General features: G+C 36.0%; 9 protein-coding genes across 10 annotated transcripts; 5 read left to right on the top strand and 4 right to left on the bottom strand.

The window, feature by feature from the left end:
- Window positions 1-5,754: 5,754 nt before the first annotated feature.
- Window positions 5,755-22,919, bottom strand: LOC140154072 (uncharacterized). The gene is made up of 5 exons (XM_072176682.1): window positions 22,707-22,919; window positions 17,773-18,550; window positions 16,294-17,227; window positions 8,262-9,151; window positions 5,755-7,586 (listed from the first exon to the last, which is right to left on the bottom strand). Exons 2-5 carry the CDS (start codon window positions 18,542-18,544, stop codon window positions 6,601-6,603), a joined length of 3,582 nt encoding a protein of 1,193 aa, XP_072032783.1. The 5' UTR covers window positions 18,545-18,550; window positions 22,707-22,919; the 3' UTR covers window positions 5,755-6,600.
- Window positions 22,920-26,451: 3,532 nt separating this feature from the next.
- LOC140154962 (BTB/POZ domain-containing protein 17-like) lies at window positions 26,452-30,709 on the top strand. The gene is made up of 3 exons (XM_072177623.1): window positions 26,452-26,533; window positions 26,789-26,872; window positions 29,016-30,709. Exon 3 carries the CDS (start codon window positions 29,084-29,086, stop codon window positions 30,395-30,397), a length of 1,314 nt encoding a protein of 437 aa, XP_072033724.1. The 5' UTR covers window positions 26,452-26,533; window positions 26,789-26,872; window positions 29,016-29,083; the 3' UTR covers window positions 30,398-30,709.
- Window positions 30,710-52,030: 21,321 nt separating this feature from the next.
- LOC140154960 (proline-, glutamic acid- and leucine-rich protein 1-like) lies at window positions 52,031-81,609 on the top strand. Its single transcript, XM_072177622.1, has 16 exons — window positions 52,031-52,195; window positions 58,868-58,929; window positions 60,330-60,435; window positions 61,077-61,226; window positions 62,331-62,462; window positions 63,738-63,888; window positions 64,369-64,495; window positions 65,521-65,608; window positions 67,073-67,167; window positions 69,035-69,139; window positions 69,551-69,689; window positions 72,539-72,698; window positions 73,837-73,892; window positions 75,383-75,589; window positions 77,330-77,998; window positions 78,762-81,609. The coding sequence occupies exons 1-16, from the start codon at window positions 52,046-52,048 to the stop codon at window positions 78,840-78,842; spliced, it is 2,478 nt and encodes an 825-aa protein (XP_072033723.1). The 5' UTR covers window positions 52,031-52,045; the 3' UTR covers window positions 78,843-81,609.
- A 15,782-nt stretch (window positions 81,610-97,391) lies between these two features.
- LOC140154181 (putative nuclease HARBI1) lies at window positions 97,392-98,099 on the bottom strand. The gene is given in 3 exon segments (XM_072176789.1): window positions 97,392-97,598; window positions 97,601-97,820; window positions 97,822-98,099. Coding segments are annotated over 3 exon segments (705 nt in total).
- An 18,457-nt stretch (window positions 98,100-116,556) lies between these two features.
- Window positions 116,557-141,284, bottom strand: LOC140154959 (uncharacterized). The gene is given in 9 exon segments (XM_072177621.1): window positions 116,557-120,602; window positions 120,604-121,706; window positions 121,708-121,817; window positions 121,820-121,911; window positions 121,914-122,748; window positions 123,216-123,305; window positions 126,115-126,276; window positions 126,673-126,746; window positions 140,926-141,284. Coding segments are annotated over 9 exon segments (3,402 nt in total). The 5' UTR covers window positions 141,275-141,284; the 3' UTR covers window positions 116,557-120,015.
- A 190-nt stretch (window positions 141,285-141,474) lies between these two features.
- On the top strand, window positions 141,475-159,131 carry LOC140154958 (eukaryotic translation initiation factor 2A-like). Its single transcript, XM_072177620.1, has 15 exons — window positions 141,475-141,526; window positions 144,785-144,854; window positions 145,492-145,569; window positions 147,080-147,200; window positions 148,764-148,944; window positions 151,576-151,676; window positions 151,899-152,016; window positions 152,574-152,690; window positions 153,309-153,377; window positions 153,942-154,218; window positions 155,005-155,233; window positions 155,910-155,955; window positions 156,740-156,834; window positions 158,143-158,271; window positions 158,862-159,131. Exons 1-15 carry the CDS (start codon window positions 141,499-141,501, stop codon window positions 158,988-158,990), a joined length of 1,788 nt encoding a protein of 595 aa, XP_072033721.1. The 5' UTR covers window positions 141,475-141,498; the 3' UTR covers window positions 158,991-159,131.
- Window positions 159,132-163,632: 4,501 nt separating this feature from the next.
- LOC140154957 (conserved oligomeric Golgi complex subunit 3-like) lies at window positions 163,633-231,400 on the top strand. 2 transcript variants are annotated; one of them, XM_072177618.1, is made up of 22 exons: window positions 163,633-163,794; window positions 171,948-172,091; window positions 172,527-172,754; window positions 173,582-173,656; window positions 174,530-174,622; window positions 175,745-175,783; window positions 178,300-178,437; window positions 179,022-179,140; window positions 193,710-193,836; window positions 195,684-195,775; window positions 197,542-197,681; window positions 198,366-198,526; window positions 198,922-199,102; window positions 199,442-199,563; window positions 200,024-200,113; window positions 201,109-201,229; window positions 201,760-201,842; window positions 206,647-206,781; window positions 207,210-207,288; window positions 207,736-207,863; window positions 209,469-209,567; window positions 231,104-231,400. In XM_072177618.1, exons 1-22 carry the CDS (start codon window positions 163,633-163,635, stop codon window positions 231,128-231,130), a joined length of 2,583 nt encoding a protein of 860 aa, XP_072033719.1. In that variant the 3' UTR covers window positions 231,131-231,400. The 2 variants fall into 2 exon arrangements, with proteins under 2 accessions (XP_072033719.1, XP_072033720.1); XM_072177619.1 differs by lacking the exon at window positions 175,745-175,783.
- On the top strand, window positions 215,261-222,203 carry LOC140154071 (uncharacterized). Its single transcript, XM_072176681.1, has 3 exons — window positions 215,261-215,316; window positions 220,241-221,456; window positions 221,611-222,203. The coding sequence occupies exons 1-3, from the start codon at window positions 215,261-215,263 to the stop codon at window positions 222,193-222,195; spliced, it is 1,857 nt and encodes a 618-aa protein (XP_072032782.1). The 3' UTR covers window positions 222,196-222,203.
- An 18,301-nt stretch (window positions 231,401-249,701) lies between the features above and the next one.
- On the bottom strand, window positions 249,702-277,610 carry LOC140154180 (uncharacterized). The gene is given in 15 exon segments (XM_072176788.1): window positions 249,702-250,021; window positions 253,233-253,312; window positions 260,203-260,431; window positions 260,838-260,993; window positions 261,812-261,906; window positions 263,087-263,250; window positions 265,834-265,860; window positions 267,219-267,438; window positions 269,274-269,702; window positions 270,601-270,797; window positions 271,855-272,045; window positions 272,445-272,583; window positions 272,867-272,956; window positions 272,959-273,449; window positions 277,532-277,610. Coding segments are annotated over 14 exon segments (2,631 nt in total). The 5' UTR covers window positions 273,395-273,449; window positions 277,532-277,610; the 3' UTR covers window positions 249,702-249,843.
- Window positions 277,611-288,358: the final 10,748 nt, after the last annotated feature.

Raw genomic sequence — 288,358 nt, 5'->3', positions numbered from 1 at the left:
TTTCTGGTGTCCACATTTCAAATTTTTGTATAAATTTTCCTGTGGGGACTATATAGTTAAGCCATTTACTGTGGTTGCAACTTTTTAGTTGAAGGGAGCCCTTTATAAATAATGTGAACATGTCTACCCAAGTTTCGATATTATTATTAATTACAAATAAGGTTCTTCTAAGCAGTGGCGGCGCCACGGGGGCAAAATAAGGGGGGCAAATGGCCCTTCAGTCAGAACTCTTGCCCCCCCCTGTTAAAATTTGTTGATTTTGCCCCCACCTGAAATTCACTTTTCCCCCGAAAAAAATTCCTGGCACCGCCACTGCTTCTAAGGTTCGATAATCACTAATTTCAAATGAGGTTTCACTATCTCCAATTTAAAATAAGGTTTGCCATCTCTAATTTAGAATAAGGTGTGCTATAATTTCAAATTAGGTTCACTAACCTAAATGTCAAATAAGGTTCACCATTTCTAAAATTAGACATACTGTAGCGAATATTAATTTAAAATTAGAGCTAAAGAATCTTAATTAATTAGTGATAGCCAGGGTTGTCACCAGGACCAAAAAAGTACTGGAATATTGAAATCGAAGCGTAGCGAGTGAAGCTCTCGCGCTGCGCACTATCTTTTTAGTGAATGCTAGGGATTGGGGAATAGGCTTTGAGGTACAACCCCCCTAAAAAAAAACTTTCTTGCTCTTTTTATAATGAACTATCATCATCTACTTCCGGAAATGTAAAAAAAAAAAAAAAATTAATTATTTTTTTTAGAGTGCCGGACGGCCCCGGACAGTGCCGGACGGCCCGTCCGGCCTAGTGACAACCCTGGTGATAGCGATCCTTAGAGCTACCGGTAGTGAACCTAATTCCTAATTAGGGATATCGAACCTTTGAAGTAGCGACCTGTTTTTTAGGTATTGTGAATTACAAATGGTGAACATTTTATCTCCATTGGGTTCATGCCACACCGTATTTAAAGCAGTTACACTGGCTCCCTGTTGAAGAGCGCATCAATTTCAAAGTTTTAGTCACTGTGTTTAAATGCCTCACCAAGAGTGTTCCTGAGTACCTGTCTGATTGTGTTTCCCTGCACTGCCCCTGCTGCGTGCAGGCCTGCGCTCTGCTTCTGATACCACCCTCCTGACAGAGCACAACACAATCAAAACACTCATGTCAGCTGAACGCAGGACCTTCTCCTATGTTGCGCCTCGAACCTGGAATAGACTGCCAATTGGTATCAGGGAATCACAATCAGTGGGTATTTTCAAGAGGGTTCTAAAGTCACACTTGTTTCCATATATTTTGTAGCCTTCATAGGCAGTTCTCATTTATTTATTTTCTTCATGTTCTTCTTTTGCTTTGTTTTGTGTTTTTGTTTTGAGCGCACGTTCTAAATGTAGCAGCGCTTATATAAATATTTATAATGTATGTATGTATGTATGTATATGTTCACACGTTAGAGATATCAAACCTTAAAATATAGCAAACCTTGGAGATATCGGTCCTTACGGATAGCGTACCGTCAAAAACTATCAAACTATTACAATGTCTGTTGAAAATATGGTGTGAACTTTTAGCGTGCACTTTAGGCCTATAGTTTTAAATTGTTTTAAAAGGGTCCAGCCTTTATTATCAACCATTGTTGACTTGTTTTGGACCTCCAATAGTTTGGGGGCTTTTTTTTATTGTGCCTGTTACATTGTATGTTTTATTGATTGGCCCATGGTGCTTGCGTGCAATACAACGATTCGTTCCCATTGAAAATCGTTGAAATTGCAACTTTTGATTTTGGAGTTTGAGGGTTTGGAGATGCATATCTCAATTCTTGTTTGATTATCACGAACAGGGTGTCAAATGAGAAAGCAAAGTCCAATTAACAAAATGTATATTTCAGAATAATCCAAAATTATCTGGTTATTGAACAGCAAGGATGACTATAACTGATGAGTTTCTTTTTATGCCTGGTGTATATGCCTCCAATAGTTTGGGGGCTTTTTTTAATTTTAATTAAAAATATACATATATTTTTTATTTTGTTTACGTTTAATGAACTTATAACCCATTGAATAGAAATCGACAGCCTTAGTGCACAAAACTTTGAAGTAATACTACCTGGTATTTGGAGAGTTATCAAGAACTTCAACTGTGTGACCTGTATTTTACCTTCAAATAAATATCGCAAATGCCTTCCATCCCAGTGCCTAAGGCACTACCAGACTCAAATCAAAATAGCTAGACATGAAAGTTATGGAACAGTTAAAAGTTTATTTCCCCTGAGCTGTGATTGACACATTTGTTTGTATAGTATATAGCCTAAGCCTATACTACGTACAATATTTTGCTTATGAAAGTGTTTACTGTTTTTTTTCTTTTTCTATTTGTTATTTTAACCTGCTATGGCAATATTTGTGCATTGCCATTCGATTTTTAGTGACATGTATAAAGTTTGCAGTGAGTAGAGAGAACAATGTGAATTCAGTATTTAAACATGGAAATTTACATGCTGTATAAAATCAAGTAATGTATAGGCTACATGCAGCTTTCGAAATAGGGCCGGTCAGCCGGCCATTGGCCTGTAACTTTTTAGCCTGGCCGGTAACTTTTCTGACTGGCATCTAGCTGCCGGCCTGGCTGGCCGGTAACTTTTTAAGGTCAAGCCCGGCTGGCCTGTAACTTTTTGAGGCATATTTCGAACACTGGCTACATGACATGATAGATAACATTGCATACCTTGGCTCATACCTCTGCTGTACCATCCTACTGTTACATTGCTTAGGTTACCATCTGCATAATTGGACTATTTTTGAAGGACGGGCACATGGGGGGGGACAAAGCTAATGGGGGACAAAAATCCTTAAATATGCTTACTTTTTTGCCCAAAAAGTGAAAATATCTGCAATTCCTGGGGGAGAGTGAGAAGGGCCAAATTCTAATATTGAGAGGTATACGCCAGGCACAAAAAGAAACTCGTCAGTTATAGTCATCCTTGCTGTTCAACAACCTGATAATTTTGGATTATTCTGAAATATAGATTTTGTTAAATGGACTTTGCTTTCTCATTTGACACCCTGTTCGTGAAAATCGAACAAGAACTGACCAAGATATGCGCATCCAAACCCTCAAACCCCAAAACAAAAAGTTGTAATTCTAACGATTCATTGGCCCATGGTGCTTGCGTACAACGATGCGTTCCCATTGAAAATCGTAGAAATTGCAACTTTTGATTTTGGAGTTTGAGGGTTTGGAGATGCAGATCCGTTGGATAATACTTTTTTCAATGGGGAATGAACTTTGCTGCTTGGATGATGTCACGATGAGGTTAGCATTTACATTGAAAAGTGTGTTCTTACGGATCTGCACTCGACCGGCCTCCTACTTACATAGGATTGCTTGTCATGCTCAGCAACCCATATAACATGAATGATCTATCACTTGTAGACAACATGTGCGTGCAAGGAGTTATTCTAGTTAACATTACTTGGCCCGGCCAACATTTCTGAAATCTTAACATCGTTTCAAGAGGTGAGAGTGCCTGGTTATCATAAAAGCATGCTAGTTTACTTGTCAACCAAGATTTAGACACCAGTGATGATGATGATGGTGAATTGGTGATGTATGCTTGGATAATAATGATACATACTTTGATGTTGTGAATCATTTGGACTGATGTGAATGATAAGCATAATTGCTATATTGATGGAATTTGTATAAGTCATTGGACTGTAAGCATAATAGGTAATGAAGAGGGGTGCAGCAAGAAGTGTGTATGGGATGATTTTCTGGTAAGTTAGCTTGACACTCTTGCAGTTTTTTGCATTATATTTTGAAAACCTTTTTTTTCTGGCCATATTAAATCTAATACTGAATTATCAACAAATGTCAAATGATCACGCTTTTGTCCAACAAAATATGATTTAAATCATAATTTCTTGGGCTTACTTATTTATTTCTAATCTTGGCATTTATTAATTTTGTCTCCCATTGTCCTATGCCCTGCTAGAGTTATATATACATCCCTCATAATCGCCTCATTTAAAAAGTTTATTCCCAAAATTTCAGTCGATTTCAATTTTGCGTTTGCGATGTTATGCATGATTACATGTACATTGTATAACATTGCTCTATAGGCTACTCTGCTGTAATTTTGTTCTGTTTAACAGAACGTAAATACCCGGGCGTAAATACAATTTGATGATATTTCTGCAAAGCGACTGTATCTGCAAGATTTTTTGCACACAAACATTATGTAGTCAGAGGTTTCCAGTGGTATAAAATTCACCCGAAAATTCATCTCAACTATTTTATTGAAAAATGTGGGTGAGGCTATGGATCACAAAATGATTGCCCCTTTAAAGGTAGAGCATTTCTAAACAATATCACACTTTGTGTTTCCTTTCTGTGTTATTATAATATGGCTATAAACACAACCTTGCAATCATGGCAATTGATTAGGAATTATTTTCCCCATTTCATCATTACTTGTCACCACCAAATGGACCGTCAATTATGTCATGTTGTGTGTGTGATGCGATCAAGCAAAATCAGTCGGAACTCTGAAATATTGATTTTGAGATATAACCATACAAAGGAAATATTTCCTTTTGTTTCCTATTGTTTTGGAAAATCTTTAATTGCTCATATCTCAGTGGAACAGATTTGTAAATGTTTTTTACTATCCTATAAGAAACTGAAAATTTAATATTTCTGAGTTCCGACTGATTTTGCTTTATCGCATCACATATTTTATTTCATCTTTTTTTTTATTTTGGAAGATGCAGACAATTTTTCCATTTCATTATTCACTTGTCGCCACCAAATGGACCATATTGCCATGCTATTTCATCTCATCTTTTAATTTAATATTTTGGAAGATGCAGACAATTTTTCCCATTTTAGAAATTAAACTCAAAATTTGCAAAGGGCATCAGGCTCCAGCTTTGAAAAGGCTGGTTTATAGCATACTTGTAACTTTTATGAAATGATCATAGAATAGCAATTCATACGCTCCTATATCAAAACAGTTAATCAAAAAAGCAGTTAAAACTTTGATTAAACTATGTAATTCACACCCAGCCATGATTTTTATGATTGCCAAGTGTCACCACGATTTGCCATTTCCATTGCCACTATAGGATTGATAACATTCTTGTCAGCACATCCAAGATATTCACCGATATGGAGCAACAGTAGATACCATACTCATACATGCATGTATACTGCGCCAATAAAGTATCCTTACAGTTGGAAAAATAATCACAATTTCCAAACTGAACGATATTGGGGTATATTTGTTTTTTAATAGATGCACTATCTAATTCTGCACATTATGACACCACATTGAATCCAATGTGACTTCAAGAAGCAAAGTTACAAGCATTTGATTAGACGAAGGTCCAGTTTTAAAAGTGACAAGCTGGCCTATTCAAAATGCCACAGACTACCCAGCAAACACAAAAACGCTTTTTAAAAACGCGTTTTAAATAAGTTATATTTTGGCTTTTGGTTTAGGTAAAAACGTTTTAATAACATTAAAATGTCGGGTTATATAAAGGTCATGATAACGTTTTAAAACGCTTTTGTATGAAAACACACTACAACAATATTTTTAAATGTTTTCAAAAAATGTTATTGTAAACTATTTTTGCAAACATTTTTGCCAAATATTGTGTCAATACTTAAATAACATTATGTTAAAATATTTGAAGCCAGCAATCACAGAAATGTTCTTAAAATGTTTTTTTCAAAACCTGTTAATAACATTTAAATCTCGGGTTATATAAAGGTCATGAAAACGTTTTTAAAACGTTATTGAAAATATTTTGGGCAAACATTTTTCGCAAAATATTTTTTCAACCCCAAAATAACATTCTGTTTAGAATGTTTTGTATCAAGTTTTCAAGAATGTTTTTGGATTGTTATTAAAACGTTTTTATACCCTTTATATAACCCGACATTTAAACGTTTTCTGTAAAACATTTTTGTTTGCTGAGCAGTAGATTATCAGAAAATGTTTTTTAAGGTTATGAAAACGTTTTATACTCTTAATATACCCTTTATATAACCCGACATTTAAACGCTTTTCTGACAACCTTTTATAACCTTTTGCGAATGATGTCGAAAGCGTTTTGTGTTTGCTGGGTAGACATCTGCTTTGAGAGTGGTGAATGACTAATTTATGCGGTTGGCTTTAATTTAAAACAAAAGTAACAAAAGCAAACTGAAACAAAAGAACTGACAAATAAACTGAAAGTTGTTAAAAGTACAGAGAAGTAAAAACTGAAATAAAAACTGCTTTAAATAACGCTTCATTGAAGAAACTGTGTTGTCTCTTCGTTACCCTTGTTGGAATCTTTTTGCGCCTTATATAGGCCAGTTTGTCACTTTTAAAACTGGACCTTCGTCTATTCAATTGCTGGTAACTTTACTTCTTAAGGTCACATTGGATTCAATGTGGTGTCATAATGTGCAGGATTAGATATGCATCTATTAAAAAAACAAATTTACCCCAATATTGTTCAGTTTTGAAATTGTGATTATTTTTCCAAGTGTAAGGATTCTTTATTGGCACAGTATATAAGGGATAACTTGGATATTCATCCCATAATTGTGTTCAGTTTTGTTCTACAGTGCTTATTTTTTGTGTGAACATTTTGACACCATGTAATCCACACCCAGCCATATGATTACCAAGCTCATTCTGAGTCACTATAAGTTTGTTTCCATCTCCCGTCACCGCTATTCCAGTAGGATTGATAACCTTTTTTGTGGCACATCTAAGATATTCACCGGATAAGGAGAAACAATAGATTCCATACTCATAAGGGGTAACTTGGTTATCATTTGCTACAAAGATGGTGTCCTCACTGCAGCAAATGCCTGTAGGTCTCCAGAATGACACAGACGGCGGTGGTTCTACAGTTTGCAAAAGTTGGCCTGATTCATGTAGAATTTGCACAGTCATGTTTGTGGAGACTTTTTTTGATGTGTTAGGCATCCAGGGAGGAGACCAGGATGTGAGGATGATGGTGTTTAAAGGGGTAACAGCTAAGAATTGTGGTAGAATACCATCAGTAAGAGGTATGGTGTCAACATGAGTCCCAGTTTGGGTGTGTTTACTGATGAACCCTTCATACATGGGTGTTGAGAGCAGAGTAGCTCCTACAAGTACGGCTCCCTTGTTATCTGTTGCAAGTCCAGCTAATCGCACATCTTCATTGCATGGTTTGTTTTGAGGTGAGACAACAGGGAATTTATCCTTCAGTGTACCTCTGTTGTCATAGATTTTCACAAAGCAGCTGAAGTCAGTTACGAAATAAAGCCCATCGGAGCTTATTGCTACATCGTGGGGAGAATAACGATTGAATTCTGGAGCTCTAGGGGCTGTGTTATTAATAGGAAGCTGGAGTTTGATTTGTCCTGTGTCATCACAGATATTGACATACCCTGCATGGATGTCAGAGATGGCAACATGGCGGCCATCTTGTGAGATGGCAATCCCTCCCGCTTGTTGCAAATGAGGCATTTCTGATCCATCGTCTTGGTGACCAAATTGTCCTGACATCTCCCATACACCAACTTGTGGGCTGTTGTTACTGTCTGTAAAAAATTCAAGAGGAAATCAGTGTTATTTGAGCCAAAAGAGTAATGAAACGTGGAACACACATGATACTACATACAAATTATATGAAGGCCACCAACTATTTTGAACCCAAAATGAAGTTCACTTAAAAATTCTAAAGTTTGATAAGATTTTTTATTCTCCATGTTCCGGAAATCAAATAATGGGTCGATAAGCAGGAGTGCATATCAACATCAATGCACATAATTATCAATGTACTTTCCTGGGCCAGATCACATGTATTACTTCACTATGTGGGGCATGTGTTAAAGCAATGCTCTTCCAGCACAACTTCTATTATGTATTGTAACGTAACACTGACTGACTTTATGATATAGGCAGGCCCATATGCAGGATTTTTGCAGTGGGTATAGAATATTACCAAAAATGTGGATCTTTTCCGTTGATTTGAACAGTTTTTCATATATTAAAACATGAAAAGTGGTCCCTTTGTAAATTTTTCTTCCAACTTGGACCTTCTTGGACATTTTTACCTGCAGTGGGGGGGAGGTTGCATCCTCTGTATATGGACCTGAGGTTAGGCCTAATGGTTCAGATTAGTTTGTCATGATGAAAGGCTATCAGTATCTTGAAACTACTATCTTCTGTGCTGAATATACAATGTTACTAATTATTTTGGTTTATATACTTACCAAGAAATGTTGTTATTGCTTGATTATTGTTGCTGCAATGTGGAGGTGACATGGTTGGTAGCTGTCTTAATGATAAGGACATTCTCTGCTGCTGCTCCTCTGTGTAAGGTGTGTCAAGTATTGAGATTACATCATCAATACTTGGCCTCTTCTTAGGATCTTCTTGCCAACACAAAGTCATCAACTCGGCAACATGTATTGGACAATCCGCTGGAATCTCTAGACGTTTATTCTCATGACAAACATGCCACACTATGGCCTGGTATCCCATACCTTTATAGGGAACCTGTCCTGTCAATATCTCCCACACGACTACGCCATAAGCAAATATATCAATGTTGGCAGATAGCTCACAACTCTCTAGAAGTTCCGGTGCCATATGTGTCCATGTTGCTCTGTGAGTTGCTATGCATGTTTTAGCCATCTCTTTCGCAAGGCCGAAATCAGCCAGTTTCAAGACATAGTTTGTTGCTATCAGGTAGTTTTCGCATTTTATGTCTTTGTGAACTATATTCAACTGGTGAAGATATTGAATAGCTTTTGCAGCTTGCTTGGACCATGTTGTAAACAGTGACGCTTCGAGTGGGACTTTCTTGTTCTTATTTAGATATGAACGTAAGGAGCCACCTTCACACAGTTCAAATATCAGCATAAAATCCAACTCTCCAGGTACAATTCCTATAAGTTTGACAATGTTTGGATGACATAGTTTTGACAGAATTTGTAGTTCGGGAGAATCAACTTTGTATGGTCTTTTAGCAGCAACATGGACATCATTCTTTGGGTCTTTCTTCCAGATCATGTGATAAACAGAACCAAATCCTCCTTCTCCAATCTTTGTAACCAAGGTTAAGTTTTGACGAGAAATGTGAACCAAAGTGCCCATCACTCTGTATGAAGCAAAAAAGATGAAAAATAGAAAAAGTTGAAATGTGTAACATTTGGATGATGCCAGACCTGGAAGGTTTTCTCCCTGTTTGGCATGAGCCAAGTTGTTTTGGGGTCCATTTTCAGGAATTTTGGTATAACAATTAATGCCACTCAAATGTGGTTTATTAGTTGGTTTCGTCGGCAGAGACAAATGCGCCCAAATTACATAAATTGGGTACATTTTGCATATTTGGCTGTATGTCTGGATGGATGTGTATGCATGCGACTATTTGGTGAAAGTTTTGGTTAAATACTCTCAGTTGAACATCGCTTGAGGTTCTTGACCTGGACAAGTGATGGCGGGGTCCGGGGTAGGTTGAGTGAGGGGTGGTGGGCTTAGGGTGGGTGAGAGGTGAGGTAAGGGTAGGGTAGGGTTAGGGTTTCCTTTTTTTCAAATTTGTTTTTTCCACTTTTTTTCAGAACTTTTTTTTTACCCATACTTTTTGGTGGAGATTTTTTATATGGTCATTGATGATGTAAAGTAAAATTCCAAAAAATCATAATTAACCAAGCACTTTTTCCATACTGACAATAGCACTTCTGTTGCCAAAGTTCATCGCCGAGGCAGTTGGGAAGGAGGCGAGACTTGTGGATCAAGAACTGCCTTGTGTCAAAATAGGTACATTAATGGGTCGTAACATTACACTTTGAATTGTCAAAATACTGACCCTAAAGTGCCAATGGATTTCAGAAGAAAGATCACACACTGGCTGTATAAATTACCAAATAGAAATGAACAAAAAAAAAAAAAGAGAAAAGAAAAAATAAATAAATAGGACAAAAATGAAAAGAGTCTTGAAAATCATATGGCTGATCATGTGGGATTATGGGATATTTGTCTGTTGAAGGAAATTTATTTTTAAACTTTAAAAACTGGAAAACATCACAATTTAATAAAATTGCCCTAAAATTGATATTTCTTTAAAATTAAGTGAATTTTGTTAATTTAATTGTTATTGATGTTCTTGCATCATATATAATGCTTCATGGCTATTTCCTTAGAATCCCATTTTAAAATCCCACTACTTAAAACTTGTAATCTTGATTCTGAAGTTTGATATAGATAAAACAGTTCTGTTTGATAATTATTTGTTTGAATATTTGTCAAGTGTTTGTTTTGCTACAAAATTGAACAGTGTATATAGAGCTAAAAGTTGACAAACATCCATCATTTTCCTAAGTGGAAATAAAATGAGAATACTTAACAGCTGATTATTAAGGTTGCCAGCAGGGCCAGATTTAAGGATACGATACATGATTTACCGACAAGTGACTCATTTCGGAATGCGATCATGAATTTTGAAGAAAAAAAAGTTTCCACAGGCTTCATTGGGACTCGAACCAGCGATTCTAAACTTCCTGCGATTACGCGGCTAGCGCTTTACCACTCGGCCACCGTGGCAGTTGAGCGGATGAGTGTAATGATAAAAGATAAATCTCATAATGCCATCTTTAGCCTTTTGTTTACTAAAAAAAGACGCGTTTTGTAAAGATAGATTAGCCGTTTTATGCATAAATAACACGAACGTTTGGGAAAGTTTTCAAACAAATAATAAAGACACTGATGTGATGATGAAATTGCGTAAGTCGGGAATTATCTGCGTTGCAATGTTTTGTTTTGGTTTTAGGAATTTGACCTTAAAATTTACGACTTCATGACATTATCATTCGAAATCAACAAAAGATATTTCAACACTATATGTCCTCATTTTTTCTCTAAAATGTTTTGTACATGTATGTGAAATAGCTTCAACAATGGTTTGCTGCATAATGGTAAAAATAGCCTTGACCTAAAAAAGGGTGAGAGGTACCATATTTACGGATTCAGGCTAAATTTTAAATTGATATAAAATGTTTGTTTTTTGATCGATTACAAAAATTAATTTTTGGCGTGAATTACACTACAGTTTTTATTCCTAGGACTCTTTGACTTCAAATAATTTTTTGAATGATAGAGTGAATCCCCTGGCCCTCTATAATTACGCACAAAAGATCGAGACCCCTTAACACAGATGCAGTGGGCCTGGGCCCAGAGGCCTTGACCTGGGGCCAAAATTGTGATAGGGAAATCAATAATAATAATAAATGGAAGAGGAAGTGGGAATAAGTTGTATAAATGTGTATCTTCCTTTAAGGAATCGGATAGCAATGTTTGCGTAGTATTTTGCTGTGGGACCTTAGAGCACATCAGACATATCGAATTGCATTCTGAATTTGGCAAAACTGCATCACACTTATTGTTTTAGGCAGTGGCGTAACTAGGGTGGGGGGGCAACATGCCCCGGGCGCCACCCTTAGGGGGAGCCAAATTGACCAATTCAGCATCGATTCTGCTCCCCTCCAAGTGATGAAAGTCAAAATGTTCGCGCGCTTCACACAAATTTCAGCACAAAATCAATTGAAAGAACATTAAGACCGATATTCAACTTGTAGTAACCAAAATTAATTAGTGGTAGGCCTTATTATTGTCCAAAATTTCGCGCTCTGTTTCAATAATTGGGGGCACCATTATGTATCCTTAGTAGTGGCGTAGCGTGGGTCATCACATTGGGGGTAGGGGCACCGACCATGATTGGGGGGCACCGGGTCTGATGGGGGCAAATATTGTTGTAGTGTGTTTTCATACAAAACGTTTTAAAACGTTATCATGACCTTTATATAACCCGACATTTTAATGTTATTAAAACGTTTTTACCTAAACCAAAAGCCAAAATATAACTTATTTAAAATGTTTTTAAAACGTTTTTGTGTTTGCTGGGTCTTTCCTCTCCGATAGCCAAACACCACTTGGAGCATTAGAGTTAATAACCAATTCAGATACTCGCCAAAATGTTGTGTGAATGTATGCGAAAAGTAAACTGGTTTAGTAGAATCATTTATTCCAAAAAACCTGTTTTGTAACCATTAAGAGAATTGTGCTCAAATTCTCACTTAATTTTCTTTGAACATATTCTTCATAATTTAACAAAATTGGTAAGTTCAGACAGATAAGTTCATGTTAAATCAATAAAATGAAATATCTATTTAAATCAATAAAAAGAAATACCTAGTTAAATAATTAATTATTAATTATATTAATTCATAATATACACTTTCGGTCAAATGTCAATTTGGTTATCCTTTGCCAAAAAATATGAATTAATATTAGTAGCATATGTCATGAAGGTTTTCTGCCCTTTTAAAGCTGAAAATAATGAGGTAAAATGACAGAAAACCCATTTAATATCCAGGTTAATATCATGGCCACTTAATTGTGAAGCTATACAGGGGATTTAATGTTGTAATTATGACATTAATTCAAAATTGCTCCGTACAAATACATCAAAATGATAATTGTGGCTGATTCCAATTAAGTGTAAGTTGGGACACATATAAACATTATAAATGTACCAAAATATCAGGTGTTATTAAAATTGCCCAAATTCATAGCTATTCATGTAAAATATATTATAACATTATGACTTTTGTTAATACCGTATGTAATATTAAACATGAAATTACACCTACCTTAAATGTTATTGCACTACCTTACACTGGTTTCCTGAGAGGGTTATATTAAATAGCACTCAGTGAATAACTTCCCATTTGGCAATGAGGGGAATTCCCCATAATGATAAGAATAGATCTGATGCCAAAAGATAGTCAATATTTATCTAATACAGTGTGTGCTAGTGACTCATCTTTCACAGCAGTTGTAAGCAGTTGTATTGCCATGTGATCATGATGAGTAGGATGTTGACAAATATGATAATGCGAGATGTAGCCAATATAGAAAAAATTTGTCATGTATGATCATGCTTCAACTATATCAAAAAATAGCATTTATCTTCAAAAGTTAATAAAATCCAGGGAGAAAATATTGTATTGAGCCTTGTACCTGTCAAATATGCATTAATATTGACTTTAAAAAGTGACAAATTATTTTTTTATCAAATTTATAAACACTCATGGCATCATATATTTATTCAATTTATATACATACATAAATTATGTGTAGAGATTGGCAAGGGTTTCAATATTGGGTTGGATTGTGAGAACAAACAAAGATGTTACATTTATTTTCTATCCTTTGTCATTAAAAAATCACATTATAATTCCAGATATATGTGGTGTGCTATTTATGTTTCTTGATATTCAGGAAAAGGGGAAACCAATTTTAATATATCAATGCACCACAAAATACCAGTGTTAAATAACCTGTGATGCGCTTATGCTTAAAATGTTGTTTTTGAATGGTGTGACATAAAAAAAAAGGGTATTTAGGGATTTGGGGGGTTTTTTTTTGGTCAAAGACTGCTGAAATAATTTTACCTGTTTGTTTTCGAATACTTAATGCAGGATATAAGGAGACTGTTGAAATTCTATTTATTATTATTATTATTTTTAACCTTTTATGACAGCAAAAGGTAAGAAACTACTTCCATTTTAATTTATAATATTAAATTAAAATGAATTTTTCCTCCCCTCAAAATTAATCAAAATATTCAGGGTTGGCAGTAGGATAGGCCAGGTTATGCCAATCAAACAAACATTGTTTTAGGCCTGCGCTTAGAGCAAAGGTCATTTTGGGCCAATATCACTTATCTTTGAGACTGATAATATGTTGCATTTGTGATTCCATCAACAATTGAATACATGAATACAAAAGCCACCTAAGTCCATGCGAATTTATTTTGAGAGAAAAACCTGTGTATCATTTTAATTCCTTCAGTTAGATTTACCTGGTCAATATGGTAAGTTTTACGTGCAAATGAGTGGATTAACCTGTATTAGGTATGACGATTAGCATTTCAGGGACTTCGTGGGGTTCATTTTAAAATCGGACTTAGGTGGTTTTTTGAATCATATACAAAGACAACAATGTTAGAATGAGATTACCACTAGTAAGATAATACAAAATAAAGCACACAGGTATGTATAATGTTGATAAGCATTCTGCCATGTAATATAAACCACACACTTTCCTTTATTAAACCCATTTTTTGTTCAAAAGTCATTCTCTAGCAATGAATGTGTTACAAGTGGACTTTTATACATACTGGATTTCAATCAATGTGTTACAAGACTCAAATCATGGAATTGGGTGATTCTTTCATACATGCTATTTTTCACATGCCCAATAGACACAGATAATGAATTTGAGTTGTTCTTTCATGCATATGACAGGCCTATGTATAGCAACAATTTCCCATGCTTAACTCAATTTGGCCAAAGTATGGACTTAGGTGGCTTTTGTATTCATATATTCAATTATATGGTTACCATAGCATGAGTGACCATGTTTTTTGCAAGCAAAAGTAAAAGTATGAAGGACAAGTCTTTTTTATGTATTTTAAGATAAACCATAACATAGCAGTTACTTATCATAATCAATTAGGCTTTATAGTGTTTTTTGTTTTAGGACACCATCAAAATAAAAGTGAGTGATATTTTAGCATGTCCTCTGCTCGTAGCACGAGTTACCATTATTCATAGCTGTCCCATACGTACAAAAGTGGTTTTCAAGTGGATCTTCATTTTAACAACAATTTTATGAGGATCTAGCCTTGAATGTTAGGTATTAAAATACAAAAAATAAAGATTCCACTCAATTGAGTTTTTAAGCGGGAGCATAAAAATTGTCAAAGGATGCCCAAAAGTGTAGCACGAGTTACCATGGAATTGCCCAAATGGAAGATATGATCATATGACCTTTAATAATATCCCACACAGCGTTCGAAATAGGGCCGGTCAGCCGGCCATTGGCCTGTAACTTGACCTGGCCGGTAACTTTTCTGACTGGCATCTAGTTGCCGGCCCGGCTGGCCGGTAACTTTGTAAGGTCAAGCCCGGCTGGCCTGTAACTTTTTGAGGCATATTTCGAACACTGATCCCAAATAGGGGGTAGATTTCAAATAGAGTCACCCATTCAGGTAACAAACCCCATTTGAAATTCACACTCCCTGTGCCAAAGATTAAGGTCATGTCTTCCATAGGGGATGATGGATGTCGAATGGAATAGCCCATTAATAATATAATCATTTAAAAATCAGAATTTCTGAAAAAAAGAGGGTCTTTCTTGAACGAATCTTACAATATTACTTCTTTCTATGGTTTGCTTGTGTCTATTACTAGATCACAGATATCTGTGGTCTAACCTATGACACTGCCTGAGGCAGCCCACATTTTTTCTGCCCATGCATATTTACCCCTTGCCTCGATTGTGACATTTTCTTGTGGATACTCATGATGATAAGCTACTTTGAAATTGGCATTTACTTGATCATACTAGCATTGGCTCATCTGACAGTGCAAAGAGACTAGTATTTATTTTAACCTTATCCTTAAATGTCATAATGTATGAACTATGCCTTCATATAATGGCAACATTGATGAGCCAAAATGTGGGACAAAAAAGAGGAAAAGTGAAAACAAACTTTTTGTATATTTAATCAAAAACGGATGTGATACGATCTGGTCCATGGAGGCCAAAGGAGGCATCATGAAAATTGAGTTACTATTGCCTTATCAGGCATGAGACTTTTGTGATGTCAAAATTCCTGCAATTGTATTTACTTTCTGACCATTTTCAGGTGTTTTTGTCCCATTTTAATGTACTGTCAGCTTTCAAAATAATTTCCAGATTTGTTCATGAATGTGTATTCTCATGCTTGCCTTATACAAACATTAAGCTATCATACTGAAAACACCAAAAGGCTAGCATACTTAGTTCTAAAGTTCTGGAGTTTTGTGATGTCTGTTTTCTTATCAATGTTTTTACTGATTTTTACTCCATATTTTTGCTTTTATCACAATTTCAAATTTGCCACCTTTGGCCTCTATGGACAAGATTGAGTCACATATTTGTTTGGCCTAAAACTTCAAATGAAGTAAGTATAACTGAATATATGAGTCACTTTGTTAAGTCTTAAGTTTAGTTCAACATTCACAAGTGCATGCAATGCAGTTCTCTAAGATTTCAGATCAGATCAATTCAAACTCATATTTTTCAATGATTTCAAGATAGAATTTGAAGGATTGAAATTATGTTATCATACGATAGTAAACTAAAAGCTAAAAGATTTAGCTGATGTTAATATACTCTTTACATCTTTGCATTCATGAAGATAAAGAATCCTCCTTCTCATGCACTCTGCCTTTAGTCTCCTTCTTGAATATCTTGACACCATGCAAACCTTGTCCACCTTGAGGATTTCCAAGATCATACTGTGCCACCAGAAGTGTCTTTCCATCATCTGTGACTGCTATTCCAGTTGGATTCATAACATTCTTGATAGCACATCCAAGATAATCACCAGACAAGGAATAGATGTAGATACCAAATTCATCTACAGCTGATTGGTTGTCATTAGCAACAAAGATGGTATCATGACTGCAGCATACACCTGTTGGTCTCCAGCGGGTAACGCACGGAGGTGGATCTAAATCAAACAGGACATCTCCTGTCTTGTCGATGATTTGCACAGTATTTGGTGCCCAAGAACTGATGACAATTGTGTCCAGAGGTGTGCTCGCAAGATAGACTGGCAAAAGGGTGGTAGAGATAGTCTTGATATGATGACCTGTTTGGGTGTGGCAGCTGATGAAATTGGTGCTCTTGCATGCTCCAACAAGTACTTGACCATGATTATCAATTGCTAGGGCTCCTAACCACGTACCATCTTCACACAGTTGATTTTCTGGAGAAACAGCTCTAAATTTATCCATCAGTTCTCCTGTTGACTCGTAGATTTTTACAAAGTGGCTTTCATCCGTCATGAAGAACCGCCCATCTGATCCAGCTGCAACTCCTCGTGGAGATTTGTGAAAGATTTCAGAGCCTTTTGGTGCCTTGTTTGGCCCCAAGCTAACTTTGAAATTCCCTGAATAATCGTATATGATGACTTGTGAAGTGTGGATATCATTGACTGCAATATGACTGCTGTTGTGTGCAGAGATGCCACATGCTTGGTGAAGTTTGTGTGTGTTTGGGCATGGGTCATCCTGGTGAGCAAACTGCAGATGTAGTACCCAAGATGTGTCATGCTGTTCACCATCTTTGTAAAAATGTGAAAAATATGATGGTCACTTTAAAGAAAGCTACAAAAGATAGGCTTATGGAATAGATCTTTAATTGTTCCTTTATTTTATTTTAATCATAAAGGTTTGAAACTTAATCACCCTTGGGAAAAGTCCTGGGGAAAAGTGTTTCATGCATAAAAGCAATTTTCACTGGAAGACACCTATATAGTGTCTCATCTCAAGTTGAGAGGAATATCATGTTGGATTTGCAGTGGCAGGTTCGAATCAGTGCATTTACGTGGTTGTGTTGCCAGTGTACGGACAAATCACCTTTCGATACGTCTGTACACGCCCTGTGGGATTTAGCGCACTGGATTTGAATCTGCCACTGCGAAATCCAACATGGTGTTACTCTCAACTTGAGATGAGACTAATAGTTAATGATGATGATGATAGCAACATAGACAAGAGGTTTACTCATCATCCCCTGTGAGCATAGGTTGCATGTGATAGTAACTTTTGAAAAATTGCCTCCTTTTGGCCAGATTAGTTCAGATCGTGTGACATATAGAAAACTTACCAAGCATGGACATGACCGTATCAATACTAGGTCGCTTCTTGTGATCTTCCTCCCAGCATAAAGTCATCAGCTCTGCAAGGTGCTTTGGACAATCTGGAGGAATCTCTAGCCTTTTATTATGTTGACATACATGCCATATAATCTCATGATATGTCATTCCTTCGTAAGGAATCTTCCCTGTTATCATCTCCCACAGCACCACTGCATATGCGTAAATATCCAGCTTGGGAGAAAGCATGCTATCTTTCAAAAGTTCCGGTGCCATATATGGCCAAGTTCCAGTCATAGTTGCATTACTAAGAGTCTGCTCAAGCTCCTTTGCCAAACCGAAATCGGCTAATTTCAGAACGCTGTCGCTGGTTATCAAGTAATTATCGCATTTTATGTCTTTGTGAACGATCTTCATGTGATTGAGATATTGAATCGCATTTGCTGCATGTTTGGACCATGTTTGAAACAATTTTGCAGACAATGGCTTCTTGCCATTTGTATTGAGATAAGATCGCAAGGATCCCCCTTCACAAAGCTCAAGTATCAACATAAAATCCAAGTCTCCTGGAACTACTCCAATTAGACTCACAATATTCGGATGGCTAAGTTTAGACAAAATGTCAAGTTCACGTCGCTCAACTTCGTATTGTTTTTTTGCGGCAACATGGATGTTCTCTCCTGATTTCCTCCATATCATATGATATACTGTGCCATAGCCACCTTCTCCAATCTTCTTGACTAATTCTAGATCTTGCCGATGAATCTTTACCACAGGACTCATGTTGCTCTAGTAAATGAAGAAAGCAAACAGAGTAAATTGAACCCTTTTACTTCTTGTTTCTTTGTACGTTTTATTTTTTTGCATATGGTTACAAAGCCATATGATGATACTGATACATGTAGGTAGAATTGTAATTCTCAATAGGGTGCAAAAAATAACAATTATACATGATCAATGTAACATATGAATATTTTTATATTTACAAACTGATCGTTTTCAGGACACACTATAAAAGAGCACCTTTAATTTTTCACCCCTGTCTAACATGCAAATTGATCTTGGACCTGTTGAGCCTCATAACCTGGTAACTATATGTCCTACACACAATTATGTAGTTTTTTATCCTTAGACCCAGACAAATTATTTTTTGTGAATTTGGGGCATGTTTAATTTTTGCCCCCTGTATGTACATGTGGGGTTTGGGGTCTTTTTTAAGGGTCACAGGGCTTCAATATAGCTTGGCAGACAAAATTTTTGAATTCATCATACCCAAATTTCCCCAAATAATTTGGTTGCCAGCTTTTACGCAAACTTGCAGCTTGATGCAACCAGTCTACTAGGTCATATGTCACAATCTTCTCACTGTAATTATATTATTTGCATGAAATGATGAGCCATCCCGGCATTTAGGAGATTGCCTATGTGTATGTCGACGCTACATGTAACACTATATTCACTTTACATGATATTATGGGATGCTACATATAGTACATACTACGCTATGCTAAAAAAAACCTGCATAATTAGACTTACAGTTATGGTCATTGTGTGTAGTGTTATTCAGAACAATCAAATACAAAGGAAGTTAAATACTATTACTATTTATATCATTGGCTATATATCCCAAATCACTATTCCCGACATCCAACTCATTATTTGCTTGATCACATCACAATACATCTGCCGCGTTATATTATGTTATGTTATTGTTATTAAGTCTTATTCAGTTTGCTAATAGACCTTGTTTGCACAAAACCTGAATTTGACTTCAGTTGAATTTGAACTTGACTTTATTTGTGTGTAAACAGGGTCGCCATGTTTTGAACACAACTTCTAATGACAACCTGTCAATTTAAGTTCAAGCTTGTCTTTAAATCACAATTTTTGACATTAAACAAATACACAATGAGAGGTCAAGATTATTGTCAAAGCATTATTTAAATCAAGTGAGGGTGTAAAAGTCAAATTCATTTTTGTTTTGAAGATCATGCAGCTACCATTATTTGCATGTAAATATCGATCCGTCAAAAATATTTTTATACATAGGCTATATTTGTCTTCACTTATACATCTCATCCTTGTGTGAAACTAACACATTCATTTACAATAACATAGGTGCTGGAATGAAATAGGAATTTTCTTTGTTTTACCTCATTTTTGTTCAGCCTGAAATTAAAAAGGGTAACATTTTGAGGAACACAAATGTGACATGATCAAGTGGAATGAGTCACATGTTGGCCTGGTCGAAAATTAGTTTTATACATGTTTTTAAAGAGGACATTTAGGGCGAATTTCTCGACGGGTGGCTTAGCAGTTGGCTAGTCTAGCCGCAAGGCTTAAAAGGTCGTAAGACCAGGCTTAACTGAAAACACGTTCCCCGAAACACGGCTACCATAGCCTCGAGGCTTCGTTAGCCTGTGGGCCAGGCTTGTAGGATTAGCCCCAGGCTTCGTAAAATTTGCATTTCTCGAAATCAGTCTTCTGTAGCAGTAGTCTCACGCAAGCCTGTTAGGCCAGGCTTAAAGCGGCTTTTCTTGGCCCTGCCTCAGAGCAGGTCTTAGGTCGTAAGCCGTGGACTATTTGAATTGGCAAATTGTTTGAATTGTAATGCAAAGTTTTTCGTCCATATTTTTGAGAAATCGAAACAGACGCTGTCTTTCATTCAACATAGAGTAGGCCTAAGTAATAATTCATTTGTTCGATTTAGTTGAACATTTCACCATTTTATTTTAGTGTTCATAATCATTCGAGTCAGTCAAACCTGCTGTTAGTTGAACATTTTATCATTTTATTTTAGTGTTCATTCCGAATCTGTTAAACCTGCTGTTGCTCTAAGGCCTACTCATTTTGAATGATGAATTTTCTTTTGGAGCAACGGTGCCAAAGGGGTGTAATTAAAGCGAGACGTAATCTTCGGCGTCAACTTGCTGTCGTGAGCGTCTTCAGGAGAGGAAGGATCCTTTTCTGAAGTATTCGGATACCAAATTTAAATCGCGCTGCCGATTCAGTAAAGCAATGTTTTAAGGCTTACTGATCTGCTTGAACCTAACTTGTAACGGTCAACAACGGTCAAGGAGCAACCCTCTCCTTCCTGTTCAACTTCTACAAGAATATTTGACATGTCCAAAAACCTTGACGTTCCACATTAACTTGCTACCATGCTTTCCTCTTTTTTGCCTGAGATTTATTATCGGACGCCTTGCATTCAAATTTGGCTGCAAAATATGCAGTAATTCAATTCTGTATACATTTATATACATCTGTATACATCTTCATCATCATCATCATCATCATCATCATCATCATCATCATCATCATCATCATCATCATCATCATCATCATCATCATCATCATCATCATCCAACATCATCATCATCATCATCGTATTAAACTATGCACTCATGCTAAATTCGCAAATAGAACATGAAAATATCAGCAGTAGATAGCACGCACGATGGTTGTCAAATGGTTGGTTATGTTTTTTTTTATTCATTTTGCTTTTATATTAAACAGGACAAAAGACAAATGTGACGTGTCATGTCAAAAGGAGACACTTTTGGGCAGGATCGTAAATGGAGAAATAGCCAAAAATCTGTCCGGGGGTGATTTTCTCACAATTTCGGTTTGTTGCAAATTTGTGATGTTATTAATGTTTAAAATATTGTCTGGTAGTTTCAGACCGGAATATAACTGGCATCTTGTATTTTTTGAGACATTTTTCAAGGTAATTCCTATTCTCAACATTGTCAATAATATTTTTAAAGGCCGATATCTCAATTTCCAATTTTATAATACTATAACTTACGAACTCAATATCTTCGCTTAGGAATGTCCGATTTCATTGAGGGAAAACGGCGTTGTGGAGCAAAATATCTCTATATTTAAGATATGTAAAAACCTCAAAATTGATAACCTGCCCAAAAGTGTCTCCTTTTGACATGACACGTCACAAATAACTTGAGAAAAATGCACCAAAATGATCCTTAATATTGTTTTACTTTTGACAAACATGCGTATGATTGTTTGAAGTGTGAAACAATTTTTGCTTTAGGCCTACTTTTAGGGGAATCAAAGTTTCCTTTTCTGTAGGCTTGCAGTTTGACCCTTTTTAAAATGCAAAAAAAAAATAATGTGTCGAGTAAAAAGTATAGAAGTATCATTCATGCAAGCAGGGCTCATAATAAAGTAAAGTGGAAATAAAATAATACATAAAAGACACAAAAACAGAAAAAATACTAGTCTTGCATCAAGTTGTGTACGGTGTAAGCCCAAGCACAAGACCACGGGTCTAGGCTAGTCTTTGCGATGGTAACCTTGTTAGTACGGTAAACCGTGAAGGACAACAGCTTATGCACATCTACCTCCAACTGCCTATACAATTAAGTCGCTGGTAGAAAGGGACGAGGTTGTCAAGCGTTAAGCCTGCAAGGCCACTAAGACCAGCTTGAATTTGCGTTCAAGAAATCCGCTACAGTTAAGACTCGGGCTTCGAGAGCGGGCTAGGCTTAGTAGCCTCAAGGCCACCTTAAGCCTAAGGCTTACTAAGACTTCTATCGAGAAATTCGCCCATAGAGCTTTCAGAAACTGAATGTTGATACGACTTTTCTTTGTGAAGTTACATCAATTTATCAATCGCTTAAAACAATATAAAACAAACAAATTTTAACACTTTCTTTGCCATTATCTCAAAATCAATATTAGCAACATCCGACTCATTCCCCTTGATCGTGTCACAAATAAGAATCTATTCTTCTTTATTTAAAATATCACATTATGTTTAACGCATGTTGACTTTGCCAAAGCCCTGATCAATGGTACGTATCAATGACCCGGCTGACCATGTTGACCAGCTCTGACCATGGCAGCAACTGAATTTTAGTATGTATTATAATAGTGATAGGCCTACAGATAAGATAATACACTACACTATCGATGTACATACCTTTGATAACAACCTGATGATTATTTGAAGCTGTAAACACTACTATGATGCAGTATATGTGTAATTCACAGTATACAGGTTAGCAATTGGATATCTGGAATGGATTTGCTGTTCAGAATAATGCTGTGAATGTAGAAATGTCAACCAAAATAGTGTTGTATCAGGTGTTGCCTGGCGATGGTGATGTGAGATTCTGTGAGGATGACCAGTTTTGACCTGACATATGGTTACAGTGCAATTTGTGGATAAAATCTGTTGTGCCACTGATATACCAATAGAGGGCCTAGTATATAGAAATCTATCTCAAATATAGAATGGTGATGACTAGTGAGTTACCCGTTGTGTTGGCGTCTCCGTTGTGCATTTGTGTATATAATTAATAATAAACAACTTGTTTAGTCAAGGTAAACTACTTTTGTGCATAATTGTCAGGACTGAACCGTGAAGTTGAATGAATACAAAAGATTCTATTGACAAAGGTTGGGTTAAAGTAAAGACAATTGGTTATATCACTATGGCAATTTAAAGCTGGGGCTGAGCCATTAGACTGACTTATAATTTGATTGAGTGACGTTTCATTCAAAGAACTTCATTAAAAATCATAGGCTTAGGAACCTCAATAATTTTGGGTATAAACATTTTCATAACATTCAAAAACATTTTTTTGAAAACTTCCTGCAAAATATTCTAACATATTATTAATAGTCATGATATTATTTTTAAAGTAGATCTATACTAATAAAATAATGAGCTCTGTCTGTCTGTCTTTCCGGCTATGCGTTTCGCTGCGCTTCGAGGCATCGTTCCGATATTTCGGATATAGATAGGTATCGGGCATTCCACGTTTATGGGGTGGTTTGAAAGGTCATCGAAGGTCAAAGGTCAAAGTTTAAACTTTGTCCGATCGGGCCCAAATTTAGTGGGTGGAATCCTTGATACAAGGGGAATATAATGCGCGAAATAAAATCGAGGTCAACAGAGGTCAAAGGTCATTACGGAGGGGTCAAATTTCAAACTTTGTCCGATCAGGCTCAAATTTGGTGGGTGGAATCCTTGATACGAGGGGAATATATGCCCGAAATAAAATTGAGGTCAAGCGAGGTCAAAGGTCATTACGGAGGGGTCAAATTTCAAACTTTGTCCGATCGGGCTCAAACTTGGTGGGTGGAATCCTTGATATGAGGGGAACAAGTAAAACTTAAAATCAAGGTCATCCGAGGTCAAAGGTCATCCAGGAGCTACATTTTAAACTTCATCTGATTTGGCTTAATCTTGGTGAAAGTAATTCTCCATATCACACTAGGAGCACTATCACGGCTACAGGTGCTCTTTCAGCTACAGGTACACTAGTTGACAAAATATTTGGCAAATACGTTTGCATAAAATATTTTACAATAACATTTTGACCACATTTAAACAATGTTGTTATAGTGTGTTTTCATACAAAACATTTCAAAAACTTTTCATGACCTAACCTGACATTTGAATGTTAATGAAACGTTTTTGCGTTTTTGTATGCTGGGTCATTAAAGTACATATGTTAAGCATAAGCATTGAAAAGGAAATAATCTTAGGAAAGGTCACACGAATAAGTTTAATGTGCTTATTTAAATAAAATTACAAAATTCTGTTTTGGCCACAAAATTCCCAAATGAAGTGAAATATGTTTAAGCCGGGATTTAACTCAATAACATCTTGATAGTTTGGCTACTGAATATTAATGAGCTTATTTGCATATTTTGCCTTTCATTAATCCACTTTGCAGCTTAAACGCAATCACCGATCAACTTCAAACTTGGTATGCTGGTGGCCTGATTATTTGCTTTTAGTTTTGTGTCATGTTATTGCATATTTATATTATTTGTATTTACAAACCTTTATTTACACACCTTTGTGTGAGGGACCAAAATGCATAATTCTAGTTTAAAACAACCTCTTCCATATCACTCCAGATGTTGAATATCTTTCTCCTGTTTTTGTACCTTTTCAGGTCTGCCACATCTTCAAGTATCGAGGTGAAAACTGCAAGTTTTGCTGAGAGGGAGCAGATCGAGTCATGAGAGTGTTAGCTCTTAAAAAAGGTACCTGATTGTCAATGCTTCTGGCACCCCCCTGGCACCTTACTTCAAGCTGAAGAAAAACAGTTTTTGTGTACCTGTATATGTCAAAATTTCTTGTATATTATTTCTCTCCATGAGGCTAAATAGACTATTAAGGTGGTCCAAAGCAATATTTCATGCTTTTTGTTCAACACAGCTGACTATTCCTGATGAAGTCAACCGATTCAATTACCAGACATAATGTAATTGAAACTAGTTCATGTTTGCCTTTGAAATATTATCATGATGGCTGTGGAGGCTTCCTACCTTGGCACAGTTAGATTGTGATGGAGACGGAACTTTAACATCCTGATTCAAGCACATAGCCAGTTTTACTGTAATAGAATGAAAAGTGCATATAACCCTCAATGTTTTTGCAGCAGTGCAGTGGTGGCACCATAGGGAATTTTTGGGAGGCAAAAATTGGGAAATGTCTCCAAAAGTTGAAAGTTCCATAATTTTGTATTTTCGTGTGGACAAAGCCCAATACCCCCAATACACCCCCTTGCCTGTGCCACCACTGCATGACAAGTGTGGGGTAGGAGGGGTACCAACATGAAAATATTCATACACATACAGTCATACAATGACAGGTACAGCTCATTTTACTACCAAGTAATTGAATTAAAATGTACGGTACCATAAACGTTGCTTTTCTTTTGCCAAGACCGTTTGATGCTCATGATGTAAATAACTTATAAGGGTCCCAAATTTATGAAATGATTTTTAATTAACTTAAAGAGTGACACCTTAGTCAAATAATGGAAGTAACAAACTTGGGAATGAAATAGATCCAATTGAATAGACATGATACAAGTTCATGTGTAAATGTAGACATTGGTGTTGACAGTTGACAGTGACATACGAGCTGCCGATAATGATTTGTCAGATGGATGGAACACAACAAGTTCAAAATTTTTGTGTTTGTTTATTTTAGTGGTTTGTTTTTCAAGAGCGAATTTGAACATTACATTATACTGTAAAATGAAAAGGAAATGTAGATTTTAACAGTTACTGACTTACTGAAAAGCAATGGCATAGCTTTTATTCCGTTTCTAGAATATAAAAATTTGTAAGATACAATGAAAGCAAGTATGAATTTATATCATATCTTATTTATTTTTCAAGCTTATTTTTTGTTTTTTCAAAATCGCCTATGCTGCCTTTTTAGGTACTTTTTGGCATCTAATGTTACAATTTTATGATGAATATACACTGAGTAGGCCTATAGCAAACTCTGGGTAACAATTTTTGATTACAATTGTCCTCCTATGAGTCGACTAGCTGCAAACATTTTAGGCACTCAAAATATGTGAATTTTTGTGGTAATGATGTGTCAGAAGTCCAGAAGGCACTGGTATATAGCCAGTAGATCATTGACTGACTCAGGCAAATGCCTATCATGTAAGTCTATAGCAATAGCACAATACCCAAAGGCAAAATTGCATTAAATTGTACACAGGATTGTGATTTCATTTTGACTGCATTTGATTACAGCTAGTGTATCTCATTCCCAGAAGCCTTTAGAGTGAATTGGGAGTATATTTGTGTAGTGTTAGATTATAGAATTGTGCATTAAGGTTGAGACTATTATGAGTAATACCAGTTCACTAATCAAATATGTATGTTGTTTTGCTTTATTTTGCAGTTTGATGTGTAACAGTTATTGCCTATGATCCGGTAGCACACGATTAAGTTCTGATCATTGGAATTCAGCAAATATAAGAGGTAGGTACATGCTTGTTTGTTTGTTTGTTTGTGTGTCATGGTGTGTGCCAGTGTTTGGGGGTGTATCATCAAACAGATAATGGATTGTGCTTTTGTACTCACTTAATTACCATGATTACTATGGCTAGTGTACTACCATTTTTACCAGAATATGATTTCGGCAACTTGGTCCATTGTTTGTGTCACTTTCATTAAGATTGAGACTCTTGTGAGTAATACCAGTTTATTGTTATATTGCTTTGCTTTATTTTGCAGTTTGATGTGCTATGTTATTGCCTATGGTTTGATAGCTCAAGATTTAATAAAGAACTGATTATTGGAATTTGATGAATATTAAAGGTAGGTGCTGCGGGTTCTTTTATTCAACTTTCAATTGTTTTTTTATTTATTTGTTTGTTTGAGTATTGTGTGTGTGTGTGTGTCAATGGGGGTGGGGGTGTGTGTGCGCCTGAAAATGCTCACTTCCGGGGACATTTTCGTGTGTTTAATCACACCAGGGGACATCTGCCAACCGGGGCGCCCCGGTTGTAGAGACTATACCACCTGCATCCCCTATGGCTAAAAAGCTTTAAAATGCAATAAAAAAACCGGGGACACTACACAGGTGTGGGGTCATGACCCCAAATGGTCAATTATTCCATCAAAAAATATTTTTGAAATCGGCCATTTTGTCCCCAGTGTGTCGATTAAAAACACACAATGTACGTGAGTGTCCCCGCTCCATACGCAAGTCGGGAAAGGGTGTGGGGGTGGGGGGGTATGTGTGTGTGGGGTGCGTGTGCATCTATCTAACAGATGACAGAGTGTGCTTTTGTGCTCACTTAATCACTCAGAGGGCCGGTTACATATTTACCAGGCCTATATGATTTTGGCAACTTGGTCCACTATTCGTGTCACTTTCAAATTATAAATAGTTGTAGTTCTATAGGTTGTCTTATCTCAAGTTGAGAGTAATGCCATGTTGGATTTTGCAGTGGCAGATTTGAATCAGTGCATTTACGCGGTTACATCACTAGCGTATGGACAAATTGCACTTATATGCATGTGTATACAAGCTTATACAAACAGTTGAATTCTAATAGTTTAAATTGAAACAGTAATTATTAGACTGGTTCTGTTTTTAAAAAATTGTGTTCCTAGCGGCAAGTTTGCATAAAAGTTGGCAACCAGCTTATTTTTGGGTATGCTGAACTCGAATCTATTGCCTGCCAAGCAATATTATGAGACTGTGACCCTCAAAAAGACCCCAAAGGATTGAATAGTGGGGGGGGGGGCAAAAATTAATTTTATTCCAATAACTCTTTCAAACATGTCAAATTATGCGTCTGGCCCCCCCGGGCTGGCCCCATGGATCCCACAAATGTACTGTTTGTGTGTGTCCGACCTGTCGTTAAATGGATACCACAAATGTCCTGTTTGTGTGTGTCTGACCTATCATTAAGAAGTTATGGGGCACAAAAGTTCACAGGTCGATTTACTTATTGTGTATAGGTCAAAAGTCAACATGCTCAAATTTTCGTAAAAGTTGTAGCAAATTATTCGCCCAGTTAAGAGGTTTCAGAAAAAGAATAGTTTGCACTATCTGTGATGTATAGTTAGCATGTTACACAGCAAAGAGTCAAAAATATGTAGGATTCAATAGAATTCAATGGAATTTGTATTTATTTATCATCTATCTTCTGAACTTGACATCACAGATAGTAAAAACTATTCTTTTCCTGAATCCCTTGAACTTCAGGAACAGGTTGCATCCATTTTTACGAAAATCAGAGCAACTTTAATTATCTACCCCTGTATTGACCTTTTACCTGCTGAGCCTCATAACTTGGTAATTAATTATTTGTCATACCGGTACATGCAAATGTTACATTTTTGTGATCCTTAGACCCAGATGAATAATTTGACATGTTGTATAGTGAATTTGGAGCATTTTTAGTTTTTCTCATTTTCATTTCATTTTTTAGGGTCACAGGGTTCTAATATTGTTTGGCGGACAAGATATTTGAATTCAGCATACCCAGCATACCTTGTTTGTAACACGATGTTCACAAAATATGGTGATAAAGCCTTTTCAAATCTAGCTCCTAAACTGGAATACACAGACACATTTGACACATTATTTTGACAAAAATATTGTGACAGTCCATTTTTGTAGGTTTACACTTCTGTGGGCTTTGGAATTGTTGTTTTTTTGCTATCAAACTTGACTTACTATTTCTGTGCCTACATTTACTGATTCTTTTCCTCTGGCATTTTGTCTGTGTTTTACTTGTTTCCCCACATCAAGGTGATATACTGTGCTCCTTCTTTTTCACATTATTTTGATCATTTTTGTACATGTTATTTCTTCCTTCGGATCATTGTCATTGTAAAGAGCTTTGGTCATCACTTGCCAAGCCATGAGAAGGCAGCGCTATAGAAACACTCTTGTTATATGTTATGCAATCTTCTCATCTATTTTGATCTTTTTGTTTCCTTTCAGGCTTCAGCAGATAGAATCAACAGAGCTCAATTAAACTTAACCTGAGTTGATACCAATCTGAGTGCAACATGGAAAGCTTCAAAACACGTAATGGGACCACTCTTGGTTCAGTATTTGACTTTGTAGGTGGCTTATCTCGCTACTGTAACAACCCTGAATTAAGTGATGTCACAGTCAAGGTTGGAGAGTCGACCTTCTATTGTCACAAGTTTTTCCTAGCATCTGCAAGTGATGTTTTCCGCACAATGCTGACGGGTCCACAATGGTCAGATTCGCGGAGTGGGGAAATTAAGTTAGAGGAGACACCAGAATGCCAGGCTGTGTTCGGTGATTTCCTTCAATGCTTATATAGTGGACAAGTGACGGTTACCACGACAACAATAATGCCAATATTTACATTAGCCGACAAGTACAACATCCGACAGCTGCGTAGTCTGTGTGAGAGATATATGACAGAGCAGATAGGGCAAGGCAACATAAAGGGCGCCCTCGAGTGGTTGTCGTTTGCTGAAACGTATAACCTTCATCAGTTGGTGAGTCATTGCTACAGTGTGATCCGGTCAAATCTCTTGCGTATAATTGATTCGGATGCATGGCTTAAGTTGACTGTTGATCAAATGTGTTTCCTGCTTTCTGGATCTCAGCTAGTTGTCCGTGATGAATACACGCTGTACAAAGCTCTAGAACGATGGATGATGAAAGATGCGCATAGATTCGGGGTCGCACAGTGCCTTCGTAAAGTCACACCTCTGGTTCGTTTTGCTCAAATCAGCTCTGAACAAATCCTGGATATTGAGAAATCTGAATTTGGTCAGATTTACCAAAAGCAGCTCAAAGATTTCATTCTCGAAGGGTACAAATTCCACGCTCTTTCTGCCATGACAGATATGTTCACAGCTGACAGATATATGCCTCGTCTTTATCTCTCAGCGCCACATTGCCAAGTCATCAATGTACATCCATCCAGTACTGTGATGGCTAATGCCATGCAAGTGGGATATCGTCCAAAAAGCTGCGGACCATGGTATCTTCAAGTCCAGCAGAATGGCAAGTCTGGTGGAGACAGCCCTTATTCCTCTTCCGAAGGCCAGTATGCAACCCCTGCTGCAAACGATAAAGGAAACTTGGTAAGCGTAATCTATAAAGTACAGGCGCCAAATAACGACACAGGAAAGTCATTTAAGCTTGCAATTGCATCATTTGATGTCAATGACAAGTTTCATTGTGCCGTGACCCACGCTGGTAAGGTGTACAAACCAGACGTCCCTACAGCCAACGTCCACTGGAGCTTGACCACAAATGTGACCACACTGCACTCACAAGCATTTCTGGACAAGACAACAAGTAAGGTTAAACTTGGAGTAATCATTCAAGTTGAGTAAAATAGCTATAATGGTGTATCAGTTCAGATTGGAATATCATTATATTATTATTACACCTCATAAATATTCATGAGCAAATCAAGCCACTTTATACGCTGGCGAAGTTATGTAATTAATCGGATTAACTACCATAGCAATAGGTCAAAACAATTTTGAACATATCGCGCTGCACTACAAGCAGGTTGAACTAATCACCTGTGTATGTCTGCAATCATAGATTGAATACAATACTGGTCTTTTCAAAGATACTAATCTTACAGGTGCAAGTGATCAGCATGATATGGTTCAATGCAGAGGTACCGCGTGAACGTATCAGGCTAGCTTCAGACTCCGTATTGTACGTACAATATTGTATGTACAATACTTTTCGTGACGTCAAAAAGTATTACACGTGCAATAAATATAAGTGCCACGACGAGTTGAATCAGATTAAATAACGCGCTATAACCCTGACGGTTCATTGTTTGCTAAATCCAAGCGAGGTCACCAGAAAATCTATGCAAGAGAAATTTCTACTGCTGCTGATGAAAAATCCTAGAGTGCGTTTGGAGGTTTTTTCTGCACTTTACCAGTAGCCCTAATAAATTCATAAAACAATAAAAATCAAATAAAGATTTAGGGCAAATGTTTTTACTCAGTGCTCATCTGATACACTTTCCCAGGAAACTAAATACCGATACTCCTTGACTTTCCAGACATAATTATGAGTAAACATCAAATTTAATGTTTACAAAACAATCAAATATATATACATTCTTTTGCATTTTGTACATAAATATTGATATCAATAATGTAGGCCTACAAACATTAAAAAAGGGGGCCTAAGAGTATGTCTGTTTTTAATCATATACTAATTCCGCCATGCCCAAACATATCTTATTATGAAATCGTGTAATGGAACCCAAATTCCAATCAAAAATAAAAACAAATTTGTTATCAAATACACTAGGCCTATACATTGTATTATAGGAATTTAAAAGATGGTTCATTTTAATAAATAAATAGATTAACACGGGTAATGGACAAGAAATATTTGGCAATACCGGATTTACCAGAGAGCCAGTGGATAAAGAAATTAATTAAAATTAAAACAAATTAAATGAGAAAATGAAAGCAAGGACATTTGGCGAAGTATTGTTTTAGAATTGAAGGAGTCCTAAATGTTATCCTGGCCCCAGGACACTGATTAATGTAAATTCGACCCATAGTTATTTTATCTACTTTTGCCAGCATTCAACCTGTTCAATGTGATTTATGCCTATTTTTAATAAAATTTCGAAATCTGACGTATCAACGTTGGGAGTAACTACAGAATACCCCTCTCGGGGGTATAGTTGTATAAAGTTGTAACATGTTTGTATGTATTGGAATAGGGTGTTTTGTGCTTGAGTGGGGTATTCTGTTTTAATGATTTGTGTATGGTAATGTTGTGAGTGTGTTATTCTGGAGACTAAGTATAGGTCTTGGTTTTTTTGTGGGCGCAGTTGGCGCAGACATAGTCGAAAAACCGAAAGAGTTGGCGTTTGACGTGGACGCAGTTTAAATTGGCGGGTTGATCAATGCAGCGTAGATGCATTATTTAAGTTGCAGATGAAACAAAGGAAGTATGTTTGCTGGTACTACTCGGGAGTAGGCCTATAGGCCCTATAGGTGTCGGTTTTTAACAAGGCGCAGTCGGCGCAGAGCGTAGTTGAAAATTGACAGGTTTTTATAAATGGGGCGTGGGACGTAGGATTTGTCCCCGTTATACCGTTGAAGGAGTTCAAGATGTGGTATTTTTTTGTGTGATTGTATTTGAATTAGTTGTTGGTACATGTATAGGCCTACTAGGACAAATTCTATGTCTAGTTTTTATGTCGGCGTAGTCGGCGCAGACGTAGCTGAAAATTAACAGGTTTGGGCTTTGGGCGTGGACGTGGATAAAATTGGTGATTTTATGAATGGGACATAGTGTTTGGGGGATTTGTGCCCATGATATTGAATTAGTATAATATGTTAAATTGTGTGTGAATGTGGTGGCAGTACATGAACAGTATGTTGGACATAGGTCTTGGTTTTTAAGTCGGCGAGTCGGCGCAGCCGTAGTTGAAAATGGCAGATTTTGCGTTTGGGCGTGGGACGTAGTTAAAAGTGGTGATTTTAAAATGGGCGTGGGCGCAGTATTATGGGGGATTTGTCCCCAATGGCGTTGAAGGAATAGGCCTACAAGATGTTGTTTTGTGTTTGATAGTGTTTGAATTTGTTGTTGGTACATGTAAATTGGACAAAGTATAGGTCCTGGTTTAAAGTCGGCGCAGACGTAGTCGAAATTTAGCATGTTTGGGCTTTGGGTGTGGTCGTAATTAAACTGGGTGATTTTATAAATGGGGCATGGACGCAGTGTTGGAGGGGATTTGTCCCGTTGAAGTTGAATTGGGATGGTATGTTGTTTTGTGTTTGATACCAGAAGTGTTTGAGTGTTTTGCTGCTACATGCAGTGTTTGGACCGTAGGTCTTGGTTTTTATGTCGGCGCAGTCGGCGCAGACGTAGTTCAAAAATAGCAGGTTTTGTGTTTAGGCGTGGACGTAGTTAAATTATGTTAACTGTATCAAATAAATACCCTTATCTGGAATGAACTTTTGTTTTGGTTTTTAATACTGGAACATTTACGAAAATATTGCAGGATATTCTTTATTTTTTTGCTTCAGGACTAATGTTGCTAAAGTTTTTACCGCCCCCCCCCCCCTAAGTGCACAAAAACTTTTTAACCCCCCTGTTCATACACCCAAAACTTTTGAATCCCCCTATATTCAGAACTCCAAAATTTTATAACCCCCCCTACATCTTTTTCAGCCCCCCCTAATAATTGAAGATTCAGTATGTTTTGAAAGTGATATTAGTTCTTTAAGGATGACTTTGGCTATAGGGGTGGGCTTTGGCACGATTTTATGGCACATGATTATTTTGTTCATTGCAATTTTTTTTCTCTCATTTGTCCTGGTAATTAATGTTTTTTAGTTGAACTATGCGCTGTGGAAATTTTGGCCCCTTGCTCGGTATCCCCTTCGCATTTTAGCATTGATAGCAAATTTTCACGGGAAAAGAGATTTTTGGGACAGCTTGGAAAAGTTAGGTTACAGATCTGAAGGGCCAAAGCTGAATCATGTTGCCTTGCACAGGGCACCCGAGAAAATGGTCTCTGGCAGGAGTGATGATGAGTTCACTGACCTTTTAACAAGTTCAACCATGGTTCAACAAAAGTCAATACGATTACGTAATTGTTCATGTGATGACACACACAGAGGAAAGTCAATATTTACATTTCTTGGTCATAAACCTCACCTCCATGCAGTAGCCTTTATTATCGCATTATAGCTGATCTGGGTAATCAAAACAAATCTACCCATCGTGGCTTAGGGTTTTAATAACATGCTTAATTTCCGGGATTGATTGAATTTAAATAATGGATACACATTTTAAGTTTAGCATCAGTTTTTGTTATTTAGTTAAGTTGGGTTTTGAGAATTAAAAAAAATATTTTGCTTAAATCATTAGAAAATATGTACCATATTGGCTGAAATTTTTAGGTTGAAAAGTCGGGTATGAGAAGTTAGGGTCACAAATTGTACCAACCCGAAATTTTTATCACTTTGTAATATTTTCATTTGGTATGTTTCTTATTAATATTTTTTGAGGAAAAAAGTGAGGATTTTTTATCACTTTGTAATTGTTTCATTTGTTATGTTTCTTATTTATAGTTTGTGAGGAAAAGTGATAGTTTTTCATCACTTTGCACATTTTGAATTTTTATGTCTTTTAATATTTTGTGAGGAAAAAAAGTGAGAATTTTGTCATAACTTTGCAAATTTTTTATTTATTATGTTTCTTATATTTTTCTGGTGAAAAAAAGTGAGGATTTTTTACTACTTTTATATTTTTGATTTTTAATGTTTTCTATCATTTTGTGATGACAAAAGTGAGGATTTTTTCATCACTTCGCAAATGTTTCATTTGTTACGTTTCACATTATTTTGTATGGAAAAAAGATTTTGAAATTACTTTGGATTTTTTTTAAATTTTCTGTATAATGTACAATGTTGCTTTAAGCCCATGGATTGAGAAATTTAATATTATTATTCCATGCCTTGATATTGTTTGATTGCATTTTGTAATATTGTTTTCAAAGTGATGAAAAAAGTGATGAATTATTATGATGTCCAAAAAATAGGTGCCAAAATTTCTCCCCAAATCGTGCCATATCTAATTATATTTGAATGTGATAGAAATCCTCACGTATCTCATCACAAAATAATTTTAAAAATGAATGAAAAATTGGCGTCGTAATGAACAACTTTTTTCATCACAAAATAATAAGAAATATAACAAATGAAAACATTCCAAAGTGATAAAAAAATCCTCACTTTTTCCTCACAAAATAATAAGAAACGTTAAACATAACAAATGAGAAGTTGGCGAAATGATGAAAATAATTCTCACTGTTGTCATCACAAAACATAATGATAACAAGTGAAAAATTTCCAAAGTAATACACAAATTCCTTACTTTTCCTCACAAAGTAATAAGAAACATAACAAACGAGAAATTTCTAAAGTGTTAAAATATCCTTACTTTTATCATCACAAAATAATAAGAAACATAAAAACTGCAAAGTGAGGATTCTTTCTCATTTTTAACTTTCCTTAAATCGGGCCTCAATTGTCTGAAATTGATAACATTTTATTTTTAAAGAGGGACTATGAATTTAATTCCAATATCATATTATTGAAATTCTCATCAATATTAACTGTATAGCTACTACTAGCTAAAACTACTGTTCTTTGAATGGTACAAAATGCAGATGTTCAATCGAAATACATATTATGCAATATAGGACTGTCCGCCTTTTTTTAGGTGGGTAATGTGTATAAAACAAATGAATATCTACGTCATTATCATTTGTTTCCCAATTTTAAAACAAGATGTTTTAGAAAAGGAAAACAAATCATACATACAAAAAAAATCACATTTTTGACCAAAAACACCTTCCAACCCAAAAATCACATTAATTTTGACCAAAAGTCACATTTTTGATTTTTGACCAACAAAAAATCAAATTATTGATCAAAAAGCACATTTTAGACCAAAAACTAATTTTTGATCAAAAATCACATTTTAAACCAAAATATCACAATGTAAACCAAAAATCACATTATAAACCAAACATCACATGAATTGAGTAAAATTACCCGGTGTTGAGTAAGGGAAAGATTTTACTCTGCTGTTTAGTAAAATTTTGCACAATACCGTACCTGGGCAAATGATAGCATTTTTGCAAATCATTTATTAGGCAGTGGATTCTATAGCCATTTTGGCTGCTGAAACCGAATCCGGAAAGCTTTTTTGCGGATTTTTTGCATAAAATGTATCTACATTGGTTCAGTGGACTTTTTTCAAAATGGCTGGCAGTATATTGTGGTAGGGTTAGGGTTAGGTTTAACCGGCTATTTTTAAAAGTACATGACCTAAAATTACAGCTATAGGTTAGATATTCAGAAATTTGGTACTTAGGTAAAATAGTGAGTGAGGGCAAGGCATAGCTAGCCAACTCCGTGTTAATTGAATGGAGATTTGACCGAAAATGTTGGTAAACGGACCGCTCACTTCTGAAGAATGCCACACTAAAAACGGTACAAGCTACATTTAAAGTACTCTCTGTTCGATCATCATGATGAGTTTCTTATATAGTATGCGAAATGGGGTACTGAAGGTGATTGACAAAGGGTCGTACTTAAGCTGATGAGTAAGTGACAGTGAACATGAAAATCAGCGCCCATAACCCAAGTTAGTAGCTAGTTAGCGGAGACCGTCATGGGACTGATTATTGATTATTGAAGTGCCTTATTTTATAGATATCACATACGATTTAGGGCAAGGTCATCATCATCATCATCATCATCATCATCATCACTTTCTACATTTTTTCTAAACAACATACTGTTTTAATAAGATTTTTTTCTTAAAATGCATGTAACTATAATTATTGTTTAGAGCGTGATGAAATAAAACATCACGATTTTCATCACAAAACAAATATAATGCATAAGAAATCGTTTGTTTTAGAGCGTGATGATGAAATAAAACATCACGGTTTTCATCACGAAACAAAGTAATACATAAGAAATCAATTTTTCGTGAGTGATGAAATAAAACATCACGATTTTCATCACGAAACAAAGTAATACATAAGAAATCGTTTGTTTTAGAGCGTGATGAAATGAAAATTGAAAGTGTTATACAACTCCCGGATACATCTTAAAAAACAAATTTCCATCTCGTGATTGAATAGGAAGTTTGGTCAAACAGAGTATAAGGCATGATATTGATAATAAATACATAGTCTTAGGAAGCAAAAACATTGTTTAAAATTTCAACCATTTACTAGAAACATTTTACCTTCATTTGTAAATATTTATAAAAAGCGAAATATTTGGAGCAAACATCGTTTTCAAAATATTTTTCAACTCCAAAATAACATTATGTTTAGAATGATTTGTACAAAGTTTTCAAAAATGTTTTTGGAATGTTATAAGAACGTAAAACATTTTAATAACATTTCAATGTCGCATTATATAAAGGTCGTGAAAACATTTTAAAAACGTGATTGTAAATACTTGGACAAACATTTTTTTTTTCAAAATATTTTTTCAACTCCAAAATAACATTCTGTTTAGAATGATTTGTACCAAGTTTTCAAAAATGTGTTTGGAATGTTATAAAAACGTAAAACAATTTAATAACATTTAAATGTCGCGTTATATAAAGGTCGTGAAAACATTTTAAAAATGTGATTGTAAATACTTGGAATGCAAACAAGGGAAGAGGCCTACGCATCATACACTGGAACATAGAAACATTCAAACATTACAAACTAGCGCACGAGATCAAATTAATGATGCTTAATCGTATTCTTAATATATCAATATACAGGGAAAGAAGAATTACGCATCGCACACTAGCACAATTAAACATGAATTTACAACTGGAAACATTACACGCATAGGCAGATATACCAGAGTAAAAACTCCGGACATACCTGCCTGTGGGGACTCGAACCCCAGACCTCTCAAAGCTTGTCGGGTAGCGCTCTTACCACTGAGCTACACAGACTGTCCCTGATAAACAGGACTCAAGTCTGGTACTTATGGATATGAGCAGTCATGCGGGGTAAACAGTACAAACAACACATTACATACCAGTGTACGAGATCAATTAATGATGCTTACCCGCCGTCCTAATATAATCATGCAAACAAGGGAAGAGGCCTACGCATCATACACTGGAACATAGAAACATTCAAACATTACAAACTAGCGCACGAGATCAAATTAATGATGCTTAATCGTATTCTTAATATATCAATATACAGGGGAAAGAAGAATTACGCATGGGCATGAAACTTGGTGGGTACAGTCAACATTGCTAGGAAACTGTCTATACATACAAAAACTTCCAACACACGGCTCGGGTTGTTTTGGTAAAGCAATACCAACACCTGTTGTGAACTCGACACCACGAGGGGATATCCCATATCCCAACCCGTGCTCTGGGCATCTTATAAAACATAAACATTACACAGCTGTGCGGCCTATTACATTTCCATATTATTTCCTTCTTTAATCACCCCACACTCCCCATCCACCATCCAGGCTTCGCCCATACAGGGTTCTGAAAAGAAACTCACATCTAAACACAACCACTACCATACCATCACCCAACAACCTTACACACCAACGCGTATGCGAAAAACCGCGCAACCCGAGAACCGCTCTTTTGTTATTACTATCAATAAACCATCAAGAATTTAACAATAATTGTGTATATCTCTGTCTTTGAGTCACATTTGTATACCATATCCAACTTGGACCTCGGGGACAGGGGGCACTCAACTTTGGAAGTGACGGGTATGTGCCTACCGAGTCGAAGTAGGGGCCTATCGGGTACAAAGCGTTATTTTTAAATCTAAGGGGGTCATTGGGTACAAACAAAATAAAAAAGGGGGTCATCGAGTATAAGATTGAAAGAAAGGGTCATCGGGTAGAAAATTGTGAAAAAATGTAGCAAAATTTTGAAACTTTCGGCATAATTTGGAAAAAATGAAGCAAAATTGGACAGTTTCGCATTTTTAGTTGCATTTTGATGATGCTATTATAGAAAAAAGGGGGTTATGGGTAGCCGCAACCAAAGAAAGGGGTTCATTGGGTAGCCGCAACTAAAAAAAAAAAAAGGGGGGGGTCATCGGGTATGGATTGTAAAGTCCATTTTATCACGTTAAAATTGGGACAATTCTCCTTGAATTTATGGCTTTGGAATAAACTGAATTCTAAAAATAATAGAATCCAAATTATATGAGTTTGGTCTTGTTGCGATGCATTGCACTATTACACATGTTCTTATACCAACAAACAGCAAAATAGATAAAAATTAATGAGACTGATTGAGACTCTTTTTATGGTTTTTACAACTAAACTAAAAATTTGATACGATTGATTCTAAATATATTACAAAAATAAGGTCTCTCGTCCCAACGCAGCAGTCGGGCTTTCTTGTTAGAACGAGGCATTCCCTCATACATTATGTTTAGTCGTGCATTGTGTTTAAGTAAGGAACACTGCGAGTTCTCAACTATGAGGTCTATACCTACACGCAAGTGTGTCCATTAATTACGGAACACTGCGAATTCTCAACTATGTCCACGCCGACTCCGGCGAGGTCAAAACCTACACGCAAGTGTGTCTATGTCCTGTTAAGAAGCATGCTGTTTTCAAAGCCCCATATCGAATTCAGAACTACGTCTACGCCGACTGCGCCAACATAAAACCAAGACCTATAAGCCCTCTATCGAATTACGTCTCACGCCGACCGCGCCAACATAAAACCAAGACCTATAAGCCCTCTATCGAATTCAGAACTACGTCTGCGCCGACCGCGCTAACATAAAACCGAGAATTGCGTGCATATCCTATTTGGACATGGACGACTTGGTTAATGGCCCATGGTGCGGAACCTTGACTACTCAAATAATGAGTTTTCAACTGCGTCTCACGCCGAATAATCCCGGCGAATAATACCTTATGGCTAAATCGCCCTCTCTGTGTACAAGTTTGTTCGGTTATTTGTCTAATTACCAGAATACGTCTTAAAACACGTGACTGTAGGGGGATTATTTGTCCAGCTACTAGATAGATGGCGCTTCGTTGAAGACACTTCGCCAACGCCCAACAACCCCGTCGGACTGTTTTCAATCAACACGCCCTCTCTGTCTGAAATTATTTGTCCAAATACCAGAATCCAAAAAGCCATGTCGTGACTGTAGGGGGATAATTTGTCCAACTACTAGATAGATGGCGCTTCGTTGAAGACATTTGTCCAAGTCCCAAAATGTAAAAGAAATTATGATGTGACTATAGGGGATTATTTGTCAAAATACAAGAAAATATCAAATTGAGGGGGCTATTCCCTTCGAAGCAGCTCGGGGCTGTGCCCATGGTGTGGTGGGTATTGTGTAGTTATGCCTCAACGTTGTATCGTGCACAAATTATGATTCGAGACTATTTCATTTGACACGGTTGTATGGATTTCAGAAGATCGGTCCTATAATAGATATCGATTAGAGAATTACAGCAAGAGGCTTTGAGGATGCCGTAATCCTCTTGACCATCAACCAATCAGAGAGACATATTTCAGAAATATATTCGTAGGTTTGAAACTCTTTCAACTCTGAAATATATATTTCAAGTAATCTCGTTTCACACTTTGGCTTGCAATAAAGCCACGAAAAGGCGGTAATGTTAATATACGATTTCAGTCAAATATTGGTGCAAATATACGATTTCGGTCAACTGTTTGGCTATCCTTTGCCCAAAATTATGAAATGTTTATTAGTAACAACAACTCTTAGGAGGGTTTTCGAGTAATTTTAGCGAAATAATGAGGTTAAATAAAAGAAAACCTACTTACAATTTTGGGCGCTTAACTGTGGTGTTCTTGGGGAATTAAAATATCACAATTAACATGTTTAATTCAAAATCGTTGTCCTACAAGCACATGTTCAGATTGTGTGAACATTACAAATACAAACAATAAGGTTGAAAAATAAATAGCCATTTAAAATGATTTTAAAAGATCGTCTATTTTGTAGCTTTATGACACTGAATAGGCCAAATATCTGCCTCTGAAAAAAAAAAAAAATGTTTTCCATGCTGATTTGTTTTTGTAACAAGTACCGTATGTCATTTCAAAAAGAAAGAAAAAAAAGGCGGATATTACTTTTAAAAAACTCAACGCATTACTATTAATACGCCTATAATTAGTGAATGAAAAAGTATTGCATCCGGTTCTGATGAGGGGGGAGGGGCACAAGCCGTTTTCGGCAGTTTTCCTATGGGATTTTCTAATATTTCAGATCAATGGGGGGGGGGGGGGCTTCCGTTCCCCTAACGCCACGGTTACTGCATTAACACGTTTATGGATGTATTGTGATGATCATAAGTAGGCCTATCATAACATGCCTCAACGATATCAATATGTAAAAAGGTGTTGCAAATTCATAACACAGCGTGTTATAATGTAACGAATGCTATGCTAAAACTTTACAAATTAACAAAAATATCAGTATCAATAAAATCAGAACCAGAATAAATACAAAGGCCTACAAATAATACTTTTAAACCATCTAAATCAATATATGACTAAATATCAGTATAAATGAATCTCTAAATCAATTAATCAATCAGTTATCAATCAATCAATCAATAAATCAATCAATCAATCAATCAATCAATCAATCAATCAATCAATCAATAAATAAATAAATAAATAAATAAATAAATAAATAAATAAATAAATAAATAAATAAATAAATAAATAAATAAATAAATAAATAAATAGGCCTAAATAGGTCAATCTATAAATAAATAAATAAGATCTGAATGTGCCATTTATATTATTATTACAATTTTAATATTATTAATATTAGTATTAATCTGACGTATTATTAACTTTAAAAAGGTGCCCATTGATTATATAATAATTCAAGTACAGTTGAATCATTATTATTACGATACCTATCAAGGGTGAATACAAGAAGACATTAAAAGATGTTCATCATTCCCTGCACTCACTAAATTTAGAACTCTTAGAAAGTTGGCAACTCCGTATCAATTAAGCAACCTATGATTGTAGCAAAATATATATTTTCCCGGTACATACTATTTATTGCACGTGTAATACTTTTTGGCGTCACGAAAAGTATTGTACATACAATATTTATACGCAATACGGAGTCTGAAGCGCTTAAGTGCAGCGCGGTATATTCAAAAATTGTTTTGACCTATTGCTATGGTAGTTAATCCGATTATTACGTAACTTCGCCAGCGTATTGGTCAATCATAAATGATGAGACCTATTTTACCATGCAATAGTTTTACTACATGACAACCTCATCCCCACAGTCAAAGTCGGTGTAATAATCAAATACTCCATGGTGTATATCAGGAAAATAGGGCAACTATTTACCCCTCGGTACTGGCTACGGGCCTAACACCCCTTACCCTCCGGGTTCGGGTGATATGCCTGTAGCCAGTACTTCGGGAAAAATAGTTTGCCCTTTTTCCCTCTAACCATGCAGTATTTGTATATTATTACTTCAATATGTGTTTGTGTGTGCATATTTCCTTTTTATGCTTTACAGAAATTGAGTTTTATGACCATGACTGATTACACGAAATAACATGTCTTTGAAATTTACATTTATAATACCCTAATATTCATATCAGATATATTCAAGGAATTCTTTCAATTTCTGAATTAAGACTATTTATTCATTATTTCGTATTCATTTATGTAATTTATGTAATTTATGTATTTATAAATTATTGCACTCATTCATTTATTTATTTCCCATTTAAAATGGCTAAGTTATATCTGCAGGGTTTAAAGGTTTTCTTTTGCACTGTAATGAGTGTTGTGGTTTTTTAATTTCAGACTATTTTTGTTGAATGTTGATATCTGTACAGTTATTTTTATTTTGTATGTGAAATTTTGAAAGTTTGTTTGTCAGGGCAGGAAAATCTCAACTTTCCTGGTCAGGGCTTGCATTTCACAAAGTCTAGTTACCCATGCTAAGGGTAAGACAGCTCCAAGTAGGTATAGGCCTATATAGGCTATGTTAGGCACCAGGGTTTGTGGATTGGTTAACATAGTTAAAGGGACGCTGTTGCTAATTTATATGGTAATATAGTATGATAATTGTTTTCCTTTATACTGCTATAAATAGCAATATTGAGAAATGTAATTTTTAACATTGAAACTTTTCTACAGATGAATGCAAGGTAGCAGTATAAAGTGCATTATAACAGCAAGACACTTATAACTTTCTTTCATTCAACCAGTCAAACGTGTTTGCCTGTCCTTCTGCACAGGTGAATAAGTAATTACAAGTTAGAAATATGAAAAATGGTAGCAAACTAGTCATGATACTAGAGTCAGTTCTTTTATTCAGTGGTGTGCTCAGGAGAGTTAACTTTTGGCTTTCACTCTGGGTTTGCAGAAAATCATTCAAAATTAATCCCAGGACTGCCTAAGCATCCCAGCTGTCATTCTTCTAGGCACATCCTTGTGATTACTCATTAAGTAACTTGACACACATGGTATTGATGAGACAGTTGACTGGAAATAGTTTAGTCTGGATTCACTGAATGACTTGTATCTATGTCATATAGGAGAGAGAGAAGCTGAGAGAGTTGGATGACGCAAGAGAATTTCTGTCCTAGCTGCCAACGAGGATGCAGCATCTGCATCGGTAATGGGCTATTCTAGAAATTAATGGCATCCCCTAAAGAAGACAGGCAAATTTTTGCCAAAATTTTTGGAAATTCCTAAGCCTAAAATAAAATGTCTTTTTCTTGGGAATTACCATGCCTTCTTTAGGGTTGTAAAAATAATGACCATTTTTGGGGGGAATTCCCAGAGTAAAAAATGGTGAAAAATTTTGGGAATCCCATGTCTTCTTTAGGGGGGGGGGGGTGGCTTTAATTTCTGGAATAGCCCAATGCACTATTCCAGTTGAAATCTGTACACCCCCTATGGAAGACATGACCTGAATTTCCCACAGGGGTGCAGATTTCAAATGGATTCATCCATTCAGAGATATTGAAGGTCGTGTATGGATTTCAGCTGGAATAGCCCTTACTGGCAGAGTTTACCTTACTCCCAAACCAAAACACAGGATTTGATACTATTTTTACTGATGGATCTCTATATAAATACATAGTATCTGTTATGTTATTAATTTTATAAAGCAGATTGATGTTTTGAATGCTAGGACCAGGAATATGAAACAAAGTTGTTTCATATTCCTGCTAGGACACTTTCGACAATCCTCCCTGCTCCTCTTATTCAATGTTGCAAATCAAATGCTTCAAATTTGAAATGTACTATGTGCTCCAACATTGGTTAGTGGAGGAGGGAGGGAATTTATAATATATTTGAATTATATAAATAGAATATCATATTGAACTTCATATGGGCAGTTTCATTTGATCAAGTAGCCCAGGCATGGGAGTTTCTTACTTATTTGAACTGAAGCTATTTATCGATCACCATCAGAGCTACTCATGTTGTATCCATATAAAGTTTTATTAGTATATTTTATTTATAGGTCTCGTCAAATTTGTACATTTGATATTTTTTGTGTGTTAACTTATATCAGCACCAGTTACTGTGGCTACAATGTATGAAAGCTTCACTAGGACCAAGCTGTAGACCAAAGCACATCTTTTTGTGAGAATGGTTTTTTTAATCAATTTTTTACTGAAAACGTAGTAACTATTATGAATTTGTATTTTTATTCCATTGGATACCAATTTATTGGGGCCAAATTGAAATAGAAAGAAAATCTTTTAAATTGGATCATCTGTGATATATAGACCAAGCCTGGATTACTGCAAACTGATGTGGTGAATGGTGCAGTATTCTGCCCAGTTCTTACCATAGGATTGCAGTAATACAGTCTGTTATATTGAAAAGTTCCCAAATGTGATATCGGATCACAAATAGGAAAGATGATGATTATTGTCAGTGCCCTTTGTTTTAAGGCCATTTGCAGATGATACACTATCACATATCAAGGTAGGCCCTATTTCAGCTTCATTCAACTCATTCATTTTTTTTTCCATTCATTCAATCACTTTAATTTCCATCAAAAAACAGACAAAATATGTATCAAATACATTGCTATAAAGAAATTTTAAATGAAACCATGATGGGAATTTCCGAAAGGCCAACGTTGACTGTCCCCTTTTATGAGCAAAATAAAAAGTTGATATGACTAATAAAGCTGGTTTTATATTCTAGTCCCTTGTGATTGACTACTGACTGTTCAAGTGCTTCAAAGTTTGATTTTAATGCACGATAGATATCTGGGTGGTTGTCACGGCATCTGGATATTAAAATAAACTTTATAAATGTAGTATGAACAAGTGAGCCTGTAAATTAGGGACTGCGAACAAGACCTAAACATTTGTAAATACCCTTTTGGAAATATAGGCTGCTAACTGTACCAAAGAAAGTAATTAAACAATACCTTATGTTGCTTTGCATTGGTAGTGGTAGTGGTGTCAAAATGTGTCTCTGTCTGTGAGAGAGTGTCCCAATTGTGTCACCTTTACAAGCAAATGTATTATGCTGTGATTCAGAGAATGGTGCAAATGTTTCATGGCTATGCAGCCTAAAACATACAGTGACATCACTACCAAACATGAAGCAATGCTAGGTATAGCTCAGCCAGTGGCGGTGCCAGGAATTTTTTTTTTTGGGGGGGCAAAGTGAATTTCAGGGGACAAAATCACCCAATTTTATGCTAAAATTGCAGCAAAATATTTTGTAATTTTGGGTTTTTACTGGGGGGCAATAGGGGGGAAAGAGTTCTGACTGGGGGGCATTTGCCCCTCATCCCCCCAGTGGCACCGCCACTGAGCTCAGCATAAGCTAGTAGTTTGACATGAAGTTTTTTGTTAGTCTAACTTTCATGTTTGTATCTTATGGAGATATAGATATATACGAGTGTTACCCGTACATAATCATATGTAAATGATAGCATTAGTTTTAAATGATTAACTGTGCTAAAGTTTGTTCGGTTTATATATATAAGGAGGAAAAAATAAGACTCATAACACTGTATTGATATAGAATGGCGAGCACGCTGTTGGGCGCAGTGCTTACACTAGTTGTGCATTGTGTATTGCGTGACTGGCGCACGCTTATGTGAATTTACGTGAGTGTGAGTTGGGACTTTAATGACGCAAGAGTGGCGTAACCAGTGGGGGCGGGGCAAGCTCCCCCGGACACAAAAACTGGGAAGGAGAGCAAAAAAATTGGGAAGGGGGGAAGGAGAGAAAAGAGGGAAGAAAAAGGGGAAGGAGAGAGAGAAAAAGGGGAAAAGAGGGAAGAAGAGAAAGGGGAAAGAAAAAGGGAAGAAAAAGGGGAAGGGAGAAGAGAAAAGGGAAAGAAAGAGGGAAGAAGATCTATACTACTTTCATTGTGAAATTTTGTACTCTGAACACTGGATTTTTAGCTTCTAATATGCCAAAAACCATGATCAACAAAACTAATAGATTATTTACAAACATGCTGTAAATATAATTATGTTGTTAGTATGAAACTGAAATTTGATTGTTTTAAAATGATGTGAATTTGATTAATATAATTATTCTGAAGAAGTCGCATCAGAGTTACATCAGACACCCAGCTGCAGTTATCACAGGAAAATTTAAGAATATTTCTAGCGCAACAGATCATATTGGAAGCATGGATTGATGTGACAAAATTAGCAAAATCAAGATGTATTTTTAACATCAAATGAAAATTATATTATAAACACAGATTCAAACTCTATAATAATATTTGACAAATCTGTATACAAAATTAATTTTTATTGTGTATTTAATTGGTAATCTGTTACATTATTGTTTTTGATAGTATAACAGTATTTTAGTGATATATTTTACTTTTGTAAATAATGTGTGATTGTGATTATTGCTGTACAAACTAAACGATTGTAGAAATGTTGACCCGATTATGTTGTGTTTAAGTATAAGCTGATTAAAACAGTAATCGTTTTGATATTGATATAAAAACAGTAAGGTTATTATTTAATTCCCACAAATGGTTGCAATGGTTTTGTATGTATAAAGATATATTTTTACATAATCTATCTAGTTAGAAACAAGTGTATTGTAGATCTAGTCAGTGTGTATTCATGCTTCTATAAGATGCAGCTTTGTGTTTTGCTATGTATATGAATTAGAATCTTCAATGATATTAATTCCCAGCTATATTCCCACAAGTTCTGAAGATCGGGATTTGAATCAAAAGTCCATGTGTGCTTTTAGAAACTAAAAGGCATGTATAATATGCATTGAAATGAGTGTATTAGTGAACCCCGGCCAATATTTTGATGGGGGATGGTCCATCATCCCCCAATGTTGATGCCTGTATATGGATTTCTGATCAAATTAACCCCACATTTGGCCATTTTAACCAAATAGTGTCAAATTTTGTGTGCTATGCATGGTCGAATTTATTCCACTTTTGTATCATATTTCACCAGTTTAGATTCAATATGGTAAAAATTATTTTCTCACCAAAAGGTGCTGGATTCACTAGACTTCAAGAAATTTTTTCAAACCCCATACCCCCAAATGTCAAAAAGAAATCTATGCCACTGTTTAGATATTATAAACATAAACTTGGAAAAAAGTGGAATCCACCACCGAAAGTATGTATTTTCCAATGGGGCATTGGGCAATACAACTAAAAATATAGAAACATATTGTTGGCCTCCACAGTTATAGAAAACACAATAATGAAGAAATCTGACCACCCACCTTCAATATTATGTCAAAAGAATGTATATCTGCGAATATTAATCAGATATTTTATCATGACAGTAAATGTATTTGTCTTAGTGTACCACCTTAAAAACTGTGCTATATATTGCAATAACATATTATTATTAATATTAAAAGTCTGATGTTCTTAATAAAATCAGTGATATTCAAAATACAATAGTTGCAAGTTGCTATTTTCATTTGTGTATTATTATGTTGTGTGATCTATACATAACCCCGATTAAAGTACAAATGAAATAAATGTTATTCAAATGAATCCCAATTTTTTGACATTTTGATTGCAAACCTATACCCAGAAACCTGCACCTGTGCCAAGAATTAGTAAAAGTTACCGGTCCCGGGTTACCGCTACTGCCAAAGCTGTATCCAGTGGGAGGGGTGGGGGCACAATGCCCCTCTAAAATGCCAATCTGAAAAAAGTTAACTTTTATCATATAAAAACAGTCTTTGTCATATTCACGATCCTTGCCAAGGGAAGGGGTAGCGGCGAGCACGAGGTCGCTGCAGGAGTGGCAACCAGTAAAGGCTGCAAACGAACCCTGGGAAACGAACAGACCGGCGAGTCGATTGAATTTTACCATGCTATACTCCTACACATGTTGGTAGCTCGCAGGTATTAATCAGTTTCCCAGTCTATAAAACAGACTAATAAATCATTGAATTGAGGTTTTAACACTTGTGGGAAATGGAATTGGTAATTCAATCAAATGTACCTTAGGGCCTACTTCTATGCCTACATTTGTTGTTAATTCTCCCATTACAACAAGTAAATGGACATCCTTCAATGCAAAACACATTGTCAATAACACGCATTTCATGCATAGCTTGGTATGGGCTAAATGCATGTACCCCGTTTTTGAGAATCTCCTGTTCCCAACAGAAACAAATTTTTGATAAAGTAACTGTTTCCTATGTAAATTCAATATTTCCTCTAACCATCAATACCAAACATGTATTCTTTTGTGAAAAATATGCATGTACCCATTGCTTCGAAACCTATAACTTTTACAACTCGCCACCCTCTGTTCCGGTCAAGTTCCATTGAAAACACATGCTATGAGAACTACCCATCGATGAAGCAAGACCTCAGCGGCCAGAGTCGATTTATGTGTCACTCATGTACTCTATAGTCATAGTAACACGCCCAATAGTTCCTGTCGACTCTAAAGCACATTCGAGCCAAATATCAAGGTATTCGACATATTTTTACCATAGGTACCTGTCCAATATTCATAGGCATCTTTCGATCTCAAACATTCCATCAAATAACATGCTAATGACCCACCGTGCAGGGCGTGATAGTTACGTTATGAATGGCATGACGTCATTATATACACAATGGGATCTGGGTGAACGCATTTTCAATTGGGGTTTCTTTTATATCGCTTTTCGTGCAATTTTTAATGGTACTATAATATTCACTGATAGTTTAAAGCAATTTGTTCCTGGTTTTTATTCTCTTTTTCCGTGCATCGTGACTTACTTTAGGACTAATGAATTATTATCAGTATTCCAAAATTAGGTTTTAAAATTTAGGAAATATTACGTTGAAATAAAATCTGTGAATATAAACTAAATAAAATATTCATTTACTGTAAATACACGATACAATGTTAATGGCCGGACTTGATGTTTTATACCGGGGTTTTATAGGCCTAGTTTTTGTATTTTGGAAATGCTGTTTATTGGTTTTCTTTTCCGTAGGCCTTTACAATTTACGAACAGATATTAAAGAAGAAAAATATTCCATTTATTTGCGTTTTTGCAATAACATGCGGGGGACGAGGGCATCACGAATTACATCACCCCTCCCCAAATAATGATTGTAGTTTCTCCTCATTTGCTTGTGCGTTGCCACAGCAGTCTGATAGATGTGCATGCGCTTTGCGGTGTCATTTACATACGAAATTGATTACTCGCATGGGGTCACATCAGGTCAATGCGTGATAGCTCAACCAACAACTGTTGTTTATTCATTACTACTGAAACAGCAGTGCACTATGATTGGCTATATGTAAATTAAGCATTGGGGTATCAGCTAATTATAGTTTGTCCTCTTGCCCATGTTAACTTGTTGTAATGCCCCTCTGCGAACAGTCAGTTAGAACTCTTGCTCCCCCCCCCCACAGTTTCCCCCAGTAAAAATCCAAAATTAAAACAAATTCCACTTTTTTGGAATTTTGAATTGAAGTCATACTTTATTTTCATCATTCATTTTGCACCCCCCCCCCCACCCGACACACACAAAAGTTCTGGGCTGATATTCATAAAACCACGCTAGGCCTAGTTGACAGCTAAAATTGACTTTAGCAAGCTGCTAAGCCTAGCTGATTGCTAATTCTTATTCATAAAACCCAGTTAGAGTTAGCAACATTCTAAAATTTTGCCAAAACTTAGAGTTGATCTGGGGCAGCGCTAAGTCACTAGTTGACAACTAGTCAGTCTGCATTTGCATAATATTAATATTAATATTTTCTTAAAATAATTATAAATTAATATTAATATTAATAATATTAAGCATTTGCATATTAATGCAAATGCTAACAACTTAATAATTGATATTTTAATATAAACTGCATATTATTAATATTAACATTAATTAATATTAATATTAATTAATAATATTAATTAATATATAATATGCAGTAATAATATTAATATTATTAAATAATATTATTAATATATTAAAGAAAGCAGCAAGTTTAAAAAGCCCCCACCTCGGCTCACTTTTTGAAACTTGGTCCCATTTTGAATATCAACAGCAAATCGGTGTTTTTAACGTTTAAACAATAGCATCATTGCCATTAACATGCCTACTTGTTATTCGTTTAATTCAATCATTGGTCATGAACTTAATAATTATTATAAAACAAAACATATATAGGATATTGGCCAAGAACAACATAATAACCTTTCTGATCGTTCCAAAATGCTAACAACTTAATATCGCATCGGCACATTAAAGATACATAACACTTCTGGAAATGTTTTAAGTTGATAATTATGACAAAGATTAAATCAGTATCTTTTAAAAATGGGACCAAGTTTCAAAAAGTGAGCCGAGGTGGGGGCTTTTTAAACTTGCTAAATATTAATATATAATTATATTAATTAATAATATTATTAATATTAATTATATTAATAATTAATATTAAATATTATATTAAAATTTAATATTAAAGGAAGTGTCCGGCAATCACAAGATTATGTCTTATATGTTAGAAAAATAATTATCAAGCACGAATCACATGGTTTTATTTAAAACAAAGTCATATTAACCATAAAACGAATAAAAAACGGCCATCTCTCAACAAGCGATATTCAAATTCCCGCGCCGAAATTGTCTAGAGCAATGACGTCCTAATAATTCAATGAAGCCTGACGACAAATGAGCACAAATAACCATGACGTCACTGCTCTAGAAAATTTCGGCGCGGGAATTTTGAATATCGCGTGTTGAGAGATGGCTGTTTTTATTCGTTTTTATGGTTAATATGACATTGTTTTAAATAAAACCATATGATTCGTGCTTGATAATGATTTTTCTAACATATAAGACACAATGTTGTGATTGCCGGACACTTCCTTTAAATATTAATAAATAATATATAATAACATTAATATTAATTAATGTTAATGCTAACATTTGCATTATGACAAAGTTTAAATCAGTATCTTTTTCAAGTTTCAAAAAGTGAGCCGATTATAATTGATATTAATTTAATCGGCACATTAAAGATACATAACACTTTAAACTTGCTGCTTGCTTTGCATCAATTATTGACTTAAATTCTTCATATTTATCGCTAAGAAATAGAGCTTCAACTTCCGAGAAGTTGTTCTTTCTCAGACGCTTATTTGAAGGCTTACTCATGGTGGACATTTTGTTATGATTTGCCGTAACAACCTTGTAGGCCTATATAGCTTACAAAATACACATGTAATTTTATTAACGAAATCTCAATGAAGACCATCAGCAATGAGTCATTACATTTTGATCATTTTGACTGTGGTTCAGAGCTCAAGTATAATAGACATGTATTATATAAGCCTATTGTATTAGATGTTACACAACTGTTGAAGGCCATAGCACCCAAAACACCCAAATAAGTTATCAGCTAAATATTTCTAGTTGATAGCTAGTTAGCAAAGTGTTTAGCAAGGTTTTATGAATAAGAAATTAGTTGATTGCTACGTAGCTATCAACTAGTGGATTTAGCATCTTGCTAAGCACTAGTTGGTTGCTAATTTAGCAAGGCTTTATGAATATCGGCCCTGGTGTCGCCACTGCTTTAAACAGGCATAAGAATTTTCAGGCTTTGCCTGAATTCAGCTCTTTTGTTGTCCAAATTTACACATCATTTTTAATTTCCTGTTTTGGGTCTAATTTTAAGGCCAAAAAGCACAGTCAGGCACTTTCAGAAACTCCGCCATTCTCCGAGCTCTCCGCTCAGTTCGCAAAAGAAGTGCAAGGTAGGCCTACACTCTTATTGTTCAACTTTTAATTTTTTTAAATTTTTTTTTATCATTCATTGATTCATATTCCTGTTCTGGTAATTGAAGGCTAATTGGATTGCTTCATTTGCTTGATGCTTGCACCACATCTCAGTACAGTAGCTCTATAGTAGAAAGCAAATCCTGCTGTTCTGGCAAGAACGGCTTGTCATAGTTGGGTTACGCGCTGTATTTACCAGGAACAAAATGGCAGCGACCAGTAGCGTGCACGTTGCCGACCACATTCGGTCAACATTGTTCAATATTCTTGTAGATCCTGAAAACGACAACCAGAAAGACACACACTTAACATCAATATTGAAGTTTTCACACGAGTTGAAGCTATACTCTGACGAGGTTAGTGGTCAGTTTTGTGCATAGTAGCTCATGAGATTAGTTAAGCTTACCGTTCACACACTTCAATCTTCATGACTTGACCGTTCTTAGACCGAATATTCAGTCGATTATACATACTATAAAATCGACTGAAGTGTTCCTACTGCGTTTGTGCATGGTGTTATTGATGTCACTTTTGAGTTTAATTTGTCTCACCTGCATATATGAGCTCTCCAAATTGTTGCTTGTATACAGTACAAGGTTTGGGTGTGCAATCGACGTAAAAAGCCGTTCTGCATTCGTTAAAAAAAACCAATTTGTAGTCACGTCTTGAGCACAATCTCGTTGTGTCTTGCCTGTTTATTTTTAAATGCAAAATGGCTGACCTTAAAGGTTAATTGATTGAGTTGACCTCATACGTAATGCATATTGATCATCCATTTCTCAAATAGGGGTGTTTTCTATCACATTGATGGACGTGCTGACCATTTCATCAGGCGGCATAAGAAGCGCTAACACGTGACGTCTGAGGCTGGCGAATATACATGGCTGACAGCCCCGTTCAAAATACACGGTTAGCAATTACAAATGGAAAATTAACATACTTGCAGTGTGGTACACGGTCGCATTACCCGACGGTTTTAGAGTAAGATAATTTTGCTTTGACACCACATAACAAATTTAGAATTGTTTATGAAGATTTCATGAATATGTGTTAATCCAATGGCGACCTCAAAATTAGCGATATCGCTTCCATCACCGCCTGGTGACGCTGGTGGAATTTCCTAGAATTTCCCTCAAGAAATAATGGAATGAACCATATCCTTTGCAAGATGACACAGGTCATACCGGGTCAACCATGATCAATTTTGACAGGACAACGTGGGTATGGAACTCTCCAACTGACTCGCAAGAAAGGGCCAAGAAATTTCACTTTTTTCAGTGCACATCGAGAAACCTGAAGTATTGCAATAGAGTGAGAAGTAAGTGGTTATCACCTATAGGTTCACAAAGGGAATTTTAGACGGTCATAAAAGGGTGAAAATAACGTGTAAAACAGCGGATGTAAATACCGACATCCTTCTCAAATCTAAAACATAGCGTAATAGTACGGCACTAGACCGTTCTGACGTTCAGTACGAGCAGAGTATAATTATAATAGTGTATGAGTAGTACAACAAGTCATACCACAAGCGGCTAGGGGACGCAGGGGTAACCTTGTCAATCAAATGCTTCATCTATGGTGTCCAATACTTAATCCGATTAAGTGATCAATCATCAATGTATAGGTATGCTAGGTGAATTCAAATTTGCCATCAAACTGCATCATTTTACATATCAAATTAAAGCCATTGAGTAAAGAAAGCCAAAACTGAAAACATTTTTGTCATAGCACTTTCCGTAACAAAGTTACATCTTGTCAAAGATTGACTTTCATCAAAAAGATTCTGCTAGCAAAATTCCCCAAAAGCGGCATTTAGGGGTGTTTCTAGAATAGTCTCATGGCGATAGCAGCTTTTAATGGAACTGCTATCAAAATCCTCTAAAATTCCATATGCGACTTGATTATCACCATAAAAATCATATATTTGGGTCAAGTGAAGTATAGAAAACATTTATGTAGGTTTCCTTCACCGGCCTATTCTCGAAAAAAATTCAAATTTCCATGTAAATATGCATTGTGTTTGGGTCCCGGTCTCGGCGAATTTCGCTGACTAGCAAATGTGTTACTGTTAACTAAGGTTTGCCTGGGATACCTACAATGTATATCGATCATTTCGATAAAAATGGGATCAAGATCATGGAATTATTAAGCTCTGGCGGCGCGCTTTAATACCAATACTTTACGAGGTGATTCAGCCAGGTACATGGATTTAGCACTCAACAACATTGCTTACTTTGCTTATTCGGGTGATTTTCCCGAACCACTACAGCTCTCCATATATCCTCCAGTCATAAGCCTTAAGCATCATATTCCGAGGAGCGGAAAGACACCAAATTGGTGTTTTATGACCTTTGACATTCTTTTGTGGCGAGGGGGGGGGGGCCAAAGGCGGCAAATTTGAAACTGAGATACGGGCAAAAATATGGGAGTAAAAAACAATAAAATACATAAGAAAATAGACATCACGAAACCTTATAACTTTAGAACCAAGTATGCTAGACCTTTGGTGTTTTCAGTAAATGATAGCCTAATGTTACTACAATGTAATAATTATAGTTTTCAAAAATGCCTCCTTTGGCCCCCATGGAGCAGATCGTGTCACATGACTTAATTTATTCTTTATGATTATGTTTAAAAAAAAAACAATAATAAAAATATAAACAAAATAATGATAATATTATAAGAATATAACATATAAGATTTCTTTTACTTAGTATTTAAAGAAATTAAACATTTTTTTATCATAGGCCTAAATATGAATTCGTAACGTTATACCAGAGAAATGTTTTCAAAATGCGCTTTTTTCTTATATTGTTAATAATATCAATTTTGAATTATGTCCAATTATCCCAGCAAACACAAAATTTTTTCGAGTTTTCGACATCATTCGCAAAATGTTAGAAAGGTTGCCAGAAAATGTTTAAATGTCGGGTTATATAAAGGATAAAGGGAATAAAACTTATCAAACATTCAAAAACATTTTTTTGTTAACTGCAAATATTCTCAAACATATCATTATTTAAGTGGTGACAAAATATTTGGCAAAAAATGTTTGCAGAAAATATTTTTCAATAACATTAATTTTTGAAAACATTTAAAAAATATTTTTGTAGTGTGTTTCCATACAAAATGTTTTAAAATGTTTTCATGACCTTAACCTGACATTTATTTAACCTGACATTTAATGTTATTAACACGTTTTTACCAAAACCAAAACCCAAAAATATAGGCCTAACCTGTTTAAGGGGGCCAATTTTATGCCTATTTTTGCATTTTTCTCAAAAATTATAGCGCAGTGGTTACAGGTAAGGTATATTATAGGGGCAAAGACTACAACTACTGCACTGAAAATTCAGCAACTCAAGGCAAGTAGTTATTGATTTATTGATCAAATATTGGTTTTCCTCATTTTTGACTGTAACTCCACAACTGTTGTATGTGCTGAAATAAAATTTCCAGTGCATTAGTTGTAGTCCTTGCCCCTATAATATGTATATCTTACTTGTCACCAATGCGCGATAATTTTTGAGAAAAATGCAAAAATAAGCACAAAATTGGGCAGGGTGGAGTACCCCCTTAAAACGTTTAAAAAAACATTTTGTGTTTGCCTGGATGGCATTTCAGACCTTCACATTAAAATGTAGATTTAGGTAGCTTTATAATTATAAATGGTCAATGATTTAAAGGAGGATTCCGTGATCCTAGCATCCTCTTTTTATGACATTTTTTAGTAGATATCCATGAAAAAAGCTTATTCCCAAAATTCCAGTTGATTCCGATTTTGCATTTGCGAGTTATGCATGATTATGTGTATTACACTGCTCCATAGGCCACTGTTGTAATTTCGTTCTGGTATACAAATTCAAATTTGACGATATTTTTGCTAAACGAAATAATCTGCAAGAAGTATTTGGTACATAAACATTATGTAGCCAGAGGTTTCCAGTGGTATAAAAATCTCAGCTTTTTTTGAGAAAAGTGGGTGGATGAGGCTGTGGATCACGAAATGCCCTTTTAAGGTTACACGAAGAAACATATAAAAAAACGTATAAAAGACATATAAAGTTGTTCTCTAAAACCGTGTTTTATCAGCAATCAAATATCGCAGTGAGTCAAATGTTGGTGCATGGATGTATCTTTACATTATTTTTGTGTGTTTATACAAATTTTTAGAATCCGTTTGAAAATCCTTCGTTTAAATAATTTTTACGCACCATGTTCACAAGATCAAAAACGCGTTCCATGATGCAGTTTTTTTCAAATGTTCGCTCCGTATAAAACCACGCCGAGTAATTGTTTTCTCCTTTTTTGTATTGTACTATAAATTGACCAAAGAAATAATGTTGCCATGGGGAAAAACCAAATACAGTAGGTACCGATTAAATTTTATTAGCCCGTTTTTGGGAACAACTTCGAGAATCTTGTACCACAAAACACTGTTATGTTACATTATCGATATCTGGATTGTGGAACGTTAATTTTGATTTCTAACTGCCTACATTATTTCTCAAATGTCTGTCGCTTACTTTACCATTTGAATTTCACTCCAAATTTAAGCTACTTTTGCAAAAAACGAGGTTTTTCGACATCGATACCTCCAACATCTACAGCGGTAATAAGCTTGTTTATCATAAGAGCCTGTTATGCACTATTCCATAATAGTCAGTTTGAGATCAATCAATTTCATATGTACACCACCAGTAGCTCAATCGGTTTGCGCGCCAGACTCACGATCGACTATATAATATTATAGTTTTTGAGCTGGAAAACTTTGGTACATGTTCGAGTCCCTATGTGGTCCGTTCCATTTATTTTATTTTATTTTTCTCTCACTTTTTTTTCTTTTTTCTTGTTCGTTTCTTTCTTTCTGACTGCAGCGATTGATTGTTTTTGCCCTTTTTTTTTTTCATTAGGCAAAAAAAAAAAATTGTTTGTTTGTCCACATCCGACCGACCGTGTACCCTGGTCCCGACCGTGTCTTTTTTTTTTTTTTTTTTTTTTTTTTGCCATCGATGGGACATCTTATAAAATAGTGGTTAGTATAAATTTGAAGAAAGAAAATGTAAAGAAAATGAACAGTATAACATGCAGAACCATCTCAAGAGTTAAACCAGTAAAGTGCTGTGTGTTTTGACTTATTTACCAGTCTTCAATTTGTCAGTTTCAAGTGCAATATCTGTAAAAAAAATTTTTTTTAAAATCTGACCTACCGACCCAACTGTTTCATAAGCCTCTATGGACAAACAAACAATTTTTTTTTTGCCTTATATAATTCAGGAATTTTTAGGCTATAGGCCTACTAGTCTAATACTAGCGCGGCCTATGAATATATTTGTACAAATTATAGGCCTATTAACAAAATATTGGTTGTTGGTTTTGTTATTGTTGTTGTAGTTATGGTTGTAGGCCTATATATTGCATAATCAGGGTATAAATAGGCCTACTAGGCCTATTATAGCCTATAGAAGCATTAATTTATCATCCAGGATGATTTTAAAAATTGAAAATTTAGAAAATCCAAAGGAAAATTGCCGAAACCGGCTGCCCACAATCACCCCCCCATCAGCCCATATGGTCCTATCATGGTCGCCCCTCCCTATCCCTGCAAATATAGGATGACTCACGAGCCGCGGTTTGACTGTGGCCCTAGTTCAAATTGACACACTATTGTACGTGTGAGTTCATTCTTTTCTGCATGGCTGTTTCCATTATTAACTTACGCCCCTCTGGAATCAAGCCTTGAAAATCAATTGTATTTAACCTTAACATAAAAGTTAGCGGGTATTATTATTATTATTATTTATAACATTGTGATGATTTTTCATTATTATTATAAATTTTTATTTCATTTCAAATTGTAATATTTTATATTTATTTAACTTTTATTCCATGCAGATTTATGTGCACACATTAAACTTGGTCAATTTCACACAGTGGTCCTCTGGGGATTAAATTGCCTATCGATTGGATTGATCATGGATATAAACGTAATGGTGATGTCATAAGCTTCTTTGATGGACAATAGAATAACCATGGATTGACAAGGTTACTCCTGCGTCCCCTAGCCGCTTGTGTCATACCCCAGGGTCATACCTAGAATATTTTCTCAATTCGAATTTTATCCTTTCTAGGTATGGAAATGAGTCAAGGAAGCCAACATTTGCATTATAAATATTTCCAGAGATCTTGCTGTTCTTAAGGGCCAATTTTGTGCCTATTTTTGCATTTTTCTCAAAAATTATAGTGCATTGGTTACAGGTAGATATGTATATTATAGGGGCAAAGACTACAACTACTGCACTGAAATTTCAGCAACTCAAGGCAAGTAGTTATTGATTTATTGATCAAATATTGGTTTTCCCTCATTTTTGACTGTAACTCCACAACTGTTGTCTGTGCTGAAATAAAATTTCCAGTGCAGTACTTGTAGTCCTTGCCCCTATAATATACATATCTTACTTGTCACCAATCCGCTATAATTTTTGAGAAAAATGCAAAAATAGGCACAAAATTGGGCAGGGGTGTAGTACCCCCTTAAGTTAAGGCCAATAGTATAATCAAAATGAAAGTTTTGGGATCCCCCTCCCAAGAAAAATCATGCAGATGGAATGGGGCAGAAAAGATACCTTTATCACCAAGCCGTAGGATCTCCTTAACTGATATCATTCCTCTTTTGTTTCAATAGTTGTGTCAATATTTTAGTGCACACACTGCTACAATGTAAGTCAAAATCTCCTCTGACCTGCTGTTTTTTTTCTCAGTAAACAAGGTTTGTTGTATCGGAATCAGGAAATGCACTTACTTGCTTTCAGCAAACATTGTTGCCTTTGTCAACACTCGATGATGAGTTATTGCTACGGTACTGGGAACCAATGCTAGTAGATGGCGTATCTCCAGCGCAGTTCTTAGTGTTGCCAGTTGATTTTCCATCTGTGGATTTTCTTGAACCCTGCTATAGAAACTCTGCTTTGTTTTGATTTTATGTCATAATATGAATTTCAAGTCAATCTTATCATTTACCTTTATAGAAAGCCAATGTGCAGAACTGGATCGGTCATTTGAATCAATGCCTTGGTGCTACAAAAACAAGGTAAGCTTCTGTATTTTACAGTTGATAAAATATTTTAGATTATCTAAATATGTGATTAGATGAGTAAGGTGAATTATATTCATATTAATATTTTATTATCAAAAGGTGACCCGAAGGTCAAATTACATGATAAATTTACAAAGATAAAAACAACAAACATTCAAAAATATTTTTTAAAGAATAACATCTATAAAACACATAAAATGGTATAAAATGTCATTTACAGAAACTAATATTGCACTTTTAAAATAGTATCATTAAATATTAATAAATAAAAAGAAAAGGAAAGAAACACATTGCATAATACACTTCAGAAAAGGGGGGTGATTGCATGGCCACTGTGCATGCAGGATACAATGAGCACATGAATAAAAAAAGAAAAATTACACATTACTTGTTTAGCAGGTCCACAAAGTATGGTATGGGACTATTTTGGAAGCAAGAGGTTCTGAACCGCAGTTGGGTGAATTTATGAAACTCTCAAATTTACACCCAAATAAGGATACTGCTTGCCTAGTAGAAAGATAAAGGTGTATTTTACCTTGCGCAAATGGTAGGACCATTGACAGAAATGGTTCATATTTGTGACATGATCAAGGGAAATGAGTCGCATGTCGACCCTAGTCGAAAATGAGTTTCACATATGTTGCTAAAGAGAACATTTAGAGCTTTCAGGAACTGAAAACCCCATGTTGATACGACTTTTCTTTGCGAAATTACGTCAATTTATCAATAGCTGAAAACAATATAAAAACAAAAGAATTTCATAACACTTTCTTTGCCAATATCTCAAAATCAATATTAGCGACATCCGACTCATTTCCCTTGATCGTGTCACATTTGGTGCACATTTATTGTGTATTTCATGTTCCCAAAATGGAGATATCTCTGATTACACAGACAAATATTAACTCTCTATGAATGGGATGGTTGAAATATAATCACAAGGGGAATTGTTCCATTCCATGAGCCGGAGTGACTAGTGGAATGGAACAGTGAATCTTTCATGGAATGGTGAATGATTATATGAGACCTGATCCCATACAATGAGCGTAAAGTTGCATATTGGTAGTTTTGAGACCTACTGAGTTTCTTTGTTTGATGCACATGTATGTACAAGCCAGTATTGCTCTATTGTGCATGTTGTGCCCCATTCACAAAGGAAATACTACTGGCATACAGAATGCACCATTCATAGAGACATACTTCTGGCATGTACAGATCTATGAAATGCGTTAAAATTGATCTAAAAACTACCACTCCCACAAGATCACACCAATGGATAATGTGATAATTCAATTTGAAATTGCTACTTCCCCTGTGGAAGATATTTCCAAATTTTCCACTGGGGAGTTAGGCTTTACATGGATTAGCCTTAAGACGATTTCTTGCATTTGCAGGTTACAAGGCCTTGGTTTGTTGGCAGTCATAATTGACCAATGTTCTACTCAAGTTTTTCAACAACATTGTGCATCATGGGTGAGACTACTGATGCAGATATTGCAGGTAAGACATTCTTTACATATCAAATTAAATAATGATGACTATACTTCACCTTAGCAGGCCATAAAACAATGCAAGATACAAAATATATATGCAAGGATTGGAAGTAAACGATGCAAGCCCAAGATATTATGATTTTAAAGATTTTCATAAAGCTCAGGCAAACTGACATACATGTATAATAAAATGAGAGTGCAAAAAAATCTGAACTCACTGTGGATTGGGAGTGAGCCCTGGTCACTTGGTTACCAGTTAATATCTTATACCACTACACTTCATAGATGGTAGTCAGGTAAGCTTACCTAGTCATGAATGCCCACTCCCTCACTGTGTCTTAGCGGCATTATTAAATTATGAAGAATGAGGTGTAAGACAGTAACTTATATCAAATTGATGGAACACACCAAAACTCTTAACAAATTTGGATCATGCTGAATGAGTATTTAAAAATGAGTGTTCTGTTTCCATGTTATGTTCTTGCTCAAATCAGTTGGCAATTATTTTATCAAATCATTTTAAACAGAGAGAATTCAACATATAATGCTATTTAAACTTATCAGTCGAAGATGATGTAATTGAAGTCAGATCCCAGCCAGGATCAGATTTGGTCAAATTAACTGATCTCATGTTTTCTTTTGTTCTAGTCTCATGATTCCATAGAGATAATACATGTAGCTTCCAGTTCCCTGGCAACTATTCTTAAGATTGCATCTGATATGGCAGAATTGTCCAGGGATCTTTCAACCAACCACATACCTGGGATGATTAGTACAATTACTACTCTTAAACCTCAAGTAAGTAGTCTGTTTGTTGTACCAGGGAAATTAGCGGAAATGGAGCATGTCAGTTCACAAGTCAAATTAAAGACACAATCTATCATAGCTTTTGGAACTTATCATGGCATTTTTATTTTATTTCTGAAAACTTGCAATTGCAATATCTGCTTTATCTTGTTGTTTTGTTTGTTTCTCTTTGTGCAGTGACGTAAAAAACAAAAAAGAAAACAGACACTTTACATTGACATTACAATGACCTTAAATAATTATTCAATGCCAACTATACCGATGTGACAACACATCACAATTATTGTGTTGGTCCAATTCTGGTCAAAATATACAGGGAAGTACAAAGTTTGCCAAACCCACAACTTTAGAATGCATTTTAAGGTGCAATTGCAATCACCAAAATGTTCTTTTGAAATTTTACATGCTGAATTGTATTATATCAGCTCATATTTGTATACTTTATTAATATTACCATTAGTGTGCCTGCACCTGTGTTTGTCCATCAGCATTTGTCTCGGCTGTCCAGATCATGCACTCCCATCTTGTCTTACCCTACTACTCATTTCTACTTTGTCCAGTGTTCTTAAGGGGGTACTACACCCCTGGCCAATTTTATGCCTATTTTTGCATTTTTATCAAAAACTATAGCGCTTTAGTGACAAGTAAGATATGTATATTGTAGGGGCAAGTACTACAACTACTGCACTGAAAATTCAGTAACTCAAGGCAAGTAGTTGTTGATTTATTGATCAAATATTGGTTTTCCCTCATTTTTGACTGTAACTCCACAACTGTTGTCTGTGTTGAAATAAAATTTCCAGTGCAGTAGTTGTAGTCCTTGCCCCTATTATATACATATTTAACTTGTCACCAATGCGCCACAATTTTTGAGAAAAATGCAAAAATAGGCACAAAATTGGGCAGGGGTGTAGTACCCCCTTAAGAGTGACCAATATTTTTTTAGATCTGATCGGCTCCTTATCGTTTCCTGCCATGTAATTTGTTCATGCTATTATAAATTAAATACCTTGTACCATACATGGTGACATAAAGAATCTTGATCAAAGTTGAGTCCTAACTAAACTGCTTTTTGCAATTATCTTTCCTTCACAGCTCCAGCTCTGTAGTTTGCAGGTATTGTCAGCATGCTTATCCAACTTTGCAGGACCTTGTGGAACATTCAAGAATAAACTAGAAAACTACCTGGTGGCAGCAATTCAGTCATCCTCAACAAATATTGCATTGGTAAGTGAATCATCACTCTAGCTTCTTTTGTGATGTTACAAAATGTGTGTACAATTTAGCAGAGCATGATGTAGTGGTATAATAAGTTGGAATTCAAAAAACTAGTTCACACTCATGGAGGTAGTGAGCTGCTTCTGATATCTAAAAGATACAGTGGCACTTTGAGAGAGATTTGTAACATTTAGAGCCCTTAACCTTAACCCCCTCAGGGCTTTTTCGCGACGGGAAGGGAAAGAAGGAAGGAATAAAGAGAGTTGTTTGCTCTGGGAGGGATTCGAACCCGAGACCCCTCGCATGCCAAGCAGTGGGTTGGCGACACCTTGCCACTGGTCTTGGGCTTCGCTGGCCAGCGAAACCGTGCCTATATATCACCTAGGGCGATTGCGTCATCACACCACGTGGGATGCACACACAAACAGTGCACATATCAAGTAGTATTTTGTAGTACTTGGTCCTGTTCAAATATTGAGATAAGTAAAGATGACATTCTGGAGGAAAGGTATGGGTTCTATAATGGAGCTCCCATGCCTTTTTAAGGGAGTCATTTCTACTATGTGTCCCTGATTTTTCTTGGGAGGGGGAAATAAAATACCCAAAACTTTTGCCTTGGTATATTTTCTGCCTTAACTCAAGAACCACAAGACTTATGGAAAACTAAATATGTGACACGATCTGGTCCATGGGGGCCAAAGGAGGCATTTTTGTCAATTGAGTTACCCCGGTACTATAACTATTACCTTATACAAACATTAGGCTATCATATACTGAAAACACGAAAGGTCTAGCATACTTGGTTCTAAAGTTATGAAGTTTTGTGATGTCTATTTTCTTTTGTATTTTATTGTTTTTTTACTCCATATTTTTGCCTTTATCTCAATTTCAAATTTGTGGCCTTTGGCCCCCATGGACCAGATCGTGTCACATATTATTATTGGCTTCCTTGACTATATCCTATAAGATCAATGTATTAATATTTAGAAGTACACTGCAGTGTTTTAATTAAATTGCTAAATCTGGAAAAATGTGGTCATCCTACTTGGCTTAACAAATGTGGTAAATAAATTTGTGCCCTCAATGTGTATTTGATTAATGTGAAACTCCTAAATTGGTTTGATGGGCTAAAAGCATTTAATTTGACTGCTTTTATGCATTGTCTTAATGTGTCAGCATTTTCTTTTTCTGTATGTTAAAAAATATTAGCATGCAAACTCTTTCTTTTGCAAGCTGCATAACTCTGTAAAACATTTTGTTTTAATAACTTGTTTTTTCATCCAGGCTGCGTGTAAGTGTTATATCTTATTACCAGGAGTAGGTGGGGGTGGCACCGGGGGTGCCAAGCACACAGAAGCATGGGATCAATGCTGTGATAAACTCATTAATACAGGACATGGGATTTTGGAACAACTCTATCAGGATGTGGAAACAGGTGAGTGAAATAAAAAGTTTTTATCAAACCAATCAAAGAAACTGACTATTTTCGTGCTGACAATTTCGTCAGTGAACCACTGAGTTTTTCAGCGCTTGTATTAATGTTGTGATGATCCAACAGGTGATGACTGGCGGGAAGTTATGTCACTTTCGGTCGTGATATTAGTCCTTGCAGTCTCCAAAAGTGATCATAAACATGACTTAGATTGTAAATCCCCTCATCCATCCACCTGAAACGTGAAATAATGCAGGCTTGGCAGGGATTTTAAACTGATTTCCATCACATGTGTGACACATAGACAAAAGAATGATGAAAGTTGACAACGCAATACAATATAGGATCGATTTTTAAGCAGCTTTTATCCACCCAATTGGGCAGTCACTGCACCAGTTTGGCCAAATGAATTCTGACCATCGTTAATAGGTTAAAACACAGGAGACTACAATCATTTTGGTTAAAATTCTTTTTTGTCACTAGAATCATATGCAGCAGTATCAAGCGAGACCGTCAAGCTAGCGTCACCTCCAGAAACAGAGCCCCATAGGTCTACTTGTCTTCTACAACAGTTTGAAGCAATATGTACATGTGTGCAGAATTTGCTTGAGTAAGTATCCAGTATTACATATCAAATGTTTTGTCATTTACATGAAGTATTTGACAAGTCTAGAAGCTTGCACTAACATATGGCCTACTTTTGATAACAAATAGCATCATAATTTACCAATATTCTCAAATATGGTTCAAGAATTATTTTGTACGAGGCTGACACTATCTGAATATGTATATTTGCTTTATAGTAATTCAAGGCAATGGGAAATCAAATTATAATTGGAGTCATAATGCATGAGCATGTGAGTGCTACAAAGGTTTATGCCAGATGTGTTTGCCAGATGAAGCATGCAGTCAAAGTCTGAACTTGCCAATTTATTTTCCATCAGTTAACAACATGCAAACATGGTACTTGGGGGTTAAGGTTTTCTCAATCTAATTCAATGATCTCAACAGATCATAAAATTTTGGCAAATGATCCATTGCCTGGTTTCTATTAATCTTAAACATTAGATGAAGCAAATCTAAACTTTTCACTGGGATTAAGAAGCAGTGGTGAGAATCACTGGTTACTGCATAGAGTTTGAGAAAAGTAATTGGTTGAATGTTGTAGGCATGCAGCGTTATCCACTTGTTAAGTGAGTTGCCTTCTGTTCTGACAACTGCATCCTTTGAGCAAGACAATTTGAGAGATCAATAATATCTGGAAAGCCGTCTGAATTATCATATGGTTAGTAGGAAATGTAATATGTGATCGATTTGCCTCCACAAATAAATGAATGCAGCGTAATGACTGTATGAAATCAGTATCAAATTCAAGTTGTTTTGTCCAGATTATGTGCGCCACAACTTTTGGTAAAGTTCTCTATGTGAGGGTTTCCCATTGACTACCTGGTTTTGTCCACACACAAAATCCACAAGATGAATATCATACAATCATTGGAAGTGGAATTATTTTGACTAGAATTAAATACCAGAATGCAATTATTTAACACCGGAAGAATTCCAAACTGAAACCATTATGGTTTAAATTTCAAAATTATATGATAAATATGATCATTACTTTTTACTATGTTTCAGGGAAGATTTTCCAGTGCATGTAAACATCCCAATGGAAGGGATCCTCACCATGTGTTGTAGAACAATGGCTGTCACAGGGAAAATGCTGGTAAGGAACACATTTACGCCCATTACACAATTTGGCCATATATGAGGAGAGCTCCGATCTGGTGGCATATGCGAAGGGGAAGATCATATAACATTGTATAAAGTTACATGTAATTTTTCCTTTCATGTCTATTGTTAGTTGGAGGCTCTCCTTATCATGTTGAGGAACTGTTCAGTGGGCGAATAAAGCAATTTAATCTACTACATCAGCTGTTTTTGATGCTTTAAACACCTGTACACAGGGTTTGATTTACTTTGCATTGCAATTTTTAGCGAAAACATTAGGTGCTGTTCTTATGATCTTGTGATGTCCCCTGGTATATCATAAGAATGTTGAGTTAATATGATTTTCTTTGTGAAATGTTCTATACGATCATTATTTTAATCATCTATGGTTTTAAACAAGACCAAATAATCAGGTGATACATTTTTATGATTGATTGAGGCATTGAGCGTCAGACACCCTCAGCCAGCTAATTGGGAGACAGGCTTAATTGCCTACGGGCTGAGTATAGACCTTTGGAAGCATGGTGGAAAAGTTGAGGTCTTAGAGCAAAACCTGTGCAGCAAATGCACCCAAACAAGTGATAGAAAAATGGCGAAGATAAACTACAGTCATAAAAGGACAGTTAAGTACCTTAATTAACTACTACCTATGTCACAGAGCCAGTGCAGAAGTCAATTAAATTTGGGAGTATTTTCATGAGAAAGGCTGCTGACAAATTTCATCATGAACATGGTTTTAAGCTTACTTCAATGGTACTGTCATGATCATTTTATTCAATGCTTATTGGGATATTAACACAGTGGATCTTATAAGCTCATGAGTTAACAAAGTTATCACCAAGATCCTGACCTGAGGCTGGGTCTCTCTACGAACTTTTTAGTTAATTCATAACCTCATTAATATACGCGAAGCGTGTCATCCAATCGAAAGAAATTGATTGCCTGACCGCGCACTAATTGCGAGGTCATTAACTCACAATGACTCCTGACGCGCAACAATGACTTCTGCACGCGTATGTGTGTATAAGCTAAGCGTTCATGGCAACACGCACGCCTACGGGATGCCGTCGTGCTTCTGTAATTGGTAGCTCTTGTTGTTGGCGCAAATATTATGTTCGCCTGGTCGATTTTTTGTTGGGTAGGTTACAACAATAATTAAAACCCTCCACAAAGTCCCTGAAATGCTAATCGTCACAGCTAGTTTAACCCAATCATTTGCATGTAAACTTGCCCTATTGACCAGTTAAATCTTTAGATCTAACTAAAGGAATTAAAATGATACACATTTTGTTTTAGTTTTCTCAAAATCACTTTCCATGGACTTGGGTGTGTTTTGTATTCAGGTATTAAATTGTTGATAATTTAAAAACCTGAACCCAATCTGTAACATTATTTTGTTGGTGTTGTTTATGTTTGTGATTGTTACATATTCATTGGTGTCATTTCTTTCTTTATATAGACACACAGATTAACAACAGAAATGACGCTACTCTCTGCATCACTACCTGCTCTTCACTCAGCTGCATTAAGTGTAATGACTGCACTGATTTCAAGGTAGGAATGAGAATGCCAGTCATATGATTAATCTGACTGGTCAAGTATTTCTTAACAGCAACTCTTTAATGAATTACAATCAGATAGACCTGTGCCAGTGTTCAGGTATTTCAGCTTCACATTTTGTCAACTGAACAGCAAGTTCAGCTTATGACCAGGCCACTGCATCAAACACACTTTCAATCATTTTTCCAAGCATGATATCCAAATGCAAGCCAGTGTTGAAAGTGTGTTGATGAAATATTAAAGTATCAAGCTCCAGTTGTTATTACTTGTCATTTGGAGATAGGAAAATTTTCGCCATTATCCACTACTCAAAATTGTGGAATTCCTATCATTTATTCTCAGTGATAAACTGTTTTAGTTAGTAAAAATTAAGTTACCGTCATGAAAGCCTCTCCTTATTCTAAAACGTATTGCGATTGCATGCACAAATTACAGACTACTGAAGCCTTCATCTATAATGCACCACATATGTGAACCTCAACAAACAACATGTTCCACAATGACACAGCTACTACCCTCTATTGCCTATAAAAATCCACCCAGGAACCAATAAAATTTAGCACTTACAAGCTAAACCACACCTTGTGACTATGAATGCACATTCACAACAGTCTGTATGTAGTATGTACCTCATTTTGAGTTGCAAAAGTAAAGAATTGCAATATTTAAAGCATTATTTTTCATTGTGCATTGGGGCTTTCAACATCGTTTGGAACATCTCTCCGACCACTCCCGACCTCATGTCAAAATTGCATCCCATCTCATATTCCTAGGTAGTCTTGCAAACTCACAGTGTTATGACCCACAGGTCCTAGGTTGTGAATCCCTGATGTAGGCATGTGTTGATAGATAGTAAAATCAATCACTTACATTTTCATGAAGTCTATCATATTCACTTTGAACATTCGAAAATGTGTCATTTTGGTCCAGTTTTTTTGACAGTAAAAATACTTAATTTCAAGACATTAATTTTTTGTCATAATTCCTTTTTGCCGGTAGTGTGCATGTACCATCAAACATTTTCCAATGGGCAGGGTGTAATACTTTTGCTAACTATAATCGGGACCAGAGATAAATAAAATACTAGTTTGCGTCTGACGTTACCTGTCAATCAAACTCAGAACGATTTGTTTACGATTTGTCATGATGATTGAAATTTATGCAACTGTAAAGCAGTATGCCCAATGGTTAATTTTGCACTTAAAACACACATACAAACGATCTCAAAATTTAACGTCTTAGTAATACAGAGATGCCACTTTTCAGGTTTTAGCCTGAATTCAGTTTTTGTGAGTCCAAATTCCGATGTTTTTATTTATTTTCAGCCCGTTTTGGGGCTTTTTGGCCTGGATTCACATGCTTTTTCATGTTTTTCTCACCAGTTTAAGTTTTTTTGAGTAAAACTGAGTGGCATCTCTGGCAACACTTGAACAGGAAACTTTCTTTCCTGAACTGAACCATGTCAACGACGCTTAAAAAAGTTGGGGGTTTTTGGCCTTGTAAAAGTGATATGAAATTGATTAATCTCTTCATTAAGAAAATATTCCACAGAATCTATTGAACTGTTTTGGTGGGTTGTCACTTTTCTATCAACAAAACATACCTGTTTGCTGGTATTACTACAATTGACTAAAGATATGGTTTTGATTATCAAGCATTTTTTAGGCCAAAGTTTTCCCCCTCAAAACAGCACAAAAATGTCCATAACACCTACTGCCCATTTGCTAACACTGCACATCATATTCAGTTCTTTCTTGTGAAAATAAACTTCTTGATCTGAAAAAACAAAACAAAAACACGACTAGACTGTTTGTTACTTGAGGATTTTATTAATTGTAGACTTTATGATTTATGTTCACAGTTGCAGAGGTCACCTCATCCCACATGGTCAAGTGATCAACAAACTCTTTATACAAGCTTTGGCTTGGACACACACAGATGCTGCAGGAAAACAGAAGCCATACAGGTGAGATGTCATGATAAAGAACAATCACTGTGTTTTCTAGACCATTCACATTTGAAGCAACTTCAAGACGTTTGATTTTACGTTTTAAAAACAATCAATTTTTATGCAGAAAAATCAGTATGTAATTTTTACGGCTGTTTGAAGTCAATGTAAATTGAGCTATACAGTACTTCTCAAGCTCTGAATTTCTAATGTGATTTTCAATTTTTGGAAATAAATCCTAACATGGAAGTTATTATGACTTCACATGGTACACACAAATGGTCGGGTGGGGTGGGGGTTCCTCCATCTCATCAGGATCGGGCATTCTGGAAAAATAATTACCAAATAAAGGCAGATAAATTAAATATTAAAATCATAATATTTAACTTGTGATTTACCTTTTTGTGCACCAATTTGTTACCATTGTAGCAATCTCCGTCTCGGTACTTACCAATGTCTACAGACATGGCTGGAAGTTGTTGGAGCAAGTAGTGGATTGGAGTCTGTTGCAGAGACCCTTGTAGATCAGCTCCTACAAGATGTTAGACCTCAAATGGATGTTACAAAGGTATCATATATTAATTTAATAGGTTATTCCAGTTGAAATCCTTGGAAGACATGACCTTAACCCTAACCGCACTAAAACTCACTAAATCTCACTAGGAAAGATTATAGGCGCTAGCGCCCTAAAAGCAACATATTTTGATGTATAGTACCATTTTTTTAGCCTTTTTCACATTTTTTAAGCCCTTTTTTCTTCCGCCGCCCCCCTTTTTGCCACCCCTTCTTCTTCCGCCGCCCCTTCGTTTTGGCCGCCCCCCTGCTTTTTACCCCAGGAGGCTCGCACCCCAAAGCCCCCCAAAAAAAAATATGCATGTATACCCCCAGACCCCCAGCAAAACATGTTGGGGCTATCGGACAGTGATCTTCTGCTTGGCATATGAGGTGTCCGAGGTTTGAATCCAGGGGTACCAAGTGACTACTTTGTTCATCTTCTCTCAGTTTTTTTCTTCTTCTTTCCCTTCTGATAGCAAAACACTATGGGTTCCATTAGGATTCAGATACAGTTTCAGATTCAAATTCAGGATTCAGATTCAAATTCAGGATTCAGATTCAAATTCAGGATTCAGATTCAGTTTGTGATATGACGATACATAAGATAAATGCAATGTATAATCAATTCTAAATAATGTATGAGACTGCTATTTTAAGTCATAGGCAAAGTCATATTATGTGGAGTCAAAGTTCAACATAAGTTCTGAAAAGAATGAGACAATGATGGCATAAAAAATCATTTATGATTACAAATTGCACAATACATGTATTTAGATTTAGAGTCTCATCTCAATCTAGGAATGGAGAAATAGTTTATGGTCTATAATAGTTCATTGTCTATGTAAAGTTTCACTTCAATCTTGAAGGTACACTTCCCATCTTGAATGGCTTGCTGCTTGATTGGAAGGAGTTGGGCTCTTGCTGTCTGCATTTCAGCATTTAGATGTGGGCTAATACCAAACTTCTGTGGAGATCTCTTCAGTGTCTTTGCCTTTGACAATATATTGTTACGGATCTTCATTTCCAGAAACTTGGCGATGATGTGACTAGGTCTAGTGTTCTCCGATTTCTATGATGGCAATCTATGAACATTGTCAAAGATTACTTTCTGAGCTCTTTCATAGTTCAAGTGTACTGTCAAAAAAAGTGCAAAGGACAGCTTCAGTATCTTCAAGGGGACTTTCAGGGATGCTGTGAAACAGCAAATTAGATTTTTTGCTGAACAGTTCGGCAGTTATCCTCACCTTCTTTAGATCATCAATTTCCATCTGCAGTTGCTTGCGCAGGTCAGGAATTATTTCATCTGTAATCTCACTTACTACAGCATCTAAATGCTTGACGCTGTAAATTAGATCAATGACGTAGGATTTAAGTGAAGAAAAGTAATTTGGAAACTGTTCAAGCTGACTTGTTATTTTCGCAAAATTTTGCTGATTTTCTAGCTTCATTGCCACAAGCATGGTATGTAGTTCTTCCATGTTTACATAGACAAAACTAGAAGCTGGAGTAGGATGGAAAACAAGTCAAATGTAAAACACAGGGACCATTGATCTGTAAGTCGCTGAATGCGTAAACAGTTCAGTTCAATGGAACAATGTAAACAATACACGCACGGAGTTGAACCGGAGACAGGATTATTGAACCGTACAGGCCTGTGCGTGGCTGGGTGATGGTATTATAAAAGCATACTAGTACAGTAAAATTAGAAGACAGCAAAATATTTTTGTCAGCAAAACATCAATTAATGATGTAGTTCATTGTCATAAATTGCAGTTCAGAATGGTGTTGGTACATTACCATGCATGTTCAGTTCAGAATGGTGTTGGTACATTACCATGCATGTTCAGTTCAGAATGGTGTTGGTACATTACCATGCATGTTGGCTGGGTTATATGATAAAAATGGTTAGTAAATCACAGTAAAACTGTGGTGCAAGCGAGAGCTCTTTACAGCATGATGTAGCTGTGCTGCGCCATAGATATGGTATATATGGTATAGGGTTAATCTTCCACACAGGGAGTGTGAATTTCAAATGGGGTTATCTGAATGGGTGATTCCATTTGAAATCTACACCCCTATGTGTGAGATTATGTTCATGTCTTTCATAGGGGGTGTATGGATTTCAACTGGAATGTTTAATGCTTTAGCTGATCAGTTAAAGCCATAATGCATGATCTTTTAAAATGAATTTATTTAATTGTTTTTCAAATGATTTTTAGGCATGTTTTGTAATGTTTACATACATGAGCCAACGTGTTTATAGGACAACAGATAAGACATCAGAGCAATTTTGAATTAATGTCGTAATTACGACATTGAATCCCCCATAAGGCTTGTTAAGCAGCCAAGATAGCAAGTGGGCTATCTTTCATTTTACCTCATTATTTCAGCTTAAAATGGACAGAAACCTTCTTAACAGTCATTACCAATATTATTTCATCATTTTTGGTAAAAAAGAACAACATTAAAATTGGACGGAAGTTTTACATTATGGCTTTAATCATTCGTAACCAATGGAAAATGTCAGTCATAGGACTTTGGTACTGCTTATCTAAAGACTTCCAATTCAAAAATGACAGTAGTGCCCAAGTGCCATAGGTCAACATTATCATGAAATGTACTCCCTCTGTGGAAGCCAATCTGTCGTCTGGTCTTCCTGATTCATATATTTTAAATCTGTGGCCATCTTTTGCCATTAATTTTCTGGAAGTGAAGCTCTCTATCTTGAATAGCATGTTAACTTGAAATAATATTAACCACTCAAGAAATGCCTCTTTGTCAAACAAAAATGTAAAATCCATCTCTATTTCACCTACCATGACAATCAATCTAAATATAATTTCTCCTTTTTGGTTAAAACAGTTATCAACTGGGATTGGTGAGAGTATTATCAGCTCGGGGTCTAACAAAAGAGGAAAGAAATCCAAGCAGAAGGGTCAAAGGTCAGCAGGTCATGACGTCTCAGTACACCCCAGAGTTAATATATATGCTAATAGTGATTTGTGTGCTGCTGCATTGAAAGGTAAGAGGTCTACAATAGTTGTGTCAAACAGTGTATGGTATTATAGTTAAGACCCTTATTTTTGTAGTGTAAGGCCAAAAAAAACCATGTGTTTCCTGTAGCAGGTCAAAAATGCAAAATGCGATTTTTTTTTAACAATCCATGTCGTCAAGTGAAAAAAAAAAACCTTTTTTGCTGCAAATTGGAATGGGAATTTACAGTGGGTCTCTCTGACACACACAACAAAAAAATCATATTTCTTCATATTCAAGAATATTTATGATGCCTTCTCAATCTGATGCCCTCTCAACCTGCAGATTAAAAAACGTATCTAAAAAAATGTGTGATGTTTTCTTCAGTAGTTTTTCACTACACTCATATGTTGTGTAATGTGTAAATGTTTACTCCAGTAGTGTTTTATAGTTTTTTTGTGATTTTTAGAAAATTTTAATGCGCAAAATAAGCTGTCAAAAATGTAATGCACATGCTACAGGAAACAATTTCTTTTTTTTCCCCTAATATCTGTAGATATTCAGGAATATTTGTGCTCGGAACACTTATTATATCAAAATGAAAGGGGTGGTCTGATTTTTCATATGGAGCTTTATACCCTACATGGGGCCTATCATCAATTCAATCTGATTATAAGGTTTGAGTTCAAGTGCTCCAGCGGTTTTTATATGTAGAAGCAAAAACATACATCACAAATGCCCATAGAACAGTACGGGTGATATACCACAATGGGGATGAGGCTATTGCTCAAAATTTTACTGGGGTAATGAGAAACATGTGGGTTTTCTTCAGATGCCAAAAAATTGATGGGGTGAAGTGGAGGGATGAGGTTGTCAACAATTAGGTCAGTCCCATTTAACAACATTCTTCATGCCAAATGTTAGCTAAAGCACCTGAATTTCCTCTTGTTTTCTTTTGTTCTGATCACTCAAAATTCAAACTGATTTGGTAATTTGATCATTATGCAGGTCATATGTCATAACTTTGATGAGTCCTTGATGTAATGTTCTTGTAGCTCTACAATTTGTGCTACATGAGTTGTGAAAGCGTTTACTTAAAATGATCACCAAACAACGCATGTTATGATCCAGTAACAAAATTTCTCATTTTATTTACACCTGCATTCATTCTTTTTATTGTTTGACAGTTCTCAGATTGATGTTTCTTAGACTTGGTATGAAATTGAAGCCAGGGATTCACAAGGTATTGTATTTGTTTCTTTGGATCAGTATATCTGGCTTTCAGGGTTCCCGTTAAGGTTTTAAAAATGTCGTCCGTAATGACGCAAGTTTGCTGACGAGGTTGCAAAACTTGCCCAGACAGATTTTTAAAGCGTCCATCTGAAATTCACGATTATGACGATACACACGTACCCCGGGTCTACACCTCATCAAATGTTGATTGTTAAAAAAAAAAAAAAAGCACATATTCCCCGAGATATTCCATCTCCATTCGCTATCATAATTTTTCTCATTTCTGTGTCAGTTTTGGTCCCAAACGTGGTCAAAAACAGGTGCAAAAACATGAGCAAAGTCTGTCAATCTTGAGCAATTTTCGATTCAGTACTTTCACTTCCGCATTTTTATTTTTAAATTAACGTGCTGTTGATGCTACAAAAAACTAAAACGCGCGCTGCCACAAATAATCTGAAAAAGGGTTATCATTTGGATTTTGTCTTTAAAATTGCTTTTATTCATCGTAACAATAATACTAATAAAGGAAACCTAGATTATTTATGAGAAAATAAACTTAAAATATTAAAAATTGAATATTGTCAGGTTGTGATAAATAATTAAATAAACACCGCACGCTAGCGGCACGTGCTTCCTTGTAAACAAATCAATCGGGACTTCCCCAGGCCATGTGATCAAACAGCTGTACAGCGATCGTTCGGAAAGCATGCAAAAAGTGCACGATTTCCTGACGTTGCATTTACAAATATTGCAGAATTTACTTCAATTCTCAGCAGGTGGGTCAAAATGTTGGGGCTTTTATTATCTTAAAAATATAAAAGAATAAAATTTCTTATTTTTATCATCAATTAATGATAAAATTTGAAGTTTTGTCTGCGTCCAAATGCATGTGACATGGACTTAAAATACTTGATTAGCCATGTGAATTTGCGTCCAAATTTGTAAAATACGCGTCTGGACGCAATGACGCACACTAACGGGAAGCCTGCTGGCTTTCTACATATCTGTTCTGTCATAATACCTGCCTACTGACAGATTAAATAGAAACAGTTCCTATTTGTGAAAATGCTGATGATGGTATACTCAATCATAAGTACAACAAAAACAAAAGTAAAAAATGAACGCCAGAGATTCTTTCCTATACTTCCTCATTAAATTGGATGATTTTAGGCCCATACAATACCCAATACTAATGAATGTCTAGATGATGAGTACATCACGGTAGTGCTCGTAGACGTAGGCGAGGCTCATGCTCTAGTTCTCTTTATATAACGCATACAAAGTCTCGTTGAATGGAACTGTCCATATTTCACCATACTATGCATACAGCCCTCCCTCTCTGTCTCTATGAAGATGGTTCTTTCTAGCTCTCTCGTTGTTATCAATGGTAACATTTTAATGCATTTTGGTAAAACAAATCTACAATTCTGTTAGATGATGCTTGTTAAATGCTCATTGTTGGTGGTTTACAATAAGCATTATTTCCATTTCTCTTTTTAGGAAGTCCATGAAATTGTAGTCCCCCTTCTCCTACAAATCCAGCAATCCCACAATGCACCACCCATCCCCTACTCATCTGGGATATGCTGTGAGGAGTTGTATCGCCTGTTATTAAGCTGTGTGTTGGTTCCTCATGCTAAATGGCCAGCACCATTACACTGTGCTATCAGGATATTCAGTGTGGGTAGACAAGATATGTGCATACAGGTAAGTCACAAAGGACATCACAGAAGACACAGCCCATACTAGTGCTATGGATTGTCATGCATATGAAGGGCCATATAGTGTACAGGTCCGTTCATACTATGTCGTAATTGTGTGTTACTGATATATCAATTACTTTATGCCGCAACTCAATGCAATTTGTTGCATTTCCAATTTATTGCGATACCGCAATGCAGTATTTTACAGTATGATGCTGTGCAGCAATGCACCACACCTTACTGCATAGTATGAATGGACCTTACCTCCTGCATTTTTTCAGCAAAGGCATACATTTAATTGTTATTAGAGTCTCAGAAAACCAAGAGCAAGAGGCCTGCTATTGGTGGAAATTGTATTAAACACAAAACCCAAACAAGCACACAAGAAAACTGAGGGTGCTGGACAGTGCACACATGGGAAATAATCTTGATGACAGAATCTACCATTAATGATATTGTGCACTATAGTATACAATTTATGAATAGTAGGGATGGAGATGGATAGATGTTAGAAATTGGTTCTGCTTGACATCATAGAAGTTAGCATATCAGATCAGCATTTGAAATGCCAGGATATATTTTGACGTCTTGCGAGTGTTTTTCTATTGTAACACAGTGGCTACTTTTCCGTCGGCATCTTTCCCGGTGGCTAACATTTCCAGCATTGTCTTTAGCTACAAAGATTAGGTTTTACTATTTAAAATCCACACTCTCCCTGTGGAAGATTTTGGAAATATCTTACATAGGGGGAGTATAGATTTCATATGGAAAGAACACATTAGGCAGCTCCATTTAAAATTCACACACCCTCTGAGAATGATTTCAACCTGAATCTTCCACAAAGGCAGAATTTCAAATGGAGTTGGTTAATGGGCTAATTCCATTTGAAATTCATACTCCCACTGTGAAAGATATCTCCAAAATCTTCCACATGGGGAGTGTGGACTTTAAATGGATTAGCCCATTGTGGAGAAGGAGTAAAAAGCCCTGAACAAAGCTAATCACTTGAGTGAGAATCAAGACTGAGAACTGAAAGTCACTCTGGAGAACTGAAAATGTGACATCCGCACAGACGTCAGACTCTATCTCGGCCTTTAGGCTGCTAAAACAACAGGTATCTAACTTTGTCTGCCAACATCAAAACTGGCTTGATTCAAGCACACATAAAACATTTTTAACTTGACTGCTGCAGCAAATAAACAATGTTACAATAAGCCCAATTCACCTTTTCGGTAAATCCCATAACCCTTTGCGAGTACACCCGAGAACTCGTCATTTGATGTCACGCCGATCTGCGCTGATGCGCACATCGTTTATGGAACATCGTTAGTGCGCATTGCAAGTCGGCGTCACGTCAAATGACGAGTTCTCAGGTGTACTCGCAAAGGGTTATGGGATTTAACGAAAAGGTGAATCGGCATTGTAACTTTTTTTTAAAGCAGTTTTGGGACACTTTGACCTTTGACATATTGGGAACATTGCTGTTATTTTTATTCATTCATTTATTATTGCAATAATATTATCATTAATAATATTTAAATAATTTATTTATTACACAACTTTGTTTTTTAAGTTTGTTTTATTGTAGTAAAACATTTTAAATAATATTTTGTACGCACAAAAAAAAACCAATTTTCCCGATAGGTCAGAGGGCAAAGTGTCCCAAAACAGCAAAATCTGTCCCACAATGCATTGCAAACTTTCAATGCTGATTTGGCTTATTACATTTTATATAATTATTCAGGTGGCCAGCACATGTGCAGAAGCCAGTGTAATTTGCACCAATCTACTTCACCCAAAAGTACCATCACTGCACTCTTCAATCAGCCTGGCAGAGATTAAACCAAAAGCCAAAGAAGTAGTGACAAAGATGCCTTCAGAGATGATGCTGTCTCATGTCATGATACAGAGAGATACATCAGTGTACAAGCAAAGTGATGGAAAAGATGCTGTAGAAGACATGGATACACATAGTCCTGCTTTAATAACAACTCCAGAAGAACAAGAAGTAGTACAGTATGACCAGAGAAAGCAGAATATAGAGAGTAATGGCAGCAAAAGTGGGAAACATGTCAATGAAAGTGATAGTGATGATGATGATGAAGATGAGCAAGAGGATTCAGATGATAATCAAAGGAAAGACTTGAAAGTTGATCGAAAGCGGGATGAAAAAGTTGGAGATGAAAATAGATCTGCTCCGTCCAGTGAGGATTTACCTCCTGAACCAGTTGGAGAAAGTGGTGATGCAAAAAGAAGTGCAGAAGTTAGGCAGGAAGGAGATGGTTTAGATGAAAAAGGTGAAAGTAAGGATGCTAGAGAAGAATCAAAGCCATCAGGAGAGGAAGATGTGAAAGGAGGCAAAGGGAAGAGGAAACGAGAGGAGGAACCAGAGTCTTCTGTTGGGAAGAGAAAGGTATGTAGGGACATCATTGAATGTACACATTTAAACTTGTACTTTGGGCTGTTCGAGTTGCAACCCATAGAACCAAGACATGACCCTAATCATCTACACAGGGAATGTGAATTTCATGTACTCCATTTGAAATTTACACAACTTGTGTGAGAGATTAAGGTCATGTCTTCCATGGATTTCAACTGGAATAGCCCATTGTCCAAGATGATGGCATGGTTTTTGATTACAAGCTACAAATTTGGTTGTTTCCAACAAAATAATCATGTTCATGATTGAATGCAACTGTAGGTTAATTTTCTGCCAAGGTTTCTGGATTTAAATACTTTAGCTTAGGGCAGTCATTTGAAGTTGGCTGATCCTTGAATGTCACATGAGATCAGCCTCGTAGTGAACTAAAATCATGTTCTTCATATGTAAATTAGCATGAAACACAACATATTTATAGGTCTAATATTTTCTCTATGAGAATGAAATTTGATTTGGTTTAAACCTTTCTTGAAACAAATAAAGATACTTACTAGTGTGTTACAATCATAATAATGAATTCACAGATCTGAAGGAAAGTACAGGTTTTCAAAGCAACTGTCAATGAAAAATATTGCCCAGGTCTATTCCACTGTTGGAGCAGTACACAGGCATTGTTGTCTTCACTTGTACTTAGGCTTAGGCTTATTTTTTGAAGAAAGTGATATTTGTACAGGAAATATACACAAGTGGCACACCATTGTATGTGATGTTCTCTTTTATGTTTCTTTTTTCTCAGGCTCCAGCTGAAGAAGAGACCACTGAAGAATTATCATCCATGCTGTCAACATTTGTAGACTCCTATCCAGACTCTGATTGAAGCAAGTACTACCTTGGAGTCTTTCTTAGCCCGTGAGAGAGACCATCATTGTCATCAGTACTGATATGCATCACAGGTATCAAACAGATGAGAATTCAGTTGATAAAAATGGACCAAAAATAGGCAATCACATTGATTTTTAAACTAATCATGCACATTTATATTGAGTTACTTAGTAACCCTTTGAGATTTAGCATGTCATGTACCATTCGGTACAAATCAAGTCTGTTTTGGGTGATACATTTGACCTAATGAACACCTATTTGGACTTTTCTAAGTTTCAGCTGTTTCAGGGCCTTCTTTCAGGCAACGTTTTCAAAACATTTTAATAACATTTAAATGTCAGATTATATAAAGGTCATGAAAACATTTTTGAAATGTTTTAAATGAAAAAAACACTACAGCAACATTTTCAAAATATTGTCGAAATGTCATTGTAAAATATTTTTTTGTTTGCAAACTTTTTTGCAGAAAATCTTTTATACATCTACTTTTCACAAATGTTTTTGGAATGTTATCAAAACATTGTATACCCTTTATATAACCTGACAGTACAACAGTTTCTGTGATATGTTTTGTGTTTGCTGGGATACTCAGTTTTGTATATTTGAGGAAGAATAAGTCAGTTAAAAAGAAAAAAATTATATCATCATCACCTCGGCTGCGGAGCAGGTGACCACAAAACTTCTTTATACACAGCGATCTTGGGCAAGTACAGCTATCTGTTTTGCTTGAATGCCTTCATCATACTCTAGTACATGTTGAATGTAGGTTACAGAGGCGGTACATGGACTTTTTGCCATGAGTTAATATGTAGAGAGCATATCTTGTGGCCAGTTTCTCCTATGGAAGACAAAGGATGTGTCTCAAGAATCTCAGGATGAATGGTAATCTTCACAAATGTACTCTGTATTAGTCATTTATATAAATATATTGACATTATTCAATAACACCCTTAATTCAATAATCTTGTGTTGAAAATGTATGAATTAAATGGCCCTGTTGTAATGCTCTTACTGGAGAGGAAGAGACACAGACATTATGTCTTCTTTTTAGATACTAATTGGTCTGCACAAATATCAATTTTGCAAGCAAACAGAAACCTCCTTTGCTACTATCATAAAATGTTGACTGCTGTAAGTAATGGGCTGGCTAAATTTTGGTTTGCCTCAAGTTTTTAGTGATGTAGTTGCGTTTTTATCTTGACACATCAAATCACACACAGAAATATGCCAAGCTTGCATGCACGACTGCACGATTGCGAGGCAGATTTGATGGCACTCTTGTGGCGCAACCGTGAAAAGGATTGATGTTGGTAGCAAACCTGAGGTGAGCCAAGGTATAGCACCCATGGAGCAATGACCTCCAGCACAGTTGGTGCATTTTCATACTATAGTTACAGAGCTACTTTTTTGGCGACTGGAGCAACAAATTTATTGAAGGATTTATTTGCCCTGTAAACAGCAGTATAACTGGACACTGATTTTCAGGGCCATTGATAGACTGTTTTCTCAGGGGGTATAGAGAAATTGCTGGTATTTATGTTATAAGCACAAAGCGCAAGTGTATATAATAGATGGATGGGATCCAGGGGGAACCAGAAGGGCAAAGCTCTTGGCAGGAGCCTAGGGGTAAGAGCATCCAATAACTCGTAAAGTTTTAGGCTTTTTGAATGTATTAAGAGAGCTGCCCTTGTACTTCATAAAGCAAGTTTACAGTGAGAGCAGATGTATAATACTTTGGCGTAAAAATTCTGGGCGGTCAGAAATTGTCCGGAAACTCCCATAAACACCATTCATATCGGGAATGTAGCGTACAATAAATATACAATAAATCAGTGGCAAAAAAATTTGGGTCAACAATTTACAAATTCCGATGGCAAAAATATTTCCATTGGTACATTTACAAATGTGCCTTTTTTTTCTTTCAACATTTTTGGCATCCTGAGATGTTTTTTTTACAGTTTCTACACATTTGTAAACTGTTTTAAAAAACATGAATGAAGTGGTATACAGTAGAGAAATATCTCAATTCACAACTATTTATTAAGCTAAATAATGGCATACAGTCATGTTTTGTCTAAGACCTTTTAAAAAAAAATCCTGACCGACCGACCCAATTCTGAAAAAGTTTTTTTGGGCCTTATGAATGTAACAAGCTAAATACCTTTCCATCAGTTAACTCAGAAATATAAAACTGCTGGACATAACCCATTGATTTTACATGAGCCCTTCTTATTTTTAGCTCACGACCCTTGAAAGTTGATCCCTTTAAAGGTCTCATATGGAGATTTTTTTCACTGACGGAAAGTTTTCACTGACGGAAAATGAAAGAATTTGCTTCAGAAATAAATGATGAACAGACTAGAGTATGTTTTATAATCATTTTTTATGTTTAAAATATCATTTTTTTGCAATAAAATACATGCCCTTCTGAGCCTGACTTTTGAAATGGTCGAGTCTGCTGACACAGAGCCAACATGACCCATGATGCATACTGGGTACACCTGGACGTACTCTAGCTACTGTACATGTCAATGTCATTGGCATCGCATCATCGCGTTTGTTGCACTCATCATTGCCATATGATCATGTTTCACTTTTGTGTTTCCTCAAAAAAAAACTAACATACCAAATATTTGTGTAGTTGGCTCTCAAAATGATCACTGCAAATCTTGGCATGACTGTTGAGAACGTGGCTGTGCATGGTGAAATCTTGACATTTAATAGCACCCACAATTTTCGGTACTTCGTCTCTTTTGGAAAGCTGAAGATTTTTTGATGTATTTTAGCAATGTGATGAGTCCCGCAGATTACGAGCTGATCAGAGTATAGTGGAAGTATACACTTTCGTCAAAGGTTTATGGTTTTTTTTATTGCTAGCGCCTGCTGTCATGAGTATTGGCTTTTCCAACTAGGCCTGTAGCCTAGGATTAGGAAGGTGACCATTAGTCAGTTATACATAATATCATGGATAAACTTACTTTTCTTTATTGGTAGAGTTTAAACCGTTACACACAACTAAATTTGTTCACTTACGTGAGCTTTCGACACGACGACTCTGTGTCTTTTTCAAACTGATGGTGACTGGTTTATTGATCTGGGATGTCACATGACGAGCTGACGATGTCATGTGACAGAACAGGTTCATAGACCGGTGGTAGCTGGTGGAGGCCTTTGTCCTTATTCAGTGAATTCAGTGAACTGGGGTGGCGTCTGATGTTGATGGCTTCCCTTACACCTTACTTTTCTTTGTCATCGTCAACTGTTCCAGGTTGGAACCCCTGCGAATTTAGGAAATCTGCAGGGGCCAACTGAGTACCAGCTGGGAGTGACATGGTACCATCATCATCATATGTATTACACATCTGTAGAAAGTCCTGTGGGACAAGTTCTTTGATTGCTGATGACATAGCTGATGGCAGTGGAGCAGGTGGGCCTCCACCAGTTTGCCCAGGCTTCTGCAGAGCGAACTCCCTCTTTGCCGCCAACTTCACCCTCTTCCACTGCTCCTTAATCTGCTTCATATCCCTTATGCTCCCAATTTTGGACGTAAACCCCAGGTGCATTGATGCCCATGCATTTTCTTTCTTCTTTTTGGACGATTTGTCGCATTCTTTGTTTTCAATAATCTTAATTTGCTCAGTAATCAAGTGCAGTATATTATCTTTTTCCCTTGGCTCCCAGTTAAGTTGGATGATCTTAAGGTTGGTTTTACATTAACACTTGCCATAATTGCAGCACAAATTTAAGCTAAGTTAAGCTTACCAAACTGATAACTGATGAAATTAAATCAAAATGGTTCACTGAGCATGCTCAGTTAGACCAAAGGTTTAAGATTTTAATGAAGATAAAGACTTTCAACGAACACTTAATGATGTTTGATAAAGCTGCTTAGACAGCCATAACTACATGTTTGATTGACATGTATGTGCACAGTGATCCACTTACTGTAAAGTTCAGTCATTGGACACACATGTCCATTGAACTCTTTTAAGAGTGCTTAATGAAAGTGACTTTGTTGATGATTCATAGTAATTCAGATTGATAAGTTTGTGATTTGAAAGGCAATGTTTGAAAACATTTTATTTAACCCAGGTTTAGTTAAACCTCCTTTTGTGCAAGAGTTTAAAGTTAGACCCACGTTTAACTTAAGACTGAGTCTAACATGGAACACTTTTCAGTTCTAACTTCTGAATGGTCAAATCTGATTCTGGATCCACTCAAGATGCACCTATAATAACATATAACAAATGTCCAATATCAAATATAAATTTGTTATAACATTTTTTTGCAGTTCTAACTTCTGCATAACATTTTTATAGCTTTTCAAAAGAAAAATCTATATAAGTCTTTTTTTTAAGATCACCATGACATGTGATCGGGGCAGAAAAAATGCCCTGCATTTACCCATTTGGTAAGGGCATTGTTGCCAGATGTGGTCACCAGATAATATATGTGGGCACATCTTGAGTGGACTCAGAAGTTACACTTCTTCATACACCTAGTCGGCAGCTGAGTTGTAGTGGATACCGCAGATGGAACATTTCTCCTTATCATACTTCTTCTTGCAGTGAGGTGGTTCACCAGAGGTTCCTTGGTGGTCCTCTTCTGGCACGTCATCAACCTGCGTGGCCACACAGTAGGGCTTGCTGTTGCTGTACCCATGGCGACGTCAACCTCCGCACCATCAGCTCTCTCGTCATGACGTTCAGCACCAGGTTCCTTTTCTCTGAAGGCTTTGGCATATCCATCACTCTCAAAGAACCTCCTAACACCTTGGGCCCAGTTCGGAATCACGTCGACCTTTACCTCCGCCTTGGTAACTGCATTCAGAGCTTCTGCAGATTTGATGAGGTTTTTCGACCGTTTGTAGAAGGTATCGGTGCAGTCTTTCCCTTCTCTTGGAGCTTTTGCATTTATTTTCCCATTGTCATGATGCAATTTTTTTGCAGGGTTTTTTCATTGTTTGGACGTTCATCACTGGGAGGGGGTTTTCTTCATCACCGGGAGGGGGGTTTTGCTCATCATCATTGTTTGGATGTTGCGGAACATTATTGTCATCAGCCATGATTTCTGTAATCAAATTTCTGTAAACAAATTGAAGAGGAAGAGAACATTATTTTTTGGATGGGTTTTGGAGCTACGGAAAAAGCATCAAGTGAGGGTGATGAGTTAGACAAACTGGTGTAATTATGAAAGTTAAATGAAGAACTGAAATGTGGTAGGGATTATTGTGAAGGTGATGATGGAGTTGGATGAATACCAACTACACTTCGGCTTGCTCTGGCTTGCAAAGGACTTTGTTGATCTAAATCTTTCTGCGTAAATTAAATTCTTATTAGGTTTATTACATAATCTAGATCAGTGGTGGCACCAAGGGGAGATTGACATTTGCTTACCCCAAATAATAATTTTTGTTAATTGTCTAAATCAACTAAAATTGTCTAAAGAGAGGATGCTAAAATCATGAAATGCATCTTTAACTACATGAATGTCATAACAGTTTGCCAAATGTAACTGACATTGAATGTCATTGATATGTGGTAGATAATTATGTATGTATTGCTCCTCTACAAATGCAGGTCTTTCCTAACCTGCTGCTGTTAGGTCTTCAGTTTCATGAGGTTTGATGTGGTTGCCTTCAGTATTTCGCTGAATTTTGTCTGAACAAGCCAATTTTTTGTTAGTTTTGTAGTAAGCTTGCAGTGTATTTCTGTTGTTGTTTTTTAATTTGATCTCCTGTGAGTGTTCTTCTTGGGTAGCAAGAGGTGCTGCCATCAGGGTCTCTATAAAGGAGAGATTTTATCTGTGAAATAAATTAATCTTCAATCATTGATCAACCTTTAACTTGCTTAAGGATAGTCTTACACACATCAAGTATATATATAACAATATCTTTCGACTGCCCTTTGCCTTGGTATAAAACTCTTACAATATTGCTTGTCTGGACTGAACATCAGCTTATCACATAAATATGGTAGTAATGATCTCTAGCTACATTTGGAGTTTTGAAAAAGTCTTTAGCAGTCTCTACAGTCATACAAATATGAGGTGGGTTTTATCTTGATGTAACAGAAATATATGTATGTTATTTTATGGGTAACTATACTTTTTCAGTCATGTAAAGTACTTTAAGGGAAATTTATCAATTACTGATTGTGACCAAATCTAAACTAAAGGAATATACACTCAATCTTCTGTTGCATTATACATAATGGGAAATCCACATCCATTCTTCTTGGAAGTCCTGGGGGAACCTTTACTTGGGCCACACAGACCAAGGAGAACCTTCTACAGCCATCTACATCTCCCGTTATACAGCTGATGATGCCCTTTTTGGCATTTCCACATACTTTTGTTAGTTTGGTATTGTTGGCTCCGTTTTTGGCATGAGATTTTTGAAATTTCCAGCTACATTGTTTTTCTGTAAATTTGGAAAGGGACAATTTGTTCTTTGTGGTTCTTGAGCAGTCCTTCAATTGCAGCATCTAATTGGGATTTTCATAATGTTTCTTACAACGGTTTGTGCAGATCACCTTTGTGGTGTTCCGCATAATTTCCTTAAAACCTTTGAATGCATGTGCATCTCCGTCGGATATTAATTCCCGAACGCCAATACTAATAGAACCTGCCGATAATTCCTTCACACAAGCCTTTCCGCATAGGTGCTCTGCATTTCCCATAGCTTCTTCCATTGGGAAATTGTTTTGACACTCTTTCAGATGATTATCGTGGGGGAAAGAGCAAAGTTTACTTTTCGTCTCAAATGCCCGCGGCACCCTCTCCAATCCTGGTTCTGAGGTGTCCATGCTTGTGTGCCGGGTTGATAAAAGGATCGTCCTTTGGGGAGGGTTGTTGTAAGCTGTGTCCATTTGCGCAATGACCTTGACTTCCTTGCCATGTAACATACCATTATTTCATTTACCATCTTCTTATTCTCTTGCAACTGGTCTTGATTCAAGCTAATAAAGGAATCCATCACCTTATTTGCATTTTTCTGCATTGATGGCGTGCATGGAATATTTGATTGATTAATCTTGATGTTGTGGTTATGTTTCCTCCTTTCTTAGCTTTGAACTTGGAGAGTGGTATTTCTTCTCATAACTGTTCAATTTCTTTCCTTTTTTTGACCACTTGAACAATGGAACGTAAATCTAAAAAAGCATAAATAAACACAAATTTAGTATAGTGAAGATTAAAAATGTAGAAACGAATCATAAATGTAGAAGCAAATATTTTTTTAAATGCCAAAAAGCACATGAAATATAATTTAAAAACATCAAAACCACTATTGTGAGATAATATAAGATATTTTAGTTTGTAGAAGTATTTTCCTATATCGCTTTTCAACATCACTTGCATCACATGCGTCTGCTCTATTTTGGCAGCAGCTGATAGTAACAACTGGAATGACTAAAATACAGTTGTTTAATAATTGTTTGTTTTTTAAAGAGGGACCTTCCTGGTACTGTGATATTCAACCTTCCAAGAAAAAGAAACTTTCACAGGAAACTTTTTCTATGAACAACAACTCTTTAACAGCCAGTATGCTGCGCATGGTATCTCGAGCATTCCTGGAACTATAAAAGAGGCACAGCTTGTGTCTAAAATATTGCTGACAGGAATTTTGCGGTTTCTCTTGGAATGCCCTCAGGGATTAGTAAAAACAGTAATTGGTTGAAACTACGGCTGTGAGCATGGTTATGAATGTAACAAGCTAAATACTTTCCATCATATAACTCAGAAACATAAAAATGTGCTGGACTAAACCCCATTGATTTTACATGAGCCTTTCTTATTTTTAGATTGTGACCTTTTGAAAGTTTAACCTTTAAGTGGATCCATGGTTTCCCATCTCAGTGATGAATATATTGTTATTTTTTTGTTGACTTGCATCTTTTTTCTACATATACTCCTCTTGATCCTCTTTCTTAAAATCCAGAAACTTGTCAACATTGTTAAAATTATGCTCAGTTTTTGACATGAGCTTTACAAAATTCCCAGCTACATCGTTTTTATATAAAATTTGGAAAGGAACATTTTGTTCTTTGTGGTTTCTTGAGTGCAGTCCTTCCATTGCAGCATTTATTTTGGATTTTCATAATGTTTCTTACAATGGTTTGTGCAGTTCCCCTGTGTGGTGTTGAGCATAATTTCCTTAAAATCTTTGAATGCATGTGCATCTCTGTTGGATATTAATTCCTGAACGCCAATACTATTAGAACCTGCAGATAATTCCTTCGCATTTAAGCCTTTCCACATAGCTTCTTTCACAGGGAAATTGTTTTGACACTATTTCAGATGGTTATTGTGGGGCAAAGAACAAAGTTTACTTTTCGTCTCAAATGCCAGCGGCACACTCTCCAATCCTGGTTCTGAGGTGTCCATGCTTGTGTGGCAGGTTGATAAAAGGATCACCCTTTTGTGGGGGTTGTTGTAAGCTGTGTCCATTTGCGCAATGACCTTGACTTCCTTGCCATGTAACATACCATTATTTCATTTACCATCTTCTTATTCTCTTGCAACTGGTCTTGATTCAAGCTAACAAAGGAGTCCATCACCTTATTTGCATTTTTCTGCATTGATGACATGTATGGAATATTTATATCACATGCAAGAAGAACTTGCCTCATACCTTCATTGCTAATTGGTTGCTTGGAGAATGTGACTTTGTGTCTGCAAACATTTCACTGCATGAGGGAATATCAGTTGAACTCGACCTACGGACAATTTGACCTACAGAAAACGCAAAACTGTTTATTTCCTTTCTCATAATTCAAAATCAGAAGGCTAAATGGTATATTTTTGTTTTTTCTCTTACATTTGAAGAAAATAAAACAGTAAACCACCGTTTACCGTTGTTTGATGCAAAGATATCTGAAAATCATAAAGAAAAAAATGCAATTTAATCAGAAAAGATCGACTTGTTACTGCTTTTCTTTTGCAGTTTAGACACTAATAAAATGGTTATTTTAAGTTTACATTCTAATTATATCATAAAAGAATAAAACAAATTGTGTGTTTTTAGTTTTTACTCTAAGTAAAAAGAGAGAGGAAAACGAACGAACGGTGAGTACCTGGATTTGTAAGATCAGTTTTGCTGGTTTCTCCCGCGATTGCCTGAGCCATTAAATTCAATTACAGCAACTGTGGTCTCATTTCTCTATTCTTCCCAACACGATCAGCACCTTACCTTGGCACAGTCTTCTTTGATCATATCACTTAACACAGTGTTCACTTTGTTTTGAAGTAGTTGCTTGGAGAATGTGACTTGCCGCTGTAAGTTCAGTTTTGCAGGTTTTCTCCCGCAATTATTTTTGTCGTTGTAGGCCTACTACTGTTGTCAATGGGCTCATAAAATCTAAGTACGTAGATTCGTATCCACACCTCTCTTCCATGTTTGTTAGCTTGCATGAAAATGACAATCCCCATTTCTGGTATGATCACATTATGATTATAATAAAATGTAGCAAATTTTACTCATTTATAACACTTTGTTTTCGTTATCTCTCTTGTGGTATGGTGGCCTTGAAAAAGGCCTTTTGAGTATGAATATAAGGCTCAATTATCCTGCTTTACGATGCACGGGGTGTTGCATCTGCATTGGAGGAAGCCTGGTCTCAGCCTATTCAGCTTATGGCAAGTTCTTCGCTGATCATTCTTGGACTTTGATTCCAAGACCAGGTGCTCTTGATTGACACATAGTGGCATGTTGTACCTGTGCAACACTTTGCCATCTTCATGATGACCTAGTAGACTTGGCAACCTCTTGGCCAGAACATAAACTGCTCTCGAAACCATAGTTTGAATGTCCTGGTGCTCTGGCTAAATCAAGCAAACCTGACCGTAAATCACGCTACCATTTCTGGATGGCACTTGCCAAATCAGGCATTCTCCCTGAGTTTTAGTTTCATGTAAAAGAGTGCACAGTCTGGCTTCAATTTCTCCTCTGGTGTACTAGCCGACGACATGTTTGCATTATGTTTTTCATGACGCAATGACCTTGACTCCCTGCCATGTCACATTACCATTCATTTAGCATCTTCTTATTCTCTTGTAACTGGTCTTGATTCAACCTAACAAAGGAGTCCAACACCTTATTTGCATTTTTCTGCATTGATGACGTGCATGGAACATTTATATCACAGGCTAGAAGAACTTGCCTCATGCCTTCATTGCTAATTGGTTGCTTGGAGAATGTGACTTGCAGCTGTAAGTTCAGTTTTGCTGCTTTTCTCACACAAAGCTTTTGTAAATTGTCAAGTTTCAAAAATATTTTGGAATACCTTTAAATTATGAATAAAAGAAAAAATTAATGTAGAATTGGAAATGTTTTTGTTAACAATTCTGTTTGGTTCTAAATTTGATTTGACTTTAATCCTTATAATGACATTGGCATTGGCAAATCCAATATCTATAGAACAAAGATGATGGGAAAGTACCCAGATTTAAAAACTTTTAAAAAAGAAATCAAATATTATAATATTAAAACCTGATTTTTTTTGGAACACTCTTCAGGACTGTGTTATGCATCGCTTCACAACGGTTAGTTGTTAGGTTTCTCTTTTGTCTCATAATGGCTGTTTTGCCTAATTTGTTTTCCATTACCCGCAATATTTGTGTGTCTTCCTTTTTTGTTAAATCCACATACATTCTTCTTGGAAGTCCGGGAGGAACCTTTGCTTTACCCTTTTTATGGGCCTTACAGACCAAGGAGAACCTTCTACAGCCATCTACATCTCCCGTTATACAGCTGATGATGCCCTTTTTGGCATTTCCACATACTTTGTTAGTTTGGTAATATGGGCTCCGTTTTTGGCAGGAGCTTTTCGAAATTCCCAGCTACATCGTTTTTCTATAAATTTGGAAAGGGACATTGTGTTATTTGTGGTTAACAAAGGAATCCATCACCTTATTTGCATTTTTCTGCATTGATGATTTGCATGGAACATTTTTATCACAGGCAAGAAGAACTTGCCTCATGCCTTCATTGCTAATTGGTTGCTTGGAGAATGTGACTTGCAGCTGTAAGTTCAGTTTTGCTGGTTTTCTCATGCGAAGTTTTTGTAAATTGTCAAGTCTCAAAAATATTTTGGAATACCTTTAAATTATGAATAAAAGAACAAATTAATGTACAATTGGAAATGTTTTTGTTAACAATTCTGTTTGGTTCTAAATTTGATTTGACTTTAATCCTTATAATGACATTGGCATTGGCAAATCCCATATCTATCAGTCCGGTCCGACTGCCTGATCAGGAAGTACTGCCGAATCAGGCAGTATGTTGCCGCTTCAGGCAACACAGGCTTTGGTAACCCTTCCGAATTTGACAGACAAAGGACTAAATTGTTCATGGTGATTTTATAAAAGATCGGTGGAAATTTTGCTTTGACACACATGAGCTACATGTAAGTTGACAATTTTTCACCGGGCGAAAAAAAAATTCACCGGGAGGAAAATAATTTAAATAACAAAACAATTTCTAACAGTTTTTTAAAAATTTGATTTAAATATGCAAATTAACTTTATTTTAACTAAAATTGATGAAAAAATACTACTAATTGTACATCCATTGATAATTTTACATAGTTTACCTACTTCTTTACTCTAAACCAAGAAATAACGGTATATTAAAAGATGCCTTATTTGAAATAGAGCATTGCATTGTGGGATACCATGCTGCCTGACTCGGCAACATACTGCCTGATTCGGCAGTCCTTCCTGATCAGGCAGTCGGACCGAATATTATTATAATATTAAAACCTGATTTTTTTTGGAACACTCTTCAGGACTGTGTTATGCATCGCTTCACAACTGTTAGTGGTTAGGTTTCTCTTTTGTCTCATAATGGCTGTTTTGCCTAATTTGTTTTCCATTACCCGCAATATTTGCGTGTTTTCCTTTTTTGTTAAATCCACATACATTCTTCTTGGAAGTCCGGGAGGAACCTTTGCTTTACCCTTTTTATGGGCCTTACAGACCAAGGAGAACCTTCTACAGCCATCTACATCTCCCGTTATACAGCTGATGATGCCCTTTTTGGCATTTCCACATGCTTTTGAGACATGGTTGCCCCAAAATATAAACAGCACTATTGAAGACACCTGCGCCTGGAGAATCTATAGGGTCAAGCGCCCAGTTCTTCACCTTCTTATCCCATGGCATCTTCAAGTTCAATGGCCTCATCACTCCCAGATTCAGAAGAATCATGTAGAGCTCGAACGCTCTTCTCCTTCAAAAGGGGAATCATGGCAGTCTCCTTCTATTGCTATCTCTTCGTCAATGTCAACTTCAATATCTTGGAAATCTGCCATTGTTGGCTTCTAAATCTAAGACTTATGTGATGTGTCGTATAAAAGTAAGTGTTCGGTGAAGTTGAATATAGTTTGTGGAAAGATAAAAAAAAGTTGAATATAGTATGCTAATTAAATTTGCATATTCCGCTATTTAATAATAATAATAATTAGCACCCAATTACCATTATTTCATGTACCATCTTCTTATTCTCTTGCAATGGTCTTGATTCAACCTAACAAAGAAGTCCATCACCTTATTTGCATTTTTTTGCATTGATGACGTGCGTGGAATATTTGATTGATTAATCTTGATGTTGCAGTTATGTTTCCTCCTTTCATAGCTTTGAACTTGGAGAGTGGTATTTCTTCACGCAACTCTTCAATTTCTTTCTTTTTTTTGACCATTTGAACAATGCGGAACGTAAATCTAAAAAAGCATAAATAAACACAAGATTAAAAATGTAGAAACAAATGATAAATGTAGAAGCAAATATTTTTAAAAAATGCCAAAAAACACATGAAATATAATTTAAAAACATCAAAGATATTTTAGTTTGTAGAGGTATTTTCCTATATTGCTTTTCAACATCACTTGCACATGCGTCTGCTCTTTCTTAGCCTTTGGCAGCAGCTGATAGTAACAACTGGAATGACTGAAATACATTTCGAGGGTTGATAATCAGAAAGCCTTAACTCACAAAGGATTCCTTTGTGAGTTAAGGCTTTCTGATTGTCAACCCTCGAGTTGTTTAATAATTGGGTATTTGTTGCAGCATGGATACTGATATGAATGAAGACGCCGTGATGGTGTCGCAAGCTATGTCGCTGCTAACCAAGACTCTGAAAAAGGTAACTTTTTAAGCAAATGGGTATTTGTTGTTTGTTTTTTTAAAGAGGGACCTTCCTGGTGCTTTGATATTACAGCTTCAACCTTCCTAGAAACTTTTTCTTTGAACAACTGTTCAACAGTCAGTATGCTGCGCATAGTATCACTTGAAAGCATTCCTGGAACTACTAATAAAAGAGGAACAGATTGTCTAAAATATTGTTGACAGGAATTTTGAGGGCTAGCTTAACTGCAGTTTCTCTTGGAATGTCCTCAGGGATTGGTAAAAACTTTAATTGGTTGAAACTAAGGCTGTTTGCATGGTTCTGAATGTAACAAGCTAAATACTTTTCCATCAGATAACTCAGAAACATAAAAATGTGCTGGACATAACCCATTGATTTTACATGAGCCCTTTTTATTTAGATCACAACCCCTTGAAAGTTTAACCTTTAAGTGGATCCATGGTTTCCCATCTCACTGACAAATGTATTGTTAATTTTTTGTTGACTTGCATATTTTTTCTACATATACTCCTCTTGATCCTCTTTCTTAAAATTCAGAAACTTGTCAACATTGTTAAAATTATGCTCAGTTTTTGGCATGCGCTTTACGAAATTCCCAGCTACATTATTTTTGTATAAATTTGTAAAGGAACATTTTGCTCTTTGTGGTTTCTTGAGCAGTCCTTCCATTGCAGCGTCTAATTGGGATTTTCATAATGTTTCTTACAATGGTTTGTGCAGTTCCCCTGTGTGGTGTTGAGCATAATTTCCTTAAAACCTTAGAATGCATGTGCATCTCTGTTGGATATTAATTCCCGAATACCAATACTATTAGAACCTGCCGATAATTCCTTTGCACAAGCCTTTCCGCATAGGTGCTCTGCATTTCCCATAGCTTCTTCCATGGGGAAATTGTTTTGACACTCTTTCAGATGATTATCGTGGGGAAAAGAACAAAGTTTACTTTTTGTCTCAAATGCCAGCGGCACCCCTCTCCAATCCTGGTCAATGCTTGTGTAGCGGCTTGATGAAAGGATCACCCTTTTGGGTTGTTGTTGTAAGCTATGTCAATTTGCGCAATGACCATGACTCCCTTGTCATGTCATATTACCATTATTTCATTTACCATCTTCTTATTCTCTTGCATCTGGTCTTGATTCAACCTAACAAAGGAATCCATCACCTTATTTGCATATTTCTGCATTGATGACATGCATGGAATATTTATATCACAGGCAAGAAGAACTTGCCTCATTCCTTCATTGCTAATTGGTTGCTTGGAGAATGTGACTTTGTGTCTGCAAACATTTCACTGCATGAGGGAATATCAGTTGAACTCGACCTACGGACAATTTGACCTACAGAAAACGCAAAACTGTTTATTTCCTTTCTCATAATTCAAAATCAGAAGGCTAAATGGTATATTTTCGTTTTTTCTCTTACATTTGAAGAAAATAAAAATAGTAAACCACCATTTACCGTTGTTTGACGCAAAGATATCTGAAAATTATAAAGAAAAAAAACCCGGCAATTTAATCAGAAAAAATCGACTTGTTACTGCTTTTCTTTTGCAGTTTAGACACTAATAAAATGGTTATTTTAAGTTAACATTCTAATTATAAATATCATAAAAGAATAAAACAAATTGTGTGTTTTTAGTTTTTACTCTAAGTAAAAAGAGAGAGGAAAACAAACGAACGGTGAGTACCTGGATTTGTAAGTTCAGTTTTGCTGGTTTTGCTCCCGCGACTGCCTGAGCCATTTAATTTCAATTACAGCAACTGTGGTCTCATTTCTCGTTTCTTCCCAACACGATCAGCGCCTTACCTTGGTACAGTCTTCTTTGATCATATCACTAAACATGGTGTTCACTTTGTCTAATTGGTTGCTTGGAGAATGTGACTTGCAGCTACAAGTTCAGTTTTGTTGGTTTTCTCCCACAGTTAATTTTTGTTGTCGTAGGCCTACTACTGTTGTCAATGGTCTCATAAAAATCTAAGTAAGAAGATTTGTATCCACACCTCTCTTCCATGCATGTTAGCTTGCATGAAAATGACAATCCCCATTTCTGGTATGATTGAGGGTTAAAGACTATCTTGCCTTTAAAGAGATAAAGAGTGATACATGTAGAAACAAATCATTTTAAACAATGCCATAAATAATAATAATTTAAAAACATTAACACCACTATTATAGCAAGATAATGCAAGATAATAAGTTTGTAGAAGTATTTTTTCAACATCTGTTGCAAATGTGTCTGCCCTTTTTGGCATTTCCACATACTTTTGTTAGTTTTGTTTAATGTTGGCTCCGTTTTTGGCATGATCATGGATATCAGAAAAAACCAAGATATCATTTAGGATGCCAGCATTGTGGACTAGGCCTAGGCCTATGTATACGCACAGCAAGACATATTAAGAACTTAAAGTAGTACTTAAAATGTAGGCACAGTAACATTTTGTATTCGATATAAATGACCATAACAGATTACAAAGATAACTTTATGATTATAATAAAACATAGCAGATTTTACTAATTTGTATTAACACTTTGTTTTCATTATCTCTCTTGTGGTGTGGTGGCCTTGAAAAGGGCCATTAGGGTATGAATATTAGGCTCAATTATCCTAGTTTACGATACATGGGGTTGCATCTGCATTGGTGACAGGCCTGGTCTCAGCCTATTCAGCTTATGGCAAGTTCTTCGCTGATCATTCTTGGACTTTGATTCCAAGACCAGGTGCTCTTGATTAACGCACTTTAAGTTTGACATCTTCATAGTGACCTAGTAGACTAGGCAACCTCTTGGCTAGAACATAAACTGCTCTCGAAACCATGGTTTGAATGGCCTGGTGCCCTGGATACATCAAGCAAACCGGACTGTAAATCCTGCTACCATTTCTGGATGGCAATTGCCAAATCAGGCATTCTCCCTGAGTCTTAGTTTCATGTAAAAGAGTGCGCAGTCTGGCTTCAATTTTTCCTCTGGTGTACTAGCCGATGACATGTTTGCAATTTGAAATTAATGAGCTTAATTCATGTGATTAATTTGTTTAAGATCAACAACATTTGTTTTAAATGTACGACATAATGGGGAAGTTGGAATAACAGCCAGGCCTAAAGGGAAAGATTGTTTCGAAACAATAAATTACAAAAGAATTTTAATTATTATTAATTTTTAAATGCAAGTACCGTACCTAAGTTCAGAAATGGGAGCGAGTCACACTTATCTTAAATAGATCATGCTTTGGAGTCTGTTGATTCATGAACAGTGTTAATTTGGTTAACTTACGATGCACAATCTTGCCTCTGATGTCAAGTGCGACGTTTTTACCATGATCCTTCAGCTTCACTATCAGATACTTTGTTGCTAATGTTTTCATGATGGCTATGTAAATAATGATTGTACAATCCCAATTCAGAATCCAAAGCATGATCAAAGAGGGAAGAAAACAGTCCGTCTTCATGTGCGCGGGAGATTGCTTTGGCAACTAGCCTCTCTTCTAGCCTAATTTCTGCCAAGGGACCGCATTCATGTTGTTGGCCAACTGCTTCTCTAAAAAACCCTTTGCATATCCTGGCCATCTTCATCTTCAGATGGATAAAGTAAGCCACCATTGTCCTTAATCTTGATAAGGCTGAAATACTCTTCTTCTATATCAGTAGCATCATCCCGTGGTCATAGGAGTTCTTTGGTCGTAGGAGCGAGATTCTGTACTCTGGACATGATATCAGTAACTGACGTACAACAAAACCACAAATGTAAGCCACACATCCCTCTGCGAACACTGTTAGGTCTGGAAATGGGTCACTAGCAAATAGCTCATCATTGCTGTAGGTTATGGGCTACGAAACAATATATAAAAAATAATATATAGTTAATCAAAACAGCTGAAGATAGTGCTTGATACTATTAGATAGTAGAGCGTGTAATAAAATACATAAAACAGCGTAATTATGTTATAACAGCATGATTTATTACTCGGGAGTTTCACGCCTAAAACGGCGATCAGCAGATAAATAGCTGAACACTGAACTGTAACTCCAAAACAAATAAATTCACAGCGTTGATTCGCGTATAGGAATGTTTTTGTCGGAGTAGTTCAGTTTGAATAGATCCATGTTTACGGTGCTACGGCTGGTAGTGATAAATAGTGCTCAACCAAAATAGGGAGCCTGCTATAATATACAGTTAATCAAAACAGCTGAAGATAGTGCTCGATACTATTAGATAGTAGAGCGTGTAATAAAATACATAAAACAGCGTAATTATGTTATAACAGCATGATTTATTACTCGGAGTTTCACGCCTAAAACGGCGATCATCAGATAAATAGCTGAACACTGAACTGTAACTCCAAAACAATAAATTCACAGCGTTGATTCGCTGTGTGATGGTATAGGAATGTTTTTGTCGGAGTAGTTCAGTTTGAATAGATCCATGTTTACGGTGCTACGGCTGGTAGTGATAAATAGTGCTCAACCAAAATAGGGAGCCTGCTATAATATACAGTTAATCAAAACAGCTGAAGATAGTGCTTGATACTATTAGATAGTAGAGCATGTAATAAAATACATAAAACAGCGTAATTATGTTATAACAGCATGATTTATTACTCAGAGTTTCACGCCTAAAACGGCGATCATCAGATAAATAGCTGAACGGTGCAGAGCCACGCGACTTGCGATTGTGTACAGAGAAAAATAGAGACTATAAATAAGTTTTATAAAGATAAATCTATTTTATAGTAGAAATTTCACACCAATTACAAAATAAAATGAAAATCTGATTTGCACAACTCAATTTTATATTGGCATTATTTCAAACCTGAATTTCTCCAAAAGTTGTATATTTGCAGTGCACTTGGTAACATTGTGTCCTTTAAACGTCTTCCCATGATGAGCCTGTCTTTTTACTCCAAAACTTTGCAGTGCTGCATCTAGAGAGGCGGAGATAAAGCTAGCATCTTCGTATGAGATATTAGTGCAGGATTTGTTCTAAAAAGAACGAGAAAAATTATTTTTAATTTATTACCCTCATCATCCATGATATTAAGTAACCTTAAAGGTGTTGATTACATCCTTCTGCTGTGCTTACTGCAAAGCATACATATCATCGATAAATGTTGCAATGTCTTTGGATTGTGATCCCTGCCATCCTCGCATCAGTGAAGATGATTTCAAAATATATATTGTAAAATATTTTTTGCAAAAATTTTTAACAAATATTTTTTCATCACGTTAATAACATTAGGCCTATTAATGTTATGTAAACGTTACCCTATATAGGCCTATAACCACAATTAAACAGTTTCCGGGAACCTTTTCTACCCGTTGGCGAATGATGTCGAAAACGTTTTGTGTTTGCGCCTATAGCGTAATTAGTATACTGATTTATGTTCAAGAGCATTAAAATTGTTCTTACTCATTATATTCTCGCTGGCCTTCGTTGATTGGAGTCCTCACTGGTGTCATCAACCACCTGCGTTGTGGATACCCAGAGTCTGCAAGGAGACACCCTTCTAGACGACCTCTCTCCATCATCTCCCAAATGGCGCTGTTCTGCAGGATGCGGGAATCGTAGATGGATCCTGGCCATCTGGAGATTACATTCAGGATCTTGTAGTTATAGCATCACAAACCAACTGAACATTGATGCTGTGGGCGCCATGCCGGTTTACATAAACATGTTCGTTTGGTCCATACGGGCAACTGTCGAGAGAGACGCGAAAAGTGCCGTCAACTGCTCCGATGACGCCTGGGAAACCGCAAAGGGTGTAGAAGTCCCACTGTTTCTGCCCTATTTCTGCTGCTGTTGTCGGCCACTGGACATGTTCATCTTTGATGTTGATGGTGTGCAGATGTGGTGGTGTAGAAGCACCCTGTGGCATAAAATCTCAGGGCGACGAAGATCTGCGTTGTTGCATCAATTGAGTGACTCCTGGATGTTGCGGGTCGAAGCTGTGGCTCTTGTAAATCGATGATATGCATAACACCCAGTTGTGTAAATCGGTAATATTTGTGCATTTTCTTGTCATGATAACTGTCCAATGGATTCGTTCTGTATCTGAAACCCCTCTCCCTCCGTAAAGCCCTTGCATTGTTGATATAAAGTAGATGAGCCGCCATTAAAACGAAAAAAATCCTCCGACTTAGAGCAAGATAACGGATTGTAAACAAAAGCTAAAAAATAAAATGGCGCAAAATTTAACATGTGATACACTTGGCGATCAATTTACCTACCTTTGCGATTACCTAACGACTACAAAGTAGTCGCCGCAAACAATCCATCGCTATTTCCAACTTTGCGATGACAAAAATCATCGCAAAGTGTTAGTGAAACCAATTTGTAAAATCGGTCGCTAAATAGCGACGGATTTGTGGTTTAGCGATCAATTTGGGTCTTAGCGATGATCGCAAGACGTTAGTGAAATAGGCCCCTGGTTTTCAGCTTTTTGTGGCGCCCTCTACGGAGGCGCCACAATATATATGCATGACTTTGTGAATTGCTTCTAATTTCAGTCTTGCTAGATTGACTTCGCAATTGTTTTGCTAAAATTATGCCCAGCTCAGAAATAAAACCACAATTTGCTTGGATTTGATTTTATTATTGTTTTCTGATATGCACGGGATAAAATGGTGAGCGATATTCTTTGTTTAAAATACAAAATTAGGATTTATAAAAACACCAAATAAATCCTGACCTTTGTAAGCATTCAACCAGTTTACCGTGTGCCTTAGAACCCGATAGACCGTTGACCATACACTAGGATCCACAACATGCTCATCTATCATGGGAACAGTTCTTAAACCCTAATACATTTGTACATTCATCCTTTGTACACAAACTCATACCTGAGACTAGTATACCTTTAGGTATACTAGTCTCAGCTCATACTATGCAACTTGAGGTCAAATTTTGCACTATGATTATGTAATTGAGGTTATTGGACTATGCCATTGGGATTGTGGTCCATAGTGTTAAGATCAATTAACGAGGCCTTAAACTGATGGCTTTTGTTTGCTAATTACCATATAATCTATATAGCGGTTATTGCCAAAGTTGCAATATGGTGGCACAATTGGGCGGCAAACTGTATGCAAGCAACACGGCATATTAATTATACATGTTCTACATTGTTGTATTTTAAAACACTGAAGACCAAGGTTAAAACTAAAATCATGGAGGTAGTACTAGCTACTACCTTCATGATTGGATTAAGTAAATAACTAAATCCTGTTATCTACTCAGCAATGTTTGCTTATCGTAATAATTGTAACAAACTGTAGTGTACTAAATGGCACAAGACAAAAAAGGCAAACAGACAGAAATTTAGAGTTTTAAATTAGAGAGTTGACAGGAAGTTGTAAGAGTTAAATTGTTATGGATATGATTGGTGTAAGCGAAAATGTTGAATGTCAGATCAAAGTCCGAGGTGAATTAAGTAATGTCAATCACAAATTGTTACAGGTCATTTGAGGTGGACTAAGTTTATATTTGGATTGTCAGAACACCTTCCCCAATCAAACACATTTCTCTTGCATTTGATCATCTTCTACTCTTACTCTTCCCTAGAAAAATCATTATAATACCAAATCTACACACCATGGAATTCACCATATCACGTCCAAGTTCACATTGGGCGCCACATTCCTTTTTTAAAGGAATTTTTATTTCATTCTGTGACCAATATTTGGAAGGTTGAGCACAAGTTCAGTTCCAAACTAAGACCCTGTGCATAACATGGGTCCATCTCATCATAGTCATCATTCTTGATGTCAGTTACATGAGATTTAGTACTAGAAACTAAACACTCAATGTCAAATAGAAAAAGATTTCCTTCTTGGAACTTAAGTGACATTGGTGTCAAAGCTTCTAGAAAGGCTTTGTTGTAAAGGCAGACAGTGGCCAGAAAGTGACCTAGTAATTTGGCATTTCTTTGGTTAGTAGCACACATGTTTTCTATAGTAAGAGTGAGTGTTGTTGAGCAATGCATTTACACCGTCACTTTGGTGACATAAAAATCTAGTTCCATGTACCTCATTAACAATACCAATTTTTTCAGTGTACGCTTAAACTTTCCAGACTGCTTGAATGCATAGTATAAATCAGTCATAAAAGTTTTCACATCCACAAAGTTCTTTTCTGACATGAGGGAGTCTTTGAAAGAAAGTTCGAGCCAGTGGCTAACACAATGAATTGTAACTAACCACGCCCTTGAGAATGGGATCACTGGTAATAAAAGTCAAAATTAGGAATGTATTACAATAATAATTTAATAAATATAATTAAATGTATACCATACTTACAACTATGTTCATCACGGATGGCCATGTCCACTGTAATGGTTGTTGGGTCAAAACCGAAAAATCGGCAGTACTTGGAATTGAAGTATCTGTAAACTACTCCTTTTTATTCATAAATCAAAGGCAGTCCTTCTAAGTTTAATTCTGGAAAATCATCATTATCAGTCGTCAATAATGTCCATGTGATTTCTATGGGAAACTTACGTTACTAAGGGCTATTAAACATGTTACTGTTTAAAAACAGTAAAACAATTAAATGTAAGACCATTCTTGTTGCCATATTATAAGATACATGTCACATTTTCAAAATCACTTGTTTGTCAATGTATTGATGCTTTTATTTATTATGCAAAATTCAAACAAACTTCAATGAAAGTAAGTCACGAAACATACGTTACCATTAGATTGAAAAAAGTACTGCAAGCTCTTTTGTTGAAAATGCATAAACTAATTTGGCATAAAACAATGCAATGTCGCCTTTTAGTTCAAAAAAGAAATTTTTGTTAAAGGAATTGATTGCCTCAAAAAGAGATGAAAAGAATTGAAAATTTGGATAAAACTTAGTTACAATTAGGATACATTTCATTGAGCCTATTTTCTGTAATGCCCCTTTCCTAAGTACTTATAATGCATGGTGGCGTTATAAGAAGACAATACATGTGTAATCGGGTGCGGTTTTGGTAAATTTTAATATGGTGTTAACATCAATGGTTACCAACTTCAAAATGCCCGACAAGTATGCTGGAATTGCGTTAACGAAATAATATTAATAAAGTTGATCAAGTACAACAAGTATAATTTGCTGAACAGTTTATAGTCACTTTTTTGTTTTAATTCTGCACTTTATGGTAAGGTATGTTACATTTCTTAAACATACAGTCTGAAACTTCGAATTTCATAGGATTTCTTTCTCAAATACATAAATCATGTGGACCTGAAAACATTACTATCATATAACTTACATAATAAATTGTATATTTAAGGACACTTTGGTTCAAACAGTGTTTGCAACCACTAAGGTATGTGTTAACATGTCAGGGAAACAAAGGTTTCACGAAACTTTGTGACATATTTCGATGGTATTTTTAAAATCTCAAAGTAGGCCATGGCATTTATATTTTTGCTGCTTTGTATCGGTATAGATTGTTACTTCATATATGAGCCATGTTCCAACCTCTGGTTAAGAATGAGCAACATCAAATATCAAAAATATTTCATCTGCGACACCGTGTTTTGACCATAAAAGGAAATAATGCAAGATTAAAAAACATAACCATTGCATTTGGAAGACTTGTAATAATAAGCTTACCTGCTGTGAAAGTTTTTCTGTTGTAAGTGGCAAAGTTGTCAGCGTTCTTGTCGCGATCGTCAAGCCAGGTCCATTTAAATTTATCTCGTCTATTTTTTCACGTTGTCTTCACGACTAACAAACTTTATTTGGGTGTTCATTCTGCCGGTTAATGTCACTCGTGATTGCAAATCCGAGTGTGAGAAAGTTAGATCTCATCAAGTCCATGACGGAATAAAATGCGTAACTCAAAATGTACAGTGACTTCAATTTCAACGTAGACTTAGCGTTGTTTAGTCTCTTCAACAGATCTATCGGCGATCACACTACACACACGTAAACCCATTCGTCGCAGTGAATAGTCGTTCAGAGATGAAACAAGAATTCCTTTTAAAATCTCGCTCTACAATCATGACAACTTTATTAACAAATTACTAAAAGTCGGAAAAAATACAAAAAAAATAGGATTTTAATCACGGAAATGTACAAAAATCGGAAGATTGGCATCTCTGTATCACTGGGCATGGCATGCATGATATTCACGGATTCCGGGACGGATTCATACATGTAAACACTACCATACTATATTAGCATGACATTGATAAGTAGTAACTACCAGATGACATTACACAGTCATTGCAGTCATGCGTATGCACGTCAACTGAACAGATACCCGAACTCGTATGTACATGGATCAATACATCCATGAAAGTAAGTCTTGCTGTGAAACAACTGCTAAGTAAAATAGATACCGGCTTACCATCTTCAGATCATAAGTTTGTACTCTGCACATACGGAAGAAGAAGAAGCTACAGACGACACACAGAAAGCGCCCGTCACCCATTTTCTACGAAACCTCACTCCATCCTCGTTTGCCGTTTTTCTAATAACACTTTTCAAGACCAATCAGATTTTGCGAAGAGTCGCAGCCACGTAGAGTTTAGTGAAACAGTTTTACGTACAGTACGTGGCTACGATCAGTCGTATGAGACCGTTCGTAAGTAACGCCAAATACTGTACGTAGGAACCCTACTTACGTACGTCTTAGTGAAACACGCAACAGATGTGGTATGCCCTCTGATATCCTTGCCAAAACACCAATCACAATAAATAAAACTATTACCGGTACATCTGGCAATTTGAACCACAATATGTGACACTTTATTATTTTTTCCACATTTACCTTAGAAAACTATTTTACTACATTCTTTGTAGCATCCTTGTGTGAATCAAAATCTATGACATCTGGACCAAGCACTGATATGTTAGATAAACATTCATCCTTCACTTACATTAAGCTTTCCTCATAGCTCGTAGAGTTTTGCTTGTACAGAGAAAATGGAGATACCAATGATGAGGATGATGATGCAATGATTAACATAATTTGTTTGGAATTTAATACAAAGTATAAGATCCGGTACTATTGGTAGATGTGCATGGTAACCCATCCTAATTTGGGTATTTATTAGTGCTTGCGGGTGAGAACAGTAGTGTTTTATTCTTTAAATAGGTAGATATTGTATCCATTGACCCTCTTGAGGTGATAACTCCATTTCTCAGAAAATGTTGGTTAGGCCATTTTCAGGACAACCGGATTGACACCAGTCCCCTGGGGGACACTGTAAATTTTGAGTGAAACGTGGGTAAGTGCAATCAAATTATTTAAAATTACCACCTCACCCACAATCTAGCTCCCTCCTATTCTGAATCTCCGCCAAAATGTAGCGCTCCTAAATCAGAATGTGTAATCCTTCTCCCCCTCCATATCCTCCTTCCTTCGTTTCTGCACCTCCGTGTCCATGTCTCCCACTCGTTCCCTTTTCCTTCCTCCGTCGCCATTCTCACCTCTCACCTCCACCAATAACTCTCCCTGCTCTTCCCCTACTCCCCTCGTATCTCGCAACTTTTAGGCCGAGCTCCTCCCCATCTGCCGTCTTTCCAACATGCCCACAACCGCTTCCTGTTCTTTCTGGGTTTTTTTCTTTCATTTCTATTTCCTCCTATAATATGTCTTCCTTCTCCTGTCGTTCTCTTTCACCCTGTGCCTCTTCCTCTTGGACCCGCCTCTCCTCCAACTCCTGCAACGCACTATCTATCTCCAATGTTTGCATTTCTATCTCCTCTGCCTTCTCCCTCAACTCCCTTGCCCTCTTCTCCTCCTTCTCTCTCTCCTCCTCCTTCTCAGTTATTTTCTTATCTTCCTCTTTTGAAGAATGTATTTTAGGCCGAGCTCCTCCTCCCCATCCAGCACCCGTCAATGTTGACCAGGAACTAAATTCACCGTGACCTCTGGGTTACGTGGTGCTACCCCACACCCAATTTGCAGTCCTGTTCTCCCACATCTAACAGTAGGCCTACCACTTCTCCCCTCTCTCCCCATTTGAATGCTTTTTCTGTTTGCACCCTGCTCCACACGCACCCGGTCATTGAAATGTATCCCCCATCATGCAAAATGGTCCTTGCAGACCTCTGGGTCCTGTCCGCCTCATTTTCCCTCATCTGTTGTTGGGTCATAAACCGGCTCACCCTCACGTCGAATGCCTCTGCCCACTGCATGACCTCGCCTCCCTCCTTGCCTCTTCTGCCTCGCTTTTCACCCAACGTTGCAATTTCCAGATTTCTACCAGCCCCCTGAACATCACAAGTACCACGCACATCAACACCCCTATCATAAGTCCCCTACTGACTTAGTCCACCAACCCACATGTCCCCTCACTCTCAGTGTCGCCCATCATTAACGGTAATTTCTTTTTCTGTCTTATTTTTGAACAGAGCTATCTCTCGCAGGTATATAGTGTATCTCAACGTCGGGATTAAATCGCACCGTACGGGTCTGATTTTCTTCACCACAATCACTGATGTGTTTGTTCAGGTGTTTGTTCTCCCCCGGCTACTCCACCTATGCCTCTTTTTGCAAAAGCATGCTCTAACTTTTCTCTAAATACTGGTTTCAACCGCATCCGGTATAGCCGTGAAACTGGTGTCCTGTTAATGATTTGCTCACTGAAATGCTCCCTGTCTCCATTTTCTGCCATTTATTATTATTCCACATGCTCCAAATAGAGCCCATGCAAGAAAATTTACTGATTTTTAAAATGGATCTCTTTATAAAGCGTATGCCAAACGCTTTCGATACTTTCCTGTGTTACCTTTTTGATGGAACAGGTGTGTTAGCAAGAATTGTTGCACTAACAGCTCTATCAGCTTGCAGCGGTAATATACTTAGGTAACGGTAATATACTTAGGTGACGTTGCTGTCGTAGACCTTGTGACCCTTTAGACTCAGAACAGGTCCAGTCTATGCAATGCTTCGACAACCTTCACTTTCACAATTATACTTCAAAGTGGCAAAGCCATGACAGCGACTCGGCTCGCCAACCTATTCTCTCACACTCAATCAATCAATCAATCAATCAATTTTATTTATCCATTTCCTGTGTTACCTTTTTGATGGAACAGGTGTGTTAGCAAGAATTGTTGCACTAACAGCTCTATCACACTGTGTGCATAGGTTGGCAATGGTTATCATGGGGTAATCGTTCAGGACATCAATCGGACCAGATTGTGTTCTGCCAATGAAGCGCGGTGGATTAAGAGTGAAATCAATCCTACCTGGCAGAAATTTGGATTCTGAGTCTGGCAACTGATTAAGGGCACAAAAATCATTAACAGTACGGTATATTTTTTTGTATTGTTGACATGATGAAAATGTGTTGACACGAAGAGCCAAACAGGCATCTGGTGTCATAGATAGTGAACTTGACTGATACAGCTTAACAATGACAATGGCAAGGGAAAACATTTGAATGGACCTAAGATAATTGTGAAGTAAGGCAAAATATACACTGTGAATTTCTTGCATGTTCTCTTTTGCAAAGCTACTTATTTGTTTCTTGATTAAAGCAGGCCTAAGATTTAATCCCAAGCTTTCTGCTCTAAGGTTTGCTTCAAAGTAATATAGGATAAACAAACCTACTAATTCGCAAATGTGTCTTTCTTGCATGCATGATGGTGCTCCTTTCTTAGTCCGAAATACTTGCTTAATGCTTGGCCCATTCCAAGGCGTTCATGAGTAGTTTTTCTGATATTGACGGATAAAAGACACATGTCGAAGACAAGAAATGTAAGGCTCATTTTCTTGTTCGAAAGTTGCTGAACCAATCCAGTACAGTAGATGTGTTGCACCATTGGTTAATGTTAGATTTTGTCCTGATCGACTTATGCCAATGCCTCAAAGTACCAAAATTAAGAATACGGCAATATAATATTTACAAGAAAAAGCTAGAGTACAAATTCAAAAGAATAAAGACAACATACATGACAAATCAAACATAATTTTCATTATCTTGTAAAAAAGTGATCGGAAAACCTAAAATTATGAAAAGATATGAACAAAAGGCCATTTTAAAACAGGAAACTTAAATTTGCATAGATCCATATTAAATGATAGGTTTGTAAGGAGCTCCTACTAGGAATACTCGACACAGTTTATCTCATATGCGGAAATTGTTTTGGATGAAGATCATATCATCTAAGTAAAGGCCAAAGGCATCAGTCATGTTATTATATGTATCTGTGGCTTCAAAGAATGTGATTGGTTCCATATTGTCTATGCTGCATGGCTTCTTGCAGTTGGCTAATTGCATGGCTAGCTTTGTGGTAGTTCCACCTTTGACACTCTGTAATGACAAAATTCATTGTGAGATGTGGGGTGCGAATCCACATGAGTTGCTAAGTTAATGAACCAAGACTTTTGAAGTTTGAATACTTGAACTAAATATTTAATGACCAACCAACATACTCTCTGAATAGGAATAGGAAGTATTGGCATTTGAGCCACATTGTGGCTTACATTTTTTGCTGCTGTCCTAGGCATTCCCTCTAAATTGTCTAAATCGACCTCCATATGGATGAGTGTCCGTTTAGTTATCTCTCTTTCTGTGACAAGGAATAAACATTGTAAACAAAACAACAAATATTGAAGAATGATATTAATAATAATAATAAATTATAATAATAATGAATTATAATAATAATGAATTATAATAATAATAATAAAGCTGCATTTGATATAGTGCCTGATGCCAAGAGGCCCCTAAGCGCTGTACATTAAAAATAGGACATAACAAAAACAAATTATAAACAAAGCATAATTAGTATCAGAATGATATACAAGCTTAAAAAATATGTTACTAAAAACTTAATCTATAACAGACTACATCTTAAAAACCAGGTGACACAAGACTTAATATATATAAATAAATAAATAGAGGCCGTCAGCCTTTCGCCATCTTGTGGGTACAAATGATACGCGTGTTCATGCGTCTGATACTACGCGCAGGTCGCAGCTTGCCACGCAGTTGTTACCACGCATCAACGCGATGATTTTGCTGTTCACGCATGGAGATCGAACGACCATCGTAGCGTGTACCCACAAGATGGCGGCATATGACGTCACGCTGACGGCCTCTATACTAATAATAATTATATTATATAACTTTTGTAAAAATTTAACAACTCCGATCTGGTCCTTTCCTTAATATTTTGCCTCTTTCTCCGATTTTTCAAATCCTTCTTACTAGGCCTAAATGCTTGGCCTATTCCAAGGCGTTCATGAGTAGTTTTTCTGATATTGACGGATAAAAGACACATGTCGAAGGCAAGAAATGTAAGGCTCATTTTCTTGTTCGAAAGTTGCTGAACCAATCCAGTACAGTAGATGTGTTACACCATTGGTTAATGTTAGATTTTGTCCTGATCGACTTATGCCAATGCCTCAAAGTACCAAAATTAAGAATACGGCAATATAATATTTACAAGAAAAAGCTAGAGTACAAATTTAAAAGAATAAAGTTAACATACATGACAAATCAAACATAATTTTCATTATCTTGTAAAAAAGTGATCGGAAAACCTAAAATTGTGAAAAGATATGAACAGAAGGCCATTTTAAAACAGGAAACTTAAATTTGTATAGATCCATATTAAATGATAGGTTTGTAAGGAGCTTCTACTAGGAATACTCGACACAGTTTATCTCATATGCGGAAATTGTTTTGGATGAAGATCATATCATCTAAAGTAAAGGCCAAAGACATCAGTCATATTATTATATGTATCTGTGGCTTCAAAGAATGTGATTGGTTCCATATTGTCTATGCTGCATGGCTTCTTGCAGTTGGCTAATTGCATGGCTAGCTTTGTGGTAGTTCCACCTTTGACACCCTGTAATGACAAAATTCATTACAATCATTTTGGTCTGTCATCAGAGGGGGAAAGAAACATTCCCAGTGAGCATCATTTTGACAGTGTACCGCAATAATTGTATTTTACATTATTTTAGCCCAAATTGAAGGTGAAATTCTGTGTTTTACCAGGCCAACCTTCCTGTTACAAATTATTTTGTAAGCAAACCGAATCATGTTTATTAACCCCACCCCCAATGCAAAACAAAAATGAACAGTTTGTTTTTTAATTATGTCATTCACTAGACTTGCTGTGCAAGAACAGTATTAATTTGTTAAAACATTTTGTGATCTTAAACCTGGAAGTGGGGTTCTGATTGACCAATTTGATCATCTAGTAATCATAACAACAGACTGGTAACTTGATTTGCCCAGAAGCAATTGCTGCAGAACAGCGCAAAAAAAGGACCACATTAGAGTTTGTAGTAATTAGATCTTTAATTAGAAGCAATTAATTTTATTTTATTCAAATAATTAAAAAGTTTTAAAAATATGTAAACAAATTGAAACGCAAAAGAAGTTTCTGCAAAATGACCAACATGGTTGATACATCTGTATTGCATTTGCACTCACTGGTGATCTCCTCTCCTGCTGCTGTGTTCTTATACTTCAGCTCCTCATAAATCTTTGTAGATTATGTTGAAATGGTTGAAGTTAGCTGTGTTGAAGTGCAGACTGGTTTGTCCCCGAAGCTGGTGGGAGGGAAGCTGGTTGAATGATGGAATGGGTAACAATGGTACAGTCTAGGCCTGGTTGGTGCCTCTTGGGGTCTGTTCCAGCTGGCCTCCAGAATGTGTTGTCTCTTCACCACCATTTCTGCTGTTGGGTTGAAGTGGGCAGTCAGCTCTGTCCACTTTCCCGCAGAGACTGGGGTTTTGTTGTACTTCCTCAATGTTGACGAAGTAGGTTCTATTAAATGTAATGCTGAATGTTGTTTGATTGTCCTCGACCACAAGGTCGGTTGGTCAGATGTTTATTAAACAGGTCATAGCCAAAATTAACTTAATAAAATAAAGAATAAATTGCGATCTTTAATTATTGTATGACTTCATTCATGTTTTAAAACAGTTTAGAAGTGTAAAAAACTGTTTAAATGCCATGATTTTAGGCTGTCAAGGGTATTTTTATAATGGTAAATTAGGTATGTAGCTTGTTTACAAAATTATCTTTTGTGCAGAGTATAGGCGGGGAGTATAGGAAGAGAGGGTTATAGTTTATTCAGTGCCAGTGCAACAGGGGGCATGGGGAAATTCCCCCACTCAGAACTCTTCCCCAGTTGCCCCCTACCCCCTCTGCTATTATTTCTATAATATGTATGAGATGTTTCTGCAATAAAATGGTCTCTGTTATTCCCAATTTCATTAGAATCTTCTCTCAAATTTGCTGCTATTTGCACCAATTTGTTATCTTAGGCTGTTTGACAATGTCTTTTAAAATTGCTATAGATATACATGTACTTCTTTGTGATATATTGACAATATTTGCAATTATACATTGTATAGGTCCAGTAAAAACTCAAAATTACACAAATTGTCACTTTTTGCAGCAATTTTGCCACCCCCCCCCAAAAAAAATTCACTTTGCCCCCCGCATGCACTGCCACTGAGTTTATTCAACAGATCAATGAGTTAACATTTGAGGGGAATAAACCAAAAGATTGATGAAGCACTATGAGTGAAACCAATTTTGTTATGGTTTTGAATTCGGAAGAGGGACATCTGTGAATAGGGTACCTCTGGTGCATTGTTCGCAAACACTCTTAGTGCAAGGTATCTGACAAATGTGGAAATAATTACACGAGATTCACACTCTCCCTTCTGAAAGATCGCTGCAGTAAACAAAGTTACTTACTGTCTTGACCAGAGTGCTTTCCCAACCCTTGGGGGCTTCATTTTTTGGGTATGTATCATCAGTTTTCTCAATAACCTTCTTTACCCTTGATTCTGCTCTCTAATTGCTGCTGCTGCTTTGTACACCTTCAGTGTATTCTCATTTATCACTTTGACTTTATTTTATCTCAGCTTTTCAAGTCTTGTACTTTCTTTTTGTGCATAGTTCGGATCAGTTTTCTTCTTCTTTCCCCTGTACTTCTTCATCTTTTCACTGGATGTCATGGTTTTAGTTTTAGGGTGATCTTCTGCTGCCAATAGACCATAAATGCTTAATGAAATGACAAGCCAAGAAAAAAAAGTTGTTTGATTGTCCTCGCCCACTGTGTCAGTTGGTCAGATTTTTTACAAAGGTCATAGCCAAAATTAACTTAATAAATAAAGAATAAATTGTGATTTTTCATTATTGTATGACTTCATTCATGTTTTAAAACAGTTTAGAATAGAAGTGTAAAAAAATGTTTAAATGCCATGATTTTAGGCTGTCATAGGTATTTTTATGATGATAAATTAGGTATGCAGCTTGTTTACAAAATTATCTTTTGTGCAGAGTAGGAAGAGAGGGTTACAGTAAATTTATTGGGGGAAGGTCCCCCAGTCAGAACTCTTTTTGCCCCCCCCCCCCCCCATCTGCTATTATTTCTATAATATGCATGAGATGTTTCTGCATAAAAATTGCCTCTGTTATTCTCAAATTCATCAGAATCTTTTCCCAAATTTGCTGCTATTTGCACCAATTTGTTATGTTGAGCTGTTTGACAATGTCTTTTAAAATTGCTATACTTTGTGGTATATTGACAATATTTGCAATTATACATGTAGGTCCCATAAAAACTCAATTACGCAAATGTTCACCTTTTGCAGCAATTTTGCCCCCTCCCCCTGAAATTCACTTTGCCCTCCCCCCATGCACTTTTCCCTATACCTTGAATGTTACTGTGTAAAATGGTGGTTATTTAAATGTAATTGTCTCAGCTATATTGCTTCAAATGCATATTTTCTGCCGTAATATTTAGATGAAAAAAGTGTAAGGCTACAATCTTGAGACGTATCACCTGTTGAAATGGGATTGATATTATATAATCACCCAAACCTGAATCCACATTACTATATTATTGAGTAATTGGATCTCCAAAAAGCCTTATAATTTTCCACAAACTGACACAAAGAGTAGGCCCTTATTTGTGATCTGATAACAAATTTGCAACAAGACATAACTTTTCATAGAATATCATTTTTCTCATTTTGACAATGCCAACTGATACCAATGTCAACTCACAGGCACAATTGCTCTCAGATCATCTGCTAAATTTCTTTATTGTAAAATAGGTCTACTGAAAAATTGTTATTTTGTTCAAATATTATTGTTAAAGGATATTGTTTTTGCTCATAATTATGTAAATATGTAAGGATTGGTTTAATGAATAGTCTAATATGAATGGATATGTATTATGTTTACTGTAACAAAGTTATATGATGTATTATGTTTACTGTAACAAAGTTATATATGTATTCAGGCTTCAAAATAAGGAGGGCCCTCTGCCCCTGAAAATCAGTGCTGGCCCGCAAAAGATACATCTGGCAGGCCCAAATGGCCCACAAAAAAATTACTATTTTTCTCACTTTTTAATGGGGTTCATAGGTTAAAACCAATTTGTGAGGGCCCTTAAACATTTTAGATTGAGGGCCCAAATGGCTCTCAGAAATTCTGGCTTATTTTGAGGCCTGTATGTATTGTGTTTACTATAACAAAGTTATATGATGTATTATGTTTACTGTAACAAAGTTGTATGATATGTATTATGTTTACTGTAACAAATTGATATGTATTATGTTTACTGTAACAAAGTTATATGATATGTATTATGTTTACTGTAACAAAGTTATCATAATAAAGATGCATTTTGGGAAAATATGGCTTTTTAGTGTGTTTCATTGTCTCACCTCCAGCACATATTTTGGGTAGAGGTTTTTTTGGGGGGGCTATTTTTCCAGCTGATATAAGTTCAGTGTGATGGTAACTGTCCCATACAAGGCTCATGTGGTATTTCATTGACACTCCATTGAAAGTTGATTCCCAGTTACCCCAACATTGCTTTTATGCCAAAATTTCCATCAAAAGCAATATGCGATTTCAATAAATCAATTCTGGCAGTTGGCGTGTGTGACCTGTTCATCACATCTGATGCACACAAGGCATGGTAAAAAGTACTATTTACAGCTTGGAGGTACTATTTACACATAGGACTAATGATGGCATAACTATTTTTGGTCATGTGATCTACTTTTAACCAATGAACAAGAATATACGAACCATATATAATGAAAGACAAAGATAAAGATAATTTATCGCGTCTGACGTCATCTGTCAATCAAACTCGAGCACGGTTTGTTTACAAGTGTCGTGATGATGACTTGCTGAACGCGGATTTATAACCGGGCGCCATCTCAAAAGTTAGGTCTTTATAGTAGGAAACTTTCATAACCGAAGGCACCATGTCCACAATGTCTAGAAAAGCTGCTGTAAAAGTACGTAATATTTTGCCATTTGCTGTTATTCCTTTTCACCGATCAGCACCAGATAGACCGGTCTTCCTTTTACGCGCTGATTAACCTGTGTAAACCAATCAAGGATCGTAATTGACAGTGACATCAACCGCGATAAATTCTTTTTATCTCTATCTTTAATTATAATTGGTGGTTCTGTATGCCATTCAGCTGCTTGCCCCCTGTGGGATTTTGGTTACTGATTTTTTTTAAACCATTTTCATCAACTTTTGCCCACCCCTGAAACTCACCTTGCACCCCTTGGTCCCCACTTGGGGAAAATCCTGACTAAGGCACTGATGCCAATTGCCATGATTACAGTTACACTATGCAATAAGCAAATGACACAGGAGACACCTTATAAATTGGACAAAAATATGACAATCCTTTTTATTAATGCTTCATACAAGACACGATATCAAGAAATACCAATCAAGTTTGCAAAAACATCTTTTTGTGGTAGGAAAAAACTCTACAACTACACACTAGGGTCAAATGATGCCCAACTTGCTTATCTGTAGCACATTTAACTGAACAAAAGTTACGTACCAGCTACCAAGCAAACAATTGAAGCCAAAAGAATCATGTAAAACTAAGGCCCTTAAGTGCCATGCTTCAAAGAAATCTTGAGTACGAAGATAAGTTTGGAGCTGAGACCAATGTACGATTAGCAAGTTGGGCTCAGTTCTTTCAAAACCTAGTATGTAGCTCTAGAAGTTTACTCCTTGGATTGTAAATTGGTATAATTAAACAATGATATTTCTGAATCTATAACTTAATATTGCTGTATTATTTACAATAAGATTCTTATCTATTTTTTTGTTAATATATGATATGTACAAAATGTACATGACAAAAAATATGGCAGCATTGAATGAATGAGGTTGATTTCTTTTTTTTTCACACTCTGCAGTAACTTGGAACCAAACTGGGTCCTACATGCTTTTTGGAAGTTAATGACTCGCCACTTTGGATTTGATTCCGAAAACGACACTTGTAAACCATTCAAATAACAAAATTACAAACCTGTATTCCAAATCATACTCGTATATTATCATATATAGATCTGCAAGTGACACTTCATACCATACTAAAACATACACAGTAGAGACTGCCTAGTGCCTAAAACTAAAATAACAAACTTGGACCCAAAACTATTCTTAAATATGATTATCTGCAAGAAACCTGACTTTTATGCCACTATAGAATTACTAAAGCTCAAATGTTGGCTTTATGGAACAACAAAAAATGATTCTGAAATATTGCCATAATCACAAGCTAGCCTAGTAATTTGAAGGTTTTTTGTTTTTAAAATGTTTCAGTGCTTGGTTGGTCAATTTCAGTACAGGTTTAAAAACAAATATAAGCCTCATCAAATCAAACATTTCCAATGCAAGTACAATAAGCATAATACAGAAAGTGGCATGATCGACGGGAATTAGATAAATAAACATGATTTTTTTACCTGGTTCGCAGTCGCAAATAATAAAGGAGACAAGTAGAAACAGTGATACCGCCTAGGAATAGAACCCAGGACCTCTGGTTTATGAGACCTGTGCCATAACCACTTAACCAAGCTACCGTGGCCGAGTGGTTAAGGCAGAGGTCTCGTACTTGTCTCCTTTATTATTTGTGACAGCGAACCTGGTAAAAAATCATGTTTATTTATACAATAAACATGATAAGTACAATTTTATTTAGAATGCAACATTCAACATTGTGATTTGACCCTCAAATTTTAATCACTTATTTCATTCTGAATTGAACTAATTCTGAAAAAAACTAATTGTGATTACTATTGCAATGTGACATGATCTGGTCCACGGAGACCAAAGGTGGCAAATTTGAAACTGAGATAGAGGCAAAAATACAGAGTAAAAAAAATACAACAAGAGTAAACTTAGATGAAACCATCACTACAGATAAAGTGCTCAACTAAAATATATTTAAATGTAGTGAATCTTGGTATTATTTTAAACCATCATTCGATACAGCACTGTTTCGTATAGGTGTTGGCACACCTACACTCCTCAGTCGAATGAGTAAAAAAAAAATGCAGGAAAATAGACATCACAAAACTTCATAACTTTAGAACAGGGTATAATAGACCTTTGGTATTTTCATTATATGATAGCCTAATGTTTGTAGAAGGTAATGACTATTAAAAAAGAAAATTTTCAAAAATGCCTCCCTTGGCCTCAATGGACCAGATCTTGTCACATATTATTACTTCTAACAGTGGTAACCGATGCTCTACTTTTTTGATAACAGGGACAATTTTGAATAGAATCTACTCAGTACATGTTTGAAAAGCAGCCCTCGTGCATACTTTTTGCCATTGACACTATTTTTCACAGGGCTATTTTGTAAAATTTAAGAGTGAATTGCTTGTACTTCCCCATGTATTTTGAGCCCAGATGAACACAGTCATGCAACCTGTAGGTATGCCAGGCAAACACATTTGCTAGTCAGCCAAATTCGCCGACAATGTCAATGCATTTTTACATAGAAATTTAAAACAACTGGCGAAGAAGGAAACCTACATAAATATGTTTTCTATACTTCACTTGACCCAAATATATGATTTTTTATGGTGATAAGTCACTCGACATGGAATTTTGATAGCAGTTCCATTAAAAAAGCTGCTATCATAATGAGACTAAGATCTAGAAACACCCCGAAATGCCGTTTTGGGGAATTTTGGTAGCTGAATCTTTTGACATTGTTTGATGAAAGTCAATCTTTGACAAGATGTAACTTTGCTACGGAAAGTGCTATGAAAAAAAGGTTTTCAGTTTTGGCTTTGTTTACTCAAGGGCTTTAATTTGATATATAAAATGATGCAGTTTGATGGCAAATTTGAATTCACCTAGCATACCTACAACCTGTGAGTTTTCCATGCAGATATGCAACATCCATAAACAATTCCCCCCCCCCCCCCCCCCATCTCTACGACAGTGTACCTATTGAATGGGGATTATTGCCCAAACTAAAGAACTGCTGATGCCTGTTTGTAGCATGTTTGTGTAAGTATTTGATGTTAGTAAAGGAGTGCGACTAGATCAAACTCACCCCCTCCAAAACTGTATCTTATCAAAATACTCTTCTATGGGCTGTTGTGACACATGTTTTTGCTTCTAATATCAAAGATATTTTGGTACAGGCTTCAATGTGAGTTACACAAAACAATCTGATTAAATTTTACTCACCCCCCTTTATGCTCAATGAGGAATGGGAACAGCAAAAACAAGTGAGATGACAGAAATATACTTTTCACTATATATCATTTACAGCTTGCTATTAGAGCAGGTACTTGCTCTTGTGTCCAGCCTTTGGATTATTCCAGACAGCACCCCTTTCATCAGATCAATTTTAACAGCACCCCTTTCATCGGATCAATTTAAAAAACAAATTAAAACAAAATATGGAAACTCATTTGAAAAGACCACATGTAGATCTGTCATCCTGAATTACTTCCGATTTCTTTTTCAAGATGCTAAGTTAATAACCAGATAATTGTTAACTAGAACACATGTCAAAATGTCATTTATAAGTAGAAGTACACTTGTAAACCAAACCTCTGTACCAGCTCAAATCATTGAACATTCATCCATATTTCAAAGTTAAACACAGAATACTTAACAAAGAAACAATCTTATAGGCCTATTTGGTTTTGCAGGATTATTAAATGCAAGACAGATCAAAAACCTTTGTGAAATGGACCCATGATTTCAAAACATTACATGTGATATGGTCAAGCAAAATGTTTACCACATTATTTTAGTTTACCAGAATAATGAATTCAGATATTAAAGCACTAGTTTTCTGTACGCCACATTCAAAATTGAACAAGTTGTTTTCCAGAAATTAAGAACATCTATTTTAATAAGGGAAAAAAATCTGTATGCTTGAACTTAGCAGAGCAACTAAAGCATATGAAATTGGATCGATTTATTGGTCGAGCTATGAGTTTAAAAATATTGGACGAGACGTAGTCAAGACTCGAGTCCAATATTTTAAAACTCATCGCAAGACCAATAATATTGGGCGTAAAGGATCCAATTTTATCATTATTATGTGTTGGATCCAATATTTTCACACACTTGGATTCATCAAAACATAATAATGTAAAAATTTGTGCTTACATGTAAATGAAGTTTTACAGCAACAAGTTCATGCAGGTCATTAGTGGAGGCAGTACAGGACAGCATGATCCAAAATTTTTCACAACTCTTGTCAAGATCTGAAGTTTCTCACAACTTTATCAGGCAGCATATGCAGAAATTATGTGATGATATCTGGAAGTTGCTTGATGTTGTTCAGTTGTATAACTTAATTTGATGAATCAAAATTTTGAGCATTGAAATAGATGCATGAAATTGGAATTACAAATTTCAACATTTTAACAACAAAGTGAGCTAAATTAGAGACCAAAGTTTTCCATTTTACTGGCAAAAGGAACAGTGTTTTGTTGGAAAACTTCTTGGAGAAGACTTTGTCAGACTAATTAATGTCATTTTAAGCTTTGTTTTGCCTTAAACACTCCAAATTCATGCTAAAAATAATATAGTCTGCCCATGATGAGGTGATTTTGCAATTTGAAAACAGTTGGAAACTGGTATTGCAATTTGCAGAACAGAATTTGCCTTTTGAAAATGGAAAACTAAACTAAATAGAACAAACAGGGCTTTGTCAACCTTTTGGTTTGTTCTCTAACATCAGTAATGTGGTCACTTTTGTGGTGTGATTTGTTTCAGTCTTTCCAACCCCTCTATTCATACCATTTCTGAATGCAAGCCTGGTTAAATGTAATCAAGGTTAAAAGAAACTGATTAGTTTATGTACGATTAAATTAATACTGGTCTCTATACATAATGAAATTAATTAAGTTTTCACATCAATAACAATCAGCAAATTAGTAAAATAATTTTTTGTACATTGTAAAATGAACATATTATGTACAATAGTCGAGACTATTGCCAAAATAATACATACACAGGAAATTAAAATGTAAGAAAACAAAACTTTGATATCAAAACATTCTTGCAAGTTGCAACAAATTTCATTGATGTCATTTATGAAGAATTATATTCATTTATCTGCTAGCTTTTTGGTGATAAAAAACAACCCAGTTCTATGGACGGACAGACTTGCCAAGGTGGGTTATCCGTTGGGATTTCCCCCCTAAATGACCCTAAAAATCATCAAAAGATTAAAAAATCATGATATTTTTTTGCATATACAGCTAATATTTTTAATCCACAAAACCCAAAATTTTGGTCAGTCAGGACCGTAGAACTGGGTTTTTTTTGGCTGCCTTGGGCATAAATTATCACTCAATTATGGGTAATCTTACATCACAAACACAAGTTGCAAATTAACAATAAACACATATACAATGTACAACAATAAGATGAACTAAAATGAATTAACTGTTAAATTCAACTCTTGTAAAATAGGTTAAATATCAGTCGGCATTGAAGACAGTGGATACTGGTTGCATGCCCCCAACTTCCACAATATGCAAGTTGTGAGAACTCTTGTTTTAAAATTCAATTTTCTCGATAAGGTTAATTATTGGTTAAGTACTGTTCTTTGTACAAACCTTGCAGAAGAAATTTTACAAAACTAAATGGTATTCGGTTCAACCAAACTGGTAAAATCAGCTCAATATTGTACAGCAACAAAATATAAATATACTATTTTCAAAGTTTTAAAAATATTTTTCAAAGAACATTCCCCCTGTTCATAATTTGTTTGATAATATAAAAGCAAATATACGTGGCAAGCTCAATTCCATGTTCACAACCGGTGAACAGTAAACTGGACATGCAGTTAGTCCAGTCTAAAGTGTTTTCAGTAATAAATCTAGTTTTAACATATAGGCCTATATTCAGGCAAATGGGGTTCTGTCAATGTGTGCTGAATTATGACCAAGACTTAAATGAATATGAATAAAGCAGTGTGGTAACTGGTATGACTGTGACCATTCAATACAGTACTTATTTTCTAGACAAATTATGTGAACCACAAAGTCATATTTATACTGTGTCTTTTCTCAAGTTGAGAGTGCCGTCAGTATGTTTATGTGGTTGATAGTATGCGAACAAACCATCTTTCTACATTGTTGTACATGTTATTACATTACTATGAATTGCATTAGCATGTGCGATTCAAAACTGCCGCTATGAAATATACTTATGGCATCATTGTCCCGGGGTACTGTCACCTTGAGATGAGACACACTATAGGAAGATTGCACCTCCCATGTACAATATCCATCTTGGAATGTATTGAGGAAGTTTCAATTTATTGATACTAAAAATAATATGTTCTTTTACCACTGTGAAAACACACCTTCAAACCAAAAGACTTACCTGGTTTTTTTTCAGAACTTACTGTGCAAATGAATAATACAAGACCAGGTGGAAGGATGCAGAGGATATAGTTACATAATAAGCTTGTAAAGAATGGTATAAAAATATTTCAACTCATCTTGGTCATCTTGCACAATGTTACTTAAAGGGGCATTTCATGTTCCACAGCCTCATCCCCCTACTTACTCATAAAAAATAGTTGAGATTTATACTATCAGAAACCTTGATATGTTTGTGTACATATGTATAACCTTTCTTGCATATTTAATCATTTGGCAAAGACATCATCCAATTAGCATTTTGTCTGCCAGCAGACAGAATTTACAACACAGTAGCCTATGACTGTAATATATACTGCATAACTCGCTAATTCAATGTCAAATTTGGTAAATAAGCATTTTTTGTGGATATCTATTGAATCAAGCATTAAAAAGGAGGATGCTAAAATCATGAAATGCCCCTTTGTTTTGCAGATGAGATACTGTACAAATGCAAACAAAATTCTGACTGCTCTGAGCCACTCTGTCTGTCTCTTTATCTACTTGACGTTACATCTCTTCAATTTTATGCTATTCATCCAGACATCATCAATATTACATAACTGCAGTCACTAAATTGCTCACTTATTTTGCAGGCATGAGAATTGATTTTTTGAAAACTGCCTGAAAAAAGCATGTGAATTTAGCATTAAAAGGCCCAAAATAGGCTTAAAAAATCATAAAAATGCATAAATTTGGACAACAAAATTGCCTTAATTCAGGCAAAAGCCTGAAAATTCTCATGCCTGATTTTGACTGACAAGTACAACAAATGAGTGCACATTGCAGTGTATACATTGGGAGGCAACAGCCTAGTTTAGTTCTGTTTCACTGTAGAGAATGAATGTTGGCTGTGGACATATATTTTGCAAAACAAGATTAAAAGCTTTAAAGTGAATTTAGTTCATTTTGGGGTTTGATCATGACAAAACCTGTTTCCTAAGTAGCATTTTTATCCATCCAAATCAACTAAAAAGGTTTTTGAATTGTTGCGTTTGTTTATGATCTTATTTCAGCATTAATTTGTATTCAACTTTTCCTCACCATACATTTTGAGGCACATTTTAATATTACACTTGCTTTCAGAGAAGAACGGCAGTCCCTTACACAGATTGACATGAGCGCCCTATTAATGAACGACATACGCAGAACTTTGTTTGCGCCAACCAACATTTTGATGCGTAATCGGCCAATCAGATTACCGCGTCTGTTATGATTGTCAGAAGATTGAATCAGCCAATCAGAACCCCATTTCTGTGTTTACGCTGTGCACGCTCTTAAAATGTAAACAAGTGCCGTTCTTCTTTGACGAAAACTGTAGTGTCCAGTTACTTGCAGTACTTGTGATCTACCGCTAAGGAACACTACTGGAGCTTCCATGCCTAAGTCTGTAAGCATCTTTAGTGCCTTTAGCTCTAACCACTTTGTTACGATTCACCTTTTCTTGTCTATCAAATTCTTTTTGTAGTTCCAATGCAACTCTCCTGTCTTCCTCTTCTTGTTTCAATCTTTTCTGCTCCTCTGTCATAAGTTCCATGTACTTCCACAGTGTGTTCCTTCGCTCAGTTCTTGGGGACTTCATAACACCTGCTGCACTATGTCCTTTAGGGGACTTCCGAACACTACCACTCCCTTTGAGTAGAGGTGGAGGCGGTGAGAGAGAATTCTTAGATGCACGCGGGGATGATGACACTTTCGGACTGGACACAGTTTGCTTCTTGCGTGACCGAGGAGATCGCTTTACTTTTGGGCTTTCACTCTTTCTTATCACCTCTGCAATGTGATTCAAAGGAGGACTACATGCAGTTCTTATTTTAAGATGATCATTTTTCAAGTTGCATACTTGTCTGGTAGACACTGGATTGTCATCTTTCTTTGAACCATTTTGTACTGTTTCAACTAAAATCCCTTTTCCAGGACTGGGACCATTTCTTAGCGTTGGCTTCAAGTCCTCGTCTGTGATTTTCAGGGCTTTGGTTTGTATCCGACTCACCAGCAGCTGAGTCATTCGAGCGCTTATTGTCACCAGAACCACCAATTACAGTTTGTGTTGGAGTTGAAGGCAGTATATTAGGTTCCTGTACATGTTTCACTGGAGTTTGTTTCCGTTTAATGATATCATCACTAACTTTATGTTTCACTGGAGTTTGCTTGCGTTTAGTGATATGATCACTAACTGGAGTTTGTTTCCCTTGATTGATATCGTCATTAACTGGAGGAGTTTGTTTCCTTTCAGCAGCAGCATCACTAATTTGAGTTTTTATCCTTTTAGTGATATAACTAACTGGAGTTTGTTTCCGTTTAGCCACATCATCATTAACTGGAGTTACTTTCCTGTTAGTGACATCATCAGTAACTGGAGTTAGTTTCTTTTCAGTGATATCATCACTGACCGGAGTTTGTTTCCTTTTAGTGACATCATCACTGGAAGTCTTTGATTCTTTGGTACTCTTAATTGACAATTCTTTGACACCAACTTTGCCCTGTTTTGATGTTTTTAACCTCATCTTATAAACTTTGCTTGGACTTTTTTCACTGCTTGATGCAGACTTTTCATCAGGAGAAACATCTGCACTGTCCAGAGAAGACTGTTCTGAGTTTGGCTCTTGTACAACAGCCGAGGTATCACAGTTACTTTTACTACAAGATGCTGTAGTAGACTCTTTTCTGCATTTTACAAAATCATCCATTAAAATTTTCCGTTTTGCACCTGAGCTTACAACAGCTGCAGTTTTTGGCACTTTGGGACAATGCATGTCTTTCTTTGGCTGGTCAGATTCAAATCCACTAGAAGAAACAGCTTTGTTGCCGCTTTTTTCCGAGTCTATGCTGTCTACATTTATTACTTGGCGCTTTTTCATTGGGATAGCCTTTTGTGTTCCCACAGTCCTTCTCTCTTTATAACCACTTTCTCCACTTGCGGGTATCCTCTGCCATTTGGCAGCGGGTTGCATGAATCCATCTGAATCAGAGGAGAACTCAAACTTAGACAGTTTCCGCTTTGTACTCGAACTGATTGTGTTTGACTTTCTTGCCTCTGGTCTTGCAATCTTTTTCCAATGCTGGACTTTTTTTACTTGTCATTGTACCTTTGGAAGTAGCTTCCACCAGCATGTGACGCTCTTCAACACGTTTTTCAAATTTGGCGCGGACAAGGGAGGAGGATCAATAAGCGGAGATTCTGTACCTACAGGTGTTTTCATATCTTTGAGATTGCGAGGAGTTGCTTGTATGATTGGCGGCGACTGCCACGACCATCTGCAAGCTTTTTACGAGCTGTTCTGGGTGATGATTGGATGGGTCGAAAATGACTCAACTCATGTGAGATGCTGTCCACACTGCTCAGGCTATCAGACCGCTCTCTCTCAGTCTGCTTGTCACCATCCTTAGACTCAGATGTATATTTCTGAAATGCACCTTTCTTTTGAGGTCTTCCTCTCTCATGCTTTGTGTCTTCCTTAGTCTCTTTGCTAGTTGCTTTACACCGCCTGGTTGTCACACAAGGTGCTGATGTTGTTGAGGAATGTGATTGAACTGAACTACTTCTCTTCTCTACTTGGCATGGTTCTGATGCACACCTTGGAGATATTTCTGGACCAACTTTCTGAGAAGTATCTGAATTATCGTCATCTTTTGATTCAAGCACAACAGTATCATCTAATACAGGTAGTGGTGGAAATGACAAAGCGCTTCTAAAGGAATTTGACTCACTGCTGCTTATACTCTGATCGGAGGATGTCCTTGTTAAAGTCCTCTCTTTACTATCATCAAAAAACCCAGTTGAATTTGAAACAAGCTGAGCGATTCCAGATGGGCCAGGTTTACTGATGTCTGATCCAAATGATAAATTACTTTGTGGACTTGGTGTTAACACCACAATATCTTTAGAAGTTCCAGGTGTGTTGATGCCCAAAATGATTTCAGGAGATGAACTCTGCTTTCTATTCTTGGCTGCTGGTGTTAGGAAGTTGTCAATTCTCATACATTTAACAGATGAATTACTTGAGCTGCGAGAAGAATTAGAGTGTTTACGCTGTCCACTAGAACTATTTGATGAGTTGGACACAGTTGAAACAGCTCTTGGACTCTGGAAATTAGAAAGAAGAGAAACAGATCTTCAATGTATTGGCACAATTATACAGTATACACATGAACCCATTGCATATTGAGTTGGTATTCCAATATTATGATTTCCCGCTTAATCAAGGTCATAAATGAGGCTTCTGATTCTGCTTATACACAATTGTAACCAAACAGTGGAACAAATAATGTAAGTTCTTTACCCAGTCTAATTTCAATCTAGCTCAACAAAGGTAACATATTTTGTCTGGTTCATACTTCAGGCAGGGCATAAAGGTAAAGGGCCATCCCGCAATTTACAAGTCAGAGGGCGCATCTCTCTTTCGTAGTGACTTGGGGCCTCACTCCTCTGTGCAGGGCATTATACAACATGGGGTATTTACACATCATACTGTACTAAGGATTTTGCAATTCTTCAAAGAATTCCTGCAGGTATAACAATGATGAGATTATTAGACCTGCTAACTTACTGACCTGTATCAGTTGCTCTTCACAATGAAGTTTCCATGCTAAACGCTCATCTTCTTCAGCCTGTCTTTGTAACATCTGCTGCTTGTTCAGATCCTACATAATGAATGAAAATATCAATAAAGTACTTAATCAGGAAATAAACAAGTAATTCCTAAAATTCCTAACATAGTCACAACAACCTACCCTGACTTAGCCTAGCAATAGCCATATCCGAAGACTGTGATTGTTCATTTCTCAAACAGTCATGCTTACTCCAGTGCCCGCATTAAGTGGTACATCGCATCACAATTTGCGACGCATTCACAGACAACCACAAAACGTTTTTTCCATACATTGCAAAATTGCGACACAAAATTTTTACATACATTTTTTTACGTTACATGATGTATTGTTGGTTGATTTTCATTATCAATATATTATTGAAAAAATAACACTTTGATGTTTTGCAAAAGTTCATTCTACAAATCTTTGAAAATTTGCTTGATTTATTGTTGTTTATGAGTTAGGCCTAAAAAATATTGTTTGATTGGCATAACCCGACCTACCCTAAAATTAGGCCCGAGCCCATAACTTTTTTTTTTTTTTTTTGCCAAAAAAAAAATAAATAAAAATAAATAAATTAAAAAAAAAAGAAAAAAAGTTCCAAAGCCTTAATCAAAGCGAAATTTACAGCTTAAAAGTAAAAAAAAAAAAAAAAGAATCCCGACCTACCTACCCGAATTTTTTTATGTTATACCAATCAAACAATTTTTTATATACCAGCCCTCGAATTAAGGATCTGAAGGGGCACGGCAACTTTTTTAGGGCAAGTTGATAATTGCCTTGGATTTTCACTGAAAAGGCAAGGCAGCACGGCAGTTTGTAATATTTCAAGAGGACATCATTGGCAACTGTTGAAAATTTGAGAAGGGCACCAAGGCAATTTCTCAAAAGTGAAGAAAACACACACAAACATAGATAGATGATTTTATAATGAAGGGGCAGGGCTGGGGCACCGGACGGCAACTTCATTAGAGGGCACGACAAGTGACTGCCTTGGGTAAAGGACATATTTTGAGGGCATTACAGCAGTGGGGATGGGCACCCACGGCAAAATGCCATGGGTGCCGTGGGTTAATTCGTTTAGTTTTACAAAAGTGTTGCTGTTTCACCTCTCTTTACAACATAACTCAAGAACCACAGAGCCTACAAAAGTATATATTTGAATTCTTCTACACACTCGTTATGAAATGATCAGTGCAAATTGGCAAGATGCTGTGAACTACCAAATCGCAACAGTTTAAAATAGTTGCTATCCTTAGCCTGAGGTCTGGATTTGCACAGTCTAACTTCCTGGTACATTGCCCTTTGCAAAAATAAATAAATAAAAATTTAAAAAAAGAAAAAAAAGTTCCAAAGCCTTAATCAAACGAAATTTACAGCTTAAAAAGTAAAAAAAAAAAAAGAATCCCGACCTACCTACCCGAATTTTTTTTTTTATGTTATGCCAATCAAACAATTTTTTTTTAGGCCTTATATACCAGCCCTCGAATTAAGGATCTGAAGGGGCACGGCAACTTTTTTAGGGCAAGTTGATAATTGCCTTGGATTTTCACTGAAAAGGCAAGGCAGCACGGCAGTTTGTAATATTTCAAGAGCACATCATTGGCAACTGTTGAAAATATGAGAAGGGCACCAAGGCAATTTCTCAAAAGTGAAGAAAACACACACAAACATAGATAGATGATTTTATAATGAAGGGGCAGGGCTGGGGCACCGACGGCAACTTCATTAGAGGGCACGACAAGTGACTGCCTTGGGTAAAGGACATATTTTGAGGGCATTACAGCAGTGGGGATGGGCACCCACGGCAAAATGCCATGGGTGCCGTGGGTTAATTCGTTTAGTTTTACAAAAGTGTTGCTGTTTCACCTCTCTTTACAACATAACTCAAGAACCACAGAGCCTACAAAAGTATATATTTGAATTCTTCTACACACTCGTTATGAAATGATCAGTGCAAATTGGCAAGATGCTGTGAACTACCAAATCGCAACAGTTTAAGGGCTGGGGTATGAACGTTTGGACAGTATTTATTTTGGGACATTAGAGCACATCAGACATATCGCATTGCATTCTGAATACGAAGAATGTCATTCTGATATCAAATAATTTTGATTTTTTGAAATTCGCAATTTAATACACATTTTATGGCAAATCCTTAAAAATTGATATTTTGATATTTAACAGTACTTGAAGTAAACTTTATAAATCTGATGATTTATACTTAAAGTGTATGTAGGTGGGATGAAAAGCCGACGATCAATTGAAAATTTTGACCTTTCGTATTGAAGATATATATGGATTTTTTTTCCCAAAACACCAAAAAAAACTAGGTCTTTTTGGGAAAAAAATCCATATCTTCAATATGAAAGGTCAAAATTTTCAATTGACCGTCCGGCTTTTTCCTCCCTGCTACATACACTTTAAGAATATATCATTAGATTTATATCTTATATATCAAAAATTTGAAAAATATCAAATTTTTATAATTTGTCATAAAATTTGTATTATATTGTGATTTTTAAAAAATGAAAATTATTTGATATCAGAAAGACATGCTTCGTGTTCAGAATGCAATTCGATAGGTCTGAGGTGCTCTCATGTCCCACAAAAAATACTGTCGAAACGCAATAAACGCTCATTTTGGATCCCTTAAAATAGTTGCTATCCTTAGCCTGAGGTCTGGATTTGCACAGTCTAACTTCCTGGTACATTGCCCCTTTGCAAACTTTGAGGCTACATGCATATCATTATCATCCAGATCCACAGAGGGCACATGCAGGACAATTATTTTCAGTGCTTGTCCCCTTTGTGATAAACCAAGCAAATTACTAAGTACTCTCAAGCATATCATAATTACCTCGGCAAGTTTACGAGCCAACTCTTCATCTTCTCTTTTCAGTCTTTCTTGTTCTTTTCTTTCCTCCTCAATCCGCTTGACTTCCTCTTGTTGCAGTCTTTGGATGTATTCCTCACTACGTTGTGCCTCCGTCTCTTCTTCCTCTTGCCTCTGCTTACGAGCCTGTAGAAGATAGATAGACACCTTTGAATTTTATAGCTTTATCTATTGCCACTACACTTTGGTTCATCAATTTCTAGTGAAATCAGCACTTTTTATACCGTGTCCGTACACATTGCATTACACATGCACCAACAAATTTAAATTGCGCAAGTTTATCAACATGTGACTTGACATTGCGACCAGCGAAATATGCAACTACCCACTCAACTCAATTATTAAATAATAAGCATTTTGAACAGACCTACTTCATTATAATACCAAATTAGGCAACCTGGACTAAACCATTTTTACCTTGCACAGAGGGCCCTGCCCTGATGGAGGGGGCAGGGGAGGTAACTTGCAAAATGCCTTCAAATCTTGGTCAAATAAAATGTGACAGGTCTACTGTCTACATACCTTTTCCATTTCTTTCTCATACTCCTCTCGAATCTCACCAGGTTTACATACAACAGGTTTAGTAGGTGCATCATCTGCAGGTTTTAGGAAAAAATAAATAAATGAAATACAGCATTAGAATTATTAATAAATTTAATGTCAAAAAAACGCATTTGGAACCAAAATATGCAAATTGCAACACAAATAACGCAATTGCGTATTCTTAGCAGCCCTAGATTAGAACTAAATGTACTAAATATGCTTACAGACTTGACTTACCGTAGGTTATAGTAGGGTGGTCACATGAAAATTTCAAACCCACCCCTGGAATTACTTTTTCTGTCAGGATTATTCCTGCTGCAAAATGATTTTAAAAACCTTTTGAATCAACTCAGTCGGACAATCCGTTGCGAAGATACAGCCTTTGAAAGATTCACAAAATTTGCCATTTTTACCCCATTTTTAGGAAAATCCTGATTTTGTCATAAATTTGCATATTCACGGAGCGATAATTGTGGGAATAAAGCCAAAGAAGGCATGATATGGATTGTTTTTGTTTATTTAATGTTCATTTAAATGCAAATATTAAAAATCCAGGGTCATAATTGCTATACTTGCTTCTTTACAACATTTTTAAAATGGCTGAAATCACAAAAATAACTCTTTTGCCAGGACTTTTGAGGTAAATATATGTGAATTTCACCGTTGAGGGCGCTATTATGTGCCAATTATGACCTTCAAAGGCCTGTATTTCCTAAACTACACAACCAAATTGTCTGATTTTTGCACAGGATTTTGCTCTGAGGGTCTAGATTGTAAAACTGAATATAGCATAATTGTACATCTTTGGGAAAATAGTTTTATTTGATGACAAAAAATTATTTTGTGCGTAACTTTTTTATGCGTGACTGTACAAAAATGCTATATTCACCTTCATTGCGAGCAGAATATTTTCTATCTAATTAGGTAGTCGGGTTTGCACAGAAGTTACTAGGAGACAAATTATATGGAATTCAAAATGCCCAAAAGTTTTCCAACTGCTGCAGAATCTGTTACATTTCCACCATTCATTTGTGTATGTAGGCAGGGGTACACACAATAGCTAGCATTGTGGCCACCCTAGTTATAGGCATGGAAGCTCCAGTAGTGTTCCTTAGCTGCAGAGATGCCAACATTAACATCCAGAAAATAGGGAGGATTCAAACAAAAAATAGGGAGGTTTTCAAAATTACATGCAAATTCAATGGCACAAAACTTGCCAGAAATAAGGTTGCCAAATTTGGGTGTTAAAATGGACAAAAATGTTTACAAAAATAGCGAGCCTCCCTATAAAATAGGGAGGGTTGGCAACTCTGTAGCTGTAGATCTTTTTATTCTAATTTCCTATCTGATTGACATAAAGTAAACATAAACACAAATTTACACAATCACATTTTTTTCTAGTACCAGGGTAACATACAGATTTTGCATTTTTGGCGGGAAATCATGAATTTTTACGTTTTTTGGAAAATCCGGGTGCGTTTTTGCCCGTTTAAAAAAAAAAAAAAATCGCGTATTCTTAGCAGCCCTACATTTACCTAATAATGGTCTTAACATTTTGGCACCTGGTCCACACCAAAATCATATGTACCAGGCTCTACCTTTTTAAACAGAGTCTGGTACATTGTAGTTTTAGCAGGGTTTTGTATTTTACAATTGAAATTTAAATGACTCTTTTTTTCTGTAAAAAATGGCTCCTGATTCACTAGATACTTTCAGGACCAGGAGCTGCTTCTTCCAAATGTGTGGCTCCTGGTCCAGATCTGCTTATTTTGAGGCTTGACTTTGTCCAATTTTTTTTCTCATTTCTTCACAAAATGCAAAAAAACGCAACAAAAAAAATGCAATGGGTGTAGTACCTCCTAAATAATGCATAGGAACAATTCTCATGCGGAACCAGACCAGCCCTCGAATTAAGGATCTGAAGGGGCACGGCAACTTTTTTTAGGGCAAGTTGATAATTGCCTTGGATTTTCACTGAAAAGGCAAGGCAGCACGGCAATTTGTAATATTTCAAAAGGGCATCAAGGCAACTGTTGAAAATTTGAGAAGGGCACCAAGGCAATTTTTCAAAAGCGAATAGATGCATTGCTGTCAGCTGAATTCCACACCAAAGTAAAATTCGACTCTCAACTTTACACTAAAACTAACCTGCTTGCTCAAAAAACCTGCTTAAATACCCATACAAAGCAATAAAAAATCAACAGTTTAATTTACTTAAATTTTGCGATCCCTACATGTAGTTCTGAGCTGCAAAACTGACTCGAAAAACGATGAAACAGCTGTAACTTTGGTAATAATATTGATAAAATTCGCCGGGATAACAACTATTTCGTGCAAAACATATCTAGAGATGGGCTCACATGTACAAGATAAGACGATACCGGAAGAGGGATCGCCATCGGTTTGCAATGGGAAGTCAATGTTTGCTAATCGAGAGATCAATAATTGATTTGCCCAGCGCTCGGATTTTGTTCACGACATGAGGACACTTTAATTAGTTACTAACAGCGTTTCTGATTGGTCGATAGTAGGCTGAAGGTATTTCTCTGACCAATCGAGAAAATGAAGTCAGATTTCTAGCAACCAGAATTTACCAGGTAATGTATAAAAGCCGATGTGATTGGCTTACATAGGGGTAATGAATATTAATTGACAACAAACTATTGTGTATACTGTGATTGATAGCTGGGTTACAATCAATTCTGTGGTTACGATGCTCAAAATAGCGATCGTGTTCAAGATTTTGGATTTAATTTTCCACAATTTTTTTGGGTTTTAACCAGTAGGCCTACTTGTTAAAATGATTTTATAATGAAGGGGCAAGACTGGCCGGCTAGGGCACCCACGGCAACTTCATTTTAGGGCACGGCAAGTGACTGCCGTCGGTAAAGGACATATTTTGAGGGCATTGCGGCAATGGGGTGGGCACCCACGGCAATATGCCGTCGGTGCCGTGGGTTAATTCGAGGGCTGAACCAGACTTGAGTGGCACTCAACTGAAGCGATGGGTCAAAAGCTTGTCAAAATACAAACTGTCAGATCATAAAGTTCAAAATACATGTAGAGTGTTAGCTTGTAGCCTTGGATACGGGGTAAGTCCAGATAATTTAACTCACTCGGCCATTGTTGATGAGCATATCGTTGCGTGTGAGAGAGCATGTATTGAAAGCTTCCCTTAACCTCCTCCCACCATCTATAAATTACCCCCCCCCCCTTCTTAGGCAATAATAATTTATATGCCACGTGTATAAACGGTGTATTTTTTCTTTCGAGATATAGACTTTGAAAAATCGTTAAAAACAAATGAGAGCAATTCTAAAATGTTTACTTTTTGCCTAGCCCTTGATGGGCCGTATGCTTGTCATGCTTGTGTGTGATTCAAACCGCCCTCTGTTGTTTCAAGCTAGGCAAAATAACACAGGAGTGTCTATGGCAGACCACATAAATCCCTTCAAAACCCAACTTTTAAAAACCTTGATGCATTTGTAAACAAGTTTGATAACATTTTATTACGGTAGTGTTTACTTTGAAACCAAAGTTAATAAAAAAAAATCAACTTCTTCCATGTAAACTATAGTGTTGATCTCAAAGTTGATCTTTTTTTAAGGATTTAATATAAGGTCATTTTCACGGTAAAGGGTGTAACTTTTGATTTTTAGGGTCAAAATTTCAAACCACTTAAATATGTTTCTGTTTACTGTAATCATGCATAGAAGCAACTTAAATTCGAGTAAAATAGTGTTTCAAGGCTTAAACCTTTTGATTTCTGATAAAAAATTTGACATTTCCATAACATTTTGGTTAAAATCTAAGAAAAAATGTATTTTACATAAGCTCAGAAAATTATGACATGAAAGCTGGAATACATGTGAAATCCCATTCCAAAGTAAGTCAACAGATATAAGTTAAATTTTATACCATGTTTTGCTATGTTTGTAATTGCAATTTTGAAATTTTTTAACATCAAGGGTCATTTGCAATGGAAATTTCCCAACCTTAAACATATTTTTTAAGTTTTAATTGGGTTCCTAAAATAATTTAAATGTCTAACTTCATGTACAAATACTACTTGATGAAAGGAACCTCCCAGCCAAGTATCACAGAAATTGGAGTTATTTTTTAGACTTGGCAATTCAAGCGATTTGTGTTTCGGAGGCTTCAGTTAAGGGCTGGGGTATGAGCGTTTGGACAGTATTTATTTTGGGACATTAGAGCACATCAGACATATCGAATTGCATTCTGAATCGAAGAATGTCATTCTGATATCAAATAATTTTGGTTTTTGAAATTAGCAATTTAATACACATTTTATGGCAAATCATTAAAATTGATATTTTTGATATTTAACAGTACTCAAAGTAAACTTTATAAATCTGATGATTTCTACCTATAATGTATGTAGGTGGGATGAAATGCCGACGATCAATTGAAAATTTTGACCTTTCGTATTGAAGATATGGATTTTTTTTCCCAAAACACCAAAAAAAAAAAAGGTCTTTTTGGGAAAAAAATCTATATCTTCAATATGAAATGTCAAAATTTTCAATTGACCGTCGGGCTTTTCCTCCCTGCTACATACACTTTAAAATATATCATTAGATTTATATAATTTACCGAGGACTGTTATATATCAAAAATTTGAAAAATATCAAATTTTATAATTTGTCATAAAATTTGTATTATATTGTGATTTTCAAAAAATGAAAATTTTTTGATATCAGAAAGACATGCTTCGTATTCAGAATGCAATTCGATAGGTCTGAGGTGCTCTCATGTCCCACAAAAAATACTGTCGAAACGCAATAAACGCTCATTTTAGATCCCTTAACAACACAGGTGATCATAAAAGTAAAATATTTGGCTAACTACTACAAGTTGACATGAAAAAATAGGTAAAAAATATCACAATTACCAATTTTCATGCTTTGCTTCTAAGTATTGAATTTCAGTTGTGACAAAATTAAATTATCACAGCAAGTCATTTTTTTTTTGTTTTGGAGGCTTCATGTTAACAATGGTTAAACATTGCAGAAGTAGTTTTTTTGAAAACAACACTGTTGGGATCATCTAAGCTGTTATTTTCTTGTGTGTATTCAATCAATGATTCTATGCGGCAGATATTGTAGATTTATAACATGGTAATTTTTTCACCCATTTGTTAAGTATGGTGTTATTTGCATGTGAAGCCTCGAAGCGGGCTTTCTTGGATATCAGTATATTTTTCAAGCATTAACCATAATATCAATTTTTTTTTAATTTATGACATTCTGCACATATCATGCAACAATTACAATGCAGATATCAATATGGAACATACCAATTTAGATATGCATAGATGATAATTAAGCTTACTGTTGTTTCGGAGGCTTCATTTGTTTCGGAGGCTTCAATTGTTAACGGAAAGTTTGTATTGGGTCCCATTTTCAAAAGCGGTGATATATATCTCCATGATTTAAAAACAAGTGACTTGAGGATCTACTTTGCTACATTTTGATAAATAGATTGGATGAGCTCTTTTATTTATATTTGCCCAAGCTTGCTGAACAGTTTGTTTCGGAGGCTTCAAAAAAGTTAACGGAAAATCGGCTCTTTGAAGTCAAGATTTTATAAAAATTTTAAAAGCTTGCAAATCAACTAATTTTTGTTACCCATTTCAAGTTAAGATATCAACTGTTATGAATCAAGAAGAAGTGAAGAAATAACCAAGAATTATGAACCAAAGCTATACCCACAAAGTTTGTTAACAATTGTTAACGGAAAATGAAGCCTCGAAGCGACAAATATCGAAGTCCGGTTCTCAAAAATACATGGCTGTTCACAATTAAATCTAATGTGGCAGTGTTTACTGAACATATGACCGTACTTTCAGGATAAGAAAAATTATCCATGAACTAACTGAAGAAAACACAGGGTTTTACAAAAATGTTACTGTTTTTACAGTTTTTCAAAATGGCAATATTAGGTACATTTAAGCCTGCTAAAACTGAACGCAGTAACTCCCGAAGATGATTATGCTACCCAAGGTAGCTGCTAACTAGATGACTTATGTGGCCAAAAATCATGGAATTCTGTGGCTTTATTAGAAAACTACGGATCAAAATGTTAAAAATCCAAAGTTACACCCTTTACCGTGAAAATGACCATAATTGAAAAATTTTAGTATTATCTGAAGTACGATATTGACATTATACAGTGGTTGCTTCAAAATGATTTCAAATAAATATAGTAAAAAAAAGTACTCGCAACCTGCAACTTGTAAGTTAATTTTTTGAAACAGCTGTACCGCACTTTGATTCTTCTTTATTTGAAAATCCAGCAAGTCCTAATTTTTTATGAAGAAAAATATTTCAAAATAAAATAGAATTATTAAACATGATCAATATCAGTAGCGTGCACAAAAGGCGAGGCGGGGCAGGGCCCAGCTGGGGAAATGCACCCCCCACTTTTGTTGGTCATTCTGGGGAAATCAGTCATTTTCGGGGAAATCAGTCATTTCTTACACCTTACACTCCTAATCAGACTCCATTCGGGGGAACTGAACAACCTGGGCCCCCACTTTCAATGTGCTGTGCATGCCACTGATCAATATCCTACCAATGTCGCATCCCTCCACAACCCCATCGACCATAGCGACGGCCCTGTGCCCAATGAATACGGGTTTGGAATTTTCGATATTTGACACTATAGCCAAAATAACAAATTCTCGATCATGAGAGGATGTACCTTCTGCGTCAGCGTAGTTTTTCATAGAATAACACGATCGCGCGACCTGCATGACCGAACCTTGACCTTGCCTAGCAAGTAGCAACGACCGTGTGATTGGTCAATTCTCAAAAGCTGTGTTTGCGCCATAAGCGCCGGTATTTGTGTAGTACGCTCGACGCAAGTACCTGTGCATACCCAAGTTGGCTCTCATGATCGAGAATTTAATATTTTGGCTATAGCCTATAAAGTTAGAGGGGAGGGGAGGGGGTTAGCCTTCTAAAGGACTTTCGTTTTAGGGCTTCATCAAACTTTTGGGTTGTTCCCTTTACACATTTGCTAGTCAGCCAAATTGGCCTAAACCGGGGCCCAAACACAATACATACATATTTACATAGAAATAAAAGAAAAAATTGGTCATGGAAACCTACATAAATATGTTGTCTAGTATAATACATGTACTATACTTCACTTGACCCAAATATATGATTTTTTTTGGTGATGAGACAATCGCACATGGAATTTTAGAGGGATGGATTTTGACAGCAGTTCCACATAGAAAATCTGCACTATCATGAGACGAATATTCCCATGAGACTATGCTGTTTTGTTTTTTAATTGATACAATAATAATGGCTGAATATTTTTGATGAAAGTCAATCTTTGACAAGATGTAACTTTGCTTCGGAAAGTGCTATACAAAACGGTTTTAGTTTTGGCTTTCTTTACTCAAGGGCTTTAATTTGATAAAATAATGCAGTTTGATGGCAAATTTGAATTCACCTTTCATACTAGATGACAAATGTACAGTTTGTATTGTTTTATTATTGTCAGTATAAAGGCTAAAAGTTGCGAGATCAGCGCATACGATGATTTACGCATTTGTATAGTTTGTGTGTGAAACTTAGTGAAAACAACTCACCATTTCTCATCCTTTCAAAACTCCAAATACAATAGGAAATTATTTGTACAGAGTTTAAAGATGGAATTTTCCGATTATGTAAAGTTTTCCACAAAAAAAGAACATTAAGCATGTTTTTTAATGTCATGAACTTGTTGAAGTTCAGGAGTTACGACCGTAGCGACTCGATCAACGGGACACCATTTTTTCGTCTGCTTGAAATTCACGAAATCTCGATTTGGATTTATCCACGAGACTCCACGAGACTTACCTGGATGATGTCATCATTTTATAGGGAATTTTGTGACCTTTGCACTCATACCAAACACGACGGGGTTTGTTTTGGGGAAAGCCCCTAATTTTTCAGTTTTTGAGGTCTATTTTTTAGACTGTAAGATTTTCATGGTTTTTGGCGTAAAAAGTTGTTGAAATGGAGCAGAAGGAGGTCATTACACCTATATTACACCCATATAATATGAAATTTTAGAGTATTTTAAAGATGTTTGTGGTCATTCTTCTGCAGTTCTAAATCCATCGCGCATAGATGCGCAAAGGGAATTACTGTGATGACCCGTATTTGCAATTGGAGAAGTGGTGTGGTGGCGGTGCACGTGTTGTTCCTGATCGGGCTGACGCCGGGGTGGGAGATGTAGCGCATATCGCGTCATGTCGTATGTGGTAAAATGCAAAATGCACACTTAATTCAAGTGATATTATTTTTGTTACTACTTTTAATCAACTCTATGATACTTTAAGAATTTGTATAATTTTTTTTCAATTTTTTTTCACTTCCTTTGTATTTTTTTTTTTCAATACTAAAGTTGAGTAGTGCAGTGTCAGATGAGGTTGACAAGTAACTAATGGCACTGGCAGAACATGTTCATGTGTTACATGGGTCATATTAGATTATGATTACATATTCATTTGTTTATTTTTTTTTTATTTATTCCTTTAAATTCATTCATTCCTAAATTTACTTGTTTATATATTTATTTATTTATTTCTTGGAGGCAATATCATCGTCTCTAAAATAATGCTGTAATTATTGTACGCAAAAAATTGACTCACAAAAAAACCCAGTAAACTTCACATGACTTTAAATAGGCATAACCTCCCCATATTTTAATAGAGCTGATTCTGGCACCATTGTCTTTCTTTTTTAATGCCCTTTACATTGATACCAGATTTGTAAGTGTTACTTGTAAAAATATTCAAGTGCTAGACAAATAAATCCAGGGTACCGTAAAACGGGGTGAATCGGGACACCGGGGTGAATCGGGACAAAACACAAAAAGTTTTTTGACACCAAATTTTTCAAACCTAATTGATTGTTTTGTGTGTTTCTCTTCCCATGTTAAAAAATGGACTGTCAGTATCAGAATGGTGGCTTTGCACATGTGATACAGGAAATATGGAGCCCAGGACACTAAAATGAAAATTTCCTCCAATTGCTCCAAAAATGATGTGGTCAGAACTTTATCCCTCCCAGTGGAACCATTGGAGGAAATGAGCTGAAATGCACAGGGACCTCACAAAAAGTGTCATACATGTGCTGTAAAAGTGAAAATTTGGTTAGTCCAAAGAAATGTTTAATTTTGTTGATTTTTGTACTTTTCAGATTTGAACTTTTGAGAACGGGGTGAATTGGGACACAATGTACTGTAGCTTTAATGGTATTAAGTTTGGATTATTCTCTATGTGGCATCACCTTAAGCCTGTAATAGTTAGTTGTCCTCTACCCGGTACCACCCACCACTAATTTTAAAAACAGGAAGTGAGTTTATACTGTCCAGGTACAAAATTTTACCACACCTAATTTTCAGAATTCCAGAAATAATTTTTTGAAAGGATTTTCAGGTTTTAAATAAATATGTACTTTGTTTTTAAAATATTGTTATTAAAGGTCCGTAACCCGATCGACAGCATCATCCCCCGATTTTTTCATTGTTGATGAGGTTTTGGTATCACATAATAGATACTATTTTTCTCATTACTATCCTGAAATTTGACGCTCCAAGTCGATGTATTTCGGAGAAATCATGAATCACAGCGGTTTTACAGGTTACCAGTTTGTAAACAATAAAAATTTCTTCGGATCATGGGAAGAGAAAAAGCGAACTACGCTAAGTGTAGTCTCGCGGCCAGACTGTATGTGGCTATCACGAGGATCGACGAGTGTCAGACCGACGCAAACTGGCTGTGTAGGAGACTACGCTAAGTGCTGAGGAGACGGTCTGCCGTATATAATTAAAACAATTCCTTGGTTATTTCAGTTGGTGAAATAGCTCAATTGGCTAAGCGCTACCGTTCTTTTACCCATGAGGTACCCTGTTCAAAACCGGTATCGGAAGGTTTTTTCCTCTCCATTTTTAACCCAAACTTTTTTATATTCATTTGAAATGTACATATTGCAAGGGGAAATATATTTTGTTTCCTTTTTTTCTGAAATGGTACTGAAAAAAAAAAAAAAAAAAAAAAAAAAAAATATTTTCCGTTCAATACGGGCCGGGCATTGCAGCATGTCAGCATTCGTCATCTGAACGGGAATTGTTGTTGTTGCATGCCTACCCAGAATGCAATCCACGTATACAAGGTCTTGGATTGCAAATTTGGCTATTTATTCACATTTACGCTGAAAATGCTCTCGTTTTTTCACAAAGCAGCATAAAGGGGGAGATATTTGATATTATTATGTAATTTTAAAGACAATCCATATCCAAAACCAATAGGGTTACCCCCCTTTAATTTGTTTGTATCTTTAATGGTATAACTTGTATTAAGATATGTATTGGTAAAACAGACCTATTTGCACCTTCATTGGGCACAGGTCATTGGGTAGCTCTATAATTTGACTTAGAATTAGAAAATTAGAAAAACAAATTTGAAAGCCACCCACCCTTAACCCAAAAAAGTTTTGGAGGACAACCATTTGAACTATATTGTTGTTAGTCTTATCCTGAAGTTCCAGTAATTATTGAGTTAATTATGCTTTGAAAATTGCTGTTAGAGCTGGAAAATGTTTGCCAATGTTCAATTTGTTGGACTGATAGAAATCATTCGCGAGTTGTTTTTAATGGCACTGGTTGCAAGTTGGTACCAGTATGGTATTGCTAAATTGCCCATAATGTGTTTGGCCAAAGGTTGTTTTGCTTTATGCTGTATGTACATGATAATTGTTATTGATGGAAAATCACATGCAAGTAGCAAGAACATTTAACAGTTGTCTGCAATATGTGCGAGTTGTCCATTTTTGACTGGAAGTCACAGCTCGCTCGTTATTTTTTCCTTTAAAAATGACACACGTTTATCGGTATTTTTTTTTAATGTTTAGGCCAATTACAATTGATCCTTAGTTTCCTGTTTCCCTCGCGCGTCCAAAATCAAGAATGGAAAAATATTTAATTATTTTATTTTTGTTTAGGTATTTTCATCTTTTAATTGACTTTTTAATTACTTTTATTTGCTAATATCTGTTTTTGATCATCTCAACTTTGATTATGAATATAAAACAAGAACATTGTAGGGTCCCCTACTAATATTAATGTAAAAAATCAGTTATAAAGGTAAAATAATTAAATCCGTAGTCTTAGTCAAAATGACCAAATGGACTGTTGATAATAGTCACGACCACATTTTAAAAATAAAGAAAGTAATAGATAATTAATAATTAATAGATAATTAATAATTAATAATTAAAAGTCACCTCGTCCTATATTTTCAAACTTGAAACAGGAAACTAAGAATTAATTGTGAAGGGCCTTAGGGAGAAATGCAGTATTTATTTGGTAAGAAACACTGTAGTATTACCTTATGTAAGTAGTGATAAGAAAAGAACAATGAAAACTTAAGTTTTAACATGAAATGTGAAGGTCAAAAGTTTTATTACTTTTTTACCGTAACAAGTACAGTCCAGTTGAGGGTACCAAAGAACATCCAAGTTATGGCAGTAAACATGACATCGATTGTTGTTAAATTGTTCTAAATTATTAGAGAAGTATTTAAATACTTGTTTAATGTCCCAATTCACCTCATTTGTGGGGATAAAGGGTACAAAAACTAATTCAAACCTTCATCAAATACTATTTACTCTGCTGTCCCGATTCACCCCAAACTCGGGTGAATCGACAGTCACTTTTTTAAAAAAGAGGTAAAGCACTTGAAATCCACTCAATCTAGGGTCAGTCCATGTCAGTTCAACAGATGGCTCCCGCACTACCCTCTCAGAATTTCTTTAAATTTCACTCAAATGTTACACCTATAGCCATTAGAAAAACCCACAAGTTTAGATCCCTAGCCCTTATCGTTTTCCGTGGGGGCGATCAAAAATTGGGGTGGGGGTCTATTTTACCATCAAATCTGACTTTTGAAATAAATGGAGGTTTTAAATGGGTCTAATTGGCCAAATTATATTGGCTAGAGACTCAAAAATGGCTATATAAATCAATTTGGTAGTCAATTTCATGAAAATGAAAAAAAAAATGCATTGCGCACATGCTTGTGGAATTGCCGCGTCATTGAAATTGCGCAATATTACGTATGCTGTTTGCCAAAATGCAAGTTTGACCCCCCTAAAATCACATTTTCTGACAAAATTAATCTTTTTAATGTTTATGAATGTTAAGATCATGTTTAAAATACCTCATCTACAGATTTTTATGAACATTAGTCGTTTACTTTATGAACAGCGCCCTCACAAAGTTGGAAAATATCCTATTTTTTCTCTTTTGGGGGGGTCAAAATCCAATGTGGCCAATCTTAGATTTTCATTTTTATTACTTTATTTTGTAGAGAAAATTATCTTTTAAAATATCCACCATGTCCCAGCGTGGGTATTTGCCTCCTTTATGTCAAACGAAAAGGCCAAAGTTGACACTTTGTTGCAAATCACATACACTGCAAGGTTGCCGAATTCGGCAACCTTTGAATGATGTGTGCAGTAATGCAAGTTTGACCCCCCTAAAATCACATTCTCTGACAAAATTGATCTTTTTATTATTAATGAATGGTAAGATCTTGTTTAAAATGTCATTTCTACAGATTTGTGTGACCGTTGGTCGTTTACTTTATGAACAGCGCCCTCACAAAGTCGGAAAATATCAGAATTTGTCCTCTTTTAGGGGGGGTCAAAATCCAATGTAGCCATATTTAGATTTTCATTTTTATTACTTTATTTTGTAGAGAAAAGTGTCTTCTGTAATATCCTTTATGTCCCAGTGCGGGTATTTGCTTCCTTCATATCAATCAAGAAGGCCAAAGTTGACAAAAAATAACTGAATTTTAGCCTAAAGTTGCCGAATTTGGCAACCTTTCACAAGTATAATTTTTTTTCAATGGGGGATCACCTGACATGTCTCATAGAAACTTGTGTGAGTGCATTTCAGATGATGCTGATTCCATCATGGAAGTTGGTAAGAGTAAAAAAATTTTTTGTCAAAATACTTAGTCATATTTTGCGAAATTTGAGTGAAAGGTTGCTGAATTCGGCAACTTTAGGCTAAAAATTGGTTATTTTTTGTCAACTTTGGCCTTTTCGTTTGCTATCAAGGAGGCAAATACCCTTGCTGGGACATGGTGGATATTACAATAGACACTTTTCTCTACAAAATAAAGTAATAAAAATCAAAATCTAAGTTTGGCCACATTGGATTTTGACCCCCCCAAAACGGAAAAAATATGATTTTTTCCAACTTTGCGAGGGCGCTGTTCATTAAGTAAATGACTGATGTTCATAAAATCTGTAGATGTGACATTTTAAACATGATCTTAACATTCATAAATATTAAATAGATGAATTTTGTCAGAAAGTGGGATTTTAGGGGGGTCAAACTTGCATTTTGGCAAACAGCATGCATAATATTGCGCAATTTCAGTGGCACGGCAATTCCACACGCATGTACGCAATCCTTTATTTTTTTCATTTTCATGAAATTAACTACCAAATTGATAAATAATGTCATTTCCAAGTCTCTATTTAATATAATTTAACCAATTAGACCCCTTTAAAACTTCATTTATTTCAAAAGTCAGATTTGATGGTAAAAATAGACCCCCCCACCCCAATTTTTGATCGCCACCTCGGAAAACGATAAGGGCTAGGGATCTAAAACTTGTGGGTTTTTCTAATGGCTATAGGTATAACATTTAAGTGAAATTTAAAGAAATTCTGAGAGGGTAGTGCGGGAAACTTCTGAAAAATCTGTTGAATTGACATGGAATGACCCTCTAACATTACCAGTATGTAGATCTCATGTGTGGACATAAAATGCACCAATGACTGTAGCAATTGAAGCTACAAAGAAAAAAATACAATTAAAGCCATGCCCAACATGCCCAAACTGTCCCGATTCACCCCGTTTTACGGTACCATAATAAACAAAAAATGACAGACAAATTCCGCTACCCTTCACAACTTCAAATAGGTATAACTCCCCCATACTTTGAGCTATAGAGCTGTTTTGGTACCATTGTCTAAGTTTCTTAATGCTCTTTACAGTGATACCAAATTTGTAGATGTTCCTAGAATAAACCTAAAAAGTGTTGTCCTCGCTACAAGCAAGTTTATGCTAAAAATTAATTATTAATTATTTTACTGCACTAATTTAAATCTTTACATACGACAACATACGTACCTTCCATGTAATCATCATCGTCATCTTCACCCTCTAATCGTTTTCTACACTGTTCTGGAAATGCAGCTAGAATCTCCTGCCATCTTTTACGATTCACAAGACGATTTTCTCTTGCAGCTCGACGAGCCCAATTACTAATTCGCAGACGACACATCGGACAGGTAAAGTTTGCTTCTTCAACATTTTGCTTAAAACACGGCATACACAGTTCGTGATTGCATGGCATGGAAACTGGTTCTATCAAGATACTCATACATATCGGACATAAACATTCAGATAGCCTTAAAGACGGCAAATTGGGCCCTAATTCTGGCCCTATTGACAGGTTTCCGCCAGAATTCGTCGCCATTTTTGCAGATAAAACGGTTGACCTTTGAACTCTTTGACAGCTGAAAGGTCAAAAGCATTAACTCATACTACATAATTTCATTATATTAAGCCCATAGAGTTAAGTAAATATATTTTAAAGTCATTTCAGGGTTTATGTATCAACTCAATTGTCTAAATATATTTAAATAAATAATATTCTTTATGTTTCTTTCAAGTGTCTGTAGCCTCGTCCATCAAGACAAGATGGCGCTTCCCAGTCCACAAATTGCACGTATGTATGCGTTCTTTTATCTCAATAATAAACCACTATTTGAATGACATATAGTTACAATGTATTACATTTATTGACTGGCATTAATTGCTCCTTAAATTGAATCGTGATCAAAAGTATTTCAAGCAAACTTGGGGATCGATAATCGCATGTGCAAATGGTTGCATAATTATGCAGTCGGGCAATAAAACTGCAGTCGTGGTGCGGAGCGAGGGGGGGGGAGGGTGGGCGGCGATATTTTCGTGCATCATCTTTGTAAATTTGGATTTTTTCCTGTTTTTCATCACAATTATATTTATAAATTTTACTGAATAGGGGAGATTGGGGTTAGTTGGAACACTGGGTAAGTTGAAACATTGTATTTTTTTCTGACACAAAAAATTAATTTGGTAAAATACTGGCACCTAGTAATATGTATTAGTAAGGGTCATCCACCAAATTAGCAACAGCACTGATGCCCCACCAGTGTTGGCTTGGGAAAGGAATATCTGTTTTTTGACTTGCTGACTAATTTTTATACCCCTCAGAAAAGATGCGTTATCTCCATGTTGTTTGAAGATTCAGGGATTATTTTTGAGTATCATAAGCACTAGTAGTAAGTCCCAGAATAATGTTAAATAAAAGTTTTATTGTATTTCTTATTTTGTGTAATGAACTTTGAAATGTAAAAATAGGCATCGGGGTTAGTTGAAACTTTTGAGGTGGGGTTAGTTGAAACGTGAAAATCGCATAGAAAAATATGGTTAAAAATTTGACTTTTTAAAATTTGTAACATGTTTACCATTTCTTCAATATTGCTTTAATATGGTTAAAAAGCAATAATACAAGCAAAAAGTGCACACAGAAAGTACATTTTATAATATTTTAGGCTTCTCATATTTTTGTCCATGGTGACACTCGTCACCTTGTGTCCAACGTATTGACCCGCGCTCCCACATACTTATTTATTCATTTTTTCACACTGATTGTATGTTAAAGGGTGCCTTCAAGGGAAGTATAACCCTAACAACACAATGATAATTATTTTGAAATTTTTACAAGCCATGTTTCAACTAACCCCACCCTATGTTTCATCTTACCCCAGGGGTGGGGTTAGTTGAAACACTTTTTTCAAATTTTCAAATTGGATTATATGAATAATCATAAGCAGGTCCAATAAAGTTTAAGGCTGTATTTGTAGCATGTATGTATATGTTTATACTGATATGGTTAGTGTTTCTTGAAAGTAATCGGTTTATGCGTTAAAAAGACGATTTTGTGAAAAATGTTTCAACTAACCCCAATCTCCCCTAAAATTCGACCCCCCCCCCCACTTGCACTTGCCACACTTGCCTTTAAAAATAAAATACATGGCCGGCTGGCGCAAAGCCGCAATTTGGCGCGGGTGTATTAAGAAACTAAAATGGGTCGACCCCTAAATGGCGTGAACTCTAAAACAAACCTATTAACTGATTAAGTTGAAAAAAGATGTCGAAACTTTACCTGAAAAGCACCCTTTTTTCTAAAAACGTTGACGATTAGGCCAAACATTGACCTTTTTTTCGATGTTTTTGGGGATGAGCATGCATTACCACTTTGGTATGCGATATGCGATCGACCCCCCCCCGTCACCCGTCTTTCGCCATTGTTCGTGGTTTGTAAATTAAATGCAGCATGCAGTTTGTTAATTCACCACCCTCTGAATTTTTATATGGCGCGCATGGCGGCACCAGGACTTTTTCGGGGAGGGGGGACATGGGGGAAAAGTGAATTTCAGGGTGGGAAATCAACAAATTTTGTGTCAGATTGCTGCAAAAAGTTGGAAAAGATATAGGGGGAATGCCTTCACTTGCCCCGCCCCCCTCTCCATAGTGGTGGCAGTGCTTTTTTATTGTGAAAAACTTTACCAACTCTAAGTTATAATGATTGATCAGTCTTTTTCATTAAATCAGCAGCACATTTGCACAATCTTCTTGCTTGCAATATAACTTGATCACCATTAGACTTAAGGGGGTACTACACCCCTGCCAAATTTTGTGCCTATTTTTGCATTTTTTTCAAAAATTATACGGCATTGGTGAGAAGTAAGATATGTATATTATAGGGGCAAGGACTACAACTACTGCACTGGAAATTTTATTTCAGCACAGACAACAGTTGTGGAGTTACAGTCAAAAATGAGGGAAAACCAATATTTGATCAATAAATCAATAACTACTTGCCTTGAGTTGCTGAATTTTCAGTGCAGTAGTTGTGGTCCTTGCCCCTATAATATACATATCTTACTTGCCACCAATATGCTATAATTTTTGAGAAAAATGCAAAAATAGGCACAAAATTGGCCAGGGGTGTAGTACCTCCTTAAGCAAAGTCTATACCAGTCTCAGAATCCAGTGCTGCATACACTTTGAAATGTTTACGTTTGTCAGCTGCATGGTCCAAATTCAGTAAAAGAAATTTTGTATGTTGTTAAAAATGGAAAAGTCTTTGATAACACACAAAAAAAGTTGTCTTCGGATTACATTAAGGTGGTAAGTACTACACCCTCTGATAAGGCCCTTTACAATTAATTCTTAGTTTCCTGTTTCCCGCCCGCGTCCAAAGTAGAGAATTGCAAAATATTTAATTATTTTATTTTTATTTTGGATTTTCTCTTTTAAAATAACTTTAATGACTTCCATGCTTCCATTTGATACTTAATGACTTTAATCATATCAACTATAATGACGGACAAACAAAGAACATAACTGTACCATCACCTATGTATAAAATCAAACATAGTTGTAAAATAATTAAATGCATGTTCTATAGCCAAACGGGTTGATGTAGGTTGCGACCACTTGCTTAAAAATAAAGAAAATAATAGATAATTAATAATTAAAAGTCGCCTCATTCCTTGTTTTCAACCATGAAACAGGAAACTAAGGATCAATTGTGAAGGGCCTAAAGTTGGTGACTAATTTTGCATTTTTCGCACAAAATAACTACACACTGGTAACACTTCACTGAAATTTCAGTGATTCAAGACAAGTGGTTCATTATATATGTTTAAAAGGTGGTACCTCTGTTCTTATCATAAATAATGTACCGCTTGTCTTGAGTCACTGAAATTCCAGTGTAGTAACTGGATTCCTTGCCCTACAATGTATAATACGTAACTTTTGTTACCAATGTGTTATTATTTTTTGATAAAAATGCAAAAATAGTCACAAATTTATCAAGGGGTGTAGTACTAGTACCACCTTAAATTTGCATTAATTATTTAAAATTTGCTTGCAGTGCGTGGATCAGAAGGTGTGTGGATGTTCAGGGGTCCACCAGAAACAACTGATAACTTCAACTTTTCAAGGTATGTGTAAAGGACAGAGAAGATATCTTACCCTTCCCATAATCCTATGCAGTATGTTACACCACTACTATTATCAAATGGCACTCCTATTTCTTTGTACATGGCTCCCTGTAAAACATGGCTTTTTCATATGTTGAAAATAGACAAGCTAAATGTGGGTTGTTGGTCATAATGTGATCTGTTTATTCAGGTACTTTTTGTTACTAAAAAAACCCATGTTGAAACTGCACAGCCTACACGCAAATACACATTTTCAGGAAATGTTAGAGCACTTTCAGGAAATTATGTCAGTGCTTGTTTTCATGCCTGCTTTTAGGTTTACAGTCACATTTTAGTCAATGACACTTGTCAATGACACTTGACACACAACTTAATGGTGCTTCATAATATTTATCAACACTGCAGTTTTTGCCAATATTTTCCTTATGACAAACACCAAATAACCATTTTAATAACTAATCTTCATTTTTCTGCCATACCGGTTAGTAAAAAAATAATATATCTACTTCTTTACATGGATCACCTGTGCCTTTAAATGAATAGAATACATATTTCTCACACATAAATACAATTATTTAAGTGTACATGAACAAGTTCATTGACATAAATATCATAATTGATTTGAATATTTTGACAGAGATGGGAGTCCACATTGTAAGGTGATATCATATAGCTCTGATGGCACACATTTTGCATGGTGCAATGGCGAAGGTAAGTGAGAGTGATAGCTAGGCCTGGCATTTTCGGGTAATTTTGTGCCCGGTACCGTGCATTTTTCAGGCGGGTAATCGGGTACCAAATTGCAAAAAATAAAAATAAAAATCAACTTTTTTTTAAGGTTTTTTTTTTCGGTTTTGTAGTGTCCCTGGACCTAGACCTAAATGCTAGGATCATTCATGGTTGACCTAAAAAATAAAAAATTGCTTTCGATGTTTTGTGTTTTATATATATATGAAAATTGATACTTTGTTTTCATGTCATACTCTATTAATGATATCAAAATGCATTGAATTTGAATGCATTTTGATATCATTAATAGAGTATGACATGAAAAACAAAGTATCAATTTTCATATTAAAAACACAAAACATCGTGCAAATTTTATTTTATTTTATTTTATTTTATTTTTTTGCAATTTCGGGCACCCGGGCAGGGTAATGTAATCTCGGGCGGGTACCCGCGAGCCCGCCCGAAAATGCCAGCCTTAGTGATAGCTCTCAGTAGCTCGTCTCAATGCTACAGATATTGACTGGAATCAATCGTGCAAGCCAATTAAATTCTAAAGCCAAACATGTTCCATATCCGCCCGATAAGAATCACTTGATAGAAATTAAAAACTTTCTTAAAGTTAGAAATCCATCTTCCACTAGAGCTTCCTGGAAGTAGCCAGTCATATGATGAACTTTTGTGAATAAAGCATATCTGCCAACTGTTCTGATTTAATCTGATTTGTTCAGATGTTTGAGTTTTGATTGTTCTCAAAAATCTGAACAATTTTTCAAATCTTCCAAAGAACAAATTTAGGTAAAAGAACAATAGCCCAATGCATGAAATGTTGTAATAATAATCAGTAACCATAGTATAATAGGTGCAGAGGGTGCATGCACCTAGGGTCTAAGCTTAAAACATGTCAATCAGCCTATTTGGGGCTATTCTTGCTGCTGTGCTCCCTGTGGTTGCCATTGCACACTCCATGGTCTAAGGTTTCTGGGTATGCTTCTGTGGGTGTTCAGATTTTGGACTTTCTATTGTTGGCAGGTATGAGCACTGGTAATAGGATGTTAGAACATGAAGGGAGTTGCTGGACTTACTGACAAATTATGTAAGGGAGATGGAATACATGGAACAGAGCTGCCAACTCTCCCTCTTTTCGCAGGAGACTCCCTACTTTTAAACCTTCAGAACCCTTAATTTTTGGTCATCTCCCTGAAAAGGAAATGGTTTCATCCATTAAGATGTACACATTTTGACAAATCTCCCTGATTGCAACAGGAAGTCTCCCTTTTTTCAAGATTCAAATGTTGGCAGCTCTGATGGAACCCTTGGTACTCCTGCCCTGGTTCTTGTTCAAATTTCTCCTTTTACCCCTGGTATTTATGACCTTCTTGCCACCTCCAGAACCTAATTCACACCTCTTGGGTAGGTGTGCTGTTAGCATGTATAAATAGATTGTTTTGCTCTCTTTTCACATTAATTTGTCCTTTCTCTTCCATCCATCCATGCAGTGTCCTGGTCATCAGGTTACCAGACTACCAGCTGATAATGCAATTGGACAGACCAAGAACATCTGGTCTCTGCTTCTCACCTAAGAGCACTATGTTGGCTACATGGGAGCCATATTTTGTTAGTTTTTTTTTTGTTATTTATTTATTTAATATAAAATTTTAAAAGATGTCAAGATATATTTTCTATTGCTTATAAGTCCCAGGAATTTTTCAAAATGTAACCTCTGGCTCAACTTAGTTAGTACCTCTCTGACTTCAACCAGGAACAACTCTGCCTCAACCTAGAGCTAATAACATCCAGTACATGAATAATTTGCTTTAATTTTAAATGGAAGGGAAAATCAGGAAAGCTGCAGAAAAAATTATCCCTCATCAAGATTTAAAATTTTAACATGAATTCTTAGTCAGTGAGTCAGCGCTGGTTGGTTTTCCTCATGCCGTCTATCACACAAAGACTGTGTTGTCGCTGAACAAGCTTGTTGAGGCAGGTATATAGACGAATCCGACGAGCCACATTCCTACACCTTACTGGTGGCCATAGCTGGGGGCCATCCATCTATTTTACGTGCGTGCAGCGTTTACCGCTCCTGTGACACGGGCAAGTGCTACACGCTCCGGTGCGCTCGCGATGCTATGTTGACAGGCAGGTCCAATGCTTTATCGCAAGGTAGAGGACAGTAAAAAAAAAATATTGTTTATTCTCTAAATCCAAGGCATTTTGAGGTTCAGCATGGGCAAAATTGTTCATGGCTTCTGCTTACTTTGATCCCTGTTTTTAAAATATTTTTTGAAAGTTTTTATTGGCTATATTTGGGTACCATAGGAAAATGGTATTGTAAAAGAAAAGATGTATTTATAATATTCAGGTCGAATATCTTGATTCCAATTGCTTGCATTCCAATTAGTTCAGTTGGTATATCGCTAAATGCTAATCGGTATGACTTTGATGTGTGAGTTCATTTTGCTTTAAGCCCCCTTAGTCAATCAATTTTTTTCTGTTCTTGTGGAAAAAGTGAACTTGCTTGAAATTTCCCTGGGCAAGGAACTTATCCTGGCTGTGATGGTTATTACGCTGTATAGTCTGCATCTTTGAATGATGCCAAATGATACCTACATACCGGACAGCAGCATACATTTCTGCACTTGCTGCCTGATGTAGAAGAAACTTCTATATGGCCCATTCCTTGGTAGCAACATGGGCTTCTTTCACAGACCACCTGGTGCCCAGTCTATCGAAGTCACCTTGGTTTCATTATCATTGAGGTATAGGACTTTTTATTTTTTTGGAGAAGAGCAGGTAAAGCAACTACTTGATTATATTTCTACATGTTCATACTACATACTCTGAAAATTTTAGAAAATTAGCACGAGTCCGTTTTTAAAAAATCACATTTCCTAAAACGGGGGTTATAGCGCCCTCAACGGGCACTCTCTCCATAGGGCTACATGTAAAGACCAGTTGTAGAAAAATGGCTCTAAAATAAAACAGACTCGTTCATTTTCCCTCAAATTTTGCATATGTTGTAGATTTAACATCTGGAATGTAATGCAAGTGGTGTCGTTGCTGCTCTTCTAAATTCATTTATAAAATGTCCGCCCCAGACCAAGGTGAAGTCAATGTTAAGCCCAATGATCTGATGTAATTGCGCTATATAAATCTTTTTTCTTTTGTATGTTTCTAGTTTCAAAGGATCAGACTGCAGGAACACCCAATATGCACATCTGGGACCTGCGTACTGGCCAGTGTATGAAGTCGTGGATGCACAAGAGACATGACAACTGGAAGCTACAGTGGACTGATGATGAAAAAGTAGCTGCATACTGTGCTGCTAGCGAGATCCAGTTCTTTGAAGACAGTAATTTTGGTAAGTCCGATGCCATCATCTGATGAAATACCTCAAGGGTAGGGCCCAAGACATTGATCAGGAATATGAATACATACTTTGTTGTTTTGACCAAAAATATCGGGGCAAAACCATATTCTGGTGATTTTCTAAAAATTTGAACATCTTTTCACAGACCTGATTTCACAGTTGGATTCTTCTGTCAGTCAATTTCCCTTTTAATTCATACTTTCATATAGTTTGGGACAGAAACTTAAGAACGAATAAGGATAGGAAAACCTTGAAGATTGTGTGACTTTATGAGTTACATAAGGCGAAAGACATAAGGTCTATTGATATTGAAAAGTCGCCAATTGTTTTAATGATTTTTACACCACTGTTGCTGGCAACCTAGTGAAAGATCTCCCACCATCAAAAGGTCTTTTTTCGACTGAGTCTGAAGTTTTTAAAAATTTTATAAAGAAAAGGAAGTGAAACCAAACAGTTTTAGACTCTCATCCATCACTTCTGATTTTGTTTTTAAAGAACTCTGTTCATTAAACACATCTAAAAGTACTGGGCTCGATGGTATCCCTGCAAGATTTCTCAGGGATGGAGCCTTGGTCATCAAAGATTATTTAACCCACATTATCAATTTATCTATCAGTTCAAGTTCAGTCCCAACCGAATTTAAAATGGCTCGTGTTAAACCACTTTTTAAGAAAAATGTAAGAACAGAAGTTGGTAACTATCGTCCTGTGAGCATTCTTAGTGTCACTTCCAAGATCCTTGAGAGGGCCGTCTATGTCCAGCTTGAGAACTACTTAACAAAGAATAACATCCTTTACAGCTTCCAGTCTGGATTTAGGGGGCTTTTCTCAACGGACACATGTTTGACTCACCTTACTGACTATATTCATAGTCAGACCGCTTCTGGCAAGTTTACTGGTATGGTTTTGATTGATCTGCAAAAGGCTTTCGACACTGTTGACCATGTCATTCTTTTGAAAAAATTAGAGGCCTTGGGAGTGTCCTCGGTTGAGTGGTTTAAATCTTATTTAACTGGTAGGAGGCAAATCGTCAATGTCAACCAGGTTGATTCTGCCCCACTTGATATTTCCTGTGGAGTTCCGCAAGGCAGTATCCTTGGTCCACTCCTCTTTCTCTGCTATGTGAATGACATGCCCACCAGTGTCGACTGCAAATCACTTTTATACGCTGATGACAGTGTCTTGCTTGTTTCTGATAAAGATCCCCAAAAGATCGCTGATAAACTGAGTCTCGAATTAGACTCTTGCAGGCAATGGATGATAGATAATAAGCTCTCCTTCATCTTGGTAAAACTGAGGCCATCTTATTTGGTACCAAAAGGAAGCTAAATTCAGTTGATAGTTTTACTGTTGCTTGCAATGGGGAGCTAATTAATACCTCTCTGTCTGTGAAATATTTAGGGGTCATCCTCGATAACACTCTTTCCGAGGAATCAATTGCTTCTAATATTATCAAAAAAGCAAACGGGAGACTCAAATTCTTGTACAGACATGCAGACTTTTTATGCATGAAAACACGCAAGACACTGTGTTCAGCTTTAATTCTTTGTCATTTCGATTATGCATGTTCTTCATGGTATACAGGGTTATCTAAAAACTACAAAAACAAATTACAAATTATGCAAAACAAGATCGTTCGTTTTATTTTGGATGTGGGGCCACGTACTCATATTGGGCAGAAAGAATTGGATTTGGTGGGTATGCTATCAAGTCAAGACAGGGTAGTTCAATTAAAACTTAGTCATGTTTTTAAAATTTTCCATAACTGTTGTCCTGAATATATGAAAATGCATTTTACTAGAGTATCATCTCTTCATAATTACAGTACCAGGGGTAGTCCATTCAACTTTAAGGTTCCTCACTCCAAGGGCCAAAATAGCCTCACTTTCTTCAATAGTGCAATTCATCATTGGAACTCACTGCCAAATGAAATCAAGAACATCAATGATTTTAAATTGTACAAACAATCTGTCAAACAGTTTTTAGCTGATCAAGGGTCCGTTTGATTTTTAGAGTTTGAGCTGGTCTCACATTTCTGCTTTTTGCATCCTTTGTGCACGTTGTCTCTGTTCTTGTTTTTGTATGGCAGTTTGTTCCTATATTTCTCTTGCTTGTAAAGGACCCCAATGGAAATAAGCTTTTCCCAAGGCTTTTTGGGCTATCCTTGGTACTTGTGTTGATTTGTAATTTTGTTATACAATTTTGATGTGCAATATATTTTATTTTGTTATAATAATACTGTATATGTAGTGTAATTTGTATGTTATTCTTATAGTACCAAATAAAATCAATCAATCAATCAATCAATATTGGGCGCAGTGCTTATGCTAGTTTTGCGTAGCATAATGTGTGACTGGTGCACGCTTATGTGAATTAACACGAGCGTGAGTTGGGACTTTATTGATGCGCGCAGTAACAAAAGCTGGATAATTTTTTCTTTATATAAGCCAAACAAACTTTAGTACGATACGCTCCCTTCAAATTACAATCCTTTAATGAATGGCTTTAATATAACATAAGTGCCTGGTTTTAATCAAACATGTAACATTTCAGACCAACAAAGACTACATTGTTTTGTTTACAATTTTTGAAACTAAAGTATGTTGATATTTTCATTGTGTAGATGAAGTAAAGCAACGCCTTCATTTGCAGAGAGTGACTGGCTGTACTTTGTCACCAGGAAATTCACCACCAAATGTGGCTGTTTATGTCCCAGGAGTCAAGGTAAAAGAGATGTATTGTGTATTAGAAATGCATATTTGTAAACTATCAGAACTTTGCTGTAAGCAACTGATTTTGAGATTTATGCCAAATTATCAAATATTTAGTTGTAACCACATGGATGCAATCTGCTGCAGATACATGACTTCTTGACAATATTTTCTGATAATTATATGTTTGGATTTTTAACATTTATTTTCCTCCTCCTACTTTCTCTTCTAACAGGGAGCACCGGCATTTGTAAGACTGTACAAATACCCCAGATTAGGAGGTCCAGGTGCTGCAGTGTCTAACAAAAGCTTCTACAAGGCTGATTCAGCTCATATATTGTGGAATAAAAGAGGTATGTCAGTGTGTGAGCTTAAAGTGTTCTAATATGTGTTGTAATAAATTGAAAAACTATATAGATGGATACATTTGGAAATTTGGTCGGTGTATTTGATACCTTACTGATCACAGTGGGACTTAATGACAACAGTACTGTTAAGGTTTTGCCAAATTTGTAGCCACCTTCAAAATAATTTTTCCCATAATAAATATCGTAGTCATAGCAAGAAAATTCCTAGCGCATCTAAAAGGTAAAGGTCTGAGCATTTTGAGTTTAGTTAAGGGCTAAAATTCAAGGCTATTTCACTGGGATTATAAGAAACATATGTGCGTTTCCTTCTAATGCCAAAATCTCCAGTTTGAAAGAATGAGGCTGCCGGTCTGGTCACACCCCTTTAATCTATTAGTTTTGTTTTTTTGCTTTTATTCATGAAAATTATGTGTTTTGCTTAAACCAAGCCATTCTTAATTAAATAAGACAAAGTTTGAAGATCAAACTTTACCACCTGTAGACCCCATTAATTCATTAATTTCATCAATGAATATCTATGTTATATTTGCATTGTATGACAGGTAGTGCTGCACTTGTAGTAACCTCATTAGATGTAGATACAACTGGTGGCTCCTACTATGGGGAACAAATGTTGCACTTCTTGGATATCAGCGGAGAGACAAGCAATGTTACATTACGTAAGTTCTGTTTATTTTGATTTTTCTATGTTTCAATACACTTGAGTCCCTGGTTTAGAAGTCCTCTGTAATATGCAACCTGTATATCTTTCATGAGGGAAAATTATAACATGACATGATTTAATGAGGTGCAAATTAGTCAAATTCTGCTATGATTACTTTTAGGCATCTTTTATATGATTCTAATATTTTTACTCATCTACAAAATGTACTAAAAATTATATAAAGCAATGAAGCTATTTAGGCCAATACAATAAACTGAAAATCAAATCAAATTGGACTTTACGATTTCTGTGGTATGATAATTTCATTTTGCTGAAAGTAGTTAAAAAAATCTAATTGGACCCTTTTTGAGAACTTCTTTTCAACAGGAGGGAAATTTGATTCTCCAAGAAAAAAAAATCAAAAACATATACATTAGAAGATATGGGGAATGGTTTTGGTTGCTATTGTTATGGGAAATATTTCTAAGAAATAACTTTTGTAGGCCAGCTGCACTCTTTACCATAGGAATTTACTTGATCATGTCACATACAAGATGGAAGCAAAGACTTGACCATACTTGTTTCACTTTTTTGGAATTTTAAAATAAATTTTGACATCTTCTTTATGTTACAGCTAAAAAAGGACCTGTATACAGTGTCGAGTGGAGTCCAAATTCCAAGGAGTTTTGTGTCGTCTATGGTTGTATCCTTTGCTTGTAACCACATTTTAGGGTAGACTTTCAAGTGCTGTTGGTTTGGGAACAGTATAAGAAAAGTATGGTAAATTGGTAAGTTGTATGGAAAATGGAAAAAAATCATGAAATGGAGTAGAAAATAGAAAACACAGAAAATACATTTTTGCAAAATTCAGCTCATCTAAAATATTGGCTATTTTGAATCCAGCAAAAGGCCCAAGAAAACCCTATCTTTTACTGATATTTTTCAATTCCTTCAATTGATATGTTCCTAGCTTTACTTTGGGGTGCAGCGTTTATCATCCTTTTTTTGGACTTAAGCTGATAACTGACACTATTTGTCCTCTATGAGCGACAAACCAATATGGCTGATTTACTATACACATGGGGGATTTTCAGTCGGTATACTTTGGGTCAAATCTCTTTGGTAATATCTGAGAAGCTTTAGAATTAAAGATGTGTACTCAAGTTATGTCTTACATTAGTTGCCATATCAAATCCTGTGTTTATGGCTGCTTTTATCTTCCACTCAGTATCAATGCATTCATCCTTAACCATCATTCTCCATATAGTCATGCCAGCTAAAGCCACTCTATTCAATATCAAATGTGAACCTGTTTACGACTTTGGTACTGGACCCAGAAATTGTGTGTATTACAACCCACAAGGTAACATTATCTGCCTTGCTGGGTTTGGAAACTTACGAGGAAACATGGAATTCTGGGATAGAGCTAAGCTACAAAATATCAGCAAGCCTCAATCTCAAGATTCTACTTATTTCTCATGGAGTCCAGATGGTGAACATTTTGTAACTGCTACATGCTCACCAAGACTTCGAGTAGGAAATGGGTAAGTCTACCTGTGATGCCAAATTGTAGGTCATAGTATATTGGTTATCATTGCCATGTTTTGATTCAAAAATAACTTTGTGAGTAGTGAGGTTGGTGGTGTGTGCGTTGGTGTTTACCTGCAAACGTGGAGTGGACACACACAAAACTTTTCACTACAAACTGTGGACTTACCCGTAAACAAGCACCATCCTCAATTTGCGGAGGTCTGCAGTGTGTCACAATTACATGCCAAATGCATTTTAGAGATATGTGAACTTTTAGGCCTGAAATATGTTTTGTTTACGATGTATGAACGAAAACAAGGTAGTTTGGTGGTTACTACCTGGAAGTCAGCTACTAATCTATACTTTTATCAGCTCGTAATCGGCAGGCCTTATAACATCACAGATTAATATAAAAATATTTTATTTTGAGAATTTTCTTGTGATTTATTAATTCAAGTCCTATACTTTGTCTACTTTCTTTAACACACAAAATAAAGACCAGACAGGTCCACTAATATTGGGTCTACTTTTGGGCATAGTGGTAAAAGCCTAATATTTTCCGCCTATTACGAGCTGATTAAACTATAGGGGCCATGTGTGATACACATTTTTGCATCTAGGATTCAAATCACTGAAGCTATTTAACTCAAAACTTGGAATAAGAATGTTTGGGTGATGGGTTTCAATGTGAGGTAGAAAACACAATGTGTTACAATCGGACCACCCACTATTAAGTCATGCATCAATTATTAACACATTTGGCATGTCTGTTTTCTTCTTCTGATTTTCAAATCCTTTAGATTCCGGATCTGGCACTACACTGGTAGTCTGCTTTATGAGCAAGCTGTTGACTCTAAACAGGAACTTTATGAGGTTATATGGCAGCCATTTCCACAGGGAACATTTCCAGAGAAGAAAATAGTCCACCCAGCAGGTATAACAAGCACAGCGGTACAGCAAGAGGCTAAGCCATCAGCTTATGTCCCTCCCCATGCAAGAGATAGACCAGCAGGATCTCTACCAAAGTTGGTAAGATATAGACTAATATTTAAATACAAAGATCCTTCTGAACAAACCCAAATTTTACTCATTGGTTTGACTTGACTTTTCTTGGTCGAAAAGTTTCATCCGCATATTGATTGATGATCACTTCTTCCGGTTGGACGAATTCGGACCATAGAGGGTGTTACAGTTATCACTCAGAGGATCATATGCATGACTTAGACGTGGTCCACTATCTAAGCTGTTTAAGGACATGTGTACACCCACAAACTACTCGCCCCCAACCCACCCACCCCCCCTCTTGCATGACCACACACACACATTTTCACCTACAATAGTGGTCTTGATGCACCACTTGATTTTGAAACAGCAAATCAAGGATGAACATTCACTCGCAATTCTTACCTTTCGTAAATGTAGACTGATTATATATATTATGTGTGCATGTCTATGTTTATGCACACAGACTGGCATACACACAGATTGGCATATGCAAAGACCGTGGTACACACAGACTAGTGTTCTTGCAGACTTGCATACATGCAGACTGTCATATGCGCAGACTGGCATACTCACACACAGGCATACGTACACACCATCATACGCTGCGCACATACACCCTGACTGGCATATACACACATAAATATTTTTAAATGTCATTTAGTTCATCTAACTTTCAGTTTATAATTGTTTTCTGCTACAGAGGGAATATGAACCACCACAGGGAACTGCAACAGCCCCAACTGAAGGTAAGATGCCATACATATGTGTATATTGGACCAACATATCCTCTATGACAGGATGACGGGATAGAAGATATTAGAAACAAAAATTACTATCATTTATTTATTTAAATCAAAATTTAAATATTATTGTCATGAAAACTCCTCTTATTCTACAATATGCCTACATACAACGCAGTACATGTGCCTCGACAAGTGTGTTACTTGCCGATGCAGCCACTGTCATCTATCATCTCATGTACGACACCTAGGAACCACTGAAATTTGGCGCTTACAAACTAAGCCACACCACCAACTAAGAAATTTGATTTCAGTGTCAAAATGCTGTTGACTTGATCCAGAGACAAGATCCAGGGCTAAAAGTTGGGCCAGAATCCGCACTGTGGTTCTTGCAAAAATGATTGTAAACACATTTAAATCAAAGTTGATTCTCATAAACTTTCAAATGATTCTCGTAAACAACTCACTATTGGAAGAATCAAGTTGGCAATAATATTAGCATGTTTTATTTTGAGAAGCATACCAGAAAGAAGTGCTTTAATTTAGTATGTATAAGGTGTTTATTTGAAGTAGGTCATAAATTAAAGCAAAATATTCTAAGGGAAGGGACTAATTATCAACTATAGATATTGGTTAACTTCTTTTGCAACTCAAGGTTCAGATGATTCCTGTGATTGTATTTGGGTTTTAAGTTTAAAAAAAAACACATTTAGCACCAGTTGAGCAGAGGGCACTAACAAGATCACCCCTGCCGTATTTGACTTAATTATTACTTTATTTTTGTATACAGAACAAAATTTATCAAAGTCTGCATTGAAGAACAAGAAAAAACGAGAAGCCAAAGCCAGAGCTCAGCAGCAGCAACAACAGCGTCCAAATACAGTTGTAAGTGTTCTGCATTGTTTGGCAGCCTTGGAGATTCCAATATTTGGTTTTAGCTATTTGTATTTATTCACTTTCATAAAAAATAAACCACTTCGTGTTTTTGTCATATTAAATTTTAAAACCAGCTGTAAGAAAATGTTCAAGAACATCACTTGGTTGAAAGATATTGTGATTAGGCTATGGAAAATACATGGTGAGGGACACAGATTAAAAGGTTACTGCAAGACTTTCTTATTACAATTTTTTAATTCAATTGCTCCAGAGATTTCGATTCTAGAGGGAAAAATGTGTATCACAGTGGCTCATGGAATAGTACTCAACTTTCAGGGTAGTAACCACCAAACTACCATCTCATTATCATCATTTCCAGTACTGTGCAGAAGACCTTCACTGGAGTATACTTTCATGTTTTTATTCAGACCATCTAAACTAAACCATTTCATGACTAAACGATAATGCAGGCTTTCACCTGAACCAAAATCTGCATTTTGATGGGGTAAAGTGGTGGTAGGGTGGGGGGATGAGACAGCCAATTGGGTCACACACCTTAAGGGCTGGGGTATGAACGTTTGGACAGTATTTATTGTGGGACATTAGAGCACATCAGACATATCGAATCGCATTCTGAATCGAAGAATGTCCTTCTGATATCAAATAATTTTGATTTTTGAAATTAGCAATTTAATACACATTTTATGGCAAATCATTAAAATTGATATTTTTGATATTTAACAGTACTAAAGTAAACTTTATAAATCTGATGATTTATACTTAACGTATGTAGGTGGGATGAAATGCCGACGATCAATTGAAAATTTGAACCTTTCGTATTGAAGATATGGATTTTTTTTCCCAAAACACCAAAAAAAAATAGGTCTTTTGGGGAAAAAATCTATATCTTCAATATGAAAGGTCAAAATTTTCAATTGACCGCCGGCTTTTTCCTCCCTGCTACATACACTTTAAGAATATATCATTAGATTTATATAATTTACTCGAGGACTGTTATATATCAAAAATTTGACAAATATCACATTTTTATAATTTGTCATAAAATTTGTATTATATTGTGATTTTCAAAAATGAAAATTATTTGATATCAGAAAGACATGCTTCAGTATTCAGAATGCAATTCGATAGGTCTGAGGTGCTCTCATGTCCCACAAAAAATACTGTCAAACATAATAAACGCTCATTTTAGATCCCTTAAAGCATCACAGTATTTTCAATGATTGGCACTCATTAATTGATAAATTGGTGTAAGTACATGATAGATATTTTCATGTTTGACCATTTTATCTTGTACAGGATTCGCGGTCTCAAGAGCAGCGTGATGCCGTAGCTGTAGCAGCCCATATCCTAGCCCCATCTGGACCACAAGCCACAGTGGGTGGCCCTCCTGTTGAAGTAGAGAAGAAAATTAAGAATCTAACCAAGGTATGCATAGTGGAAACCACGTTTAAAATATCAAGATAAAATGTATGAGAAATAGACTTGTTAAATTATTTCCAAAAATTATTTTTCCGTTCCTGCAACCCTTCAGGCTATCAGGTTACTAAATTGAATGATCTATAGGTGCAATTATAACCATACTTAAGCTAGGGTGATCAAGTATTTCCTCTTCACAAATCCCTGAATGTTACATTTTCATTTCTAGGTCTGGATCCGGAGTAATGCATGTAATTATGCGTCACTTGTATATATGCAATATCAGATCAACTGAAATTGTGAAAATAGATCTTGTCGTTGATGTATATCAGTCCATAATCTGAAAAAAGAAGATATTGAAATCACAAAATGCACATTTAAAAGTCCAACAGATGATTGAACTCTGGTCAAAATTTGATTTGTATATTTGTTTTGGTAACATCAGCTCAGCTGTGACTTGCAGAAATTCCAATAAGGATGGAAGTTTATAACATTTCCCAACAATCTGATGACCTGCCTGGAACTACTGTGTCTATTTTGCTGTAAGAAAGTATCATTGATTAACATTTGTTCCTGTATTTCATTATCAATCATTTCAGAAATTGAAGGCTATTGAGAAGTTAAAACAGCAGCAAGCAAGTGGCAAGACACTGGAGTCCAACCAGCTAGAAAAACTGCAAGGAGAAGCCGCTCTACTGAAAGAACTGCAACAGTTACAACTTAGCTAGTACATAGGGTTGATGATGTCTATCAAAAACAGTCATGCGCCATGCAACTCTTGCTTTAGAGATGTGATCTCTATGCCCGACAGAGAAATAAATATATGTTGGGCTTTTCCACTTGAAATGCAAAGACCCTCTATTGAAGACACAACCTTAATCTCCAACACGAGGGAGTGTGAATTTCGAATGGGTGACTCCATTTAAAATCTACACCCTGTGTGTGAAAGATTAAGGTCATGTTGTCCATAGGGGGTGTATGGATTTCAACTGGAATAACCCAAATGCTAAAGTGATGATTGATATATCGCTTTGAATTGCCCATTGCTTTTAAAGGACAATAGCTTTACAATACAAAAGTGGTATGTCACTGAGTGATCGAGTATAAATTCAGCTTTATTGGATACTTGGCACAGATGTTGATAGCCCTGAAAAAAAAGTTCACAAAGTAACTGGAAGGTGTCCAAGTTAAATTATTTATTACAAATAATGTTTAACATAAACCTTAAATATGTTTGGTTGCCCTTAGCGACCGACGGAAATAATTAGAAATCATGGGTCAGGTAAGTTTTTTACTTTTTTTTTTTAATCACTTTTTTTAGAAGAAATCTTAAAATTTGAACTGTATCAAGGACATTTCATTTTGTTATTCACTCATTTTATTAAAAACAAGAAGTATTTCCATTTAAATTCAGTCCAAAAATGCACAATTTCTTTTTACCATAAAATGATCAAGCATTTGTCAATACTAACTTTTTCAAAATGGAGGAAAAATGTAGGAAGAGCCCATGAAAAAAAGGATCAACCTACCGACACTCAAAATTGTTGTCTTGGAAGGGCAACCAAATAATTTTGCATGTTTGCAGTGTATTGCTAACACTAAACAATCGCACCATTTTAAAATATATCGCTATTATTATTATAAGTGGTACAACTTTTCAGGAAACATTGCCATGAATGAATAATTTACAATTTCATATAATAATTATGCTAGTTCTGCTATTTATGATACAGTGTTTTAACACACTGTAAGGTATCTAAGGACTAAAGATGGATTTCTGGAATAGCATGCTTCCAGGTTTATACATTGGAACCAAAGATACTCAAATTTTAAGGGTTTGTGGGTCATTTACCAAAGAGTTTTATGTCTACATTTGAGCCTACCTGTGGTAATGATTTAATTTTGTCAAAACCAACAAGTGTAACCTTTTATCATGGAAGGGAGGAAGTGTCAAGATCACTTTGATCTTCACTGGCTCCCACCACACTGGGGCAATTAATCACTTGGGGGGGGCGGGAGAAAGGTTACTTTCAAAAATTTCAGAATGAATTGTCTAATAGCAAAGTTAACTGCAGGAAGGTGGACAAGTTAGAAGCACTGATATAAGATATCAAGACTTTTCTTGAACTTCTTAATATTGAAATATATATGTAATAGAATCAAAATATTAAGCAAGTAATGGAAATATTATATCCCTTTGGGCTTAAACCTGGTACAAATAAAGGCTATTATTTACCAATACATTTGAAAAAAATCTTTAAAAGCTTATAATAAATGTTTCCAGTACTACTTTAAATTTCCGCAACTGAGGAGTTCGAAAACTAATGGGGTGTGAATCATTCCTTCCATCCCTCTTTTCCTTTTCCTCCTCACTTTATTCATCTTCTTACTTTCTTTTATTTTAGTTTTCATAGTGGAATCACATGAGAAGAGTAACATCATTTTTATGTTCGATTGTGAATAGAATGAAAAAGAATGGCCAACAGTATCACATTTGCTGTCAAATGTGGGCAGGCAGCGGGTGAAGCAAGCCAGAATATGTTTCATGAATGGGCCCCCACTGGATCAGCCTGTTTTTGACTATTTGCTGGGTTATTCAGCAGGTGCACCCTGGCCTATAATAGAAGAATACCATTGGCAAAATGCAAAAACCTCATGAGTGCCTTTGTTTTTTATCACTGCTTCAGATATTCTTGCACTATGGTGGTCCAGGGACGTGCTCTGAAAGCTGCAATCCAGTGGCTGAAATGTGCCCAAAATTCAGTAGCCTTATTTTTCATGCTTTTGGCATAAATGTGTTCAACGTGAAGTTCCAACAGGATTTTAAATCCCACCTCTGTTTTGACATTAGGAGGGTCAGAAATTTGACAAGAAAGCAACCCATTGTGAGAATCGTAGTAGATTCACATAGATACAAAGGGATGTAAATCTTCTGGATTTCCAGAAATAGGACCATAAAAAAATCTGGAAATGTATTTAAATAATAGTTTTTTTACATATCCAGATTATTTTATGGCTTCTTTCCTGGAATTTCATAATTATCCAGAGGTTTGACATCCCTGCACCAATTGGTGAGGATATAAAGATTCTCCTATAATTCTTTTGCCAGAATTCAAATGGATTCTTGTATACTGCAGAAAGAAGAGGTATAAAAACACATGTTTACCATAATAAAAAAATATATGAAGTTAGTAAGAAAGATGTTTCCAGTAGTGGTTATTTAGTGTGACAATTTATGTTGCTTACAGCTGAAATAAGGAGTCAGAATACAAATTAAAGACTCTATCAGTGATCCGAAAATCTAAAACAAATCGTCCAAAATCAGATTTGTGCATATTTGGTGTCACTCAATCAAAAACTGCAATAATCCACCAGGAAAATTATTTGATATGAAGTGTTTGAAAGGGGGCAAGGTTTATACAGGGTCAGAAATTTGAAAGCTCCAATTGTGCTTTGTCACTGGTTTTGTTTTGTTTTGTCAAGTCCCAACTAGATTTAAAATATATAGCTTTGTCTTATCTACAGATTAAAGTTCAATAGCTACATTAAACAAATATTCAAGGTCATGGGGGTAAAATCTCTAAAATCTTTGGGTGTTTTTTTTAGACTGATGTCAAATTCTTAATTTTGTTGTTGTATATTAACCAAAAATGTATTGCTTGCTAATGTATGTCACTTAGTTTATAAAAGGGCCAAAACATAACAAAGGGTCCACATGGTCTATGGGGATCAATGTAATCGTTGCGCAGGTAACTTCAATGAGATGACAAAATGGGTTTCAAGAAAATTGACATACTAAACTTCTACCCCCAAGATGACCTGGAACCATTTTAAATCTGCAGGATTGAAAGTGGCATTTTTCTTATACTGTTTACAACCAAGCCCAAAGACTTGCACAAAGACTAATTTCAAGTTACGCATTTTTGGAAAACACATTTTCTTATCTTTTTCATAAAAAATTACGAAAAATAACAAAAAAATATTAAAATGATATACATGTAATAGCCTATACTCAAGATTTTGAATGCTTAGACTTGTGCCAAGTCTCTAGTTAAGTTGGCCCATGTTCGCTCAATTGTAAAAATATTACAATTTGGCTTCTTGCCAGTTGGAACGAACTAAAGACTAGGATTTAGCTGTTTCATTTGGTAAAACAAGATAATATTGTTTTAATTTTTTTTTTAAATAGGTTTTGGGAATCAGGTGTCACTTTAAGCTACTTTAATCCGACATGTTATACATCATCAGTGGCGCCCGGTGGGTTCAGTCTTCACTGACGATGTGTACGCATGATGGTTCCAATTAGGGGTACTTTTCAAGAAATGTCCGCGGAATTTTCGAGGACAAAATTGTTCGCGATTGTCCCAATTAGGGGTGTTTTGGAGCAAAATTGTCCTTATAATGAAAAATAGGGTGTATTTCTAGGACTTTCGTCCGTGTTTTACCGCTACAGTTTTTGTTTTTGTTGTTTTTTCTGCCCGTTTTTTTAGTAGTTCCACACAAAAATTGAAAGGGTATTTTTTCCGATAAAAAGTGTCCTCATTTCCCCGTGAAATAGGGGGGGGGAATTCAAAAGCGTCCTTGAAATGGTAAAAATAGGGGTATTTATTTCGGAAAAATGTCCTCGATTCCTCGTGATAAGGGGGTGAAATGAAAATGTGTCCTCAAAATGATAAAAATAGGGGAGGTATTTGGGGGCAAATTTTCCTTGATTTTCATTTTCAAATCCTGGAACGGTCATACGTCATACCTTTAAATACAAACTGAACCCACCGGGCAGTGGCGACGGGTGTGGAAAATCGGGGGCGGGATTAAAAATCAATCAATTTTGCGTTAAATTGCCCCCAAACAATTTTTGAGTTTTTAAGGCTAACAAGCCCCTTATATAGGGGGCCTATCAATGGGGCTGTGCAATAATTATAAGCCTGGGGGCCTGGGGTAAAAAATTTAAATGGCCTGCCAAAAATCGCTTCCCCTCCTCCTTTTATTTGGCTAGCCAAAAGGGCAAAAATCCCCCCACCCCAATCATTACTGACCAGCTTTGTACAAGTGGGGAACTCAGGGAACAAGACCAATATTTGGGAGGAAATGTCCGCCGCCACTGACTGTCATTTGAGAGTGAATAGCTAGGTACAGGAGCTCATATTTATTCATATATTTATTTGCATATATTTTTGTTTTTATTTGCTTATTATTTTTAATTATTCAGATTCATAACCCTTTTTTTCTTTTTAATGTACATACGTGCACCGTCTGCGTGTTTTATAGCCTAAGTGCAAAAGCGCTCCTATACATATTAGTGTATTACGATGCACGTTCTTGTTTTGTCGCGTAATGTTTAAAACGTAAGAGAACTACTACAAAACAATCATGGCGGATACTGCCACGAAAGTGGGAAGTACGAAGAATGTACAAGAAAAATTGCAGCATTGGGATAGGAAAGGAGACCCGAAGGCTCCATTAAGTGAAAGGCAGAAAGACAGTTTTATGGAATTGGCAACTCATGCTGCCAATCGACCATTACCAATTGAGGTAAGCTCGTCACAAGAGAAAATAACAATCGAGTGCAGAATTCCACACCCATGGCCATGACAGCTCCACATCACAGTGCATCATACATAGCTCGAGATACTCTAGTTAAAATACAGGTTTACATTTACTATCTTAGATTATCTTGCTGTATTTCAGCTAGAGCGCCAGACAACAAGCTTCCGGGTTTTTTTTAGAACAATACTGTTATACTGTTATCTTCGTAATATAGGACGCATTCGCTGTTATTGATAAAGATACTTGCAACCATGCTGTCCGCTCACTTGTTATTTCTCGAATTGGGTAACTCTTTATTATATGGAACAACTGTAAAAAACACACAAAAACTACAAAAGATACAAAACAGAGCTGCCAGACTTGTTTTCAAGGCAAACCGTATGGAACACACCACTCCTCTGCTGAAAGAGCTTCACTGGCTTCCAGTAAATGAGCGTATTACCTACAAACTACTCACATTCGCTTATAAAAGTAGACATGAAACAACACCACTGTACATACAAAATCTCCTAAAATCTCACACATTTTCTGATGGTATGTTCCACGATCACATGCTGATGGCAGTCTGCTTGAATGTAAAAGAACTCACACAACATATGGGAATAATGCCTTCTGTAATTCTGTGCCAGCTCTCTGGAACAAATTACCTGTAAAACTTCGGACTTCACATAGTCTGGCCACTTTTAAATCTAATCTGAAAACATATTTGTTTCCAAACTAAGTTTTTTATTTTTAATTAAGTTGTACATTAAGTGTAGCCTAAGATGTAGTGTAAGTTGTACTTTTTAAGATCATTGTAAAGCGCTTTGTTCATACTTATGCTAAGGCGCTATATAAATTCCGTTTATTGTTTATTGTATTGTATACTGTTACGCAAGACGAAGAAGAAACCCGCCCCGGAGCCCGCCCTATACGTCGAACAACTGAATACATGCACAACGTACGGACCAATATATTTTTGTAAACATTTTAGGGCTTTAGGCCTATAACAAAATGTATATTTTCGTACAATTGTACAACTATCGTTTCTACCCTATGACCTATAAAAGTTACCTGTTATCAAAGTGTCCGCAAAAAACTGGTCATCGCAAGTATCTTTCATGCTGAAAAGTAACGATATTCACGCAGGGACAGGCCGAAAACCTTACCTCGATCGTAAAATCCAGCCCATGCATGTCATAAATAATTCATTATTGTATTGTGTAAATGTCACTGATTGTGTCGACGTATTGTTATTGCACCTGTTAAAGCAGAAGTCATGCTGAATTTATACTCGATCGCTGGTACGACCAGGTTGTTAAGCATCGAGCACGCTAACTGGCTTAGCAAATATCCAAATTTTTTTGTAAACCAATCAGGTTAGACGTACTTTACTGGCGGGTCACATTAATTCATACCGTAAAAGGCCGTCGCCTTCATTGTCTATCATTGATTGGCTAACGATTGTGATGAATGGTGTTTGCAACCAATCACAAAACGGGTTACAAATAAATAAGGCGCCCATCGGAAATTTTGTACGCGTCCATGATGACGTCATGCCACGAGGTAGCCGGAGGCTTCGCTTTTCTGCTAGCTTTAAAAGCGAGCGAGTGGTATAAAGTCAGTTTCACAGCTGTGATTTATGGAGCATATCATAAAATCTCTGAGCACATACACAGCGGATTTGACAGATAAAAATGACATTTGCAATTCTGAGCAACGGGATTCCATGAAATTGAAGATTATGTAAGTTATTCTACAGGATCGGTAATAATTAACAGCTGGTCTGCTATATTTGAAGTGCATATTGAAGTTTGTAAGTTTGTGATCTGCGTGACGTTATGTGCAATAGATATTACAGGAAGCTTAAATTGGCACGCTTTCCTGCAATTTGTCTGTCGCTTACGAAAGTTATTGGGAGTTCAGGGCACGTCACACTCGCCGAGTGTGACGTGACCTCGCTGGGCATAAGCCCGCCCTACTCATTATTTGCAAATGTTGTACTTATTGTAGGTATCCCAGGCAAACCTTAGTTAACACATTTGCTAGTCAGCGAAATTCGCCGAGACCGGGGCCCAAACACAATGCATATTTACATAGAAATTTGAATTTTTTCGAGAATAGGTCGGTGAAGGAAACCTACATATAAATATGTTTTCTATACTTCACTTGACCCAAATATATGATTTTTTATGGTGATAATCAAGTCGCACATGGAATTTTAGAGGATTTTGATAGCAGTTCCATTAAAAAAGCTGCTATCGCCATGAGACCAAGATCTAGAAACATGCCGTTTTGGGGAATTTTGCTAGCAGAATCTTTTTTGATGAAAGTCAATCTTTGACAAGATGTAACTTTGTTACGGAAAGTGCTATGACAAAAATGTTTTCAGTTTTGGCTTTCTTTACTCAAGGGCTTTAATTTGATATGTAAAATGATGCAGTTTGATGGCAAATTTGAATTCACCTAGCATACCTACTTATTGCAATTTGCCTCCACACATTACGTAATCAACACAAAGCTTTTGTGAGGACTAGTGAGTGGATAAGAAATTGACAGCGGAGTATACGAACGACACGCCGATTTTTAGTTGTCAATCATGAATTGCTGCAACGTTTTAGTATTTTACTGCATGGCATTCCGCAAGCAGTCACCATGCATGACAAATTATGCCGTATTTTTCCAAAGATCATCTCATATGAAGTACGCTGAATGCGATCTGTACTTTTGTAACATTCCGATCGCTTTTGATCACCTATTATCGGCGAATTTCCTTGAAGTTGAAAACACGTGAGTTCATGTTGTGTAAACATAATTAGCATGGACACAAGTGAAATTACGATGCAATACAATGCAATTTGAATGCGCAGCAGATCTATAGAAATAACGTTGCCCAGTTTTATGCAGAATTAGACCATGTCTGGTGCATCATGATCATATACAATGTAGGTATGCCAGGTGATTTCAAATTTGCCATCAAACTGCATCATTTTATATATCAAATTAAAGCCCTTGAGTAAAGAAAGCCAACACTGAAAACCTTTTTTTTTTTTTATTTTCCGTAGGCTTAGCAAAGTTACATCTAGTCAAAGATTGACTTTCATCAAAAAGATTCTGCTAGCAAAATTCCCCAAAACAGCATTACGGGGTGTTTCTAGATCTTAATCTCATGACGATAGCAGCTTTTTTAATGGAACTGCTATCAAAATCCTCTGAAATTCCATGTGCGTAGTCTCTCATCACCAAAAAAAATCATACATTTGGGTCAAGTATAGACAACATTTATGATGCCTGTATGTGGGTTTCTGACCAAAATAATCTCATATTTGGCCATTTTAGCCCCAAAAGTCCAATCTTTGCGCGCTTCGTGTGAATTTATTCAACTCTTGCACCATCTTCTATATAATAATACGCATCGTCTGTCTATCTGTCTGTCTGTGTGTCTGTCCGCCTATTTTCTCGGAGACTAGGGGTCGACGTTCCTCAAACTTGGTGGGTGGGTGCAGCTTGGTATGAGGAAGAACGAGTTTATATTTTTTAAGGTCAAAGGTCAAGGCCGGGGTCAAGTTCAATTGAAGTCTAATTTCAAACACTTTAAATGGCAAATCTAGCTCTGCCAATGTGTTGACCTTGGACTCTCAAACAAAAGTTTCCACGGTGACCTTTTTCGTCAGACCCACGGTTAAGAGGTCAAAGGTCAAGAAAGGTAACAATTTCAAATTATCCTTATGAAGCTCAAACTTGGTGGGTGGGTGGACCTTGCACTAACAAATAAAAGTTTCCACGGTGGCCTTTTCGTCAGACCTACGTTTAAGAGGTCATAGGTCATGAAGGTGAAAACTTCAAATTGCCCCTATGGAGCTCAAATGTGGTGGGTGGGTGGACCTTGGACTAACAAACAAAAGTTTCCACAGTGACCTTTTCTTCAGACCTACGGTTAATTAAGAGGTCAGGGGTCAAACCTACAGTTGAGAGGTCATAGGTCAAAAAACATAAAAATTTCAAATTGCTCATGAGACTTGGTGGGTGGGTGTAACTTTGGCGCGATTTGAGAGCGAAAGTCAGGTCAAAATTGCAAAAAGCTGCAATTGAGCTCATCTGTGAGGGCAGTGATCCAGCCAAAGGACACACCCTGATTTTGAGATCTGCAAAAGCCAATAACCATTACAGCAGAGAACCACGAAATACGGGTAACCGCCTAGTCTTACTATAATTCACCAGAATCTGTACGTCTGTCTGTTTGTCTGTCTGTCTGTCCGCCTCTTTTCTCGGAGACCGGGGTCGCGCGTTCCTCAAACTTGGTGGGTGGGTGCAGTTTAGTATGAGGAAGAACAAGTTTATATTGGTTAGTGGGTCAAGGTCACCCAAGGTCATCCAGGGATCAAATTAGTAAAAACTGTTTTTCTCTGAGACTGGGGGTCGACGTTCCTCAAACTTGACGGGTGGGTGCGTCTTGACCTGGGACAGAACAAGTTTGTATTGGTTAGTGGGTCAAGGTCACCAGAGGTCATCTAGGGGTCAAATTAGTAAAAACTGTCATATGGTCATGTTTTTTAAACTGGGACCCTAAAAAAGGTGGTGCTGTCACATTTTGCTAAATCATTTTGTCTTCTTATTCCTATATTTTTGCTAAAATTCATCATGAACAAATGGTTTTGGTCTTATTTTGAAGATAAATTATTAATCTAATGAATTAATAACAAATATAATTAAATAAATGTATTAATTAATTACAACAGCTTCATTAAGTTAATTAGTCAGGGGTGGTGCCGGAAGTGGAGGAGCCGGAAGCGGAGGAGCTCTGTGTAATTCCAATGGGAAGTTGGTGTTCATTAATAAAATTTATGCACTTTGTTGCCTAGTAGAAGTGAAAATGCATTTGCATAATGTTAATCTTATTTTTTAACTTTCTATAACTATAATTGCCTAGTTAATCTTAATAAACTTAGTAATTAAGGATTTAATAAGCTTTTAATTAATGCAGTGGAATGTGGGTCATGCAATAAAATGGGCTTTAAATTTTGCATGCATATGAAATAAATTTCAATATTGTTTTATATTTGAAATATAAAATAAATCTTCTCAAAGGAGATTATTACAGTCAAAGGGTTTAATCTGATGACATATTGATATCTGGTTATTGTTAAAAGTTTATTGATGTAGGCTATTTGTGCATGTATATGCCTACATGTACATGTACCTTTGTTACTAATTATTCACTGTATATTGATTTTTGGAACACCCTATATAGGAATTGGATATTTAAATTTGATATTATAGCAATTCTTTAAACTATATTGAATATATTTTCCAAATTTAATGGCACTTAGTGAAATTTTACATAAATTAAAAAATTTAAAATACAACTTTTTTCACACCCTGTATAACACAATGGGCTTAACAAATATAGTGCAAACTATATATTTAATGAAAGGACTAACTGTGTACATTTCAAATATCAAGTTCATTTTCCAATTTAATATACTATGTAGAAATATTGAAGTGGTAAAGAAATTAAATTTTTCGGTATTTTTCAATGGAATCACCCTGTATATTTTTGGTACACCCTGTATATCCACTCAAACTTTACAGATTTGCAATCATGACAATATATGCTTTCTAAAAATGTATACTTTTACTAGTTTGGGTGAAAAGTTTTTGAAATATAATCAGAAATACAAAAAAGGAGTTCATTTTTGACAAATTGCAAGATGTGACACAATTGGGTCCCACCTCAAAAAACATGACCATATGGGCATGAAACTTGGTGGGTAGGTGCATCTTGACCTAGAACAGAACAAGTTTGTATTGATTAGTGGGTAAAGGTCATCCAGGGGTCATCTGAGGTCAAATTAGTAAAAACTATCGTATGGACATGAAACTTGGTGGGTACAGTCAACTTTTATAGTCACATTTTTGGAAGGTCATTTTGGGGTCATCCATGGGTCATCTGAGGTCAAATTAGTAAAAAATGTCGTATGCGCATGAAACTTGGTGGGTACAGTCACCTTTTAGAGTCAAATTTTGGGAGGTCATTTTGGGGTCATCCAAGGTCAAATAGTAAAAACTGTCCTATGGGCATAAAACTTGGTGAGTACAGTCACCATCAGCCAGGTAATCGCGACAGCCGAGAACTGCCAAATACGGGTAACCGCCTAGTATTTAATAATTTTAGCTTCAATATGACAAAATTTATCGTGTTTCGCGCACATTTGTACCATACATGTAAACTTATTTGGTTGCCAAAAGGCGCTGGATTCACTATACTTCAATAAATTGTTTTCAACCCCATCCCCGCCAATGCATACCTGCCAACTACTCCGATTTTCGCGGAGTTACTCCGATTTCCCGAGTTTTAAACCTCCGAAAATCAGAGTACCGATTACTCAGATTTTTTTTTTAAATTAAAAAAAAAAAAAAAATTTTTTTTTTTTTAATTTTTTTTTTAATTTCTTTTCCAAAGTTTTCGGCGACTTTGGAGAACCACTGGACCTATTCTGAAGTGCTAGGATCATTCACAGTTAATTTGAAAACAATCGGAAAAAATTGCAAAAAAATTACAGTTTGTTATCCTTCATATGCAAACCACTAACTAATGTTTACCTCGTCATCTAGCACATATTATAAAATTATTATTATTATTATTGGAAAACCAATGAATGTATAATATTGTGATAGATGAAGAGGTAAACATTAGTTAGTGGTTTCCATATTAAAGATAACAAACTGTAATTTGTTTGTAATGTTTTTCAATTTTTTTTTCATATCATCTGTGAATGATCCTAGCACTTCAGAATACGTCTATTGTTTCTCCTAAGTCAACAAAAACTTTGACATGTTTTTTGTTAAATTTTTTTTTTCTGAATTTTTAACTTTGTATTGTGCATCATATCAGTGTCCTATCAGTCACGTAGGCCCTGTTATAAAGCCAAAAAAATCGCTTCAACGAATGATCGTTATGTACAAAAGTATAGGAAACTGCATTTTTAAAAGCACATTTTCTATGTGAAGGAAGCATATTTTTCAAACTTGTAAAAACAAGTCCCAGAATGTTTTTTTCGCATTTTTTCAAAGGTTGCAGTCATCAAATATGTGTTGAAATTGTTGCCAGATATGGAATCCCTCCTCAAATGCAACCTTCAGAATAGGTCTAGAGGTTCTCAAGTTGCCAAAAACTTTGAAAAAATTAAGAAAAAATGGATTTTTTAATAAAATTTTCACCTTTGTATTGTGCATCATATCAATGTCCTATCAGTCACGTAGGCCTTGTTATAAAGCCAAAAATCGCTTCAACGTAATGATCGTTATGTACAAAAGTATAGGAAACTGCATTTTTAAAAGCACATTTTCTGTGTGAAGGAAGCATATTTTTCAAACTTATAAAAACAGGTCCCAGAATGTTTTTTCACATTTTTTCAAAGGTTGTAGTCATCAAATATGTGTTGAAATTGTTGCTAGATATGGAGTATAAATCCCTCCTCAAAGTGTATAAAAGCCTAGGGCTTCATTTTCACCTTGTTGTTTTTCTATAAAATGTGTCTAATGTGAAGGGGCTTATAAGGGTTTTAGTGTAGAAACCCTCTAGCTTTGGGGGCCCCTGGACCCCCCCGCCGTCAGAGGAGGCGATACTACGGGCGCTTCACGCCTCACCTCGTTATCATGTACTCTGTTTTCTAGGTTTTCAATGTTGGCAGGTATGCCAATGTCAAAAAGAAATCTACGCCACTGATAGCAACGGACTCTCATCGAATGCGTAACTATCGTGTGCAAATTCGAAGCTAGAGTTTTCAAGAAAGACATTGTGTGTCGAGTTGCTAGTAAAATCCACTTGGCAAGTTGACATTCTTGAAACCAAACAATTGTTAGTCATTTCTGAAGCCGAGTTTTAGTTTTAAAATCGCGTTTGCAGAAAAGTGAATTGCATGCATAATCAGGCCCCCCCCCCCATAGGCATTAACTGTTGAAGTTAGTGTTTGCTGAAAGTTGTTGTATGACTTGGGCATCAGCCCGTTTTAAAGATGGTTTATCAGGCTACATGTATGAAGGCTATAAAATAAAAATGTATTATGGATTCAACCTTGATTTATTATTAGTCTAGTTCTTTGCTAAAACTTTAAACCAAAATCACTTGAAAATCAAATATGTCATTTATTTTACAGTTGCCATTGGATGAGCCAGGAAGCTTCTCTCAGCGAGTGAGTCTACCAGGCCTGAATTTGCCAGCTAGTGGTGATGGCGATATGATAGCACAAGGGTTTGCCATGGTTGGCATGGAAGAAGAAAAAATTGAAAATGCACAGCAAGTAAGTAAAGTAAAATTATAAATTCACTGTTTGGGTGTGAACAAATTTTAATCCATAATAATAATTTTCAGTTTGTAATGTAAATTAAACAAATAGTTTGAGTTCAAGTGCTCATATGTGACCATCCATGGAAAATCCAGTGTAAAGTTAGTTAACTGAGATTAATATTAAACAGTGGAAATCTCCATAAAACAAACTTTAAAATGATATATCACTTGTCATAATTGCTCGGGAAATAGGTGCTCAAAAAGACAAATCATTATGCTCTTGAAATTACTTTGTTTTCTATTGATTTAAATGTAAGCTTCATTGGCCAATATCTCTGAATAAGCACTGGCGACTTTACACTGGGTTTGTGGTGGATGGTCATATATACAGTACGATGAGTAGTAGCCATTAACACATGTACATTGTATGTTTATTCAATAAATTCAGTTCTTTGCATGGTTCAACAAAGTGGAGAGTCAGATGGAGACAGATGAAGAGATCTCCTACAGCTCTTACTGTGACCAACTCAAGCAATACCGTGAACAGTGTGATAGCGTGTTGGATGAGGTGTCTACTGCCCTCAATCATCTGGAGGAATTGCAGAAGCAATATGTGTTTGTGTCAACAAAAACAAATGCTCTGCATGAGGCGTGTGAAGAATCATTACAGGATCAGGTACGGAGACATGAAATGCATGTTATCGAAGTCGGAAATAAAAAAACTAGTTTGCGTCTGACAGTCCTGTCAATCAATCTCTGGCACAGCCAACAATTTGTTAGTGTCTCATTACTGGGGAGGTGCCTTCCCTAGTTAAATGCTATACTAATAAATTACAGACCATGTAGACTTTGATTGACAGAATCATCAGACACAAACTAGTTTTCTTTTTGTTTCTGTCTTTGATTATATAGTATTAATTATATTATTAGCCAAAAAAATCCAGTGCTCTGGAGTCAGTATGCTATTTTGAGTCTACTTTGTAGTTCACTTTACACAAGCATAACAAAATCCGATCAAGCTTATTCTCCCCATGGATGTTGGGATATGTAGAGACAACAGTCTATTGAATCCTTTTTCAGCAAGTCTTCCTATACCTTTGTACAGGAGCCAACCATTGTTAATCGGTGATGAATCCACACTTGTAATCGTGTGAATTGCTTTTAAATACAATACAATAGCTTGTTTTATTTGTTGAAAGGGATTCAGTCATGTTTCACCATTGTTCACCACCATTTAACAACTTGTGTTTGGCGCGTCTGCAGAAGCATCGTTGTTAAACGTTAATAAACACTGGTGACACATGATTTAATCCCTAATTTGCACTTAACGTACATACTTTGCACCGATAGAGTAACTCTTAGCATCTTAAACATTGTGCTTGGTCCGGGGGTTATATCAGTTCATGAGTTTTAAAATCATAAAATTATAATCATGTTAGCACATATTGATATTTTTATAACACATATCTTTTACAAATATTTGTTATGTCTATTATGTTTCAGACCAAGCTTGTAAACAAGGCCGAGTCAATTAGCGGTAGGTTGTCCTACTTCAATGAGCTAGAGAGAATTAACCAGGTAGGTCACATGTCCTCCTTTAAAAATAGACAACGTATTAGTAAGTGTAGATTATAAGCCAAACATAGTATGAATTACACCAAATGAGTTTACTGACAACATTTATACTGAAATCTTAAAGCCTGTATTAACAGGAGACATAAAGTTAATGCTATACCATTTTTGACCCTGATGTGGCAGTGACGTCAGTGTGCATTTCATTAGATGCAGCATCAAATCTCTAGCGTTCGCTCAAAGCACTGGTGTACACACACACACACACTTAAAGATGCTGCATAAATGCGCGAGTGAAACAGCTGCTTCAACTCATTGACGTCGCTGCCACATCAGGGTGAAAAATGGTATAGGCTAATAGAAGAACTTTCATTTGGTCTCAAACATTTTAGTCAAATGCTTGAGGTAGTAAAATTCCTATTTTGAACAAGTCCAACTGTATCTTGCTATGGTGATGGGGATATTGTTTTGAAAGTCCCACCAGCTTCCATTATGTAATCCATTCAAAATATAAAGGAGATATATCTTTTGTATACTGAGATTCTAAGGGAACAAACCAAAAGATCGATGACATCCTAGAAACTAGTTTCGTTAAGGGGGGAGGGGGTAAAAATACTCGATTACGTTTGTACAAAAACATCGGTCTGAAGAATGTGTCATTAAATTTTCAACATTTCTTTGTTACTTTTCTGGCAGGGTGGGAGGAGGACAGCTGAGAAACGAAACTAGTTATGTTTATAGGACGTCATCGATCTTTTGGTTTGTTCCCTAAACAAGTTAGTTGGGACATATAAACATATTTGTAGAAAGAATAGAGTTGCATTATTGAGTGTTATCTAAACTCTGTCACCATGTTTGATGCTTCTTTATTTCACACAGAAATTGAGCTCACCTGCATTCTCAGTATCCAGTGAGTCATTTGTTCCTCTGCTGGCAAAACTGGATGAATGTATAGCATACATCACTGCAAATGTAAGTAACTTGTCACAAAATGGCATATTTGTATTACCATTGCTTAAAAGCAGTGCCAAATTACATTTAATAGCTTGATATTAAAGTTGCAATTATCAAGATTTTTTTAAACTAAAAAGTATCTGTGTATGTTACCCAACCCAGACAAATTTCTTCATAAGTGTCCAGACACAATTGTTATGCCCGAATTGCACTAGTTGCAGCACACGTCCTTGGTGGTCATACACTAATATCAAATGCTACCGGTGATTCTGTCATACCTAGTGACTGATTTGTGTTGCTTTCAATTTGACTGGAGTTAACCGGTAGCAATTTCTGATCTAATATATTAGCAAGACACTTTTCCATTAGCAACTGGATGTAAATGCAAAGTATGGAACAATGAAAATGCTACTCTGTATTGCATAGAATGAAGTGTTTTAATGGTTTAGGAAGAGAGGTAATCAGGGCTGGATTCACTAACATTTACAACGCATCATAAGTCCTGTTAAACCCATAGTAAGTCCAAACCCATTGGAACTCTTCAATAGGTTTTCTATGTTAGGATTATGATGGGTTTTAAGAACTTAATGCGACTTAAATGTTGGTGAATCCACCCAGATTTATTTTCATTGTTTACACTTCAAGTTTTGATTGTTTGTTCTGTCACAGAGTATCCAAATATGGGCATGTTTGTTACACATTTGTGAAACTTTTCATCACTTTTATGTTGAAAGTTTTTTAATTGATTTATTTTCTTGCTAGCTATATTTGTGTTTTCTTTGAAAGTAGTAGATTATATTATGCATTTATTTGTGTTACTTTGTTTTCCCCTATTGATTTGAATCATATGTGACCGGTCACCACAAATGAGCTGTAATGTTGACATTTTCACTCTCAAACAGGCAAATGTTTCTCAAAATAAACTTGACACTGATATATTACATGTCCCTCTTGCACGTTTGCAATGTAGTAAAAAAAAGCAGTTGGAAAATCCTTTGTTTTCTACTATTTTTTTTAGATGTTCAACGGACCATATCTCAAAATAAGCTCACCGACATTTCAACTCATTCATGGTGGGTGGTCACATGTGTGGTATGATTTTTTTATTGATTTGAATGTCATATGTGGTATAATTTTTAGATGGAAAGCAGTTTAAAGTCTGGTCAGGTTGAGCTGCAGGTGAGGTTATAGTGCATCCTATGTCCCCCATTCCCTTATCCCTTTAGTAGTGAATGTTTTGTCATACTAACCTTTAAATTTGAGAAATGTCTGACAGATGCATCATATGTCCCCCATTCCCTTATCCCTTTAGTAGTGAATGTTTTGTCATACTAACCTTTAAATTTGAGAAATGTCTGACAGATTCAGTCAGTTTTTGTTAGGATTTTGTGATGCTGCTAGTAAATCAAAAGATTTCTACATTCTGCACAGAGTATCCAGTACACTGCACCAAGCATTTGTAGATGCATCAACTAACATACAGATTTTATATACAGACTTGTACCAGCTTAGTCCAAAGAATAGCTAACTCAACACATCTAAACTGGTTCAGGAATGTAAGTTTCCTGCATTTGCAGGATTTCAGGCATTCTGGTGATGTTTCAAGTGTTTCTGTAATTGAATTGGTAATATTATACGTAGATTTTGACAAATTTTAGGAATTTTACCTAAAACCGCTGACATCCCTGCTGGTTGCAAATGTAGGCAAACAAATCTTTTCTGCTATAAACTAGCAGTAGATTGGGAATGAAAGTGTAAAGCAATTGGCAAAGTTTGTTAGGTTAGACCTGTTTTGACACAGTGGTGTACCTTCTAGCAGGGCTTCTATGTTACTAACCCAACTGTAGTTGTTCTTCATCATCTGTCTTAAAGTATGAAGTAACCTCAATTAATCAATCCATAGCATATCCTATAATAGTGTAAGGCAGGGATGGGACGCCTTTTCAACTTTGCAGGCCTGAAATAAGCAATGAAAACTTGTACAGGTCATTAACTAAGGAGCATTTAATGTGAGATCCATGCAGTTTCCAAGCCCATTCATGACCCTGGAAAATTAAGCACTCTGAAGCCATTTCCAGGCATTTTTAAGCAATAACTAAAAATGACTTTATGGATATATAAATATCTATTTCCTATGTTTTACATTGGTCATTAATTTCTTGATAAAAGTGCAGAGCCATGTGCTTGAATCAGTGCTGCTTATCCTTATTTGCAGTCAGAATGGTAAATGAATGAACACAATATGCCATTTTAGACGTGCATATATTTGCAGTTATCCATAGCTTCCCTGTTGGTGCATTTTCATGGGTATGTGTGGGAATGTGGGCGTTTGTCACACTGTTTTCATTCATTTGCCATTCCAAAGATGTTGTATCTCATGGTTATTTATGTCTTATGCAACAAACAATATTTTTGCTCTCTTGCTAATGGTATGTAAAAAAAAAGAAATATATTAACATAAAACAACCGCAAAATCTATTTCGCGTTAATTACTAGAGCTTGTATATGTTGCTACTTTTGGATGATGCATGTACATGTGACATAACATGCATGACTGGCATTGCACTTATGAAGAAAAATTGTATCATATAAAATGTAACTAACATCATGAAATGTCTAATATCAGTGAATGTTTATCAGGTAATCACATGATTATATTGCCATCAGAGAAGAGCATGTTAGTATCAAGTTCAAACAGTTAAATATATATGACAGAGTGAATGGCGGAAGTGGTTCAAATTGTGTGTATTTTTTTATTAGGATGCAACACTTCAAAGTTGTGGTTATTCCCAATTTGCTAAAGCTTTTTTTAGTGCTAAATATTCCATGCAATATTTTAAAGACTGGAATCGTAAAATGTCTATGCATCCAGAACTTAGCGCACATACCGTAAACGTTCCCCTAATGGCGCTCTGGGCTCCCTTGACATAACTTGAATTTTAGACACAAACTAAAAGTGCCCTCCCATCATAATCACACCAGCAAATAAGGACACATACCCTTAATTCTTGTTGGGGTTTTTAGAAGAGTGAACTCTCTATTTGTCCATGAAATTTACTTCAAGGCAAAGGAGCCAAGGTGCGCCATTAGGCGAACGTTTACAGTATTTGTTAAAAAATTGTCAACTCTTTGGTCACTTAGCACAAGACAGTATGATAGTAACTACAAATTCTTCTCAGAGTAACACTGAATACTTTGTTATGTTACTATTTATGTAAAGAAATTAAAAGAAAATGCTGTTCTGCAAGTTGCTGGCTGATTTTATTCTCATTTTAGCTTCAAATATGTTCTGGAGACAATCTGAGGATGTTTGGTTATATTTGTGACACAACCTGATCCACACAGACCAAAGTCCGAAAAAAAATTTGGTAATTGAGTTGTTGCCATTTTTTGCACTTGCTCAGTACCTCTGCTTACTGATGTTGAAATCCCCACATCCCTGGCATACATAGTTCTAAAGTTACCATCTTTTTATATGTTCTTTTTACTGTATTTTACTGCCTATTTACATGTAGGCCTAGATCTCAATTTCATTATTGCTGACTTTGGTATGATTGGACCAGATCATGTCACATTTGTGCATAAACTAAGCATGTGAATGTGTGTCAAGTATTTTTGTAGAGGATGATACATGCGGTATTGAAGTGTAATACAGATCTTGTAGCTGATGTTTTTGTATCTTTACTTGATCACAGCCCCAGTACAAAGAGTCAGAGCTGTACCAAGCACGCTTCAAACAGTGCCTTAGCAAGGCACTGAATCTAGTCAAGAGTAATGTATTTGGAATATTACAACATGCTACGCTCCAAGTACAACCAAAAAAGATTGGAAATGTAAGTCAAATTTTCTGTATTTTGTTTATATCTTGCTTTTCAATTGTATAGACTCTAGTCATTGCATTCAGGAGTATCTTGAAGTCAGTTTACAAAAAGCTGAAACTGGGTGGAAATAATCATCATGATATGCTTATTAAGTCCAAAGGTTATCTTTAGAAACTTTGTTTTAAAACTTGTTCACTTGACACTTATGTCTTGAATACAATGATTGTATACCCCATTGCAAATTAGCCTGAAAGATTGGCTTTCATGGGTTATCCATGTTCTACTTTTTAATTGTATTTTATAGTGATGCTTTCTTATGTTCTTAATTTGTTCAAAATATATATTGTAAATTTCTCATGCAATGTTTTGTATTTGGAAATAGAACTAAATAAAATCAATCAATCCATACCTAGCATACATTCAAGTCTTGATTATTAAAGGTAGGTATTTCAAATAATTGTGTCTGCATGACTTTATTTCTTTGATTGTATCAATTTTTAGAGTAAATTAGTAGCCAGTAACAAAGATTTGCATAGTCCCTGCATTATTGAATTTGTTAACTGATATCTGCATGATGTATTCTATACCTTCCATAGGATCCAGTCAACACAACAGAGAATGCCTTTACCATGTTTTATGGAAAGTTCCGAAGCAATGCTCCCAAAGTCAAAGCTATGATGGAACAGATAGAGCAGAGACTGGATAAAAGTCCAGAGTAAGTACAATAAAAATGCTTGTCATTTAAAATGTTTAATTTAATGTGCACTCTTTTGTCAGGTTCTGGGATTTACACACTCAAGCATGCCAATGAGTGTACTTAATAGACTATCTGCATCTAGGCCTATCGTCTTCTTTTTCACATTTATTGTAACATTATGTCCTGCAAAAATTTGGTTTTTGTCTCGCCTGAATGTTCAGGGAGAGACTTAGTAATCACTATGGTGTGTGTGTGTCCGTGGGGGTGTGTGTGGGGGTGGGGGTGTGTGCGTGTGTGTGTTCGGAAAAAGCTTGTGAACGCGTTATCTTGAGAACCGTAAGTGCTATGATGATGAAACTTTATAGGGGGTAGCATGACCAGAGGGGGTCGACCTGATTAGATTTTGAGCGCAAAATATGGTAATTAAGTACCTAATTTGCATAATTTATGCGTAATAAGCAAAATACCTTGTGAACAGATTATCTGGAGATCCGTATGGGGTACAGTGACGTAACTTGGTGGGGAGTAAGCGTGGCCAGATGTTCTCGACCTGATTAGATTTTCAGCGCAAAATATGCTAATTAAGTAACCTAATTTGCATAATTTATGCGTATTTGATGCGTATCAAGCAAAAAAAACCTTGTGAACAGCTTATCTGGAGATCCGTATGGGGTACAGTGACGTAACTTGGTGGGGAGTTGCGTGGCCAGAGGTACTCGACCTGATTAGATTTTCATGAGGTCAAAGGTCACATACAAGGTCAAAGGTCAACTGAGGTCACCAAATCTTTTAATAATTAATTTTCAACTGTGCATCACATATCCCAATAACAGCTTGATCGGTCATGTAATTAAGGAAATATGACGACTTTAAGATAGTCGCTTTCTTTGTAAAGTATAGCAAAGTAGCACTTTCAATGAGTGATAACTCGTAAAGGAAGCATCTTTCTGTTTTGATTTATTTGATGAAATAGTTCTTTGGTATTGCCAAATTTGATTTTTCAGCGCAACATACTTTTTCCAATTTCGTGAGGTCAAAGGTCACATACAAGGTCAAAGGTCAACGGAGGTCACCAAATCTTTTAATAATTAATTTTTAACTGTGCATCACATATCCCAATAACAGCTTGATCGGTCATGTAATTAAGGAAATATGACGACTTTAAGATAGTCGCTTTCCATGTAAAGTATAGCAAAGTAGCACTTTCAATGAGTGATAACTCGTAAAGGAAGCATCTTTCTGTTTTGATTTATTACTTTGATGAAATAGTTCTTTGGTTTTGCCAAATTTTTGGAAGGTCATTACGGGGTCATCCGAGGTCACTTAGGGGTAATCTGAGGTAAAGTTATTAAAAACTCGTATGGGCATGAAACTTGGTGGGTACAGTCATCATTTAAAGCCAAATTTTGGAAGGTCATTTTGGGGTCACCAGGGGTCATCTGAGGTCAAATTAGTAAAACTGTCGTATGGACATGGAACTTGGTGGGTACAGTCAACATTTAAAGCCAAATTTTTGGAAGGTCATTTCGAGGCCACCAGGGGTCATCTGAGGTCAAATTAGTAAAAACTGTCGTATGGGCATGAAACTTAGCACGAGGGGTACAGTCAACATTTAGAGCCAAAATTTTAGAAGGTCATTTCAGGGCCACCAGGGTCATCTGAGGTCATATTAGTAAAAACTGTTGCATGGGCATGAAACTTGGTGGGTACAGTTACCATCGGCCAGATAATCGTGCCCAGCCGATAACCGCCAAATTCATTTACCTCTCTACCAACAGTTATCGCAAAAGCAGGCGGTGCAAAATATGGTAATTAAGTACCTAATTTGCATAATTTATGCGTAATAAGCAAAATACCTTGTGAACAGATTATCTGGAGATCCGTATGGGGTACAGTGACGTAACTTGGTGGGGAGTAGCGTGGCCAGATGTTCTCGACCTGATTAGATTTTCAGCGCAAAATATGCTAATTAAGTAACCTAATTTGCATAATTTATGCGTATTTGATGCGTATCAAGCAAAAAAAAACCTTGTGAACAGCTTATCTGGAGATCCGTATGGGGTACAGTGACGTAACTTGGTGGGGAGTAGCGTGGCCAGATGTTCTCGACCTGATTAGATTTTCAGCGCAAAATATGCAAATTAAGTACCTAATTTGCATAATTTATGCGTATTTGATGCGTATCAAGCAAAAAACCCTTGTGAACAGCTTATCTGGAGATCCATATGGGGTACAGTGGACGTAACTTGGTGAGGAGTAAGCGGGGCCAGAGGTTCTCGACCTGATTAGATTTTGAGCGTAAAATATGGTAATTAAGTACCTAATTTGCATAATATATGCGTAATAAGCAAAATACCTTGTGAACAGATTATCTGGAGATCCGTATGGGGTACAGTGACGTAACTTGGTGGGGAGTTGCGTGGCCAGAGGTACTCGACCTGATTAGATTTTCATGAGGTCAAAGGTCACATACAAGGTCAAAGGTCAACTGAGGTCACCAAATCTTTTAATAATTAATTTTCAACTGTGCATCACATATCCCAATAACAGCTTGATCGGTCATGTAATTAAGGAAATATGACGACTTTAAGATAGTCGCTTTCTTTGTAAAGTATAGCAAAGTAGCACTTTCAATGAGTGATAACTCGTAAAGGAAGCATCTTTCTGTTTTGATTTATTTGATGAAATAGTTCTTTGGTATTGCCAAATTTGATTTTTCAGCGCAACATACTTTTTCCAATTTCGTGAGGTCAAAGGTCACATACAAGGTCAAAGGTCAACGGAGGTCACCAAATCTTTTAATAATTAATTTTTAACTGTGCATCACATATCCCAATAACAGCTTGATCGGTCATGTAATTAAGGAAATATGACGACTTTAAGATAGTCGCTTTCCATGTAAAGTATAGCAAAGTAGCACTTTCAATGAGTGATAACTCGTAAAGGAAGCATCTTTCTGTTTTGATTTATTACTTTGATGAAATAGTTCTTTGGTTTTGCCAAATTTTTGGAAGGTCATTACGGGGTCATCCGAGGTCACTCAGGGGTCATCTGAGGTCAAGTTATTAAAAACTCGTATGGGCATGAAACTTGGTGGGTACAGTCATCATTTAAAGCCAAATTTTTGGAAGGTCATTTTGGGGTCACCAGGGGTCATCTGAGGTCAAATTAGTAAAAACTGTCGTATGGACATGGAACTTGGTGGGTACAGTCAACATTTAAAGCCAAATTTTTGGAAGGTCATTTCGAGGCCACCAGGGGACATCTGAGGTCAAATTAGTAAAAACTGTCGTATGGGCATGAAACTTAGCACGAGGGGTACAGTCAACATTTAGAGCCAAAATTTTAGAAGGTCATTTCAGGGCCACCAGGGTCATCTGAGGTCATATTAGTAAAAAACTGTTGCATGGGCATGAAACTTGGTGGGTACAGTTACCATCGGCCAGATAATCGTGCCCAGCCGATAACCGCCAAATTCATTTACCTCTCTACCAACAGTTATCGCATAAAAAGCAGGCGGTGCAAAATATGGTAATTAAGTACCTAATTTGCATAATTTATGCGTAATAAGCAAAATACCTTGTGAACAGATTATCTGGAGATCCGTATGGGGTACAGTGACGTAACTTGGTGGGGAGTAGCGTGGCCAGATGTTCTCGACCTGATTAGATTTTCAGCGCAAAATATGCTAATTAAGTAACCTAATTTGCATAATTTATGCGTATTTGATGCGTATCAAGCAAAAAAACCTTGTGAACAGCTTATCTGGAGATCCGTATGGGGTACAGTGACGTAACTTGGTGGGGAGAAGCGTGGCCAGATGTTCTCGACCTGATTAGATTTTCAGCGCAAAATATGCAAATTAAGTACCTAATTTGCATAATTTATGCGTATTTGATGCGTATCAAGCAAAAACCCTTGTGAACAGCTTATCTGGAGATCCATATGGGGTACAGTGACGTAACTTGGTGAGGAGAAAGCGGGGCCAGAGGTTCTCGACCTGATTAGATTTTGAGCGTAAAATATGGTAATTAAGTACCTAATTTGCATAATATATGCGTAATAAGCAAAATACCTTGTGAACAGATTATCTGGAGATCCGTATGGGGTACAGTGACGTAACTTGGTGGGGAGTTGCGTGGCCAGAGGTACTCGACCTGATTAGATTTTCATGAGGTCAAAGGTCACATACAAGGTCAAAGGTCAACTGAGGTCACCAAATCTTTTAATAATTAATTTTCAACTGTGCATCACATATCCCAATAACAGCTTGATCGGTCATGTAATTAAGGAAATATGACGACTTTAAGATAGTCGCTTTCTTTGTAAAGTATAGCAAAGTAGCACTTTCAATGAGTGATAACTCGTAAAGGAAGCATCTTTCTGTTTTGATTTATTTGATGAAATAGTTCTTTGGTATTGCCAAATTTGATTTTTCAGCGCAACATACTTTTTCCAATTTCGTGAGGTCAAAGGTCACATACAAGGTCAAAGGTCAACGGAGGTCACCAAATCTTTTAATAATTAATTTTTAACTGTGCATCACATATCCCAATAACAGCTTGATCGGTCATGTAATTAAGGAAATATGACGACTTTAAGATAGTCGCTTTCCATGTAAAGTATAGCAAAGTAGCACTTTCAATGAGTGATAACTCGTAAAGGAAGCATCTTTCTGTTTTGATTTATTACTTTGATGAAATAGTTCTTTGGTTTTGCCAAATTTTTGGAAGGTCATTACGGGGTCATCCGAGGTCACTCAGGGGTCATCTGAGGTCAAGTTATTAAAAACTCGTATGGGCATGAAACTTGGTGGGTACAGTCATCATTTAAAGCCAAATTTTTGGAAGGTCATTTTGGGGTCACCAGGGTCATCTGAGGTCAAATTAGTAAAACTGTCGTATGGACATGGAACTTGGTGGGTACAGTCAACATTTAAAGCCAAATTTTTGGAAGGTCATTTCGAGGCCACCAGGGGTCATCTGAGGTCAAATTAGTAAAAACTGTCGTATGGGCATGAAACTTAGCACGAGGGGTACAGTCAACATTTAGAGCCAAAATTTTAGAAGGTCATTTCAGGGCCACCAGGGTCATCTGAGGTCATATTAGTAAAAACTGTTGCATGGGCATGAAACTTGGTGGGTACAGTTACCATCGGCCAGATAATCGTGCCCAGCCGATAACCGCCAAATTCATTTACCTCTCTACCAACAGTTATCGCAAAAAGCAGGCGGTGCAAAATATGGTAATTAAGTACCTAATTTGCATAATTTATGCGTAATAAGCAAAATACCTTGTGAACAGATTATCTGGAGATCCGTATGGGGTACAGTGACGTAACTTGGTGGGGAGTAGCGTGGCCAGATGTTCTCGACCTGATTAGATTTTCAGCGCAAAATATGCTAATTAAGTAACCTAATTTGCATAATTTATGCGTATTTGATGCGTATCAAGCAAAAAAACCTTGTGAACAGCTTATCTGGAGATCCGTATGGGGTACAGTGACGTAACTTGGTGGGGAGTAGCGTGGCCAGATGTTCTCGACCTGATTAGATTTTCAGCGCAAAATATGCAAATTAAGTACCTAATTTGCATAATTTATGCGTATTTGATGCGTATCAAGCAAAAAACCCTTGTGAACAGCTTATCTGGAGATCCATATGGGGTACAGTGACGTAACTTGGTGAGGAGTAGCGGGGCCAGAGGTTCTCGACCTGATTAGATTTTGAGCGTAAAATATGGTAATTAAGTACCTAATTTGCATAATATATGCGTAATAAGCAAAATACCTTGTGAACAGATTATCTGGAGATCCGTATGGGGTACAGTGACGTAACTTGGTGGGGAGTTGCGTGGCCAGAGGTACTCGACCTGATTAGATTTTCATGAGGTCAAAGGTCACATACAAGGTCAAAGGTCAACTGAGGTCACCAAATCTTTTAATAATTAATTTTCAACTGTGCATCACATATCCCAATAACAGCTTGATCGGTCATGTAATTAAGGAAATATGACGACTTTAAGATAGTCGCTTTCTTTGTAAAGTATAGCAAAGTAGCACTTTCAATGAGTGATAACTCGTAAAGGAAGCATCTTTCTGTTTTGATTTATTTGATGAAATAGTTCTTTGGTATTGCCAAATTTGATTTTTCAGCAACATACTTTTTCCAATTTCGTGAGGTCAAAGGTCACATACAAGGTCAAAGGTCAACGGAGGTCACCAAATCTTTTAATAATTAATTTTTAACTGTGCATCACATATCCCAATAACAGCTTGATCGGTCATGTAATTAAGGAAATATGACGACTTTAAGATAGTCGCTTTCCATGTAAAGTATAGCAAAGTAGCACTTTCAATGAGTGATAACTCGTAAAGGAAGCATCTTTCTGTTTTGATTTATTACTTTGATGAAATAGTTCTTTGGTTTTGCCAAATTTTTGGAAGGTCATTACGGGGTCATCCGAGGTCACTCAGGGGTCATCTGAGGTCAAGTTATTAAAAACTCGTATGGGCATGAAACTTGGTGGGTACAGTCATCATTTAAAGCCAAATTTTTGGAAGGTCATTTTGGGGTCACCAGGGGTCATCTGAGGTCAAATTAGTTAAAACTGTCGTATGGACATGGAACTTGGTGGGTACAGTCAACATTTAAAGCCAAATTTTTGGAAGGTCATTTCGAGGCCACCAGGGGTCATCTGAGGTCAAATTAGTAAAAACTGTCGTATGGGCATGAAACTTAGCACGAGGGGTACAGTCAACATTTAGAGCCAAAATTTTAGAAGGTCATTTCAGGGCCACCAGGGTCATCTGAGGTCATATTAGTAAAAACTGTTGCATGGGCATGAAACTTGGTGGGTACAGTTACCATCGGCCAGATAATCGTGCCCAGCCGATAACCGCCAAATTCATTTACCTCTCTACCAACAGTTATCGCAAAAGCAGGCGGTGCAAAATATGGTAATTAAGTACCTAATTTGCATAATTTATGCGTAATAAGCAAAATACCTTGTGAACAGATTATCTGGAGATCCGTATGGGGTACAGTGACGTAACTTGGTGGGGAGTAGCGTGGCCAGATGTTCTCGACCTGATTAGATTTTCAGCGCAAAATATGCTAATTAAGTAACCTAATTTGCATAATTTATGCGTATTTGATGCGTATCAAGCAAAAAAAACCTTGTGAACAGCTTATCTGGAGATCCGTATGGGGTACAGTGACGTAACTTGGTGGGGAGTAGCGTGGCCAGATGTTCTCGACCTGATTAGATTTTCAGCGCAAAATATGCAAATTAAGTACCTAATTTGCATAATTTATGCGTATTTGATGCGTATCAAGCAAAAACCCTTGTGAACAGCTTATCTGGAGATCCGTATGGGGTACAGTGACGTAACTTGGTGAGGAGTAGCGGGGCCAGAGGTTCTCGACCTGATTAGATTTTGAGCGTAAAATATGGTAATTAAGTACCTAATTTGCATAATATATGCGTAATAAGCAAAATACCTTGTGAACAGATTATCTGGAGATCCGTATGGGGTACAGTGACGTAACTTGGTGGGGAGTTGCGTGGCCAGAGGTACTCGACCTGATTAGATTTTCATGAGGTCAAAGGTCACATACAAGGTCAAAGGTCAACTGAGGTCACCAAATCTTTTAATAATTAATTTTCAACTGTGCATCACATATCCCAATAACAGCTTGATCGGTCATGTAATTAAGGAAATATGACGACTTTAAGATAGTCGCTTTCTTTGTAAAGTATAGCAAAGTAGCACTTTCAATGAGTGATAACTCGTAAAGGAAGCATCTTTCTGTTTTGATTTATTTGATGAAATAGTTCTTTGGTATTGCCAAATTTGATTTTTCAGCGCAACATACTTTTTCCAATTTCGTGAGGTCAAAGGTCACATACAAGGTCAAAGGTCAACGGAGGTCACCAAATCTTTTAATAATTAATTTTTAACTGTGCATCACATATCCCAATAACAGCTTGATCGGTCATGTAATTAAGGAAATATGACGACTTTAAGATAGTCGCTTTCCATGTAAAGTATAGCAAAGTAGCACTTTCAATGAGTGATAACTCGTAAAGGAAGCATCTTTCTGTTTTGATTTATTACTTTGATGAAATAGTTCTTTGGTTTTGCCAAATTTTTGGAAGGTCATTACGGGGTCATCCGAGGTCACTCAGGGTCATCTGAGGTCAAGTTATTAAAAACTCGTATGGGCATGAAACTTGGTGGGTACAGTCATCATTTAAAGCCAAATTTTTGGAAGGTCATTTTGGGGTCACCAGGGGTCATCTGAGGTCAAATTAGTAAAAACTGTCGTATGGACATGGAACTTGGTGGGTACAGTCAACATTTAAAGCCAAATTTTTGGAAGGTCATTTCGAGGCCACCAGGGTCATCTGAGGTCAAATTAGTAAAACTGTCGTATGGGCATGAAACTTAGCACGAGGGGTACAGTCAACATTTAGAGCCAAAATTTTAGAAGGTCATTTCAGGGCCACCAGGGGTCATCTGAGGTCATATTAGTAAAAACTGTTGCATGGGCATGAAACTTGGTGGGTACAGTTACCATCGGCCAGATAATCGTGCCCAGCCGATAACCGCCAAATTCATTTACCTCTCTACCAACAGTTATCGCAAAAAGCAGGCGGTGCAAAATATGGTAATTAAGTACCTAATTTGCATAATTTATGCGTAATAAGCAAAATACCTTGTGAACAGATTATCTGGAGATCCGTATGGGGTACAGTGACGTAACTTGGTGGGGAGTAGCGTGGCCAGATGTTCTCGACCTGATTAGATTTTCAGCGCAAAATATGCTAATTAAGTAACCTAATTTGCATAATTTATGCGTATTTGATGCGTATCAAGCAAAAAAACCTTGTGAACAGCTTATCTGGAGATCCGTATGGGGTACAGTGACGTAACTTGGTGGGGAGTAGCGTGGCCAGATGTTCTCGACCTGATTAGATTTTCAGCGCAAAATATGCAAATTAAGTACCTAATTTGCATAATTTATGCGTATTTGATGCGTATCAAGCAAAAAACCCTTGTGAACAGCTTATCTGGAGATCCGTATGGGGTACAGTGACGTAACTTGGTGAGGAGTAGCGGGGCCAGAGGTTCTCGACCTGATTAGATTTTGAGCGTAAAATATGGTAATTAAGTACCTAATTTGCATAATATATGCGTAATAAGCAAAATACCTTGTGAACAGATTATCTGGAGATCCGTATGGGGTACAGTGACGTAACTTGGTGGGGAGTTGCGTGGCCAGAGGTACTCGACCTGATTAGATTTTCATGAGGTCAAAGGTCACATACAAGGTCAAAGGTCAACTGAGGTCACCAAATCTTTTAATAATTAATTTTCAACTGTGCATCACATATCCCAATAACAGCTTGATCGGTCATGTAATTAAGGAAATATGACGACTTTAAGATAGTCGCTTTCTTTGTAAAGTATAGCAAAGTAGCACTTTCAATGAGTGATAACTCGTAAAGGAAGCATCTTTCTGTTTTGATTTATTTGATGAAATAGTTCTTTGGTATTGCCAAATTTGATTTTTCAGCGCAACATACTTTTTCCAATTTCGTGAGGTCAAAGGTCACATACAAGGTCAAAGGTCAACGGAGGTCACCAAATCTTTTAATAATTAATTTTTAACTGTGCATCACATATCCCAATAACAGCTTGATCGGTCATGTAATTAAGGAAATATGACGACTTTAAGATAGTCGCTTTCCATGTAAAGTATAGCAAAGTAGCACTTTCAATGAGTGATAACTCGTAAAGGAAGCATCTTTCTGTTTTGATTTATTACTTTGATGAAATAGTTCTTTGGTTTTGCCAAATTTTTGGAAGGTCATTACGGGGTCATCCGAGGTCACTCAGGGGTCATCTGAGGTCAAGTTATTAAAAACTCGTATGGGCATGAAACTTGGTGGGTACAGTCATCATTTAAAGCCAAATTTTGGAAGGTCATTTTGGGGTCACCAGGGGTCATCTGAGGTCAAATTAGTAAAACTGTCGTATGGACATGGAACTTGGTGGGTACAGTCAACATTTAAAGCCAAATTTTTGGAAGGTCATTTCGAGGCCACCAGGGTCATCTGAGGTCAAATTAGTAAAACTGTCGTATGGGCATGAAACTTAGCACGAGGGGTACAGTCAACATTTAGAGCCAAAATTTTAGAAGGTCATTTCAGGGCCACCAGGGTCATCTGAGGTCATATTAGTAAAAACTGTTGCATGGGCATGAAACTTGGTGGGTACAGTTACCATCGGCCAGATAATCGTGCCCAGCCGATAACCGCCAAATTCATTTACCTCTCTACCAACAGTTATCGCAACAGCAGGCGGTGCAAAATATGGTAATTAAGTACCTAATTTGCATAATTTATGCGTAATAAGCAAAATACCTTGTGAACAGATTATCTGGAGATCCGTATGGGGTACAGTGACGTAACTTGGTGGGGAGTAGCGTGGCCAGATGTTCTCGACCTGATTAGATTTTCAGCGCAAAATATGCTAATTAAGTAACCTAATTTGCATAATTTATGCGTATTTGATGCGTAAAAAGCAAAAAAACCTTGTGAACAGCTTATCTGGAGATCCGTATGGGGTACAGTGACGTAACTTGGTGGGGAGTAGCGTGGCCAGATGTTCTCGACCTGATTAGATTTTCAGCGCAAAATATGCAAATTAAGTACCTAATTTGCATAATTTATGCGTATTTGATGCGTATCCAGCAGACAACCCTTGTGAACAGCTTATCTGGAGATCCGTATGGGGTACAGTGACGTAACTTGGTGAGGAGTAGCGGGGCCAGAGGTTCTCGACCTGATTAGATTTTGAGCGTAAAATATGGTAATTAAGTACCTAATTTGCATAATATATGCGTAATAAGCAAAATACCTTGTGAACAGATTATCTGGAGATCCGTATGGGGTACAGTGACGTAACTTGGTGGGGAGTTGCGTGGCCAGAGGTACTCGACCTGATTAGATTTTCATGAGGTCAAAGGTCACATACAAGGTCAAAGGTCAACTGAGGTCACCAAATCTTTTAATAATTAATTTTCAACTGTGCATCACATATCCCAATAACAGCTTGATCGGTCATGTAATTAAGGAAATATGACGACTTTAAGATAGTCGCTTTCTTTGTAAAGTATAGCAAAGTAGCACTTTCAATGAGTGATAACTCGTAAAGGAAGCATCTTTCTGTTTTGATTTATTTGATGAAATAGTTCTTTGGTATTGCCAAATTTGATTTTTCAGCGCAACATACTTTTTCCAATTTCGTGAGGTCAAAGGTCACATACAAGGTCAAAGGTCAACGGAGGTCACCAAATCTTTTAATAATTAATTTTAACTGTGCATCACATATCCCAATAACAGCTTGATCGGTCATGTAATTAAGGAAATATGACGACTTTAAGATAGTCGCTTTCCATGTAAAGTATAGCAAAGTAGCACTTTCAATGAGTGATAACTCGTAAAGGAAGCATCTTTCTGTTTTGATTTATTACTTTGATGAAATAGTTCTTTGGTTTTGCCAAATTTTTGGAAGGTCATTACGGGGTCATCCGAGGTCACTCAGGGGTCATCTGAGGTCAAGTTATTAAAAACTCGTATGGGCATGAAACTTGGTGGGTACAGTCATCATTTAAAGCCAAATTTTTGGAAGGTCATTTTGGGGTCACCAGGGGTCATCTGAGGTCAAATTAGTAAAAACTGTCGTATGGACATGGAACTTGGTGGGTACAGTCAACATTTAAAGCCAAATTTTTGGAAGGTCATTTCGAGGCCACCAGGGGTCATCTGAGGTCAAATTAGTAAAAACTGTCGTATGGGCATGAAACTTAGCACGAGGGGTACAGTCAACATTTAGAGCCAAAATTTTAGAAGGTCATTTCAGGGCCACCAGGGTCATCTGAGGTCATATTAGTAAAAACTGTTGCATGGGCATGAAACTTGGTGGGTACAGTTACCATCGGCCAGATAATCGTGCCCAGCCGATAACCGCCAAATTCATTTACCTCTCTACCAACAGTTATCGCAAAAAGCAGGCGGTGCAAAATATGGTAATTAAGTACCTAATTTGCATAATTTATGCGTAATAAGCAAAATACCTTGTGAACAGATTATCTGGAGATCCGTATGGGGTACAGTGACGTAACTTGGTGGGGAGTAGCGTGGCCAGATGTTCTCGACCTGATTAGATTTTCAGCGCAAAATATGCTAATTAAGTAACCTAATTTGCATAATTTATGCGTATTTGATACGAAAAAAAAAAAAAAAAACCTTGTGAACAGCTTATCTGGAGATCCGTATGGGGTACAGTGACGTAACTTGGTGGGGAGTAGCGTGGCCAGATGTTCTCGACCTGATTAGATTTTCAGCGCAAAATATGCAAATTAAGTACCTAATTTGCATAATTTATGCGTATTTGATGCGTATCAAGCAAAAAACCCTTGTGAACAGCTTATCTGGAGATCCATATGGGGTACAGTGACGTAACTTGGTGAGGAGAAGGGCCAGAGGTTCTCGACCTGATTAGATTTTGAGCGTAAAATATGGTAATTAAGTACCTAATTTGCATAATATATGCGTAATAAGCAAAATACCTTGTGAACAGATTATCTGGAGATCCGTATGGGGTACAGTGACGTAACTTGGTGGGGAGTTGCGTGGCCAGAGGTACTCGACCTGATTAGATTTTCATGAGGTCAAAGGTCACATACAAGGTCAAAGGTCAACTGAGGTCACCAAATCTTTTAATAATTAATTTTCAACTGTGCATCACATATCCCAATAACAGCTTGATCGGTCATGTAATTAAGGAAATATGACGACTTTAAGATAGTCGCTTTCTTTGTAAAGTATAGCAAAGTAGCACTTTCAATGAGTGATAACTCGTAAAGGAAGCATCTTTCTGTTTTGATTTATTTGATGAAATAGTTCTTTGGTATTGCCAAATTTGATTTTTCAGCGCAACATACTTTTTCCAATTTCGTGAGGTCAAAGGTCACATACAAGGTCAAAGGTCAACGGAGGTCACCAAATCTTTTAATAATTAATTTTAACTGTGCATCACATATCCCAATAACAGCTTGATCGGTCATGTAATTAAGGAAATATGACGACTTTAAGATAGTCGCTTTCCATGTAAAGTATAGCAAAGTAGCACTTTCAATGAGTGATAACTCGTAAAGGAAGCATCTTTCTGTTTTGATTTATTACTTTGATGAAATAGTTCTTTGGTTTTGCCAAATTTTTGGAAGGTCATTACGGGGTCATCCGAGGTCACTCAGGGGTCATCTGAGGTCAAGTTATTAAAAACTCGTATGGGCATGAAACTTGGTGGGTACAGTCATCATTTAAAGCCAAATTTTTGGAAGGTCATTTTGGGGTCACCAGGGTCATCTGAGGTCAAATTAGTAAAACTGTCGTATGGACATGGAACTTGGTGGGTACAGTCAACATTTAAAGCCAAATTTTTGGAAGGTCATTTCGAGGCCACCAGGGTCATCTGAGGTCAAATTAGTAAAACTGTCGTATGGGCATGAAACTTAGCACGAGGGGTACAGTCAACATTTAGAGCCAAAATTTTAGAAGGTCATTTCAGGGCCACCAGGGGTCATCTGAGGTCATATTAGTAAAAACTGTTGCATGGGCATGAAACTTGGTGGGTACAGTTACCATCGGCCAGATAATCGTGCCCAGCCGATAACCGCCAAATTCATTTACCTCTCTACCAACAGTTATCGCAAAAGCAGGCGGTCACAAAAGCAGGCGAGACTCGTGGTTCGAGAACCGCCTTGTGTAAGATTCCTGTTGGGCCTGTAACTTTTTAGAGTTACATTCCCGACTGGCCAGTGCAAAAATAAAGCTACGGTCCAGCCCTGGTCAGGTACCAACACATTTGCACAACAATTTCGCTGCCACTGAGACACATCAACACCATTTCACTTCAACAAGGATGCAACCATAGCACATTTCCTCTTAGCACTTAAACTGTAATTATCCCTATAACAGCTCCCCATTATGCTTGGATGGGGTGAAATAAATCAGGGAAAGTGCCTTTCCCAACCAAGTACACAACAAGTTAGCACTGCAGAGATTCGAACCCATGACCCTGAGCAACCCAGCGCTTGAGAATCAAAGTCTTCGCAGCTTCACCACTGTCCCCTTAGAAAACAATAGAAACATTGACGACAATAAAGCTTATTATAGATGAGTGCTTTCCCAAGTTGATTTCAAATTTGGGTGTTGTTTTTTTGTGTTTGTTTTTTTTTCAATTTCTAATCATCAGTTATCATGAACTCTATTTTCTTGGAGCAGTCCTTGTTCAGGAACATTTCCTTGCACAGAAAGTGCAAGATTGTAGACAAAAATGATTATTTTGAGTATGAAGTTGAAAATAATGAAATTCATTTGCCCAAAAAAGTTTGTGTTGAACCCTGCACATTATTGTGTGCAGAGTGCAAATATACAGCCTCTGTATGAAGAATGCACTTTGATTTCTGTAGTATGTAAATGTTCCCTTATTGCATTATTGTGTCTTATTCAGGTATCAATCAGTGTTAGATGAATGTCATCAGTGCTATCTAACTCAAAGACACCAGCTGTTGTCCCCTAGTATCACTGAAGCAGTCATGGAATTAGCTACCAAACATGCTAGAGACCATTGTGCCTTGGTAAGTTGTAATATTATTTTCAGGTGTCAAAGGATGATTTGTGAAAGTCTGTACAACTACAAAGTGTGTTTATGTCGAGCTTTGTATTAATTGGGTGTGTTGAGACATTCACCAAAAACAACATATAGTCCCAAGATTCTTGCAATGATTCTCTTGAATTTCATTTGTGAGAATCAAAGTTGATTCTACTGACATCATACCCATTTTGCATATTGTAGGTTATTGTGCTTAGTTGATTCTAACTTGATTCTCATCAGTGTGTAAAGATTTACATCTAAGCTTCCCACTAACGACATTGTGCGTACTTTGATGCCTTACCTTTATTATAAAGATTGATGCCACCAATGATGATAAGAGTGAGTTTGCTAAACATCATGAGATTTCCTCATGATGTGATTACAGTATTATTTGCATTCTGAGGTGGAATCTTTTTCTTCTCAACTGTTCTGTTCTGTGTCAATTCTATAAATCTTTTAATTGATTTTACGTCATATTTGATTTTTTTTTCTTCTAAATCTATTTTGAAATTAGGAATTTGGTTTCATATTTTTGTAATTTTTCTCATATTTCTGTAGTCCATTTTGTGTCAAGGTTTTATTTTGGTATTTAGTTTGTCAAATTTTTCCAAAACTTCTAATAGTGACCAAATTTAGATTCTAAATTTAAGTAAAAACACAAATGATATTCAAATTAAAGTTGTCTTGATTCAGTTTCTTTCTTCCACTCTTTGATTTCCTTCTTTCTCTTTCCTTTTTTCCTAACTGTATTGGCTTGCATGGAAGCTTGTGACTGTTGCAGCGTTATTGAAGATAACTAACCTTTGTGTCGGACAGCCAAGGCTGGGTGATGGCCCTAAGTTTTCAATCTGAAAGGCTCCTTTCACGTTAAGAGCTAACATAAAAACCAATACAGTCACACCAATGATGATCTAAAGGCGAATAATATCCCTCATATAGTCATGTTTTGACTAGATATTGAGAGACATGATTACCTTAAATATCTGAGGTGACAATAAGGTATTCACTAAAGGAAACTAAATTAAACTAAAGTCCATAGAACTCTCAAACAATATATTAGGCCAGGCCTATTCATGTTTTTGCATATTGTAGGTTATTTTGCTTAGTTGATTCTCACTTGATTCTCATCAGATCAGTTTTGAAAATGTTGCACACAAAATGCAATAGAATTAAAACCCTGTGAAGTCATATCAACTTATTTTTCTGTATGTCCGTATTGTGCTTTGGCACTTCACTCATTATTTTTACATAGCTGACTTATCCCTAGAAACGAATGCATAGGATGTTGCTGTAGAATCCATTTATTGCAGTTGAAATACAAGGGGTATAATGGGAAAGGGTGGGACAGAATTATGGGAATAGATCAAATGTTGCATCCATAAGAAGTACCTGAGTGCCGTACTTAGAGAAAAAACATGTGAGTTCAGATATGGATAAGCAAGTATGCTAAATTCAGAATTCCAGTACTACATGTAATTGAAACTGTATTGCTAAGATCAGATCAGTATAGACCACTTGACATCAATGTTTATCAACAAAGGCGAGGGATTGGTCTTTCGATTTGCTCACACGAACCGCTTCACTGTTCAATGGCTTTCTTGTACTATATGAAATGTGGTGGGAGATTTAAAATACACATGCCCTGAGCAAACTACGATGCGCATGCACACTGCAGGGCAAAGAACAATGGAAAGTGCCATAATGCGTGCGCATACTGCCAGGTAATGACGTCACATGTCAAGTGGTCTATATTGACCTCAACATCAACCAATCACACCTTTTTTTGTTGGCCATATGTCATGACTTCATACTATCTTTTCTATTCTGCAGGTCCGTAGTGGATGTTCATTCATGGTACATGTGTGTGAGGATGAATATCAATTATTCTTCCATTTCTTCTCCAAATCCACAGAGAAACTAGAGTAAGTATGATAAAACCATATCCACATGGCTCAGAGCCACACAGTATTCTTATGTTTACTGTGTTATGGCATCATTACCCCACAAGATTATTTGTAAAACGAGACATTTATGTGTGCTTCAAATCCAGGGGAGTACTCAGTACAAATGATCATATAGGGACATGCCACAAACATGGGTAGCATTTTCTGCCTTTTGGTATATCAATGACCCCATTTTCTAGACCAATTTTGGTCCTTTTTGTTGAATTTTCTAATTTTTTTTCTGAATATAGCCCAATTTTACCTCACTTTTGCCAGCAATTTGTGTTATATTGTGTTATATTGACTTGACTTTTGGTATATCGATGGGTCCGAATTTTTTGACAAATTGGTATATTGATAGGTCCACTTTCAAATTCTCAGCAGCACACCCATACCTGAGTACCCTCCTCCGGGCTTAAGCTCTACAAATTTTGCATATTACGGTGCAAATAAGTGTGCAAAGATTTACTTCTAAGCTTCCAACTAACGACATTATGCATACTTTGAAAGGGGTGCCTTACCTTTATTATAAAGATTGATGCCACCAATGATGATAAGTTTGAGTTTGCTAAATATCATGAGATTTCCTCATGATGTGATTACAGTATTATTTGCATTCTGAGGTGGAATCTTTTTCTTCTCAACTGTTCTGTTCTGTGTCAATTCTATAAATCTTTTAATTGATTTTACGTCATATTTGATTTTTTTTCTTCTAAATCTATTTTGAAATTAGGAATTTGGTTTCATATTTTTGCAATTTTTCTCATATTTCTGTAGTCCATTTTGTGTCAAGGTTTTGTTTTGGTATTTAGTTTGTCAAATTTTTCAAAAACTTCTAAAAGTGACCAAATTTAGATTTTAAATTTAAGTAAAAACATTTAAAACAAATGCTATCCAAATTAAAATTATCTTGATTCAGTTTCTTCTCTTCCTCTCCTCTTTGATTTCCTTCTTTCTCTTTCCTTTTTTCCTAACTGTATTGGCTTGCATGGAAGCTTGTGACTGTTGTAGCGTTATTGAAGATAACTAACCTTTGTGTCGGACAGCCAAGGCTGGGTGATGGCCCTAAGTTTTCAATCTGAAAGGCTCCTTTCACATTAAGAGCTGACATAAAAGCCAATACAGTCACACCGATGATGATCTAAAGGCGAATAATATCTCTCATATAGTCATGTTTTGACTAGATTTGAGAGACATGATTACCTAAAATATCTGAGGTGGCAATTTTTATTTATTTGATATTGATAAGGGTTATTAACACAGTGCTTTTATAATGTATTAACTAAGGAAAATAAATTAGAAGTCCATAGGAGTCTACTCTCAAACAACACAGGCAAGGCCTATGCGTTTGTTTGTTTGTTTGTTAAGGAAAAATTGATTCATGGACTCTGGTGCAACTTTTAAAACGGCCTCTTTTTCACATAATGAACCATTGGCATTGTGAACGCATGAGGATGTGTGACGCTGTAAATTGGTCCATATGTGTAAAACAAATAAGGCTATACCTTTTTACATTTTTATATTTAGTTAAATATTTTTTCCATTAATTTCAAAGCGTTAAAGTTGTGGATCCTATAGCTAAAGGGTTTGGATTTAGCTATGTTTCATTTGACAACAATATCTTTTTATTCCAAAACAATTTCATGGAATCAGTAGTAGATGTGTATCATAACAATGTAATTGGAGTACTTAACTCTGATATGATTATTTTTTTCTGGATTCTTTTTCATTGAATCTCACTACAGTGAAATGCTAGAGATACTTTGTATAAGTTTGTATGATGTGCTGAGACCACTCATCATTCACATCAATCATCTAGAAACACTGGCAGAACTGTGTAGTATACTTAAGATAGAAATGCTGCAAGATCATGTGCAAAATAATCGTAAGTATTAATTCAAAGCTTTTCTTAATCTTTGCTTGAGGCCTAGGTTATGACTACCTTTTTGCCTCTTTCTGTTTTTGTATGTTTTCTTACCTGGATTGTCTATAAATCCAATCCAATCCAATCTATAGTTTGATCAGCTCATAATCGGTGGGCCGTATAACATCACAGATTAATATCAATATATTTTATTTGGAGAATTGTCTTGTGACATCTCGCCAGAAGCATCGCAAATTATTAATTCATGTCCTATACTTTGTCTATTTTCTTTAACACAAAAAAATATTGACCAGACAGGTCAACTATATCACTCTCAACAATTCCCGCCGATTATGAGCTGATCAAACTATAGGCCTGCCTCTCACATCTAAAAGATGTAGTTACTCACATGCAATACCTACAAATGTTTCTAGTACCTATTGTTAGTATGGAAACAGAACATTGGATGGAAGTAGTTTGATTTAGTGTGTATGGGATAAAAACACGGAACTGAAAATTGTCTGACTTAATTTTATTTGGTTCAGCAGTTGATTGATGAAGAAAATACTACTCAGTTATTTTGCTACCATGATATTCCATGTTGAAATACTGTGTTGCTGTATTACTTATGATAATTGTGCTTCAGTAAACACAATTTCATGAGCTGCTGGTGATGTTAAAACAATTGCCTTTGTTTCTCCACAGCTGATGAATTAAAGGCCTTTGATATGGTCGCACGACAGATGTTAGAAGATGTTCAAGAAAGACTCGTATACAGGGCCAGTATCTATGTGAAGACTGATATTCTTAGTTACAATCCTGCACCAGGAGACTTGGCTTATCCTGAAAAACTGGAGATGATGCAGGTAATGTTAATGAGTGGAAACATGTAAGAATACCAGCTTTAAAGTTACCCTGGGAGATCATTGTTTTCAAGCATTCTCCAATTTTTCCCCAAGATTTACTTGACTGAAGCACTTGGAATTGAAATATAATAGTCTGTACTTGACCTGTCCTCATGGTAAATAGCCCTTTTCACCAGTTGCTCCCAAAACAATACAAAATTGTCACATAAACATAATCTGTCCCTTCTGACTGACTGGGATACTGTGTGCAGGGTATTCAGTGAACAACAGGAATAGTATGTATCTAATATATTACTTCAACAATGGTATCCTGTCATTTGTTTGGCACACTTTCCTCAGGTGATGTTTATATTTGATATTAGTATAACTTTCTATACATTTACCATTGTTTACAGAGTATAGCAGAAAGTCTCAAGGAGAAAGAGTCGGCCTCTTCAAGAAAGAGTTCTTTAGATTCCATCGGCTCTAGCACTAGTCATGAAGTTGCTGCTATAAATGATGGTGCATCATCAGTGCAAGAGGGTGCTAGTACACCACCAAAATCCCTGAGCAGTATCAATGGTGCAAGGACACCAGGTAGGACATTTTTGTATTTTAAAGTATACAATATTCAACATTTTTGTCTAATTTTCATAAATTTTTATATTCATGCAAAGCAAAAGGTCCAAAATTGAATCATTTTGTCATCTCGAAGAGTAGGTTATTTAACCTCGGAAAAAAAAAAAATGTCCCAATCTGTCCCGCGCTGTTTGTCATGAGAATAGGCCACCCTTTGGAGGCTTTCTAGGGTTATCTAAGGTTGTTGTTAAGCAATATAATCAAAGAAAGAAACTCAGGTGCAATGAATATTAATGTATCAGAACTAAAGTATATAGTTGCTCCTAGTTCTCTGATACATATTTATTTGTATTTCAGGTCAGGCCAACAGTCTAAACTATATGAGTTCATCACTGTCACCAGCTGACTTACATGGGATGTGGTATCCAACAGTCAGGAGAACCCTAGTCTGCTTGTCTAAGCTGTACAGATGTATTGATGTAAGTACTGGGACATACAGTAAAGAGAATCAACTTATATTAATGTTGGGAAGAACCCTATTTGTGTAGTACCATTTGCTCTGAAGGAACAGATGTGCATTGATGTAAAGCTCTGTGTACTTTTATAGTTGTTGCAGTTAGGCGATAGAAAAAACCTGTCCTAAGAGCGGACGGACCTTTTTTATTTTATTTTTTTGCAATGACCTTAAAAATCGCCAAAAACTGTAAATATTTTGAAATACAAAAACAAATCCTGAAATTTTGAAATATTGGGTCAGCATTCATTTGTACAGGAAAATTTTACCCCAATTTCTTAAAATCTGGATTGGTTGGGCCCGTAGAACAGACTCAACAGAGTGGGGTTTTTTGTCGCCTGATAGCAAGTGTGTCAATAGTCAAGTATGTGTGAATTTGGTGATATAAGGGTGAGTCATGAATTCACGTTTTCTTTCCTTTGCAGAGAACCATATTCCAAGGTCTTTCCCAAGAAACACTGCAATCATGTATTCATTCACTAATAGTGGCCAGCCAAGGGATAGAGAAAAGACAGGTAAATATTGCCCCATATGTGTCAATTCTTCCCTGACCCTTCCATGATTCTTCCTCAAATCTGACTTAATCAAACTTAAAAGGCCTCAAGTGGCAAATGGAACCAACTTCCAACAACTGGCTATAAATTGACCACAAATCATTTTAAATCACTGATTTGAAGGTTATTTTTTTTCTCATTTGTTCACCTTTTTTTTGACCAATTTCCTAAAAATCTTTCCCAAAGGTAACGGAAGAATATATACCCCAGTAAATACATAATACATTAAATACATAAAGATTTGTATCCAATAGAAACCATGGCAGAATGACACTGAGAACGGTTGATTCACATTAAGCAAGACAGAAATATAAACTACATGATGCACAGCAGCAGTCTCTCAAACTTGCCCAAATAGTGACCAAAAATGTGCAATATTCATTGGCCTCTTTGATGTATGATGTACACAAAGGAGGGCAGTTTTTCAAGTGGGTAAAACCCCACCAAAGTTGAAAGATCTTGCCCAATTCATGCATCACCATTTTGTTTGTGTTTGAGGAAGGCAATTCTTTTTTGTCAAATTTCCTTTTCACTGCACCCAAATCATGATGTATAGAGGCCGTCAGCGTGGCGTCATATGCCGCCATCTTGTGGGTACACGCTGCGATGGTCGTTCGATCTCCATGCGTGAACAGCAAAATCACCGTGTCGATGCGTGATAACAGCTGCGTGGCAAGCTGCGCCCTGCGCGTAGTGTCCGACGCATAATCACGCATATCATTTGTACCCACAAGATGGCGAAAGGCTGACAGCCTCTATTGCCTTAGAGTGACACTGATGCACAGTACAAGTGTATCTCTTAAAGTTCCAAGTATGATTATACTTAAGGATGAGACCACAAACTAACATATATTGCCATATACAGAGCATTTCTTTTTGGGATTATTCAAAAATCAAGTGAAGGCTAAGTCAATGTATATACGCACATGGCTAAAAGACCATTTTGTTCTTTTTAGACACCTCTAGATGCTGAACTGTTCCTGATAAAGCATCTGCTTATCCTACGAGAGCAAATTGCACCATTTCAAGTGGAATTCTCTATCAAAGAGATGGCATTAGACTTCAGCTCAATGAAAGGTATGTGATTCTAATATATCATATAACACTTGACCATAAATCTGGTATTTATTTAAGTCATGCATTTGTCATGTGTACACAAGTGTATGATCTTATCACATCAAAGATAAATGCAGCAGCAATTATGAAATAGCAAAAAAATGTCAAGAAGAAAGAAGCCAAAGAAGCAAATTATTTGAGCAGATTCACAGTGGAGGACAAAAACAAAGCATTTGTAACAACGGAAAAACCTATGCATAATTGCCAGATTATATACTATGAATTCATGGTATTAGAGTTGATATTTGATGCATCCTCTTTTGGTCTGAGATAAGCACTGCTGGGCTAAAGACCCTATAGTCTAAATGAAGGAAGTTGAAAGCAAATAATACCAATTTTTTTTTTCAAACTTGCTTACAGGTGCTACAAGCTACATAACATCACAATAAAACGATATAGGGTTTTTTGAAAGATTTGATGTGGTCTACAATCACAACTTTCATCTTGTAACTTGTTTCTAATGGCATAATTTGTATGTATCTGTTTTTCAGTTGCTGCATTTAGTCTGCTGAGCAAAAAAACTAGGATGTTCTCACTGAATAGCAATAATGCTTTCCTGGAGTTCCTTTTTGAGGTTAGTGTAATCATGTTTGTATTTTCTTTCACATAATTTGGCTCAGAACACTAATCAGCCTACATATAGAATAACCATCATGGCCAGGTTCAACTCTCAGAGTTTCGTCCTGGTAGACCAGGACAATTAGCAGCAAGTTCCTTGTCCAGCCAGGGGAATTTCAAGCCTGCTCAATTTTTGGCTCTGAGCGAAGCTAAAAGGGCCTAACTGATCGCAATAATTAGAGAGCCAATTCGGGCGTTGGTTTTTATGCTAAGGATATTTGTCTGTTTGATATTTGGTCTTGAAATTTGTTTCTAAATTTTGCTTATTTATTATTTAATCGATTGCACTCCAGGTAGATTTCAAATACTGTCGATAAAATATGATTTTTTGGTAAAAAGCCACGATGAACGAGTTGTTTTGTGGTACCCGTGTGTGCTAGAGATTATTTTGGTCTGTATAATTTAAGTTGCGTAAAAGTGACGGAAACCAACGGAGGGTAATTTCTTAAGATTCAGTTCAGATTCAGAAGTTATTTACTATTTCATAATCTTTTCTTAACTATTTCTTTACAATTTAAATAAAGAAATAGTTGAGGAATGTCAAAAATGGTCAAGAACATGTCTGAATCTTGAATAAATCTGAACTAATGAATCGGGTAAATGAATTTCCTAGTGGACTATTTTTCCTTGCGCAAGTGCACATATTTTTGTGACCTCAATTTTTGTGCAAAACACGGACCGAAAGTCATGAAAAATGTTCGTATTTCATCACACTAATTGTAGTTTTGTTAGAATATAGTTTTAAAAAGTCAATTTAATCATATTGTGGACATGATTCTGAGGGAAAATTATATTTTCAATGAGATTTTACTTTACCCCACTTCGCAATATTGAACAATTTCCGTATTTTTCCATAGCAAAAAACAGTCTAAATAAATGATGTTCCACTTTGCACAACAATTTTATACTTCAGAATATCAAAGATTGATATGTTTTCTCTTGAAAAACAACATGGTTTTTAGGCCAGGACTTCTTAAGAAATTCAAGACCAAGGTTTATTTGATCGATGTTACGTCGATGGTCCCCGATCTCGCCATGATTTTGGCAGCTTGCTTTATGTTTACAATCAGGAGGTCATGACCTATGGCGTATTGATCGATTCTGATCTGTTCTGATTGGATGGTCTCAAGGTCGTCACAGTTATGAATGAATACTAGTAATTCACAAGGTCATTAGGGGGGGGGGGTGGCAGTAATAGAAAAGGTCAAAATAATGTTGGATAATGAACATAATGATGTACATAATAATAATAATAATAATAATTGAATTCAAATGTGACTGAAATTAGTGGTTTCAGAAATCATTGATTGCAAGTTGCAAAGTTTCATCTTTTACTATAGGCTGGATACAGTCGACATTGGAGTCAAATTTTTGGATGGTCATTTCGGGGTCATCTGAGGTCAAATTAGTAAAAACTGTCATATGGGCATGAAACTTGGTAGGTTCAGTCAGCGCAAAATATGGTAATTAAGTACCTAATTTGCATAATTTATGCGTAATAAGCAATTACCTTGTGAACAGATTATCTGGAGATCCGTATGGGGTAGGGCCTACAATGACGTAACTTGGTGGGGATGTTCCAGATGTTCTCGACCTGATTAGATTATCAGCGCAAAATATGCTAATTAAGTACCTAATTTGCATAATTTATGCGTATTTGATGCGTATCAAGCAAAAAACCCTTGTGAACAGCTTATCTGGAGATCCGTATGGTGTACAGTGACGTAACTTGGTGGGGAGTAGCGTGGCCAGATGTTCTCGACCTGATTAGATTTTCAGCTCAAAATATGCTAATTAAGTACCTAATTTGCATAATTTTAAATGCGTATTTGATGCATATCAAGCAAAAAACCCTTGTGAACAGCTTATCTGGAGATCCGTATGGGGTACAGTGACGTAACTTGGTGAGGAGAAGCGGGGCCAGAGGTTCTCGACCTGATTAGATTTTGAGCGTAAAATATGGTAATTAAGTACCTAATTTGCATAATATATGCGTAATAAGCAAAATACCTTGTGAACAGATTATCTGGAGATCCGTATGGGATACAGTGACGTAACTTGGTGGGGAGTTGCGTGGCCAGAGGTTCTCGACCTGATTAGATTTTCAGCGCAACATACTTTATCCAATTTCGTGAGGTCAAAGGTCACATAAAAAGTCAAAGGTCAACTGAGGTCACCAAATCTTAATAATTAATTTTCAACTGTGCATCACATATCCAAATAACAGCTTGATCGGTCATGTAATTAAGGAAATATGACGACTTTAAGATAGTCGCTTTCCATGTAAAGTATAGCAAAGTAGCACTTTCAATGAGTGATAACTCGTAAAGGAAGCATCTTTCTGTTTTGATTTATTACTTTGATGAAATAGTTCTTTGGTATTGCCAAATTTGATTGCAAATTTGTAAGGTGGGCCCCTGAACCCCGCCATTTAAAGCCAAATTTTTGGAAGGTCATTTTGGGGTCACCAGGGTCATATGAGGTCAATTTAGTAAAATCTGTCATATGGGCATGAAACTTGGTGGGTACAGTCAACATTTCAAGCCAAATTTTTGGAAGGTCATTTCGGGTCTTCTGAGGTCAAAATAGTAAAAACTGTCGGATGGGCATGACACTTGGTGGGTACAGTGTCAACAATTAAAGCCAAATTTTTGGAAGGTCATTTTGAGGTTACCAGGGTCATCTGAGGTCAAATTAGTAAAACTGTCGGATGGGCATGAAACTTGGTGGGTATAGTCAACATTAAAGCCAAATTTTTGGAAGGTCATTTCGGGGTCACCAGGGTCATCTGAGGTCAAATTAGTAAAACTGTCGTATATGCATGAAACTTGGTGGGTACAGTCAACATTTAAAACCAAATATTTGGAAGGTCATTTCGAGTCACCAGGGGTCATCTGAGGTCAAATTAGTAAAACTGTCGTATGGGCATGAAACATGGTGGGTACAGTCAACGTTTAAAGCCAAATTTTTGGAAGGTCATTTTTGAGGCCACTAGGGGTCATCTGAGGTCAAATTAGTAAAAACTGTCATATGGGCATGAAACTTAGCACGGGGGTACAGTCAACATTTAGAGCCAAATTTTTGGAAGGTCATTTCAGGGCCACCAGGGGTCATCTGAGGTCATATTAGTAAAAACTGTTGCATGGGCATGAAACTTGGTGGGTACAGTTACCATCAGCCAGATAATCGTGCCCAGCCGATAACCGCCAAATTCATTTACCTCTCTACCAAAAGTTATCGCAAAAAGCAGGGGGTCACAAAAGCAGGCGAGACTCGTGGTTCGAGAACCGCCTTGTTACCCTCTGAAATGGCCTTTCCTGTGGTGCTAAATGTGCAAAAACCATCTGGACCCCACCGGGACCCTTAAGGGGACCCACCGCCGTGCTGGGCAAGAGTTCCGCTCGCTATGCTTAGCAAGTTCAGGATTTTTTTGGGTCAGCTTGTGACATCTCTGACTGTTGTATTTAGTCTGAAACTTGGTGGGTAGTCACCAATTAGAGCCAAATCCTTATTCAGACTAACACTATTCTTGACATAGGCCTATTTTGATACATTTTGATTAGTTTAGACCCATTTGGACCCTTTTCCATCCAATTCCACCCGTTTCGATCCATGTGGCTAAACAGTAATTCCCAAAATTGATTGATGTATCATTGTATGCTCTGCACATGAGATAGCTACCAACCGAACATATGTACCCATTGAATGTAATATGTCACATATACTGCAAAACCATCTGGACCCCACCGGGACCCTTAAGGGACCCCCGCCGTGCTGGGTAAGAGTTCCGCTCGCTATGCTTAGCAAGTTCAGGATTTTTTTGGGTCAGCTTGTGACATCTCTGACTGTGGTATTTAGTCTGAAACTTGGTGGGTAGTCACCAATTAGAGCCAAATCCTTATTCAGACTAACACTATTCTTAACATAGGCCTATTTTGATACATTTTGATTAGTTTAGACCCATTTGGACCCTTTTCCATCCAATTCCACCCGTTTCGATCCATGACCATGTGGCTAAACAGTAATTCCCAAAATTGATTGATGTATCATTGTATGCTCTGCACATGAGATAGCTACCAACCGAACAGATGTACCCATTGAATGTAATATGTCACATATACTCAAATGATTTCACCTGTTGCACATTCGACTTTCACTGTCACCATAAAGCACAGAGCCACAGCGCCATTGGTGCTCTTGTTCCAAATGTTACAAACTCGTGCAACAGCGTCTATACATTGGTTTGCCTTAAGTTTGGTAGTGATATGTGCGCATTTCTCTGTTCGCAGCATCAAATCGCTTGTAATGTTAATCATGTAGAGCGTACACGCACATGTACAAGGGCAGTTTGCCGGCACGCTTGCAGTACAATCATGAAAAGCATTGACGTCACTACCAAACTTCAGGTGAACCAATGAATAGCGCCTTACAGATTGAGTTAACTGGGATGCAGCAAGAAAAAAATGTTCTTTCATGTGCAGTATGATTTTTCTCTCTAGATTACTTTTTTTTAGAAAAAAAACCACAATTTTAAGATGGCTATCTCCATCATATGTTCCCAAAACTTTGCGTAACCTTCAACTCATGAGAAACATGAATTTAAAAGGTAAACCCACTCTCCACCTTGGTTTATGTCCTAATGAAAGGCAAAATGTACCTGCATTTTGTTATCAGTATGTTTGGTATTACCCTACCCTTGTAAGACACTATTGCATTCAACTTATGGTAATGTTTGGATTGTTTACTTGTTACTTCCCCAGGGTGCTCCTCAAGTAACAGAGCATTACTTGGATTCCAAAAAGGATGTTGACCAACAACTGAAGAAAACCTGTGAAAATTTCATCAAGCATGTGTCCAAGTTACTGGTATTAGAACTTGTGGCATTTATTGAAAAGGTGAGTAAAACTGGTGCCCTGTACTATGTACCCTGCAGCAAGTCAAAGTGTGGGATTTCCTTAAAGAAAGAAAAGAATAAGATAGAGAAAATATTAATATGGCAGGTGCTGTTATTCCTTTTTTTTTGCTCTGATGTGGCAGTGACATCAACGAGGTATCCTTTTCACACGCGCATCTATTCAGCGTTTTTAAGCGTGTGTACGCCCGTGCTTTTAGGCGAACGCTGGTGTTTTGAAGCTGCGCTCATGAAATGCGCACTGACGTCACTGCCACATCAGGGTGGAAAATGGTATTGGAGACAACAGCTTACAAGCATGATTCATGAACTTGCAAAAGCAACATATTATGCAACATATATTGGCAGACAAAAAAGTACTTGATGCACATTACCTACCAGCCACTGATTTGGGGTTTTTTATGTTTCTAGGCGGAGCTTATTATTGACATGAACAAAGAAGATGATGCACCTAAAGTGTCACTCAAGAAGCAACCATTTGCAACTCCAGGTAAGGTCAAGCCAAAAAATGGCAGTGACAAAAATTAAGAAAATGGTGGGCTAAAACACAATAATAAAAAAGTAGAAGAATGTTGTGTATTACTTTTAGGAATGCTGATGATTAAACTCCAATGTAATTTTAAGTCCCGTAACCATTTTATTTTTTTAGGCCTGAAATTATAATGATATTCCATTTATAATGTGTGTGTAGATAATCACTGTAAAGCAAGAGTCCTTTTGGCTGTGACCTTCATGTTAGCCACCACAGAGTTAAACTAGTATCAAGACAGGGATTAAACAGCTTATGGAATAAATATGTCCAATTTGGTGTAGGCTTTCATGAAGGATAGGTCCCTTTGGTGTTCTCATGCTTGCAACCATGGTCCTTTGTCCAACCATTCACATTCTTATCTTATTCAGTGGATAATTTTGATTTGCATTATTTTTCACTTCACAGAAAAAGTGCATGAAGTAGTTGGTGCTACATACAAGCAAGTTAAGTCTGTTCTTCCGAAGGTGTTCAAGAAGATGTCACTGTATTTGGCTAATAAGGATACAGAGTATATCTTATTCAGGCCAATCAAGGTAAATCTTTGCTATTTTATGGTTAATGTAATGTAATAGGCAAGTTTATTTGTAACTTCTTGGCATGGACTGGTAATTTGGGATGGTGAATAGTTTGTCATGGTGGATTTTCAAGACTCTCTCCAATATTGTATTATTATAAAACAAAAAAGTTTTTTCATGTAAGTGAACATTTTTGTTGTGAGAACAGTCATAAATTCATCAATATAAAAAAGTTTTTAATGGAATGATTGAAGCCATCATTTTTCCATAATACAGATAATGGGCAAAAATCACAGAATTTAGAGTAGAAACTGGAAATGGAAGTAAATCATGAAATATCATTCAAAAACACTGAAGTTCAACAACTCCCTGCTTCTGAAATGAAATTTTATGATATGGATAACGATAACAACCTGTGACTACAGTTTCTGGCACTTAATATACATGTATACATGTACCTACTTTAGTATTCAATATACATATGTATAATATGATAAGTGATATTGTGAACTGGCAAAACCTGTAATCAGAATAAGCCACAGTGGGACCAGATGAAAATAAGTTTTTAAGGAAAAAAAGAAGAAAATGGCAAATTGATCAAACAGAATTTTACAATTTAGAAAATGGAAATATGACTTCAGGAATGAGGTATTTTGAATAACCCCTTCAATATAACATTGTTAGGTAACAGTACTAGATATTGATGAAGTCATAGTTTCATTTCACAGCTGGACCCGTCCATCCCTCCCAGTCTGTAACTATATTCTGATCAGCTTGTAATAGTCGGGACTCATAACATTGTTAGGTAACAGAACTAGAGATTGATGAAGTCATAGTTTCATTTCATAGCTGGCCCCGTCCATCCCTCCCAGTCTGTAACTATATTCTGATCAGCTTGTAATAGTCGGGACTCATAACATTGTTAGGTAACAGAACTAGAGATTGATGAAGTCATAGTTTCATTTCATAGCTGGCCCCGTCCATCCCTCCCAGTCTGTAACTATATTCTGATCAGCTTGTAATAGTCGGGACTCATAACATTGTTAGGTAACAGAACTAGAGATTGATGAAGTCATAGTTTTATTTCATAGCTGACCCCTTTGTCCCTCCCAGTCTGTAAGTATACTCTTAAGATGAACAAAGATTTCACCTGACACCCCCGAGAATTGACCCTGGGACCCCTCGAGTGCCACGCACACAATCACCGACATCATGCCACAGGGGAGTCGCTTGCCCGGCCAGCGATTTGGTGGGCATATATGACTTAGGATGATTGTGCAAAGGCATCACATGGAATGCATGCATGCACATTGGTTTTCCTTGTAAGATTTTGTAAGATTTATATTGCTTAGGGTTAAATAATATTTATATTAATTTTGAGGTTAATAAACTGCACATCAGTTCTTTTGAGGGTACAGTGCATCATGTATATTCATAAATTTATAATAATCTATATTCAGTCATCATTCATTTATCAATTGTTGGCATAAATAGTTATCTACATGTGTCAATTTTATCATTTCTACTTGTGAGTGAGTCTGTGGTGCAATACTTAAAAGTCCATTCAGTATAGCATAGTAGGTCTTTTTCAATATGTTTGTGTCTCTCCATTTGTTTTCACAGGGTAATGTGCAACATTCATATCAACAGTTACAAAGTATTGTGAAGGAGAACTACACAGAAGATGATCAACAAATCATAGCATGCCCTACAATAGAGCAGGTATGTGACAGTGCATCGGAAGGGGCTATTCCAGTTGAAATCCATACCCAATATGATCTTAATCTTCCACACGGGGATTGTGAATTTCAAATGGGGTTTCCTGAATGGGTGACTTCATTTGAAATCTATACTCCCTGTGTGGGAGATTAAGGTCATGTCTTCCATATGGTGTGTATGGATTTCAACTGGAATAGCCCAATATATGCAAACACATACAATGCAAACATACAGACAGTCTCTACTCTCTTCTGCTCGCCTAACATCTCTATCTCTTGCTCTACCTTTTATCTTTTCTCCCTTTCTATATCGCTTCCTCTATGTTCTTTCCCAATATCTCCTTTTCCATTGTTATTTCTCACTGTTTGTCGCTTATCTCATTGACAATCTTATAAAAATTATTAACCTCCCGTTTTATTTTAGCTATTCATATTGACAAGATCTCCAACTCGTTATTTGAAAAGATTAACCGTTTCATTTAACAAGATTCTGTTAAGTCCCCTTCTGACAAGACAACCTACTCAAATTTGATAAGTTGGGTCATTTTGACAAGATCTATTCATTCTATAATAATTGACCTACAGATTGCTGTTTTAAATGACAAGGTTACCTTATCAAATAATATCTACTTCAATAGTTTCTTGTCATTTTGATGAGACCACAAGGACCATAGTGGAAATAAGTGTGCTTTTATATATTCTTTTCTGTGTTTTTTTATACTTGGTTTGATTCCTAAATAAAATGAAATGAAATGAAAAAATATGTGAGTCATTTTGAAGAGAAATCTGTTGTCCCCATCTGATCAGTTTCCCTTGTTAAATTTAACAATGTTTGATGATTTTGTTTTCAGAACAAAAATATGAAAATACCCTCCATAAAAGTGGCCCAAAAATACAAAAGCGCTCTTGCGTTCCTGAGATAAACTTTTTTTTACTTGGCCTAAAGTGGCCAACTTTAAGGGTCATTACAGGTCTATAGGTCTGAAAACCTATTGGTCTAGATGAATTGTTATGGTCTAAACTCACTCAATTGTAAAATTGGTACAAAATACAGTGCAGTCCATTCAATCAAATGTTGTCATTAACCCATTTAATCGTAGTGCATTTGTTATGTGTGTGAGACGAACTGTAGCGGTAGATTGCAATCATGCTTTTATTGAATGCATTTGAGCAGTCCTCCATATTTACGATATGATACGTCATATGCACAACCTCTATAGCATCACCACTCATTGCAATCGCACAGGTAAATCAGAAACATGGGTTTGTGGACTTAACACAGTTCGGAAATAAGCTCTTCATATGTTAAGAGTGTAATGTTACAATGGTCCACATTTTGTGACACTTTCTAAGGCTTTAAATACTATCTATAAAGCATGCCAAATAGCACCAAATAATTTTTGTCAACCTTGTCAACATTTTTAGGGATACCCCAAAAGTTTTATGATGTCCTTTAAAGGTGTATTTCATGATCGTAGCATCCTCTTTTTATGACATTTTTCAGTAGATATCCATGAAAAAAACTTATTTCCAAAATTTAAGTTGTATTCCGATTTTGCGTTTGCGAGTTATGCATGATTTTGTGTTTTACCAGAACGCAATTCAAATTTTGAAAACTTTATGTAGCCAGAGGTTTCCAGTGGTATAATAAAAATCTTTTTTTGAGAAAAGTTGGGGATGAGGCTGTGGATCACGAAATGCCCCAAATGAAAGTAAATTGTGTAATCAAAGTGAAATATTGACAATTCCAACCAAAAGATCAATTTTGACCGATATTTTATGAAACCAGTAATTACACTGAACACTGGAGTTGTGAATACTTAAATCACAGGGTTAGTTTAAGGTGATGCTACCTACTTATTCTGTCTGAAAGTTTAAGGTATTTTTTCATAATACATCCTTAAGAGGTTCTAAGAAACTTTCAGTTCAGCAGATCTTTCATTATGTATCAAAATGCAGAAAAACTGATTTCGCCACTTTTTGGCCGTAACTCTGGAACTGCAAGACGTACAAAAACAGCATGAATAGTAGTTTTAGTTTTTATAAAACTTGTTTATGTTCAGTCTCACCCTAAAGTTGTCCTTTATATCTTAATCATGGCTGATAATGTGGCCATTACACATTTATTTGCCATATACGCTGAGATTGGGTAAAAATAATGAAAAGATGTGGATGATGCAAGAAGAAAATTTCTCACAACATCACTATATTCCCTTAATTCCATTGCCACAACTTCTTTGTCATGTTAGCCCTAAAAAGTACAAATGGAGGGAAGGGAAATAGCAAAATGCCCAAGGTCATGGCAATTATGTCTTGTTATTGATTTATTGAAACAGTGTCAACGCTAATGCATGATGTAGATGCCCTTTAAAGCTATAATGTATATACGATTTCCATCCTATTTTAATTGTGTTATTCTTTACTCAAAATGCTGAAATAATATTAGTTATAACTGTCAGGAGAGGTTCCGGTCCATACACAACAAATTTGGCCAATTTCATTAAGGTGTAAGAGTTTGTGCCAAAAGAAGTGGATCAGCTGTTGGGGATTCAGTAATGATTTTCTTTGGGAGAGCTTCCCTTTCATTTAGAGCATGATTTTAAACACTTCCCTAGACCTGCTGGGTAAACTATATCCAGCTCAATTTGTGAGCAAACAACCGTCCGTAGGTGTCTATTATCATATTTTGAATCTTCACAGTTATTTGAGCTGCAATTTCATTTTGTAAACACCTGTCGATAAGAACTTTAATTTGATCCATAAATTGTTCGGAAGGGGGAGGTTAATCCTTAATCTGTAGAGCTCTTTTGTTTTATCTCTGACAAGGTCATGACATTTGCAAGCTACTGTGTGGCAGTTGAAACGTGATGCTGGTGATACCACTTTTGAAATGGATTATGGGAAGTCACACAGCAATAACCAATTTCATACATGCCTAAATCTATTGAAGAGTAAATGAAAATATGATTTGCAATAATGGGTATCACTTAGACCAAAAAGCATATGGGACAAACCTAATAATTGCCTTATCAAGGACATATTATTGAAGCAATATTGATTACAAAATGCTTGGTGTTGCTTTACTCCCATACAAGTACATGTGTGTTTTTATAAACACATTCAATCAATGATACACTTAAGAAACTGCTGTGTAACCAAGGACACACAGTTCTAAGCAGTGGATGATGCGGTTGTTGAATGATGTGCATAGATCGCAAATTGTATGCCGACAAATAGAAAGTTTCAGGACGGACATTGTAAACGCTGTCATTAGCAAAGCATTGGGGGGGGCAGGGCTGATTTAGAGTAGACCAGCTGGGTGACTACATAAGGATCACCAAATGTGTAAATATGGCCAAGAATCGGCCATGGCTTCGCGCTTTCTCCACAGAGTCTGAATTGGACAGTTCTTTCCTTGACATCGATAGGTGGAATTGAATTTATGGTAGCTACATTTGCAGTAAGCCGCAATCAGATAGCACCTGCACCTGTTTACATTATACCTTGCACAGAATTTGACTGAATTCAATAGGGAATAAGTTGAAACTTAATTACATTACTTGTGTTATGTTATAATCCTTGACTATAATTTGGAACATATCTTTTACAAGATTAATTTTTCACCTTTTAATTTAGATGATACAAAAAATTACCCAGTAAGGTCAGTGTTAGTGATTTGAAAACCTGTAAAAAGCATTGCCATGGTAACTAATAGGTTGCTCCTTAGCTCCTATGACATTTTCTGTTTAAAAGCAGCCTTGTAAAAGCCTTTTATTTTATTTTTTACAAATTCGAAGTCAATATTTACTGATAAGTGTCTAAAATGCAGACAAAGTGAATCTGATCATTATTATTAACCATAGCCATGTTCACATGATTACAACATTACATCTTTTTAACATTGTTTAATGTATTATAACGGCAGTTGTGGGGACTCATGAATGGGTTACTATCTAATATTAATTAATTGCAAGGTAATACATAAACAAAATGCACAAGTATTTTTCTGTTAATTCGCCAATCTGTGACCACCTCTTGGGTTGATTTTCTTCTTTATAATACTGCACAACATCCCGTTTTGGAACTAGGGTTTTGGATCCATATTTATATCATTTTAGTGACTGCCACTTCAGCAGAAATATTGTAATGAAACTTGATGACGTGGTGCTGGGGGTAACTTGTTTACCAAGTCCCGAACATTTGATCTTCAAAACAAGTTATATAAATCACAATTTATAAATAGACAGATTCCTGATATAACTTACAGATTAACTTAGTAAACTTCATAAACCATAATCATAATTCTTAGATAAATTGTAATTTTATCACACATTGATGTAGCTTATCTGTCTGAATTATCCTAAAATTGGGTTACAATAACAATAGTCTTTATCGGTGATCTGGTGGAAAAATATGTACGGTACCTATTGTTAGGTATTCCTGATGGAAATAGGTAGGATTTGTAACCCTCTAGGATTTGAACAGGTGACCTTATTCTTACATATCACTATGTTCTTTTACACAGGTCTGGACTTTGTCGAGTTGGACACTTCAGTTATCAAGATTATGTTTTGCCGTAAAATATGAGCTTGTTGTGACATTTTATGAAAAAATCCATATGTGTTGTTTCCTTTTAAAGGTCCTTTCATACTGCGTCATTCAGTCGTATTTTTCACCAACTGGCATCAAATGTGAAGGTCACTTATATGATTGAAGTGATGTTGTATTACTAGTGAATGCAGTGGAAATAATCATTTCACTTCCTGTTGTTTTGTTGTATTAAAAGAGGATGGTAGTTTTCCTTTCCATCCTGTAATTACAACCTGTAATAAGTGAATGAACAAGTTTGACCCACTAACTACCTGTTGAGTTTGTCCTTTAAAAAAAAACCATGTAATTATTAGGGGATGAAAAACAATGTTTTACGGGTGGACTGACTTTTAAATAGGGTTGGACTGGATTGACCAGTATGCCCTAAAATATCACTGAAAGCTTGAAAAAAAATTTCACAAACAATTGGCAAACATATTTTGAAAATGTTTTGAATTTTTGTTTTCAACCACTTTCCAGTCAAAATCAATACATTTTGGTCCAAAATGGGTTATTTGATATGATTTTAGCAAAATTTTACAATAAATTCTCCCAAAATGCAAAATCTTGGCCGGTCGGGCTTGTAAACCAGGTTTTTGTTTGTTTGTTTTAATCATTTGTTGAAAAGTAATTGAAGTGCCATCCTATTTTTCCAACCACTTTCCAGTCAAAATCAATACATTTTGGTTAAAAATGGCTGATTTGATATGATTTTTGCAAAATTTTGCAATAAATTCTCTCGAAATGCAAAATCTGAGCCGGTCGGGCTTGTAAAGCAGGTTCTTGTTTGTTTTTTGTTTTATCATTTGTTGAAAAGTAATTGAAGTATTCCTATTTTTCTTTTATGATTTATTTTGTTTACCAATTGTGCTAATTTGCACATTTACATAGTTAAATAGGTTTTGCTAATTAGTTACGCACATATTCAAATTAACTTGACAGATGAGTGATAGCAATATTATGTCTTTAGTTTAAACACCCTTTCTTAATTCTTCTAGAAATATTCCTGAAAGCGTACCATTCACATGTATCAAGTTTATCATTGATTCGATCTACATAAAATGTATCATTCAAAAGGGCTCAAGTGCTGGAGTTCAGTTTATAACTATGATCTTGATGTTGGATGAATTGCAATTTGATGTGCCTATTGTCAGATGTCCATTGTAAGGTACTTTATTAAGATATTGTGAATACTAGTAGCAATTATTCTAATTTAGTATGTATGTATTCCAAGTAAAGCAGCATTGTCTGAAGGAAACCATTTGATTTGATCAAGGCAAAAGGTACTCTAGTAAGATATTCTGAATACTAGTGGTGATCAATCTCATTTAATATATGTACGGTATTCCAAGTAAAACAGCATTGTCTTAAGGAAACCTTTGTTTTATGATATATCGTATGTGCTTTTCCAAAGGTATGAACAATCACATCAAGTAGAAAATTTATTGAGAAACTTACTACATTGTACCTTGGATGTGGCAGCATTTCAAAGTTATGGCCAAATTGGAGGAGCAAAATTTATCAAAAATAGGGACTTTTCAACTACACAATAAGGGAATCAAATCAACTCTACATGTACCAGCAACTAATGTTATTTCACTCCAGAAAATTGATTACAATTCTTTCTACACCTGGGGCCTTCCTATCCAATTCAGTTGACCTGGGAATGCACCAGAATGGGAAGGGCACTTTTGGGGCGCCCTCTACGGAGGCGTCCCACAATATAGGCATGTGTTTGTGAGAAGCTTCTAATTTCACTCTTACTAGATTTACTCCGCAATTGTTTTGCTAAAATTATGCCCTTGCTCAGAAATAAAACCACAATATGTTTGGATTTTATTTTATTATTGTTTTCTGTTATGCACAGGATAAAATGGTATGCGTATATTCTTTGTTTAAAAGACAAAATTAATGGATTTGTAAAAACACCACATAATCCGCGACCTTTGTATGCCTTCAACCTGACCACCGTTTGTCTTAAAACCCGATAGAGCGATGACATTTGACCATAAGATCAATGGCCTTTGTTTGCCAATTACCATAAACAAATCTATATAGCGGTTATTGCCAGAGTTGTAATATGGTGGCACAATTGTGCGGCAAACTGTATGGAAACAACACGGCATATACTTTGACCATACACTAGGATCCACAACATGCTTATCTATCATGGGAACAGTTCTTAGACCTTGATGCTACCCAGTAATGTTTGCTTAATTAGATGTTATCTTAATTAGAGCTCTAGTAGGCCAAATGTTATTATTTGCATGGTATAATTGACTTGGAAAGTTTGTTTGCTGGGGAGTTATAGACCTATATGTCAGAGTCAGGATGTAGGTATCATTATGCCTCAAATCACGAATTATTGTAAGATTTAGTGCAGAGTAGGTTAGATATGAAAATGGAAAGTTACAACAAATGACTATACACCTGATTCGTGAACTGTGTCATTTTGAAAGACTCTTCCTCTTTATCCTTCATCTCTATTTGATTTTCAGTGTATTAGCAAGTAGATGATGTATATGTATCACAGACGTTATACATTTATAAAAACTTAACGTTTTCTATTGGTCAACATAGGCGTAGATCCCGGGTGGGGGATAACCCCCCCCCCCCCATATTTTACCAGGGGAGCTTACTTATTTGTGTCTTCTATACTATTCACCATATACCCCTGCATAACGAAATTCAACAATATTCAATATCCAAAGCAATATCCTCACTATAATAGGTCCCAAAAACAGAATTTTTCCCCACCCCACATAATCGCAAATTGATACGAAAGCTTCATTCCCATTTTTTTCATCCAAAACGGTCCTGTCATACATCTTCCCCAATCAAACACATTTCTCTTGCATTTGATCATTTCCTACTCTTCCCTAGAAAAATCATTATAATACCAAATCTACACACCATGGAATTCACCATATCACGTCCAAGCACTATTTATCATATACCCCTGCATAACGAAATTCAACAATATTCAATATCCAAAGCAATCTCCTCACTACAATAGGTCCCAAAAACAGAAATCCCCCACCCCACATAATCGCAAATTGACACGAAAGCTTAAATCCCATTTATTTCATCCAAAACGGTCCTGTCATACACCTTCCCCAATCAAACACATTTCTCTTGCATTTGATCATCTTCTACTCTTCCCTAGAAAAATCATTATAATACCAAATCTACACACCATGGAATTCACCGTAACGTCCAAGCTCACATTGGGCGCCCCATTCCTTTTTTAAAGGAATTTTTATTAGAAGTGGAATGATCTGGAATCACAGACATCTGCTTAAAAATTGATAATAGGATAAATATTTTGACCAAATACCTTAACCCTGACAAAGTTTCAGTCAAATTGGACAAACTTCATTGTTTTAATTCAACTTTGTCAGCCCGTGCTGGATGGATCTGAACCCTGTTTCTTACATCTCAAAAATTTCTTTTCCTTTGCCTTGGTGTTTTGTATTTTACTGAATTTTACGGTAAATTACAGTATTTTACCGAAAATTACCCAGTAAAATACCATTGGTTTATTTTACTTACCGATTTAGAACACTGAAGTTGGGGGAATGAGGCTGTGAACTCAAGAACAGCAAAACCTATGGAATTATAAGCGTGATTATCTATTGGCTTCCTTGATTCATTTTCTATAAGATCAATGATGTATTTATATTAAGATATACACTGCAGCTTTTTAGTTAAATGGGTAAAACTGGAAAGGAAAACATCTGATTTACTGCTGTATCATCACTACCCATTAGTCGTCTGCTGCTATTCATTACCATTTCATAGTAGGTTTCATTTAATTTCATTATTATTGTCAGTTAATGTTTTGATATCTTTGACTGTAAGCTTAATGTGTGGGTGATGGCTTCCCTGCAAACACAATTAATGTTAAACATTCGCAAAAAATTAGAAAAAGGTGTAAATGTCAGATTTTATGGAATATATGTCTTTTAATAGTGTTTTTTCTCCAGTGCTTTATATTTGTTTTTATATTGCCCTACATGATCTTTTATATGATCTGTCCTGGGTTTATTTATTTATTTATTATGTTCCTTTATTGTTGAATGTTTTTTAAATGTATCTTGATAATAAAGTGATGTGATCTTTCTATAAAATGCTTCTTATTCAAATTTTTTTTTAAACTTGCTGCGATACATTCTAACATAATGTTATTTTTAAATACTTCAAAGTATTGATACAATTTGCTTTTATATTCTGTTGTCTGTCCCTGAAGAACAGTATTTTACCTGCTTGAAATGTCAGTTGTTGTTTGTTTTATTTGTTGTTGTTTTTTGGTCTATTTGGTTTTGTTTGTCTGCTATGTGCACAGTGATTTTCATTACTTCCGTGTAATCTTGTATTGTTTTCCTGATACCTCAGTGGGCTCTGGATTTGGCAATTTTGGGCCATTGAATTTTGCCTGTTTTTGTGCCTACATTGGTTGTTTGGTTTATCGTGTTTGTTTAAGTGCACAGTGAGTTTTTCTAGTGTACTTTTGTATCTTTGTATCCCCATTGATTAAAGTTGTTAGCAAGAAAGCGATAGTTTGGCATATCTAAAATGTATATAATGGAAATAAAACTGCATGTCAAAGGTCAACAACTGTATGATCCTATGTCGCCATGGTCATTGTGACGATATTATAATGTACCACCTAGCATTAAAATCATTAAAAATTTTCCTCTCCCCATGGCTCATCTAGAAAAGGGGGCAGATAAACCATAAGAAAGACCTTGTTACAGTTGGTTCCAATCACGGTAATGCCCGATTGCGTGTCCTGTAAAAAATGTCCTAACCTCCCGCCTAAATCTACAGCGACCCCCTTCACCTGGTCACTTGGTCTGATTGAAGTTTTGTCAACATTATATCATCCCAATTTCAGCTGTTAATACCTAGATATGCTTGACATTTAAAAAACAAGAGATATGATGGAAAATTAAAAAAAAAGAAAGAGATTTACCATGCACAACTGGCATTGTGAAAGCAAGAGAGATTTATCATTCAACAGCAAACAATAGCAGTGAGAAAAAGAATTACAATCCAGAGTGTACAGCCAACCAGAGTGAGTGTACCACTTTGGTTATGCGCACACAGCATTTCAGTTCACACTGATGGATACAACTCTTGTGATGCTACTTGAGAATTAAAGCTAGACAATTTTCTGCTCTGCACAAATGTTATCTGACAAGCTGAAAGTTATGTGAAATTCAAAAATGGGTGTAGCGATGTGATCTGTGGTTATACCTGGGCTAATTGATATTCTGAATCTGCATGGTGACATGACTTGCTGCAATTAAATCCCTGATAGAATCATAGGAACTTTTGCTTGGCTTGGATTGAATAACTGGAGCTTTATCCAAACTATTAGCTGATGGAACTTATCATTGGATTATAATGTCATTTGTTCATCGTTGGCTTGAAATTTGAACATGACTCGCTAACAGTTTGCGGCAAGAAATTTTGTTCACCTGTGAAATTAATTGTAATCTGAAATTGGTTTTGGAGAACTATTTTTGAAATGGGTCACAGCACAAGTTATTTGTGTAAAGTCTCCCATGGACATGATCACAGCCATGGTTCGCATGCAGTAGAAGGTGATCATGATGATCATGGTCATGATGAACATAATGATGCCACTCATGATGATCACGATGAACATGATGATGGTCACGATGAACATGATGATGGTCACGATGAACATGATGATGATCACGATGAACATGATGATGGTCACGATGAACATGATGATGGTCATGATGAACATGATGATGATCACAATGAACATGATGATCATGATGAACATGATAATGGTCACGATGAACATGATGATGGTCACGATGAACACGATGATGGTCACGATGAACATGATGATGAACATGATGATGGTCATGATGAACATGATGATGGTCATGATGAACATGATGATGGTCATGATGAACATGATGATGGTCATGATGAACATGATTATGGTCATGATGAACATGATGATGGTCACGATGAACATGATGATGGTCACAATGAACATGATGATCACGATGAACATGATGATGGTCATGATGAATATGATGATAGCCACGATGAACATGATGATGGTCTCGATGAACATAATGATGGTCACGATGAACATGATGATGGTCACGATGAGCATGATGGTTTCGATGAACATGATGATGGTCATGATGAATATGATGATGAACATGATGATGGTCATGATGGTGAGCACAATGATGAACATGATGGTGAGCACAATGATGAACATAGTGATGGTCATGAGGATGAACATGATGATCTTAGCAGTGATTATATTGATCATCAGTTTGAGAACCAAACAGATATTGCCAATGAGCATTCCAATGAGAGTCCATATAATGTTACTGACTCCAGTCATGAAATACCAAAGCATGACTTTGATGATTATAATGAAACTAGTGTTGATTCTTACCAAAGTACTGAAACTTTCCCAAATCATAATGTAACTCACATAACAAGCACTGTAAGCCCAGATGGTGATAGTACTCATGAACATCATAAGAATGACACAGGTGCTTTTGAATCTGATCACCATGGACATTATGAAATTTCATATGAAGATCACTCTGATGAAGAACATGATTATCATGATGATGGATTTCTATCTAATAGCACACTTGATCATGATCACCATGAGGATCATACTGATCACATTCATGGAGATTCTGATTACAGCATATACCTGAATGGGACTACCCCAACTACTCCTATAGAAGCAGATTACCACTTTGACTTTGGAGAGATTGCATTCACCGGGTCCTTACTGACTATAGGTCTACTAGCGGTCACTCTCAATGCCTTGGTCATCTGTGTCTTAATCAAAACTCGGTCCATTCAGAAAGCAAGTTATATTTTTGTGCTAAGTCTGACCATAGCTGATTTATGTGTTGGACTGACATGCATTGCAGAAGTAGGCATACTAAATACACCAGTGTATACCGGTAGAGCTTGTTTATTGAAACTCACTCTAGTTGTGACCTCATGCACAGCAAGTATTCTGAACATCTTAGGGATTGCTTATGATCGGTTTGTAGCCATAACAAATCCAATGCACTACAATGAGAAGATCAGCATTCAGCATGCTATGTTAGTCACAGGGACAATATGGATGGCAGCCATTGTATTTGGAAGCCTGCCTTTGTTGGGTTGGAATTCCATTTACCCATACGATGGATGCTGTATATTTCTACATGCTGTACCACGTAGCTACATATTATTTTTAGTATTTGGTGGTCTTCTACCAGCGCTGACTTTTGAGGTATATGTTTACACTAATATTTTCATGGTATCACGTAGGCATGCAAGACAGATTGCAGCAATTGAGCAAAATCATATTCCACAAGGTGCGTCCCGATCACGTGCTAATAAAGCGCTTAGGACGTTATCCGTCATTATGGGATGCTTCATAGTGACATGGGTGCCATTTTTTGTGGCATTGCTCGTCTTTCTCTTCAGCAAGCAGCATTTTGAAATGGAACAAATTGTTGAAAGCGTTTATGGTATTGCTCGGATTTTCAAATTCATTTCTGGATCCGTTGGTGTATGTATTTTGGAGCAGCCAAGAATTCCGTCACATCTTGAGGAAGCTGTGTTGCAAGAATAGAGATGGTGTTTCGGAATTAGGGAGTAGTGCAATTGCAAAGAATGGCACTCGGTCAAAGCATGGTCACAAGAATATGTCTGGACCAAGTACATCTCATGATGCTGGGAAAATAGCAATGAATGACACACAGCCAAACCATGGTCATATAAAAAACACATCTGGACCAAGTGCATCTCAGACTCATGATGCCAGTAGTATAGCAATGAACTGCTCTCACTTCAAGCATGGTCATAAGCACATATCTGGATCAAGTACATCTGATGATGCAAGTAATATAACAATGAATGGCACTCACTCAAAGCATGGTCATAACATGTCTGGACTGAGTACATTTCATGATGCTGGGAATAGCTTTTCCTTACCTCCTATCATTACTATCAGTGAGACATGCTAACAGGTAGGGTTGATTCAAATAATCTTGGCATTTTCCAAAGCATGATTAACTTAACAGGACAATAGAGCAAGGAAAATGGGTGTACTGTAAGGAGCATCACCACAGCCCTATTTCTGAACTCCCCAATACTGATCTAAACTTAACTATGTCATCCCGACACTATTCCATCCACTAATTGGGCTATTCCAATTGAAATCCATACACCCCTATGAATGACATGACCTTAATCTTCCACACAGGGAGTGTGAATTTCAAGTAGGAATAATGGAATAGGTGACTCCACTTGAAATATGCACCCCTTGTAGAATTCAACTGGAATATCCCATTCTAAGCAACAGACCCAGGAGAGTGTCCTAGAGAAGAGTGGAACCCAGTGACTGAGATAAAAAAAAAAAAAACCTGCAAACTAAATGTAGTTATCATGGTTATATTTATATTTTCCCATCTTAATTGAGATTTAATTGTAAATTTTAATATGCATGAAAATTGAAATAATTGATTAAATAATATGTGAACAGTACAAAACATTAAATAACTGTATTTTTTTTCTAATTTTATCATTGAACTGACATAATACTTTTATTATATAAGAAGTGTCTAAAATGAAGTGTGTCTTCCTTGTCTATCTTCACTTTAAGGGCAGACGAGGTATTGTTGGTCGAAGAAACTTAAAAATCGATTTTCATTATCTAGATCAATATATCAATATATTATTGCAAAATAAAACCTTGGTGTTTTGCAAAAGTTCATTCTACAAACCGTATACTTTGCAAACTTGCTTAATTTATTGTTGTTAATGAGTTATGTACGTTTTACAAAAGTGTTGTTGTTTCAGCCCTCTTTACAACATAACTCAAGAACCGCAGCACCTATAAAAGTATATTTGTGATATTTTAATTCTTCTACACACTCGCTATGAATTGAGTAATGCAGTTTTTGCCAAAGCTCACTACCATTCATAAGATGCTGTGAACTACCAAATCACAACAGTTTAAAATAATTAATAACCTTAAAGTAATTTCATGAAATAGATGTATGATGATGCTGCTTAGCCTGCTATCAGGTTCATATATGGTCGAATCCAACCAAAAGTGTCCACGGGCCAAAAATAAAAGTCCGAAATAAAAATGTCTCCACAATTTTTTCCTTTTGCCCATTGATTGATGACATATTGGCCTTATAGGAACCAAAAGTGCCATTACTAATCTTGAAAAATAAATCCAGGACGTGTGATAGTAAATGTGATATCAAAACCCAATGTTACCTACGAATACCACTAGGATGCTTTCACTATCGCAATACTAATCAACCTAAAACAAATGGAATATTCCTATTAACGCTTTTTTCGTGTAATGTAGACCACAGGGTGTCAGGAAAATGCTAGCTCAACCAGAAAATATTTGTTTTTATTTTTATAACGCGATCAATATGATCTTTGTCAATTTATGCTAGTTTATTTTTGAAAATGAAGTTTAGGTCAGTTTCTGTATTTTATTTATCAAATGAGTATGAATCAATTTACACATTGTATAAGAACAGTAGGATATATGTTTTCAAGAATATTAGGAATTATACGCATACACCTAACGCTTTATACAATGAAAAGGTGAAGAAACCCGGTATTCAGTAGGTAACATGAGCGATTTAACAATATCTATATTGAGTTTAGAGGTTTAAATTTTGCTATTATGGTAGTGAATTAATAAAATGGTAGTTTTTAGATCTTTTTCAGATGGTACGTCCAAATGAATAAATGCTATTACCTTAGATCAAAATTAGATGCTTTTAGCAAGATTTTGACCACTTCATTTTGATATACAAGTAGTTAATCAGCAATTTTACATAATAAATAATTGTTGAATGAATCCGTATATGGGTAATAATAGTGTCCTGGGGTACCGCTTAAAGTTTTTGACAATTAATTTCCATTGGTAGGGACACTTCATTACACATGTCATGTATTATGCTGTATTCGTAAGTAACATTTCAGTATTTGTAGGTAAGAATTAAACTTTTGGTGGATATCGCAATCAAAACTTCATTTTATAAAGCACTTTGAATGTATTATTTTCTTTATGTGCGTTTATTGATACTTATGACCCTATCATGTATTAATAATGTCGGTTCACATCGGTTGAAAGAGGATTGAAGTAAGAAACAAAGGCACTAAAGTGACTTTAATTTGATTAATTGCACACAAATCGCTTAAAACCGTTATTGCAGACTTGTGAAGTCCATCTTGGAGTCAGTTACGTCTTGTGGCCTTTCTTTTGAGGGCAACTACAATTAGCTTTATACCAGGGTCCATCACTGTGTTGTCTAGATCATGAGACAATGAGAACAGTCGTTTTTTTCCATGGTATTCGTAGGTAACCTTAGCGAAAACGTCAAAAGTTACCTTCGAATAAATGAATTTGGACACAAATTACTCAGAAACCAGAAGGTCGGTAAACATTTAAAATGAAGCACACATGACAGTTGACAAATACAAGTATTTATCCCCTTCTAATCTTCTTTGAATCTGATTTTTCTTTCAAATGAGCAGACCGTCGGCTATTTCAGTACATATTTTTCAACAATTAAGCCGTATTCAGTTTTGCATGGTGGGCATGTATGTGAATTCGCAACTTTCATTGTCATATGATTTGATAGCAAACATACAGGTCTTCGTTATGTACAAATATGGGCATTGGCACGAATGGCGGTGTTTCACAACACTGTCATGATGTCAAATTGTATTCGAAGGTAACATTCGGTTACTGAAATTTACCTACGAATACTTGTTTTATTGTTGACATCTCAGAAATATTTAAACGCAGGCTATTGAAACTTGGTAGAAATAAAGAGTGTATTACCCTGCACCTATTCCTTAACTATTGTTTACTATTCTCTCACTTTGTGGAAATAAAACAGCTTTTAACATGTATTCGGAGGTAATGCATATTTTTTACCAAACCTACCTTTGTGCCATTTATAATTTCTGGCAGCTAAACACAATAATAAAGATGTCCGAATGCAATGCATTTCAGTATTGGACATATCAAAGCTTGTATCAATTGCGCATTTATTAGTGATTTCCATTTTTAAAGATATATCTAGTGCTATGAAAAATTGTATTCAGTAGGTAATGTAAAAAATACCACTCAAAAAATTATCACAAAAAATTCATAATTATGTACAAATATGTGAAAAATTGAACAGGCAATCTTTGAATACACACCTTTCAGGAAATCAATTTAGATTCAATCCAATGACTTCTTTTCATAACTGATTTAGATGTTTTTAAAAATACCTTAAGAAATATTTTGAAAAAATGGGTAAAAATAGCATGTTTTGGGGTCTCTGTGTCTAAATTTTTCACAGAAGGGTGTTTTATTATATATGGCGCGAAGCGTATGATCAAGGCGAATAAACACAATATAAAAAGGAATGCCAATTGATTAATACTTTTAAGTTATGGCCCTGAACATGCCGTGTACACTTTTCGTTGGATTCGACCATATATGTGACTCGATCTGGTCCATAGGAACCAAAGGAGGCATTTTTGAAACTTGAGTTACTATAATTATTACATTATGCGTACAATACTATATCATTTACTGAAAACCAAAGGTCTAGCATACTTGGTTCTAAAGTTATGAAGATTTTTGATGTCTATTTTCTTCAAAATTGAAAAAATAGTAAAATTTCTGTATGTTTGTTAAGAAAATGTGCTAATATACCCTGCAAGTGAGAATATCAAACGCGGCATAATAAGGGCAAAATGTCAATTACAGGGGTGTATATTCCTCCGTTATTCGCCCCCAAAGGGGAGGGAATCATTTTACCCCTTTGGGGGAAGAATTTTGTGTTTTGAAAAAGAAAAAGAAAAAAAGAAAGGAAAAGAAAATAGAAATCAACAGGATTGAAGGAAGATTTTTAAAAAGAACTAATTTGGATAAAAAATGTATAACTGCATGTGTATAGCATGAAATAGATGGTCACTGGCTGGCAGTGACTGGTCTACAGGGTAGGATATAGTACACACACAGATTAAGGAAGCTGGTTCCTGATTTGCATATTTCATGCAAATCCATTTTCTTTCTAGTTTGGATACCTAACTATATTTAGGGAAGCATTTGGGATTCTAAGGGAACGAACCATCAATTAGCTAACTTCAATAAACTTGCCCATGTTTGTCTTCTCTGTAAACCTCAGAGCTCCTCAGCTTCAGATCCAAATCCTTGATTATTCTTTCCCTATATGCAATAGTTCAGTGACAATGCAATCTCCAAACTCTGCTACAGATGAATTTATTTCCGAGGCTTTATTCCGAGGCATTGTAAATCAAAGTCACCACATATATAAAAAAAGAAGCTGAAAACAGCTATCAAAAAGCTGTAATTTGGGAAGATCCTATACTTCTGTACAAAGCAAGTGTATAAAAAAAAGCTGGAAATCAAAACCAAAAAGGCTGAACTCTTACATCCCTGAAAATAATAAATCACAGCCCTGAATAAAGAGCCTAGAGAGGTGTTTGACAGTGAGTTTTGTCTTCCCTTTAAACCATTAGTCCTTAGATGCAATGGTTCAGTGTCCAGACTGTACCATCTAGGGAAGAATTTGATGTTTGTACATGTTTGTAGAGAAGTCACAATTAGCCTAACAGTTGTACATGTATAAAAAGTTTCTGGGTCTGAATGACATATACTCGCCTATATTGAGTGTTCTAAATTGGAAAATTACCAGTATTTTACATCGGTAATTACCTGGTAATTTAACCAAATTTTATTTAACTGATCAAAAAATAGGTAAAATAAGTGTTTCTAGACTTATATTCTCAAATTTCATAATTTGTACAAAATTCAAACTTTATGTTCTAATCTTTCATTTGTTACAATATTTTGTGTTCTGATTGATTGTTGACAAATTTAATAGCTATATATTACACATTGAATGTAAATGCATAGTGTACCGTACACTGGTATCAAGTTTATCATTGATTCGTGAAAATAAATGTATCTTTCGAAGGAGCCAAAATGCTGGAGTTAACTATGATCTTGATGATTAGGATGAATTGCAATTTGATGTACCTGTTTTGAGATGTCATGCGCCAGGCCCAAGACACTCAGGAGCTAGTTTGAGGACAGTACAATATATATATGTGATTCTTAATAAATTAATAAATTACTGAAATTTTTAAAATTTAACAATCCTCAAAGTAAATTGTAAATGATATGTACTTGAAGTGTATGTAGCTGGGATGAAAGCAGTGTCCATCTTATGAAAATTTTGACCTTTTGTATTGAATATAAATTTGTTTTCCCAAAACACCAAAAAAATGTAGGTCTTTTGGGAAAAAATGTATATCTTCACTATGAAAGGTCAAAATTTTCAATTGATGATCGGCTTTTCATCCCAGCTACATACACGTTAAGTACATGTCATTAGATTTATAAAGTTTGCTTTGTCTTTGAGGACTGTTAAATATCAAAAATATTAAAAATATTAATTGCCATAAAATTTGTATTATATCGCAAATTTCGAAAAATCCAAATTATTTGATATCAGTAGGACATTCCTCATATTCAGAATACAATTTGATATGTCTGATGTGCTCTCAGGTCCCACAAAAATACTGTGCAAACGTTGCTATCCGATTCCTTAAACCCTTTGTTGTAAAAACTTGATGAATAAAAGTACTACATTTGTAAAGACCTTTTCCTGAAGGAAACCTTTTGATTTTCTAAGCATGCATCATGTTTTTGAGACCTTTGTTTGTTTTTGAGACCTTTCTCTTTTTGAGACCTTTTTGAACCATTTGGCCTCATATATTGCATTGCAAACTATTTTGATCAAAACAAAGGTACATTAAGATATTCCGAATACTAATAGCAGTAAATCACATTTAGTATAATATGTATTCCAAGTAAAACAGCATTGCCTGAAGGAAACCTTTTGATTTTTTAACCATGCATCATGTTTTTGAGAACTAGCAGCGATCAATCTTATTTAGTTTAATAAATTAATATCATAAATATGCATTCCAAGTAAAACAGAATTTTCTGAAGGAAACCTTTAACTTTTCTAACCATGCATCATGTTTTAAGACAACTCAAAAATATCTTTTCCTTTGGTGTCTTTTATTTCACCGAATTTTACGGTAAATTACAGTATTTTTTCTCAAAATTACCCGGTAAAATACCAGGGGTTTACTTTACTTACCACTTTAGAACACTGTCTATATTCAGTCAGGGATGGGAGGTAACAAGAAAAATGAGGAAAAGTACATGTAGATAGCAACCAGCATATTAAAAATGTTCCCTCTCTTGTCCATTTTTGTGGGATTCCAGTTGGGGAAGAATCTGGGGAAGGATGTGACGCACCAGGGTAGAATAGTTTAGATTTTCTGGAAGAATAGACACCCCTGATGTCAAATGTTTGTCAATGTTTCAAGAGTTTGTCTGTATGGATACTTGTAGCTGCATCCAATTAACTAGCACGTCATAATTATCAACACTGCCATTTTAATCCTTTTTGCTAAGTATTACCGCAGTGCAGTTTAATGCCAGAGATGTTTCATTTAGATGGTGTGGACAAGAACTGGGGTAACCACACTAGGGGCATGTACTATCTTACAGAGCATTGTTATACACGTCTTTGCTTCTCATTATCAAAACTAAATCAACATTTGGAATCATATTGTTTTAATGCTACTTGGTCTCAAAACAATGATAGAAGCAAAACATGAAAATATCAGATCATACCCCTTTAATTCTTTCCCTATTTCAGGCAATGGCGAAGTTCCAAAGTCCCTGTTTTCCAAAACTCAAGATTATTTTGAATTTCTGATTTTGTTCAATGCATCCAATGAGCAGTGATGCCAACGCCGCGCCTTAGGCGCACAATTGGGCTACTTGGCGATCACTTGCCGCTACTCAAAAAAGCTTGCCGCTACTTGTCTAAAATTGGGCTACTATTGCCAGTCTCAGGCCGCGGCAGTAATTTGATGTATTGTCCTTTCAATTTAGCCGACTTATGAATGTTTTGAGTCTTTGAAGCTCCAAATTGAAATTACAATGGGTTTTGTGACCATTTATTGATCGGTCAGTAACTTCCCAGTTAGTACCAGAAGTTTTAAAGTCAAGTACTTTTCCGCCCAATTGGGTGTTTTGCGTTCTAAATTCAGGTAAATCCGCCCAAATATCCTGTATTGGACGCTTTTTTGGAAGCTTAAAAAATTGGGCTACTTGAGAATCCTTTACCGCTGCCTGGCGAGTCAATGCGCCGCGCCTTGACGCTGAAAAGTTTTGGCAACACTGCCAATGAGAAGTAGGTGTATTTATCTAGCCATGAATAGTTGATGTACTGTGGGATTCATGCCATCAGATTTCACATTACCAAATAATATCTCTAAAGGTCTTCTGTCCCGATGCAGTGTTTTTACATTTCGGGAAATGTTGACCAACCATAAATCAGTATCAAAAAGCAAAAAAATCGGGCAGTTTTTGTGAAAAGTTTGTGCCAGGTATTCAATGTAGGCTTGAATCCAAGCAACTGCCAAGATTTAAAAACACTTGTGTGTTTTTTTGTTTGTTTACTTGCTTGTTTGTCTGTCTGTCAGGAAAACATCAGTTTGAAAAATTGAGTCGCTTCATAAGGTTGGTAGAGTCATTTGCCATTTTTGTACACAAAGTATAGGGACATTTATTACTATTGTGCATCCATCATATAGCCTTTGCACTATCCACAAGTAATCGGTATATGCTGAGGTGGTGGGCAGTTTGGTCTCTATCGGCGTTACGCACCTCTGCGCTCGCTGTTTGGACATCACGATCCAAGGGAACTGACGTTCTAGCCATCATCTGATCATTTGAGGGAGAGATCATTTAGCATTTTTTTTAATCAATACACCCCTAGAATCACATAGCCAATCAGAGAGGATATTAGAAAATTCATTAAAAGTAGCTAATTGCATAATCATGCCATGCAGGATTGCTTTATTTTCCTTGGAAATAAGTAGCCTGTTAGCCTGTAATTAATAATACCTTTCAAATAATTTTTCATAAATTAATACCATGGCATGACCTTTGAATAATGCCTATCATCACTTATTGTTAATTTAATGCCACATTATAATGGCTGATGAGTTTGAACTTTATTATTATTTACCTTAATAAGACAGCAAAAGCTATCTTAAAATTATTGATTTAATTATTTCAACTTTCTTTATCCAGGGCAGCTCAATTCATTGTCTAGCAAGGAAGCGTTGACAAAATAATACATAATATAAGATTGAAAAGAATACATGTATATAAAAAGACAGTAAAAAGTACTGAAAATAAAGAAATATCAGACACATAAAGACATTGTTCCTGATTGATTAGTATTAATGTGAGCACATCATCAGCTTGGCAAAAAACCATAAATAGCGCAATCAATTAATGGACCTGCAAAGATTTCATACTTCAAAATAATTGATTGACAGGTGTTAGATGAGCGATGACAACTACGTACTGCTCGTATAAGACTGCAGATTTACCATCGTAAACTCTGAATTTTTCAAGACTACTTTTTTTTAATTGCCCTCCCCAGATATTTTTACAAATATAGAGGAATTTAAACAGTAGCTCAACACATATGTGTACTTAATTTTGTTGGTAATTACAGTGTAGATTTTGTAAAATCTGTGTCCAGAGAGTTTTGATCACAGTTTCTCAAGATAAAAGCATTGGGAACTAATAAAACCATGTTGTTTCCGATAGTAGCCTTGGGTTGTAGACAAAATTATTTAGAATCATTTGATGATTTTGCAGTAACAGCACCCAGTGTATTAAATAACAAACTCGACCTGGCAGATTTGTTGTGAGTTTCTCGTTTGACCTATTTGTTAATATATGTGGATTTTCTTGTTATTTGTTCTCTGCAGGTAAACCTGTTGTTGTCAGCCACATAAGATGACAGAATTGACACATGGATGACAGAAGTGATACACAGGACCAAATTCACACCTTGAAGCATGGTAACATTGGGGAAGAACCTATAATGGACAGTATCGAAATTGTTGTATGCACTTAGTGGTGGTTTGGTAAATCCATAGGAGTGTTTTGGCAGCATTGCAGGCAAAAAAAATGGACAAGTAAACCAATTTTAAGGCTATAAGAGTGTACTACTAATCACTCGCTTATACTCTGATCAGCTCGTAATACTAATAGGCAGGACTCATAACATCGTGGATTGATATAAAATGGCGTACAAACATCTGGGCGCAGTACCTACATGGTCAAAGGTCACCATGGTCGGGATACGCTAAATAGCGTAGAACCGACAGCTTGTCACTTCCAATAACTACAGTTTACGTATTGCATGACTGACAGGCTCTTTTGTGAATTTACGCCAGCGTAAGTTTAAGGTGGAGCTTAATTGACCCGCGCAGTAACAAAAAGCGAATAATAATGGCTTATTAAGAGCTGATCATAGTATAACAGTTTTGTTGCACCTAATGGGTGATTGTTTTTCTTTCTTCCTCTCCCCATTTTTGGCTAAACGTCTGTTCATAGTGAATAGCTGTTTGAGAATTCTCTTGCCACAAGTAACATAGCAGTACCAACAACGAGTTGAGCATCATCCAAATACTGGTCACAACCAGGACATGAATGTGGCTAAATGTAGATACATTGGACAAGTTGTGACACAGTTTATTACTTGTCCTGATGTCTAGTTGTAAATTTTTAGCCTCTCTGAAATACATTTGCAATATTATAAGTTATTCCCTGTTTGTTCATGCAATACGGAAACTATTACTCATTATATAGTGATAATATTTCACAACAAACGGGGTAACAAATTTATCATTCAGTAGACATGAATTTACCAAATAAATAAATAATAATATTATCCTAAAATTAATAAGTTCTACATCAAATATCCTATGTATTATTTTCCATGCTTTTTCAGTTTTCACAGCCATGCGATAGACATTTTTTGCCCACCATTTTCAAAATACAATGCAAATTCATGACTTTGGATACTTAATGAAAATACTAACCAATCACAAGTGAATTGGCATGGTTTGATTCACTTCCATGTTACACACATGCGGAGCATTCATCACACATTGTATGCAGACAATCGCCACGCTGTTGGCAGCTGTGTTCATTCAAATGAAATTTCTACTAGAGTTTCAGCCTTTCCCGCTCCCAAAATTTGTCATTTTTGGAGTTCTTTCTTTTGTCAATTAAATTGCCGTAACTTGTAGAAAATAAGTTACATTTTGACAAGTAACATAATGAAATGGGCAGAAGGAATCTATTCATCTCTAGAAAGCTTTGTCTTTCTTATTGAGTGCTATATACTTTATTTAAAAGAAATGGTCTCCTTAAATGCAGATTATGGTAGTTCCCAGTTCATTGATTGGTTAAAAGTACATCATGTCAGCAGGGTGAAACTATTGATTTTCTTATGTTATATGTATAATTGATGCCAGGGTTGCCAAATGCGCAATTTGTTGAAATTTTCCCTTGACTTTTGAACATTTTCTGTCCTCATATAGAAACCAATGCGTGAGGAAAAAAAAAGGCATCTTTTTGAAATTGTCACTTGCGACTTTCGATAGTTCTATATCCGATAAAAAACATTGGTTAAGTGAAAATTTGGTGATTTTTGATGATTTAACTGGCAATTTAGGCTGATTTTGGCAACCCTGCAACTCCCTATTCAGAAATGACTTCTCTGGATTCAAATTATGGTCCGTTGGTGACGTCAATAGTACAGTTTCCTTCAAGGTCATACCCTCAAGAAAAACCTATTGATGTCACATGTCCTTAGTTCTAACCAGAATGTCTCACCGCAGTACATAATTTATTGTCTGCATCACATACTATGATGTAACTGTTGTATTTCAAAAGACTTTTTGTGTGATATTTGCTGTCATTGTTGAATTATATTGTGTGGTTTTTTTTTATATTTCAACATGCTTTTTCTTGTGATAATACAGTAATACCTCAAAATTAATATATAAAGTAAATTTACGGTGTATCTACACACAATTAGATGACGATAATAAAAAATTACACAAGGCAGCATTTTGAGATACGACAGTGTGTGACACAGACGATGATATGTTTATAATATGGAATTGTCTTGATATCTATTAGAAGTCACTTTCTTTTTTCAAGAGCGTGTAGTTTGATGGAAATGTAACATTTGGGGGGTTTATGCCAGTGTTGCCAGACTTTCAGTACCAAGGTGCAGGGAATTTGCTTGCCAGGCCACTGCGAATGACTCGCAAGAAAATTTTAAAAAGCGCCCTATTCTGGCTATTTGGGTGGTTTTATCCAAATTTAAAACATCACCTAATTGGATTGAAGAGCTTGGATGATAAAATTTACTGATGGATCAATGAATGGTCACAAAACCCATTGTTATTGCAATTCAGAACTTCAAATCAGAGGCTCAAATTTGTTTTGAATTAGGCTAATGCATGAACGGAAAGGAAATACATCAAATTTATAGCCACAGCCTAACACTAGCAAAAGTAGCAAGCAGAACAAAGCTGTGCCTAAGTTGCAGCGTTGCCACTTACTTATTTTAGCTTAATTCAATCACCTGTAGACAGGAAAATTAAATTGAAATAGATAAATCCCACCAACATGCAGCAAATTGGATCAAAATGCATTTCACAAAATTGATGTATTGTTAAAGGAAAATCTCTCAGTCTCAGCCCATGCAGATACATTGCATGCATGATTTTGAATTGTCACTTTTCCTGTGAACAGGTGCCTAAAGTTACCAGTTGAATTTTCATTACTTTGAAGGGAACAAACCGAAAGAATGATGAAACCATAAGTAGCCATATGGATGTGACTACTAGTTTTTTGTCATAATTCATCCCCTTTGCCTGCCTGTAACAAAACTAGAAGTAGGTCAAAATAACAACAAGATACCCCCCTTCCTCCCTAACAAAACTAGTTATGTTCATATGACTTAATCGTTCTTGGGTTTGTTCCCTCAACTGTCAGCTGTTAGCTGAAATTTAACTATTATAACAAATAGTTTGTGTTAGTTCAGCAATTATAGCTTGTATAAGAAATATTTATGTGAAATAATATTGTAAATTAATCAATGTATATGAATTATATATTTATGTATTCAAAGGTGTATGAAATTGCAGGTATGCATATGCGTACGTGTTTGCCGGCAAACGAGGACACACACAAGATTTTTCACCCTAAACTGCGGACTTACCTCCAACCGAGGACAGTCCTCAGTTTCAACTGCTGCAAAAGACTTCAAATGCATGCTAAATGCATTATGGTGATATTTGCTCAACAAAGCGGCCAATACGTGTAAAAACTACCGTCAGCAGTTAATGGATAAAATTCCATTTTGTATCATACACACACAAAAAATCGCCATTTTAGTCCACGGTTGGGCGATGAAAACATGATACACACGTCCGTGGTTAGATAGCAATACACACTGTCCTCGGTTGGCGGCAAACACACACAGGGGTGTGTGGACATATGTTTATGATCATCCCACACACGAACCTCACACTCCCCCACACCTACTTACAGACAGACAAACGAGTACCACAGTGAGAACCTAACTTTAGCCTATGTAACTAAAAAAGAAATTGACATCACCAAGTGCTTCTCTGCAGATGAAATTGACAAAAATAAACAACAGCTGTCTGGTAGCGTTTCCAAAAAGGGGCATTGCATGATTCTAGCATCTTCTTTTTTAGATTATTGTTCAATAAATGAGACATATTGAAATATCGACTTCTGAAGACCAGATGAGAGAGCAACCTGGACAAGTCATATATCATTTTATAGCTTATGTTCCAGAGAATATGAATCATGAAATTATTCAAGATAAAAATTGGCAAACTTTACTCTTATTTTGTGGGAACAGGTCTCAAAAATCTCAACAAAAAAAAGCTTCTTTGCAACTAGACAGAAAATAGAAATTGGATGATGTCTTTATCAAACAACTGAATTTGTAAAAAATGTTATGCGTGCAAACATTATTTAGTTCTAGGTTTCTGATGGTATTAAAATCTCAACTTTTTTGGAGTGGGAGGATGAAGCTGTGGATCGCAAAGCCCCATTTAAGGCCAGTGTAATGGGAGAGAACATGGACCTTTTCGAGCATCATTATTTCTGAATTGTATGTCAAAAGTATATAAAACTATACATTTTTGGAAAGGAAATGAGTCAAGGAATCCCATGGTGACGTCAGATTTGTTCAAAAATCTCGAGTTTTTGACAAAATCACAAAAATTCACTTTTTTACCCCAATTTTCTTGTGACAACTTAGAAAAAAATCCGTTCGGAGTAAAAAAAAGTTCAGTTAGCTTTTCATTAAGAAGAGACATGAACTTAGGGAAGGTTTTTTATTTTTTGAAATTCGTCTCTTTTTTGAAATATTGAAAAAAACATGTGAAAAAAGTAATTTTGTCACTCTATTAAGCTAAAAATTGCAAATAATGGTGTATATTTTTGTTCATAACAAATATTTTGAATAAATGAGTAAACCTTCCCTAGACTTTGATGTGCTATAAGCGATAGTGCAAAAAGTTTACCTTTTGCTTGCATATTTTCGATTTATCGTGTCACAAAAATCGTGCAATATTGTCAAAAGTGAACTCTGAGAAATCGATGTTTTAGTAAAAAAATGTCAAAATTATGCACAAAACGTCCTTATATTTTAAAACGGTAAGACTTTCACGCTTGTAAAAGCTGTATCTGGTGCATGGTCTAAATATGCATCTTTTTGCACCAATAAATCTATAATGTCTGCTTTCAGTGCGCCAAAATTCAAAATAATTAAAAAAGCTATGTGGCATTTGACTGCAAATTTTTGTTTTGTTTACACCACATTTGCTGGCGTGAACAACAAACCGAATGCGCCTAGACTGTGTTGGACATACTGGCAGAGTTGCGCTTGGCGTCACGCTAAGTTTAATTATGCAGCGTAATCAAAATATTTCGCAGATTCACAAGCATTTCTGACTCATTATTTCCGCCAATTTACTAAGCTGTCTTGAGCCATGTGACTTTTAGAGTTGAAAAGAGTGAAACAAATCAAGCAAAAATACGAGTAAATATTAGCAAGTTGTATTTTATCAGTTTCAAGTGAAAGAATACATCTTAGTGTTGATAAATATCAAGAAATCTCAAATTCGGGCGTGAACGAATGTGTCTTCCATTACTCTGGCCTTAAATGTGAATATTATTTTCAATAGCTACATGTAGCACCAGATTACACAGTATTAGTTTCAGTAAACTGGTTAAGTTGGTAATATCAGTTTTGTTTTCATCATTTACAAGCATTATAATGTATAGTGTACAATTAAAATTAAATTAACAAAGTGATTGTAAAAATTATATATAATATTGGACCCAAGTGTCTACAGAACTCTCTGGGTATGTATCCTATTATGAATAAAATTCATACAAATTCATTAAAAGTCCAAATCAAACTGTGCCCTCATTTATTTCCTTTCACATTGGGTTGGGCAATTCCAGTTGAAATCCATACACCCCCTATGGAAGACACGACCTTAATTTTCCACACAGGGAGTGTGAATTTCAAATGGGGAAACCTGAATGGGTGACTCTATTTGAAATTCACACTCCCTGTGTGTGAGATTAAGGTCATGTCTTCCATAGGGGATGTGTGGATTTCAATTGGAATAGACCATTATATTTCAAGACAAACCTCTTCAATCAGATCTACATGCCATATTTATTGAAACAGGTTCAACAGGTTTGCTAACCGTAGACTATTAAAAGCTTAATTTGACAAAACCAATCTAAAGACATTTTCCACTATTAGCAGACTTAAATTTGACTCAATTTTGTCAAATTTAGCCCAATTTCTTTTGATTTATCCAAATTTAGCCAGATATATTTATACTGATCAATCAAAATTGAGCAAGATTTGTAGTGATCCTACTGGTTAGTCAAATGTAAAACTACTTGAATCAATAAATATTTTGAGAGATCTCCCATTTCCTCCGTGTGACTTTTGGCCTCATTTTGGTATGGTCAAGTGATTAGCTTTTTTTGGCTCTACTCTCCATCTCGTTGTTTTGTTGCAGCACCACATTTTTGCTGGAGCGTGTTTCCACAGCAACAAAAAATTGCCCCTGTATCTGGCACAATGTTGAAACACAGGCAAAACATTGGAACTATATACGGTCTTAAAACCACCCGTGTTAATCAGTTGTGTATGAGCATCTCCTATGTGATGGTAGAAGGTGACATTGATGATGACCATTGTTTTTATGTAACAATAACACAATGTTGTGGAAAACCTACAAGTTTACATAATTTGTCCAAATTTAATTTATAAACATTTTAATTTAATTGAAAAACTGATATGGTTTCCCAATTAACCCACACAGTTAGTGTGTCAATTCTCTTTCTTTGTCCAATAATTCAATTTATCTAGAAATATGCCATTCCATATGAACTGAGATGCCAGTAACCAATAATTGTCATGTTACAGCATATTGCAGTGAGAAAGATGTGCATAAAGTGTGAATATTGATTGGAGAAAATATGGAGAGAAAAAACAGAAGTAACATGAGTAACCAATTCTTAGGGAGTATGTCTGTGGTCCTAATTGTGATGTGAAGTAAATGTTTTAAGAATGGAGGATGCTAAGTGGTTGCATGCAATTATGCCCATATCCAAGTATTTCCTGCAAAACTTCAATAGGCAGGAAAAGCAGAGGTGTTCTGAACATTTTTGCAGAACATTTTATGCTTTTCATGCTCAACACAGTTACTGCGTAAATATAAACGTGTGGATATGTTCTTTGATGTATATCTCTATAACAAAACTCAAACTCGCAAATATTTAGAAACAAGTGAAGTAATTAGTTGTACTGTTAGCAGGAGTGGCAAGGGGCAGACTGTGCCCAAAGAAAAAATAAGTGTACACTACAACCACAGACCCTTTAAATGTAAAAAAAGTGGGATAAAAAGCTGTTTTACACACAACAACGTCCAAAATTAAGGTTAAAAAACAAAACAACCTTATAATTTCGGAAGCATAAGCCATCCCTTTTACTAGGTAAAAATAAGAAGTGTAGGCAAACAGCACTTATCGCTAGCATTGCAAATGAAAAAGGCCGCAAAAAATGACAAGCAAAGAATGAAAAGAAATTAGAATGGTATAAAAACTTATAAAAGGGGAAAATCAATTAGGTGAGAAAACAGACATGTTTTAGTATAAAAGACCAATAATGTTTTTTGTCTTTAACCTAAATTTTAGATGTTGTACATATTAAACAGTTTTGAACATTTATGTTGGAAAAATACAAAATGACCTGGAATCAAGCAGTCTAAAAATATGGCTATTAATATAAAAGATTTCATTTTATAAGCAAAACATTGTGCAACCTATTTATGGCCATTAAACACAAACAAACAAATGAATATGGCAAAACAAATCAAGACTGACATTTGTTTGCGCAAAAAGACTATGAATTAATGGGCGACTTCACACTGGAGCTGAGATCTGCATTAACCTTAACCACAGATATTGGAACACATCTGTGCCCTAACACTACTAGACCATACAAAAACATACAGCACAAAGCGAATGCAAGACCATGCATCCCATGTGATCTGATTGCGTAATCCTGCCAAGCTACATATAGGCACAAAATCGTTGGCTGGGCCACGGTCACAGGCGTGGCTTGCTATGTCCGTCTAATGGTTGGCACACAAGGGGTCAGTGGGTCACTTCGTGGGTTGGGAAAACAACTTTTCTCTTTGTCTTCTTCCTTCCTTCCTGTCAACCTTCTTTTCTTTCACTTCGGCAAAAAGCAGCGAGGCAGTTGGGATTAATCATGATAATCAATTTGTACGTCCATATCAGGCTAAAGAAAGTTGATATTAAGTTTCCCATCACATATTGTTGAGTGATGAGTAAGGGGTGAGGCGACTCTTTCATTATTCATTGTTTGACTGTATTTCATTATTACCTAAGTGGTACCCAAGAGGTGCATTTACACAATCAATCAAGGGTTTAGGGCGAGAAGGCAATATCTGCCAGGTGCCATATTAATCAATGCGTACACTATAGAATGCAGAAATTGTCAAAGGTCTATAGGGCAGCTATTGCAGATAGGACCTTCTGGCTGTAATCGCTTGAATTATGTGCATAGGCTTTGTAAATTGTAGGGCACTGGTGTCGTAATGTCATCTGCAGGCACAGGGGAAGTCCACATCCATCCACATCTAAGAAGTCCACATCCATAAGCTCAGAAGTCCACATTGATGTGGATCTGTGTGGAGTCGGACCCAATGTGAAATTGAGCAAAATAAAATCAATAATGCATGTTGACAAGTCATTAGAAAAAGTAGGAAATCAAATCAACATGTAGAAGATTGTAAACACGGTCGTTGAGCTAAGCACACACTAAGATGCAACATTTCATTAGCGAGACGAAACGGTCTTTTGCATAACGCAAAGACATGTTGCGTAAAGCGAAGACTCACAACATTGGCGTGATTTGTTAGGCATAAACAATCGACCTTCATTCAAGTATTTACAGCATACAAAGCATTTGTTATTTATTATTTTTGTAATTTGGATCTGCTTAGTTACATTTCAATATTTTTACTCTAAAAGTGGACTTTTTTTGTCAATGAGAGCTCTGATTGCCACTTAGTTGGCGGGTGCTTCTTGGTAATGATCAATATACCAGGTATGCCAAAATAAGTTTTGACATATTTTGACACATTAAAAGAAAACAAAAAACAAGCCCTGTTTTTGTGGAAATTCAACTTTTATCAATTGTAGTTTTGAGGCAAACAAACAATGTAAACTGGAAGAAAATTGCTATTTCATTCCATTGCCTGGACCATAAATGTGTGTATTTGCAAATCTGATTGGTTGAATAAAATCTGATCAAATACAGCACCTAAGGGCTTGGATTTTTGCTGAGTAATATATAAGTTCATTAAAGTATGTTACAATTGTGGAAACATCAGAATTTTGAAGAAAAAAATGAGGTCATCTTCCGTAATAATATTACTTTAATTCAAAACCTTTAATTCAAAACCGTGTGAATGAACAATTGGTGAGAATGGAAGCATATATTTTAACATACATCTTTGAAATTGACATAATTTTTGCATGTAATATCTGAAGTGCATCTTCTTACAGTCTTTCAAAATACAAATTGAAACCTCTCTGCTTTAATTGAGTTAAAAATCATTTGGGCTATTCCAGTTTCCATACATCCCCTATGAAAGATGTGACCTTAATCTCCTACACATTTTGAAAGTCAGTTTCCCTGTGTGGGAGATTAAGGTCATGTCTTCTATAGGGGGTATATGGATTTAAAGTGGAATGGCCCAATTTTGTTCACCCAATGAAGCAATCACTCCCTATTCCAGAAATATGCAGCACTAATTTTTTTGAATTAAAAAATATCCTGTTTTGCCAAATGATACATAGCTAAATCCTAATACATGTGTTTATATTTTTCGTATGCTGTGACAATCAAGTTCAAAGACTTGTACAAAGACAAATTTGAAGTTATGCATTCTAATTTTTGGAAAACACATTTTCTAACATTTTTCATAACCAATTATCAAAAATAACACAAAATGTTACAATTATGAGCCAACTCTTAGCCTATACTCTAGATTTTGTGCTAAGTCTTAGAAAACGTGTAAAATTGCATGTTTTTGGCACATTTCTCCTCAGATTGCAAAAAGATTAAAATTTGACTTTTATTGTCAGTTAGAACTTACTAAATGATTAGGGGATTTGCCATTTGGTCTAATACCATTTTGTCTAATATCCATTTGGTCTATACATTTCGTCTAAACCCATTAGGTCTATATCCACTACGTCCAATAATCATTTGGTCCTTTAACCATTTGGTCCTTTAACCATTTGGTCCGATAACCATTTAGTCTAATAACCAATAAGTCTAAAACCATTTAGTCTAACAACCATTTAGTCTAATATTCATTTGGTCTATAACCAATAGGTCTAATAGCTATTTGGTCTAATACCCATTTGGTCTACACACCATTTAGTCATGCAAGCATTTAGTTTATTAATAAATAGACGAAATGGTATTAGACTAACTGGTTATTAGACCATACGAGTATTAGACCAAATGGTTATTAAAGAAATATTAGACCAAATGGTTATTAGACTATATGGTTAGTAGACATACCGGTTATTAGACCAAACAATATTAGACTAAATGGACATTAGACTATATGATTATTAGACTAAGTGACACTTGGCCTTTCTGGTAATAGACCAATTGAATATAGACTAAACAGGAATTAGACGAAATGGTATTAGACCAAATGGCAATAGACCAATGATTAGGATTTAGCTATGTTTCACTTGGCAAAACAAGACATTTTTTTAATTCCAAAAAATTTGTGCTGTATTTTTCTGGAAATGGGAGTAGATTCCAGTAGATTCTCTTTTATGACAAACTGACTGATATGAATGTTAGGAAAATATGACAACTTGGCACAAAAATTCAATACTGATTTTAATTTGTCTGGTTTTCATGGAAAATATATGCAATACCAAGGTAGCAGATGGTTGGTTGAAAGTTTGAAAACACACATTTTTTACACTCATTTTTTATTCAGTACACAATCGAATTAAGTATTTTTTTTATCTTTATTATGATGGTCACAAAAAAAAACATTAACTTTGAATTTAGAATTTCTAAAAATATGGGTAAAAAGGACCAGAATTTGGATATTTTAAGGTGTAAAAATTGTGTAAGGTCCTAATTCAAAAATGTGAGAAAATAGTACATGTACTAGTTTTGTATCTTTAGAAAATAAATATACAGTTTTCATCAATTTGAAAAGTTAAGCTAAATTGTTATGGTGGGTGAAAAAAAATTGGCATGGAAAATAAAATTTGGTGCTTTTCGCAAAAACCTCATTTTGTCAAATCTGCTTTGCTAGTTGGATTTCTTGCATCATTTCTTTTCTGAAAATGCATCTTTTTATGTACTTCAGGGATTCAAGCAGATATTTCCTACTTTTCCTACATTTTTGAACTCTTCATGTATTTTCCTATATTATACAAAATGTCCCGTAATTCCTGTATTTGCCCCATATTTAACAAATAAACAAGTTTTTTCCCCTTGCACTAGGGGATTTGTCATAGTTGTCATAAATTTTCAGCAGGTCAGCAGGTAGATCTTACTATTTTTTGCCCAGTATATTATTTATAAACATCATACCAGTCCAAAATGATGCACACACCATGCAAAAATTAAAAGTATCTTTGGGACATTCCCTCCTTAACAATAGTTACTGGTCTCTGATACCCACTGTATTTGACTTCCGCTGTCCTTTATTTGTCCTATATTTGCGTCCAAAATGTTCCTATGTTATTCCTATATTTTTGCAAGGGCTGGCTTTATCATTACTTTTAAAGATGCAGATAATACAACAATGTCTAAATTTGACCCCTCCTTCCCTTTAAACAATTTCAAGAGAGCATGCATTGTATATTGAATTGTATAAATCAGCAGCAGAACATGTTATTTCATGATCCCCACATCAGTGATCGTTAGTATGCTTACAGAAAACATGTAGTGTAGAGCTTTATCTGTGACTAGTATTAACATTCAGTTGGTCTTTTTAACCCCCCCCCCATGAAAAATTTATTATCGTCAATAACATTCGCAATGGACTCTGTCCCCAGTACAGAAACGACTGTCTGGGGGTGAATAGGCCTCACCTAGGCTCTGTAACCATTCTTGCCATGATATCAACTTTCAGGTTCCAAAGACACTTAAGGTGGTACTAAACCCCTTGATATATTGTGACTATTTTTGCATTTTTCTCAAAAAATAATAACACACTGGTAAAAAAAGTTACGTATATTAGAGGGGTAAGGAATCCAGTTACAACACTGGAATTTCAGTGACTCAAGACAAGTGGTATGTTATTTATGATAAGACAACAGGTACCGCTAGAATGTACCTCATTTCTTAATCTATACTATTAAAGAGGAACTTGCCGATAATCGATACTGATCGATACTTTGAAGAGAAACTTGCCGATACTTCTTGGGATCGATTCATCGGTATCATCTCAGAGATATTTATAGATGAAAAATAAATTAATAGATAGATAAATAAATAAGTTCTAGCATTTCCAGATGAATGGTAAATGCATAGAAAGCTAGATAAATGAATAAATACAAATAATTATTTGGATTTAGTCGGTAGATCAACCAATGGTGGCCCACTTATTTACGGTTCGTTGCTGCGTTGCTATACGCGGATTACGCACAGGTCATAGCAACTTCCCGACGCGCTAATGGTAACAAAACTTCCAGCACGGTATAAATCGCAACCGTATAATAAATCAACTGCATTCGTTTATGATGATTTTCGGAAACTTCTTTTGTGATGACTTTCCGGAGATTTTGAGGTAGGCCTAGGCTTGATTAGCATGGTATGATATATCTCAACAATGGCGCAGTAGATTTCTTTTTGACATTGGGGGGATAGGGATGAAAAGCATTTCTTAGAAGTAGGCATATTAATAGTGAATCTGGCACCTTTTGGCAACATTAACGATGGCGTATAGGTTTCTTTTGACATGGGGGATGGGATCCGTTTAAATCAATTTCTTGAAATAGGCCTACAGTGAATCCAGCACCTTTTGGCGACAGATTAATTTATGGCCATAATGAAGCTAAAATGGTGAATTATATGGTGCAAAAGTGGAACAAATTCGCACGACGAAGACCGCAACAATATGAGCCAGAAACCCACATGTACATTATGTATACAGGTGTCAACTTGGGGGTGATTGTATGGACCATTGACCTTATCAAAATATAGGGGGGGGGTATCCCCCACCGGCATGTAACTCAACCTTCTTGAAACCCAATGTTGCTATAGGCCTACGAAACAGAAACAAATTTATAAGAAAGAACGAACCAAAGAAAGAAAGAAACCCACATGTACATGCGTCAACATGGAGGTGATTCAGTAGACCATGCCCCTTATCAAAATATTGAGGAATTTATTATTGGTACTCACCCCGGGATTTATGCCCATGTAAAGAAAGAAGAAGGAAGGAAGGAAAAAAGGAGGGAAGGAAGGAAGGAGGGAAGGAAAGAGGGACAGAAAGAGGGAAAGAACGAAAGAAAGAAAGAAAGGAAGGAAAAAAGGAAGGAAGGAGGGAAGGAGGGAAGGAAAGAGGGAAGGAAAGAGGGAAAGAAAGAGGGACAGAAAGAGGGAAAGAAAGAAAGAAACAAAGAAAAACAATGGGAAAGCAAGAAAGAGAAAGGGAGAGAGAAACGAAAAGAAAGAAAGGGAAAAACAAAGAAAAAAATTGACACACAGAAAAAAAGAAAGAAGAGAGAGAGAAAGAAAATGAACAAGCAAGAAAAAGAAAGAGAAATGGAACGCAGGAAAGAGAGAAACTGAAAGAAAAAAGGAAAGACAGAAAAATAAGTAAAAAGGGGAAGGAAAGAGGGAAAGAAAGAAAGAAAGAAAGAACGAAAGAGAGGAAGAAAGAAAGAAAGAACGAAAGAGAGGAAGAAAGAAAGAAAGAAAGAAAAACAACGGGAAAGCAAGAAAGAGAAAGGAGAGAGAAACGAAAAGATAGAAAGGGAAAAACAAAGAAAAAAATTGACAGACAGAAAAAATGAAAGAAGAGAGAGAGAAAGAAAGCGAACAAGCGAGAAAAAGAAAGAGAGAAATGGAACGCAGGAAAGAGAGAGAGAGAAACTGAAAGAAAAAAAAGGGAAAGACAGAAAAAATAAGTAAAAAGGGGAAGGAAAGAGGGAAAGAAAGAGGGAAAGAAAGAAAGAACGAAAGAAAGAACGAAAGAAAGAAAGAAAAAGCAAACAACGGGAAAGCAAGAGAGAGAAAGGGAGAGATAAACGAAAAGAAAGACAGGGAAAGACAAAGAAAAAATAGACAAAAAGAAAGAAAGAGAGAGTCAACAGGGTGTTTGGTACAAAAATTACGCAAAAGATTTTATGCTAAGGAAGTCGTTTGCAAAGTAGAGGCAACAAATGGTAGGCCTACCACATCACTAACCGCGTAATAATTGAGCTGTTAAAAGCGATACCAATTGCCATGATTACCATTTCCATCGTTTATACTAACCGCTCCCGTTTACTAACCGCTCCCATTTACTCATCTTGCCCCTAATATACATAACCTTTGTTACCAGTGTGCAGTTACTTTTTGAGAAAAATGCAAAATTAGTCACAAAATTTATCAGGGGGTGTAGTACCACCTTAAATGTGCGGATACAGGGCCTTTTTGGTGGCAAGAGTCATGGAACTCAAGATTCACAATGTTCCCACTGTCAAGTGCATCAAATAATCTCTCAGATTTACTTGCTTCAGAATTCTTATGAGCACTTGGTTATTTTTTCATGTTTTTCTTTTGTATTTTATTTGTATAGCGCTTTGAATACCCAGGTATACTATTAAAGATTATAGCTTTCATTATCATTTAAGTTGATCTCAAGGTAATATTAAAGCACTTGAACATTCATTTGTGTTAAGAAACTATTACAGTGGCTTTTGACTAAAAACAATTGCTTTAAAAGCTTTTTTGCAAGGTTGTGACAAATTGAAAAGAATTAGTCAATGATTGTGTGAAAGCTTTTGCAATATTGTCATAAACTGAAAAGATTTTAGTCAAATTGCTCATGTGTATCTTCAAGAAGCATTCAGTAGCTCTTGTAATTCAACAATGCAGACAGTGTATAAAAAGTCCCTTTAAAAGGAAAGACTGGTCTCAATTCGCTAGTAGTGATGCAACAGGATTAATGACTATAGCAACAATTAAAAACAAGTTTTAAATGTATTGCCCTTCACTAGACGTATGCTGTAACATGGCATCGCACCATTGATTATCAAATAGGCATACAGACCTGATCGTAATTCTATGGAAATTTCACATTGCAAAGTCCTGTACGGTTCACTCGCACCTGTGTCTTTGAAAGAGCGGTATTGTACACACAGATGACAGGTGATGACGAGTGCAGCCTACTTACAGGGCAAGGCAATACATTGAAAAATTGTTTTCACTATCGCTATGGTAATTAATCCTGTGACATCACTACTTCTATGGTGAATTGAGAAGAAGTCTTGCATACATTTGGTGTAAGTATTTTATCTTCTTACTTTTGAAGGTTGACTCAAGTGTTCATAATCTAAGGACTACAATGTTTTGGAAGAAATATTACTTGCTATCAATGTCAATTGTTGTTATTTTTGTAGGCGAAAAGGTTTGACAGTTTTTCCTGTATTTTTAAAGTTTTATTTTGAACTGATTAGTTTGGCACATGTTTCTTATATCACAGGATATCAACTTCGTGCAAAACAGGAAAGTCAGCACCATACAAAATTATTTTTCACCAGTAATCTACTGGGTCACTTTATTAACATCAAGTTTAATTTCTGTACAACATTTACAGTATTAAACAAGAATAGCTAATACATATGTACAAGTTGCATTTAACAAAATATAGAAATTCATAAAATATGGACGGCATGATTTATTGCATAATGATCATTTCTACTACATACTAATTGGGCTATTCCACTTGAAATCCATACACCCCTTTGAAATTCACACTCCCTGTGTGGAAGTATAAGGTCTTGTCTTTCATGGGGGTGTATGGGTTTCAACTAGAATAGCCCATTACATGGCAGATCTTCTTTCCTTTTACTTCATTCTGTAAAATTCAAAAGTATCTGCCTCCAAAATAAAACTATTATTATCTTATTTACTTGGTGATACTGTATTTCATACTTTAGAAGCAAGCTGATTTTTTTTAAACACTTAAGCCATAATGTGTGATTTTCACCCGGATTTTCATAAAGAATAGAGATTCCTATTTAAATGTTAGTTTTCACTGATCACATTGTCCCTTTTAATTTTTAGCCAAACAAATTAGGTAAAATGAAGAAAATTGCCATTTCATTCCAGCGCCTACAATGTGTGTGTTAGCTGGCCAATTATCATGAATATTGCCGTAGCTTCACACAGCCAGGACGAACGAACAAGACGTAAGACGAATAGCAATATGCACACAGTTTATATGTGAAGACGAATAATCTTATGCACACAGTTCATCGTCACTGAGAAAAGGATAGGTTTTACTATCTGAAATGTATAGTTATTATGTTACGAGGCAAAAAAGTTAAGGTCTATAACTTGTAGTATATAAGTTCTAATGGCAATAGTCCTGTAAAATCGGTTTATCGGTTATACCTCATTAACTATACATCGCAGATAGTGGAAACCTATCTTTTCCTCACTGCCTGAAGCTAGACAAACAATTTGGTACAAGTTTCATGAAAATCGGAGCAACTTAAATTTTTGACCCCTGTACAACTTGAAAATTGACCTTCGACACTTTTTGGCACATTACTCTGCAACCACAGGACGTACACACACAAAAAAAATTATATTATTTGCGATCCTTAAGGGGTGGGGTATGAACGTTTGGACAGTATTTATTTTAGGGACATTAGAGCACGTCAGACATATCGAATTACATTCTGAATACGAAGAAAGTCATTCTGATATCAAATAATTTTGATTTTTGAAATTGCAATTTAATACACATTTTATGGCAAATCATTAAAATTGATATTTTTGATATTTAACAGTACTTGAAGTAAACTTTATAAATCTGATGATTGTGTATGTAGCTGGGATGAAAAGCCGACGATCAATTGAAAATTTTGACCTTTCGTATTGAAGATATGGATTTTTTCCCAAAACACCAAAAAAAAATAGGTCTTTTGGGAAAAAATCCATATCTTCAATATGAAAGGTCAAAATTTTCAATTGACCGTCGGCTTTTCCTCCCTGCTACATACACTTTGAGAATATATCATTAGACTTATATAATTTACTTGAGGACTGTTATATATCAAAAATTTGAAAAATATCAAATTTTTATAATTTGTCATAAAATTTGTATTATATTGTGATTTTCAAAAAATGAAAATTATTTGATATCAAAAAAGACATGCTTCAGTATTCAGAATGCAATCGATAGGTCTGAGGTGCTCTCATGTCCCACAAAAAATACTGTCGAAACATAATAAACGCTCATTTTAGATCCCTTAAGACCAGACGGATAATTTGATACGCTAATGAGTAAAATCGGAGCATGTTTCAATTTTTTACCCTTGTATAACCCTATGGGATCATTTCTGGGGTCATTTTGAGGGTCAAAATAACGCTTGCTCACCGCCTTTTTTTCAGCAGGTCCAAATTAGTAAAGATACCTCAAGGTGATCAACTTTTACTAACAAATGCCTTACGAAACCTGAATTATTGACATTTTGTGTAGTCTAAAACTATCACCCATTCATCACTCTTTTGTAATTATCACATGAAGAGGTACTTCAGTAGGTCTTTCATGTCATGTGTGTTGCCTACTCCCACATTATTGATTAGCAAAGTTAGCTTCTCAGCAATAATTTTACATTAATTTTAAATTGATTATTAGATTAATATACATGCTATTATAAAATTATTGCCAACACATTGTCTACGTGGCAAGTTTACAAAATGATTATTGAGAAATTTGTAAGAAAATACTGACTTTTGATGTCCACAAAGGTGTTCAATGTCTGTTGTTTATCATTTTCTGTAACATAAAATAAATAATACAAATAATTCATATCTAAAGAACAGTCAAATCCAAATGTCAGCATCTTACAGCAGCCTATTAAATTTTTTCATCAGTGGTGTATTGATGTACACTGAATATTGGGGTTGTTTTTATGGGGGGTCCCTTAAATTCTTAGTATTTAAAAAAATGTCAATCTTAATCACAATTTCTGCTGCTGACAACCATTCACACACATATAGAATCTTATTAACTTTACGCTAACATAAGGAATGATTACAATAGGTAAATATCATTTACTTCTCTCTACATTACATTTATGTTTTGAGTGCCCATTACCTACCACTATGTGCCTCATTTAATTCAATTTCCACATCAAAGTCACATTCAAAGTATGGAAGAAAAATGTAATTCTCAGGCCCCCAAAAAATGTGTTTGGTTGCCCTCAAAGACCGACCCAAAAATTTAAAAATCTTGGGTCAGGATTTTCTTTTTCAATCACTTTTTTAAAAGAAACCTTAAATTTGGACAGTATGAAGGACATTTTATATTTGTTATTCACTCATTTTATTTATTAAAGGCATATTTGATTAAAAACAAGAAGAATATCCATTTAAATCCAGTCCAAAAACAAACTTTTTTTTTTACCGGAAAATGATCAAGCATTTGTCAATACTAGCCTTTTCAAAATGGAGGAAAAAACAAGGAAGAGCCCATGAAAAAAAAAAAAGGATCGACCAACCGACCCTCCAAATGTTTGTCTTGGAAGGGCAACCAAACAATTTTTTTGGCCTTAAATTAAAATCTCTCTAGTTGTTTAATTGACAGTTACCAATTTTGAGTGCCCATAACCAACCAGTATGTGTTCACATTTGAAGAAAATTGAATTTTAACATTCAATTAATTATTGAATTTTAACATTTTTTTAATGTTTATAAAATCTATATAATTGTTGTTTATTTGACAGAAATCCAACATTTTTGTTAATGTTTTATCTGCACCTATATAGTTGTTTAATTGACAGTAACAATAGGAGTGCCTTTGCCCCCTGCCACCTGCTGCTGTATTTTCTTGGTTTTCAGTTTCTCATTTCTCAGTAGGTCTTTTTGTACTTTGTAAGGTGGTCTCAAGTTGTCTAACTTGGGTGATTTGGAATACTTGATTGCATTGTGTATCTTGTCTGTAACCACCCTGTAAGAAGTAGACAGATATAATGAAAACAAAATGTGATTAGTTTGTGATATTTGTTTGACAGTGCTGTTAACAGGTATGTGTAGATCATCATATATATCTAAAATAATCTGCTCAGTTTTCGGTTATCATGTTTCTAGCACTTTCATTAAATAACAAAACATAGCATAGTAGAACAAACAAATCTGTAATACTTAACTATTTAAATTCAAGTCCTATGTTCCCCAAAGACTTAAATCAGAAAGTTATTAAAAAAAATATACAGTTCATAGTATAATTTGGTTCACCTTAAGTTTGATAGTGACGTATTTAAGTCTCACACAAGTAGAAGGGCGGTTTGTCAACATGTTTGTGGTGCAACCGCAGAAAACCATTGACATCACTACTGAACTAGAAGCAAACCTATGAAAGCCTAGTTTGTTTTACACACCTGATCTAATATACAATGTTGCACATCATAATTGCATTTGGCCACAATGGCTCCTTACCCAGACAAAATACAGCTTTCAAAGATGTACTTTTGTCTATTCAACTGTCACAAAGCATGCAGCAAATTCTGAACATTAGATTACTTTCTGCATGCAACTTTTAAAACTGCATCTTTTTTAATTAAGTGACAGAATGCGATGACATCTGACATTGTAAGTTGGACCAGGTGTGTAAAATAAAATAAGGTTTATGTTTTAATTTCATCAACAACTTTTTTGATTTATTTTAAAGTCTTAGGGTTGAACTTGAATCTTGTGAACCCTTAATTTGTCAATACACACCAATGACACTTTGCAATGCATGAAAAATATGTGAAACACTGCTACAGCTGCCATTCATACATACTAAACCCTTTTCTAACTTATCTCAACTCATCCATGAGGGCTCTCTTCAACATATTCATTGCAAAGTACCACAAAAATCAAATATGATGAAAACCTCGTAGAATAGCGACTCCCTCGTCAAAAAGGTCTATTACATGTGACACTTTTATCCCCAAAGAACATGTGATATAAATTGCAATATTCTCAGAAGTTTGATTTTTTTTGGGGGGGGGGAATAATAAATTTACTGCATACAAACCAGTATACTACCCACTAGTACTACTATCAAATATTTAGCTGACTAATCAAAACTGATGTTTAAACCAAGCAAACACTTATTGACAATGGTTATTCCAGTTGAAATCCATACACCCCCTATGGAAGACATGATCTTAATCTTCCACACAGAGAGTGTGGATTTGAAATGGGGTTACTGAATGGGTGACTCCATCTGAAATCACACCACTCCACGCCATACATAAATTCTGCCAGTCACATTTCCCCAATATGAAATTTTTTTAAAGTAAAATTTTAATTTTAATTTTACTTCATTAAAGTTTGGCGGAGGCGGGGTTCGAACTCACGGCGGCGGACTGCTTTGGACACACTATGAACCCAGCGCCTTAGACCACTCGGCCACTTGTCTTGTTGGAATTCATTTGAAACTTATTTGAAGACATAATCGCAACTTCAACATAGGCGTACCACGTGACAAGCAAAGGCAGAAAACGTACCATATTTTGGAATTTTATTTGCCTAAAAACATTTATGTGTATTATTAGCGCTCAATTATTGTTAACTGCGTGTTTTATACAAAAAAAATCCAACAATAAACATGATAACTGGGCGTCTATATGGACAATACATTATATCGATTTTGACACATGCTTGTGTCTCAGTACATTCCATGGTCAGTAAAATACTATAGAGGAAAACCTACCATTTTCTTGTATACACGTTCGATGTTTTGATCAAGTATGTGAATATTCGACATTAGACCCAAAATGTTTTTTCAGGAAATAAAAGATTAGATTACCATAAAAACGAAACAGTAATCGTTGGTCGGGTCTAATGTAATATTCACATAGGATTTTCAACGTTTTTTCTATCCTTATTCTTGCTCAATTAAAAAAATATTTTGGCGTATATAAAATTGAAATAAAATTCTCTGCTTCTTAAGCGACATCAAATGTGCCACAATTGGGTATCACGAATCGTTATATATGATGTGCAGTTAATATTCATATTTTCTTTTATACAGAGGATGCTTCAGTTTTGACAGGAAAAATATTTTCTTGAAAACCCTCTCACTCGGTTATTTTAAAAAGGTAACCACGCTTCCCTAGAATGTGCAATAAATTAGCATTAAAATTTTTCTTATTCTAACAGCAAGCGTTTCTAGAATGTATTATGGCGAAATGTGGTGTAATCTGAAATCTACACCCCTTTAATGGGAGATTAAGGTCATGTTTTCCATAGAGGGTGTATGGATTTCAACACTACTTTGATCAGCTCGTAATCAGCGAGCCTTATAACATCGCGGATTAATATCTGTATATTTTATTTCGAGAATTGTTGTGACATTTCACCAGAAGCATCACAAATTATTCATTAAAGTCCTATACATGATGTATTTTCTTTAACACACACAATATAAACCAGATAAGTCAACTATATCACTCTTAACTTGGGTCTACTTTTCGGCATAGTGATAAAAGCCTAACAATTCCCGCAGATTACGAGCTGTTCAAACTATAGAATAGCCTAACATCATCATCATCACATGTATCAAAGTATCACATGTTTGAAAAGCAGCAAGTTTGATACAGTCAAAAAGAATACAGACTTTTGCAAAATCATATGATTGTATTATGTTCTATACAACTGAATGAGAAAAACCACAGCACTCTTTCTGTCTCTTTTTGAAACTTTGTGATACAGACATGAGAATGAATTTTTATGGAAAAACCTAATAGTAATACCAATAAAAAAATCTGAAAAAGCACATCAAATTGAGCAAAATAAAATTGTGTAAATTTTGGCCAAAACAAACCTGAATTCAGGTTTAAATGAGAAAATTCTCATGCCTGGTTATAGTCATTTTCAGGCACGTAATAGGATTTTTGTTGGGGTGCAGGCCTCTCTTTTTTTGAGAAAAGGTTGATGCCACAAAAATTGAGTGGTGAAAAGTTTGAAAAGGGAAAAAAGAGAAAAAATGTGCCATTGCATTAGAATCAGCATTCCATTTCTTAACTATGTAAAGATGACCATGCCGAAAAATCATCATTCAACATTTACAGAGATTCACTTCTCTAAAAGGTTGTCCTAAAAAAGTGGATAAAAATGGACACCGCCAACCTTAAGCCCCTGGTCATTTTATTTCAGTAGGTGCAACTTACTTGAAATATGCCTTGATGTCAGATAGATACAGTAGGTGCTCATCAACTTCATCTTTGGGTAGGTTTTCAGGCTTCACAAGCTGCAAGAAAAATATGGTATTTATAGTGTTACTATTATTGTGTGATATAGATATATTCTTATGAATCTGCACTGGCTTCCTGTACGTGATAGAATTGTATTTAAAACTCTTCTTCTCACATGGAAAGGATTAAACAACATTGCACCTTCTTACATCACAGACCTTCTTGTTCCCTGCACGCACTCTTAGATCGTCAGACAAATGTCTATTAAAAATTCCACGATCTAATTATTCTCTGGGAGACCGTGCTTTTTCTACTGTTGCACCAAAACTTTGGAACTCGCTTCCCTATAATCTCAGACAATCAATTTCTGTTGATCAGAGCAAATCTGGACTCAAGACTTTCTTATTCAATGCTGCGTATAATGTCAGTGTTTGATTTATCATGCTTTCATACTGCTCTGTATTTTTGTTTTACATGTATTAAGGATTCTTTGGTTTCATGTTGATTGTATTTTGTATGAAATTGTTTTGAGCTAACAATTTGGATGGCTGATCAGTTTTAATCAGCTATACTTTTTTGTTAACTCTGTTTTTCATGTTTACTTGTATGTGTATCTTGTTTTTTGCGCCTTGGATTAGATTTAATTTTCTAGATAAATGGTGCATTATAAATGCTTATTTATTATTATTATGAAATATATTATTTATTAAATATATGCTAGTAGAGGTTGAGAATTATAATAGCTTAATAAATGCATATCACTTACTGGGAGTGAAATAATTGTATAACATAATGCATGTGTATTTGAGATGGCAATGCACAAGCCCCGCAGGCAGGTATTATAAGCGACTGCTCTCTGTGCAGTACCGCATGCGGTACTGCACACTTCCGCTCACAGTCCGCATGCGGAACTGCACCTTCAAATCACGCACTTCGCATGCGGGACTGCACATCCGGCGTGCATTCCCGCATGCGGTGATGCAGGTCGGGATGTGCAGTCCCGCATGGGGAACTGCAATATTTTTGGTGCATTTCTGTTAGGGGATGTGCAATATTTTTGGTGTTTATCCACATGGGGGTGTGCAATATTTTTGGTGCATTTCCGTTAGGGTATGGGCAATATTTTTGGGTTTTTTCCGCATGGGGAACTGCAATATTTTTGGTGCATTTCCGTTAGGGGATCTGCAATATTTTTGGTGTTTATCCGCATGGGGAACTGCAATATTTTTGGTGCATTTCCGTTAGGGGATCTACAATATTTTTGGTGATTATCAGCATGGGGATGTGCAATATTTTTGGTGCATTTCCGTTAGGGGATCTACAATATTTTTGGTGTTTATCCGCATGGGGATGTGCAATATTTTTGGTGCATTTCCGTTAGGGTATGTGCAATATTTTTGGGTTTTTTTCCGCATGGGGAACTGCAATATTTTTGGTGTTTATCCGCATGGGGATGTGCAATATTTTTGGTGTTTTTCCGCATGGGGAACTGCAATATTTTTGGTGCATTTCCGTTAGGGGATGTGCAATATTTTTGGTGTATTTCCGCATGGGGTACTGCAACATTTTGGTGTAGTTCCGCATAATGAAGCGGTTTTTGTTCGAATGTCCGCGTCTTGAAATGCAATATATTTCGTGCAGCCCTGCATGTGGGGTGCATATGTTTTTTCGCATGTCCTCATGAGAGAATCCGGGGAGGGAATGCAAGACGAGTTGTATGCTCTACAGTTCCGCGTGCGCAGCGGCGAAAAGGTGTTTGTTGTTGTAGTTGTTGTTGTTTGTTTTTGATTTTATTTGTTTTGTTTTTTTATTTGTAGGCCCTGCGGCGTAGAAAATATTATCACATGCATATATAAATGTCTTTAATATTACTATCGTTTTACTTTGACTATTAGCCTATTGTGAGTTTTGCTTCATTTGCTGTAATTAAAAGAGAGTGTTATAAACTTTAAAGTCTATAGTATTCTACGAGTTTTATCATATTAAAAATATTATCGCACGTCGCTTAATGATAAGTGGCTATTGTGATGAATCTATTTAGTGACCATTGTAATAAACTTGACATTGTGTGCATTTTATTCATGTTAGAAGCTGCCCAAGCGGGACATTTCTCAAGTGGATCAATTTACGCAGATCTCAAACGATGCCCATGAATAGCAGCGGCGAGATCAGAGAAGGGTTTTTTGATGTTTACGAAAAGGACATCTAAAACTGAGACGAAATAGGTATTTTCGTCTCGGATCTAAAATAGCTAAATTAAGATAAACCTAACAGGGGTCGTACAGGCGTCAACATGGGGGGGGGGTTGTATGGAACCCTGGCAAAATATTAGCGGGTTTAGCCTTAGCCCCTCATCCCCCGGGATCTACCCTTATAGCAAAAGCTGTTTTTTGTTCGCATGTCCGCATGGGGAACTGCAATATTATTTGGTGCAGCTTTACATGCGATATCATGATATAGTAAAAGCTATATTAAACAAATCATATACACCGGAACATGGAAACATTACAAACATTTCAAATTATTAAATGATGCTTAATCGTTATTCTTTATATAACATACAGGGCAAAGAAGAATTATGCATCGCACACTAGCACATTTAAACATGAATTTACAAATGGAAACATATGCATAGGCAGACAAACTCCATACCAGACTAAAAACTATAACCCCTCATTAAAGCTCTCATAATCATATAGACCTAATGGTATAAATTATAATATGCACACATTAATAGACAAGCGGCTAGGGGGCGCAGGGGTAACCTTGTCAATCAAATACTTCATCTATTGTGTCCAATACTTAATCCGATAAGTGATCGATGTATATCGATAAAAATAGGATCAAGATCATGGAATTGAGCTATGGCGGCGCTTTAATACTTTACGAGGTGAATATTCAAAAACATTTTTGATAACTTACTGCAAATATTCTCAAACTTAGGGCTACACATTTTTGATAACTTACTGCAAATATTCTCAAACATAGGGTGACAAAATATTTGGCAAAAAATGTTTGCAGAAAATATTTTCAATAACATTTTGAAAACATACAAAAGCGTTTTAAATGTTTTCATGACCTTTATGTTATTAAAACGTTTTTACCAACACCAAAACCCAAAAATATAGGCCTAACCTGTTTAAAACGTTTTGTGTTTGCCGGGATGGCCTTTCAGACCTTAAAATCTCAGTTAAAATGCAGATTACTTGGTAGCTTTATATTATAAATGGTCAATGATTTATGTCCTTCTGATATCAAATAATTTTGATTTTTTTGAAATTCGCAATGTAATACACATATGGCAAATCATTAAAAATTGATATTTTTGATATTTAACAGTACTTGAAGTAAACTTCATAAATCTGATGATTTATACTTAAAATGTATGTAGGTGGGATGAAAAGCCGACGATCAATTGAAAATTTTGACCTTTTCAGTATTGAAGATATGGATTTTTTCCCAAAACACACAAAAAATAGGTCTTTTTGGGAAAAAATCCATATCTTCAATATAAAAGGTCAAAATTTTCAAATTTTGAAAAAAAAAACAATGAAATTTGAAGCCATTTAGACCCGGCATTTAGAACTAGAAATTCGATTTTCGAGGTTTTTGAGGCGCTGTTTTGGCTCTCACCCAAAGATTCCATTTTATAAAAAGGTCATGTTCTCACCCAATGACCCCATATTTTTTACATTTTGCTCTCACCGAATGCCAAAAATCATACTCTCACCCAATGACCCCATATTTTTTTACATTTTGCTCTCACACCGGATGCCCCCTAGTGCGAAAGTGTCAGCCCCACACCTATATCCATTTCATATTGAAGTGCCCCCACCCCCGGGACAGACCTGTGTGCCCAATACTGACTTGGTCATGCTGCGATAAACATTAAAAGTTGTTTTCTGATCTTGCCGCTGCTATTGATGCGCATGCATCGTTTGAGATCAGTGCGAATTGATGATTGATCCACTTGAGGAATGTCCGCTGGGTTCTTATAATAGAACAATATCAAGTAGATTTATAATAGTCACTAATCATCATAAGAGGCGTGTGAAAATGATTTTAATATAAAATTGTGTACATATTTTAGGCCTGACTCTGCCGACCTTTGGAGAAGACTTTATTTTTTAATTACAATAATGAAACTATATGCAGAAATTTCGAACAAGGCTTTCTTCTTTAAAAATTTCAATAAATGAAACATGTACAACATACTGTAGGCCTACGTATCCGGAACTGTGCATCTCGTCTTGCATTCCCTCATCATGCGGACATGCGAAAAAACATGTACATCCCGCATGCGGACCTGCACCAAATATATTACATTCCCACACGCGGACATTCACATTAAATGCATGCGGAACTACACCAAATATTTGACAGTTCCGCACGCGGGCATGCGAAAAGATATGTTCATTACCGCTTCGGAACTGCACCAAATATGTTGCCGTTCCGCATGCGGACATGCAACAAAATAGGTATGACAAAAATTTAGTAGCCCTACATTCGTGGTGAAAAATCGTCAGGCTCTTAGGTGTTTTTACTTTTTAGTAATTAGTTTTAGACAATCAATGATAAATCGCATGTAATTAATGTCGCATTTTGTATTTAAAAGAGAGTCTTGGAAAGTCTTGTCCGAAAAGGTCGGCATAGTATAGAAACCTAGCTAATAGTTATTGTATAAAATTAATTTTATTAAAATCAATTTCACACGCCTCTTTAATGATGATTATTATATATTCAACTTGACATTGTGACCACTTTCTATTAAAGTTCCAACGGAGAATTTCTCAAGTGGATCGATTATCAATCAATTTACGGAGAATAGTAATTTAATATAATTTAAATATTGCACATCCCCATGCGGAAAAACACCAAAAATATTGCAAATCCCTAAGCGGAAATACACCAAAATATTGCAGTTCCCACGCGGAAATACACCAAAAATATTGCACATCCCCATGCGGAAAAAAACACCAAAAATATTGCACATCCCCTGGCGGAAATACACCAAAAATATTGCAGTTCCCCACGCGGAAATAAACACCAAAAATATTGCACATCCCCTAAGCGGAAATTATACACCAAAATTATTGCACAACCCCTAAGCGGAAATACACCATCCCCACGTAAATTCCCATGCGGAAAAAACACCAAAAATATTGCACATCCCCATGCGGAAAAACACCAAAAATATTGCACATCCCTAACGGAAATGCACCAAAATATTGCACATCCCCATGCGGAAAAACACCGAAAATATTGCACATCCCCATGCGGAAAAAACACCAAAAATATTGCACATCCCCTGCGGAAATGCACCAAAATATTGCAGTTCCCCACGCGAAATACATCAAAATATTGCACATCCCTAGCGGAAATGCACCAAAATGTTGCAGTACCGCATGCGGTACTGCACATCCCGACCTGCATTACGCATGCGGGAATGCAAGTCGGGATGTGCAGTTCCGCATGCGGGACTGTAAACGGAAGTGTGCAGTACCGGCAATTCCGCGTCCCAAAAAATAGTTCCTGCAGGGGAGTGCATTAGATGCATCAACATCTTAGTACTACATAACATAACATAACATAACAACGGCGCTTGATATAGCGCAATACCAAAAATATGAACATTGCGCTTATACAAAAATAACAACAGCAAAATACATTAGAAAATATACGTTTTAAGACCCTTTAGTCGAGCAACAAGTGATACTCATTAATCGTTGGAAATGCAAGCAAATATAAATGCATCAACCTGCAAGAAAAAGTTGCTGAGTAGTTGTAAGGTTTTTGAGAATGACAAGGGGTATCATCTGTGAACATGGACTTTCAAAAAGCACCCTAAACATGTATAAGCACTGATCTGAATTACAACCGTAAACAGGTATGGCAAGCATAATTGTGACCCGGCAGCACAAACGAGCCGTAAATTCCCTAAATTGTATTCTGAGTTATGGTGTAAAATGTGTACGAAGGTCGTATTCATCGGTCACTTAAGCTGGTGCGACATCTGTCTTATTTGGATAGTCACAACACCAATCAATAATCCTATTATTGAAGTGGATAATAAGCTTCTATCTTAGATGGCTATAGAACTTATAATAGCTCTGGTCTTTGTTTGCTTTTGCTAAATCCTTAACAATGAGAGAACCTTCTTAAACCTCGTTGACTTGGGGATGATTTGAAATGACCGCCAATTATGACTGTTTGATATTTATTGCCAGCAATGTGGAAAAAGAGACACACATAGAAACCAAAAAAAGCTATAATTTTGTTGAAGGAGCAAAGTTTAACTAACCATAACTCCGCTTCTGGATATCGTTTGAAGTCAAATGATATACCATTTTTAAGTTTATGATGTTTATTTTTAAACACGAAATAAAACAAAATTGACCGGGGAGGAATTTACGGCTCATTCGCCGTGGACGGTCACAATTTCTATACCATAAATGAATCAGCACTATCTTCCTCCTTTATACCAGGTATTTAATGAGCAAGTAATACACTTTTTCTCAAATTTGTTTGATTTAGAAATTAGATACTCTATTTACATGTACAGCCCTTAATATTATCAATATGAATCTTTGTTTATGGATGATACCACTGATCAAGAAATGGAGTCACAGTTAGCATTCATGCATTGCTTGTACAGTCATGTATATAAATTTCTAAGAGATGCAGATAAATGTGATCAAACAAAATGAGTCAGATGTCAGGAATATTGATTTTTGAGATATAGCCAATAATAGAATTTAACTTCCTTTGTATTTTATTGCTCTGTGCAATACTAAAACACCATATCTGTGGAAGGTAAATCTAATTATGATGGGAGTTTTTAGCAATTTCTATAGACATCAGACTAATTAGCTTGATTGCATCACAAATAATTTCTTCATATTTTTACTACCAAAGTGTGCAGAGCCTGGATGCTATAATAACTCACCTTTAACTTGACTCCAACATTAAATCGGATTGTTTGCTTCTCTTGGTTGAATTGTAAGAAAATCTGATCTTGTGTCATACATCGTATACTGAGAGCTTTGTTTAGAGCAAAGCATACAGGTTGGAATGGAGGGGAATGGGTATGTGTTACTGAGTCCTTCCAAAGCCAGCGCTTCTTGGCTGCACCTTTCTGGTCCAGGTAAATGCCTCCATGTGGTGTCATGTTCAACCTATAAGAAGTGAACAAGATCAAATTTGTCAGGTTATTTTTAGCAGCCTTTGGATAGCTCTTAAAACTAAACAACACAGTAAAAACAATCAATACAAATAATACCAACTTCACATGTTACTTTCCGAACTCCCACTGGATGTTGATGATTACATTGACCTAATGTTCAACAATCTTGTTGAGCAGCTTCCTGACCCCATTAAAATGGTAGATTACAGTTGAGCTAAATGGTGCAAGTTTTCTTTCCATAATGAAAAATGCATGCCTAAAAAATATATCTAAATGCAGAAATGTTCTGTGGGTCCACAGTGATTTGCTTCATGATATCAACCGTCTTTTCAAAAACATCCAAATGCACAAACAAGGAGAACCATTTGTAAGCTTATAAATATTCCGTGCATACTTACTTAATTTGGCCATTACTTTGGTAGCATGTGCCTCTTCCATTGTGTTCAAACACCGCTAACAGGTTGCCTTTGCCATGTGCATCTTCTTGTACAATATATTCATACTGTCCCTTTTCTGGTGATGTGATGATGATGGCTGCATTACCTGACTGATAACTGGATTGCACATGGTTAAGGATAAAATACTACAACTAGATTTGACAGGCAAAAACAAAGCAGTGATATATAGTGCGCTATGTACCAACATACACCCAAAAGTCTCAGCATACCTTATAGGAATTTGCTGATCACTGTGGCCAAATATATGCCATATAAACCATTTTACCATTCAGGGATTTCCAGCTAAGAAGCTCCCACCCTATACATACTACCATAAAGCATCACAGCCAGGATCAGCTCCTCAAGTTCAAATACAGGTAACCAAGACAGTAAGCTGTTAGCTCTTTGCCCAGAGGCATTTCAAGTTGCCTCAATTATTTCAACAAAATGAGACTGTGTCTGGGCTCAAACTCATGTCCCTTATACCCAATGCACCGAAGTGTGTTAAACATCATTATAAACCTTAATAGGCACTCTATAGGATTGCTGAAAACCCAAAAATCCAAGGGGAGTTTAAGCTCACTCTAAACTTATCAACAGGGAGGATTGCTCATATAAGATCTCAAGCTTGAATAGGAATTTTTGATGAGGCTAATAATTAACTCTCCACTTGGAAATCCATTAATTCTTCACATAAAGATCTAACCAATTACCAATACAGTGATGTTTAAGACCCAAATTAAAATATTATCAAGTCACTTCAAATTACTCTTAAATTTCACATTTTCTTAACCAGACTTGGAAATGAACTGTGAAATTGACCAAAATGAAGTTGGGGCAATAAAATAATTATACATTTTATGCCTGGTTAACTGTACAATAATTGTCTACAAATGGCTGCTGTTATTTCATCTCATATATCAGTATAAGGATACAATACTGTGCCAGTTCCATCTTCAAACATCACCATAAACAGCTGACCACTGCCATATTTCTTACTTATTATATTTCTCTCATCTGGTTTGGATTTCTGTTGAGAAAAAAAAGGTACATTACCTCCTGTGTACACTGCATCAAGCACACTTTTTGTGGAATAAACACAAAGAATGTGATTGGGCAGTTCTCAAAATAATCATGCTAACTCCATAGCGCATGGTTATTGCGTTGTATGCTCACAGCAAATATCTGTGTGTACAGAGTAGATTCAGATGATCGAGAATTAAATATTCTCCAAGATAGCTCCAAGAAATTTAAGTCCTGGGCCTTTACTTTCCAAAATAATAAGCCAATATGGATGATAGAAATCTTGACTAATCATTGACACTGACCAGTACTCCCATGTCGAATTCTCCTCCAATCATTTTCCACAAAATTCAAAACCTTAAAACATACATGCAAAACCCACCAAAAATAAAAAGCAGAATCCCCTTTACATGATTTGCGTACTTCAAGCTTCCAGTGCCTAATTATGTAGAGCTTCTGATTCCCAGCTCATGTGATCTGCTGATATTCAGCAGAGGTATTAAATCTGGGAATTTTTGACAGTGAGAGCATGCTGCATTGTCAAAGGAATTCTGCTTGACATTTTACTCAACATATTACCTCAAATACCAGCTGATCTTCATATAGGTAGGGCTCATGATGTCAATACTCTCGGCATCAAATACCTGTCCTTCAAACTGACCCCCAGCAAACACAATATTTTACAGAAAATGTTTAAATGTCGGGTTATATAAAGGATAAACAAACATTTTAATAACATTCATAAAACATTTGTGAAAATGTGATGCAAATACTGTTAAAAAGTATTTTTCAAAAATGTTTGCTCAAAATATTTTACAATAACCTTTTAAAAACGTATTCATGATCTTTATATACCCGACATTTAAATGTTATTTAAATAATGTTGAATTAACATTTTGAGAACATTTTTGTGTTTGCTGGGCCCTCACCTTCAAAAGATTACATCCATGTCCAACCTTCATTCAACTAAGTTACATAAGCTATTCTTTGGTTCACTTCAGGTTCTGTAGCTTTTTCGTTGTTTTGTTGCAAGTGTGCCGACAAACTGTCCTTGCACATGCGTGTACGCTATGTGCAATTAACTTTACATGCACAATTCAATACTGCGACCATTGAAATATGCACATACGCCACTACTGAACTTGAGGCAAACCAATGTATTATACAGACAATAATGCCAAACCCACCTGCTTCAATGCCATAAGTGGTGGCTGGTATACTGGTTGAGCCTCATATGGATCAGGCTCTTCCTCACCATCATCAGATGGTGTCGGTGCTCGGACCGTCCAACCTTCATCCATGCATCTTTGAGATGACAGAGCATAGTTGATAGTTTTCATTTGTCTAGCAACTGAAGAAAAGAATTTACAAATGTAGAAAACACCAGTAAATAGACAGCATAGTTAGTATAAACTAATTGGGACAGTATCAACTAGACTGTACCCCTTGTTTGTGTCTTTAAAAATGTTTGTCTTACCAGCTCTACTAGTCCCATCACTATGTGCTACTTGGCTGATGTGTCGGAAGAAGAGTCCTGATCACATTGGTGATTGGCTGATTAAGGCAATGTTTTCTTACAACCAAGCACTATTTCCATGATAATTAGGAGCCCATCCATGTTGGCAAGTGTGAAAAGATTTTGATGAGCCTATAGTGTGTCTTGTCTCAAGTTGAGAATAATGTCATGTTGGATTTTGCAGTGGCATATTCAAATCAGTTACATGGTTTTATGCAGTTGTGTCGCCAGCTTACAGACAAATTGCCCTTCTGTGCATGTGTATACGCCTTAGGTATTATCGTCTCAGGTATACGCCATGCAGGATTAGGTTAAATTAAACTAATTAAGTTAGTGCATGCAATTCAAATCTGCCACTGCAAATGGTGTTTCTCTCAACATGAGACAAGACATACTATATAGCACTTGAGCATTTGAAATGGATGTAAACTTTTCATATATCTAGAAGCTGAATGGACAAATCTAGCTTCATTATAAATGTTAATCTGGAACAGTAGGATGAGCACTTTCCAATATTGACAAACCAGAGACATCTCTCCCTTGTCTGTTCAACTTCTAAAATGAGAGCATAATATGACCCAACTCTAATGTCCCAAATTATGTAAATGAGGTACCAGAAATAAGAGATGGCACAACCAATTTTGTTTTAATTACTGAAAAGCTCGTAATTTTTCAACTGGGTATTTCAAACTATGGGGTTTAACATTTAAAAATAATTTTTTTTGAAAGAAAGTCAAATTCTTATTAGGTTGGTTTCTCAAATTTGATAAGTTGACATATGATTGGTTGAATCAGATCCAGTGATATGTACATATGATAATAATTATGTAGAGGGAACTGTGTGAGGGGGTGTATGTGAGTGTCTGTCAGTTAGGGAGGTGTGTGATGTATGGGGTGTGGGGTGTTCATCCATTTATAGGTGCCTGCACACTACACAACCCATGCCCAAAATCAACATCTTAAATACACACATAGTCTATTCTATTGCAAATCAGATGGCTTTTAAAATTGCAATCCACATCAGTGCAAAACAAAGGTGTGTTGGGTGTGGGGAAACAAGGCAAATTTCACTTATCAAACCAAAACATTTTAAGCAATGTGAAGCAGTGCACGTTCTATAAGTAGTCAATGAGTGCATGTGAAACTTTTCTAATGCATGTTAATGTTGGTAAATCCTATGTACAAGACAATAAATAAACACAGAAAATTATATGTATGGCTTATATCTATGCTGTTGAGATGCTCAATTTAATGCAGCTATAATCCAATGTGATGTTTTCGTGTAATGGTATCTGTTATTTTTGTCTAATGGAGTGAGGTATCACACGCTTGGCTTTCCTCTCACCTCCCACATTCCACTATAGCTAAAATAATAATTTCTCGATCATGAGAGTATGAATGTACTGCGTGCACTGCGTCAATGTCGCAAGTTTAGTGGAATGACACGATAGCGCGATCGATTGTGCACGCACAGGAAATGCAGCGCTACCCAAAGCGTGTGTGGTAGGCGTTGTACGCCGACGCAATTGTCATTGCGTGCCTATTGAGCTCTCATGATCGAGAAACTATTATTTTAGCTATAGTTTTGTTGCTTTATGTGATTTCAAAATAAGCGTAATTATATTGTTTTTAGTTGTGATTGGAGTTGGTGATACGTCAAGGTGATTTATGCATTATAACATTAAAAACAAATACAAAATCTTGTCAATTTCTTGAGCAAGTTTTCAGACATTTGAATTTACCATAAATATTGAGATATTTTCGCATGTAGTGCTCCTGGAGCACAGCTTATATGCTACCCTCGAACTGGTGAATTCATGGCATTTATTCTGTAAACTCCTGGAGCATAACATGTTGAATGAATCTCAATTTGGCGAGTGCACCCAAAATTGTGTGCTGTGTACACATGTTGTGTGATATGACTATGTATGTAATATACCTAAGTTTCCACTTATCACAGAGATCTTAAACCGTAGTCACTCTATAGTCATCAAAGTAAATTTCCACAGTTATACTGCAGAAGAACTTTGCTAAGTGATAATCATCCTTTCCTATACTTTGTTTGACTTGCATCAGTAAAGCCCCAACGTACGTGCCTGTAAATTCACATAAGCGCATGCCAGTCACATTATTACACGTTGGTACTGCACTATTCTATTTCAATCCATGAATGATGTTATGAATTTTGCCATTACAAGTCGAACAAAGTATTGTAGTGGGTAAATCCGGGGGCTAAATTCAACTATTTGCAGCATTTTTAACCTATAGCTTTGCATAGGTTTATAATGTGCACACTTAAACTTAGGTTTTGTGGTGTGGAATATTAAAAAGTGAATAATGCAAACACATAAAAAACACATCATGACAATCAGTGAGATTCCATAAATTAGTGCAAAATACAAGAAAAAACATGCAAACCTCCATCCAGTATTTCTAGTCGATGAGCTGTTTCATGATAGGAAAGAATTAAGCATTAGGAAAATTCATGCATAAACAAAGAGTCAGAAGAACATTAATGATCAATATGATTCACTAGTCTTGTTAAAATTGAGCAAGAATTCATTGTGAGGAGTTGTGCCCTATAAAGCTGAAATTCTATTTCTATCAATAGCTAAAAGCTACTGAGACCAAAGAGATACAATATTAGTGAAAGCATAATTGCCAAAGTATTATTATCCAACTTCAATAATACAGTTACGAGTTGATGAACATGTCTAAGAAGAGAACATTGATTTGTAAATTGCAAGGCATAACATTGGTAATTTTCCAACATAATATGCTCAATCTGATGCTATTGGCAGATGTGTTGATACTAACCTTTATTCCGTATATTTAATGTATTTAAAAGTACAATTATTTTAATTCACTTTTATGTAAATTTTACAACTAGATCCTTTAACCCTATTTTATTTAATACTCCCACAAAATTGGTATATTTGATTAGTGTGGAGGTCCCGGGGTGGAGGTATCATATTAACTACTGCATTGCAGTGGTATCGGTTTGGGTAAAAACCAATAAGTGGCATATCATTGGCAAGCTTGGACTGTAAACTTTTAAACTTTTAGAAAAACAAGTTTAATAATTAATTATGTGTAACAATTGCACCTGTCTAAATGTACTCACCTTGCACTATAGAGTCATCATATGAAGTTAGTAGAAATGTGACATAGATGATGTAGAAACACCATTGGTGTGTGATGATGTAGAAACACCATTGGTGTGTGATGATGTAGAAATGCCATTGGTATATGACGAAATAAGACCAGAAAGAAAGATGAGAACCAAAGATGGAAACAGTATGGATGAGAACAAACAGAAACATGTGAAGAGTGTTAGTTGTGAACAAGAAATGATTTAGATAGAAAGGAAAATATGTGAGAATAGTAACTTTGTGTATTTCCCCTTTCAAAGCAGTAAACTATACCTAATCATATTTTTTTAAGTTTTCCATTTGTACAATAGCAAATGCATATTTAAAAATTCTCTGAGACAAGGGGTGCCCCCCCCCCAAAAAAAAAGAGATATCCAAAGGCCAAAAAGGTCCACTTTGCAAGCATAGCGAGGGAGATGATGCTATCCAAATGCTATCTTCAGAAGATAGCAAGCAAAGCAAAAAACATGAAAAATAATAATGTTCAAAAAAATTTTTCACAAATATAGCAAATGCATATTTAACAAAATTTAACAAACGATTGTGAGACACCTAATAGTCTGTAACATGCACCATAGATATCACAGGAAATCATACAAACAGCAATGGAGACAAGTCTTTCTGTCACTGAGCTACGGATGTGATACTTACAAGCATAGAAGTTAGGTTGATTAGCCCCAGCAGCTTTCTGTCTAGCCATTTCTCTCTCCCTTAATCTAGCAGCAGCCCTTTCCTTAGCTGCCCTCCTGGCCTGTTTGCTACCATAGGGAGCATGTGGTGCTATATCAATGACTTCTTCAACATTAGCTTCAGCTTCTGCATTCTCTACAGTGAATTCAACTAGCTTCTGATAGTCCTCACAACAGTAGAGCTGAAATAATAATATTGTGAAAATAATTAGAAAGATGTTTTTTGAAACTTGATAACAATCAGTCTAACTTTTAAATGTATTGTAATTATAATAAATATCTAGCTGTATTCCCCTGCTTAAAATATCAATAGAAAGCAAAATGACAAAAGCGATACTGCCCATTATATTTATCATTTCCCTTTTCAACCTGAACAATTCTTTTTTGCTCTTGAAGTTTATATACAGCCTTTTTTTCAATCATTGTTTCTCTTTTAAAAAAAATCATCAGTAACAGATGTTAATCAAGTACAATGCAAAACATTTATATTATAAAAGTACTTTGCACCAATGATCCTGAGCAGGAAGTTTTCATCATTTTGCATTTTCTTGAGTACATTTGTCACAGGATTATTCACAAGTAAAATTCCTTTTCTGTATATCGAATTAGTTCATATTATCTTGAGAATCACAGGTCCAATTAAAAGCACAATATTACAACTAGATCCACTAAACATTAATCAAACAATGCTATTATGAATTTTGAAAAAGATTCCAAAACTTTCTGAAACAATTTTCCTCATTATCACTATAAAGAATATTTCTATTATTTTGTGACATTACCTCATCTGGACTGACAGTGTACTGCATCTCCATTGTTGGAAAGGATTTGATATCTTGTTGGCAAAATGCACACACCTCACTCACTAATATCTACAGAGATGAAAACACACCCTCACATGACACACTCATGCAATTAACTTACATGCAAACTTTCATTCAAGGTATGATCACAATAATGAGCATTAAGAGCGCTCTACAAAGAACAGAGCGCTTGACAAAATGCACTCCAAAATACATAATACAATAGCTAGCCTACGAAGCTGGCAGAGAAGAACGGCAGCTGATTACATCTTGAGAATGTGTACAGCATAAACACAGAAGTGGGGTTCTGATTGACTGATTCAATTGTCTGACAATCATAACAACAGACTAATAATCTGTTTGGCCGATTACACATCAAAACGTTGGGTCGGCGCAGATCCGCACTCCTGAAATCTCTGCGTATGTCGCTCATTAACAGGGTGCTTGTGTCAATCTGAGCAAGGGACTGCCGTTCTTCTCTGAAACCGAGTGTAATACAAACACACACAAATAAAAGAGCATGCACAAGCACACACCCACACATGTATAATGCTTAGATGCTATGAAGCAAATTGAGCATCTTTATCAAACACAATACAATATTCATTTTTATATCATTATTCTCCACTGCAAATGCCACAAATGCTGAAGTTCATTAGAAAATGGACAAATTCATCTGTCTCTGTCTCTCTCTCCCTCTCATAATTATACTAGACTCTCATCCCTATTCACTTACAATGTATATATATATATTTAACAATACATGCATTTCAACACAAGCAGATTCAATACAAACTAATCGAAGATGCATATCAATATGAGCACTTGAAGCTGTTGGATGCTATTTCATTTATCAATCTGCCATGTAGTTTTTGCCATGAAGTGGTAAATGATATCGGTTTACAAGTATAAACATTGGGCTATTCAATTTAAAATCTATACTCCCCCTGTGGAATATTTTGCTAAAGTCTTCCACAGAAGGAGTATGGGTTTCAAATTGAATAGACAATTGGGTAACTAAACTTTCATTTGAAATATTCCAATTGTGGAATATGCAGTTAAAACTGTACATAGGGGTATGGGTTTCAAAATAATTAACTCTAGCTAATTATTTTTGAAAAACACACCCCGATGTAGAAGACTTTTCTTAAATATTCCACAGGGGTATGGTAAATTTCAAATGGTATCACCCATTGTAAAACAGAGCAGCCTACCTCCTGTGCACTCATTGTCTGCTGCATCTCTGGTGTAGGAAATGGTTTGATCTCCTCATTACAGAACTCACATGACGCACCAACCAACCCCAATATCTCTTGCGTATCTGACGATGGTGTACTCATCCCGCTCACCACACTCTGACTTTCTGTTTGCTTTGTATCCTTAGAAGCCTGGCTTCTTCTTTTCCGAACATGATGGCTTGAGGATGTTCCTGGTATTCCATCTGTGTTGTCTATATATTCCTCTTCTTCTGGGATATCAATGCCTTCAATAGAGATGACGTTTCTGCGATGTGCTCGTTTGCTAGGGTCTTTGGGCTGGATGACGACTCGCTCTGATTCTCTTTGGTATTGGATGATGCGTGGAGGTCCAATGCGGGGAACCATTGTACCACTTGGTAAAGGACCAACATCTTCATCTGAGTACTGTGAAAGAATCATAATAATTCCACAACTGTTTATACGTACTACCTGTTTTATTGTATGTTCATGGGAAATTCCCTCTTGGACTTGGGAGGTCCCATTGCATAGAAAAAAATTTATTCAAGATGTTGAGTGATGTTATAATGCATATTCTCTATACAAATTGTGTTCATGCCTTGAGAAAAACTTACAATGATTTGCATTAAGTTGCAATGCCAAAGCGACACAAAGAAATTGACGTAAGCAAGTCATTTGAACTTTTGTGGTGATTTTAATCAATCATTAAACTAGAAGAAAAAACTTTTTTTAGGTTAATTTAAACTACTTTGGTTTTTGGTTTTTTGTAAAAATCATGCTTTCTATGAAAGATATCATTATTGTTTATATAAATATGTGCTAGCGTGAAAGTTCAAACAAGTATCCAAAAGGTCACTCACTGATCTCGAACTTGGCTTGCCAGTCTCCCGATGAAGTTGAAGTCATGACCAAAAATATGAGGTACGTCTAATCTTGTGTTGAGATCAAAAGTTTAAAAATCCTAAATAATACATATGTGCTACACTATTTTGGTCCTGGTGTGTGGCAAGCCAATTCAGCAGGTTACCCAACATCATGCATGGGACTTATGTTAAATATATTTTCTCTTTTCAATTATTTGTATGATTTTAGAGACTTGTGATAAATTTTTGGACTGACATATTGTTTATCTCTTTCAATTGAACAGACTTTATGAGATATCATGATGTAATGTCATACTCATGTGAAAAATTATGTATTCAGCTTGTGAAGTGTGGACTCAAAAGAAGGAATACTTCTAGTAAAGATAAAATCATACCTTTGACTCAAACCCTTAAAGGAAGGTTCAAAGGTTATTCCCAGATTTATATCAAGAATTCATTACCTCTGACTCAGCATCTTCATCTGAATTTCCATTGAATCCTTGTGGTACCATTAAATCATCTTCTAATTCACTGCTTGATTCCTCTGCCAGATCAGCACCCCCAGCTGACACACGACTAACTGTGGATATGGATGTCCGGTGGCGCCTTTTCACAGAACGTACACTAGCAGTCTGACTTTTTGTTTCTCTGGCTTCAACTAGAAGGTGAAAAATACATAATTAGTGGTATAATAAGCTTTTGATCCAAGCATAATAATTTAATCATTATTAGACATATATTATTGTTACCCACTCCACCATCCTGACAAAAGGACATAACTGACACTTTCGACAAAATTGAGTTATTACCACAGATGGGTCCAGGGATAGATCACCCACCGAGTATCTAAAATAGCACATACATTATAAATCCCAGCCATAAATTTAACCCTTTCGAAATTGATTGTGTGCATAAAAGTAAGCCTATAGAAGCAATCAACAGTTTTGTCCATTATCTCAAAAAGATCAATGTGTTTAAAAAAAAGTGCAGGCACAACACCTAGATGTTGATCCACAAACCTCAGCACACTTTACAGGTTGTCGCTGACCACTACGGCCCACATCATTCCATAAACCATTATCAGCTTGCACTTAATCTATGTTACATTTGCATACTTCACTGTGTAAGTCTATGGCATAAAATTGCTACACATTTAAAAATTGTGTAGCAAAGTGATCAAAATTGAGTAGCTTTTTGCTCCGCGATACCAGCTATGGCCAACGCTGCACCCTAGACATTCCACAAATAACCTTCGCAACCAGGACCAGCTCCCCGAGTTTCGTACGGGTTACAACGAAACAATTAGCAGTAAGTTCCTTGTTTCAGGGGAATTTCAAGTTAACTCAATCCACAAGATCGTACTAGGCACCACCAGGGTTCGAACTGGCAACCTCTCGCACCATAGTCAAACGCCTTATCGATTGAGCTAACTTCAAAAAGATGCACTTGTTGGCTGCTACATGCAGGGTTTCTGTAAATAACAAATACCACGTTTATACACATTCACACACTTTGTGTACCCCTTCAAATTAATAGTCCAACATGTACAAAATCTTAAAAGGGTACGCGTTCAAAAATTCCATGATATAGAAAAAACCCGATATTGAAGGAGTCTACATCTGCTTTCTTGTAAGCATCATTTAAATGGCAACAAAAAAACAAATTGCTAGAAATCTTTTTGTTTGTTGTTTAATCTGTTCCGTTTGATCACCTACCATCAGTATTTGAGTCACTTTCTTGCAGTTTGCCTACAAGCCTGACACTTTCCAACCAACTCCACTCAGTCTCTGTAGCTATAGAAATAGTCACTTTTTCTGTTCCATCTGGGTTTTTGCTCTTTACGATCTCACGGTTTGCTGGGGAGGGAATATTTCTTTTTGGTACTTTTGATGCCTTTCCTGGTGGTCTGAAAAACAACATGTCAAATTATTTAGTTAAGATTATCCCTCTTACCCATCTCTAAGAGTGGATCCTCTTCCAATATGATGAAGTCCCAGGTATTTCTTTTATTATGTCAAGGTTAATCACCATTGCAATTACTGTATTCATAAATTCCTAGGTAGTGTTGATGGGTTTACCTCCCACTTGAAGCTCTGTATAACCTGGTTGGAAAACCCACTTTTAGGAAGGGCATTCCATATGGTGGCAGAAAGGGACAACTTGAATACAAAATAACATTGAAAAAGTAGGGGGTTTGTTTTCCTTGTTTGAAAAATTACAGTCAAGGAGAGGGTGCATTAAACACAATTTTTTCACACCCTTTGCAATTTCTTTTTTTTTTCACTCTGCACTATTATAAACAAACCTGTTTGAATTGTCTTGACTCTCTACAAATGACACAGATCTTTCTGATTTACTCTGACTCTCTGCTCTTGCTGATTCCACCGTCTCATTGTTATTATCATTGGAACGCTCACGTCGGTAACCTAGTATCTTTGGCATATCTGAAGAAAAAAGATGATGAACAATCACATATGGCTCAACGTTAAAAATAAATAAAATGAACAAGTCAACTCTTATTCTATTATTGCAAACTTTGTGCAAGAATTGAGTGGATTTTTACCAAGTCATAACTTGCAAGAATTGTTTGATTCTCAACAATTTGCTTGCCATGTAAACAAAGATGACAGGAATCAACTTCAAAGTTCAGACTGTAGAGAATCTTGGCAAGAATGAATTACCAGATTGATATAAAATATCAGACCTGTTTCTTATAGTAAATCTTACTTGCTCTTGTTCCATTGTCCTCTGTAAATGAGTCCTGTTTTTCTGCATCCAGCTCAGCCACTTTCTCGGTCCCAATTGGTGGCAATGGTTTCCCCTCCCTGTCCTTAATGATTCTCTAGATGGAACTGGAGAAACAACACCATCATCACCCCTTTGTCCTGTCTCAGAGCGCACCTTACCACCAGACCCAGTTCTTTGTGATGCATTTTTAAGAGGTGCTAGCGGTGATGAAGTTCTAGGTATACTATGCTGGGAAATTGTTTTAACTGGACTACTGCTTCCTTGGTGTGATTTCTCATGTTCTTCTCTCGCAACAACTTCATGAAGTTTAAGGTTTTCAATGGTAAGATTGGATTGTCTTCTATCTGTTTGTGCTGATGGTGGAGGAATTTCTCCAATATCTGATGCTGACTTCTTGTCATCCTCTTCATTGTTTATATCATTTTGTGGTACGCCTTCATTTTCATGTTCTTGAGGTACTCCAGGTACATTTTCATCAGCATTATCTGCTAGTTTATCAGAACTCATTTTGATTCACTAAATAGTACTGATATCACAGGTATTTGATCAAACTGTCTTGCATCTGTAGGAATAATGGGGAAAAAATATACAGTATGCAACAATAAAAATTATACAATTGTAATTTCACTTTATAGAAAAAAATAAAAGAGATCATGGCAGCAATGTTATATGCAGTGGAATCAGTAACATCTTGATTAAACAGAAAAACTTAACTTGGTTTCTTTACTAGTTTGGGCTCAAACGCTATGCTCAATGAACTAAATCGTCCATAAAAAACAAGTTAAGCCACTTTTGACATTTTCACGTGCATGGCTCGAAAAAGTGGGGAATTATGGAAGCTCATTCCAAGGAAATGTTGGTGTTTGTTGGAAGGAAATTGTGTCCTTTTTGTTACTTTTTGTTGCTAATCATGCTATTGCTAGCCTAATTCAATAATTGTAGCCCGAAACATCATGGCCGTACACTGGATTTCAGAGAAAGAGAAGAACGGCAGTCCCTTGGTCATATTGACGCAAGCGCCTTGTTAATGAGCGACATACACAGAGCTTGTTCACTTCAAGGGCGCTGATCAGCGCCGACCAACGATTTGACGCACTATCAGATTATTGGTCTGTTGCTATGATTGTCAGATGATTGATTCAGCCAATCAGAACCCCACTTCCATGTATACGCTCTGAAAGCTCTCAAATTGTATTACAAGTGTCGTTCTTCTCTGACAAAACTGACAGGAACAGCATTGAACGTGGTACCATTTCAAAGCCGGGGCACACTAAACTCAAGTCACGATGATGACATCACACTGACAGCCTTTTTAGGAAGAATGCAAAACATTTACATCCTCAAATGTACTCAAAATTTACAAACCAAATATGTTTTGTTTGAGTCTCATCTTCACGTGAGGAACAGTATAGTAGGAAGTGGTATTTATGTGAAAAAGTGCTTCACATGCTGAAAATGTCCCTGTTTTTTATGGATGCATAAAGGAGACGATATTTGACATTGTTTGTAAGTTTGAAGGAAATTTGTGAAGGCTACCGTTTACCCGCCTTAACTTTAAAAAGGAGTATTTTGTGATCCTAGCATCCTCTTTTTATGACATTTTCCAGTAGATATCCACGAAAAAAGTTATTCCCAAAATGTCAGTTGATTCTGATTTTGCGTTTGCGAGTTATGCATGGATATGTATTATACTGCTCATCCAGTGTGTTGTAATTTCAGCGATCTTTTCCTTTAGACCATCCTCGTTATATAGGGACTAAATTATTACTTTTGCATCAAGTTTACTTTGGCATAAAGGTCAAACAGTTGCCAAAAACTTTGAAGTCAAGGTTTAATGTAATTGTAAGGAGGGCAGGGCTTTGATAAATGAGGGAAATTGTGAGGTAAAAAACAAGGTTACAATATGTAAAACAACTTTTTGAAAACAATAATATAAAAATATAAAAATTATCAGAAAGCAAAAAACATACCTTCATAAAATCAGCATTACTTCCGGTACATAAAAAGGTGATCAGATGAATGGAAAGTGGCAAAGAATTTGTGAAATGAGGGGGTTTTAAAGAAAAATATGTCGCCTTTTTCAAGAAATTTGCCATCTTGAATATGCAGAAAACAAACTGTCAAACACCCTTGAATTTTGAAAATGCTTGATACGCGAGCGTAAATCACCATCAAAAAAGTGCTACATGAACGTGTTGGAGTTTCATTACCAGTTTAGCATTCAGCTCTCTTCTTATGTCAAAAATTGCGATAAAAAAGGCAATCTTTTCTTTTAGACCACCCAAGGTATATAAGGTTAAAATTACGAATTTATTTAAACTTTCACATCAAGGTTAAACTTGTTCTTAGCTATTATACAAACATACCTTTTATTTCGTCAAACAAGCTTGATTTTGTTCCAAAATCCATGTTTTTATTGCAATATTTGTCGTAATTTAAGAGCTGAATGCAAAACCGGTGATGCAAACTCAAAACTTCCGCGTAGCACGAGCGCTTGATGTACACTCGTTTTGACGGTAATTTACGCTCGCGTATCAAGCATTTTCAAGCGTGTTACTTATTTACTGCATGACGCAATTTTGCATTTATTCAAGATGGTGAATTTCTCGAAAAACACAATGTATTTTTCTTTACAAAATTCCCCCATTTCACAAATTCTTTGCCACTTTCCACTCATCTGATCATCTTTTTATGCGATGGAAGTGATGGTGATCTTTAATGAAGGTATGTTTCTAGCTTTTTCGATAATATTTAAATTGTTTTTGAGACAAAAACTTGTCTCACTTGTTTTCAAAAAGTTGTTTTTACCTTGTTTTTTACCCCGTAATTTCCCTCATTTATCGAAGCCCTGCCCTCCTTCCAAATTCCAATATATTAAACCTTGACTTCAAAGTGTTTGGCAACTTTTTAACCTAGTTGCAAAAGGAAAAGATCGCCATAAAAAACATGGTAAAGTTATTATTCAGATTTCCTTTTACAAATCAACCATCGCGTATACGTGCGCGACGTCAAGCGTGTGCATTGGACCATGTGCAAAATAATACGCGCTGGACGGCTAGCAGTAGGCCTACACTTAATTTGTAAAAGGAAATCTGAATAATACTCTACGGACGGTATTTTGGAACCAAAAAAAGTTTAATTTGATAAATCAGTAGTTTTAACCTTATATAGCTCGGGTGCTCTAAAGAAAAGATAGCCGTAAAGTACGGCCATCTTTTAGGTATGCCAGGCAACCTTAGTTAACGCATTTGCTAGTCAGCGAAATTCGCCTAGACCGGGCCCAAACACAATGCATATTTACATAGAAATTTCAAATTTTTTCAAGAACAGGTCGGTCAAGGAAACCTACATAAATATGTTTTCTATACTTCACTTGACCCAAATATATGATTTTTTATGGTGATGAGACACTCACACATGGAATTTTAGAGGGATTTTGATAGCAGTTCCATTAAAAAAGGCTGCTATCATCATGAGACCAAGATCTAGAAACACCCCCGTAATGCTGTTTTGGGGAATTTTGCTAGCAAAGTAGCAGAATCTTTTTGATGAAAGTCGATCTTTGGCAAGATGTAACTTTGCCACGGAAAGTGCTATGACAAAAAGTTTTTCAGTTTTGGCTTTCTTTACTCAAGGGCTTTAATTTGATATATAAAAAGATGCAGTTTGCTGGCAAATTTAAATTCAGAAAATTACGAATTTATTAAATTAAACTTTCGCATCAAGGTTAAACATGTTCTTAGCTATACAAACATACCTTTTACTTTGTCGAACAAGCTTTATTTTGTTCCAAAATCCATGTTTTTATCGCAATTTTTGACGTAAAAGAGCTGAATGTAAAACCGGTGATGCAACTCCAAAACTTTCGCGTAGTACTACGAGCGCTTGATGTACGCTCGTTTTGGATAAGTGCTTATTTCAAACACTGACGGTGATTTACGCTCGCGTATCAAGCATTTTCAAACGCGTTTGACAGTATTTTACTGCATGACGCAAATTTGCATTTATTCAAGATGGCGAATTTCTCGAAAAACACAATGTATTTTTCTTTAAATAATTCCCTCATTTCGCAATTTTCACTCATCTGATCATCTTTTTATGTGACGGAAGTGATGCTGATTTTATGAAGGTATGTTTCTTGCTTCTCCGATAATTTTTCAAATTGTTTTTGAGACAAAAACTTCCTAACAGAATAGCCGTTTTCACTTGTTTTCAACAAGTTGTGTTTTAACCTCGTTTTTTACCCCATAATTTTCCTCATTTATCGAAGCCCTGCCCTCCTTCCAATACATGATTAAACCTTGTCCTTGACCTTGTGGACTTCAAAGTGTTTGGCAACTGTTTAACCTTGATGCAAAAGTAAACCTTGATGCAAAAGTAATAATTTAGTCCCTATATAGCGAGGGTGGTCGCCCAACTTTTTTTGAGAAAAATAGGGGGATGATGATGCTGTAGATCACGAAATAATAATTATTTTTTATAATTTTAAGCTTTAATATCAATTTGATCGGCATGATCGGTGGCCGTGCCGTGTTCGGAATCATGACGTTACTCCTTTGGTCTTGACCCATTTTATCTCCTTTTAACATATTACGTGAGAAGAACTTTTGTATTGACCAATTAGATACCAACATATGACATTACCTTAGGAATTAAGAAGGAATTTTTCCCCATTTTCCCTTCATCAGCGATCCAAACTTCTATAAAAAGACGCCATTTTGATTTGCAAATTGTTGATATGAGCGTTTCTAGAAACAAAATCAGATTTTCCATAACTTTTGGCAAGATGTGATGCATAAAAACTGAATTCTTTTCTTTAAAAAGTTGGGCTACCAAGTATGTAAATATGTCATCAAGGAATAATCATACATTTGTTTTCGTAATTTTTCTTCAAAATGGTTAAAGTCATAAAACAACATTACCGCTTAGATAAAATTTACCATTTAATAAACGTTGTTACCATCGCACAAAAATGGACTAATCTATTACTTCTAATAGGGGATATCATCTTAGCAAAGGATGTAGCATTATTGTATAGTATATTAATAGCCCGATTAGTAGTGTTGGAGTGGTCCATTTTAAATTCATTTTCGCCAGCTAAGAGCTGGCTATCTAATTTGGAGATCGTCTTTGTTTGCTAAAGAGATTACGGAGTACTAGCATTGGTTTGAATTACTTTGCGGAACTTTTTATGGTGAAAATATATGTAAGACCTGTTATTCGTTTTGTAAGAAAAGGAAAGTATGTTTTGCCGTTTCAACAAATGAAAACGAGTGAGAATTTCAAAAGTTATGGTTTGAAGGAAAAAGTTATATGCCAGGCCTATAGTTTCCACAGCATATCAACGAAAGAAAATTATAGTATCCTTGTTATCAGGCGTTCTTAGATTTACATTTGCAGACCTCCTGGAGATCACCACAGCATGAGATGTGAGTGTATTGATAACATGATTAAAACCTTTCAATGCACGTAAAAGTCAAAGTAAAAATATCCTGTATCGTTTTATAGATAAAAATGACTCAAAATGTCATTAATGAAATAATTGATATCTTGAACATCAGTTTTGTCTTTTCAACGGGAAAAATTCGATGCAATTTCAGTGCCTCAGGGCATAATTTATATTTATACATGTTATAAAAAGGTAGATAAACAAATTCTATCAATTATAAATAAAATGACTAAAGTGAATCCACCTTTTTTATTTGATCACGTTGTTCATACATACGCGCTATATAACGGCGCGCGTGATTGGTCGAGAGCCGGGCATAAACCGCGTATATGCCCGGTGGCCCGGATGTGCGATCTCGGGGTAAAGAAAACGAAGGAAATTCATCGTTTTTTATGATGTTCCTTGTTATCTTTTGTCATTATTTTGATGAAATAAGAATCACAAAATGTTAAACAATCGTTTAGTCCTGAAAATATATGAATGAACCCCTAAATTATTAAATAATTATTATGGCATTCAACAAAACGATTGATGAGAAAACACACAATGCAGACTACAGAATTCATAGCTTCGCGCGGAGTATCGGACTAACAATCAACACATTCAAAAAGTTTAAAAGATTGGAGTGAGTAAACAGTCTTTATACATTTTATAATGTGCTATATAAGTATGCATTCCCGGGGTATGCATTGCGAATTAATATAAAATTAATGTGCATGTATAAGGCAAGTAGAATGGCAGTTTTTAGCCAATTAACTAAAAACTGCAGTGTATTTCTTAATAGGCCTATTAATAATGAGCTACGGGTAAGCCAGAAAAGACAAAAAGACAGAACAATTTGGAGTAATGATTTAAAGATGGTTTGGTGGACTGTCATGAAACATGATGGATCCTAAAAAAGCGTGATCCTAAAAATGCCTTCCACCCAAACTAATTACAAGACCTCTTCTGCACTGAAGCTGGCTTTCCCTTTTAAAGGCATTTTTTATTCATTGATAAGTTTTAATTGACAGTGGATTGTTTAATGGGTAAAATATTGTTTAAATGTTCTTTACCATATACAGTAATAGTAAAGCAAACAAGATCTTTCAGTCTGTGTCGTATATTCTATTAAATAGTAGTATTTTGGATCCACCCAGTCATCCATAACTTATTGATTTCATTCATTCATTCGTTCATTCACTTATTCATTCATTCATTCGTTCGTTCATTTATTTCATTATTTCTTTTATTTAATGTATATTTCTTGTCTTGTTTCACATTTAATAGCTTGTGTTGTTGTTTTTATTATTTATTATTTTAATTTTCAAAAGGTACCGTGTGAATTGTCCGCACTTTGTTTTTGACTACATACGAGAAAGCTTTAATTAATTATCCTCTGCCATCCCAGCTGTTGCTGGAATGCATGAATTAGATATTGGATGTCTGCTAAGGTCAGATGTGGTCAGATCGACTTCACAGCTTCAACTAGAAAACAAAAAAAGGATTGTTGCGATAAAAATATCAAGTGTTGAATATATTCGATATCTAATTAGATTAAGTTCACAACGATAATCCAGAGATTTACCCTTATTAAAATGACCTATAAGAAATTAAAAATTGTGAATATACGAGATGAAGTCAATATAAAATGCATTTCTAACTTTGTGCAAATAATTTCACCATGTATGAGCAACAGCTTGTGAAAAGAACAATACAGGCATTTGTCACTTGTTAATTAAAACAGCTCACAAATAATTATCCCACGAAAATGATGATGCAGTAAAAGGAATTGATTATATTACAACAACTCAAGCGCGTGATGAAACACTTGTTTCTTACACATCAAACAACATGTTGCACTAAATTTAGTGCAGGTCGCGCTTAAATTTATTCATTTAATAATATTTTATGCCACAAAGTGGTCCTTTTTTCACAGGAGGAAATTTGAAACCTTCGGACATAATGGCAGGTTATAACATTGAATATAGATATGCAAATATCGACAAGGAAGACAATTGTGACTTTGTAAATTATGGCGGCGATTTGGACGAATTTAGGTCACGATCTGATAGTTGCCCGGTTAATGTAAATGGTTCTGTTGGAAGTGGTCTGTCGCTTCCAAGACATGGAAGACGAAGAAGTCAAGGCATTCTACCAAGTCGTGATATATTTGGTGGGCAAGCGTTTAGCACTAATAATAGTTACGGAGGACGGCGACGACATAGTCATCATGTTCATCTTGGGCATTTCACAGATTTCTTGACTGGGTGAGCTGATATAGGCATATCCATATAAAATAGTAAATATATACTCTAGAAAATATAAAACTAATAGCTATAGGCTAATATTGATAAATATGCTTTGTGTGACACTGAAATCGAATTTCACGCATATCCTTGTTTTATAGTTCTATAAGTATTCATACTGAGCTAATTATTGAAAAAATCTGAAATTATTGAGAAATATTTGTGCGTGTTAAGGAGTGTTCATAAATACTCTGGTGGGGGGGGGGGGCTGGAAATATGTAGGGGGGGTCAAACAATTTAGGAGTTCTGAATAGGGGGTTAAAAAGTTTTGGGTGTATGAACAGGGGGTTAAAAAGTTTTTCGGCATGTAGGGGGGTGTAAAATTTTTCCCAGCTGCGCGCGCAAATGTTCCCATATTAATCCAGAACAAAAGTACATTTGAGCCAGTGTTCAAATTGTCGTCTATTTCATAATTTTGAGGTTTGTGTCAGTTCTTTCTGGTCAGCTCTTTAAATCACTAAAAGCTGCAATATCTTTGCTCTTCTTTAGTGTTGACAATTTTTACAATAATGTTTCATGTAGTACAGATTATTCATTTATTATCACTAATATATACAACCAGTGTTTACTCAGAGGCCGTATGTCTCAATTTTGGCCAAGTGAAAATTATTTTTGTCTCACAAAAATTTGTAATGCTGTATTACAATTAGTGAATTTGGGGAATTACTGGGCCAAAATTGGGCCAATTTGGGAAGAAAATGTTTCATTTGGCACACCCAATTTCCAGAGAGAGTAAATACTGTATACAACTAAATCATGTTGCATTACAATTATAGGCGGAGGAGGCTTGGAGAAACGGGGTACACGTCCTCCCCTCTAATTTTTTTTCCATGGGGGGACATCCCCTAAAAACCCTTAAAGAAGAAAAAATAAAGCAATAATAATAATTGCCATGTGCAACTTTTTTTAGCACATCAAAAAGCACCATGTTTTGGGCCTAAATAGGGTAAAATTGCAAAATTTTGCGCTATGCAAACTGGCCCATCAATTTAAGAGCAAAACACACCATTTCGGCAGTAGTGTAGACAGGGGCGGAAGGGCCCCTGACAAAAAATGAAAGAGAAAAGTGCCCTCTAACAAAAAAGGAGATTAGCATGGACAAATGAAAATTATACGATGCAACAAACAATGCAATGCTATAGGGCCTAGACAATATTCCATATAAATTCAACCCGATCATGGGCCTCCAGTTTAAACTTCTGCAAGGAGATTTTTGGAGGTTACCAATACCAAGTACCAAGTAATGGGCCAAAATAGTGTAAAATACAAATTGTTTGCACGCTGTGTGCCCACATTGTCACAATAAAGGCATTTTCATCCCATCATGGGCGAAATACACAATTTTTGCACGCGTATTGTCCAAATAAAGCCTTTTTTTGAAGCTCAAATACATGTACAGTCTCTCTAAAAAACAAAACCGGTATATGTATTTGCAACTGCAATTTATTTTCTCGTCTGTGCCCCGAAATTTTATTCCCCCCCGACCAAGAAAACTTGCTACGCCCCTGTATTTTGGGCTAAAATACATAGGCGTAGTGGGGATGGCACATTCAACCATCTCCCCAATGTTGACGCTTGTATGTGTGTTTCTGACCAAATTAAGCTCATATTTGGCCATTTTAGCCCCCAAAGTACATCTTTTTGCGCGCTTCGCGCCTATGTTATCCACTTTTACATCAAATTTCATTCGTTTAGCTTCCACATTTCCACATCAATGACATGCGTACAATTTTATTGCACTTGAATACAAATTTTAATACCATTAATGCCATTTGAATGGTAGTAGAATTGAATTAGTAGAATGGTACATTATGATGGCGGGCGGGTCAAAATAGTTTTGAACCTATATGACGGGGGGTCAAAAAGTTTTAGGTCCATTAAGAGGGGGGGGTCAAAAAGTTTTGGGTTCGCGAAGAGGGGGGTTAAAAATTTTCGACATGAAAAAAAAATTTTCCAGTCCCCCCCACCAAAGTATTTATGAACACTCCCTAATTTAATAAAAAGCTGAACCATGACCACATATATGACAGTATATTGTGGTATACCACTGTCCTACGTTTCGGACTTTTTCTCTTATGTGGCACCATCTGGGGGGTTACACTTATGTTTTGTGTTCAAGATTCATTTTTTAGAAAAGACACGAAATAAAGGGTCGTTTAAAGGAACAATTTGACCCAGCTCTTATGAGGAGTGTTACACCATCAACAAGGAAAATATTTATGTTTATATATTCTTTACTTTTTTTTCTCTTTTATGTGACACCACCCGGGTGGTCATACCTTCTTGGCATTTGGGGATATGTTCATTTAAGACCAAAAGGTTGCTGAGTAAAGAAGGAAGTATAGTTAGCAAGACTAATATTATATATTGGGCTGGCATTTCATGGTTCAGCAAAAATGATACCTGAACACCCGTAATGATGGTGAAACAACATTATTAGGCCTATGTAGAATTACAGTTACTAATAGGCCTACTATTAGTTATAGCCTTTAATACGGAAAGCTTGCCGAGCACACCGTGGAATAAGATCATCAGACCCTGAGATCTGACTGGCCTTCGGCATGCACAAAAGTATACCCCCAGGAAGAGGGACATACAATATATTCCCATATGAATGACCAGTCCCTTAAACAATCAGAAACAAACAGTGTTTGCACTGGCCAGATGATCGATTAAAAGAATCACGGACTTTCTCTCGCTCAAATATTGTCATCAGTGCGGGCGACACTGCACTGATGACCGACCTACAGTTCTACATCATTTCTCGACATTGGTGCATTTAGATCTGGCTCAAAATGTAGCAATAATTTTCATATCCATATGAATACCTGATCTTATTATCAAATCAAGTATTAGTGATGTCACGCATTCGAGCTGGTAGGAAGATCAAAAACGGGATCAGGAATAATAAAAAGATGGGAAGAAAACGGTAAGTCTGGTATAATGTAAATAGTTCAATGCACCTGCTAACTTTTTGAGCTTTCGAGTTTTGCACTTAAAAATACAAATGAATAGGTCAAAGAGTTTGGCCAAGTTAACCATTTTAGCAAAATTACATAAATATTGAAAAGGCTAGAAGAATGGAGACTACTGAACGGTATAATATCGGGGATTAATATCGCTGCTGATAGCGAGTGAGCAGTTTTCTTGTGCCGAAACATAACTGTTACTTTGGTGTTACCATGGTAACCTACTCGTGCAATTAACAAAAGGTAAAATGTTCATGTTCCTTTCTCATTATAAGCAACGGTGAAATAAACGCTGATAACAGTGTCGATCCCGGGTGTGGAGTAACCATAACAGCATGCACCGTTAATATTTTTTCAAATAATTAAGAGACCAACAGTTTATTTCACCATGACAATATTTTTGTCACGTGATTATTATTATTGAATAATCACACCTTCCTGTAAAAAGGCAAAACTAAATAAAAGGCGGTCCTAGTAAATAGACATGATAAGCTTTATTTCAATTGCACAATCAAAACAAACTCAACAACGCAGGCGGTTGAGTATACAACTTTTCACACTCCATGCATGTTCTCCCAGTAGTCATTTTGAAATCTAGAAGAGACCATTATTCGATATTTATATGCTGGCAATTAACCGTCCCAAAATTATATACAATATTTATTCCGGCAACTTGCTATATATACACTATGGAGCACAATGTATACATTCGCGAAGTATCCACTATCTACTGAAGATAGCATCATGACACTGAAAATTACCATGCTATCTACTGAAGATAGCATTACGCGGAAGTCACACTTGCATGTAGGCCTATTTTGTTTTAATCATTGTTTATGACAATTGGTCTCCTTCTAGAATTTTGTCAAAGAACTACATTAAAAAATAATCAAGATTGTTAAAAATGGCCTCCATCACAATAATTATGGCCTTCATTGGTGATATGTACATAATTATTCGCAAACTCATAATTTTGTGTAGAGTATTTGCTCATCAATGTGGCTATACAATGTCATACATAAAATCAATTAGGTTAGTGTGTCATAAGGTCAGTGGCACACACAAAATAGTGAACTGAAAAGAAGGGTCTATAATTTAAGCTATTTGCTTTAGTGCTTTTGGTGCTCTAAACTGATATGATTGGAAAATTTGACGCGGGTATACTAAAATGTACGTCCATTTGCCGTTCTTATGATGAAACATGGTCAATACTGAAAGGATGGAGCAAAAACTGAAAACTGCAGCATAGCATGGAAAGATGCATGCTGGGCTTCATCAAAAGGGACAGGAAAACAGTGGCATAGATCAGGAGCCAAACAGAAGTTACAGACATAATCCACACAATAAAGATGAAGAAGTGGCACTTGGGCTGGCCATCTTGCAAGATCAACAGACAATAGATGGACAAAGTCGGAAGTTTTTGAGGAGGAGAGGGTGTGGGGGTGTGTGGGGTGTTTTTGGAGTGCGAGTGGGTAAATTAATGGTTTTCATTTTGAATTTTAACTTGCATTACCATAAGTTGAATTGAATCACAGCCAGTATTATTTGGGATTGAGCATTTGTATAACCAAACGCCGCAACGCTTTATGACATTATGCTCTATCGAGAGTAGTTGCAAAATTAATTAATTTGGCGCTTGATCCAGCAGGCCAATTTTTCATTAGCACTTTGTAGTATCTGGTAGGCCTACTATGCTTAATCGATCTGCCCAGATCACGGCCAGACGTCAAACTTCATAATAATTTGCTCTTAAAATAAAACGGCTAACACCGTTACTATGAAATCAATAGTGTGTGTTACATTGTGTCATTGTATTCATTAATTTGTAGCCTTCGCTCCATTGTAAGCAATGTTGATCTTTGCATCTAGCGGACCCTTAGTCGATTATAGACCGGAATATAACGGGACCACTGCTCCAACTCAGTTTATAATAAGCAAGGATTGTAAACAACCCCTCAAGAGGCTCGTTGTGGAAAAGTAAACACGGTTTTACGTAACTCTATTTAGCGTTTGTGTGAAGAAAGTGTTTAAAGTGGATATAGGTAAAATGGAGTGCCCCTTGAGTTTTGTATGATTTTAAAGAAAACGAAAAGTTTCTCCGAAGAATAACCGGCAAAGAGTACCAAATGTTGTCTAATTTGCAGCTATTTGCATGATCTAAAAATGTTTCACATCATCTTGGATCGCTAAAACAACGGAACCAATTAGGTGTATTGATTTGGAGCAAACATTCGTCAAGAAATATACCACACATGTACCCATGTACCGGTAGGTAGGTCATGTTTAATTAAATGTTGATGGATATATTTTTTCCTTAGAGATGTAACATTTTGTATTTATTCATTTCAATTATGAAGTAAAACGCGACTATAATAGTATATCTTGTCAAATATGTGCAGAAACGGATTTTGAACTACCATTTATGTTTAGGTACAAATGGTAATGGAAATTGGTAAAATAGTTTGTAGTTTTAGGGGCTTCGCTCCGGAAACAATTCACACATATGGGGGCATCAATTGCGTCAACAAGGGGCATCAATATTATAATATAGGTTTCCCAGATACGCGTACCCAGATACGCGTACCAATAATATAACATGATATTGCCAAAATTATATGCATTATGGACAGAATGGGAACGCAATTCTTGAATAGCCTACGGTCTTGCGGTTCGCGGATGCCGAAAGTACCGAAATTAGTATCGGTATTTTGACACATATCTTAAGAACCCCGGGACCTGCAAATTAGGTTGAGACGAACGCTTTATTCAATATCTTACAGCTTCTGAAAAAAAAAAGAAACTCATAATGTGGCATATAATTTATATACTTATTACAGCTTATCACAATGTTACTGTGAATATTGTACATTAGGTGACATCAATCGATGTACACGTCCATTCCAGATATAAAACTTGTTTACCCCGGTTGTACCCACATCAGCTTTAAACTTGGATGAGATGGCATGTTCTGTTAAGAAAAATAGCATGCTGTTGTCGTATATGGTCAATTCCAGCGAAAGCGGGACAAAATTCTCTCTATGTTAACTTTCCACTTTAAAATGTCATTAATAAAGGAAATCACGTTATTGCTGGAGCATATCATGTCACGTCCAATGTGCTCTCTTTGTGCATATAGGCATTTACTAGCAAGTCATATCAGGGGACAAGTTATGATAGCTTAAATGAATTGGCGTTACCCACGAATTCAAAGATAAAGCACCATATATGTCATTGAATGTCCTTCAATCAAAATGAAATTATTACCGTTAGAAAGACGTTTGCATGATCTCTCATCATATGTAAAACGATTGAATTCCACCAAAGTTTGTGGACTCTAGAGGCCATTAAGTCAATTTGGCTAATAATTGTGTTACCCGCGTATCAAAAATAAAATGATCGTTCTGAAAAATGTTAAGTGAATATGCCATCAATGACTATATCATGAAACGAAGTTTCGTTCTATAATTCTGAGGTCCAAGTGATTATTTTATGCAAATACGTTTTACCCATAAAATTCCATAAAATCAAATTTGACGTTACCCACGTATCAACTGTTACCCACGAGTCCAGCAAATATAATTGCCATAACTTAAATTAACATTTAATGACTTTGGACACTGAATTTAGTTTGACAAGCGCTTAAAATTGTAAATCGTAAAAATACGTTCACCGCTTTAAAAAGAATCTACGACGGTTTAAACTTGTGTTACCCACGAATCCCGAATAGATGCTAACCTTGAAAAATAAGGAGATTGTTTATTTTAAGTTTAAATCAGCACATATTCAAGCCATGGGTATGCTATAATTTTGACAGTACTTACAGTTAATACACCTAAGAAACGCAAACCCCAAACGGTACTATAGTACTTATAGCTTTACCCACGAATTCGGCGTTACCCACGAATCCAAGGATTTACTCGTAAATTATATGTTTCTTATGCATCTTAACACTTTGAAAACATGCGATATAGGTTCCAAAACAGTCCTGTTTAATAGCGTCCTCTTGAAGGTATACTGAAGCTGCATCATGAAGTTTTGATTGATTATCCTAAATTACCATTTTTTGGGTAAATGCAATTGGTTAGAGAAACGGGAATCATTGAAACACAATGGAGGAATAACCGCATGGTGGTTTCCAACCTTCTGTAATATTTTCTTTTTTGCCGCTTACCAATACATACCTTCAAATATGTGTTACCCACGAACATTTTGGTTACCCACGAATCCCTACTTAAATTATAGTTAACAATGTATTGATAGTGTTTTAGTTCATAGGAACTGTCAAACACGAGTTAATAGAATATTGCTGCATGAAAATAAGGAATGATTTTACTAAAATAATAATATAAAACTGTTTGCTCTGTCTATTTGAATTTGGCAACTTCATTATTCTCAAAATTTTATACCCAAAATGCCATAATGATCCATTCTAAATATTCCATGTAGTTTGTATTTTGATTAAAATTCATTTTAGTGCCATTGCAGCCTGAATTATTGACATACGGAAAGGTATTTTTATTTTTATTTAAAAAATTAATAGGAATTGCTATTTTCCAGACGCTGTTACCCACGAATCCATCCGAGATCCTCATCCTGCGACGAGATACAAAATCTAACTTTATATTTATATGAAGCATTTATTCTAATCTTTCGAAATAATACAGTAATGTTAAATGACAGCCACTTTGGGAAGAGTTCGAAGAATTGACACAATCTTAACTGTACACCTGGTTCTTTCTTAAAATTTGTAATAACCAAAATATTT

This window comes from Amphiura filiformis, chromosome 6 (genome assembly GCF_039555335.1).
Source record: "Amphiura filiformis chromosome 6, Afil_fr2py, whole genome shotgun sequence".
Classification (NCBI taxonomy): domain Eukaryota; kingdom Metazoa; phylum Echinodermata; class Ophiuroidea; order Amphilepidida; family Amphiuridae; genus Amphiura; species Amphiura filiformis.
This window is presented reverse-complemented; position numbering and strand designations above follow the sequence as displayed.

Excerpts from the sequence above, each read along its gene's own strand:
- LOC140154072 (XM_072176682.1), bottom strand. The coding sequence starts at position 18,544 with ATGAGTCCTGTGGTAAAGATTCATCGGCAAGATCTAGAATTAGTCAAG. Across the intron at positions 17,228-17,772 it reads TACGGTCATGTCCATGCTTG|ATGGTGAACAGCATGACACA; the intron begins GTAAGTTTTCTA and ends ATTTTTACAAAG. Across the intron at positions 7,587-8,261 it reads AGCAATAACAACATTTCTTG|ACAGTAACAACAGCCCACAA; the intron begins GTAAGTATATAA and ends AATTTTTTACAG.
- LOC140154962 (XM_072177623.1), top strand. The coding sequence starts at position 29,084 with ATGGAAAGCTTCAAAACACGTAATGGGACCACTCTTGGTTCAGTATTT.
- LOC140154960 (XM_072177622.1), top strand. The coding sequence starts at position 52,046 with ATGGCAGCGACCAGTAGCGTGCACGTTGCCGACCACATTCGGTCAACA. Across the intron at positions 60,436-61,076 it reads TACTGATGCAGATATTGCAG|TCTCATGATTCCATAGAGAT; the intron begins GTAAGACATTCT and ends CTTTTGTTCTAG. Across the intron at positions 77,999-78,761 it reads CTTCTGTTGGGAAGAGAAAG|GCTCCAGCTGAAGAAGAGAC; the intron begins GTATGTAGGGAC and ends CTTTTTTCTCAG.
- LOC140154958 (XM_072177620.1), top strand. The coding sequence starts at position 141,499 with ATGGCGCTTCCCAGTCCACAAATTGCAC. Across the intron at positions 155,234-155,909 it reads CAGGATCTCTACCAAAGTTG|AGGGAATATGAACCACCACA; the intron begins GTAAGATATAGA and ends TTTCTGCTACAG. Across the intron at positions 155,956-156,739 it reads TGCAACAGCCCCAACTGAAG|AACAAAATTTATCAAAGTCT; the intron begins GTAAGATGCCAT and ends TTTTGTATACAG.
- LOC140154957 (XM_072177618.1), top strand. The coding sequence starts at position 163,633 with ATGGCGGATACTGCCACGAAAGTGGGAAGTACGAAGAATGTACAAGAA. Across the intron at positions 200,114-201,108 it reads AAGGGATAGAGAAAAGACAG|ACACCTCTAGATGCTGAACT; the intron begins GTAAATATTGCC and ends TGTTCTTTTTAG. Across the intron at positions 206,782-207,209 it reads TTGTGGCATTTATTGAAAAG|GCGGAGCTTATTATTGACAT; the intron begins GTGAGTAAAACT and ends TTATGTTTCTAG.
- LOC140154071 (XM_072176681.1), top strand. The coding sequence starts at position 215,261 with ATGATCTTGATGTTGGATGAATTGCAATTTGATGTGCCTATTGTCAGA. Across the intron at positions 215,317-220,240 it reads CCTATTGTCAGATGTCCATT|CCACGATGAACATGATGATG; the intron begins GTAAGGTACTTT and ends ATATGATGATAG. Across the intron at positions 221,457-221,610 it reads TACCAGCGCTGACTTTTGAG|CATGGGTGCCATTTTTTGTG; the intron begins GTATATGTTTAC and ends GCTTCATAGTGA.